The following is a 288,358-nucleotide window of genomic DNA, read 5'->3' as shown; positions in this document are numbered from 1 at the left end:
AGTGCTACCTCCTTAAATTCACTCAACTAGTATTCTGCCAGTCTTGATGTGTGCAACTATTCTGCATCATTTTTCCAGTGTTGGAGCTGGAAAATGGAGCACAATCTCACATCCAGCCTCCCTGTGCCTGGAAAATAGCTTCCTGGAGGCTTTGATGATGAGAATCTTGTCTTTGAAATGAAACAAGCTCTCCAGGATTGCATCGTAACCCTGACCTTTCACACTAGTATTGAGCCTAAAGCCTAGGCCAGAGAGGAAATGATCACTTCTGCTTGACAGGAGGACACTCAGGCCCAGATTCAAACTTCTACCTCAATCCATGTTCCTGTGCTGTTTCCCATCCTCCTCTTGGTGCATAAATCCACAATTACAACAACTAAGATGATACAGCTGGATTACATACATTAACTCAAATAGCCTAGAGCTATTCCTCTTTTCCAGGCCTCGCCTATTGCCCTTAAATAGCATAAATCCCTTTCAAAATAAAAATATCTGAGGCCTGTTATTTATTTACCTGCTTATTTATTCAACAAAAATGTACTGAGTGCTGTTATGTGGCAGGAGCTGCTACAGGCAGTGAGGATATAGCAGTGGGGGGTAAAAAGGACCCCAAATTCCTGCTCTCATGGAGTTTACATTCTTACTCAAATTATTGTCTCCCAAGACTACACTGAGAACACTCCACAAATTAATGAGTTGTACAAAAGGACCAAATTTGTGTGCATACATTATTGGTACAATAGATTCACACTGTACCTTGATTCTAAAAGGTTCTTGTGTTTTTAAAGACATTACCTCCCACTCCCAAGCTGTTATTTCACAGAAGTGAAAATGGGGAACTTGGGGTGGGGTAGAAACTTTGTATTTATACATACTTGCATTATTTAACTGGTTACAATGAACATGTATTGATTTTATAACTAAATATAATTCCATAAAGAATTTTAAACTGTAGATCGGCTCCTCAATATTCCTGAGAGACTGAAGCAAGACAGATGGAAGTGAATGAACCCAGAGAAAGATCCACAGTCAAGAGGGAAGAATAGCATTGCCTCATGGAAACTCCTTCCCCAAAACCTAGTGAAATAACAGCAAAGTTCACCAGCAGCCACTGACAAGGACAGGGGCATGGCCAAAACTGTAAGCTCAAAAAGCTGCCCCTTTGGGCAGCTGAGAAAAGAAATCCATTTTTGGGTGGGGCTGGGCAGCAGAATGGCAAGGTTCCCATCTGCTCCCTGACTCTTCAAAAGCTCTGGTGATAAGTCAAGCCAATCCTGAGAATTCTCACTGAATATTCTAAACCTGGTGAGAAGCAAACTGAGAGGATCTCCTAGTGTTTTTCTTCTTCACTGGGAAGCAGTGGAAATAACTGAACAGCTGCTTGAAAGAAACAGAGGAAGTATTCAAAGAAGCTGACTCTGGCAGAAGTGGAGACGCCAGCATCATGTCCTGAATGGGACATGAATCTGAAGCCAGAGGGTGTCTGTCCATCAAAAGGAGATTACCCCACCCAAACCAGACAGTGTGAACTCTGCTACAAAAGGAGAACTGAGCCTAAGCTGTCTAACAGACTGCCCTTGCTCTCAGGTGAGTCCTTCTTTTCCCTTTGCCCTCAGGCTACTTTAAAAAAAAAAAAAAGCTCTTTAACTGTAGACCCCAAGGAAAAAACCAAATGATACTGTGAAATGGGAGTCAAGACATCACTAACACCATAAAAGTAAATAGAAAACATACTATGGATAGGACTACTAAAGCGTGATCAAGAAAAAAGAAATGGAATGACACCAGTGCAAGTATATACAAGACACACACACACACACAAACGCAGCATGCAAAAGACACAGAAACAACCACCCTGTAAAATATTCAAGAAACTGAAGAAAAAATTTTCACATGTGCCTTTAGCAAGAAAATAGCCTAATAAGAACATGAGTTCATAAGATGATATAACAACAGAATGAGATGAAAAAATAAATAGCAGCTTGCAGCTCTAAGGAAACAAATGGATGCCAGAATGTCATTAAAATAAATAAATAAAAATAAATAAATAAAAAATAAAAATTAAAAAAGGACAGAATACACACAGTAAAATAAATTACAATTATAGAATAAAGGATTGAAAAAAATATATGTATATGGAAAAGACTTAAATCAGGGAGAAGCCAATAGACCTGGGGGATAAAGATGATCAATAATAATAACAACCAGTATCTTTAAAGCAGAAAACTCAACACATAAAGTGAAAAAATATTAAAAGAACTAACACAAGAAAATTTTCCTAAAACAACAGCAACCTCTTAAATAGTCCTTATTACGTGCCATACACTGTTCTATGCAATTTACATATATTATATTAACGCAAATCATTCCAAAAAATATATAATTATTTATATTTTACATATAAATAAATTGAGGCATAAAGAGGTTAAGTAACTTGCTAAGATCTTACAGTTAATACTATTAAGCCAGGTAGAACTGAATCTGCCTATTGAAAAGTGCCCCTTGGATTCTAGAAATACTGAACGTAAAGCTCATACACCAAAATATAATGTCAGAGATAAAGAAAAAAACTTTTCAGAGTTAGTCAGAAAATGTAAATTATCTACAAAGGGAAATAATCACGCTGACAGCCTTTTCCACATGCTGGCAGCCTTCTCCGCAACATTCAACGCCACGAATACAATGGATAAATAACTACAGAAATGAAGAGTGAAACAAGAACAGGATCCCTATTTTAAAAAAAGGCAGCATATATAAAATAATTCAATGAAACAGTACCAATGGGCTGTTTCAGAAAAAAAAAAAAGTGTTTACAATGAAATCCAGTCAATGAAACAATACATCTAAATAAAGAACTCAAGAATGAAGAAGATGTGGTAAAAGAATACAAGTAAAAGGAATGAATGCTAGGCAATAGCTATAAAATATGGCCATATAAAAATAGAAATAATACAAAATTTGACAATATACAAATAAAAATAATACAACTAAATATCAATAACAAAATAATGTGATGTAACAGTAAAAAATCAAAATGAGGGAAATGGAGGTGGGAAGAGAAAAAAGAGTATTGAGTTCTCAACTTGCATAGCTGGAAATAAATCAGTACTGCCGAACACTGAATAACCTAGGGTAAAGGATAATGACTACAACCTGTTCAGGTATTTCATAATCCCTTCTTAACATTAGAAGGGATATTTTAAGAAATTATATCTTCAGTAAAAAAGAAATGTTTATTTGAGGTTTAATAATTCCTCCAATACCTTTTCTTCTTTCAATTTAAGTGAAATTAAATGTAATAATTTTGTTTAAAAATAGCAGGTAGAGTATGATCCATTTTGAATAAAAGTAATAATATCTGAGTGTCTATATCCATCTATCCATTGTTCTGTCTGTGCCTAGGAAATTGTTAAAATCATAAACTATTTTTAAAAGCATAAACTATCTTTAAAAGTGAAAACAAGGAAGTGATTTTTATATAAATAAAGAAATAACCTTTTGACACATAGAGGGGAAAAGCAGACACTGGAGACTACCAGAGGCAGGAGGGCGGAAGGAGGGAGAGGATCAGGAAAAATAACTAATGGGTACTAGGCTTATTTCCTGTGTGACAAAATAGTTTGTACAAAAAGCCCCCATGACACAAGTTTACCTATGTAACAAACCTGCACATGTACCCCTGAATTTAAAATAAAAACTAAAAAAGAAGAAATAAAGAATCATGGATTTGGGGAGAAGGGTGTGACCTTCAAAATCTCCTTATAGATGGTAATGAGAGAGAAAGGAGAGATTAAGTCCTAAGGGTCACATAGGTTATGGTGATCTGAGCTAATGTTCACTCCAGGCATTCTGATTTCCTATTAGGAATTCAAGCAGTGCAGAAGAGCATAAAAGAACGTTAGAAAAAAAATCACACCAAGTCCTGCCATCTAGAAATAACCATCATTACCATTAGGTGAACATCGTTCCAGAAACTTTTTATCTAGGTATAAGAATTAGTGGATAGATGGATAGATCGTTGAGCAGATAGCAATAATATTATAAAACGGAAGGAGAGTATATGTATTATTTACTAACAGACAGATTCTATTTAATTCCTCAACTATGATATTGTCCAAAGTGATGTAAGAAATCGGTGGCAGAGTTGGCAACAAAACTCAGATTTTTAAATGTCTGGTTTAGGGTCCATATCCTAAAGGATACTTGCTTCTCTGACATACACACACCATTGGGCAGATGTGATGTGCAGATGTGGTATGACAGTGCCACCCCTACACAGGTACATATATGGCTGGCTTGCCTGGTGATCCTGTCTCATCCTGAGGTCTGACTGAGTCTTGTCTGCACCCGTATACCCCACTCTGACGTGGAAGGCACTGCACAGGCACATCAGAGCAGAGACCGGAGATGGATGAATGAGAAAAGTTTCAGAAGGCAGGGCAGTTGGAGCCAAGAGGATTAAGAGAGGAAGAGGGCTTAGGGACAATGATGGGAATCCTAGGGGGCAGAAGGGGAAAAGTGACAGGCACAGAGCACAAGAAAACAAAGCAGGAAGAGAAGAGAGCTGCAGGATGTACAGAGTAAAATAAGGGTCTGGTTCCCACTCTGAGGCCCACAAAAAGATACTTTCCTATGGGCACATACTCGCGTGGACAGAAATGGGGATGCAAGAAGAGCGAATCAGCTTCACCGAGATCGAGTTTGGCAGGAAAAAAAAATACCCCAGCTCAAGAAACGGATTCACTAATAAAAGTGGGTCAAGAACAAGATTAAAAATCAGCTCTTTTCAGAGAGACCCGCATCTAACACACCTGGGGCAAGATGATACATAAACAGACACTTAACGGGTTCAGGATTCACTTGGAAAGAAGGGGTAGTATCTTCTCTGGGGAAGCAGTTGCAAAGAATCACAAGTGACCCAGGAAACCAGACACATAAAACACGTAACTCTGGGTGTCTGGAGGCCATTCTTTCACCCAAGCCACGAGCCTTTTCCACCCCAGGATGCACAATAACTTGGCTGCATTTTGGAGGGCACTGACCAGTACTTGGTACCCAGAGTTCTAGAGGGAACTGAGTAGATCACTCCTGGTCATATGAATGGTGTCATCATACTTGAATTTCTATCAAGCACTGTCACAACTCTCTTGACTCCCCTTGAAGTGATAGAAAAAAGAAAAGCAGGAGGGGGCTGGGCGCGGTGGCTCATGCCTGTAATCCCAGCACTTTGGGAGGCCAAGGTGGGCAGATCACTTGAAGTCAGGAGTTCAAGACCAGCCTGGCCAACATAGTGAAACCCCGTCTCTACTAAAAATACAAAAATTAGCTGGTTGTGGTGGCATGTGCCTGTAGTTCCAGCTACTCGGGAGGCTGAGGCAGGAACCTGGGAGGTGGAGGTTGCAGTGAGCTGAGATCGCACCACTGCACTACAGCCCGGGTGACAGAGCGAGACTTCGTTTCAAAACAAAAAACAACAAAACAAAACAAACCAAGCAAATGAAAAAGCAGGAGGTCTTTCTTAATGACCATGACTAGTCAGAGCCACTTGCCAGCCCCATTTCCATTTTTCTTGCTCTTCCAAACCACTCTAATATTATCACCAGAGAGCAACTCCCTCAGTCTAAAACCTTCGGTGGCTCTCCTGTGCCTTCAAAAATTAGTCCAAAGTCCTTCGTTCAGCATTCAACTTCCTCTACAATCTGGCATCTAACTACCTTTGTGGCTTCCTTTTCCTCCTTATCCTTCCCATTTATCCAATGTTCCAATCACAATATATTCACCAACATTTCCAGAATATACCATGCACCCACCACTCCAGACCTTTACTGTGGCATTCTCATAGCCAGACATACGCTTAATTCATGATCTTTCTATCAAAATCCTACTCATCTTACAAGGCATGGTTCACATGCTCCTGACCCCCTGACCACCCATGGGAATGAAGCATTCCTTCCTTTCAGTGCCACAGCACTCTGTTTTGACCTCTAGTTAGCACTTAATTCATTTTGCCTGGAATTCAGTGCTGTTTAAATCTGTCTTGACTTAAATCTGTCCTAATAGGTGGTAAGTGAATGAATGTTTATTGAACATCTACTGTAGGTGCCAGGCACTTCCACAGATATCATCTAATTTATCCTGTGTTGCTAATATGTGGCAAAGTGTTCACATATTTCAGGTGTTCATAAATGTTTGTTGTGTTATTCCACGAAGAGGAGAGAGACTGTTTGATGTCTGAACTTCTTCAGACGAGCAGTCACTAAACTATGTCTCCTTTGGGGGACTTGATGAAAGAAATGAGAAAATGAGCCAGACTAATCAGCCCAGTTGGACAGCATGAGAAAAGGGTGACAGATATTTCGTCTTTCATAAGTCTGTCTCAGAAAAACTCTAAGTGGGGCATGGTGGCTCAGGCCTGTAATCCCAGCACTTTGAGAAGTCAAGGCAGGAGGATCGCTTGAGCTCAGGAGTTCGAGACCAGCCTGGGCAATAGCGATACCTTGTTTCTACAAATAACTAAAGAAAAAAAAATTAGCCAGGTATCATGGTGCATGTCTGTAGTCCCAGACACTGAGGAGGCTGAGGTGGGAGTATCACTTGAGCCCAGGAGATAGAGGCTGCAGTAAGCTGTGATCACACCACTGCACTCCAGCCTGGGCAACAGAGCGAGACCCTGTCTCAAAAGCAAAAGAGAAAAACAAAAAAGAAGAAAAAAGAAAAAGGAAAATGCCCTAGCCAGAAAAGCACACCATCTTTTTTTTCTGTTTGTTTTTCTTTACCCTACCCAGGAACTCAATACCCATCTCTGGAGTGAGGTCTCATCAGGGTGAACAGTTCTAACCCCAGACCAGCCACTACATCACAGTTCTCTCCAAATTTTAGGCAAGATGGTGCCTCTCATGCTGCCTCAGTTTTCCTTATGTAAAACGGGGGGTTTGAGGCTGGTAGCAGTGGCTCACTCCTGTAATGCTGGGACTTTGGGAAGCTAAGGTGAGAGGATTGCCTGAGGCCAGGAGTTTCAGACCAGCCTGGCCAGCATAGTGAGACCTTTCCCCTATAAAAAACAAATCAAAACAACACAAAACAAAGAATGGGGAGTTTGGGCTGGATGGTCTTGAGGGTCCCTATCAGTGCTATCAAAATCCTAAGATTCTATGTCGAATGAGTGTAATCAAAATGACTTGAGAATGGACTCATTCTTCAGGCCAACTTGCAAACACCAAAACATGGAAGATAATGTAAACATGGCAATAGGACAGTAAATCTCTCCTCTCTTTCTCTCTCTCTCTCGCTCTGTGTGTGTATGTGTGTTCTGTGAATGTTTTCATGTACAATGGGGAGAGAGGTGGAAAGCTGTCAATCCATGAGCGTATATGTTCAAGAATTATTTTTCATTTATTCAGATAAATACATAAATAGTAAAACCATTGCCTGGTTACTCCCCACCAGGGATTACCATTTTTTTTTGTTGGTGTTAATAAGAAATTAACAAAGGTTAATTTTAAATACATTAATCTTACAGCTGAAGATCACTTGAAAAATCCACAGACCTATAGAATCCAATGAGTAACATTAAGAAGTACACTCTCTTCATTTACATCTAACACTGACTAGTCATCCAGAGGATATTCTGTTGGATAAATAAATGAATAAATCAACAGTGTTGCATCAACTTCTGCAGGGGAGAGGGTGTGCATGTAACAGTTGATTTTACTCAGATAATCACTGAAAGTATATCACTTACCAGCTGATCTGAATTCAACTATTGTTTTCAAAACTATCTATTAGACTGGGCTAAACCCTTTCCCAGACAGATTTAGGTGAAAAGATGCAACATATATACAAGACACATGCATATACACATTGCAACATAAACTCCACTTAAGACAGCTCCATAAAAACCCAAGAACCTTCAGCTTGAGGTCGGCGGAGCCTACCTCAGATCTGAAGGATACATGGAGCCCTTTGACTCTTCTGCTGTTATAGAAAACCAAGAATAAACAGGGGCTTCGGTGCTGCTAGTGTCAGGGTCAGTCTCACACCTTTATTTATAGTTAATATTTGTGCAGTTCAGATATCTGAAAATTTGTGCAGTTGTGGTATTTCACCAAGACCGTTTTACCCAAGGCCACAGAATAATGGGCCTCAAATGTAGAAATACCACACTGGTCCCAATAAAAAGGCTCTGACTACACAGGGATTATAAGTTGGCTACAAGTAAAAGGTGTTTGCTCTGCAGGAAAAAGAAATGTTTAAATAAGAAAAAGGAAAAAGAAAGAAGACAAAAAAAATCTTTTTTTGGTTGGGTACATTTTGGCAGGGTGGGGGCAAGGGAATGTGACATTCTGAAGGAAAGAAAACATCCAGAAAGAAAAAGAAAATGAAAAACAAACGACTAATGCACTCCACAGGGTAAAACGCATTTTTAATGCAAACACAGGAGGAGCATGAGAGCTCTTTGGAAATAAGAGACCAGCCAGGTAGTCAGATCATTAGCTCTTAGAAAGCCAAACTTAGCAGCCAGTCTACAAGGAGCAGCACAGCTTTGAGATCAATGTTGTTATAGCAATACAATTTTTAAAAGGAAGGAAAAAAAAAAAACGACAAAAGAAAACCAAATCAGTTCATAAAATTTTGAGCAAAAAATTTAATAGAATATTTTAAAATTTTAATTTCCTCATAAAATATATAGTATTCTTTTAGGGTACTTTTTTTCTATATTGAATGCTTTTCCTAAAATCAAATATGTATTTTCTATTTGCTGAGAATTTTCCCTAAAAGAATTTTTCCCTCCAAATCTGTATATTTTCAAATAGATTCAACCTTCTTGTTTTTGCAGAAATTGCTATAATTTTTTTTTCCTGAAAGAAGATCCTTCCCCAAAGTTGTATACTTCATTCAGGACATTTTTAAATGATTACTACTTTTTCAAGGATTTTGTAACTATGGAGTAATTAAGATTTTTAAAAGTTAACCATCGTTATGACTCAGAAAATCCTTAATCCAATTATTAGGGTGAAGGATGCATTGACCGTTTCCCCTTTCAATCTTGTTCCTAGTCTGGAAAAAAATAAATATTTTTCAGAGAGTATTAATTTCTATATTTATCCAAATATAGTGGCAAATTTAACAGCAGTGAATTTTTAAATAAGCTTGATATTGATTAGAAATATTTCCTATGTATAAATTTTGGGTTTATGCATGTGTTTTTCTGCAAGAAGAGAGTGGCACAGAAATTCATGTGATATTTATACTATATGTTTTAAACTTAGGTCAAACAGTCCTCTAAATTTAATTTTCCATAGTCAGATTTTTTTCTTTCCTTTTTCTTTTTATATTTTAATTATTTTTCCTTTAATTGTTCTGGATTTTTTTTTCTTTGTTGTTCACTAGCAATACCTTTTAATCACAAAATCATCAGTAAATAATGATGGTTACAGTAACATTAAAGGTTATAATTATATTTCTTACTGCTTTTCTTCTAAAGCTCTCAAGGAAGTTTATGAAGATAAAGTCAGTTCTTTCTCTTTTCACAGGATTTAGAAGCTTGAGAATTGCATTGTTTTTATGTGATACTGATGCTAAACCATTTTAGTTGGGATTTCCCTATACTTAAGGCTGGAGATGAAAATTTTATTTAAAGATATTTTGATTTAGCATTGTCAGACACAGATAATTGCACAGTTCCATAATCAATCTTTTTAAGGAGGCAAAAAAACGTTCTGAGATTTAGTTCAGATTTGACGGTAACCTATTTTTGATTAAAAGACTATTCCATGTCAAAAAATATTGTCAATATTTAGTTTATTTATGTGGCAGATAGACTCCACTTTGATTTGAAATGAAACTTGGAGGAAATCATATCTTCTAACGCCCTGGTCAGCCTGAGCCACATGAGACTGTTCTAACATTAGGGTAGCTTCAGATACGAATGGCTTTACCTTCCAGGTGAGAAAGATGGCCTAGGGTCTTTGCTTGTGAGTATATGTGCATGTGCACATGTGTGTGCAAATATGTAAACAAAAGAAAGACCATGAAATTAACAGCATGTAGACAAATGTTGAGCATACAATTTCGGCATTTTCATGACATCACTAAGCTAAGATGTTGGAATAAGCTCCCTATGTCTCTCTGTACCCTGTCCTCTCCAAGTTACTTCCTAGCTGGTAACATACTTCTCCCTCAACCAGTGAGGATCTTTTGAGAACACAGCCTCCCTCCTCTCTTCTCAGTAAATGTATCTTAGCCTCTAAGAGTGTGTGAGATCAAAAAAGGATCCTGACCCCCTTTAAGAGAAAGAAAAATTAGCAAGCATCAACTTCCCTTCCAGACTACCAGAAAACCTCCATTTAAAAAAATGCCTCTATAAGCCATATTTTACCCATAAATTTGCATATTAACAGTCAACAGGAAGGATGGAAAAAGACCCGTGTATTCAAAAAGACTATACCCAGGTTGTGCCTGTCTGCTCAGAAAAATGGCAGGGAAAAGGAAGTATGCAATAGTATGGTGAATTTCATTCTTGTAATCACTTCATGTCTCAGCTTCTTTTCCATGTTCACATAATATATTTAAACACAGCAGGTGGGTGGTCACAATGCAAGGTATGAGAAACAATGAAGTATTTGAAAAAATATTCAGTGAAATTTTTGGAAAAAATTAATTTGGAGTAATTCTGGGACTCAGGTTTTTATACTGTCTTTTTTTAATATTTGATGGTGTGAATTTGAATTACTTCTGAAAATTTCCATAAACTTTATTAATTCTCAAGTAAATGTCAGAATCTACTACTTTAATTTATTATAGGCCTTCCTGCATTAAAAAAACACACACACAAAATTTTGCCAAAAAGCAAAGCAGTAAATAAATAACAGTCGCTATTTAATGTCATGTATAATCCCTTCATAAGTATAAATATTATAAATAAAACAACCTGTTTTGATGTGTTATATTAAGATCTATAAATTTTATAACCTATGAGCACATACAGAAAAAAAAATTGAGATGAAATCAACCTAGTGTTAAAACATAAACTGTTAAAAATAAAATTAGTTTAAAAATGCTCTCAGTTTAAAATTGTATCTGGAAAAATATTTTAACTGAAAACTATATTTCTAACAAAAAATATTAACTCAAAAATATTCTTATTTTCAAATTAAGGAATGAATTTATGAATAGCAGAAGAAAGTGGTGCACTGCCCCCAAATAAACATATTAATGAATTATCATAAAACTCCCTGTGGAAAGTTATATTTTCTTTGTGTCATATGAAAAGTTAATGTTTTATAGTCATAAATAAAATATCTTCTTAGATATTTTAGCTCTAATTAAATGATGATCTTTACTGGGATAAATTATCTTTAGTGTTTACAAGTTAACTATACAGAAAACAAATACAAAAAAAAAAGAAACACAAAATTTCATTTTAAATCTCAGATTAGCTGAGAGGTAGTTCACAAAGAAACAAGATTTTAAATTATAAAATGAAAATAAAACTACATAGTTTATTTTAACAGGTTTTCCTTCTTTTAAAAAGATTTTCCTTTCAGAATTCTAAAGCATCACTAAAAAATAAACTCAAAAGCTAATAGCTAATCCTCAAAAAAGCGATAAGCTTGCATTTGTATTTTTAAAATCTCATTTGTTTGTTATTTAAAGTGATAGCCACTGTTTTCATGATTGCTTCATGTTTAAATGCAGAGATTTCTTGTGTAAAACTATGTAAGACAGGTTTTTTCAAGAGAAACTTCCTAAAGGATAACTTTGAGAGGAAAATATCTATGATTTAGAGAGTTTTACAAGCCTGCAAATATCTGAAAACACTAGATTAGACATCTATTTATATTATGGCCTAAAATGTTTGCTTAAGTGTTTGTTTTATAAACAACACTGAGCAAATTTTAATTCAGTACACTATCAATAAAAATGTATTTCTTTAATATTTGTATTATAAATGACAGTTTCTGTGCTTCATTACCTATTTATTAAAAACATTTTTTAATTAGGCATAAGAGAATTCACTGGGGGGAAACTTTTCCTCTTTTATTTAAATATTATTTCATTTAAATGTGGTGTTGAGGTTCAGAGCTGGTAGAAATCTGAAAGATAAAGTTTGGAGGGCTATATCTAATTCAGTCTTGGTTTTAAATTAATTGATAAGCTACTGACCCTTAATTAGCTGAAAAGTACAGAATTTTCCTGATAATTTCATTTAGGTTCATAGAACACCCACCTGTAGCAAGCATGTTTTCTGTCCTCTTTTTCTTATGCTTTGCCCAGTGCTCTTGGCCACAAATTAAAAAAAAAAAAAAAAATCGAGCTGGGTGCAGTGGCCTGTAATCCCAGCACTTTGGGAGGCTGAGGTGGGCAGATCACAAGGTCAGGAGATTGAGACCATCCTGGCTAACACGATGAAACCTCGTCTCTACTAAAAATACAAAAAATTAGTTGGACGTGGTGGCATGTGCCTGTAGTCCCAGCTACTCAGGAGGCTAAGGCTAAGGCAGGAGAATCGCTTGAACCTGGGAGGCAGAGGTTGCAGTGAGCCAAGATCGCAGCTCTCCGGCTTGGGCGACAGAGTGAGACTCCGTATCAAAAAAAAAAAAAAAAAAAATCACTCACTCCACCACAAAATAAATGGTAAAACTATTTCTTGTCTTGATTTTTTTTTTTTTTTTTTTTTTTTTTTTTTTGCTAAACTTAAAATCTGGGCCTTAAAGATGAGTTGACCCTGGGGATCATGGTTCCCCTACTGGGTTAATGTTAATGATCTGCCAGTTGAGGTATTAAAATTTTAAGGTGCAATGTCATTGCAATTTAACTGACCCAGAGTCTACTACTTAGAAGCCAGGAACCCTCGAGCGAGCTCCCCTTATGCGGTCATCATTGATTCAGCTCCAGACTCAGCCCCAGCCCAATTCACAACATCTGGAAAATCTTGGTAAGATTGGGACACTTGTGAAATTCCAAGAGTTTATTTAGACTCTTCTCTTATCTCATGACTCCTAGTCATTTTACATTCACTTTTCTCCTTCCTTATTCAAGGTTCAACTCCTCCAGCAACTCCTGGACTATATTTAGACCTGGATCTGCAGGAACTTGTCTAAATAATAATAACAGTTCATCTCACTTGAGTACATACTACATGCCTGATGCACTGGAACGTGTATTTACCGACAGCTCATTTCATCTTCCCAACGATCTTATGAAACAGATACTTTTAATATCCCCATTTTACAGATGAGGAAACTGGCTGAGTTGCTGAAGGGCATGCAGCTGATAACTTGCTCAAGGGCATGCAGCTAATAAGGGCAGGACTAGGCAAAAAACCTAAATCTCACTGGTCTTCAAAACCCATTGTTCCTGACCAACAGGTTTCACTGCTTCCTTCCAATGCTGCCTTCATCATCCTCGCCTTAAACAGCTAAAAGGACAGATAGCAAGACCACTATCTAGGCCACGTTTGACATATCCCTGAACCTTTTATTATAATTTTTTTTAAAACGACAGAAAAAAGGAAAAGTCACCAAGTGGAAGCAATGCATAGACTGTGGGTTTAAATGTGGGAAAGTGGAAATGTAGAAAGGTACATGGGAAAGGCTCCAATTTCTATGAAAACTGAATAAAATAAATAAATAATAAACAAAAACAAAAATATTTTTTCCTTCTCTTTGGAATGGCCTCAGATGTGTTCAACACGTTCAGGGGACAATTGGTGGCCCTGGTGTTTTCTCCTAGCATTACCCAGAAAATGTAGGGACCATATCACATTCTTCCTATAATCAGCCCTGCAGTTTGCAGCCAAGACTTAAAAAGAAATGCCTGATAGGACAAGTTCAGTGGATCAAAAGGAGGAGAACAAAGATTTTGAGGCAGGGGTGTTTTCGGAGGAGACAAAAAGATTTATAAGATGTTAATAGTAAAGTCAGAAGAAGGAAAGAATGAAGATTAAATATGCAGGAAAAGGAAAAAGAAAACATTATTTATGATAGCAAATAGTGTTACATATTCTTGCCCTTCTATCTTTCCTTATTTTTTTCCTTGGTGGAAATTGCCTAAACATTGAAAATTTAGGACTGGATATATGCTGAAAATAAAAGTATCCTAGGTGAATTGCTTTTTCTCCCCATCAAAATAATAATAATAATAATAATAATAATAATAATAATAATAAAGGCAAAAAGAGTGATTTGCAAAAACAATTGTAATTAAATTCAATTGATTTTAAAAGGGACGTGAACGCAAGGAATTAAAAGGAGAATGAAACAAGAAAGAGATAATCTTCATGTAGGGACACATAAAGCAGAGAAAAGATTTTTCTATCAACCCTTCTGATTTGCTCCCAGAGGGTAATCCTGGGCACTGGCAGGCCATGGAGCAAATGGACAGATGCTTCCAGAAAAGATTATCTTTTATCTGTCACTCTAGGAATAGCTCTGGTCCTATAGCTGCTTATGCTATGATTTAAGCCTTGTATGACATTGCTATGTGTGTCAGACAGGAAAGAGAACACAATAATAATAATAATAATAATAATAATAATAATAATAATAGCTAACATTTTTTGAACACTGACTAGGCTCTTTACACATGCATAATCTCATTTAATCCTCACCAAAGCCTTATGGTGAAGGGTGTTATCATTATCCCCATTTTACAGATGAGGAAATCGAGAAGATAAAAAGTTTATATTTAGATGGATTTTCCTATACTTTAGCCTCAGCAGCAACAACTTGCTGCTTTCTTGCTTAAGCAGAAATTCGCACACTTCATCCTGTCCTCCCACAATCTAACACAAAGACTTTACAAGTTCAGATTCCTACCTGGCTCTTTCAAAGATGGATCACTTCACTTCCAGGGTCTTCTCCTAGCAGTGACTTCCACTGGCTGTTCACCTGGGAGTGCTAAATAAGAGCATCTAACTCCCCACCTAAAGTCCAGTTTTTTTAGTAGCTGATCAGTTCTAAAATCAGTAATTGCCCCTTTGCCCTAAATGAAAAAGTTCTGGCCTTCCTCATTGCAAGTGAGAATTCTGAAGATGCTGAAAGCAGGGAAGAAAAATGCTCAGAAAGACTCAGAACTGGGGTGAAACCTTTGCACACAGACCTATCCATGTCTGTTTTGAGCCTTTCAACCTCCCAATTTCTCCTTCACTAAAGATCTCAACAGAACTGCCTGCTATAAAGCCCCTTGCTGTGCTACATGGAAGCAGCCAGTCTACCAACCCAACAGGGCCAGAAGTGGACTGGTCTTTCCTTCTCAATGAATCCCTGACCTGTCCAGCTATGATTGTGCCTGGTAGTCAAAAGCACCAGAGGAAATCCGTCTTTGCTGTGAGCCCTGGCATTTTGATCTTATACTGTCCAGCTCCAACACAAACCTCCCTTCCCTCCATGGAACCATCGACTTTACCAAGAATACTTAGCCTAAAAGATAGATTGACTCTTTGAAATTCTGCAGGACCAGGCTGAGATTAGTCATCAAAACTTCTCATCTGTTTCTGTCCTCAGCTCCACGTCTGCCTTGCCTCTCAGTTACGAACTGCTGTTCAGCATTTATTCTAGCCACTTGCAGTATTAACTAAGTTCCAATATTTATTCTCCAAAAATGGAGGACCAAAATCACAATAAAAATGCAACAAAGTGCTAATGGGGGAAAAAAAAGAACAACTAAAAACCAATATTTGACCATGCAACCTAAGCTCAAACCTTCATATTGTAAAATGTAGGCCTTAGAGACTCAAAGAAAAAAATTTTAACTTGGGGTCTATGGAACCTAGGGATGTCCTGAGCTCCCTGAAATTGTATATAAAATGCCTGTTTTTTTTTTCCTTTTTGCTGGGGACAAGGTCCATAGCTTTCAACAGATTATCAAAGGAAGAATAATTTATTTATATCTCCAATGTCTAGAATAAGGCCTGATACATAGTGCAGAAACTCAATAAACATTTGTTGAACGAATGCATGAATGGAAGGGGTCTGACCTCCAAAGCACTTAATTTTATAGATGGAGATATTGAGGCCTAGAGAGGATACTATTGCTTCTTTAAGTTCATAAATGTGAGTAGTTGGGACTAGATAGAATTTGCTCTTTTAATTCTTTCCGCCGCTTGTCAGCTTTGTTTTGCTTTTTAACCTATTTGTATCTTTCACCCCATCTCATTTTTCTTCCTCCCAATCTGTTGCTTTTTAAGCAGAGAAATGAATCTTATTTCCTAGTTATAAGTTGTCAGAAAGTGTATCTCTGAAATGGGAGGTGGGGGGAGCAAAGAGCAGGGAGAGACTGTGAAAAAGGCCACCAGAATAATTTATTTGTGATAGCACGCACAGCACGACTACTATTCCCATGTTCTGAAGACATGATTAATATGGCCTCGAAGTGGCTGATATTGGTAGAAATATGTAAAGCTGAAATAGTGGAGTTCAATCCAGGGTTTGGCAGTAAATCATGAGCTTAAAACTGACCAGGCCAAGCAGCTGTCCTACAAGCAGGTGATCTGCAGCATTCTAAAAAAATATCTTGGGGACAAGGATCAAACAGATCTTCACTTGGTTTGAAACCTCCTTATGAGGGCCTTCTTGCTTATAAAGGAGATCCTGGGTTTAACTACCCTCTTAACAGCTCTCAGTCAAGCCCCACAGGACAAGAAGGGTGAGAATCAACTGCCACCCAGAGGAGAGAAATAAAAGACAGGGATCCATGCCTTACGGAACTGCTTCATGCTAGCAAATGTTTTGAAAGACACCAATACTAGGATTCTATGACACAGCAACTTTCTTGTGCTGATGACTTCCTCTGCAGACCAAGGTAACATGGAGGCTCTGAGGTCTAGGCCACGTCAGAGACAAGAGATGAGAGCCATACCTAACCTTCTCATGATGCCCCCAGAATGCTAATTGCAAGCAGAAGAAACTTTCTGTAAACTCTTCTTTGAACCCTGGGGTGTCAGTCTTTTCAAAGGGAATCTGTTCTGTTGTCCTGGATTATGTTTATGGATTAGCTGTATTATGTGGTAGTGATAGCAAATGCTTAGTGGGAAAAAAAATACCCAGAGAACACAATAAACAACTTGGGGTTGAGCCCCAGCTGTGTGACCTTGGTAAAATCACTTAACCTCTCTGAACCTGTTTGATTTATAAAATGAAGAGATTGGTCTCTCTCTGAATATACTCTATAGTTCTTTCCAGTTTTGGCATGCTACATAGTCTATCTAAATTTGAGGTTTAGTCTATCCATGGATTTTTTCAAGCATAATTAGAAGAGACTACCTTTCAGGCAAGAAAATCACCACCCGACTCCCACTGCCCCGCCATGTTATTTTCTTAGATTTTCTCACAGTGCAACTGAACTGTCGGTTAAGGAGGGAGAAGGAAGATGTGAACCTCTTGGAATTAACAACAACCCTATTGCCCAAAGATAGATGCTGCAGACTTCAGGTCCTTATATTCAAAAGGGGAACTTAAAAGAAGTTAGGCTCATTTAACAATTTGATGGCCTCATCCATACTTTACATGGTGGAAATTATAGACGATTCCAGTCAATTTACGTATTATTTAAGCTCTACTCTTAAAATGTAAAAATTTCCAAAAATCCATGTAGCAGTCATTTAATTAACATAGCAAATAGATCTGTTGTATAAAGATCTGAAGATCTTCCACGTAATGTGCTTCTATTCTGCCATAAGCCTCGAGTTTCCCTCTAAAAATTTCTGGCAGCTTCCCACATTTGGCTCACATGACCTCCAAGGATTAGGCAGGTAGCTTGGTTTCTCCTTTCCTCACAAATCTGACAGCCCTGGGGTTTCAAAATTCTCTGCCAAGCTCTGAACCGAAATCCCCAATAAGAATCACAGTATGACTTTGAAGCTCAGAAAGGCAGCTAAACAAAAGCTCTATAGCAAGAGATTTTGCTGGTTAATAGGAAAAGTAAATGCATTTAGAGTTTAATGCCTCACCCTTCAAAAAAAATATCCAGAGGCTAAAATTTCTCCCATGCATCCTAGGCCGAACTCCAGTTAAGGAGACATAACAACGTTTGGTGTCCTCAGAGAAACTTCACATGGCAAATGACCCTTCAACTCTGCACATCCCTTGGGCCCCTGAGAGGCCTCAGATGGTCCAGGAAGTGGAGGTGGAGAAGGAACAGTGGGCCCCATCGAATAGGTCCTACACCCCTCAGTACTGAGGGTTTGGAGGCTCCTGAACACACAGGCCCAAGTCCTGCTTAGGGGATGGGACAGGAAGTCCTATGCAGTCCTATGAAGTCCTATGCCTCATGCGGTAGGTACTGTGTCCTTCCTTGTAACCTCTGTGATGGGTGCCTTCCTTTGCCAAGGACTAAGCCTTTGAGGACAGTCTCCAACCACTGGATCTGTGGCTTCCCTGTATCTCGTCATCAAGTGGGAAGTATGTGTGGAGGCCCCTTGGGTCTGCTCAGGCGAAGAAACCATGGGCTGACACCTTGGTACTCACCTGGGACAGAAGTTCATTCATCCAAGCTCTTCATCACCTGTGGCCTTTGAGAACTCCTCCTTCAGTGGCCACCCCTCATGCAGACCTCTGGGTGTCAGGACAGGTTTGACCACCTGAAAAGGCCAAAAGATAGGCAGGGTTACTCTGCTGTCTCAGAAGGAGAATGGGAGTGATCGGTGGCTGGGTCATTTCACATGAAATCAAGCAGTGGGAAGACTGAAGGAAAGGAAAAGGGTAGGGGGCTCATCTGGGCCAAGAGCTACCAAGGCATGGATGCTGATTCAAGAGCAGAGCTTTCCAGAGATGCCCACAAAGCCTTCTAGTTTGAGAAGTCCCCAGGACAGAGAAGATGGCCCTGGTCTGAGATCATAGCAAGCCTTCCAAGCACATCTGAATCAACCCATGCTTCTGTCTTTGCCTCCAACCTGAGACAGGCAAGGCAGAGGGACTGAAAGCAACCACAGGTCCGGGAAAGAGGATAGAAGAGACAAGAGGGCCGATAAAGGGAGGAAATCTGGCTCCAGACTCTAGGAGTGGGGAAGAGGCAGGAGAGCAGATCACCCAGGGTGTGGTCAGAGTGAGCCTGAGAAAGACGGCATGCAAAACTGCTTTGCCTGGCCCAGCCACCTGCCTCTCCCCACTGCGGGCAGGTGACTTTGAGGGGACTCTGTGGCCCCTGAAACCCTTCCCTAGCTCCACAGATAACCCCTGGTCTTGATTTTTAACATAGGCAAAGTTAAGCTAGTTGGCTGGGCCCAGGGGACAAAGTTTCCCCAGCTGCCTTCCGAACACTTCTCACACCCCCGGAAGGAGTAGCCTGGGGTGAGGAGGGTTCCTGAGGTGCTGCTCCCTCTCCTATAGGGCCTCCAGAGGTTGGCATCACATGCAAGTGCCTGGAAGTTTCCATCAGGCCCCTGGCTCAAAAGGCGAGGTAGCTTTATTAAGTGGGATGCGCATCGGCAGTTTGAGGGTACATAGAGGCACCCCCCCCACTTTGCCCTCCTTCCTTAGCAAAGGCAAAATGGGTAGAGAGGGAGAGATCAGCTCCCACTGGGCTCAGACTGACATAACCGCCCTAAGGAGGAAAGGAAAGACACCAAAAGCCACAAAAAGCCACCTATTTTCACTTATTGTGAAGGGAAGGGGGAAGGGGTCTCTTCCTTTGATCGCACCCGGAATGAGAGACCCCTTTCCGCAAGCTCCCAGCCCCGATCAAAAGTGAGCAGCCTCAGCCCCAGGCGTGCAGCCGCCCCAAGCAGCAGCTGCAGCAGCAGGAGCTTCTCCAAGGCAGCAACAGTTGTCTGGCTGAGGCGAGGCGAGGCGAGGCGAGGCGAGGAGAGGACTCGCTCCGGTGCCGCACGACGCCGGGTTCGGCCGTTGCTCCTTGGGCCCTGGAGCCCTAGCCCCACACTTAGCCTCGGAGGGAGAAGTGAGGGGGCTAGGGTCGCAATAACCCTGAGCCGCCTGCGCTGCGGTGGCTCAACCTCTTCTGTGCAAGTTCACTTCTCTTGGGCCACCTCTCTCCCAAATCTGGTGAAGGTTCAGGCTTTGGGAGAGAGGAGGGCTTTCTGGCTGGGAAGAGGAGGGGTATGTAAGAAGCAAAAGACAAAAGAGGAGCTGAAGGGACACAGGGTGAAGCTATTATTAATCTAACGTGGTTCTTATGCCTCTCTCCGCAAAGCTATCGCTCCACAGACGGCCCCAGGTGAGAAGCAGGGAGGAAAATCCCCGGAGCTTTTGCTTTTTGCTCCATCTCCTTTGCAGATCTTAGGAACCTTTTTACTCTTTTAGAAAACGCATTCAGGGAGGGAAAATTTCCTTTATCTGGGGAGGAAAGCTCTGATTTAGCCTTAGAGCTTGGAGTGCTCGCCTTCCGTGCCTTCTCACAGTCTTAGCCATAAAAGATTGACTCTATCCAGCACTCTCGGACTCTGCAGCCCTTTCCTAATTCTGGAGAGGGTAGAGTCCGGGTGTTCAACCAGCGGACAGGTTAATGACGGTGGGCGTTTAGTTTGTTGGAAGAACGGTGGTTGTGATACGGGGGAAATTCAGGCCCTCCCCGAAAACGTGAAGGTTCGCAGCCCTCGGGTCTTGAACTCCGGTGTCTCTAGACCCATCTTCTACCCATTTCCGTCCCTGTGGGCACTCATGTGTGTATGTGTGTCCTTCTGGCCCAGTCCCTAAGGGCAAGGGCGTCTAGCAGTGTTCCTAGCAGGCGAAGGGCGCGGGGAGCGTGGTGAAGGCCTGATTTGTGCCACTTGTGACCGAAGTGGTCAGGACTGCAATGAGTGGAGGGGGAGGAGGGGGACTCACAGACTCTCCCCTCTCCTGCAGCTTTGCCCCCCTCCCCAGGACCGGCGCCTGGAGAGGCCGGGATGGGGCTGCTGCTGCTGCTGCTGCTTCTGCTCCTGCTAAGCGTCTGAGTCGGGCACAACCGCATCTCTCCAAAGCTCCTTCTCTGCGGGGGCTTCCCCAGTTCTCGCCTGTTTTACCCACTTCCGTGCTACTTAGTTTTGAAAAAGAGGAGATGTGGGAGACCCGAGGCTGCAAAACGCCCCAAATTAGGTTGGAAACAGGCGCGGGAGGAAGAGACTCCGGGGATCGGGCGGTGCCTGGGTGTTTTCCCTCTTTTTCGGATCTACCCAATTCACCGCGGCTCGCCTCACCTCCGGGTCCCCCGCACCAGGACATAAGATACTAAGGGCCTCCAGCCCCTCCCTCAAGGGCTTCCCCACCCCCATATTGCAGAATCGGATCATTACGGTCAAAAATGACCACAAAATGTCCTAAACTGATTCATATTCCAGGTTCTGACTTGGCCTTAAGCTCAGATCCTTTTTTTTTGCATTGAGTGAATGGGGTTATTCGTGGTGTGGGCGGGGGTTGGGGGGAAGACACAACTTCTGTAAACTTTTATTGCATTTTAGCTTCTTCTCACTTCTCCGAAAACACACACACCCCACCTGCTCCAGTTCCCCCTGCGATACAAAGTCTGTTAAAAAGTTGGGGGCGGGGGACTCGCTCGGAGGGAAGAGAGGTGACCAAAGCCTCGGGCAGCGCGGAAAGGACGGGGGGAAAGGGCCGAATCTTCCGTGGAAAACGGGAAAAGGGCCGGGTAAGGCTCGGATGGAGCAGCTTCGGGAAGGTGCGGGCTTCGGCGATCGCTGGATGGCTGCCGTCTTCTCGACGAGTGCGCCCTCCGCAAATGCTTTTTGGGGTAAGGGCTTCCGGCTATTGAGTTATGTACAGCAAGCCCAGACCGCAAAAAGATTCGCGAAGGGCAGAATATGCCGGCTTCTTCGGTTCGCCGCCGCCGCCGCCGCCGCCTTCAGCCCAGGATGTCTCCGAACCCTGGAGCCGAACAGGCTGGGTCTCCCCAGCGCGTTCCATCGCGGCTCAGTCTCACCACTCCGCGCGCTGCCCGCCCCTCCGCGCCCCTGGACTCGTGTCTCCATTTCTCCAGACCGTCCGCGATCCCCCAACTCAGCCCCGAGAGAAGTGTGTGGAGGGCGAGAAGGGGACCGCAGAGGGGCACCCGGATCCCGGAGCCCAGCCTCCACCCCTTTCCTGTCGCCCCAGCACCCGGAGCCTCCCCGCCTGCCTGTCCTATCCCTCTATCTCCCTATCAGAGTTCCGCCAGCCCCGGCTGCAAGGTCGCGGATCTCTGAACAGGTACAGTTCGGATTCCCCCCGAATCCCCTCTTATCCCTCAGAGTCCCCCAGCCAAGGTTCCAGCCGTGACTACAGGCGCTGCGTAAAGAGAAAAACTCCCCCAGAGCACTAAATAAATACAGACGAGGCCGCCAGCTCATTGGTGCGGACTAAAATCGTCACCCACCAATCAGAAGAGAGCTCACATTTCCCCCTTTTTTTTCAGAAGGGGGAGGGAGAAAAAAATATTTCCATTTCTAATTATTCAAGAAAACCTAGACTGGAACATGTTAAAATATTGTTGTTGCCAAAAAAAGCGGTTCAGGACCCCCTCCTCATTCCAGCCCAAGTGAGGGGGTAGCGCGATGTATTGGGAAAGAGAGGTTTAAGAGAGCGACCTCTCCCAACGGGACCCAAGCCAGAAGATTCAGACGAAAAATGACAAAGATGAACATAAAATAAACCCAAACTCCACACTAGTCATCCTATTTCTAGAAAAATGAGAATGTCTCAACACCCCCTTTCCCACCCAAAGTTCTGAATGCTCAACTAGGTGAAGCTCCTCCCTCCGCATCCTCCCCGAAACCGTCTCAATATTGGGTGTTTAATGGCCCATTCGCCTCAGGTGCACTTTCAACTCTGCAGCCCACCCCCCCGCCCCCAACTCTCTACCCATTCTGCAGAATGCTAGGGGGAACAACAAGGGGCGAACCCGTCATTGACTGCCGGACCCCACAACGACGGGAGATTCCACCTTCTGCGGGAGGAAGAAAGGAGGGGAGGAAAGACTAGAGATGGGGAGAAAGGAGATCTCCTTCCCTCACTCTCCCTCCCTCCCTCTTCCTCCCTCCCTCTTCCTCCATCCCTCTCGGCCCCCTCCTCCATCCCATCCATCCAAACTTTGAGGGGTTGCCCTTCTTCGCAGTGCAGCGCCACCCTTCCCACGTCCTCTCCTGCCCCTCCCCCCCCCATTAGTACCTAAGCAGGGTGTGGGCTAAGGGACTTCCTGACTATCTCCCTCCCTAGCAGTATAGTCCCCCAGTGGGGGAAACCTCACCCAGGATGGGTTACTGCAAACATTGCAAGAACTTGGGGGGAAAGTTGCCATATTTGTTCTTTGGCACCCTGGAATCGACGTGCGGGCGGGCGCGCGCGCGCACACACACACTCCCACCCTCGCCCAGCACGCCCGGAGAAAACGTCTCTCGACGGTGGAGGCACTGTCTTCAAGTCCCTGTCGACCCACCCCCTTCGCCCATCCATCACCCTCCTGCAGCTCCGCGACCCACTCACCCTCCCACGGCATCCCCTCGGCTCCGGGACGGACAGACGCAAGCACACACCCTCCGAGCGTCTGCGCGCCTGCCGCGCCAGAGGGGCTCCGCGGTCTGCGCCCGCCGCCGCCGCGGCGCGGGGCAACTGGGAAAAAAAAGTTCTGCTCAGACTACCCGTGAGCCGACCGACTACCAGTGAGCCGACCGACCACCAGCCGACCCGGGCGCCGACTCCCTGCTCCTTACCTCGGTCTGGGGGCCACGGGAGCGCGCCGGTCCCGTCCGCACTGCAGCCAGCTGGAAGCAGCCCCTCTCCTGCCGGCCCGCTCCCTCCGGCCCCTCCCCGCCCCCCACGGGTGTTTGCCCGGCGGCAAAGCGGGTTCTTCCAGGTAAGTATATAAGTTACTGTACTGTGTGGGAGGGTCACGATCTTGGTAATTGCGGCTTTCCGAGCTTAACCCCTGCGTTCCTGCCTTCCTCCAACTTGTTGAGGACTCGTCGGGTAGCGGGAGAGCGAGCAGGCGCGCCACTGCGAGCGCCGGCCGGGAGGGGGAGCGAGGTGCGCGGGGCAGAGAGGGGACAGCGAGACAGCAAGCGACGGAGTTCAAATGCCCCCCTGGCAGCGGTTTTCATTGGATAGGTCTTCCCCCCCACCCCTGTCCCCACTGATTTGGTGCCCCCCCGCCCCCCATCTCCCATGTAGGGGACGTCTCCAGGCGAAGTCACGATTTCTTCTCAGTTCGGAATGAACTGTGACTAGAGCCATGACGCAGCCAGCGCGCATTACTCACTTTTTGCAGTCACGACTTGGGAATCCGTGCTGGTTCCAACCAAAATTACACCGCTACCATTGAATTATTTAATAGGATCCAGTTCGGGGGGTAAACTTGTGCATTGTGCCAAGCAATGGGAAGGGGTGGGGAAGAACGGGGAGGTGGAAATGAGGACAAGGGGTGTCCCTCCGCCCCCTTCTTGACTCTTGGACACCTCCCCCCAACCACCGCTCCACGTGTTGCAAGTGCTTTATTGCGCTACCACCACTCCCGCCCCGACCGCTCCCCCCACCCCTATTTCCTTTGCAATTGTGGCAGAATTTGTAAACACAACCACGCAACTTGCAGGGCTGAGAGGGGCGAGGCTTGGGAAAGGGAACCAGTAGGTCCCAGTGAATGACGAGGAGGCCGCGGGGTGGGCCGAGAGGCTGTGAGCAGCTTTGGTTTGAACTGAATTGTCAAGACAAAGTGTGGGTTGCAGCGTTATTTGTGTTATTCTGCACATCGGTAAAAGCCCTTGTTACTATTATGAGTTGAATATTCAGTCTCAGCCAGGGAACCTTCCGAGAGAGGGACGGCTTCTGAGCTAAACATAACTCACCCACCCTCTCATCCCCCGGCCCGGGCTGCACCCCTGTTACCCTGTATCGGGGTCAGGTCACTAAAGCCAGAGGCGTTGACAGAAGGGAAGGGGTGAATGAAGCAGAGAGACCTGGTCTCTTCTCTGTCCTGAAGGCTAGCCCCCACAAATACTTACCTCACCGTCCCGAGTTTATATTTTTAAATAAACATATAAAATATTCCTGCACGCACACAAATCTTACTGCAGACCTGCAAGAGTGCTTCATTTCTCCCACAGTCTACAGCCCATCCTCACGGGCCAGCTTGAGGATGTACTTTTATTCTCCCTCTCCTGGAGTTAATCAGCATGAATGTCTTTGTGTGCGCGTGATATTCATTCCCCCTCTGCCTCTGATAATCTTCCTCCCTCCTCACCTGTCTGGCCACAGATTCGGCCAAAGTGTCTGGAGCTGACTGCACTGAATCTCAGTCTGGGTCCAGCCCACAACCCCAGAGAGCTGATGGTATTCCCAATAACATTTGGCAACTTAGAGAACACCTCCTCCCCAATTTCCCTTCAGGCTGACTTAGACTCATTTAGCTTTTGGCTTTAAGGCGCCCCGCGATGTTCCCTAGCTTGGATTCTCTGCGCATCGCACCAGCAACTCCTGTGCTTTGGCTTCTAATTCACTAATTCCACCAACTCACTTGGGGCTTCTATGACTAGCATGCGAAAAGGGGGAATAATAAGAAAAATGCCACACCACACTACTTTACACACCTCCCGGGAATTACAGAATACGGGGGTATGGGGGGCATGAAGTGGGAGGGGACGAGGGTCCGAATAAAACAACCTATAGGCTCTTATTTTGAGTCACCATCACCGAGGAGAAATCTTTCAAACCCACTGGCGGGAAGGTGCGGGATCCTGGGAATGGAGACCCGGATAGTGCCTGGCCTCTGCAGGGAAAGCCGGTGAGCCACTGGCCTTCCATTCCTGAAACGCCGGGCCTTGGCTCATCCTCGAATCTAACACTTCGCTCCCCCTCCTTTAAATCTTTTTCCCTTTCCTTCCCACTCACCCCTCCTTCCCCCCAAAGCTCTCACCGAAGTCACGACTATCCCCTTTGAACATCCTTAACCCTCTCGTCCCCGTATCCCTCTCCTGCATCCAGGGCGGGGCTAACCGCAGCTGGCGCCAACCCCGCCCCCTGGCGCACGGAACTGAACTCGCTGAGGACCAAGGCATTTTCAGCACCTATCTTCCGTGGACAGCAACCGAGTCTTGGGCCAGCCCGAACCAGGGTCGCGGTCCTTAGTTCCCGGACCGGAGCCAAAAGGGAGGTTTGTCAAAGGAGTAGAGATTTTTCCCTCTCTTTACCCAACCCCATCCATGCAATTTTGATCTATATTGCACAGTCTCCATTAATCTCTCAGAGATATGGCCCATTAAATCGTGTCTGGGCGTCCTTTAAGACAGAAAATGGGGAGGGGAGGGGGCCATGAGAAAACCGAGCTCAACAGCGCCGACCCATAACGCGAGAGAGAGTTGCAGCAGCTATTGATTCAGAGATTCGTCAGGGTGATTCCCGGCTCTGCAAGAATTCCCTCTCTCGGTTTCTTTGCATGCAGCCCCAAATTCATTATACACATACACACGCACACAGCTACACCCCTTACCCCCTAGTCAGTCCCACTATCCTCTTTAGAAGGGGCAAAAAAGGCAGCCAAAAAAGAACCCCGGAGCATGCACAAAGTAAGCGTCAGCTCATACTCACAGTCTGCGGCATGCACATGACATAATATTACTTACCCAAACGGGAACTCCTTAAGAGAGAGAAAGAGAAACATAGGGGGAGGAAAGAGAAAGTGGATGGAAAGAGGAGAGAGGAGAGGAAAAATCCAACAATTAATTTCCAGACATAGTTGTGGGGGGAGGAATGCGGTGATGTCCAGGTTTTCTTCCACCCGCGCTGGCTTTTTATCCCAGTACAGCCCTCGGTTTATTTCTGGAACACGATCAAACCCTGGTGCTATTTTTAGCAAGTACTGAAAAAACCTCCACACACAAAGGCATTTCGCTGGAACCTTACTTCCAAAACATTAAATGTGCATTAAACGCCCCCTCCTCACTTTTTTTTCCTGCACCACCAGACTCACTTGCATAACTGCAGAAAATGTTTTTCAAATCAGAAAAATACCCAAATATTTCTTATATTCTCCCTCCCTCCCGTTAACTCCCATCTGTCTCTGCCTGTTGCAAGCTCCTCGCAGTCTCCCCGAGCAGAAGGCGTTGGAGTGGTTGTATTCTTAGAGCTGCATGTCTCCATTGATCAGATTCCCTACATGCTGAGGAAAGTAGGAGGTGGGGGGGCATAGCCCCTTCCCCAGAGGAGCTTCCCAGGAGAGCTCTAGAAGCGATTGCTATCCACGATGGAGATTCCCAGATGAGGAAAAAAAAAATCATCCATACCCTTCCCACGTTTCCCACCCACGCTCTGCAAAATCGCGTTGTGTTTGCAACACACCGCCTTTGGAAATGTATATTTTGAAAGCTGCATATGTGTGTCTGTGTGTGTGTTTTGCGTTCTAGTAATTCACTACGAGGGGGCTGGAGAAAATAGACTCATGAAGGCAGCGCGGAGCAGCCGCCTTGAGTCTCCTTTGCCAGCCTGCGTCAGTCATCAGCTACTGACGTCACGTGCAGATTCTCCTCTTTGGTGGGTCTGGTTCAGCTGAGAAGACGCTTCTGCTCGGAGACAGCGCTTTGTGTTCCACGCAGCCACTGAGCAGGCGAGGCGGCCGAGGCGGGCGCCACCCCAGGCTTGGGCTGGGCAGCTGCAGAGCAGGCTGCAGCCTAGTCTGCACCGGGCGAGCGGGGCCCCGAGGGGCGTGCCCAGCAGGACAGCCCCCTCCCCAAACTCTCCCAAGACGCCCAATGCAAACTCGGCCGTGCACACGCTCCGGCGCGCGTCCTTTCCCCGCCCTTTCTCATCTGGTCACTGTAGCATAGACAGCTATGGCTGTAACTCGGATTAATTCTGTGTGTTTGTCGGGCAGATAGCCCCGGCTCCTCGAGTGACGCAAATAACAGATTCTAAGGCTCCCGCTCTCTCCCTCCTGCTCTCTTTTTCTCCCTCCTTTTCCCTCTTCTGTTTCCTGCGCCCACGCATCCTGCCTGGTCTCCCACGGAATCAGCCAGTTATACAGCTTCCCAGAGAGCAATGATCCGAGTTACAGAGAGACGGACAGACTCCCAGAGCAGAAACAAATAAGCCTGCAATTAAATACACACATGCACACAACCCTTTGCAAATGGCCAGCAGCCATTTAGGGGCTCCCCTGTGTGGGGGAAGGGGGAGCTGATTCACAAATCCACCGCCCTCGAAGGCGTCAGTTCTGGCGGTGGGGAGCGCCCAGAGGGGAGTGTCCGGCTTGCTACTGCGGCTTTCCCCTCTGCTCTCCACCCGAAGAGGAAACTCACCTCTATAAATACCCAGATGGCAGGGTATTCTGGAATAAATAACTTTTGTTGAATGGTAGGAGGAGGAGAAAATTCAACAAAGACTGCAAATGCTTAGTCTCCAGCGACATTATCAGGACTTTTTAAGGCGAGGTGACGTTTACCCTTTCTCCCTCTCAAAGACCAGGATATCTTTTTTCTGCTTAAAATAATGTCCCTGAAAAATGAGCTCAATGGATTAGTGCTATTTTTAAACCAATCTGAATGGAGCTTGCTTCGTAAGGGTGAGGAAGGGTGTGCATGTGTGTGTGGATGTGTGTGTCTCAGGGTGTGTGGGGTGTGTCTGAATCTGAGGTTTTCAGCAGAAGAAATGCCACACCTCAGCATGACAAAGGGTTTCTTGATTGATGAGTGATGGAGGTGGGGAGAATTCTTGCAGATTGGAAAATCTGAACAAAACCACATGCACACAAATCACCCTCCTTAAATGCACACATATCCTAGATCCACTTGGATAACTTCTGCCCTGAGAGGGGGAAAACCAGAAAGCAGAGAGCTATTTACAATCATGACTGGAGGAATGGCTGATCTTCTTTCTTAACCCTAATTATCGACCTTCCCTGCAATGGTTTCCTTTGATGCCAGTAAACACTTTTCCAGAGGTTATCACTTGGATTTGGGGCACAAGGCCTGGGAGAGAATGATCATGGGCCTCAGCTGTGTCATCTCCCTTTTCAGGATCTCCTACTCTTTGTAACTTGCCTGAGAGATTTGGGGTTAAGCTTAGCCCATCCAGTACCCTCAATTCCTGTCTGTGGCTTTAGCTGTGCCTACTAAAGGGAGACAGAGGACGTCTGCTGTGTATGGAGGACACCCTCTGGCAGCCCATCAGCAGCTGTTTATTTTTAGCTCACGATTGCATGCATGCATGCATGTGAGCATGTTGCTGCAGTTGGGAGGTGTGCAGTCAGGAGAAATATCAATGAGAGGGAGGCGGCCCTGGTTCTTGCACTGAAGATGACTTATCACATGGGGTCATCAAATGTGGCCAGATGGACAGGAGACGCCGGCAGTGTTTCAATAAATTCTCCTTGGATTAATGAAAATGTCAGGCTAAACATGTTTTTAAAGGCACAGAGTAGGTATGTTTTTAGATATGAGATTAGGTATGTGTAAGCATAAATTCATGTGTGTGGGCACATTCACAGCAGCCACATGGTTTCTGTTTGGACTATTGAAACTATACAGAGCGGGGCACTTTAGAATGTAACTGCTTTCTATGCTGTATATAGTGGCTGAGTGTTATTGTGTCTGATGTTGAGATCAAGACAGATTCATTTAAAATCACTAACAACTTTTAAGCAAACCCAGAATCTAGTCCTAACAAATAAGGTAGCGTTGGAAATGGAAGAAATGCACATCAGAACTTTAAGGGCAGCAGCCAAAATTATGCTGGTGTAACGCCGGCTTCCTGGTGGATTCAATGTCTTTGCTCCTCCCTCCCAGAAGAGGGCGCCTCTCTGCCTTGTTTCTGTCTCGCTCCAGCAATCAAGACAGAGAGGGGCTTGGAAGCTCCGCAGAAACATCTGCAGAAAGTTAGACCTCCATAGCTAGCATCTCCATTTCCCCTACTCCTCAGTCAGGTCCTTTGGAGGATGTCTGGGCTGGAGCTGGTGACCTTGGCTTCCCGAGCTGTCTCATCATCCTGTACTAAGGGCTGTGGTGCCCAATTCCTGTCTGAGCAGTCAAGCTAAAGACCCTGCATGCAAATGAATAGACTGATGTGGAACCTGTCCAAGGTGAAAACCGCCTTCTGCATTGCCAGCTCATTCCAGAGCATCCCAAGCATGAAGAGGACTCGTTCCCCCAATGCTCCCCCAGAGGGCTTGTGGGAGTAGGCTGCTTATCACGAAGCCCTTGAAAAGAACTGAGTCTCCTCTCTTTCAGGGTGAGCAAAGCCCAGAAACTCCTGCCTGCGTCGACTGTCTCCTCCCCAAGCACCACGAAAAATGCCAGTAGGTAACGTACTGGATTTGGAGAAGGAAAAACAGTCCAGCTCCCATGATATCAACCAAGGGAAGTCCCTCAGGGAGGAAGTCTAGGAAAAGGATTCCTCTTTTCCTAAAGGTGTCTTCATCAGGGAGCAGAACTATTTTGGCCTAAGGAAAAGAGGGAGAGAGCAGAAACCAATAGTGTTTCAGCTTCAACTATATGCCAGACACTGTGCCGGACACTTTTACATAAGAAGCTTTATTTAATCCTTAAGGCAATTCTCCAGGTGTCATTATGATAATGCCTACCCCTTAGGCTTGTTGAGCATAGAAATCACTCCCAAAATAGTTATTATTTTTCCCATTTGAAAGCTAGGGAAATGGAGACCATAACGTTTAAACAGCTTGTCTAAAAGTCTTAGAACGTGAAGTTACAAAACTAAGGATCAGATCAAATTCATATCTGTATGGCTCCAATACTCATGCCACATCACTCCATCGTGTTGCCTCGATTCCAACCTCTGATCTTTAATATTCCAGGTCTATCCCCCAACATGTGGAGTTGGAGGTGTCTGGGACTTTCTCAGACATTTTCTGAATAACGAGACTGATCTATTCCTCCTAAGAAGCCTGTTAGCCAATAGATGCCCCCTGAATAAGGCTCTCTGCCTGTGAGAAGAGACCCCTCCATCCTATTTCAAGGAAAGCCCTAGCTGGTTTAGCCTCATCCAAAACTCAAGGGATTTGCCTGAAACCAACCAGTTTGTGGTGGAGATGCAGTGAACCTGACATTCATTCAGGCTGCTGCATCCAAGCATGCTTCCACTCACACCGAGGATGCCCCTGAGATGGTGCTAGGGAAGAATTAGGAACTCCCTGGTCCAGTCTTCCAAGAAAGCTGTCCTAAAGTAAGAAGAGCAGAAAGTCTACATGCACCTTGAGTTAGCTAGTCATCCTAGTCCTCCGTCGCTCCTTCAGAAACTAGCATCTCTGATTATTTTTCTGATTCTGAAAACTTTATAGGCTGAGCCATTAGCACGGTGGGGGTAGATAGGCCACAGCATGCATAATTCAGGCTATTTAAAGATCCCCTCCCCTTGTTAAATACACATTTTCATCACTTACCCTGATCAAGAGGTATATTCGGTCTTGGAAAGCACTTCTTAGAAGCCAGCATATTTGGAGATTTGAGGGTGAAAGTTTTAAGGACCACTGGATGCTGGAGGAAAGTGACTGTAATTCCACCCCTTCCCCCCTTTTTTTTTTGGTTGCCATCAACAACTCAAAATAGTCTCAACAGTCTATTCACCTGAAAGTAACATTGTTCAACTTCAGAACAGTTGAGACAATATCTGCTTTTCACACAACCCCATTATCAATGGGCAAACTCAAATGCCCTCCTCTCAGCCATTCTAACTGCTGGACACCTTGGAGAACCAGATGATAGGTTTTCCCATGCCTTGCTGATAAAAGGCACATTGGGGAGAATGAGAACCTAGAGAGTCACTCAGGAATATCTAGAGTTGGTTTCACGGTGAGGATCTCAGCAAAGACAGGGGAGCTAAAGCAAGCACATGATAGGGGGCTGAGGCTGGGGCAGGGATCAGGATTCCAGCACACTTGAGCTTAGCAGAGGCTAAACAGAAAGGTGTCAGGTTGGAAAGCGTGGCCACAGAGAGAAAAGAACAATCTGCAGCATGTTTAGAGATACCTGCATAAGTTTAGCCTTAACCTTGTGGTTGAAGGACAGTTGTTTATCTACCTGAATTCAGCAGGCAGAGAGATAGCTCAATCACAAATTCATGGGTGTTGGGTAGGTCTGAATTAGCAGAACTTTTTATTCATTCACTATTAAAGCAGCCTTGCAATTAGCTGCTGATCTACTAAGCTTGGATCACTATATCTGGTAGGCCAAGAGTAAAGAATGGGGATTGTATTTCTTTAATTCCTAGTCTAATAAGTATAGGCTGGGGGACATAGAGGAATAATGGACTAACATATCTGCTGGATAGGCAAGATTTTTTGTACTTATTGGAGAGGCTATTAGTTAAATAATGAATTGGATCTGAATCTTGTCATGAGAAGAGAGACTTCAGTTCACATTTGAAAACCTGGTATCTTCCATCAGTGCTAGCTTACCTACAAACGTAGAAAGAAAAGGGGAGGGGAGAAAATACACTTTCTAGGTATGGTGGGTTTTCGGAGAGCTACACTTTTTGTAGTAGTGATTGTCTTTGAGAAAGAGACAACAAATTCTGGTTTGGACAATCCTCAGGATCTGTTTTGGTTTTATAGAGGTCTAAATTAACATTGTGAGGCTGGACTAACATCTATATCTGGGCTAGGATCCCTGAAGAGCATTTGGGTAAAGAGGGACCAATAGAGGACAAATTTTAGGGCCTAACAGGGTGGATCTGACTCATCAGCACAGGGTTTATCAAAGCACTACAAACCACCCTAGACAGTGTGGGCAAATGCCACTTACCTCACCATCCAGGAACCTGTGGCTCAGGACCCATGAAGAAAAGCCTTGGGTCTCAAATGAAAATGCCCAGTATGAAGCCATTGCAATGTGGTTGAATGAAATGCAAATTTAATTGGAGAAAAAAATCTAGATGATTTCATCCTGTATTCAGGGACAATCCACTTCTGAGGATCTTTCTCTTTCTCCTCCCTAGCCCCCCTATATTCTAAATCTTAGTCCTGTCTTGAGTAAGCTGTTTCACTATATCTGACTGGGAGCAAGGTATTTCTAGTCTTTCCATGTGGTTTCAATTACATCACACTCAGATACACCCTGGGTCCCTTCATTGAGTGTGACTACTCTGGAAAAGTGTCTTGTAACTTCATTTTAGCAGAAAGTAGGATTTGCTATGGTTTTCCTGACAGGAGGCTGAGTGTTGGACTGAGTCTAGCATGAGGGAGGAATAGGAGAAAGAGAAATTAATGTTAACCCTCTGGACATAATTTGCCAAACAGAGACCAAAGCCACTGCCCATTAGAGGGCACTTTAGAGAAGGAGCTGAGTTGGTGGTGGATGGAGGAATGATGGTGGTCAATGAGGGGTTATTATGGCAAATGTTAATAGGAAGATGAACATGAACAGCAACATTGCAGAAAGCACGAGGCAAAGGATGAGGTGTGTCCTGGGTGTTTGAGGACTGCTTTGAAAACTCATCTGGTCTCCTCTTGGTCGTTGACGCTCCTACAACAAGCAAGAGGAAAGGGACATGGTGTCAGCAATCCACATTCCATCACTCACAATTCCCTGTGAGTGTTCATTTCCAGGCTCTCCCCTCCCCTCCTTCGATGGGACCATTTTGGCTTTACTGGGGATGGGGGCAACACGGGGGCAGATGCTCAAAGCTACAGCTGGGCAAGGGGATGATCAGTCTTACCAGCAGGTGGCCAAATATGAATATACTCCAAATTGGCCTATCTGAACAGACTATTCATCAAGAAGTCACTTTTCTGGCAAAGTGGAGTTTGTGGTATTAGGAGGTCAAACCAGAAAGTGCTGCTTCCACCCATAGCTGAGGGCCAGGAGGTTACATTATGGATAAATCTTTTTAACCTAGCTGCTCTGTTTAGGACAATGACAACCAATTGCTCAGGAGACACTGCAGAAAGTCTGCTCTTGTTATTTCTGTGTTGTTATCAGCAGGTGCCATTCTGATACCATTATGACATCACTCTGTTTTTAGGGGAAGGGGCAGCTAGTGGAAGGTCTCAAGTCAGGGGTGGGAAGCTGAGTGATGTCTGCTGTAGCCACTGTCCCACTGTGTAGATTTAGAGACACACTGGCAGTGAAATTGGAGACCCGAACCCCAGCCAAAGCAGGAATGGGACTCCTATTACTTACCCATATCTCAACTCCCCAGTAAGAACCAATGTGAAAATGCTTTGATTCTCCTGGGTGAGGTGAAATATTTACGGCTTCATGAGCTACAGGAGAACTGAAATAATATTTGGGATTCTCTCAGGGACCTAGATATCTCTAAAATGTGGACTGGTGAGAGACCAACAGTAATAAGGTGAGTGGCTTATGTCATTCCCAATTCCCAAATGACTCAATATCAAGGAAGCTCAATTATGAACTAGCCCAAAACAGAGAGACTCAGGAAAGGATCTGGATGTAAAACAAGAAGGTAGCTTCACAGTCTTTATTTTATGTAATTAAAAAACCCATGCTAGACTCTGAGTTCCAACCAACACCAACCAAAAAGTCAGAACTTAAGCTGAGAGTGACAGTTCTGGTCTTGATTCTGCCATTTGCCCCTAAACAAAACCTGGAAACAGGCACTCAGTATCTTAAGTTCCCAACCTATAAAATGTGTGGGCACTATCTGCCCTACCTATCTCATGGAATTTTATTTTAAAAGGAGGTGTGAACATGTTCCACAAATTTTAAAAGGCCTCACTTCTGTCATGGAAACTCTTCTTAGTCACTGTGGTAGTTCCCTGCTTTCTTCAACCTGGGCATCACAGTGAGAGTGCAGATTGGACAAAGCCTTGCCATGTAATTAATTGCCTCGAGGGCTGAATTAAAAAAAAAAACAAACAGGAGGCTGGGTGCAGTGGCTCACGCCTGTAATCCTAGCACTTTGGGAGGCTGAGGCAGGTGGATCACTTGAGGTCAGGAGATCAAGACCAGCCTGGCCAACATGGTGAAACCCTTTCTCTACTAAAAATACAGAAAAAATTAACCAGGTGTGATGGTGCATGCCTGTAATTCTAGCTACTCGGGAGGCTGAGGTGGGAAGATTGCTTGAAACCAGGAGGTGGAGGTTGCAGTGAGCCAAGATCGCACCACTGCACACTCCATCCCGGGCAACAGAGTGAGAGTTCGTCTTAAATAAATAAATAAATAAATAAAATTAAAAGAATAAAAAGACAAACAGGGCTGAAATTCTATAGGACCTAGGAAGTTTATGGCACAATCTCAGAGCCTCTTTATATTAGGTGATGAGATCAAGTGCCACTTCCAACCTCACATTGTCCGTTGACTCTTGCTTCTCTTGAGTTGTCACTCAGGAGAATCATAAGAATTATGAGGGTCACTAAGGGGGTCTATTAGTCTATGGTGATGCCAGGAACTTATTTAATCCCTTCAGGTCTCAGCTGCCTCATTTGTAAAATGCTGGTTTATGGTGAGTATTAAATGAAATAATGCACACAAAATGCTTAGCACTATCTTGGCACCCCCAAAACATTAGATGAAATTGTAAAGGAGGCAGAAGAAACCAGTATCTGCAGTTTCATCTTCCTTGGCACCTCAGGACACCTTTTCTCCTTGCTTCAAGATGCCAGGATGCTCGGATGCTTTAACTTGATACCCACAAGGCAGGGCGGAATAACTGCGATGGATTTCTATCAAAGAGCCAGTAGAGGGAGCTCCAGAGTAAAACTGTTCTCTCTTGCACATTTCCTTCACTTCTCTATAGAACAAATCTCTGCCCAGAGGCCACAGGCTTTTTCTCCACTAGAAACATTTTACTTAGAGAAAACTGGAGACCTCAGCACAGGACCTGGACCCGGTTCTGCTTTCAGATAATCCAGGTGTTTTTGAACTTTAGAGACATCTTGAGTCCCATGCCGAGGTTCAACTCTTGGGCTCCATTTGCAAGTTGGACTAGAATGGATGGTTCTTATGGGGCTGGTCCCAGGAGCTCGGAGGCTGAGGCTGGAGCTTAAAATTTTTCTGGCCCTTGGATTTTGAATGTGTTCTAGCTTTCCAGTCATTCTTTTCCCACAAATATCTAGAGTGACAGCCATTAAAGGACCTTATTATAAACTTTTTATGGAAGAGTCATGGAGCCCGGATAACCTTCCTCTCCCAAAAAAGATTTGCATCAGGATGGTTGTATATCCCACTTAACAGCAACAGGATGAGGGAAATTGTTCTTGCCTGCTCTCAGGAGCCTTTAAAAACACATTCTCTGATAAACTAAGTGATGGACACGGAATCCTTCTCACACAAAAGACCTAATATGACTGTTATAAAGGGAGCAAGACAGAGTCTACTGAAGCTCTGAACCAAGTTTTTCTGTAGTCCTTTCCCTGCTGAAATTCCTCAGGTTAACTAGTCGGCTAACCTATCGGGGCACAGATCTTATTATTATTATTTTTAAATGTTCTGGGGGCTGGGCGTGGTGGCTCACGCCTGCAATCCCAGCACTTTGGGAGGCCAAGGCAGGTGGATCATGAGGTCAGGAGTTCGAGACCAGCCTGGCCAATATGGTGAAACCCTGTCTCTAATAAAAATACAAAAATTAGCCGGGCGTGGCGGTGTGCGCCTGTAGTCACAGCTACTCGGGAGGCTGAGGTAGGAGAATTGCTTGAACCCGGGAGGAGGAGGTTGCAGTGAGCCAAGATTGCGCCACTGCACTCCAGCCTGGGTGACAGAGCAAGAATCCATCTAAAAAAGAAAAAAGTTCTGGGTCACAGTTAATCAGTGCAATAGTAGGAGCCCCAAGAGATGACAGGAAATCTTCCTGGTCTTTCTTACAATTAACAATTGCTCACTGCCTGATTTTGATTAGCAGTGGCCTGGCTTCTTGTTAGGTACCCAAGAGGCTCTGTGTTCACCTACTTACAGGATAATACACAGTTCAGAAGGAACCCAGAATAAGACAAAGACTTGCCATTCAGGAAGGTTAAAAATGTTTGATGAGAGCTCCTCACCCCTTTTCTGCTGGCAAGATATCAAGAGTAACAATAGCTAATATTTAATGAGCCCCATATTTATTAACCTCAGGTACTGTGCAAAGAGGTATGTATACATCATCCCACTCAATGCTAATGACAACTCAATGAAACAGTCCCTATTACAATTTCTACATTCAAGTTGAAAAACTGAGGCTTAGAGAGGTTAAATAATTTGTCCAAAGTCAAACATAGCTGTTAAGTGTAGAAGCTGGTATTCGGAAATACAGAGCATCCCCTCTTTGGGCCCTGGCTGGGTTCTCCAGAACAGACAGAAGTGGAGTTCCATTCAACATTGAGAGAAGTTTCAAAGGGTCAGGGGAAACTGAGCAGTGGGGCACACCTTTTTAAGTCCCAATCAGGACCGATGGAAGAAGCATCTGGTGTTCCTTCTCATTCATTGTCTCATTTCCACAGGGCAAGTGCAAACTGTCTGAGGAGGAAAAAATTACTTCTAGGATGAAGCATTTTACCTCTTTTTCATTTTCTAAGATGATCTCTCAGATACCTTAGAAGCCATGCAGAACAAAAGGGAGTCATTACATATTTGGAAAATGCATTGGACCTCATGATTTGGGAATGAGCTATAAGACTGACAGCTGGGACAGCTAATTTAAGAGTAGAATTCTTTAGGTCCTGTACCTTAAAGGAAAAGACAGTTTTCAGGAGCTGCCATTAAGAATAATCTGAGGGTAAGTAATGGATTTTTCTCAGTAGCTATAAGCCATCACTCCATCTACCCTTATTGTAACTGTGCTAGGCTCTGTTCACCTACCTCTGGTTAAGGGTCAGTGTTGACTCACTGGGGTTTGGACCAGCTAGGGAAGGCAGAGGCTGTATAGCTCACATCACAGGATGCACCTCTCCTTAATTATAGATGACAAAGACCCTGCCTTCAATCCTCTAATTAGCTTGGCTGCTCCTATTCATCCTCCACTTCCTGAGGTCAGTGGAGGGAAGCTGTCCAGTGAGAAGGTGGACTTCTGATTACATGGAGGAGAAAACATGAAGGCGCCACTTCCTCGAAGGGCCTGAGGACCACTGACTATAAGAAGAAAGATTCGCTGGGCATGGTGGCTCATGCCTGTAATCCCAGCACTTTGGGAGGCCAACGCAGGTGGATCACTTGAGGTCAGGAGTTCAAGACCAACCTGGCCAACATGGTGAAACCCCATCTCTACTAAAAATATAAAAACTAGCCAGGCTTGGTGGTTGGCACCTGTAATCCCAGCTACTCGGGAGGCTGAGGCAGGAGAATTGCTTGAACCCAGGAGACGGAGGTTGCAGCCAGCCGACACAGTGCCACTGTACTCCAGCCTTGGTGACAGAGTGAGAATCTGTCTCAAAAAAAAAAAAAAAAAAAGAAGAAGAAGAAGAAGAAAGACTCAACCCATTCTGCCTGTCCTCTAATCCTCATCCCTCATCTCTATCATTTCTAGAGCTATTACCAAATGTTTTCATTAATGGAATAACTTGCTACTCTGGGCCACCAGTATTAGCAAATATATGGGTTCCAATTGGTTTAAAATACTATATTAAATTACAAGTCAAACACAACTTTGATCTGGATTGTAACTCAAGAGAATTGTTAATGTTTTGAAAAGATCTGGGGCCCATGCATATGAAAGGTTCATTCTGGTTAGGGATTTGTGGTCCAATTTGCTTCCAAGCCCTGGTAGGAATGCATCAACCCCTCAGCAGTGACCAGCCTTCATCATGCTGCAACTTACACGATATAAGTGATTAAGCTTTAAAAAATCTGAGAGCTTATAAACTAGCAAGTTAATGTAGAGTAGGAAAAACCCTCTAGCTTTGGGGAAGTGGCTAAAGTAGGAGTTTTCAGGGAATGAAGTGGCTATTTTGATCTTCCCTTGTCCCTTATATCATTTCCCAAATCTATGCAAATATAGAGAAGTATGTAGAAGCAAATAACCTTTGTAGCGAATTGGAATCCTCAATCCTGCCCCAGACCTGAGGCTAGGATGAGGCTACTCCCTGCAGAGCAGGTCTTCTCTGGCTCTCTGGTTATTAATACTCAAGATGTGGTGGTCAGGGTAAGTCCTATAGTTCTAGGACCCATACACTCTAACATAATCAGCCCATGGGCTCCTAATGGAATGAATTGGGCCAGGCACGGTGGTGCACACTTGTAATCCCAGCACTTTGGGAGGCCAAGGCAGGAGGATCACTTCAGTCTAGGAGCTTGCGAATAGCCTGGACAACATAGCAAAAAATAAAAATAGCCAGGCGTGGTGGCGTGCACCTATCTTTCGAGGCTATAGTGAGCGATGATTGTGCCATTGCATGCCAGCCTGGGTGACAGAGCAAGACCTCATCTCTAAAAAAAAAAAAGAAAAAAAAAGAATGAATTGCAGTAAAACATAAAAGAAGGCTGTTCTTCTCACTAAATATTACTAATGACCACTGTGACTAAAAGTCTCTGGATCTTATTTTTTAAAGACAGGGTCTTGCTCTGTCACCCATGTTGGAGTGCAGTGGCACGATCATAGCTCACTGCAAGCTCGAATTCCCAGGCTCAAGCCATCCTCCTGCCTCAGCCTCCAGAGTAGCTGGGTCTACAGGCATGCACCACCATGCCTGGCTAATTAGAAAAAAAAATTTAGTAGAGATGAGTTCTTGCCTTGTTGCCCAGGCTGGTCTCGAACTCCTGGGCTCAAGCGATCCTCCCACCTTGGCCTCCCAAGGTGCTAGGATTACAGTGGTGAGCCACTGCATCTGGCCAAAATATGGATCTTAATAGATGGAACTTGTTCTTTCACAACTGGTACTTCCACACCAATTAACACATTCACATCAACTCATGGGTGAAAGAATTCTTAACAGAATGGGACATTGGGCAGATAAATTTGGAATAGGAAACAGAAGCCTATGGTGGCTTATTGTTCAGGCGAGGGCTTCATCATTACATAACAACCCAGGATTGGTAAGCGTCCTACCCAAAGGAGAATGTGGACTTTTAAAAGCCTCTCTCATCTCTGGACTACGAGTGCTACAATGGCAAGCAGCATCCATGTTTTAGTTATCACTGGATCCTGAGAATCTAGTGTATGGCCTTCCATAATGGGCCATACAGAAGTTCGTGTTGAGTTCCCAATTTTAATAAGTCCGTAGGGACTAGGTAAGGGATTACTTTCTTCTGTCCTCCACTAGAAGATGAAGTCATGGCAATACAAGACCTGGGTGAGGAGTAGATAGTGATACCTGCCTCCAGAGAATCACTGAGGGGCTCTCACAGCATTCAAGGAGGACTTGGAATATCTACTTCAGCTGAGGGAAGACTCAAGTCTTCCCTCTAGACTTGTGTGAGTCAAATGCAGATGATCTTCTCCCACCCACACTTGAGGTCCAGATCTGTGCTATGCATTGACTGAGTCCCTTTCTCCTTACCTGAAGTTGGGAACTTCTGGGACAAAAGAGTTGAGTTCCTAGTTGAAGTGAAAGCTCCAGGGAAGTTGCCTAGGCCTGTCCCTTGCTTGGTAGGGCCAATGGCTTTCAGTAAAGTATAAGGAAGATAGACTTTACCTTGTGTATGTGGAAGAGTCTAAGAGGTCTCTGCTAATTTCAGAAAAGGAAGAATCTACCCAAGCAAGAAAAAGCATATGGTAGAAATGCCATCCCACACCATGCCTCATAAGATGTTCCCAAGTCATTTTTCTGATGCTTCCCTGGTCCAGAGGTATAATAGCTAAAATAATAATAAAAAATAAAAGTGACAGACATTTGGTATGTACCAGGCACTGAGCCAAGACTTGCAAATATCAACTCAATGAATCGCCACAATAACTTTTTGAGGTAGGTCCCCATTTTAAATGTCAAGAAACTGAGGCTTAGAGAGTTTAAATAACTTATCAAAAGTTACATAACCAACCAAATATAAGAGCTAAGAAAGATTTGAATGCACGCCTTCTTGGCTGCAAAGCCTAAACTATCCACAGTTACACTGTACTCAGGATGCCATCCAGCCTATCAGAGACCTATGCCTACTTCTATTGCTGAGTGAGATGGGAAAGAGAAAAAGGCAGGATTTTAAAAAATTTTTAATATCTGCCTTTGTGCACACACATATTACACAAACACATGTATCACTTACGTATCTAAAGTGCTTTAAAATGAGCCAACTCACTTCTGATTTCATTCTCAAAATAACTGTGTGGGGTAGCTATTATAATGTGAATACTCCCATTGTTTAGGTATGATAAGCAGTTTACGAAGAAGCGAAATAATTTGCCCAAGAGCATACATCCACATGGTTGCTTGAACCTATGTGGTTTGATGCCAAATTCATAGCTCTTTCACTATAACATAGTGCCACAATAATGAGACATACTCTGAGTCAGCTAACATTTATTAAACACCCACCATGGGTCAAGCACCGTGCTAGGCTCATTTGTAAACAGTCAATAATTATTCATTGATTGGTCTTCCAGTCCACTAACTGGACTGTCGCTGCAGCAGTCTCCAAGTCTAGTAAAGGTTTTATAAAATAATAAACAAGAATAATTCTTTTTCTTTTTCTTTCTAGGTACTGTCAGTAGCCTAGACCAAGCTAAATATTTCTCAAAAGGGTGTTGGTGTCACCTGAAGGAACAGGCTAGAAAGGAAAGCTATATTAAGCTTGAAAAACACAACTCTCAAAAACTCTCAAAAACTCTCAAAGTCCCTCAACCAACGATGGAGGGTCAATAGTCTTCATTCTGTAGGTTGGATATATTTTTAATGCTATTTTATTTACAAACTAGTCCACCTCACATCTCTAAGATGCCCTCTAGCTTTGCTCCCTAGTAGGTGAGGAGCAAAAGGCAGTTGATGAAGGCAGGAAAAATACTCTTTTTATTGGGTCCATCAGGAATGTAGGCCCGTCTTCCTCTAGACCCTTTAAGCATCAAGCCCTGCTTCTTCCACAACAACATCAATTGAATTTATTGCCAAAGTAATTTCTGAGAACTTGTCATCCTGGGCCAGGAGACCCCTGGGCAGACCTCAGAGCAGTTGTGAGATAAACAAGAAGCAGCACTAAATAATTAGCACAATTATTCATGAATCAAACCAAATATATTTTATTACTTTCAGGTGGTGAAACCTAAGTACAGATCAGTCAGGATATCTCCTGGATGGAACCAAGCTTGAAAGTGGTGGGTGGGGATTGGAACCAATGCTTCATCTGCAAGGCTTGGGCTCTAAGCCACGGCTTCAGTGAAGAGATCAGCAGATGAATTCTCCCCTCAAAGCTGTGATAGCGTCACCAGGAAGTGGTGGATTTTCACAGAGTGGGACTTGCTTAGAGGAGAAGAAAGTCCCAATGGGTCAAAAATGGAGGCCGTTGAAGTTTTTTTTTGCTGCGGATTCAATTATTCGCTTGATGAAGGAAGATGAGTAATAGGGTTCTCAGCCTGAAGTCTAGGTTACTTCTTACTTCCTCCCACCTGGATTGACTTCAGGAGCGTGCAACTTGTGTAGTTGCAGGGCCCTTGGCTCAGAAGGGCTCCATGGTTGGTTTAAGATTCTACTGTTATTGTCTTGAAATTCTTAAAAATTTTGTCTTTGAACCCGTGTTTTATAAGTGAAGTCTATGGGATAATAGAGAATGTGTGTGCCCGTCCATCGTTCCTGTCCCACAATGTTGGCAGTAGCCCATGCGTACAGAATTCCAGTGGGAGCTCAGTGAGACTCGGGGCAAGTAGAATGGAAAGTAAGCCTATGACCACACAGACGGGGGACACAGACAGTGCCCAGAGGTCATGCTTTGTTTGAACCAGATGCTTCAAATGCAGAAGGAAGGCAATAGAGTTCTAAGAAACACTAATGACTAAGGGACCCTAAAGTAGCATTTCTTACTTATGTTCCTTCCCTGTATTTGCCAAATACCTATGCTGAAAATGTTGACACAGAAGGAAAGGTGAAGATAGAGCAATCCATAGCTATTTCTCCTCAACAGCAAGCTGAAGGTGGAGAGTGCTGGTACAAAGCGCTTGTATCAAGAAGTGAAATAAAAACACTGGAGTTCATTTTGTCAGCATCTCCATTGTTCTGGTAAGAATGAAATACCTATGCATATGCGACATATGAAATGTGAATTGTGTAATTTCAGTGATTCTACAAAGGAGATACATGCTCTTGTGTTTACATTTACAACTGGCATCACACAATATAAAGATGAACGGTAAAATTCATGCTAAAAATTTAAAATTTTTATTTTTATTTAGCACCACATGAAAAACAGCAAATAAAAAACCACCATGACGATTCTAGAGAGAGATTGTGGAAGAAATACAAAGGCATTATATTTAGGCACTTTCTTCCTGCTTTTTGAACAAGGGGCCCTACGTGTTCATTTTGTGCCAGGTTCCATGAATTCTATAACCAGCTCTGCCCCTGCCCTTAGGTTTCTTTTGAGAAACAGGGCAAGCACCAGGGCTCATCCAAGGTGATGAAGATAAAGTCGGACTTCATTCTTGCCATAAATGAGTAGACACCTGCTTGCTGTAATGCTCTCCAACGTCGCGTGAAGGGGCAACTGACACTCCTGAATGAATATGAGGAAACCCAAGGTAAATTCAGGTTCACCACATACACTCAGGGACATCAGGTCCACCCCTAAACTGGATGAGGCACGTCTCAACTGGCATCTTCGGACTTGACAGAGAGGAAGAAGGTCTGTTTCCTTGTGTGTGTGGCTCATGAGCTGACGTGGGCTCTCGTGGGTTCTCATGTGGAGAGAACCCTGGGTACCCACATGCATACTGTTGTGGTTTTTGCACATATATGTGCATGTACACTGCACATACATGTCTGCATGTGACAAGTGCTTGGGCACCTGGTAGAACCTGAGAGAGGTGGTCTTTCCATGGATCTCCGGGGAAGGCTGATGGACATGAAATACTTTTTAGGTGCTATTCTTCTGGAACTTGGTCCCCAGAAGACCACAGCTCAGAGTAAAGAGAGATACTGACAGTCTTGGAGGACTGTGGAGAGCAGATGGCTATAATTCCAGGACCAGATTTTTTTTTCTTGTAACCACTTCCCCCACAGCATTTATATCAAAGGGAGACAAATACTTGTTGACTTAAGCAATAAACAGAAACAATTTCCTTCTGAGAAGTGCAACACAAAGAAACCTGATGCCTTCCGGGCTGTGGAAGACTCTCCATCCCCCTTCTTGGAGCAGGACCTTCAGTGATCTGGACAGTGGGTGTCAGGCCAGCTGACCTGGTTTTACTTCACACATGCAGATCCAGGGATGCAGCCACCATCCACTCTGCTTTATTTAGTGAGACAGCACTTCATACCAACAGCAGGCTTAATCACAGTCTGTACCAACATTTCACTTCCCATTTCTATGTCTGTACTCCTTGCCTTTTGGTTATTTGGGGTGGGGGGGTGGCAATAGCATGCTGATTCTATCTTCCAAGCACCCTCCCCAAATCTCCTACTTCCCTGCTGAAAACGATTCCCTTCTCATGTTAATTTGATGACCCAGCCAGCTGCACCCCTCCGCCCCCGCACCCCCAGCGCAAAAGAAAAAGCCACTACCTTACTCCTTCAGAATTACATCCCCGCTCAGATGGTCTTCTCAACTACCAGCCCAGTCCAAAGAACCCTCGTCATATTTCCAGGCTCATCTGAACCAGACGTTCAAGTAGTGCCCCCACACGGATATTTAAGGACCACGGAGGAGGGGGTATTCCCTCCTCCCCATGTGTTCCACCTCCCAGAAGTGGCTGCTCTTCAGAGTGGAGGTGATTCAGCTTTCCTAGAAGATGATTTGCAGGGGAAAAAAAATGTACAGTACTACAGCTGAGAGTGCTGCCTGCTTCCCTCGATGAAAAAAAATCCTGCTCTCAGACACATGGAATTCCCATTGATGAGGTTTGGCCAACACCAGGCGCTAGATTTTCCCCGTTAAACATAAAGCTCTGGGTGAAAGATGCGGGGGCGGGAGAAGGGATAACGATATCTTTTCAACCTTTTCAGACCTCTGGGGGATTTGAACTCTGGCCCCCAAGGTCAAATGGCTGATGTTCAAAAGCCCCCTCTCTCCACCCCTCCACCTCTCTTCCCCAAGCTCCTTCCTAACAAAGAATGACTCTCTTTGCTACACACAATAAAGCCCTAGTGGATTTACCCAGATTAAAAAACCCCTTGAAGTCCCTGTCAAAACCAATCTTCTCAGGAGAAACACTTGTTGATAACCACCTTGCTTTGTGCAGCAGCAGGGAGGAACTGGGAGGACCAGAACCCAACGGAAAAACTGGCCTGTGACCTCCCTATCGTCACATGGCCCCAAGCACCATACAATCTCTGACCTCATAGAACGCCCCTCCTTCCACGACACACAAGTATTCTGCAAGCCCCTGCCCCATTTAGCTTCTCCACCTCAAGCTCCCCCCGTTACAGCACCAGCCCCTCAAAGCAGGAAGGCCAACCCTGTAGGTCCCCAGACTGACAGACCCTGGCTGAGCTCCAGCCGTTCCCTCCTTCTCTGCCGCCCCCGAGTTTTAACCCTTCACCCTGCAGGGCCCAGTATCTCTTGTCTTTCCTCCTGCAAACTTTGTCAGGAGCCTTTTCAGGCGGTTTTCCTCTACACAACCAGCCCTTAAGATATCATGCATAAAGATTTCCCTCTACAGGTGGTTGTGAGCTGTAGCAGTTTTTGCTCTTGCAACGGAAACATTTATTTTAAATTTCATTTTACCCACGAATAAGGTTTTAAACAAAAATTATTTTGCTTACACCCACTAAAGACTTAGCATTTTCTCCAAATAGTGGGAGAACATTAAGTTCTCTATGCAAGACATATTACCACTCCCATCACCACCACCATACCCTGATTCTTTATCTCCCTGACTCTCCCCACTTTGCTCTGACTTCATGAAGCCTTTTTGGAACTAAATTTTCATGTGCAAAATAATTACAAGAATTAAGACACTCAGTGAATGAGAATCAATCCAAGATACGGCCAAGTGGCAGAAGCACATGCCCACTACAGAATACTTCTCCACCCTCCACCCTCAAACCACAGAACACTAGGGTGGGGGAAGCCAAGACGGCGTCCCCTACCCAGCTTAACAACAGAGGACTGTCTTCCAGCTGGCATGCCTCCTGCAAAAACCACACATACAAGACCCCAGGAAAGCGTGCCCAAGAAGTCTAGGCAATTTGTACAAAGATAATTGTTCAATGAAAAAGACAGTAATCATGGTCAGTCATACAAATCTACTCCTCCAAACATTCACCAACTGACATCATAAACTTTGCAAAAGCCAAACACAAGACAGTGCATGGTATAACCTACCTTGGCGAGCTCCTTCACTTTTTGTGCAAATGTTTTCCCCTCCGCATGCTTTACATAGATTTCTAGGGAAATTTGGAAGGACTGGTGAGGGGGTGGGGGAGGTGAGGGAATGAGGGTAATATAAACAAGGAAGCATTTTAAATGCACCACGCAAAAAGCTCGGGATTTCACGTTATGTGTCTGCACTCTTCCCAGAGCAAAGCAAAACAGTTCGCGTTCAGTGCCAGACTTGGAGGGAGAGGGAGAAGAGAGAGGGTGGGGGAGAGAGGGAGGGGGTGAGAGGGAGGAAAGAGAGGGAGGGGGAGAGAGAAAAAGAGGGTGAGGGGATGCTGAAGGAGAGAGGGAGAAGAAGAGAAAGAAAGAGGAAATGAGAGAGGGATACAGGGAGAGGAGAGGGGAGGTGAGGGGAGAGGGAGGGAGGGAGAAGAAAGGAGGGGGAGAGCCAAAGGGAAGGAGGAGAAAGAGGAGGCAGCCCCCTCCCACGCTCCCACCCCCACACATTCAGGCACCTTCTGAGTAACTGATCAGAGCAAAGAACTCATCACCCACGTTTGAAAACCCCGTTTGGGACTAAGTCCCGATGCACACACGCTCGAGTCTATTTATAGACAGATCCTAATGATATGTATTGCATTCTGAACGTAAATGTGAAATGTGTGTGTGTGCACGGATTACATACGGTTCCTTTGACAGGTATGATTTTTTTTTTTTGCACTGCAGTGCGTCTGATTATATCTGTTTGGATTTTCTTCTTTCTTTTTTTGCATCTAGAAAGCATGCATCAATTTTGAAGGTGTTCGGGAAAAATGGTGGGGGTCTCAATGCTTACAAAACCCTGGCTTTTTTCCCCCTGCAAAGCTGGGATATTTGCAGAGTTGGGGCTGTTTGAAAAGGCTCCAGCCCTGGCTCGGTGTAGCACGCCCAGTTCCAGCAGTGTGTGCTATTGACCTGCATTGACGTCAGTGCGTCATTAGGTCTCCCTTAGAAACACTGACTTTCAAAAATAGTATCAAATTAATTCAGTTGGAGCCTGGTGAAGAAAGGATACTAGCTGGAATCAGCCATAAAACTCCAGAATTTTCAGCCCTAGATCTCTTCTTCTTTTTCTAGGAGCCAAATGGAAATCAGATTGTATGGAAAATGCCATTGATGGGATTTTTTTTTTTCCTTAAGAAAAGGGACCAAATTAGATTGCAAAACCCAGAACTGCCTCTGTTTTTTTTCTTTCCCTTCGTTTTTCTGATCTAAAAATAACCCCCTGCTTGAGCTGACTGCGGTATCTTTTGTGTTGCAGCTCTCTGTTTTTAGCAGTCTGGTCCCAGTGAAGGGTGGAACACAAGTACAGGTATTGATCTATTGATATTTGCAAAGCCAGGAATTAATTTTAATGAAACAGGTGGGCCCTATTGTGGTGGTGGGTAATAAAAAAGAGAAGGTGCCATGGGCTCCATTTATGCCATTCACACATTCCATTTCATTTTTTCCAATTCATTTTTTAAAGACATAATTCCCCTCCCCAACCATGTGTCTCACGTGGCTTCTGACCAGCACATGCAACCCCCATTCATACAAACATGAAGCACTAGTACATTCAAACTCAGCGAAGACAGTGCATTCATAAGCAAGGATTCTGGGATGTTCATTCCTTCTCACAGCTGCTTGGCAGAAAAGGCACAGCAGCCCACCAAAACAGGCTTAGGTTTCATCTGGGGGACCTAAGTATGCAATCTGATAATGATATTGTATTATTAAAATCTGCATTTATTTAAACATCTGCCTTTTATGGGGGGGGACAACTGCCCTCTTCACTTAACTAACAATACAGTTTTCATTGGTCCATTTCACAATTATACATTTTTATAAATACCTATGGATTATGTATGTGAATACAGAGTGCCTCCCCATGGAAGCAAAGTGGGTGAGATTTGCCACTTTCAAAGTATTTGTTGGAGAGGGGGTGGTTGGGGAATGTTGGATTTTTCTATTTTCAGAGGAGGCAATTTACAATAGTTTTGTAAAGTCTTCATTTCCCACATTCCTTGCTTCTCAGTCCTCCCTCCCTCACTTGCCCTCCTCAGATAGCTTCTCTTGGGCCTCCGGATGATAGAAGAATTTGGTTTCTCTGACCTATTCAGTCTTTGGCCTCTGCTGAGACTGTTAATGAGGGGACTATTTGGGGCCATCGTGTGCAGGGGCCCTCACAGAGGCCACTTGGATGACAAAAACTACGGGGGACCTTGAGTGGGGGAGAAGAGGAACCCAAAATGGATTTAAATCATATGATTTAAAATTAAGTGGCCCTTAACTTTTTTTTTTTGATATGCTCATGAAGTCAGGTTTTCAATTGGTAACTACCCAGTCATTTTTGCTTATCACTACTTCCTAAACGAATGCGGCCCCTCCTTTCATTCCCCCAAATCTGGCTGGGAGACAGAAGGGAAGACGGTCTTATTAATCTCAGCATTTCAGATAAAGGCAGAATATGAATAATTCTGCCTGACCAGACTAGTAGGTCAGGGGAGTAGAGGTCAGAGAAAATCTAACCTGAGCTACCACTCATCTGCCCCTTGTTCAGCCCCACGGGCTAGTCAGGAGGCTCTGTGACTAGAGTTTATCTAAGGACAATTCTTGGTGTCTGGAGGAGCCGTCAACTGACGACAGACTGACCACATGCTTTTGCTTGTCTTTCCCCCGACTTTCTTCTCTGGGGCTTCAGGGAGGACAAGGCAATTGCCAACGGTTCGTGCTGCTACGCAGCAGTGGTAGCAGCAAAAGGGAGGTGCTATGAGAAAACAGAGTATTCCCCTCCTCCCTCCTCAACCCAACACTCATATACTTTGGTAAAGATACTGATCAGTGGATGCTTCCAGCCAGCCAGGCACCTGCAAACCACTACCCCGGCTTGCAGGGGCTCCCATGCACTCTTCATCACAAATACATTCATTCACAGAAACTTACAGTCATTCATGCACCTGCACACCACCACATTCATTCATATTTTAGCCACAACTGCAGCCACACATTTGCCTATAAAGGCTGGGTAAGTATGAAGAGCAGGAACATGCCTTTAGAACATGCCTTTATTCTGCCCCTCTCCCCTGACACACACACACACACACACACACACACTTTGCCCTGCTTCCTTGCTCCAGGAGGTTTCAGCTCGGAAGCGTGCAAAATCCTGGTAGGAAGAAATTTCTGCCATTCACAGTCAAATCCCTAGACTGTATAAAAACCCCCTGACCTCGTGCATGATTAGATCATGGACAAGATGTCCAAGTGCTGGCAGAGCTGCAAATGCCTAGGTGGATGAGGGGGGCTGGTTCTTTTTCTGGCCTGGTTTTCCTCACTTGGCAGCCCAGTGAATAAAGACAGGGCCAAGGGAGGGGCTTGCAGTGTGGCCCAAGCCTGCACAATGCCCCACCTGGCCCGTTCAGATGTTGTCCTCAAGGGAGAGGTGAGAGTTGTGGTGAGCTGTGAGGTACTGCGGCAGCCAAGGCTTGGCATTCGAAGGCCTTGGGAATTCATGTTAATCTGTACTGGTGCTGAGGATGGTAAGCGGGGGGGCTGTGCATTTGCCCTCCATATCCACGCTGCACTCACTCCACTCTGTTCTGAGAGGTTGACCTCTAGGGACTGCATTAACAGACTCTCCTGATCCCTGGTTCAGCCAATGGGGGCCCTGAGAGGGAAATCCAAAGATGGGAGGAAGGCATGGCAGGGTATTTATTCCCCACCTTCCTCCCTGCCAAGCTATGGGCTGTCTGTGGCTGTGTCCTTCTGTGAAAACCACAGCTCCTGTCAGGTGGCCCCCGAGCAGCTGCAGTTCCAGGTCTCTTCAAGTTCTGGACTAGTGTGAATACATTGAGACCCGTGATTCCCAGACTCTCTAGGTCTGTGGAACTCTTAACAGGACAACAGTCCATTTGCCTCAGTGGTGCCTACCGGCAACCTAAAAAAAAAAAAAAATCTCCCATCAGAATGCTGGGTAAGTAGTGTTTATTGACATAAAACAAGGCTGTGGGGGCTTTTTCAGTTCAGAACATGAAATTAAAGAATAGATGCTGCTGGAGAGATTGCTCTCTAGCAGGTAAGGAAAGCTCTGGAAGTGGGCCTTCCACTTAGCTGTTTACCAGCTTTGTGATCATGGGCAAATTACTTAATTTCTCTAAGCCTCAGTTTCCTCCTCTGTAAAATGAAAATAATAAGAATTATAATAAGCCCCTCCTCTTAGAACTGTAATGAGGACTAAGATAATGTATGTGAAACAGTGTAACACAGGTGCCCAGCACAAAAATAACCTGCAATAAATGCTAGCTATTTAAATATTGAGTATAAGTATGTATTCTATAAAATAACTACTTATGGGACATCTAGAACTTTCAAAGTTTTTAGACAATGGCCAACAATGTTTATTTTATTTTTTATTTTTATTATTATATTTTTTAAGACGGAGTCTCACTCTTATCACCCACGCTGAGTGCAGTGGTGCAATCTTGGCTCACTGCAACCTCTGCCTCCCGGGTTCAAGTGATTCTCCTGCCTCAGCCTCCCAAGTAGCTGGGATTACAGGTACTCGCCAAGATGCCTGGCTAATTTTTGTATTTTTAGTAGAGACAGGGTTTCGCCATGTTAGCCAGGCTGGTCTTGAACTCCTGACCTCAGGTGATCCACCCTCCTCGGCCTCGCAAAATGCTGGGATTATAGGCATGAGCCACCGCGCCTGGCCAAATGTTCATTTTATGTCATGACCTGATGATACCCACAACAGAAAAAAGTAATAGTTATCCTTAAAACCTGCAATGCACTCTGCTATTTTCTCATTTGTTCTATGTCATCAAAAAATGTAGGTCACAACCCCTTAATGGCCTGAGATCCACAACTGGAGAAGCTGTGATCTGGTAGACTTGCCAGGGATCAATGTGATGAAGACTGAGTCATCTCTGGAGGTGACAGGATAGGTAAAGACCATTTCCTGATGTCTTTTAAACAGGTATAATTACATTAATGGGAGAAAAGCAGCTGGGGGTGTTCTCTGCAGAATCTGAAATTCAGACAAGCATTTGAGTGGACTTAGGTATAAGAAACTAGGACTTGGAAAAGGGGACTCAAATGTATAAAACATGGTGCTTGCCCTCAAAGAACATATAGTTTAGTAGCAGAGCTTAGATTCATTCACGCCTTTATAAAACTGAGTACCTAGTATGTGTGACGAACGTTCTACATCAGTCAACAAGACAGGAGTTCCTGACATCACAAAGCTTAACTTCTTATGGTAGCGACAGGCAATAAACAAATAAATAACCAAATAAGTATAATATGGTTCAGACAGTGGTAATGGCTCTAGAGAAAAGGGGAGTGGATAGTGTCTGGTAGAAGACATATTCTAGATAAGGTAGTCAGAGAATGCTTCTCTGAGAAAATATTTGACCCAAGTCAGGAATGAAGCGAGGGAGTGAGCCGTGTAAATTCTAAAAGAAATGCACTCCACTTATAGGGACCAGCAAGTGCATAGACTCTGAGGAAGAAATAAGCTTGGAATAGTGTGGAAAGAGGAAGAAGGACAGAGTGACCAGAGCTTAGTGAGCAAAGCAGAGGGTGGTAGGTGTCTGAGAGGTAGACAGGGCCAGATAACGTAGGTCTTGACCTTCATACTAAGTCTTGAATAACATCTGAATGTGATGAGAAACTATTGTAGGGTTTTGAGCAGGAGAGTGACATAATCTATGTTTTAAAAGGATCACTCTGCTGCTCTGGAGAGAAGTGACTAAAGAGGGCGAGAAGGAAACAATGGGGCTGATCAGGAGGCCATCCCAGCAGTCCAGACAAGAGATGATGGTGGCGTGGAATAGGCTGACAGTGATGGAGGCAGTGAGAAGTGGTCCAATTAGCAGTATCTACTTTGAAGGATGATGTCTCTGCATATCCATAATACAACATGGAACGTGAGGTGCCAAGATAGAGTACACGATGTTGTGGAAACTCAGATGAAAATTACATCTGGCTGGGGGATGAGCTGGCACTTGAGCTGTGTTTTCAAGGATGAGTGGGCAGAAATGGTGAGGGAGGAGAGAACTTTCCAAAAAAAGGGAAAAGCATGCAATTGAAGGCAAAAAAGAGGGAAAGTAGAGGGCATATTCAGGGCCCAGAGGTAATTCGGTGGATATGGCGGGCCTGAAAGCGTAGAACAGGAATATAGCTGACCAGGTAAGTTTAGGATAAGTTATTATGGGCCTCGTGTGCTGTGATAGCATTTGGGCAACGGAGAGCCACTGCATGTTTCTGAGGATGGTTTTATGTGATCAGTGCTGAGCTTTACAAAGTTCTGGGTAACTGGGGCTGAAGGGGAACCTGGAAGCCTCTGCTTTGGGCCTCAGTAGACTCATTTGTCAAGCAGATCTTTGGCCTTCTCAGATCCTGCACCCTTTGTTCCAGCCAAACCAGCTTTCTTCCTGACCAGTGGACTGGCCAGAAACACTCCTTCCTCTCTGCCTTTGCTCATGCAGTTCTCAGCACCCAAAGCTCCTCTCCATTTATCCAGATCTTCCCCCTTCTTTGGCTCCTTGGCCTCTATCGCTCTCTCCTTTCTATCAAAGCACTTGTCTACACTTCTTACGTTGGCTCTTAACCTCACAGACCCACTGACATTTTGTTAAGTATTTCCAGAACATAGGCCTTCTCCCATGAGACAGAAATTCCTGTCGGTCAGGGACATCACCTGGCACTCCCTTTGTTCTCTCCACAGTGTCAGGCACTCAATAGCCATTAAACTGACCATTCCCATTCCTCATAAGTGAGTTTGGAAAGCCAAGGGTAGAAAGGCACTTGTCCAGACACACTGAAATCCAGACACAAAGCCAAAAGGACCCACTTCCTGCCTCCAGCTCTCTTCCTATTACTCCACTTCCTGGCCATCCCAGCAATGAACACACTTAGGTTTTGCCTTCCTTGGAACTATCCTAAGGGGAATAACCCTTGCCTTGGGAATAGGATCCCTGTAAAAGTAAAAGCACCAAGCCTCTGATTTCCCTCAGGGAGACAGGGAATGGCCTGGGTCAGATTCCATCGGATTCCATGTCCTCCCCAGTCTGCCTCGCACCTTGCCCTCCCCCAGTGCTCGGTATTTGGTTGGCGGGTGGCTTCCCCAGCTCCCTAATCCAGGCTGTCTGCCACACCCTATATGGCTTTTCATGGAGAGGGTTTACTTCAGGGGATTCTACTCTGAAGTGCTTGTCCCAGGCAGCCCTCCACCCCTACTTTGTAACTGCCCAATAGGTTCATTTTACCCACTTCCCAGATAGAACAGATTTATCAAGGGAGAAATTGCAATAGAGAAACTTTAATTCACGCAGAGCTGGCTGATCGGGAGAAGAGAGTTTTATTATTACTCAAATCAGTCTCCCTGAAAATTCCAGACTAGTGTTTTTAAAGGATAATTTGATGGGTAGAGGGCCAGGGAGTGGGGAGTGCTGATTGGTTTGGTCAGAGACAAAATCACAGAGCCTCTAAGTTGTCCTCTTGCGCTAAGCAGATTCCTGGGTAGGGGCCACAGGACCAGCCAGCCAGTTTCTCAATCTGGGTGATGCCAGCTGATCCATCAACTGCAGGGTCTGAAAAATATCTTCAGCACCAATCTCAGGTTTTCCAATAGTGATGTTATCCCTAGGAGCAACTGGGGAGGCTTAGAATCTTGTGGCCTCCAGCTACATGACTCCTAAACCATAATTTCTAATCCTATGGCTAATTTGTTAATACTACAAAGGCAGTCTGGTCCCCAGGCAAGACGGGGGTTTGTATTGTGAAAGGGCTGTTACCATCTTTGTTTCAAAGTGACACTGTAAGTTCCTCCCAAAGTTAGTTCAGCCTACGCCCAGGAATGAACAAGGGACAGCTTGGAGGTTACAAGCAAGATAGAGTCAGTTAGGTCAGATGCCCTTCACTGTAATAATTTTGTTATAATTTTTGCAAAGGCGGTTTCGATTTTGCCAGCTATTGGAAATAACAACTAGTAGAGACACAAGTTTGCAGACAGCAACAGGCTTTGTGGACTACCTCAGCACCTGACACCTTGCAGGCAAATGAGTCACTTAAGGACACATTGCAAAGGCACAGATAATGGGTTTCCTATTCTGTTGCTGGGGACACCCAATTTGGTGCTTGGCCTGTCCCGTGGTCTCCATCTCTCACTGCTTCTTTCCAAATGCTCTGCCTGCCATTTCTAGAAGGGGAAATGGGAGGCTGAGGGAATCAGTAAGGCAACCACCCAGGAACCATGAAGGACGCTGGATTCTTGCTCATGCCCTCAGCTGGGTGCTGAGCTGGGCCCAAGTTGCAGTAAAACAGGGCTCCTGACCCAAAGGTCACAGGCACAGTAATGGAGGCTGAACGGACCGCTGTGGGGACTCCACCCTTCAATTTCAAAAGCTCTTCCGCACCTCCCTCCCAACCTTAGGTTTAAATTTGAACCTCCTCATCCCTTGGGGAAGAACCCCCTTACTCTGCCTCCTCCTCCTCCCATGCGTGGAATGCAGGAGCACAGAGGGTAGGAATAGGAGACCTCCTTTTCTCAAATCCAGGCGGGCACAGAGCTCTGCACACCCGCATGCCCACTCAGCACCCCCAAGTCCCGGGCGGAGAACGGCCAGGGTACTAAGGCCTGGGACAGGGACGCGGCCGCCGAGGAAGACTTTCCCGCAGCCTCCACAAGCCAGCCGCCCCCGTCGCCACGGGCTCCCTCCCACGCGTGGAAGCCAAGCAGAGGCGGAGGCGGTGGCAGCGCCGCGCCTGCAGGTCACGCGGGAAGCACGAGGCCCTGCGCCCAGGGCACGTGAGGGGGCGGGGCCTGCGCCCAGGATCCCCTCTCGCGGCTGCTTACGTAGCAGCGCGGCCCCGCCCCGCCCGCTCCCTCCCCGTGCCGCCCCGCCCCGCCCCGCCCAGCACCACCTCTGCCCCCGCACCGCTGCGCACCGCCCTCGCCCCGAGAGCTCCCGCGCGGGGGCGGAGCCTCGGAGCCCAGGGAGCCCGAGCTGGGGGAAGAGAAGGGCGCGGGAGGGTGGGGCGGCGAGGAGAAGGAAGATGGGGAGGAACCCTGCTTAGGCCGGAGGGGCGGGCGCCTAGGGCTGCGCGATGCCCCCCGCCCGGGGAAGCCCCCTCCCCAGTCTCTCTAGAGGCTGTCCCAGACGCGCCGGGTTTTTGTTCCCCTAGATTTAGAGCGAGGAGAAGCCAGGTTGCGGGATGTGGGGGGGAGGGGGGTGGTGCGGCTGGCTGTGAGGACCCTCCCGCCATCCACCCACGCGCGCGTTTTCTCCCGGCACTGACGGTGTCCTGCCCGCTCGACTGCTCCGGCTGCGCTCGTGACTCTGCTTCGTGCCGTCAGAATTCCGCAGCGTGTGCTCGGGGGTGGGGCGGGTGGCACCTGGCTGCCCCTTGAGCTTGTCTACCCGCGGGTCTGCCGGGTTGCCAGGCAACCCACTTACCTGCCCCCTCCCCCACCCTGCCCGGCTTCCGAGAGCCAGGTCGCTCCCGGCCCAGTCGCTGTGCCCTGCGATGCCCCTCTCCGCTCCGCGATTCAGTCCTGTGTCTCCATCCTGCACCTGGTTGTTTTCGAGGCATGGAAAGCGCCCATCTTCCCCTGGGCCTTGACACCCACGCCTCCCGAGTCCACCTGGGTGCTGACATGGAGGGCCGTAGTGCGGCTGCAGACAGACTGTCCACACGGCCCCATCCTGTACCCCTTCTTGGAACAGGGCAGTGGAAAAACAAACAGGAACTGTGCAGGAGGAGATGGAGCCCAAACACCAGCTCATTTCCACCCTTACCGTGTAGATCACCCAGCACGTGTCCGCCCCCGGGGTAAATATTGTGGTTTGCTTCCACTTAGCACCCAGAAGACGCACTCGCTGTCCCTGGTAACTGGGCAGCAAGGCTTGGCCCTGGGGCTCCCTCCCCTGGGATGCAGTGCTCCTGACGCAGGGTTCGAGATAAGGCAGTGTGTGTTGGACACACACGGAGAGAGAGGTAGGGTGAGAAAACAAATATTATGAAAAGCAAGACTACTCAGCCACGGAGTGCCCTCCCGGTGATTCCACACTGCCCTAGAGGGTATCTGCTCACTCCTCTGATGGAGGGACTGGGTGAGAGGCACTTCGTCCCTCCTCCAGCCTGGGGTTGGGAGACAGACCTGTGGCCCTCTTCCAGGAGGCAGTCGCCTGGGCTGAGGTCTCACCAGGAGAGAGGCTGCAGGGCTGGACTTCTGAGCTCTGTGCTGAGAACTGTAGGCTCCAGCAGTAGAGGCTATGTAGGAGCATGACCTGGGGAGGCTTCAAAACTGCCTTGCAGACAAGATCCATCAGCCCCTAAGGAGAAGTCCGGGCAGATAGCTGCATTCCCCAGGTCCCTCCTAATGGATATGTTGAATCTGGTTGCCTGCAACATTAGAAATTTCAGGACGTCCTTCAGAAAGCCCTGTAGTACCTTCCATGCCACACTGTCATCTCAGAATTCCTGTTAGGACAGCTGTTTCATAAAGGTTAGCAACTTTTTTGACTTGAGTTGATTTTGTCACCTAATGTCATCTTGAAGACAGGGATTTATGTGCAGAGAGCCTCAGGAGAGGGCTACACTCCTTGGGGAAGAAAGGACAGGGCAGAGCTTTAGGATTCTCTGGCCATTTATTCATTCCCATTTTTGAGGGCCTCCTGTGTTCCATGCCTTGTGCAAAGCACTGGGGGAACATAACAGAGATGACCTGGACTCTGATGTGGGGGAGAAGACAGTAAATGATTACATCACAGTGAGGTAATCGGTATAACTGGATTGCACATGAGGTGCAATGAGAACATAAGGGAAGAAGCTGTTGAAATCCACCCAGGTTAGTCTATCAGTCGGCGTGGGCTACAGGATGCTGCAGTAACAAATGACTCTAACATCTCAGTGACTAAAAACCAATAAAGCTTTTATCTTTCTGACATTCATGTCCACCAGATGTCTCCTGAGGTTCTGCCTTAAACTCTCTTCATTCTGGAACCAAGGGTAAAGGTGTAGTTCCTCCATGGTCTCTTGGCAGAGGGAAAATGAAAATGGTAGAGCCAAGCAATGGCTTCTGCTGCAAAGTGGCATGTGTCACTCCTCTCAGGTTTCATTGGCTAAGCAAGTCATGTGATTAGGTCTGCTGTAAATGGAGCAAGAAGTATAATCCTTCCACAGGGTCAGGCCAGTGGGAAGGGGTGGCGAATATCTTGGCCCATAATACAGCCTGCTACAGAGTCCCAGAGGAAGTGATGCTTGGGTGATTGCAAAAGCGGATTAGAACTGGAGCAGAAAAGCAGATGAGGCAGGGAGGTTATTCCTGCAGAGGGAACCTTATGGGCCACATCATGGAGGCATAAAACTGCCTGGTACATTCAAGACAAGCCAGTCATCTCCCTAAGTCCATATAGTGTAGGGAAACGTTCTTTATCCACCCTCCCTTGCCATGTTTGAATCCCTTTTTAAGAGCTTGCCCTTGGCCCTGTTTCAAGAGTTGTCACAGGGAGAGGATGCTGGTGGTTGTACTTCTTCCCAGAGAAAATGGACCCAAGTTGCCCCAAAAGGCTTGTCCTCCATGAATACTGGAATATCTTTGGTGGAGATAATTTTTTAAAGGACAAAATAATTAACAGGTTCCCATGATATTCTAATCCTTGAGGCCTTAGAGACTTGCCAGTGTTGGGTTTGGATGGCTACGTATGGGGACTGGGGAATATGTGAGTGACGGCAGCAGGTGTCAAGTATTCTAAGATGTCAACCCATCTTCTTGGAGAACTTTGAGGGGATGTCTACGGAAGGTTCTGATGGCTGTCTGGGTCTCAGCAACCCAACCTGTCTCTCCTGGTGAGCCTTGCCAAGAAAGACCTCATTCCTACCCTCTTCACTTTCTGTCCTGCCTTAGGTATCAAAAGAGGGCCACTGCTTGGCCAAGATGTTGTATTAGTCCATTCTCACACTGATATGAAGAAATATCCAAGACTGGGTAATTTATAAAGAAAAGAGGTTAAATTGACTCACAGTTCTGCAGGCCCAGGGAGGATTCAAGAAATTTACAACCATGGCCGAAGGGGAAGTAAGCATGTCCTTCTTCACGTGGCAGCAACAAGAAGCTCAGAGCAAAGGCGGTGAAAGCCCCTTATAAAGCCATCAGATCTTGTGAGAACTCACTCACTATCATGAGAACAGTGTGGAGGTAATCACCCCCATGATTCAATTACCTCTCACTGAGTCCCTCCCACGACCATGGGGGTTATGGGAACTACAATTCAAGATGAGATTTGGGTGGGAACACAGCCAAACCACATCAGAAACCTTGGTGGCAGACCATCCCTTCAAGTGCTGCTAAGTGGGAACAAATATGTGTTATTGATTCCTGGGCTATTAATTAAGCCTTTTTATAGTTGTTAGGCTGTTCCTTTATTATATTTTAAGGGCCAGGCGTGTACTTTTCCCCGTTTTGTATACCCTGGTTCTCTGGGTACAAGAGTTGCCCCAGAAAGATTTCTTAACGGGTTGGTTAGTTGAAAGGCAAGCGTTTTTTTTTTTCTTTTCTAACTTCTTTTTTTTTAAATTTTATTATTATTGTATTTGTAACTTTCTACTTTTTTGATGTATTTATTTATTTATTTATTTTATTATTATTATACTTTAAGTTTTAGGGTAAATGTGCACAATGTGCAGGTTAGTTACATATGTATACATGTGCCATGCTGGTGTGCTGCACCCATTAACTCGTCATTTAGCATTATGTATATCTCGTAATGCTATCCCTCCCCCCTCCCCCCACCCCACAAGCATTTTAAGAGAGTCGGGGATCTTTCAGCCTCAAGTGACTAAAAGTCCAGTCTAAGTGGCTTAAGTTAATTTTTTTTTCTTCAGGTCACACAACTGTGAAATTCATGGGGCAGAGTTAGCTTCAGGCATGGCTTCATATAGGGGCTTAAAATAGACATCTGGTTTTTCTCTTTCTGTCTATATCTAGGCTCCGCTTTCTTCTTGGCAGGCTCTATTCCCAGGTAGACTCCTTCAGTCTGGTTGTAAGATAGTTGCAGAACTTCCAATCTTACACCCTCCTGGATTCAAGTCCACTAGGAGAGTCTTTGCCTCTTCCAGCATCCCTGGCAACAATTTCTTTGGACATGGGTCTCTCCTGAACCAGTTATGTTGGTCAGGGAACTGTGGTGCTCCATAAACTTAGTTCTAAGGCCCTGAGCCTGGGGTGGAGCCCTACCCAAAATAAGGGACCAAGAGATTGACAGGAGGTGGTTTCCAGAGGGTATCCAGTGGTGGTGAAGAGAGGAAAGGTGCATGGAAGATGAGGGACAAAAACAGCAGATGTCCAATTCATGGACAAGTCTGTGCTAGTCAGCTGTTGCTACGGTAACGCTACATAACAAATTGCCCCAAGGCTCAGTGGCTTACAATAATAAGCATCAATTATTTTCTCACTCCTGTGTTTGTGGGGGTGGTTTGGGCATCTCTGCTTCAGGAGGCATGTTAGGTAAACTTGGTCCCAGGATGTGGGCCGGGTTCAGGTCTAGTCCATTTTCTCTCATCCTCCTTAAAAATGAGGCCACCTGGGGATGGCATGAATGGCATGAGCACACAGGAGGGAGCAGAAACACACCAGATGTCTGAAAGCCTAGACTCAGAACTGTTACACAGTTAGCTCTGGCCACATTCCTTTGGCCTGAACAAGTCTCACGGGCAAATCCAACACCCATGGGGCTGAGAAATATACTGAAAAATAATCCAGTTTATCACAGTGTCACTAAAAGACCAGCAAATGATTGGAATGGGCTGATACAAATTTCTCAAACTCTGCCTGCCTCTGGCTTTATTCACAATTGTCCATGTAGACATGCATAAAAAGGCTCTGCTGAGTAAATCACATATCAAGTTCTTTTGTCCGCCCTAATTTCCCCCTACACTGACCCCAGCCTTCAGGCTTCCTCTGTGCACCAGCTGTCTGTGATTCACTTCTCTTTGAAGCTGTGCAGGCTGGTTCAAGAGCTGTGGTTGGTGGGTGTTGATAAGAAGTGAAAGTCTACCTGTCTAGAATGTATTGGAAGGCATTCTTCCTGTATATGGGAGATTGGATAAGATGAGATTACTTCTTGAGCTCCTTCCCACTCTAAGATGTTCTGAGTCTGGATATCCTATGTCAAATTTTGACCATATGTAGTGTTTTTGTCTTGTTTTGTTTTGTTTTTTGATACGGAGTCTTTCTTTGTCGCTCAGGCTGAAGTGCAGTGGCATGATCACAGCTCACTGCAGCCTTCAACCCCTGGCCTCAAGCAGTCCTCCCGCCTTCGTCTCCCAAAGTGCTGGGATTACAGACTTGAGGCAGCATGCCCAGCCCATATGTAGTTATATTTTAGAATACAGGATTTTACCTGTGAATCTGGTCTCTTTGCCCCCAATTACCTTGATCTGTGATACAACATGGCATGAGACCAGTAAGTGCATATACTCAGAAGACCACTCTTCTAGGCTCTGTGGGGGAACCCGTGAGGAGTAGGAATTTGAAGTCCGGCTTCTCAGGAGTCACATTGCTTTCTTTTTCTTTTTCTTTTTCCTTTTTTTCTTAGAGACAGGGTCTTGCTCTCTCACCCAGGCTGGAATGCAGTGATGAGATCATAGCTCACTGTGGCCTTGAACTCCTGGGCTGAAGCCATCCTCCTACCTCAGCCTTCTGAGTAGCTAGGCCTACAGGCATGTGTCACCACAGCTGGCTAATTTTTAATTTTTTTTGTAGATACAGGGGTCTTGTTATGTTGCCCAGGCTGTTTTTGAACTTCTGGCCTCAAGTGATCTTCCTGCCTCCGCCATCCAAAGTTCTGGGATTACAAGTGGGAGCCACCATGCCCAGCCCACATTTCTTTGTAATGCATGCCTCTGGACAGCTTCAGGTAAATGGATCTCCAAAGTAAGAAAGAACAACTTTATATTCTCTATTCCAGTGGCTCAAAGCCGTCAACATCAGGACACTCTGCTTAGTGTCTAACTTGATGCTTCATGACTACTGTTAAAGGCCATCCTTTCTCCTTTCTCCTTTTTACATCTTTTCGTATGGTGGAATCCATCTCTAATGTTGGTGTTGTGAAAACCTGTTCATTTTGTGGTTCCAGAAGAAAGAACTGGTATTGCTTCCCTTAATTTCACATCAACAGACAATTACTGAATGAGTGTGACAGTCGCCGTAAGTACCGCAGTGTTATGAGAATCACCATTGAGCCAGGCTGTCTGTGTTCCAATTCTGGCTCTGCTGCTTACTAGGTGTGTGACCTTGAACAACCTATTTAGCATCTCTTGTCCATCGTCCTCTTGTCTATGAAATATGTTATAATAAGGCCTCTCTCATAGGGCTCTCATAAGGGGTAAATGAGTTAATGCTTATAAAGTGCTTAGAATAGTGTCTGGCACATAGGTGCTCAATAAATGTTGGCTATTATTATCCTTACTTTGAGATGAAAGACTAACCACTGTCCTCAAATAACTCAGACTCCAGGGAGGAAAATGGCACTTACCACACAGGGATGTAACTGCTCTCTTATTTAGGATGACAAGTGGATGTTGGGGGTATAGGAACACAGTGAGAGGAAGTTACAAGAAGGTAGATTTTTTATTTACGACAAGATCTTCCTAAGAATTAGTGTTTATTGGCCAGGTGTGGTGGCTAATGCCTGTAATCTCAGCCCTTTGGGAGGCCGAACCCGGCAGATCATTTGAGCTCAGGAGTTTGAGACCAGCATGGGCAACATGGTGAAACCTTGTCTCTACAAAAAACTCAAAAATTAGCTGGGTGTGGTGGCACCTGCCTGTGGTCCCAGCTGTTTGTTGGAGGATGAGGTGAGAGGATCGCTTGAGCCCAGCAGGAGGTCAAGGCTGCAGTGAGCTGTGATCATACCACTGCACTCCAGCCTGGGTGACAGAGTAAGACCCTATAAGACCCCGTCTCAAAAAAAAAAGAAAAAGAAAAAGAAAAAAAGAAGTAGCATTTATCAAAATATTAGTAAGTAATTAGTTCCTCTGTCATTGGAAACATTCAGGCAAACCCTGAACACTCATATATCTAGAAGAACAGAGTTTATAAAGAGGTGGTCTATGGGTTGGTTCTCACCTGCAAAGGTGTTTGGTTTGGACTGCAATGTATTTTTTTTTTGTTTTTATTTTTTGAGACGGAGTCTCGCTCTGTTGCCCAGGCTGGAGTGCAGTGGCCCAATCTTGACTCACTGCAACTTCCACCTCCTGGGTTCAAACGATTCTCCTGCTTCAGCCTCCCGAGTAGCTGGGACTATAGGCGCGTGCCACCACACCCAGCTAATTTTTTTTTTTGTTTTTGTATTTTTAGTAGAGATGGGGTTTCACCATGTTAGCTAGGCTGGTCTCAATCTCCTGACCTCGTGATCCGCCCGCCTCGGCCTCCCAAAGTGCTGGGATTACAGGTGTGAGCCACTGCACCCGGCCAGTTGGACTGCAATGTATTTTTTAAAAGATTTTAATGAGTCGCCAACAGATTAGGTTTTTTGCTTTAAAATTCTAGATTTTGGGTTTATTTTTGCAGAATTTGAAGATCTGGCCACACTGAACCTACATTATATGAATAATGGAGCTCAGCTGTGGCCACTCTTTGAAGACAGAACTCATTTTACATGTAGCTATGTCTTATGCCCTCTTCTAGAGTCTCTTCTCTCTCTTATAGGACTCAACTGGCGCCTCTGTGTTTTTAAATTTGTAGCACTGCCTAAGATTTAAACAGTGGCTGGGAGGCTTGATCAGATGACATTATTTCTAGGGTAATCTGATCCAATCTGATCTTTCCTTATTCTGAGAGCCTGGACTTGTGTTCTGGGATAGAGATCTGACTCGTGGCACAGAGCCATTCACTAAACAGTCCCTGCACACCCACTCCTTGCTAAGCCTTGTTATTCCTACTAGAAACTCTAGAATACTAAGCTGGGCTTTAAGTGGTTATACATATGTATATATGCATGCACATAAATACAATGTGTGTGTAAGATATACATAACAATATCTATCATTTTAAAATGTACAATCCAGTGGTATTAAGCACATTCACAATATTGTACAGCCATCACCACTATCATTTCCAGAACTCTTCATCCCAAACAAACTCTACCCATTAAACAATAACTCTCTGTTTCCCCTTCCCCTCTGCTCCTGGTAACCCCCATTCTATTTTTTGTTTCTATGAATTTGCCTTTCTAGGAACCCCATCTAAGAAGAATCATACAATATTTGTCCTTTCATGTCTGACTGATTTTGTTTAGCATGATTTCTTCAAGATTCATCCAAGTCCTAGTATATGTCAGAATTTCCTTCCTGTTTAAGGCTGACTAGTATTTCACTGAATGGATATACCATATTTTAGCTTATCCATCCATTTTTCCGTGAACACTTAAGTTGTTTCCACTGTTTAGCTATTGTGAAAAATGCTGCTATGAACATGTGTACACATATTTATTTGAGTCCTGCCTTCAATTCTTTGGGGGTATACATCTCCTGTTATATTTTAATTCAAATTAAACAATAAATTTCCATCTTTTTTTTCTTCTCAAAGCTCTATGAGGCAATAAAGAGCACCTGGCACTTCCATTTTATAGATGCAGAAACTGAGTTAGCAGCTCTGCAAAGGAAACTAGAGCTGGAAGCTAGGTCCTTGGTGCATGGTCTTTCACACCAGGCTGTAACATCCCTACGGACAAGGGTTGTGTCTGTTGCTGTCACTGATGCATCTCCAAGGACAAGTGACTAGAATGCAGTTGATGTGTTTTAAAAGCATAAATGAATATTTTTTGTGCTTTACGTTCTAACAGAGGCTTTTGAAGAAACTACTGGTGTCTGTATTCCTCTCCTTTTCCACATCCCCTTTCTCTATTTATGAGACACCCCCACCCATGGGACTTGGGCAGACAAGCTGATCCTGAACCATGTCTTCAGTGATAACCACTTCAGGCCTGAGAAAGGTCTCTTTTCAAAGTGCTTCTGTTCACAGTCCCAGGAGTAACGTCTTATTCCCCATCTAGTGTATGGTTTCGTTCAGGCTTCACCCCGGAACTCACAGCAATTCAGGGATCACCTGGCTCCTGGCTGGTGTAAGAGATCTACTGGGGGTGCCTCTGGCATGGGGGGTTTGAGTATCTTTAGCCAGATTTTGTCCAGAAATGTCTAGTGTGCTGCTTGATTTCTGCCCCCCTTATCTCACAGTACTCTGGTGTGGGGGATTGGGAGCCTCAACCCAAATTCCCTTTTGTTTCAAAATGGAGACAAATGAAATTTTAATGGAGTGGTGAAAATGCTGCCTTTGGTAAGCTGCACTCCTGCTTTAGCATCTGGTTTAGAAAATGGGGGCTCTAAAAGGAGTCCCTGCCCTCTTTTCCTTGGAGGAGCCTCGCTTCGGCTCTCAGAGGAGGTAAGGAGGTGTGGCTTACATCATCTGGGGTCCTTTGTCCACTGCTTTGTGTCTACATAACAACAAAAGCTGTCAATAATGGCACAAAGATGGAACGCAGAAGACACTGTGACTGTCTCATGGGGAGAGTCTGTGTAAGAGAGAAGGCAAGTGGTGGTGAGAAACACACCCAAGGCGTCCATCTCATTCTGCCCCCAGAGCAGTCTGGCTTATGGTTCAGCTTCACCAGGGAAATATCTTTGACTCTGGTTTAGGAAGGAAGCGCTGAGACAAAAGGTTTGAGGGTGGTGAGGTGGGGTGGAGGTGAGCGTATGCAGGTCTGGCAAAAATAGAGAACTAAATCCATCTATCTATAGCCCGACTGAAGGCAAACAACCATCCCTCTCTCCTCTGAAAGTGAGCAGGGGAAGAGGACGAGGAGAGAGGCAGAGCGCAGGAGGTGGCTTCCCGCGGGCAGCAGAGGGTTAACCCCTCGGGCACCCAAGGACGTCAGAGCTGGTTCTTGTCTGTGGCTTGGATTGAGAGCTTTTATCCCTTGTTATTTTTCCTGATGTCTTTGCTTTTTATTGTGTTTGGATTTCAGGATTTGGCTTGTTATTTTTAATGTTTAATATATTTAGAGGGGAGAAAAAAAAATCCATCCTAGTGAAAGCACAGGAAACCAAGCAGGCCTGAAGGAAGGGTGCTGGGAAGGGGCCCTGGGTATCCCTTGTTCAGCTGAAGAGCAGGGCAGCCACCCTTACCTGGCCCCCTCCCATCCTACATTCTCCTGAGCCCTGAACACTGTAGCCTGGGCAATGGGGCTTCCTGCTTTGGAGACCTGTTCTCACCCACTAGTCTGTGATGGGGACCATCATCCACGGGTGCTCCTCTAAGATGCACCATTCTCCTGTACAACAGTCTGAGCATCTGCTGGGCTGGGAGGCAAGGAGATCCCAGTCCCTGCATCCCTCCCTCCCCTGCAGACCCACTGGACGAGGGCACGAAGGAGGAGGACACAGTCTCTCTGAAAGTGAGGAAAAGGACGTGGAGCTGCCGCTGAGGAAGGCAGAGGAAATCAGGTTTGAGAAATGAGGGAAGAAGTAGTATGGGGTATTCAGCAACAATTTAGAACTTCTTAGACAGCTGTTTATAAGATATTTATAACAGGAAATTATATATATTAGAACTTGGAGAGAGAGGGCACATTCAACCTATGGCCATATGGGTCAGAATGTTCCATAGCCAATAGGCTCCACATCAGAGTGGTTGGTCTGAAGCAAAAAGCACTGAGCACTAAGGTCATGTGAGAGAAAGGTGAGGTGGTGCTTGAGTATGGTATCAGGGAGCCAGGTAAATGAGATGGAGATAAGGAGACAGAGCTAATTGAACCCCAGAATCCCAGAGATGAAGAAATGCATGAGGGTGTCTATTCCTGCATGAGGGGGCCTGCTCCTCAGAGCAAGAGCAAGAATTGTGTGGGCCTACTTCCCTGAGAGGCAGGATCCTGTGGGATTGCGTAGTTTGGGCCCTAGGGAGATACCTGGGGAATGGAGAGTATTTACCTCCCAATGGAACCTTGTAACTAGGAAGCCCTGGGAAGCCACAGGAATTGCAGGGGGTGAGTTGGGGGCTTGAAGGCAAGACCAAATAGCATTCGCATCTTACTCTTATATGGAGTAACTCTGACAGAGAAAGCAAACCACTGGGAGTGGTCAGCTAGTGTTAAAGGTCAGAGCCAGTACATTTAGAAAAACCTGAAGACTCCACCAAAAAATTGTTACAACAGATAAATTCAGTAAAGTTACAAGATACAAAATCAACCTACAAAAATCAGTGGCATTTCTATATGCCAACAGTGAACAATCTGAAAAAGAAATAAAATAATTCCATTTACAACAGCTACAATAAAATAAAATAACTAGGAATAAACTTAACCAGAGAAGTGAAAGATCTCTACAAAGAAAACTATAAAACATTGATGAAAGAAATTGAATAGGACACACAAAAAAACGAAAGATATTCCATATTCACGGACTGGAAGAATCAATATTGTTAAAATATCTATATTACCCAAAGCAATCTAAAGATTCATTGCAATCCTATCAAAATATCAATGACATTCTTCAAATAAATAGAAAAAATAATCCTAAAATGTATATGGAACAACAAAAGACCCGGAATAGCCAAAGCCATCTTGAGCAAAAAGAACAAAACTGTAGGAATCCATATTACCTGACTTCAAATTATACTGCAAAATGAAAGTAATCAAAACAGCATGGTACTGGCATAAAAACAGGCACATAGGGCTGGGTGTGGTAGCTCACACCTGTAATCCCAGCACTTTGGGAGGCCAAGGCAGGCAGATCACTGGAGGCCAGAATTTCAAGACCAGCCTGGCCAACATGGTGAAACTCCGTCTCTACTAAAAATCCAAAAAAAAATTAGCTGGATGTGGTGGTGCATGCGTGTAATCCCAGCTACTTGGGAGGCTGAGGCAGGAGAATGGCTTGAACCTGGGAGGTGGAGGCTGCAGTGAGCCGAGATTGTGCCACTGCACTCCAGCCTGAGCAACAGAGCAAGACTCTGTCTCAAAAAAACCAAAACAAAACAAAAACAACCAGACACATAGAACAATGGAACAGAATAGATAACCCAAAAATAATTCTACACATTTACTATCAACTCATTTTTGACAAAGGTGCCAAGAACATACATTGAAGGAAAGACAGTCTCTTTAATAAATAGTGCTGGGAAAACTGGAGATCCACATTCAGAAGAAAGAAACTAGACCCCTATCTTCCACTATAACAATCACATCAAAATGGATTAAAGACTTAAATATAAGACCTGAAACTGTGAAACTACTAGAAGAAAACATTGGGGAAACACTCCAGGACATCAGTCTTGGCAAAGATTTCTTGAGTAAGACCTCAAAAGCACAGGTAAGTGAAACAAAGATGGACAAATGGGATCACATCAAGCTAAAAAGCTTCTGCACAGCAATGGAAACAATCAACAACAACAAACAACAATCAGCAAAGGAGACAAACCACAGAATGGGAGAAAATATTTGCAAAATACCTATCTGACACGGGATTAATAACCAGAATATATAAGGAGCTCAAACAACTAAGTAGGAAAAAAACAAATAATCTGATTTTAAAAATGGACAAAAGTTTTGAATAGACATTTCTCAGAAAAAGACATACAGATGGCCAATAGATATACGAAAAAAAATGCTCAAAATCGCTAATCATCAGGGAATTACAAACCAAAACTACAATGAGATATATATCATTTCACCCCAGTTAAAATGGCTTTTATCCAAAAGACAGGCAATAATGAATGTCGGTGAGGATGTAGAGGAAGGGAAACCCTTGTACTGTTGGCTGGAATGTAAATTAGTACAGCCACTATGGAGAACTGTATGGAGTTTCCTCAAAAAGCTAAAAATAGAGCTACCATATGAACCAGCAATTCAATTGCTGGGCACATATCTAAAAGATAGGAAATCAGTATATGGAAGAGATATCTGCACTCTTGTGTTTATTGCAGCCACTATTCACAATAGCTAAGACAAGGAAGCAACCTGAGTGTCCATCAACAGATGAATGGATAAAGAAAATGTGGAACATATAAACACTGAAGTAGTACTCAGCCATAAAAAGAATGAAATCCTGTCATTTGCAACAACAGGGATGGAACTGGAACATGTTAAGTGAGAAGCCAGGCACAGAAAAGCAAATATCACATGTTCTCACTCATATGTGGGAGATAAAAAAAAAATTGAACTCATGGAGATAGAGAGTGGAATGATGGTTGCCCAGAGGCTGGGAAGGGTAGCAGGGAATAGATGATAAAGTGGAGATGGCTCATGGGTACAAAAATACAGTTAGACAGAGTGAATATGATCTAGTATTTGGAAGCACCATAAGGTAATTAAAGTCAACAATAATTATTATATTTTAAATATTACCTAACAGAGTAGAATTGGAATATTCCTAACACAAAGAAGTAATAATGGCTTGGGGTGATGAATACCCCATTTACCCTAATTTCATCATTAAATGTTGTATGCCTGTATCACATGTACCCCATAAATATATACAACTATTATGTACTCGTAATAATTTTAAAAAATCAGAGCTGGGTCTTCTGAACAAAGACTTCCGTGATAACAAATGAACTTTCTACCAGGAAAAGAGTATATCCTGAGGGGGAGGTGGGGATAGTTTATGGCTACCAAAAAACTAGAAAGAATGAATAAGACCTACTATTTGATAGCACAATAGGGTGACTGTAGTCAATAATAACTTAATTTTATATTTTTAAATAACTCAAAGAATGTAATTGGATTGTTTGTAACTCAAAGGATAAATGTTTTAGGGGATGAATACCCCATTCTTCATGATGTGCTTATTTCACATTGCATGCCTGTATCAAAACATCCATCTCATGAAGCCCATTAATAAATATACCTACTATGTACCCACAAAATAAAAATAATAATAATAAATCTTTTTTAAAAGAGTACATCTGAAGGGGAACGTGATGATGATGCTTGACAGGAAAATTTTTCACCTGATCAACATAACTAAAAACTGAAATTTGAGAGAAAGCAGAAAGGATGAATACCTATCTTCCATGATAATTGGATATTGTTGAAAACAAGCCTGGCATCCCTGAAAAATAGAAGCAGCAATGTTCCCAATTAATAACGATATTTCTGTGGTCTTAGTGTGGGGCTGGACACCTTTACTTTCTCCTCTGGATCTTCGGACCATCTACTGACTGGTCTGCCCCAGGCCCTGGAGGCTGATCTTTATGGATCCATCAAAGGGCTCTCAGGGCTTCTGGCTTTGATGGGGTTCAACCAATCAGAGTCAACCAGCAGGAGACTGGCAAGTGGGAGGAGAGTGAAGTCAGGATATTTATTTTCTGGCTGCCTCCCAGCTGGGTCTCCTTATGCTGGCTGCATCTCTCTTCTGAGACCACAGCTCCCATCATGTTGGGCTCTGCTGTGGCAACTCTTCTCAGTCTGGTATCTACCCCTCTTCTTCCACCTTCGGGTGTTGGCATAGTAACAGACCCCACTGTTGCTAGCTCCATCCCTTGCTGGTTTCCCTTAGCCCTGAACACACCACTTAACCAGTTCCTTTATTAAACTCTCTGCAATTACCCATCTGAGAGTGCTGTCTGCCTCCGCCTGGACCCTGACCAATACAATAATCTAATAAATGATATAAAGTTGAAATTGTAACATGAGGCTGGTAGGAATGCAAAGCCTTCACCAAGACTTGGTTGGATGAGGCTTTTGACAAGAATTCTATGGTAGTAGGAATTCCCTTCATGCAAATAAATTGGTGTCATTGCAGTGGGTCAAAGAGTAAAACTAAGTTCATTCATTTATTTAAAGAAATATTTATTGAGTCTCTGCTGTATGCCATGAACACTACAGTAGGGACTGGGGAGTCACTGGGGGACAAAATGGAAAAGGGTCCAACCCTTATGGTATTTTCAGTCTGGTGAGAGAGAAAAGCATTAATCACATGATCACGAATATAAATATATAGGTAGAAACTATGACAAATCCTTGGTGAGATAACAAGTTTCCCTGAGAGGATCTAATAAGAGGCTAATAAAGGGTCAGAGAAAGCTGCTTTGAGAAACTGACAGCTGAGCTTAGCCTGGCAGAGGGCAAGGGGGGCAGAGCAAAGGTCTTGTAAGCAGAGGTTGAGCACATCCAAATTCTGAGGCTGGGAGGGTCTTACAGGCATCTAGTGAATCTAAGAGAGGCTTCTACAAGTTGAAATTTGGTTTTAAGTGCAATAGGGAGGCATTGCTGAGTTTTGAGCAGGAGAGTAGCATGATTTAATGTAATGAAAGCTAGTGGAGGCACCATGGCACATACTGGTGGGGAAGAAAAGAGAAACAAGGGATGTTGCTCTGGGAGTTCCCAACTCCTGGCCTGGCTTCCAGTGTTGTGCTACTGTCCTTTCCAGGAAGTCTTGAATCTAGCTGAGGGGCAAGAGGCCTGCTGGGCTCATTGGCACAGCCATTGGGTGCCCTATTCTGTCATAAACATTGTAGTGGATTTAATTCTTGGCCTGATATGCTTTTTCAGAAAGACGAGAAAGCAGGAGGGGACCTGTTACTTGGGACCCAACTCTGATGAACAAGGAAGAAACTGGTGAAGTGGAAGTATCTGGAGGAAAAGGGGAAGTTCTAGGGAGAAAGGGACTTGTGATCTTGTGGTGCATGTGCGCATGCGTGTTTGTGTGTGTGAGAGAGAGAGACAGAAAGAGAGAGAGAAACAGAGAGATATGCTAGAAAAGCAAAGCTTACAGACTTCAGGAAGAAAATAGGAGTTACTAGCTTCTGGCTAGTGATTCAAAGAAAGAAAGTGACTTCCAGGCACAGGAATCATTACTGTATGAGTTTGCTAGGGCTGCCATAACAAGGTGCCATAAACTGGGTGGCTTAAACAACATACAGTTATTGACTCACAGTTCTGGAACCTACAAGTCTGAAATCAAGCTGTAGGCAGGGTTGGCTCTTTCTGAGGGCTAGCAGGCCAGGGTCTGTTGAACGCGTCTCTCCTTGGTATATAGGTGGCTGCCTTCTCGCCTTCTCGCTGCCTTCTCACTGTGTCTCCCTGTTGTCTTGCCTCTGTGCGTGGGCTTGTGAGTACCTGCATGTCTGTCTCTGGGTCTACATTTTCCTTTTTTAAAAACTAAGAGCATTAATCTTATTGGATTAGGGCCCATCCTAATGGCTTCACTTTAACTTGATTACCTCCGTAAAAATCCTATTTCCAAATAAGGTCACATTCTGAGTGAGGTCCTGGGGGCTAGGATTTGAACTTATCTGTTTTTAGGAGGCAGAATTCAACCCATAACAGCTAGCAAATGAAATCCAAGCAGAACTTAACCTATTCCTCCGTCAAACATGCATCAGGTGCCTATTCTGTACCAGGCACACTGTAAGTGTGGTTTTGGCCCTGAAGGAACACTGGACTTGTGGTAGAATACTGATATGCAAAACATGTAATGCAGGTTAACAAGTGCTATGATAAGTCTTTCTACCTCTATGACACAGTAATAAATGAAAGCTTAATGTAAAATTAGAGCTAAGTTCAAGCATGCGAAACAGTGGTGGCACAAAGAAAGGGTGGTCAGCTCTACTCAAGGGAGTCATGTGCCGAGTCTCTAACATGACAAAGGAGCGGCCCAGGCAAAGAAGAGGAAGAGAGTTCCATTCAGAGGAGAATCCATGGAGTAGGTGAATGTGTCATGTTCTTGTGGGTAATGGTAGAGCTTCAGGGTCATTGCAGAGAGATGAGGTTAGAGAAGCCAGATCATAAAGCACCTTGTATTTGGACTAGGAATGTGAACTTTATTCTGGAAGCCTTGCCAGACGTGTGTAGGGTAGGGTGTGTGTGTGTTCAGGGGGTGGGTAGTGGAGATCATCTAGGTAGCAGGATTTAAGGAAGGGAGTGATGTTATCAGATTTGACTTCCGTGTGGAGAATGAATTGAGGGGGTTGTGAAGGGACTCAGAGAAGCTAGTGAGTGGGCAGAAGCAGAGTACAGAGAGACAACAGAGGGCTGGACCAGGACAGTAGGGATAGAGAGTACAGAAACTGTTGCAGAGTATTAGTGATAGAACTGAAATCTGTTAGTGACAATGTAGTTATGAAGGACAAGGAAATGGGGAGCTTAGGATGACTTCTGGCTATCTGGTTTTAGGGACTGTGTGGACAGTGATGCCATTCACAAGACAAGTACTTAAGGAGGAAGAGTAGATATTGGGGGAAGAGGAATTCTGATGTGGACATGTTGAGATTGAGATGTCTGTGGGAGATTGAGGTAGAAACGCATGTCAAATTTATTGGGCTTAAAGTAGAGAGTTGTTAGATATACAGTCTGGAAGTCAGGGCAGAAATCCAGGTTAGAGATGTATACCTGGGAGTTGTCAGTAGTTGAAGTCATGGACTTGGATGAGGTTGGCTAGGGCGAACCATTAGAGTGGAAAAACCATGTAGGGCTCAGGAACAAAGCCTTGAGGAAAAGTGCATTACTTGAGGAAAAGTTCAAGTGGGACAAGGAGCCTCCAAAGGATATAGAGCTGGGGTGTCCTATCTTTTGGCTTCGTGGGCCATATTGGAAGAATAATAATTGTCTCAGTTCACACATAAAATACACTAACACTAATGATAGCTGATCACCTAAAAAAAAAAAAAAAAAAACCAAAATCTCATAATGTTTTAAGAAATGTGTTGGGACGCATTCAAAGCCATCCTGGACTGCATGCAGCCCATAGGCTATGGGTTGGACAGAGACCAACCAGATGATTCTGGAGAATGTCCTGGGGAATGTGTTGTCATGATGGTTATGGAGGAGAGAGACAATGCTGTCCAGTGCCCCAGAGAGATTAGGTAAGGAAAGAGATGAAAAGAATCTTTGGATTTGGCCATAAGGTGTTCATTGGTTACTTCACCGAAGTCAATTTCAGTGGAAGGAGGGCAACAAAGGTTAAATTGCATGGACAGAGGAGTGAATGGAAGGGGAGGAAGTGGAGATTAATAGTATAGATGATTCTCGTAGAAAGCTTGGCAGACCCTGGCTAGAGGGAAACAAAAGATTTAGTTTTTTTGCTTTTGTTTTTGTTTTTCGTGAGAAAAGCTTGGTGGTGTTCTATAATGAATGAACAGAATAACAAGAGTGAGAAGTTCAAGAAACAGGGGAAAAGGGGAAGATTTGTGGAGATGGAAAAAGATGGAATCCACAGCAGAGATGGATGGGTTACTCTTGTAAGAAAGAGATGGATGGGTTGCTCTTATAGGAAAGATATAGAAGAGGAGGTGGGGGTGAGTCCAGAGACCTTACATGGATAGGCAGAAAGTTGAGAAGTTTCTTTTTTATAAATTTATTTATTTATTTATTTATTTATTTTACATATAGCTATAAACAACATTTTGAAACTTTTTTAATATTCAAAGATTGATTACAAACTTCATTAAATTCCCTTCCATTTAAACTGTAATTATAAATTTAATATGATTCTTTTCAATATACTTATTTTTTTTTGAGATGGAGTCTTTTTTTATTTTTATTTATTTATTTATTTATTTATTTTATTATTATTATACTTTAAGTTTTAGGGTACATGTGCACAATGTGCAGGTTAGTTACATATGTATACATGTGCCATGCTGGTGTGCTGCACCCATTAACTCGTCATTTAGCATTAGGTATATCTCCTAATGCTATCCCTCCCCCTCCCCCCACCCCACAACAGTCCCCAGAGTGTGATGTTCTAAATAATCTTGTCTATGTTTTTCCCCCTAAAATGTAAGTAGTGAGTTCATCTCTGGGAAGTAAGATGAGAAATGGTTGGACAGTAAAGAAGAAAATTGATGGGGAGGAAAAACACTTGAAAGCGGGGTATATTAGAGTTCAGTTGCAAATAAGAGTCCATTCTAGCTATTATAAACAGAAGAGGACTTAATACAGTGAATTGGGTGCTTACAGAATCACTGGAAGGGCTAGAGGGCCAAACTCTAAACTGAGACTCTAGGAATGAATCCAGGACATCTCATCCCTGACCTCCCAGAGGAGTTGCTGCCTCTACCACAGTCAAGACACTGAAGAGTCTGGAAGCCAGTACTGGAACTGTTGAATCTGGGAACATTCTCATTAGCTGTGATATGGGAATCAGGAAGCTGTGACTGCAACTTTTGGATACAGAGGGAGGGTTTCAAATTCAAGTCTCTCCAGGTGTTTCTCATAGGCAGACCTAAGTAACAATTTAAACTCTATCTGCAAAGGACTCTGGGAAATTTTTAGATTTTTTTTAAATCTCTGCAGTATAGGAATACACAGTTTTATTTCCCTACTTAAATTCTAATAAAGCAACAACACCAGTAGCAACATGCTCCTACCTAATATAACTATCCTTTATTTCAAACACCCTCCCTTCCATGTAAGCATGTGTTCATCCATTCATTCATAGTAGGTGCCAGAAGTGGTGTTGATATGGATAGTAAATAGACAAGATCTGGAGTAACAGCTACAATTGAAATTACAATTGGATTGTTCTTACATAATCTTCCATCATTCTCCAAGTTCAAGATACATCTGCACAAGCCAAAGAGGTAAGTTAAATGAGCATATGATAGGTATCACTAGGGATTTTCTGGTAAACTGGCTCTTAGAAAAGGAAAAAAATACACCCTGATGTGTACTGTTTGCCAATTGCCATGGTGTAAACACTCCCACCATGGCTGATGTCAAACTACCAACATGACATCACTGAAAATGAAGTTGTGAGGCAGTATTAAAAATCTCATGGTAACTATTCTCATGAATAAGTGATAACAATGATAAAAATTCTCATGAGCCTGTACTAGCTGATTCCAGCCCACCGGTGGGTCATCGACCTTGCATTTTTCAAGTCTTCTGTGGTGGCACTAATCTCTGTTATTCTCCTAGAAATGTGACATTGGTTTTGATTTACTGCTTTGTTGGGAAGAAGATTCACTAGGAGTTTTCACTTGGTCCTTCCTATCTTGACAGTCTTTAATCAATAGGTCAGGAAGTCAGTGTGGAGAACCTGCCTATTACTTAGTATATATATTCCAACTGTACATTCAGGACCTGGAGAGATAGCTACAGATGGGTATGCATCTATTTGGCCCACTATGAAATGGTTTGGGCCCAAAAGCCATTAGTTTCCTGACTCCCATTAATTCCCACTCAACCCATGGCCAGGGACAAGCATCAGCTCAAAGCCAGTAATAAGCACTGAAAAGTGTGGTATTTCTCTTTTCTCAGTGCAGAGTCACTCTACTAAATGACAATTCCCTTGGGGGAAAATTGGGAGGAAGATTTACAATATAAACTTGCACTGTCATATGCTACAGAGTACGCAGTATTTCTAGTCACCTGACTTTAGTGTGCGAATTTAGTGAGAAGTTATGACCCCCTGATTCTACAATCAAATAGGACCTTAATGCAATACCCTGTATATTTTAGTCTTTGGTATCCACGGTCAATTAGCCACCGGCACAGGTCTCTGTGTGTCAGTCTATTCCGACTACTACTCTGGCCCTGCTGTCTTGAATGTCCACTTCACTTGTGGTCTATGTGTTACTACATAGTCAATGCTGGGATCTTATTATCCCCATTAAACTTCAGGAACACATGCAATGACAGTATCTCCATCATCATCCCCAGCATATATGCTATTTTGCAACTTAGCACCTTTGAAGGAGGCTGGTACTCTCCTCATCAAAGTGTTTGTCTCTGTCTAGATAAAGGGAGAGTCCTCTGGTCCCTCCCAGGAAATGTACAGATGTAACTTGTTTTATTTTGCTTTGCTTTATTTCACTTTGCAGACATTGTGCTTTTACAAATGGAATGTTTGTGTCAACCCTGTGTCGAGCAATCTATCAGCAACATTTTTCCAACAGCATGTGCTCACTTCATGTCTCTGTGTCACATTTTGCTAATTCTCCCAATATTTCAAACTTCTCATTATTATTATATCTGTTATGGTGATCTGTGATCAGTGAGCTTTCATATTACTGTTGTAATTGTTTTGGGGCACCACGAACTGTGCCCATATAAGATGACGAACTTATTTGATAAGTGTTGTATGTGTTCTGATTGCTTCATCAATTGGCCATCTCTCTCCCTCTCCTCTGGCCTCCCTATTCCCTGAGGCACAACACAATTGAAATTTGGCCAGTTAATAAACCTGCAATGGCCTCTAGAACACTTGCATATCTCTCCCTTTAAATCAAAAGCTAGAAATAATTAAGCTTAGTGAGGAAGGCATGTTGAAGCCAAGATAGGCCAAAAACTAGGCTTCTTGTGCCAGTTAGCTAAGTTGTGAATGCAAAGGGAAAGCTTTTGAAGGAAATTTAAAGTTCTACTCCAGTTAACACACAAACAATGGGAAAGTGAAACAGCCTTATTGCTGACATGGAGAAAGTTCTAGTGGCCTGCATAGAAGATCAAACCAGCCACACAATTCGCTTAAGGCAAAACCTAATCCAGAACAAGGCTCTAACTCTCTTCAATTATCTGAAGGCAGAGAGAGGTGAGGAAGTTGCAGAAGAAACGTTGGAAGCTAGCAGTGATTGGTTAATGAGATTTAAGGAAAAAAGCTGTATTCATAACATAAAAGTGAAGGGTTTGACAGTGAGTGATGATGCCGAACTGCAGAAGCTCTGAAGCTCTGAAGCCAGGCATTGACTCCTTCTCTCTAGCTGTGAAACCCTGATATGGTTTGGATTTGCATCCCTGCCCAAATCTCATGTCAAATTATAATCCCTAGTGTTGGAGGAGGGGCCTGGTGGAAGGTGATTGGATCATGGGATGGTTTAGAAGCTGCAGCAAGTTATCTAGCTAAGATCATGCATGAAAGTGGCTAATACTAAACAACAGATTTTCAGTGGAGATGAAGCAGCCTTCTATTGGAAGAAGATAGCATCTAGGGGCTTGTATTAGTCCATTCTTGCACTGCTACAAAGACATACCTAAAACTGGATAATTTGTGAAGAAAAGAAATTTGACTCACCGTTCCACAGGCTGTACAGGAAGCATGGCTGGGGAAGCCTTAGGAAACTTACAATCATGGCGGAAGGCAAAGAGGAAGCAGGCACAACTTAAATAGGGGGAGGAGGAGGAACAGAGCAAAGGAGGAGGTGCTACACACTTCTAAACAAGCAGATGTCTGGAGAACTCTGTCATGAGACAGCACTAGGAAAATGGTGCTAAACCATCAGAAACCATCCCCACGATGCAATCACCTTCCACCAGGCCCTTCCTCCAACACTGGGGATTACAATTTGATATGAGATTTGGGCAGAGACACAAATCCAAACCATATCAGGTTTTCATAGCTAGAGAGAAGGAGTCAATGCCTGGCTTCAGAGCTTCAAAGAACAAGCTGACTCTCTTGTTAGGTGATAATGCAGCTGGTGACTTTAAGTTGAAGCCAATGCTCATTTATCATTCCAAAAATCCTAGGGTCCCTAAGAATTAGGCTAACTCCAACGCCATAAGCAAATCAACACAGGAACAGAAAACCAAATACCACATATTCTTATTTATAAGTGGGAGCTAAACATGGAGTACACATGGGCACAAAGAAGGGAACAATAGACCCTGGGACTGGCTTGAAGGTGGGGGGGTGGCAGGGGGGTGAGGGTTGTATGCTTGTAGTTAAAGCAAGGATAAGCCAGTCACATGTGATAGAGTCAATATGTCTAGCTCCCTAAATCTTTGGATGTCTTCTACATTATACATAGGAATATTTTGGTATCTCAGTTGCATTTGACTATTACAGAATCCAGGTTTCAGTTTTATGCTCTTCTGTCCCTACCCAAGCATGGTTAGGACATATTCCTATGCCTATTCTCCAGGTTTTTAATTGGGATATAAATTTGCATGTTTTGGCATGTAAGTGTTGTCTGGGTACAACTTTACAATTGGCTCCCTGTGCACAGAGATGGTTTCTAGTCATGGGTCTGGAGGATGTGTGAAGCAGCGGGGGTGGAGAATAGTCATAAAGTCTTCTACCAGGAAGCAGGACCACCTTCATCAGGTAGGATAAGAGGAATTGTTTCCACTGGTGAGAGAGCTTAGTAGAGTTAAGGATTAAGGGTCTTCAAAATTAACTGAGTTCCCCTAAATGTCACCATTCTAATCTTTGGGAATGGTCTTTCCTAATCATTGCTCTAATTTTCACATATGAAATCTGGTGAGGCTATGAATTCAATCTATGTTGTAAATCAGCAACCTATAAGATAAGAATCTGTGTCTAATTTTCAGCTACATCAGCTCACTAGCTCTAAGAGATAAGATATTATTTTAGGACAATCATAAGATGTTCTTTTAGGACAATTATAGGAAACCCCTGGTTCCTGGCTGTATTTTGAGCCATGAATTTAGAACCCTGAGCTTTTTATTATATTACTTTAAACTCTCCTGGATGGTTAGAAGTAGCCAGCCTACCTCATAGACCTCATATTCTTCATGACTGTTGAACTCTGCTATGGCTTTCACCATTTGATCTGCCAAAGCCATTTCTCTTTTTTTTATTTTAATTACTTTTTATTGACAACCGCACTGAACACTAAATGTCCGCCTTTCCAATAAACAAATTACAGTAATGGCAACTCACACTAAAACAAAATATACTTCTGTTAGACATTATTTTTCTGTTTGGGACAATTTTAAAGTTTTTCTTTTATCACAAAAACAGAATTGTACCTGCACAAAGGCTCAAAATAGGCCATCTTTTTAAACAGAAAGGCAATGATTCACAAAAGATTATGAATAGAACATGTAACTAGTTGATACAAATCTAATAGGATTTGTTAAAATAAGTCACATCTAATACATCTGAAGTGTTCTTGTATAAAATATCACATGAAGAAAAGAAGATTTTATCAAAGTCTTAAAAAGTGGGTTTGTTCATTATTCTTCTTGAACTCTTTTAGTTCAAGACTTTCCACTCAATAAAATAGCAGAGGATCTGAAACTGAGAAAATATATTTGAGTACAAATAGCTTGTGAAACTTAATATGTTTTTTTCATCATCAGAGGGTTTTACTGAACTTATAACCAACTTGCCTGCTCAGTATGCAGTTCAGATGTGAGAGACGCTTCTCTGTACAGGAGCCTGTACTGTCTTCAATCCTATGCGTGCAGGTGTGTACCACAGGGAAAGAGTTTTCTCCCCATTTTGTAGTAATGTGATCTTCCTATTAGCTAGGTAACCAGCACCTGTAGAATGAAGGGACTAGAGTCACAGCATGGGGATTTCCTCTTAATATTTTTTTGTTTTGATGTTTGAACTCTTGATGCAACATTCTAGAGCAGGGTGTTCAGGACCTGCTGTGCCCAAGGGACTGATAAAGGAGAAAGCTCTACTTATTCTTTGTGATTTGATACACAGATGAAAAACTTAACACATAATAACAGAAGTTGGTCGTTAATAAATCACATCCTCATCTTTCCACGCTTCTGTAAGCAGAGGACATCTTCAGCTTTCTAGCTCTTGCAGTTTTAACACTGCAGCATCAATGATGCATATGTCCAGAATCAGTTAAAAAGACCATCAGATTCTTTTTCTCTTAGTTCATCTATGTTTCACTGTCTCTCGGTCCCAAATGAATCTGAATGATTACTTTTCGGCATTCTCTGCTATTCCTCCTTGGGGTGCTCTCTATTGTCCCCGTGTTTTGTGGACTGGTTGGGAGATGGCGCTTGGGAAGGATGTGCCACTGTCGGGAGGTTGTGAGTCACTGGGATGCCTCCAGGGATGATCCCTTCCATGGCTGCAGGAAGTCCGCCTGGAGCCACACCCACGGTGCCTGGTGGATATCTGTATGTGGCACTATTGAGCTCAGGATGAATTGTTTGCTTCTACTGACCAAGGCGCTGATGTGACAAAGAATTCCTTGTTCACACAGTTTCTTAAGCTTTCTGGGATGCGACCTTTGATGGCTTGGCGGAACTCGGTGGCAGCTGCCTCCCTCATCTCCAGCGACACCTGCTCGCTATACCAGGCAGTGTGAGGAATGCAGATGAGATTTGGGGCATCTTTCAATGGACCCTGAGCAAAGCTGTCCCTCGTAATCCTGCCCTCCTTGAGGGCCTGTGCTAAGGCTTTCTCGCCCACCAGGCCACCAGGGGCTGCGTTCAGAAGGAATGCTCCCTGCCTCATCTGCTTTATAGTAAAGTCATTAATGAGGTGGTGGTTATGTTCATTGAGACTGCAGTGCGAGGAGACGCAGTAACTCTGATACAGCAAATCCTGCAGGGTGTAGACCCATTGAATGCCCAGGGACCGTTCTATCCCATCCTGCAAGTAGGGGTCATAAAATATGACGCTGAATCCAAAGGCCTTGGCTTGAAATGCAACCGCCTGCCTCGTGCGACCAAAGCTCATGAGACCCACAGCGTCTACCCATGGATGCGGACCACTCCCGAGGCCACCTCGAGGATTTGCTCCATGCTCTGAACCCACGTCCCTTCCCGCAGTGCCTGGCACACCCACGTGTTCCGCCGGTACAGATTGAGGATGTCGCAGACGGTGGAGTCGGCTGTCTCTTCCAGGGCTCCGGACGGGATGTTGCACACAGCAATTCCGAGCTCGCAGCAGCCTTGATGTCCACGTTGTCGTTGCCACTGTCTATCCACACGATCACTCTCAGGGCCTTGAACTTTTCCAGGTCCTCCCTGGTGAGGGTGATGGTGTGGTACATCGTGGCGCCCATGGCTCCATTTAAAACCGTCTGGTGGATCTCCTGCGAGGACTGTGCGTCACAGAAGGCCATGGAGGCCAGGTTCTTCAGGATGGGCATCTCCACGGTGCAATCTCGGCAGTCCAGCAGCACCATCGGGGGTGGGAGTGCAGGGGTCCATTCATGATACCTTCACAAATTCTGTCCAATCGCTGTCTCTTGACTTTGTGCTTATCCACAAGGGCCATTCCGTATGGAATTTTGCAATTATCAGTTCAAAAGGCAAAGCAGTCCTCTGAGAACTTATGGGAACTCGCAGGAGTCTGAGTGCCTGATGCCACTATGAACCCATTCGCTTGCAACGCAGTCACCATCACACAGTCAATCAAGGAACCTCACCACGACCCCAGGTCTGGAGTGCCTGCAGTCTGTAACGCCAGGGGGTAGAGGCAGCTCCGGCCCCGGGCAGCCAGGTCCCTGACCCTGCTCTGAGCCTCTGAAGCGAGCTGGGGACCCACCCGGGGGGTCCGCGTGGTCTTGAGGCCCCTCCCCTGCTGGGGGCCCCACGGACCAGAGGGGTGCCAGGCACACGCTGGCGTGAAGCAGCGTCCGGCTGGACCCCCGCCACCCCAGTCCCAGCAGGCCTGCCCAGCCCATTCCTTTAAAAAACCTACTCTATTCCATGTGACCACAGATGATACATTAGGACAAAAACTGCTCTATGAAGAGAGAATAACAGAACTCTAACATGAAGTATAGTGGCAAAGGAAACCAGAGAGCTAGATGGAATAATTCACAAAGGACTTTGATATGGTTTGGCTGTGTCCCCACCCAAATCTCAACTTGAATTGTAGTTCCCATAATCCCCACGTGTGCTGGGAGGGAATTTAATCATGGGGGTGGTTACCCTCCATGCTGTTCCTCCTGATAGTGAGTTCTCATGAGATCGGAGGGTTTTATTAAGGGGCTTTTCCGTGTTTTGCTCAGCACTTCTCCTTCCTGCTGTCATGTGAAGAAGAACATGTTTGCTTCCCCTTCCACCATGATTGTAAGTTTCCTGAAGCCTCTCCAGCCATGCTGAACTGTGAGTCAATTAAATCTCTTTTCTTTATAAGTTACCTAGTCTTGGATATTTCTTCATAGCAGCGTGAGAATGGACTAATACAGACTTTTAGAATAGAGATCTTTGTAGGCTAAGAAGGAAGCCTAGTGGAATGGAAGAGCTAGGAGTTGCAAAGATGACTAATAGTGAGACAGGAGGAGCAAGTTATTAGAGGGGCCCTAATTTCAAATGGGAAGAAGAGTTCAAATGCAGTAGTGATGCTGGGGAATGATCTGGGGACTAGATGGAAAAATATCATGAAATCAGAGAATGAGCTCCAATGAGTGGATGGATGGGGAAAATGAAAGCTGGGTCATTGTATAAGATATCGGAAAATCAGGAGCCTGAGATCTCAGGGTCAGAGCAGCCCTGAAGGATGACAAGGTCCAGGTGTGGCCTCACCTCTGGCTGGCTGAAGTGCTGAGGTGATCTGAGAACTGTAAGCTGATAAGTTATCAGCCTGGATGTGAAAAGGTGAGAGCAGGGCAAAGTGTGGGGATGGACCTCATGAGTGATCTGGTGTGCACAGTCTGGAGGAAGGTTGGGGTTGGAAGGAATCCTGTGGGCTGGCAGACAACACAGACGAATTAGGGTGTGCAGGTTGGACATCAGAGGATGAGCTGGTTTTATGAGGAGGACATGCTGGTAGAGGGACCTGGAAGTACCTATAGGAAGCCAAGAAGTACCGAATCTTTCTAACCTTCTGCACTGGGGCAAAGGGTGACCTTTGTTAGTGAGCTTTGTGAGCAAATGAACTCAATGAGGAACTAAACGAAAAACACTTAGTGCAGTGCCAGCCACACAGTCCACACCCAGTGAGTGTCAGCTCGGATGGTTGTTAAAGAAAGGGATCAGTGGAAGGACTAAAAGATGGGCTGATAGGGGTGACAGAGAGAGGGGCAGGTCTCCAGGTGATGAGGGGACAGGAAGGAGCAGCACCAGAAGTAGTGTCTTCCATCACAGGACTGATGAAGGCCTCTCTCCTCCCTTCCCTCCCCTCCCCTTCCTTCCCCTTCCCTTCCTAAGAGCTTTATCAAGACATAATGCACACAGCATACAATTTACCCATTGAAACTGTACAACTCAATGGTTTTTAGTGTATTAACACAATTATGCAACCATCACTACAATTGATTATAAAACATCATCACTTCAAAAAAACCCCATCCCAACAATCCTGTATCCTTCAGCCATCCCCCGTAATCCTAGGAAACCACAAACCTACTTTCTGTCTCTCTGTCTATTTTGGACATTTCACATCAATGGAATTCAAATGCACAATAAGCAATTTTTTTCTTTTTTCTTTCTTTCTTTCTTTCTTTTTTTTTTTTTTTTTTTTTTGAGACGGAGTCTCACTCTGTCACCCAGGCTGGAGTGCAGTGGCGCGATCTTGGCTCACTACAAGCTCCGCCTCCTGGGTTCACGCCATTCTCCTGCCTCAACCTCCCAAGTAGCTAGAACTACAGGCACCTGCCACCAAGCCTGGCTAATTTTTTGTATTTTTAGTAGAGATGGGGTTTCACCGTGTTAGCCAGGATGGTCTGGATCTCCTGACCTCATGATCCTCCCGCCTCGGCCTCCCAAAGTGCTGGGATTACAGGCGTGAGCCACCGTGCCTGGCCTCTTTTTATTTTGAGACAGAGTTCACTCTTGCTGCCCAGGCTGGAGTGCAACAGCGCAATCTAGGCTCACTGCAACGTCCACCTCCTGGGTTCAAGTGATTCTCCTGCCTCAGCCTCCTGAGAAGCTGGGATTACAGGCATGCACCACCATGCCTGGCTAATTTTGTATTTTTAGTAGAGACAGGGTTTTTCCATGTTGGTCAGGCTGGTCTCAAACTCCCAACCTCAGGTGATCCACCTGCCTCAGCCTCCCAAAGTGCTGGGATTACAGGTGTGAGCAACCACGCCTGGTGCAAATTTTCTCTTAAATCACTTTTTAACTGGAATAATACTTCAATGCAAGGGAATGAAGCACTAATGGTGCACTCTCAGGCACTAGCAACAGGGATGTGCATTGGGAGTTGCAAGGAGACAAGATTTGGAGACTCAAATGTTGCTTCCTCTATGCATAAGCTATCCTCCTTGTTTCTCCTCTTGAAATGTGCTTAGAAGGGAAAATATCAAAAGCCAACCAGCCACAGAATCCAGGAGAAGGCCAGTGAGTCACTGCAGTGGCTGAGGCCTTGCTGAGCATTGCACAAAGGCAAAGCTGGGGAATCCCTGCCCTTGGGGATTCCCTCTTGAAGGGGAGACCACTATGTGAAGGCACGTGGGTGGGGGAAGAGACCCAACAGTGCTGATGGGAAGCCGGCAGCTGGGGTGGAGAGATCGTGATGGTGGAGCCCACAGCACTTATTATTATTATTAAGGGAAAGGATCACAGGGATGGACAGAAAACTATGCAAGGGACTGCACAGAGGTCATCCGGAGGCCCTGACCTGTGCTTTAGTCTCCCCAGCCCCTCCATGGGACACAGTAACCTGTCCAGGGAGGGGTCAGGGCTCACCCGTGTTTCTCAAAGAGTGGGCGTAGACCGAGCAGCTCCTGAGATGACGTTGTGTGACTCACCCCATGACAGCCCCTAAATAACATTAAATCACCCACTAAAAATAGTTCATTCTTTTTAAATTCTCTTTCAGACCTTTCAAATAAAAGAGAAATGATCAACTCGGTGTCTGCATGTTTCTGATATCTCACTAACATTTGCTTATTTATTTTTTATTTTTATTTTTGGGACAGGGTCTCACTTGTCATCCAGGCTGGAGTGCAGTGACATAGTCTTGGCTCACTGCAGCCACAACCTCCTGGGTTCAAGCCATCCTTTCACCTCAGCCTCCCAAGTAGCCGGGACCACAGGCATGCACCACCATGCCCAGCTAATTTTTTGTAGAGATGGGGTTTCACCATCTTGCCCTGGTTGATCTCGAACTTATGGGCTCAAGCAACTGGCCTGCCTTTGCCTCCGAAAGTGCTAGGATTACAGGTGTAAGCTACCATGCCTGGATCATTTCTTTTTTAAATGAAGAGAGTGGGTCTTGGAATCAGGGTCAGCCGCAGCAATGCTATCGCCCTAGAATTTAATAACACTGTTTTGTGAGTGTATTTTATGTGTGAAGTGAGTGTATTTTATGCATAAGTTGGTCTTCCATTACTGGTAGTGATATAAAGTTTCCATCTTACATACTTTTTTTTAACACCTTTTTCAGTGAGTCAGTGTAAAGGAAAATATGAGTTACATAACAGTGGGTGGGATATATATATATGGCAAAAATGGGGATGGTGGTCCATGAAATGACCAAGGCAGGTGAAAACTGAACTAGAAGAATGGTCTGGTCTATGTCAGCTCAGCTGGTCTATGACTCAGTGCTTCAGAATATGAGAAATGCCATTGAGATCAACCTGAAAGTCTTCTGACTTTGAGTCAGCCATGGACCCCAGGTTGAGGGATGGCTTCCCCAATGCCTGGACTTCCCTCCTTGTTGCTGTCACCTCACTGCACTGTAATGGGCAATTTACTTGTCTCTCTCACCAGACATGGAACGAGATAGCTGTCTTATTTTCTTATGTCCCCAGCACCCAGCATAGTGCCTGGCACAAAGAATCCTCGGTAATTATTTACCGAGTGTAACAAATGAATGAATGGGTGTCTTCCAGGTTATTGCCCCTAATACACTGCATAGTTACCCTGAATATGCTTATTCATTCACTGTAATGCTTACTAAGCAGCTACTTTGTGCCAGATGCCCTGCCCTCAATGGCTTTTTTTTCAGTCAACAATCCAATTATTTTGCACAGCGATAGTCAAGATAATGTCAGTGGTGGGGAGACCTGAGGTTGGATCCTGCCTCTGACACTCAATATCTGGGATGCCTTGGACCATTTACCTTCTTGAGTAAGCGTGTCCTCGTGTGTAAAGTGATTTTATAATATTAACTTGTAGGATGGTCCTGTGTCACTTCAGTGAATGCTGTTGCATGAATGAGAGTGTCAGAGTGAGTGAATGCATGAAGGAATGAATGACAGACAATGGCCCAGATCAGGTAGGACACAGCCTGGCTCCTCTCTCACGGCCAGGAAATCCAGGACAGGTACAAGAAATCCTAAGCCTTGAGCTCTGTTTAACCAGGCAAAAATGGAGCAAACTGGTGAAAAAGGAGAAAGCTAGGATAATTCTCTCCTACAGCGGACCCTGAGGCTGTGGCTGCACCCGAGCCGGAGCTCTTGAGCAGGTGAGCCATGAAACAGACTAGCTGCTCCCTGGACTGCTGAACGTCCCACTGCTGTGAGTATCCCTCCTTTTCAGGGATGTGGACTATGTGATGTTGGCATGGTGACCAGTTAGCCAGTCCCCCCACCCCCGTCCTCTGCATCCTGAGGTGACAAAGAGGCCCTGAGGAGTAGAATGAGCCCCTGACAGCTCCCCAGGCTCACAAATGGAAGGGAGAGCCGGGTCCAAGAATGGAGGAGCCTGGCACTAAACTCTCCTCATGTGAACAATGGAGCTGTTGCCCTGGCAACCAAGTAGGCCTCTCCCTGGGCCTCAAGGCTGAGTCTGGGAAGAGGTGTCCTAAGAAAGGGAGGTGGGAACCGAGGGGGGCGTGCCTGTTCTCATAACTGTCTGCCCAGCATGCAAGGGCAGCAGGAGGCCCCTTTCCAGGGAAGACGATCAGAGTCTCTGTTGGCCCATTCTCCAGAGCCACTGGGGGAGACCGGGGTGTGGACACCTCACTGCAGCATCTGATGAGGACTTCCCCTCATGCCTACCCCTCCTCCCTGGCCTCCTGAGGGCTAGTTCAGGGGCAGGAGCTGTGAGATGAGGACATGGGGACTGACGGGAGGCATGACAGGTCTAACCCTGGGGTTGTCCCGGAAACTCTGCAATGTGTGTGGATCCTGTAGGTGCAGGTGGGGCGTGTAGAGCTGGGGGTGGCCAGAGTAGGGCTGCATTCTCCAAGCCTGAGGGCAGACCCTTGCTCTGAGAGGCCCCAGGGGTTTTGTTAAAGTGCCAGCTTCTGGAGCAAGACAGTCCCGGCTTCAGCTCTTGACTCCATCACTCTGGCTGCATGACCTGGGGAAGTCATTTCATTCCTCGGGGTCTCAGTTTCCTTGGCTGTAAAGCAGGAATAATACCAGTCATAGTATGGTGGCGTTGAATGAAGAGGACGGCCCCTGTCAACACAGTGTTGGGTAGGATAGCTCAGTGTGCATTCACTTCCTCTCCTCAGCCTCCCCAGATCTCTCATTTCTCCCTCTAGGCACCTGTGGCTCGTAACCGTGGAGAGATTGCCCTGGCCCCAGTTTGCACATAAACTGCCCAGCTACCCCATCAACACAAACTCCCTTCATTCTCCCTGACAGTCTCCCCAGTTTCTTGTTAACCTCCTGAGGAAGATGGCCTCTGAGGGCACCGGGCAGGATGTGAAGGCACCGGGCGGGACATACCCAGATTGTGGTGCTGGAGTTTGTCTTTGAGAAGTGGTGGTTACAGGTGTCCTTTGCCTGTCAGAATTTTCTCATTTTCCCCTTTGAACCTGGATTGCTTTTGCCATAAACTAAAAAAAAAAAAGAAAGAAAGAAAAGAAACAGTTAAGAGGGGTTGCAGTACACCTTGAAAAAGGCCTGGGTGCTCAGAGGCATTGGGGCTGACCGTTCAGGGCCCCAAGGGTGTCCTGGTCTTATGCCTGGATAGAAGCAGGTGGCTGGGGTAGAATCTGACTCAGCTGGTGGCCACCTGAGCCCTGCACCCCCACGCCTTGCCCCTTCCACAGTCAGCGCTCAACACTCTGGTCAGGGAGCCTGTGTGGGTGTTAGGGGGATGAAGGCAAAGGGACACCATCACAGCCAGACTCCTGGTCCTTTAGAACAAATGGGTCCCTCTTGTGGCTGCTCTCAGAGCAGACAGGCTGGCGGGGAGGGGTACATGGTGCCTGAACGAAGAGGCACCAAAGACTCTGAAGCTGCTCTGGCCTGGCCCTTGTGTGCCAAAAGGAAAGATCATTCCTGGCCTGACCCCCTGAGTTGAATTGGAACTGCAAGGCTCTTTCCTGACTCTTCCCAAGCAAGAACCTTGTTGAGGTTGAAATGCAGCCATTCTGAGAAGCCACGCTACGTGCAGGCTGCACTGCCAAGCTGAGAGGGGGCCCTGGGGAGGAGCTGGCCGCAGGGATCTCACCCACAAAGTAATAATCTCAGAGAGAAGAAGATCATACAAGTAGTTCACATACTATTTCTGGAGAATCTGTTAGGTCATAGCCCTGGGCTGGGCTCATTGTGGGGGTGTGTGGGCAGAAACTAAGAAAACCATACTTGTTCTTGAGCGCCTTAAATCTAGTTTCTGTGCTCATTCCAAACAGAGATTCTTACCTTGGATCCTTGGATTGGCTTCACGGGGTCCATGGGCTCCCTCAAATTATATGCAAAATATGAGCTCATAAGCATTTTTCTGGAAAGAGGGTCAGTGCTTTCATCAGATTATTAAAGGATTCAAAAGAATAAGAACCACAGCTAAAGTAAATGAGATCAGAATGTTCTCATCCAATGGCGCATGGGCCCTTTCAAAACAGTCACCTTGGGAGCGGGTAGACGTGCTCACAAAATATCATCTTTCCTTCCATCAGGGGCTCCTGTAGGCTGTCCTTGGGGACAGCTTTAAAGCTATGAAAGAATTTCGGCTTATTTATTCCTGACCACATTTCATTTTGTCCCCAGAATGACCGAGCTTGATCACCCACCTTAGTTACCAGCTTTGGATCCAAATGACTGTTAGCTGTTTCCAAAAATTCCATCTACCTTAACAAGGCAAAGATTTGTCACCCTCAAGAGTATTCAAACGAACATGATGGCATAGCTGCAGGATTTCCCGAAACTGCCTTCAGAACACAGAGTGGGAAAAGAGTATATCCCAGCATGTGTACTCCATGTAGTCTTTTGAGAATGACTAGAGTCTTATAGGTCAGTAAAAAGATGGCTGGGTGCGGTGGCTCGCGCCTGTAATCCCAGCACTTTGGGAGACCGAGGCGGGCAGATCACGAGGTCAGGAGTTCGAGACCAGCCTCACCAACATGGTGAAACCCCGTCTCTACTAAAAATACAAAAAATTAGCCAGGCATGGTGGCAGGTGCCTGTAATCTCAGCAACTCGGGAGGCTGAGGCAGGAGAATCACTTGAACCTTGGAGTCGGAGGTTACAGTGAGCTGAGACCATGCCACAGCATTCCAGCCTGGCCAACAGAGTGAGACTATGTCTCAAAAAAAAAAAAAAAAAGTCAACCAGGTAACTTTATAAACGATGAATTGTAAACATAACAGATTAACTAGCGATACCCAGAAAATGAGAAGAAGGGTCAAAAAATGTGTAGAGGAAGTCAGAGAACAGAAAGGTCATGGAGGCCAGGTATGTGCTGTCATTTATACAGCATTCAAGAGATGTTTATTGATATACACTTAGGACCGAAACAGGAGCTCCCAGTAGAATAGAGGAGACAGACACACAAATAACCAGCTATAAAGCCATGCAGAATATGTTATAACAGAGGGAGGTGCAAGGCACTAAGTTCACTGAGGGAGTGACACCCCAAAAGTTCACTCAATGTGGCATGAAATTCACCCCAAAGTGACAAATCCTTGAAGAGCTGTGGAGTGAACGGAGAGCACAAAGCAAATGTTCTCTTTATCTGGCCCACTGAAGGCAAAACTTGGAAGAAGGCTGTGGTAGGTTGTGTGAATGGTCCCAGTTCTTTTCTCCTCTCTGTAGCCTTGTCCGTTGCCAGGTAACTTTGCAGTGCTCTCCCACCCTGGGCAGGTTGGAATTCCCTGCCCGGGAAGTGGGATATTAGCAAAGATGTGAGAGAAGCAGGATCTTAAAAAGGAGCTCACATGATTCGGCCTGTTCTCTAGCACATCTGCCATTGCCATAAGAAGAATATTCTGGCGACTCATGAGCCCAAGGCAAGAGAATCACTTGAGTCAGGAGTTTAAGAATGGTCTGGGCAACACAGCAGTAGCTTTTTCTAAAAAAAAAGAAAATTAACTAAAAAAGAACATTGAGGGCTACTTCACTGATCATAGGAAGAGAATGAGAGATATGCAGAGTAGAGTTGTCCCAACCAAGGTCTCCTAGCCAAGCCCAGCCTAGAGAGGAACCTCTAAGCAACCTCAAGATGCCAGAGTGACCCTAGTAAAATCAGCAGAACCCCTGACCCTCATTAAAGCCCAGACTTGATCGGCATACTCCTTGTCAACCCAAAGAAAGGCAAGACATAGTGATAAAAAGCTGTTGTTGTAAGTCACTGAGTTTTGGGGTAGTTTGTTACACAGTGAAAGCTAACTGATACAAAGATCCCTTTAACAGAGTTTTCAGTAAAGTTCCCACTGTCGAGTTATCTAAAAGACGAGGCACTTTGTGAATTTCATAAAACAGATTCTTTCATCATTCAGTGACTATTCCTGAGAACCTGCATCTACTTAGCATGCTCAAGGTGCTATGGCAATTAAAATGGCCACAGAAGCTTGAAGTCCAGTTGAGGAGATGATATAGGATATAAATACGGAGAAGGTAGAATGTGATTAAGGTGTCACAAGAGAGATCAGAGGAGGAACTAAGAGAGTTGGAGCGATTTCTTTCAAGAGAGAGGTGATCAGGAATGCTAGGATTTTAATAGGCAGTGGAGAAAAGAATGGCTATTTCCCACAGGGGACTTTGAAAGCCAGGACACGGGGTTCGGGTCTTATTTCTTAGGCAGGTCACTCTCACTTGGCTGGCTAGACAGCTTCTTCCAGAAGCAGTATACTCCCAGGCAGGAGAGTCTCCTTCCAAAAGGACGTGAAATATAGATTACATCACAAGCCTCAGAGAAAGTGCTCCATCAGTTATTCACTCACCCCACAAACCTTTACTGGACACCGTGCCAGGCACCATGGACTCAACGATGTCTAGAAGCTAGCCCTGGCCTTGGAGGTACTGGGAGGTGAGGGAGAGGGATAGAAACACACAGGCACATTGTTACAGCCACATGACAGGTGCTACAGCCTAAGTGAAAGCAAGGCATTGTGGGAACCCACGGGAGAGAGTGCTCCACCCCGCTTGATGAGGGCAAAAAGGCTTCCTAGAGAAGGTGACACAAAAGCTGAGGCTGTGAGTCTTGGTGAATGGGGAAACATTTCCCAGGCAGACACAGGGAGAGGGATCGGGGGAGAAGATACTGGTATTTTCTAGAATTCCATCCTTGGCCTTGTTTCTTTTCACCCTATTCACTCTTGTTCCACTATCTTCTTAGTCTCATGGCTTCAAATGTCTTCTAGATTGTGGATGACTCCTCAAGCTCAGTGAAGTCTCCTCAGAGGTTCAGAGCTACATCAGCTGCCTCCCAGACTTCACTGCATGGGGGTTCCACAGCAGTTCAAATTCAGCCATCCGGAACGGAGGTCTTCATAGTTCACCCCCAAACCTGAATCTTCCTTTGAAATTATTTTCTCGATGAATGACTCCATCTCCTGCCCAGCCACTCAAGCCAGTGGGTCAAAAGTTCTCTCAGTTCTTTCTCTTTCCCTCTCTCTCTTTCTTTCTTTGATAGCAGTAAAATATAGATAACATAAAATATACTATCTTGACCATTTATCAGTGTACAATTCAGTGGCATTAAGTGCGTTTACACTGTTGAGCAACCAACCCCACCATCCGTCTTCAGAACTTTTTCATCATCCCATACTGAAGCTAAGCACCAATTAAACAATAACTTCCCGTTTCCCTCTTCCCCCAGCCCGTGGTCATCTCTATTCTGCCTTCTGTCTCTATGATTTAGAATATTTTAGGTACCTCGTATAAGAGGAATCATACAATATCTGTTCTTTTGTGTCTGGCTTATTTTACTCAGCATAATATCTTCAAGACTCATCCATGTTGTAGCACGTCTCAGAATTTCATTCCTTTTCAAGGTTAAATAATATTTGATTGTATGAATATACAGCATCTGTTCAACCATTTATCTGTCAGTGGACACTTAGCTTGTTTCTACTTTTTGGCTATGGTGAATAATTGTGCCATGTACATGGTGTACAAATAGCTATTCAAGCCCCTGCTTTTAATTCTTTTGGAAGCATAATTCTAGACGTGGAATTGCTGTATCGGATGGTAATTTTATGTTTAATTTTTTAAGGACTTGCTAAATCGTTTTCCATAATGGCTCCACCATTTTTGATTCCACCAGCCATGTACAGGGGCTCCAATTTCTCCATGTCCTTGCCCAACACTTATTGATTTCTTTATTTTTTGAGATGGAGTCTTATTCTGTCACCCAGGCTGGAGTGCAGTGGTGCAATCTTGGCTCACTGCAACCTCTGCCTCCTGGGTTCAAGCAATTCTCCTGCCTCAGCCTCCCAAGTAGCTGGGATTACAGTAGACAGCCACCACGCCTGGCTAATTTTTGTATTTTTAGTAGAGGCGGGGTTTCACCATGTTGGCCAGGCTGGTCTCAAACTCCTGATGTCAGGTGATCTGCTGGCCTTGGTCTCCCAAAGCACTGGGATTACAGACATGAGCCCCCTTGCCTGGCCTGTTGTTTTTATAGTAGCCATCCTAATGGGTGTGAAGTGGTATCTCGTGGTTTTAATTAGCATTCCTCTGTTAGTTAGTTGATATGGAGCAATATTTTCATATGCTTATGGGCCATTTGTATGTTTTCTTGGAGAAATACCTATTCATGCTCTTTGACAATGTATTAATTGGTCTGTTTTTTTGTTGTTGTTGAGTTTCAGGAGTTCATTATATATACTGGGTATTAATCTCTTATCAGATATGTGATTTGCAAATATTTTCTCCCATTTTGTGTATTGTTTTTTTACTCTCCTGGTAGTGTCCTTTGATGCATGAAAGTTTTACATTTTGATGAAGTCTGATTGTGTCTATTTTTTTTTTTCTTTTTTTTTTTTGCTGTCTATACCTCAGTTCTTCTTAATAAACTTCCATCCCATTATCATTACCACCTTAGTTTACAACCTTAGTCCAGGCTCTTGTCTCCACATCTCCAAGCTTAACCTTTTAAAAACAAACATCAATTAGCCACTCTCAAAGACAAAGGTAATCATTTCACATCTTCATTTATTTATTTAGCTACATTTATGGAGTACCAGGCACTCTACTAGGTGAGGAAGATGGGATTGTAAATAAGACAGGCCCCAGCCCTCAGGAAGTTTCTGTTCTAGTGAGGCAGACAGCCAACTAGCAGATAAATGCAGCCAAGAAAATGGTTTTGAAGTATTTCTGACGGGCCAGGTGCAGTGGCTCACACCTGTAATCCCAGCACTTTGGGAGGTTGAGGTGGGCAGATCACCTGAGGTCAGGAGTTTGAGACCAGCCTGGCCAACGTGGTGAAACCCCATCTCTACTAAAAATACAAAAATTTGCCAGGCACACTGGCATGTGCCTGTAATCCCAGCTACTTGGGAAGCTGAGGCCGGAGAATCACTTGAACCCAGGAGGTGGAGGTTGCAGTGAGTCGAGATCTTGCCACTGCATGCCAGCCTGGGCGACAGAGTGAGACTTCGTCTCAAAAAAAAAAAAAAAAATTTCTGATGTGTCTTTCTTCTCAATAATTTGCCTCTCTGCACCCTCTTTCCTTCTGCAGTATTCCACCATTAAGGCTGAACCATGAAGCTAACATCGCAGGGAAGGAGAGAGACACACTACCCAGAACCAAGAAGTTCATTGTGAAAGGAAGATGTGCTATTTGGGGGATCCTTCCAGACAGGAGGAGGAAATAGAAAGCACTTCAGGGAGAAGGAAGAGGCCAGGAGTCTGGACAAAGGCCTCTTTGCCAAACGTGGTGGCAAAGTGCACCATTGGCAGCAGCAGCAGCAGCAGCAGTGATCTTCCTGGGGCAGCCAGACCCACCTTGCTGCAGATGAGGCTAGCGAAGACTGAAGGGTGGCGTTGAGAAACTCCCCTCTGGCCCCTTCTCTCTCTCCAGTCCCGCTCCTGATCACTCAAATGTGCGTGCTTTACCCTTGGGTCCAGATGCCAGTTGAAAAGAAAGACAGGAACAGGAGAATGGGGAAGAAAATCCTGAAGAACTTGACTATTTTTCTTAAAGCAACCACAGTCTGAACTGAACAGTGAATGAGATACTATTTAACTTGAGCTGAAAAGACCCCTATTAAATTGAACCCAGTATCCTGGCCTGGGAGAGAGTCAGAAAAGGGTCTGGAGAACAAAGTTGAATTCAGTTACAGTTCAGTTATGGGAACTGAAACATAATGACTTTTTACCTTTGCCACAGAAACAATTAAGATCATTATCACTGGAGGCTAGTGCTATCTATTGCAAGGAGATGGACGGGCTGCTGTGACAGGCAGGACTGAGGAAGCCTATTTCAAGTCACATCACGGCCAAGGAGGGCGCCTTGGAGGAGGTGACCCTTGGCTGAGCCTCAAAGGATAAGAAGTAACCCAGAGGAGAGCCAAGGTGAGAGAGTTCCAGGAAGGGGAATTGTGGACCTAACAGCAGGGGTTGGGAGATTGCACCACATGTGTGAGAAACAGGAAATGACAGTGCCAATAAGACGCAATGATTCAGGGGAGGGCATTAGAACCTTTAGAATCTTCCAACATGATTACAACCCTCCACTGCTTAGAACATTTTTAAATGATTCCTCATATGTTCTAAAATAAAGTTCATATTCATCAGCTCCGAGCCCAGGGCCCTTCTATCCTGGCTTCTTGGGGCTCACTTGCACCACTGGGCCTCTTTCCCCATCCATCAGTTCTCCCCAACAGGCCCCTGCAGACACCTTGTTCTTCCCACCACTCTGCCTTTCCTTCACCTGGGACGCTGGGCTCCCACTTCCCGACCTGCCTAATCCCCTCCCCTTCCTGTGTTTAAAGACCCAGCTCCTGCCATTTCCTCCAAGAAGTTTCTCTGACCTTCTCAGGTTGAGGGGACCACCCCCTCCTTTGTGCCCCCACCGTTCTTCCTGGGTACAGCCACCATTCCCTCTGCTGTGACTGTTTGCCTGTCTTTCTCCCCATGTGACTGCATGCTCCTTGGGGGTAGGGACTGAGTCTTATTCATTTTGGCACACTCCGTGTTTTTCTGGTAGGTGGTTGTATATACACTGACGTCTCCAAAACCTTTTCTGCCTCCCAGTTCTCTCTTTTGAGCTTTAGACACATACATCTTCCTGCCCTCCAGATACATTCGTGCAACTGGCCTACAGCAGTGGTTCTGGGGCACAGGTGTGCATCACAATCACCTAGAGGCCATTCATGCTGCTGCTTCAAGAGACAGTTGTGTGCACCTCTTCCCAACTCCCCGTTTACTGATGCACGTTTAGTGATGTCAGATTGGTAGCTTGAAATCAGCCATGGTGAGATTTGCACCCCAGGAACTGGAAAACACCACCCATCAGGGCTTCTCCCTGTCCCTGGAGGGCCACTTGCTAAGCATTTGACAGGATGCCTCTAGCTGGAGGGCTAGACAGTTTATTAAAACCCAGATTGCTGGGCCCACCCACAGAGCTCCTGATTCGTCAGGGCCTGAGAATGCGCATTTCTAACCAGTTCCCAGTGATGCTGATGCTGTTGGTCTGGGGACCACAGTTTGAGAACCATTGGCCTACAGGCACCTCAAAACCATGTTCAGACTTAAAGCCATCATCTTTCCCTCAAACCCACTCCTCCTCCTGTGTTTTATGTTGCAGGGAATGGCAGCGCCATCTACCCTGCTTCTGAAGTCAGAAACCTGGGAATCCGTTTGAAGCCTTTGCCTCTTTCAGCCTCTGTGGCTCAGTGATCATCAGGTCCCAGAAACTGTCCTGCATCAACCCTCCTCTCATCCTTCATCTTCTGCCCAGCCCCAGTGCCTGGGCCCTACCTACTTGCGCTTTATCTCTCTCCTTATCAGCAGTCCTGCACCAGCCTCCTGGGTGGACCCTGAGCTTTCATCCTTGCCCCCCGCCGCGGTTCCTTCTCTGCATCACTGCCAGGACGGTCTTTGTGAAGTATCAGTCCAATCATGTTATACCCAGCCTGAACGATGTCAGCGGCTCCCCATTCGTTTTCTTTAGGAGTGCTTCTGTCCAGAGCTCCTATTCCTCCCTCAATTGTCAACACTGGCTTAACTGTCCCCCTCCTAGAAACTGTTCTTTTTTTTTTTTTTTTTTTGAGATGGAGTCTTGCTCTGTGGCCCAGGCTGGAGTGCAGTGGTGTGATCTTGGCTCACTGCAATGTCTGCCTCCCGGGTTCAAGTGATTCTCCTGCCTCAGCCACCTGAGTAGCTGGGACTACAGGCTCACATCACCACTCCTGGCTATTTTTTGTTTTTTTTTTTTTTAGTAGAGAAAGGGTTTCACCATGTTGGCCAGGCTGGTCTTGAACTCCTGACGTCAAGTGATCCACCCACCTTGGGTTCCCAAAGTGCTGGGATTACAGGTGTGAACCACTGCATCCAGCCCTAGAAACTGTTCTTAACCCTCTCCCCTTCCTAGGTTGTGCTGGGGTCTCTCCTGGGGCAGAGCCGGTTACCCCACAGGCTCTGGATTGCATCTTTTCCTGCCTGCCTTGTGCATTTCACTGCAAACTCATGAGGCATGAGGGAAGAACTGAGTCCATTAGTTCATTTTTTTTTTTACAGAGTCTTGCTCTGTCGCCCATGCTGGAGTTCATTGGCGCTATCTCAGCTCACTGCAACTTCCGCCTACCGGGTTCAAGCAATTCTCCTGCCTCAGCCTCCCAAGTAGCTGGGATTACAGGTGCGTGCCACCAAGCCCGGCTAATTTTTGTATTTTTAGTAGAGACGGGGTTTCACCATATTGGCCAAGCTGGTCTTGAACTCCTGACCTTGTGATCCTCCTGCCTTGGCCTCCCAAAGCGCTGGGATTACAGGGGTGAGCCACCGCGCCTGGCCCATTAGTTCTTTTTAAACCTCTTTTTAAATTATGCTTACCACTGTGTCTGGCACACAGCAGGCCCTTGTCTTAGCTCAAGTTACCCCAGAAGAAGACAGAATTGAAGTGCAGGTCACTTATTTGGGAGGTGACCTGAAGAGACACCAGTCGGGGAAGTGGAGAAAGCCGGTGAAAGATGTCCTATCAGGCCAGCTGCCCCCGGGGACCAACAGAAGCTCAATCTCAGGTTGGTGGGGTGGGGGGAGCTCTGGTAGAAGATACAGAACACACCTCAGAGTGATCTTCCTCAAAGGGGTACCTATCCACTGTTAAAGCAAACTAACTATGGCCTGAGAAGGACTCCTTACTTCTATTTCTGAGTCCTTGTGGATGAACTGTAGCATAGCTTAATAGGCCGACAAGATTGAAACCCTAACTTAGGAGTATGCATCTGTAACAATAGCTGAGTCTCGGCCAATCCCAGCAGCCATACTTCAACCACTCATGGACTGCCGAATGTTCAAACTGTGCTCAGATAAGGCAAATGCCATAACCGATCCACCTGTTTCTGTACCTCACTTCTGATTTGTGTACATCGCCTCCCTTTTTTGTCTATAAATTTCTTCTGACCATGAGGCACCCCTGGAGTCTCTCTGAATCTGCTGTGATTCTGGGGCCTGCCTGATTCACAAATCGTTCATTGCTCCATTAAACTCCTTTAAATGTAATTTGGCCAAAGTTTTTGCTTTAACACCACCAACGCCCATCTGTTGGTGACTAAGGGGTGCTTCTGGGGGCACCAACTCTCCAGTACTGCCCACCCGTGCAAAGGCCATTCCCACAATCAGAACCAAGCCCTCAGTCCCTGTCTGTGTGGCCTGCAGTCTTGGGCTCATAGAAGTGGATGCCGAGGGATGTGGGCTGGCACCGCTGACTCTGGCATGGCTCTCCCTGTTTAAGCAGATCTGAAGGAAAGGGCGTCTTAGGCTGAGCTGATAGCACATTCCAAAGCCCTGAGGCTGGAAGGAGAAGGCTCGGGGAGCAGTAATTAGTTCTCAAAACGGCAGCATGGTGAGGTCTGCTTTGGGGCCTCCAGGATGGGCAAGCTCCAGGGATGAGTCTGGGTAGTGGAGCTCACGGTTCAGGGTCATGCTATCCCATGGGACTTTCTGATGATGGAAATGTTTCATATCTGCACTGACCAATGCAGGAGCCGTTGTGGCTGCCGAGTGCTTGAAATGTGGTGAGTGCAAGTGAGGAAGTGAATTTTACATTTTATTCAATGTTAATGAATTTAAGTGTAAATGTCCATAGGCAGACATGGTTAGTGGCAGATATGGTTACTGTACTGGACAGGGCAGGGCTAGAGGCTCCGTCCACCTCTCCTTTCGCTTCTCTGTCCTCTGCAACTACAGCAATTGTGAGCTCCCCTGACACTGGGCATCACGGTGCCCAAAAACACATCACCTGGCATGCTACGGGGTCCTCCCCTTAGTGGCTGAGTTTGGGCCTCAGAGCCTCAGCCTTGTGTCCAGCTGCCACCTGCAGGATTTGGAAAGCAATGTGCAGAAGGTGTATTGATCCCTTGTCCCTGAGCTAGAGATGGCTGGTGCCTGGCAGCAGTCGAGCCCCTCATCCTCACTGCCCTTCCTCCATGGAAACCCCTCTCTACAGCATCCGGCTTTATAGAGGATGAGTAGGGAGCACAACTCGGGACACTTCTCAAAACTCTTGGAGAGGGCTTAGTGGGGAACCCCCGGGCTCCTGGTAGCCATTTGTATGAAGTTAGTTTGTGGTAAAGGCCTTCATTTCAACAGGGGTTTGTGTCTCTGATGGTTAATTTGATGTGTCAACTTGACTGGGACATGAGGTGCCCAGATATCTGGTTTGACATTATTTCTGGGTGTGCCTGTGAGTGTGTTTCTGGGGGATATTAGCTTTGAGTCAGTGCGCTGTGTAAAGCAAGTGGCCCTTCTCATGAGAGTGGGCATCATCTAATCCACCGAGGGCCTGCAGAGAACAGAAAGGAGGAGGAAGGTTCTCTTTAGCCGATGGCTTGAGCTGGAACACTGATCTTCCTCTGCCCTCTGCATTCCTGATTCTCAGCCTTTCAGACTTGGACTTTTTAAAAAATTTTATGTATTTTATTTTTTAGATGGAGTCTTGCTCTGTCGTCCAGGCTGGAGTGCAATGGTGCAATCTCGGCTCGCTGCAACCTCCGACTCCTGGGTTCAAGCAGTTCTCCTGCCTCAGCCTCCTGAGTAGCTGGGATTACAGGCGCCCACCACCATGCCGGGCTAATTTTTGTATTTTTAGTAGAGATGGAGTTTCACCATGTTGGTCAGGGTGGTCTCAAACTCGTGACCGTGTGATCCGCCTGCCTTGGCCTCCCAAAGTGCTGGGATTACAGGTGTTAACCGCCACACCCTGCCCAGACTTGGAGTTTAATCTCTACTATCAGCTCCCTGGCTCTCAGGCCTTCGAAAGACACCACCATTTTTCCCGGGTCTCCAGCTTGCAGACAGCAGATCATGGGACTTCTAAACTTCCATAATTGTATGAGCCAATTCCTTACAATAAATCATGTATGTTTATATGACATATATGTATTATAATGACACACACACACACACCCCCTATTGGTTCTGCTTCTCTGGAGAACTCTCACTAATACAGGGTCCATTTTTAAATAATAAAAGGCACTTACCCAAAGGAGCTAGACATTTTCAGAGATGCTAGGCTTTCTGCAATAGGCATCTACAGAAATTTTGGGGTTGGAGGGCATGGCCTAACTCTAGAGAAGGTGAACTTCAGACAGAACACAGGTCTGCTCTTAAGCCAGTGCGTCTGAACACGTTTTTCTATTTTAACCCTCCTGATGGATATAATTCATGTCTCTCAGTAGCAATGCTTCTCACACAGGAGAAAAGGCTATGGCCCCTCCAAACTTCCAGTCACCATGGCACGTGGAGCACACATTGGAGTTCCCTACCTCCAAGTCCGAAACACACAAGGGCAGGACACACTATTCAAGAAATATAGAACTAACTCGAAATCGAGAAAGAGACATTACCAGGTCCCAGCAATGGGATGGGAACTGATGGTGCACAGCCCACAGGGCCTGGGAGTAACTGCGGGACTGAGGAGTTGTAGTCTTAGGCCCCATGGAGGGACAGGAATTAAGCCTCATGGACAACTGAGAGATGGAACTAGGCTTTAGGTGTGGCCAGGCATCAAAGGCCAGTCACAGACCAGAAAGCCCCTTTCCAACCGGGGCTTTATTAGGACCCCGAGCCTCCCACCTGTGGGAAAATTGAGTCCTAATTCGTGCTCTCCATGCCATGTAGAAACCCCAAGCTGAGAAACTAACATAAAAACATGTTTGGCCGGGTGTAGTGTCTCACGTCTGTAATCCCAGCACTTTGGGAGGCTGAGGCAGGTGGATCACCTGAGGTCAGGAGTTCGAGACCAGCCCGGGCAACATGGTAAAACCCTGTCACTACAAAACAAAACAAAACAAAACAAAACAAAAATATTAGCCAGGCATGGTGGCACGTGCCTGTAGTCCCAGTTACTCTACTTGGGAGGCTGAGGCAGGCGAGTCGCTTGTACCCGGGAGGCGGAGGTTGCAGTGAGCTGAGACTGCCACTGCACTCTAGCCTGGATGACAGAGTGAGACTCTGTCTCAAAAAAAAAAAAAAAAAAAAAAAGTTCGACTTTGTAGGGGATGCAGCAAAGACAACCTCAGAAACTTCTCTGTAGGGAAATGTCCTTGACCCCACATAATGTGTGAAAATACTTCAAGCATTAACTGCTGCTGAATAAGGACAAAAATATAAAAGATATGAGGAAGTTCAGCACTACTTATGTATGGATTCAGTCATTCATTCATTCAGTTTTTTCTGGATACCTACTATGTACCTGGGGCTAGAGATATATCAGGGTACAAAATAGGTCCAAATCTTGCATTCTTAAAGCTTATGTTCAAGTTGGGGGTGACAGACAATATATAAGTAACATATACAGCAGACTTGATAATGATAAGAGCTACAAAGAGAAGTAAAGCATAAAAGGGGATTAGGAAATTGTGGAGGAGGATGTCGCAATTTAAAATATCATGATTAGGGAAACCTCACAGAGAAGGTGAGCAAAGTGGCTGCCTGGGGAAAGAGTATTTCAAGCTAAGGGAATGGCAAATGAAGATGACCTGAGGCATAAGCATGACTGGAAGTTTCAAAACACAGCCAGGAGGTCAGTGTGGCTGGAGGAGTGAGCAAGAGGGACATTAAAAGAGATGAAGCTAGAGAGGTGAGCCACATTGTGGAATAGGGTTTTATATGTTATTGCAAGCCAATAGTTTTAAGCAGAGGAATGACACGATCTGACTTATGTTTTAACAGGAGTCAATCAATAGTTACTCTGGGATTTTTTTCTTTTTTTTTTGAGACAGTCTCACTCTGTCACCCAGGCTGGAGTGCAGTGGCGTGATCTCAGCTCACTGCAACCTCCATCTCCCAGGTTCAAAAGATTCTCCTGCCTTAGCCTCCTGAGTAGCTGGGACTACAGGCATGTGCCACCATGCCTGGCTAATTTTCGTACTTTTTTTTTAGTAGAGACAGGGTTTTACTATGTTGGCCAGGCTGTTCTTGAGCTCCTGACCTCAAGTGATCCGCCTGCCTCAGTTTTCCCAAAGTGCTGGGATTACAGGAATGACCCACAGCGCCCGGCCTAGGATTTTTTTTTTTTTTGACCTGAATAACTAGATGGAGGGACTTGCTAACTCATATGGGAAGACCAAAGTTAGATAATAATTTTGTGAGAAGATATGGAATTCTGTTTTGTACAGTCCATGTGAAGATACTGAGTAGAAAGTTGGATAAATGAATTTAGAGCTGATAGAGGACATTATGCTGGACATATAAATTGGAAGGTCATAAGCATGGAGATAGTATTTGAAACCATGTGACCAGATGATATCACTAAGAACATGAGAGAATATATTAGGCTGGTGCAAAAGTAATTGCAGTTTTTAGAGTAGTGATCCAAAGACTGAGAACTCAGAGGGTTACAAGGCTATAGGGTCAGATAGTCCAAATATCCAACAAACAGGAGAACTTACTCATAATGAACAAGAAATAATAGACCAAATTGAAAAGTAAGTATGCTGAAAGTGTTCAAGCAGTTAAGAGTAGCATCCATAACACAAAAAAAGATTATGAAACATGAGCAGATAGAAATGATGAAAAAGAACCAGGTAGAAATCATGCAAGCGAAAAATGTCATTACTGAAGTAAAAATCTCAATGGATGAGTTGAACAGCAGGCTAGACACAGCTGAAGAGAAAGTCAATGAATCAGAAGACAGAATTGAAGAAATCCATCAAACTGAAAAACAGAAAGATAAAGAAAAATTTCCTCTATTTTTAGGAAATAGGTGTTTGTATTAAGTGCTGTCTTTGGGTGAAAGCCCCCCTTCTTAAAAGCCGGGGTCACTGTCCTAACCATTCAAGCTTTTGAGTCAGAATCCAGAAATGGAACAAAATCCATTTGTTTTTGTTTTTGTTTTGAGACAGGGTCTCAGTCCAGGGTTGGAGTTCTGTGGCATAATCAAAACTTACTGTAACCTTGAATTCCTGGGCTCAAGCAATTCAACCATTTCAGCCTCCTGAGTAGGCAGGACTACAAGTGTGTGCCACCACACTTGGCTAACTTTTTCTTTTTTTTTTTCTAAGAGACATGGTCCTGCTGTGTCACCCAGGATGATCTTGAGCTCCTGGTCTCAAGCTATCTTCCCATCTCAGTCCCCCAAAGTGCTGGGATTATAGGCATGAGCCACTGTGCCTAGCCTGGAACAAAATTCTTAGCAGAAAGGAAAAGGTAACTTATTTCTAGAATTAGGGAGTTAGTGGCAGGATTCAAGTCCTCTGCTAATAAGAAGAGCTAACATTTATTGGCTGCCTAGTGTGTTCCTGTCCCTGTTCAAAATACTTTACATGGGTCAGTAGCAGTGAGTGGCTCGGGGATGGGCTGAGAGGACAGGGAGTACCTCTGTAGATTAAGTGAAGCAACTTCTCTGCATATCTGCTGGAGTTCTCCCTGATTTAGTCTTCCCTCTCTGTTTCATTAGCTCCTATTTGCAATCTCTTATCTTCAATGTTGCTATAGTTTCTCTAGGGTATTGTTGGGTCAGTTAACCATCAATTCAATAGTCAAATAACTGTTTTTTTTTTTAATTAAGCAACTTCATTGTGCCAGGTTTTTATGTTGTAAAAGTAAGGGACACAGACATTGATTAGACATGGAGCTAAGCATCTGATTGGGGACAAGTTACATAGCTCATTTCAATACAATGTGATGAGCGTCACCAAAGGGATTATGGCAGGTGCCTTAAAAGCATGGCATCTTGAGAACAATGCCTCAGAAAACCAGCAGATCTAAATAAGTGAAAAAAAAGGGGGAAGATTGCAAGGATTTGGCGTTCCAGGTAGTGGGAACAGCATGATCACAGCCATGGGAATGTAGAATTTTGATGCATGTGGGAAATCCTACATTGTAGCCTGGAGTGCAATCTGGGGAATGGCTCTCCATTTCACTCAGGACAAAGTCCAAACTCCTTAGCCGTGTGTATGATGTCTTTCATGATCTGGTCCTAGCTTCATTTCTTAGCACCTCTTCCACCCACTCTCTATTCTTGCACCATATTGAACTACCTGCAGTGAACAACGCAGTGCCTGGCACATAGTAGTTTTTCAATACATGTTCGTTGAATGAATAAATGAGGGGCAGAAGACAAGCATGGAAAGGCAGGCAGTGGCCGAACCATGGAGGACTCTGCTTGGAGTGTCCAAACCGAGGAGGTTTATGCACCTAGACAAGGCTGACTGCCTCAGAAGACCCTATGTATTCATCAGAGAATTCAGTTTCTGGGTCTTCAATATTCAGGCTTCTGCTGGAGTGGACTTTGTGTCTTCGAATTCTCTGTCTTGTCCCTCCAACTAGATTGTGCCTCTTCGAGGGCAGAGACCACGTCCAATGTCCCATCCAGTGTTGGACATCAGTACGTGTTGAACTAAATCTGTTTGTAGAAAGAGCTGGAATTGCCTGTTTACATGTCCACAGAAAGGGGAAACATGGGATTTGATCTAGGGATGCCTGTCTGAGCATTAGAATAACCACAAAAGCTGAATTTAGAAGTCAGTCTCCCCTGCTGCTGGCTCAACCACGACGGCAGGGTGGATCCCCTGAAGATGGCCACACCAGAGTGGTCGCATCTTCTCCCCAGCAAGTGGTGCAAAGCTCTTGGGCAGTGAAGGGTAGAATAGGCCCTGTGAGGTTCATGGGCAGTGAGGCACTTTCCTCTACTAGCCAGACTGAGATCAGTGAGCCTGAGGCAGAAGGATGGAGAGAGCTTTTTGTCTTCTTCTTCAAGTTCCATGGCAGAGAAAGCAAGATACTTCACTTCCCTAAGATAGGTTCCCTAAAAGATTGTGAGATGTGGGTGGAGAGCCCTCAGAATGCCAACAGCAGGAAGCAGAGGAACATATCAGTTGCACTGCTTGTTAACCACTAGCATTGACTGAATATTTACTATATATGAGCTCCGCCTTCAGTGCGATGAGACACAGACATGTGACATATATGTACACAGATGGGAGAGAGAGCAACACACCTGAAAGCCAATAGGAAACAGCTCAGAATGAGGAACTTCCTGGAAATAAGCACTACATAGAGGCAGAATAGTAGAGGAGTTAAGGACACCAAGTTGGTGTTAGGCAAATCCGAGCTTGGTTTGAATCTGAACCCTACCACGTACTGTGGGATTATGAGCTGGTTACTTTACCTCTGAGCCTTGGTTTTCTCATCTGTAAAACAGAGATAATGTTGCTGACCTATTTTGTAGTTGTGAAGACTCCATGAGATAATGGGTGTATAGCATGGTGGTTAAGAGTGCAGCTCTAGAATTAGACTCCCTGGGCCCAGACCTCGACTCCCATCACTTCCTAGCTGTGGTCTTGGGCAAGTTACTTATATCTCGGGCTCCAGTTTCCCATTCTCACAATCAGGATAACAACAGTACCTACACCATTGGTTTGACATGAGGCTTAAATTAATTTTATTTCATGTAAAGCTGTTAGAATAATCTTGGAACATAGCAAGAGCTCAATAAATCTTAGATGTTTCTGACTGCACACAGCCTCCTGTTTGGCTCAATGAATTGAAGCTGTTATGATAATCAGAGAAGATGTAGATCAATCAGTGTCTTCACAAAAGCTCGGGTAAAAGAGGCCTAGAAGTGGGGCAGAAACCAGAGAGAAGAGGGGACATCTGATGGGGAATGGATTAAGCAAAAGCTTTGGAAATCAGAACAGTGAGGCTGGCCTGACTGGAAGATGTGCCAGGGTGGAGTTAAATGGCTGGGTCTTGTTTAAAATTAAGCAAATTTCTTTAAAATATCCAGTGTCTACAACATGGTGCAAATAACAATAGCTACCCCTTCCTGGGTGTTTGCATTGTGCTAAATGCTTCATATTTTAAAAATCTCCTTTACTTCTCACAGCTATCCCCTGTGAAGAACAGTAGCTCTTATCATTCTCAGATTATTTTATTTCAGTGAGAAATTCAGCTCAGAGCTAAATACTTGTTCAAGATCTCCTTGCTAACGAGAGGCGGGACTAAGATTTGAACCCAGATTTATTGAACCCATTCTCGGGCTCTCTGAGTCAGGAACGGTCCTACCACAGAGGAGTTGCTACAGAGCCAAAGTTCTCATGAGGCCAAAGTTCTGGGGGAATCTGCCTTGGAAGCTCTCAGACCCTTGCTGTATGTGGAACAGAAAGGCCACTAACAGCTGCCCTTTGTGCTGGAGAGTTGGACTCCAAGTTTCATTCCCAGCTAGTTGGTGCCAGTGTCTAAGTCTAGTGTGAGTCAGACCTTTGACCTATCTAGTAAATAAGCCCCATAGAGTTCCAGGATGGCACCCACAGGGCAGGGCTGCTGCCTGCCTTTGCATCATCACTGGGCCCTCGCATCACCAGCCCTGCAGGAGGTACATATTCATGGTCTGTCAGCCTTCACACAGTACAGCTTCCCACCACACCTGATTTGAAGCAGCATCTGAAATGAGGCTGGCAACAATGCTGTGGAGGCAATTCCAAGTCATTTCAAAGAGAGATCTAGCTCTTTCCTCTTCCTTTCAGATAAGCAGATTTGTAGCTGTTCCTACCCTATACTCCTTCTGTATAAAACCGACTCGAAGGTGCCTCCATTCATTGTTGGCTGACCATTCCTGCTTTTAAGAGGTCGAGGCCATCCTGGTCAACATGGTAAAACCCCGTCTCTATTAAAAATACAACAATTAGCTGGGCGTGGTGGCATGCACCTGTAGTCCCACTACTCGGGAGGCTGAGGCAACAGAATCGCTTGAAACCAGGAGGTGGAGTTTGCAGTGAGCGGAGACTGTGCCACTGCACTCCAGCCTGGCGACAGAGCAAGACTGTCTCAAAAAAAAAAAAAAAAAAAAAAAGTCCAGAGTAGAAAAATATTTGTTGAATTATTAACACAAAAGAAAAAAAACCTATGTGCACACAAAAACCTATATACTATTTATTTATTTAATTTTTTTAGACAGAGTCTCACTCTGTCACCCAGGCTGGAGTGCAGTGGTGCAATCTCAGCTCACTGCAACCTCTGCTTCCTGGGGTCAAGTGATCCTCGTGCCTCAGCCTCCTGAGTAGCTGGGATTACAGGCCCCCACCACCACGCTGGCTAATTTTTTTGTATTTTTAGAAGAGACAGGGTTTCACCATGTTGGTCAGGCTGGTTTTGAACTCCTGACCTCAAGTGATCCACCCACCTCAGCCTCCCAAAGTGCTGGGATTATAGGCATGAGCCACTGTGCCCGGCCAAACCTATATGCAAGTGTTTATTGCAGCTTTATTTACAATCTCCAGAAGCTGGAAGCATCCCAGTGTCCTCCAGCAGGCCAACAATCAATGGAACACTACTCAGCAACAAAAAGTATCGAATCGTTGATCCACGCAACATGGGCGAACCCCAAGTGCATTCAATATGTTGAGGGAAAGAAGCCGGACTCAAAAGGCCATACCCGAATTCCATTTATATGACACTATGGAAAAGGAAAAGTGACGGGGTGGGAGAGCAGACCCGTGGTTGCCCAGGGTTAAGGGTTGGGGAGGTTTGACTACAAAGGGACAGCATGGGGGAGTCTTTTTGCGGTGATGAAAGTTTTGTATCTTGATTGTTGTGATGGTTGCATGATAGAAGTGTACACCAGAATGAATTTCATAGTATGTTAATTTTAAAAAGTCAAGTGACTGGGCTGGGCATGGTGGCTCACGCCTGTAATCCCAGCACTTTGGGAGGCTGAGGTGCGTGGATCACCTGAGGTCAGGAGTTCAAAACCAGCCTGGCCAACATGGTGAAACCCCGTCTCTACTAAAAATACAAAAAATTAGCCAGGTGTGGTGGCACATGCCTGTAATCCCAGCTACTTGGGAGGCTGAGGCAGGAGAACTGCCTGAACCTGGGAGGCAGAGGTTGCAGTGAGCTGAAATTGCACCATTGCACTCCAGCCTGGGCAACAAGAGTGAAACTGCGTCTTAAAAAAAAAAAAAAAAAAAAAAAAAGTCAAGCAACTGTTGAAGGTTTCAGGAAAAAATTGTGGTGAGGTGGGGAAGCAGGGAACCACACTTAGATACTAGTTAATTTCGATGGATCCCCGAGTGCATAAAGGTTCACTGTATTCAGTAACAAATGAGCTTGCTGTTCTCAAAATACATCTGATAAAACTGGAGTTTGTTGGACTTTAGCTGTGTAGAGGGGTCACAGGTATGTCTGGTGTAAGAAATTACAGACCTGCTTCGAAGAAATTAGTCTTTGCTAGAACCAAACCCTTCAAGTTCCATGAGCCATTATCTGAGACAATCAGTGTCTGATTACATCCTAGCAAAGTCCATAGAAATGCTGCCTTCAGTGGAATCCTGTCCCAAGGGGAATGCCTGACTTACATGATGCACCCCAAGGCTGTCCGTGAAACTTACTTGGATGAACTTTAAGATCAGTGCTTACCTGAGGGCCATGACTTTGTGGCTTAGATGATTATTCCTTTGCCAGGAAGGTCAATTATATACCAAACTCTGAACATGTGCTGACTGTAAGTCTTTCCCGGTTAAATGCATCATTCTAATAAGTTCATCAACTATAAAACCTAGTGATGGATTGTTTTTTCTCCCCTCACCTTACTGCTGAAAGAAAGATAAAGCCAATGTAGGGCTTGGGAAGATCAGATCCAGAGTTAAAGCTGGACTTTGCAGCTGCCCAAATTAGTCAGGTTCTAAAGAAAAATCACATGACAGACCTATTTTGCTCATAAACAATTTTATTTTTTTTCTCAGTATGTGCCCTTGAAGATTCCAAAATGTTGGAGTTTCTGATTCTCCTGGGATCAAAGGTAAAAGCATTGTATGGAAACACTCAACCTTGGCTCATTACCCTCCTGAGGAGCTAAGTCTGGAGGCCTCAGAGAGAGGGAGCTGACATTCACAACTTACTCCAAGATGGGTAACACAGTGAACAAAGAATTAGTAAAACATAGACTCAGTCTGTAGAGGGCTTCAAATATACATATTCTATATATATAAACCTGTTATATAGGATTTCAACTTATTGGTTTCCTTGTGATTTGTAATTAAAGTACAAATTATAAAGATGTTGCACACTGCTGATTTCCCCTTCTCAGCCCCCCTCCCTCCCCAACATAAATAACATTACAAAGGTCAGGTGATCCTAAGAATTTTTGTTGTTGTAAATATTTTGTTTTTAAAATCATATTCCCCTTCCTCCCCTGCAAACTACCTCTGAGAGTTTGTAACATAGCAGCATGGAATGGACAAGACTGGGGACAGCATGGAGGTCTAACGGAGAGAGCGCAGAACGTTGCTTCTCACTGACGGGCACCAGATGGGCTTCCGCATTTCCATTGACAACAGAGGCTATGACAGGAAGCAGAGAATGTGCAATGCAGCTTCGTCCTCCTCCAAAGAGAAGGCTAGCTGGACCACTGAGAAAAGCCCTAAAGGCATTGAGGTTTTTGGAGACAGAGCACAGCTCCAGAAATGTCTTGGCTCAGTATTTACACAATATCTTGAAGCTGCACTTTCCTTTTAAGAAATGTGTGTTTCTGAAGGTGCCTCTTCTGAGGTTGGTTGGGGGAAAGGAGAAACGTAAAAACAAAAACAAACCAATTCCCACATATGTAAAAGTCCTGTTATAAGTCTTAGTTATTTTCACACACATCATTAATAGTAGATACTGACAATGATTGGTTTCTTATTCTTTTTTTCTTTTCTTTTTTTTTTTTTAGAGCATGAATAAAGAGAAAGAGAGAAGGAAGAAGTGCACTAAGGAGAGCGCCGTCCCTTCTTCAGCATTAAGTGACACTGGATGGTCTGGATTCGGTTCTTGGCTGGGACAAACTCGGGCTGAAGCTTCAATGTGGATTCATACCACACCAGTGCTTTTTCAAATTCTTCCTGTGAGGGCCAAGGAGACAAATGTGAGGGGATGGCACCAGCAGACTAAATATATACTGTGACCTCTTTTTTCTCAAGAAGCACCTCTGTACTAGGGACAATCCCGCAGCATTTGCTCAACGGATCTAAGTCTTTGTGGAAAACTCTGAGGTTCCTCTGGGAGGAAACAGCTGCCTTCATTCCCGAGGTATAACATCACAAAGGAAACTACAGCAGAGCCCAAGAACAAAAGGAAAAGGGGTAGAGCAGCTTTTACAAACCCAGCAAGAGTAATAATTGTGGTAATAATGAGACCTAACATTCCTGAGTGCCTGAAGTGTGCCAGGCTGTGCTAGGTGCTTTATGAAATCCTTCCATTTAATCCTCACAGAAACCTCTAGAACCGTGCCTGACAAATGCCCATTATGCATCTGCCTAAATTTTCTAATGTAGCTGGAAAGACGGAAACTAAGTCTGGTATCTCAACTGGACTTGTACGTTTTGAAGAGTTTTAAAATTCTCTTTAACATTTAAAGATGCCAACAAAGATTGGGAAATGATCCCTGCCATATTGAAGGTTAATCTTTTACTTAGAGTTACACTCTCAAAGAAGAGCCCAAATCTACTGGTTTAATGACTTCTTCTAGCCAAATGAGAGACATAAGTCCTCGTTCATAGTAGCAAACTTCACATTTACTGGGGGCAACAACAGATTCTTCAAGAAGCAGAGGGAAATCTGCATATTCGGCAATACCTCCCTGGCAAAATACTTCTCACCTCTGAAGTCAAGAACGATACATGAAGCTGGTAGCCCAGGGCTGCTCACTCTATAAGCCATTATTGAGATCATCTTGGGAATAGCCCTATGTGTGATGCCACATTTTAGATGAAAGCAAATGGCATGATTCTCATGCTAAATTGGGTTATGACAGCTTTTAGGGGGTCCCCCTGGGATTTTCAGTTCTGAAATCAGTTCTTGTTTCTGATCAGAATGAGGGATCTGGATGACTTTGCCATTTTCTCTGTAAATGGTATTCCATGAAACTAGCGGAATTTCTTCATTCATTAACTACTTGGTGAGCACCTACCATGTGCCAAAAACACTGTGAGGCACTGGGAACAGGGAGGTGAAGAGGAGTCTTGTCCCCAATGAGCCCGTAGGCTAGAGGGAAAGACAAATACTTAAACAAAAAATTATAAAACAAAGTGAAAATCCAGCAAGAAAAATAAGCAAAGGGTGTCATGAGTGCGATGACAGGTACCTTAGCCCAACCTGGAAGCAAGAGAGCATGTATGTGTGTCTACATGGAGTGTTAGGAGAGGTTTTCTGGAACAGGTGGTGTCTCCAGGAAACTGTAGGTAAATCTGACTCTGCTGTTAATGTTCAACTCATGTTGAGGAACTACGTAGTTGCAAATACTTAGAAGAATTTCATGTATTATGTTTTAAAAAACCTCTCGAACCCTTATCCATAAAATATAACATTGGTAGAACCAGCAATTTTAGACAAGCTTACAGGAAATTGGTTGGCAATGACATATTCAAAGAGGTTTTGAAATCAAAGATGTGCTACTGTTTGGCAGAGTTGGTACATACTGCTCACACCCCCATCTTACCATTGCCACGTAGACATTGCCCAGAGTGAAGTGGTTCACAGCAAAGTGTGGTGCGATCTCTACTGCCATGGTGGCTACTATGACGGCGTCATTCCAGAGCTTGGCATTGTGCAAGATGTTGGCCAGGCTAATCAGGGGCACATCCTGGGAGAAGAAGGAGAATGGTGAGAAGGGAAAATTGGGTTTTGAGCTTTCATTCTTGTTTTTGGTGATCATAAAGAATACAGTCTGTGTTTCCTGGTGAATGATTAGAACAGTGCCACTCAAAGTGCTTTTGTGCTGTTTGCTACTGGTCTGTGATAGATAAGGTGCTTGTACCAGAATATAAATCAATTACTTCTTTCATTGGCGAAGTCTTGCTTCGAAAACAAACACAACAAAATGTCAGCTGAAGTAAACAATCTGCTGAATAATGTAGTTGGTTTCTTCTGGTGAAGCTCCTTGTCTCATTGCAGACTGCTAATAAAAAGTCTGTGTACTGTCCACAGACCACACTTAGAGTCATGCTGTCAGAAAGCCAAAATAATTTCTGCAAGAACCATTATATCATTACGGGTTGGCAAACTTTGGCCCATAGGCCAAACCTAGTCTCCTGCCTATTTTGAAAAAAGTTTTATTAGGACACAATCATTCCCAGTCCTCTACGTATTTCTGTGGCTGTTTTCATACTACAATGCTAGAATTAAGTAGGTGCACCAGAGGCTGTCTGGCCTCCAGAGTCCAAGTGTTTTATTCTCTTGCCCTTTTCGGGAAGTTTGCTGACTCCCAGAGGTAGAGCCTCAGCCCTTCCCTATTGCCTAACAGTATAGAGTACAAAATGATGGATGGAACAAGTAGCAAGATTGCTATCATCACAAATATCATTCCCTTTAAATGTCTTACTTGAGCAACTGTTACCTGTATCATGCCATATCGGGTTCTGTAGCAGACACAGAAGAAACAGAAAGGACCCATCTTTGTGACAGCCATAGAATGCATGACCCTAGATGAGCTCATTGAAGTTCAATAAGGTGCCCAAATTCACAAAGCTAGTAAGAGGTAGAGCTGTGTTTAAAACTCAGCAATGCCTGACAATAAATCCTGTGTTCCTTCCATCATTCCATACATTGCCTTGACGAACAAAGAAGACACCAGCCACGTCTTTAAAAAGCATAAGATCTGGATTAATGCAGAACTCAGAACACATGAATACAAATGTGCTGATAAAACACTGTACTTTCTCATCCATCATAACAATAACCGGTCTTCTGGAAAAGTTTGGTGTCACACAGGGTTAGTCGGTTTTTTTTTTTTTTTTTTTTTTTTTGTGGAAAAAGTAGAAGTCAGACAAGGACCAGGAACTGGCCAATGTACATGAATAAATGGAAATTTGCTTCTATCTCTGTGCTTGGAAGCAAGCTCAAGCCAAGAGGATAAGCAAAACAAGTCTAAGAGGTCACCAGGCCCCTGATGACAAGCTAAACTCAGATTGACTTCTATGTGTCAGCCCACTTAGGCCAGTGCATTTGCTGTATGTTGGGTGGCTCTGAACACAGCAGAAAGGGGACTAAATGCAGTACTGTCTTACAGTGATCTGGAAGGCCTTCCCCACGTTTCAACCTGCTGAAGCTGGGAAGGCAGCAGGGATAGTTCATAGGCTTGCTGGGGCACAAGCCCAGTCAGAAGGTCTCCTGCCCCATTCTCTCCTTGGAACATGTCCTCACTGGCTGAGCATGAGGGAGGCTGGTTCAAAGGGCAGAATAAACCATGGGGAATGGAAAGGACAAAGGGGCAGAAGTTCCCACCTTCTGAGTCCCACTCACCTTCATCTGGTGTGGCGCATAGTGCAGAGCCTGGCGGAGGCAGTCGATTGCCTTCTTTCCTTGGCCTTTCACCCTCCAGTAGAGGGCTGCCATGCTGGAGAGGACCCAGGACGTCTGGTTCTGCAAAGGAATGTTAGCCAAGGCTGGTGTCCTTTCAAGAACATACTCATTTATTACCAAGATTAAGTTCAGTAACACAAGTCATGACCATTCAACTGAGTATTTACTAAGTGCTGGCACTCTGCTCAGCACTTTCTGTTCCACCTGTCCTTCATTAATCCTTAGAACAATCCTGTGAGCTGGATACTACTATTACAGCCCTTCTATAAATGAGAAAACTATGACTCAGAGAGCTTAAGTGTCTTGCCCAAGTTCACTCAACTACTGAATAGCAGAACTATATCTCATATCTATGTTCTATTTTATTTAACTTTCTGAATAGGTAACACAGTCACACGTTTCAAAAACCAGGAAGTATACAAAGTTATACCACGAAGTCTCCCTCCCATCCTCGTCTCTATGGTAGACAAGTAAACATTATTTTTAATTTTTTACGTTTCCTTCTAGAATTTCCTCCCCTCCCCCCTCCTTTCCTTTGTCCTTTTTTTTTTGAGACAGAGTCTCGCTGTCGCCCAGGCTGGAGTGCACTGGAATGATCTCAGCTCACTGCAACCTTCATCTCCCAGGTTCAAGCGATTCTTCTGTCTCAGCCTCCCGAGTAGCTGGGATTACAGGAGTGCATCACCACGCCTGTCTAATTTTTGTATTTTTAGTAGAGATAGAGTTTCACCATGTTGGCCAGGCTGGTCTCGAACTCATGACCTCAGGTGATCTGCACACTTCGGCCTCCCAAAGTGCTGGGATTACAGGCATAAGCCACCATGCCCAGCCGGATTATAACAATTTAATCTCCTGCCAGAAATATGTAAGTATCACCATTTCCTTATAGCCCCATCACAGAGTTTGTTACTAAACTCTTAGGCCCCTGACAATCTGGTGGGTGAGAAATGTGGTTTTAATCTGCATTTCCTTTCTTATGAGTAGAGTTGACCATTCTTTCATATTTGTTAGCCTTTTGAATGTCTTTTCTGTAAACTATTTGCATTCATATTTTGTTAATTGTTCTGTGAGGTTTTTGTCTTGTCTGTTGGTAAAAAGTTCTTTATATTTTAGGGAGATCATCCTTGCCTATGATTTACAGATAAGCTTCCCGAGTTTGAAGTCTGTCTTTGGCCTTATGGTACTTTGTGTGATGTAGATTTTGATTGCTACAGAATTTGGTTTTTTAGTGATCTTCAATGACTTCTGGATTTTCAGTTGTAGTTAGGAAGCCCTACCTCATTCCAAGGATATAAAGAAATTTTACTGGGCCAGGCTTGGTGGCTCACGGCTGTAATTTTAGTGCATTGGGAGGCCAAGGCAAGAGGAGATCAGCCTGGGCAACACAGCAAGATCCTGTCTCTACAAAAAATAAAAAATTTAGCTGGGCATGATGGTGTGCACCTGTAGTCTCAACTACTTAGGAGGCTGAGGCAGGAGGATCGCTTGAGCCCAGGAGTTTGAGGTTGCAGTGAGCTATGATCACACCACTTAGTGCACTTCAGCCTGCAGGAGACAGAGTGAGACCCTGTCTCTTAAAAAGCAAAAGAAATAAATATTGCACCATTTCCCCTACAGAATTTTTATAATTTCATTTTTTACATTTAAATATTTGATCCATTTGAAATTTAATCTGCTGTAAAGTAAAAGATATGGCTCCAACTTAATTTTTCTCCAGAGAGCTACTAATTTGTCTCAAAATTTAATTAATAATTCACCTCTCTCCCCACTGAGATACTACCTTTACTATATATAAAGTAATATATATATTATACTATATTATATATATTAGTGTATATATACACTTATATATATATTATACTATATATAAATACAGTATTTAATTTAGGTTGAATTTTGAATTTAGGTCTAACTTTGGATTTTTAAAATCTATTTCATTTGCAACTTTTGGTTGATGATCTCTGACTCCCAGCCATTACAGAAGAGGCACTCAGAAAACTTAACTGCTTGACTGATTTGTGTTTTCAATAACATTTTTGTTAATTTTATAATTCTACATTGTCAGGGCGTATAGTATTTACATTCTGACCTATCACCCTATGCCTCACCTTTTAGTATTGGTTTTACAGCTGAATATAATCAGTGGTCACTGACATTACTTTTGTGTGGTTTTCCCAATCATCTCCTGGTTGGCTAAAGCTCATCTTCTAATAGTTTCCTCAAGAAGGGCTCATGGGAACAATATTCTTTGAGATCACTGCTATGGGTTGAACTATGTTCCCCCAAAATTCATATTTTTAAGTCCCAATCCCCTGTACCTCAGAATGTAACTGTATGTGGAGGTCTTTAAAGCAGTGATTAAGTTAAAATAAGGCTATTAGAGTGGGGCCCTAACTCTAAAGACTGGATTTATATGAAGGAGCTAGAAGAAGGACAGACACACCAGGGTCCTGTGTGCACAGAGGGACAACCATGTGAAGAGGCAGCAAGAGGCCAACTGCAAGCTGAAGAGAGAGGTCTCAGGGGAGACCAACCCTGCCAGCACTTTGATCTCAGGCTTCCAGCCCCCAGACCAGTGATAAAATAAATTTCTGCTGTTTAAGCCACCCTGTCTGTGGCATTTTGTTCTAGTGGCCCTAGCAAACTAATACACTCATATATGTTGAAAAACTTCTGTCTGGTGCTTTCAGAGCTAAAAGACAGCTTGGTTGGATTTAAAACCACAGCTTATTCTTTCCTCAAATAATGTGTCAGCATTTCTCTATTGCCTCTTGCTGTGGAATGCTGCTGCAGAGAAATCTGAAGCTAGCCCAACTTGTTTCTCCTTGTTAAATGACTTGTTCTTTTTGACTGGTATTCCAAAAGGATTTTAAATAAAATGATCTTAGGCCAGGTGTGGTGGCCCACACCTGTAATCTCACCACTTTGGGAGGCCAAAGAAGGCAGATCACGTGAGGTCAGGAGTTCGAAACCAGCCTGGCCAACACAGTGAAAACCCGTCTATACTAAAAATACAAAAATTAGCCTGGTGTGGTGGCAGGTGTGTGTAATCCCAGCTACTCAGGAAGCTGAGGCAGGAGAATCACTTGAACCCGGGAGGAGGAGGTTGCAGAGAACCAAGATTGCGCCACTACACTCCAGCCTGGGTGACAGAGTGAGATTCTGTCTCAAAACAAACAAACAAACAAACAAAAAAGGTATTTCTTTAATGCTAATATCTGACACACAAAAGAACATAAATAATTAAATACACATATAATATATAATTTCTTCTTTTTTCTGAGGCAGCTCTTGCTCTGTCTCCCAGGCTGGAGTGCAGTGGTGTGATCATAGCTCACTGTGGCCTTGAACTCCTGGGCTCAAGTGATCCTCCTGTCTCAGCCTCCTACCTCAGCCTCCTGAGTAGCTGGGACTACAGGCATGCACCACCATGCTTGGCTAATTTTTAAATTTTTTGTAGAGATGTGATTTTGCCATGTTGTCCAGGCTGGTCTTGAACTCCTGGGCTAAAGTGATCCTCCTGCCTCAGTCTCCCAAAGTGTTAGGATTATCAGAATGAGTCACCGTGCCAAGTATATAATTATATAACATAGTTAAATATTAGGTATATAACTATGTAAAACATATTCATGCTGTAAAACATACAATGAATATTCCAGAAACGACCACCTTACTGAAAAATGAACTTGTATTTACTTACGTGTTCTTACACCATTCCATCCTCACACACTATTCTAAATGTTATCTTTATTATTCCATTTCACCTTTTAAACATAGTTCTATCTCTGACATACATGTATACTTGACTCAACAATATACATTAGTTTACTTCTTCCTGTACTTTATGAAAATGGTATAGTAGTCCCTCCTACCTGATAGGGATACATTCCAAGACCCGCGGTGGATGCCTGAAACCATGGATAGCATCCAGTTTTACATCTATTTTTTTTCAATCTGATAATGACAGGCAGGGAGCTTCTACACGATGATTCACATCCCGTGTGGACTGAGCCCAACAGCAGGTGGTTTCATCATGCTACTCAGAATGGTGGACAACTTAAAAACTTATATTTATTTTTGGAATTTTCCATTTAATATTTTTGGACCATGATAGACTGTGGATAACTGAAACTGTGGAAAATGAAGCTGCAAATAAGGGGGGGACTATGGCGTATTGTATGCAGACTTGACAAACTTGGGGCTTTTTATTCAACATTATATTTCTAAGATTCATTCATGTTGTGTTTATTCAATTTCCTTGCTGCACAATTAAATGCTCATTAAGTTGAATATACTGCATGGTATTTATCCATTTTCTGTAGATGGGCATTTAGATTGCTTCCTGGTTGTCTCCTGTTATAGTCTAGAGTAGATACCAAGGAGTAGAATTTCTGGGCCACGGGATATGCATATGTTCAAAAAAAAAAAAAAACCAAGAGATTGCCAAATTGTTTCCCAAAGGTGCCATGCCAACATACAACCCCATTCACATTGTTTAAAAGGACCTCTTGATCCATGTCCTTCTTAACCCTAGGTACTGTTGGTGAGGGGAAAATGGCATCTTCCTGTGGTATTACTTTGCATTTCCTGATTACTAGTGAGATTGAGAATTGTTTCTCATATTTATTCATCACACATATCACTTCTGTGAAATGCCTGTTAATATCTTTAATGCATTTTTCTATTTTATTACTTTTCATCAATTTATATGTTTTGTATATTAATCTTTTGTAGATTAAATGTGTTGCACATGTTTTCTCTCTGGCCTGCCTTTCTTTAATTAAAACAATTAAACTTTAATATACTTTAATTCATTAACATTTTCTTTTATAGTTATTTTGTGTCTCCTTTAAGAAGAAAACTTTCCTTACTCCATAGCCAGAAAAGTCATCTCCTACATTTTACTCTAATTTTCAACATTTTGTTTTTGATACTTGAGCCCTTAATTCATGTGGAATTGAATTTTTGTGTAAGATATGAAGATTGAAATTAAGTAAACAATTGCCCCAGTACAGTTCCTGAATAGTCCCTTCTCTTCCCACCAATTTTCAATATTACTTTTTTAATATATCACAGTTCTGTATGTTAGAGCAGAGGTCCCCAACCTTTTTGGCACCAGGGACCAGTTTCATGGAAGACAAATTTACCATGGATGGGGTAGGGGGTGGTTTTGGGATGATTCGAGTGCATTACATTTATCGTGCACTTTATTTCTATTATTATTACACTGTGAAATAATTATACAACTCACCATAATGTAGAATCAGTGGGAGCCCTGAGCTTGTTTTCCTGCAACTAGATGGTCCCATCTGGGAGTGATGGGAGACAGTGACAGATCATCAGCCATTAGATTCTCATAAGGAACTTCCGTGCAACCTAGATCCCTCGCATGTACAGCTCAGGCAGTAATGTGAGCGATGGGGAGTGGCTGTAAATAGAGATGAAGTTCACCTGCCACTCACCTTCTGCTGTGTAGCCCAATTCCTAACAGGCCACAGACCAGTACCCATCCGTGGCCTGGGAGTTGGACCCCTGTATTCGAGTCTATTTCTGGCCTTCCTATTTAGTCTTCCTAGCCATTTTTATTTATGCTTGAGCAAACAGCATAATGTCTTGTTTTATCAAAAAAGTAAGGCAACTCTCACTTTATTTTTCTTTTCAAGAGTGTCAGGTCTATTCTTCATGATTTACCTTTCCATATAAAGACCTGCTTTTCAAGTGCCATAAAAAAACCCTGCTGGTACTTTGATTATAATAGCACTGACTCTATAAATCAAATTGAGGAAAACTGACATGTTTATAACATGTGTCTTCTTATCCATGAACATTATATATCTATTTATTTAGATTGTTTAAAATGGTTTTTAATAGAAGTTTTATCTCTTGCTGCACGGAGGTCTTGATAACTTTTGTAAGATTTATTGAGAACTTTATATTTTTATAACGATGTATATTTTTAAAAATTACACTTTTAAATTTTGTGCTGCTGTACAGAAATGCAACTTTTTATTTATTGAGTTTATGGGAAGCCACTTTGAGAAAAATATTATTTCTAAAAAACTGTGGAGTCTTTGGGGTTTACTATACAGATAATCATATCATCTCTGAATGACATTTTGTTTTTTCTTCTTTACACTTATGCCATTAATTTCTTTCTTTCTTTTTTTGAGATGGAGTCTCGCTCTCTCACCCATGCTGGAGTACAGTGACACAATCTCGGCTCACTGCAACCTCCGCCTCCTGGGTTCAAGTGATTCTTCTGCCTCAGCCTCCTGAATAGCTGGGATTACAGGGCTGCACCACCACGCCTGGCTAATTTTTGCATTTTTAGTAGGGAGGAGGTTTCACTGTGTTGACCAGGCTGGTCCTGAAATCCTGATTTCAAGTGATCTGCCCACTTCGGCCTCCCAAAATGCTGGGATTACAGGCGTGAGCCACTGCGCCCAGCCTAATTTCTTTTTATTGATTTACTATACTTGCTAGGAGTTTCAGTACAAGGTTGAAAAGAAGTGGTGATAGTCTGCATTCTTTTTCTTGATTTCAAGTAATTATTTTTCATATTTCCTCATTAAGAATCATCTTTGAAGTAGATGTTTTGTTGATTATTTTCACCACATTAAGGAATTTACTAAGTTTTACATTATAAATGGGTATGAATTGTATCAAATGCAATCTACTGAAATGATTTCATAGTTTTTTTCCTTTAATTTGGTGACTCAAATTTTGCGTTTTCCTAGAGTTAGACCATTTTCAGTATTTCTGGGATAAACCCAATTTGGTCAAGGTATATCTCTTTTTAAAGAAATGTGCTGCTGGATTCAGTCTGTTAACATTTTGCTTATGATTTTGATACCTAAGTTCATGAGTGAGATTAGTGCTAACTTAAAAATTATATATGACAACATATATAAATATATATAATTTTTCTTTCTCATAATGTCTGGTTTTGTTTTAAAGTTTATACCCGTCTCAAGGAATTAACTGGTATGTCATTCCTTATTCTAATGTCTGGAAGTCTGTTTATATTAGGATGAGGTATTTCTCAAAAGTTTGTAGAATTCACACTTGCAAAATCAACAGACCTTGTTGTAATCTTTGTGAGAAGATTTTTAAAAAACTTACTACTTAATTTATTTGAGAATTATGAGATCCTTCAGGTTTTCTTTTTGTTCTTGAATCAGTTTAATACATTACATTTTTCTAAGAAATTGTCTACCTGTTTTCAAATTTATTGGCATAAAGTTGCAATTATATGCTTTTCTTATCCCTTAATTTGATATAACCATAGTTTTGTTTTGCCCTTTTTCTTGATATTGAGAATTTGTATTTTCTTTTTATCTTAATTTTGCCAAAAGTTTATTTTACTACTTGTTTCAAAGAAACAACTTTTGGATTGTTCATCTTCTCTATTATATCTTTGTTTTCTATTTCATTGATTTCTACATCTAGTAACATAACTTAGAAATACACAAATCGAAAACTTACAGGACTAAAATAAGATATAAGCAAATTCATAATTATTAATATAGTTGAATTAGCCTCTCAATAACTTATAGAAGACCAAAAAAATCAGTAAAGAAAATATAAACAATACTATCAGGAACTTAACCTAACTGATATTTCTAAAATGCTCTACCTAACAAAAGCAGAAGACAATATTCCTTTCTAGTGCACATGAAGCATTAACCAAGATAGGCCACATTCTGGCCCATAAAACAAGCTTGAATAAGCTGAAAAGAATTCAAATCATACAAAGTATGTTCATTTACTACAATGGAATTAAACTAGCTATCAATTAAAGAAAGATATCTAGAAAACACCCAAATAGTTGGAAACTAAATATCATACTCCTAAATAACTCATGGGTCAAAAAAATTAGAAGGAAAATTATAAAGTACTTTGAATTGAATGAAAATGAAAATATGACAAGTTAAATTTGTCATAAATTTACAGGAAACTTTTAGCATTGAACATCTACATTAGAAAAGAAGACAGGGATCAAGTCAATCATACAAGCTTACATTAAAAGCCTAAAAAAAAAACTATTAAAAACCTAAAAAATGAAAAGCAAATTAAATCCTAGGCAAGCGGAAGACAAGGAAATTACAAAGATAAGAGCAGACATAAATGAAAGAGAAAACAAAAAGATGGTGAAAAGTCAGTGGATCCTCAAACTGATTATTTAAGATCAATAAAATGGCCAAGCATGGTGGCTGTAATCCCAGCACTTTGGGAGGCCAAGGTGGGTGGATCACTGGAGCTCAGGAGTTTGAGACTGACCTGGGCAACATGGTGAAACCTCATCTCTACTAAAAATACAAAAATTAGCCAGGCATGGTGGTGCAAGCCTGTAACCCCAGCTACTCAGAAGGCTGAGGCACGAGAATCACTTGAACCCAGGAGGCAGAGGCTGCACTGAGCTGAGATCGCACCACTGCACTCCAGCCTGGGCGACAGAGTGAGACTCTGTCCCCCCATTCCCCAACAACAAAAAAAATCAATAAAATTCATAAACTTCTAGCGAGTCTGATCAGAAAAAAAGAGATAAGATACAAAGTACCAATATCAGGATCAAGAGAGGGTCCATTACTACAGATCCTACAGATAGTAAAAGGATGATAAGAAAATAATATGAAGAACTTTCTGCCAATAAACAATTTAGATGAAATAAACAAATCCCTTGAAAGACACAATTACCAAAGATCACCAGAGAAGAAAGAGATAATTTGAATAGCCCTAGATCTATTAAAGATATTAGAGCTATAATTAAAAACCTCCCACAAAGAGAACTCTAGGACCAGATGGCTTCACTGGCAAATTCTAACAAATATTAAGGAATTCTCTACAGACTTTTTCAGAAAACTAAAGTGAAGGAAACACCTCCAACTCATTAAACAAGGTCATTATTATCCTGATACCAAAACTTCACAAAAACATAATAAAAAAAAACCACAGACCAATATCCCTCATGAACATAAGCACAGGTACAAACTGACTGACTTATGCATAATGGAGAAGAGTGTTTATGTTGACAGATTTGCAATTTCTAACTGTACATCTATCTTTCTTTTGTTTTACATATTTTGAGGGTATTTTACTGAATATATATAAGTTTAGAACTGGTATATCTTTCTGGTGAATTAAACGTTTTATCATTATGTAGTCACTCTCTCTACTCCTAATAATTATTGTTTTGAAATATATGTTTTTCAGGTAATTAATATAACTATGCCTACCTCCTTTTTATTAGTTTGTACCTGGTATTTCTTTTCCAACTTTTTTGTTTTAGATGTAGTCATAAAAATATGCAGTTCCTTTAAAAGTTTTCTGATTTCACATTATTGTCACTGCTGTATTATAGATCATTTTATATTTGTCCAGATTCTTGAATGCTTTTTTTTTTTTGCATTTTCTTGTATTGATTTTTTTTGGCTCATCCTCTTCTTACTTCATTATTTTATCCTCACAGGTTTTAGATTTGTGTATTCTTTTAATGATACCCTTAAATTTTACTGTAAAAATTTAACAAAGTCTAAACAATGTATTATAACTCTCTTCTCCTGCATAATAAAAGGGCTTTTGAAAACCTAAGATCTGATCATCCCACTCTTAAATATACATTCTACTTTGTACAGTATTTCAGTCATTTCTTTTAAAATCCCACAAATTATTATTTTCCACAATGTTTGGGTTTGTATCTTATTTGCTTAGCATTTTGTTTTGTCATTTTATTTGCTTAGCAAATCTTCTTGGGTCTCAGATAATTCTTCTGCAGCCATCATATAAAAAATTTTCTTTAGAACGGCACTCTTGGTAGTAAATTTTTCTAGCTCTTTGCTTATCTTTAAATATCTTTATTCTTTCTTCATTGTAGGTCACACAATTCTAGGGGGTCTGGTATCCTTTCACAATTCATCTGGCCTTAATAGTGGCTATTAAATAGGTTGTCATTTTAGCCATCATTCCTTGTAGGTGATCTGTCCTTTCTTTCTGTCTCCATGAGGGCAGAGATCTTTTGAGTTGTTTTTCACTGATTTATCCCAACCATTTAAAAAGTAAATGGCATATAGTAAGCTTCTACTAACCATTTGCTGAATGAATGAATAAATGAATGAGTGAATGAATACATGGCTACTGTGATACTTATTGAGCTATTGTCTTTCAGGTCCAAATCTGCTTTGCGATAACTGCTGGCACTCTGCAAACCACATTTCTCCTTTGTTAACAGGCTTCTTGTTAGGTTCAGCAAACATGTGCACTAGAAGATTGGAAGGCAAGAGGGAGAAGGGACTTCTTTCTTCCTATTTGCATGCTGCTCCTGTCAGTGTTATTCCAGCAACAGCACTCTAGTCTCCAGGTTCTTTAAGCACTCCCAGACCCAGGCTCACTGCACCCTTCTGCCGCAAGGCTGTCCCTCTCTGTGGAAGCAAGAGCTCCAGCTCCTCAGTTTCTCCTGTAAACTTCTAAATTCTGAAAACCCTAATCACTTGCTGCCCTTTTCCACACCTAGAGGTGGGAGCTGTTCCCTACAGTTATCTTTAGTTTACTTCCTTGTTTCCTTTTTCTCTTTCAGCCCTCTACAACGTCATCAATTCTCTAAATCAAATTTGCTTTTCTGAAATACCTAGTGTTATTTCAGTACCCTGACTGAAATGGATGCTTTAAGACACCTTTGCCTTTGCTATTTTGTAGTTCTACTATAATGTATGTAGGTATGGATTTCTTTTTACTTTTCCAGCTTGGAATACATGGTACTTCCTAAGTCTGTTGATTCATTTGTCTCCTTGTCTCTATAATATTTCAGGTAAATTTTTTACAATGCTTGCAATTCACTATTTAATTATGTCTAATTCATGTAACCCATCAACTGAATATCTGACTTACACAATTTATTTTAGTTTAAGATGGCTAATTTGCTTTTTAAATTTACCTACTCATTTCTGATGCTATTTGTTTTCTCATCTTTGTAATCACATCATTTAAATGTTTTATAATGAAAAATTTCAAGTATATACAAAAATAAAGGAACTTTTTTTTTTTTTTTTTTGAGATGGAGTCTCGCTCTGTCACCCAGGCTGGAGTGCAGTGGCGTGATCTTGGCTCACTGCAACCTCTGCCTCCCGGGTTCAAGCTATTCTCCTGCCTCAGCCTCCAGAGTAGCTGGGATTACAGGTGTGAGCCATCACACCTTGCTAATTTTTTGTATTCTTAGTAGAGACAGGGTTTCACCATGTTGACCAGGCTAGTCTCGAACTCCTGACTTGGTGATCCACCTGCTTCAGCCTCCCAAAGCACTGGGAATACAGGCGTGAGCCACCACGCCCGGCCTGGAACTACTCTTTTAAAAGTTGCACTCCTGGCTGGGTGCGGTGGCTCACACCTTGTTATCTCAGTAATTTGGGAAGCCAAGGTGGGAGGATTGCTTGAGGCCAGGAGTTTGAGACCAGTCTGGGCAACATAGCGAGACTACATTTTTATGAAAAAAATTTAAAAATTAGCTTGGCATGGTCCGTGCCTGTCGTCCTAACTACTTTGGGGGTTGGGGGATGGGGCAGGGAGGATGAGGCAGGAGAATCACTTGAGCACAGGAGTTTGAGGCTGCAGTGAGCTAAGACTGTGTCACTGCACTCTCGCCTGGGTGACAGATGGAGACCCTGTCACTTTAAATTACATAAATAAATAAATAAAACAATATAATGAACCCTCATGTGCTCATCATTCAGCTTCAACACTTATCAACTCATGGCCATGTTGTTTCATCTATACCCTCATCCATGTTAATATGAAGCAAATTCCAGATTTCATACAATTTCATGAGTAAATTCTTTAGTGTGTGCCTCTAAAAGATAAAAACTCATGTTTAGAACATAAGCTTATGTACATTATGCCTAAAGAAGTGAAAATGATTCTTTAATATCATCAAGTATTCAGTTGGTTGTTCCTATGTCCCCCAAGTGTCTTACGGAAGTTTCATTTTGCTTTTACAGTTTGAATCACACAATCTAAATGAGCGCCATACATTTTAATTGGCTGCTTTCTCCTTAAATCTGTTGTGATCTCTGGAGTCCATCTTCATCAGTTTTTTTCTTTACAAATTAATTTTTGTAGAAGAAATAGGGCTATCTGTCCTGTTGGTTTCCAGCATTAGACTCTGCTATTGCATCCTCATGGTACCATTTAACATGCTCCTTTGTTCCCTGTTATTTCTCATAAATTGTAATTAGAGAAGTGACTGGTTTAGATTTAACTTTTGGGGGAAGAGTGGGACAAAACTACTTTATAGGTGTGTACTTCTAATGATACACATATACTGTCTGGGTGTCTCAGATGTTAGCAGCAAGTGATGATCACTGCTGATATTCATTAAGGGCTACAAAACTAATATTCTGATGTTATTATCACTTTCAGTTTATTAATCGTAATATTCCTAGAGAGACTTTCCCTCATCAATTGCTTATCCCCCAAAAAAAATTAATTTAGAAAAGGAAGGACACATGCTTTTTACTTTTAATTATATCTACATTGAAAAAAAACTATTCCCATGTGATATGGTTTGGCTGTGTCCCCACCCACATCTCGAATTGTATTTCCCAGAATTCCCACGTGTTGTGGGAAGGACCCAGGAGGAAGTAATTGAATCATGGGGGCCGGTCTTTCCCATGCTATTCTTGTGATAGTGAATAAGTCTCATGAGATCTGATGGGTTTATCAGGGGTTTCTGCTTTTGCTTCTTCCTCATTTTTCTCTTGCCACCACCATGTAAGAAGTGTCTTTTGCCTCCTGCCATGATTCTGAGGCCTCCCCAGCCATGTGGAACTGTAAGACCAATTAAACCTTTTTGTTCCCGGTTTCGGGTATGTCTTTATCAGTAGCATGAAAACAAGCTAATACAGTAAATTGGTACTAGCAGAGTGGGGCACTGCTGAAAAGATACCTGAAAATGTGGAAGTGACTTTGGAACTGAGTAACAGGCAGAGATTAGAACAGTTTGAAGGGCTCAGAAGAAGACAGGAAAATGTGGGAAAGTCTGGAACTTCCTAGAGACTTGTGGAGTAGCTTTGCCGAAAATGCTGATAGCAATATGGACAATAAAATTCAGGCTGAGGTGGTCTCAGATGCAGATGAGGAACTTGTTGGGAACTGGAGCAAAGGTGACTCTTGTTATGTTTTAGCAAAGAGACTGGTGGCATTTTGCCCATCCTAGAGATTTGTGGAACTTTGAACTTGAGAGAGATGATTTAGGGTATCTGGTGGAAGAAATTCCTAAGCAGCAAAGCATTCAAGAGGTGACTTGGGTGCTGTTAAAGGCATTCAGTTTTATAGGGGAAGCAGAACATAAAAGTTTAGAAAATTTGCAGCCTGACTATGCGATAGAAAAGAAAAACCCATTTTCTGGGGAGAAATTCAAGCCAGCTGCAGAAATCTGCATAAGTAGCAAGGAGTCTAATGTTAACCCCTGAGACCATGGGGAAGATGTCTCCAGGCCACATCAGAGAACTTCATGGCAGCCCCTCCCATCCCAGGCCCAGAGGCCCAGGAGGAAAAAGTGGTTTTGTGGGCTGGGCCCAGGGTCCCCGTGCTGCGTGCAGCCTAGAGACTTGGTGCCTTCCATCCCAGCTGCTCCAGCCATGGCTGAAAGAGGCCAACATACAGCTTGGGCTGTGGCTTCAGAGGGTGGAAGCCCCAAGCCTTGGCAGCTTCCATGTGGTGTTGAGCCTGTGGGTGCACAGAAGTCAAGAAATGAAGTTTGGGAACCTCCACCTAGATTTCAGAAGATGTACGGAAAGTCCAATTAAACCTCTTTTTGCTCCCAGTTTCAGGTGTGTCTTTATCAGCAGCAAGAAAACGAACGAATACACCATGCATTCTCCAAGGCACAATTATCATTGCAAATTCAGTAGTTTAATTGTAGGTGATGCATTTCATTCATTGCAGTTATTATCCTCCTGTTGCTCAAACTGTCTTATGTTTGGCCAATGGGAGCTTATTCAAGTTCATTCCAAATTCTTTTGATACAACCTTTGTTGTCATTGTGAGCTTCCTTGCTTTCCCAGACTTGGTAGAAGCTTTTTCTCCAAAGAATACTGGTTCAAATACTTGGTAGAAGCTATTTCTCCAAGGAAAACTGGTTCACCTAGATTGTGACCTTTAGGTACCACCTTCCACTAAAATGGAAGCTAAAGTCCACAATCTAGAGACTAAAGGTGCTTATTAGTACTGGATCTGTCATTACCTCTAGTTTTTTCAGCAAATAAAGCTAGGAACTTTGTATTTTAAAACTGATAAAACACATCAGAATTTGTACCAATATTCCCAATTCAGGACCACAGGTGTTAACACCATCATTCTCGCATCTGTATCTCCTTTCATCTCTACCAAAAATTCCAGTTCTCAACACCAAAAAAGAACTCATTCATTTCACAATACATACACTTAGAATCTCAGAAGAACACTATCAATATCATTAACAACATTATTGAAAATAGTACAGGTTGAGTATACCTAATCTGAAAATCCCAAATTTGATATGCTCCAAAATCCCAAACTTTTTGAGCACCAACGTGATAACTGAAATGCTCATTGGAACATTTTGGACTTTCATATTTGGAATGCTCAAGCAGAATAATGCAAATATTCAAAAATCCAAAAATATCTGAAATTGAGGCCGGGTGTGGTGGCTCACATCTGTAATCCCAGCACTTTTGGAGGTGGAGGTGGGTGGACTGCCTGAGTCCAGGAACCTGGGCAACACAGGGAAGACCTTGTCTCTATTTAAAAAATTTAAAAATTAGCTGGGCATGGTGGCACATGCCTGTAGTCCCAGCTGCTTGGGAGGCTGAGGTGGAAGGATTGCTTTTACCTGGGAGGTTGAGGCTGTAGTGAGTGGTGATCACGCCACTGCACCTTTAGCCTGGGCGACTGCTTTCCTTATAAAACTGAATGCCTTTAACAGCACTCAAGTCACCTCTTGAATGCTTTGCTGCTTAGAAATTTCTTCCACCAGATACCCTAAATCATCTCTCTTAAGTTCAAAAAAAAAAAAACAAAAAAAAACCCCATCTGAAATTCAAAGCACTTCTGGTCCCAAGCATCTTGGATAAAGGATAATCAATCTGTACAAGGTTTTCTTTGGTTCTTAGGGTAAATCTCATTAGGGATGTATAGTCAAATACAGTTGACCCTTGAACAACACAGGTTTGAACAGTGCAGGTTCACTTACACACGGATTTTTTTCAATAAAAGACCAAGCGTGCTTGCCTCTCCTGCCTCCCCTTCCATCTCCTTCACTTCTTGTGCCTCTAATACCCCTGAAACAGCAAGACCAACCCCTCTTCTTCCATTCCTACTCCTCAGCCTACTTAACATGAAGATGGTGAGAATGAAGACCTTCAAGATGATCCACTTCCACTTAATGAACAGTAAATATATTTTCTCTTCCTTACGATTTTCTTAACATTTTCTTTTCTATAGATTATAAGAATACAATATAAAATACATATATAAAATATGTATTAACCAACTGTTTATGTTATCATAAGGCTGCCAGTCAATAGTGGGCTATTAGTAGTTAAGTTTTTGAGGAGTCAAAAGTTATATGTGGATTTTAAACTGTGTAGGGAGTTGGCACCCCTAACTTCCATGCTGTTCAAGGGTCAACTGTAATTGTGTTTTAAAGTCATTTGGAATAATTCCTCTTGATAATTCCCCTTGGTATGGTTATACTACCAACTGAATACATAGGCTCATTTAATTTTAAGTAGAAACTGCTTTATTAAAAATTTTGTGTAATTGTGCAAAATATTTACTTGGTTTCAAAGTCAAATTGAAAAAATAATGTAGATTCAAGGAACCTAGCTTCATTCCTTGTCCTCTCCACCCCATTTTCTTTCCTCTATGGAAAACCATTTAAAAATATTTTTAAGATTTAGTCTTCCATTTTAAAATATCTTTTTCTCTACATATATCCACTCTTCCCTTGCCATTTTTTAAAAAAGATAAATAGTATCCTAAGATATTATTTTTTTCCACTTTTTCTCCTCCACTTGATATCCTGGAGATTTTATTCCACTGAAATGGTCCTTGTTCTTTTTGACAGCTGCAGAAGCCTCCACTGTGTGGAAGCCTCCACAGTGTGGATGTTCACACATAATGTACATCCACGGGGAACTTTTCATTTAATCACTCCGCTACTGCTGGGCATTTGGGTTGTTTCCAATTTGCTACAAATCAGGTTACAATAAACAGCCTCATTCAAAAGTATTTTTGTTTTAATGTTTTTGCCAATGTATTTTTGGGAATAGTTACTAAAAGTAGAATTGCTGGCTAAAAGGGTAAATGAATGTATAATTTTGCTAGATATAGTCAGTTTCTTCCCTGTAAAGGTCATCCATTTCTTTCTTTCTTTCTTTTTTTTTTTTTTTTGAGACAGAGTCTCATTCTGTTGCCCAGGCTGAAGTGCAGTGGTGCAATCTTGGCTCACTGAAACCTCCGCCTCCCAGTTCAAGTGATTCTCCTGCCTCAGCCTCTCAAGTAGCTCGGATTACAGGTGCTTGCCACCAAGCCTAGCTAATTATTTTTATTTTTTTATTTTTAATGAAGATGGGGTTTCACCATGTTAGCCAGGCTGGTTTAGAACTCCTGACCTCAAGTGATCCACCTGCCTCGGCCTCCCAAAGTGGTAAGATTACAGGCGTGAGCTACTGTGCCCGGCCCATTTCACATTTTCATTAGCAATGTATGGCAGTGTGTTTCCCCACAGTCTAAGAGGTTTTAGTCTTATAAAACTTCTGAATTTTTGCCAGTGTGATGGGTGAAAAATATCTCAATGTAGTGTGGTTTTGATTTGTTCTTTTTCTAGCTTTTTTAGATAGAAGCATAGATCACTGACGCTCATCTCCTCTCCCCTGTTTTAAACTAATATATCCATTTAGGATACAAACTTCCCTCAAGTATTGCTTTAACTGCATCCCACATGTGCTGATATACCATATCTTTTACACTGTATCACACATTTCAAAATATTTTCTAATTCCCTTTGTGCTTTTTTCATTGACCCATGGATTATTTAGAGGTGTAGTGCTTAATGTTACCAAAACAGGTGAAGATTTTTTTTTCTTTTTTTTTTTTTAGATGGAGTCTCGCCCTGTCGCTCAGGCTGGAGTGCAGTGGAGTGATCACAGCTCACTGCAACCTCTGCTTCCCAGGTTCAAGCAATTCTCCTGCCTCAGCCTCCCAAGTAGCTGGGATTACAGGCACGCACCACCGCACATGGTTAATTTTTGTATTTTTAGTAGAGATGGGGTTTCATCATGTTGGCCAGGCTGGTCTCGATCTCCTGACCTCAGGTGATCTGCAGGTCTTGGCCTCCCAAAGTGCTGGGATTACAAGCTTGAGCCACTGCACCCAAACTGGAGATTTACTATCTCTTCTTTTGTTTCTGATTTTTTTTTTTTTTAGCTTAATTCCACTATGGTGAGAACACATACTGTAAATGATTTAAATGTGTTAAAATTTAACTGAGGCTTAATTTATGACTCAGGTTATGATCAAGATGGTAAATGTTCCATGTGGCTTTTTAAAAATGAGTAGTTTGTCATAGTTGATATCAACATTATAGAAATATCAGTTAGGTCAAGTTTGCTTTTTAGTAAGATGATTTATATTTTTACTGATTTTTTTGTCTGCTTAATTCTATCACCTATTGAGAGGTATGTAAAATTCCACTAAGACTGCAGATTTATGTTTAATATTTGTTATAGAACTTAAAACTATGCTATTAGTTACATATAAATTTACAACTTTCTATATCCCTAGTGGAGTAATCATTTTATCATTATGAAATGTCTGTCTTTAACTGTAGTAATGCTTCTTACCTTAAATTCCATATTATCTGATATTAGTATAACTACACCAACTTCCTTTTTACTTTGCATGATATATCTTTTTTCTTTTCTGAAACAGGGTCTCACTTTGTCACCCAGGCTGGAGGGAAATGGTACAATCATAGCTCACTGCAGCCTCAAACTCCTAGGCTCAGGATTCTCCTGCCTCAGCCTCCAGAGTAGGTATGCTACTATGCTTGGCTAGGTTGGTTTGTTTGCTTTTTTTAGTAGAGATGGTCTCTCTTGTTGTTCAGACTATTCTCAAACTCCTGGTCTCAAGCAATCCTCCTGTCTTAGCCTCCCAAAATGCTGGGATTACAGGCATGATCCACTGTGCCTGGCTGATATATCTTTTTAAAATTTGTTTAATTTTAACTGTTGTATATTTTATATTAAAAAGCACATAATTTGGTTCATATTTGAAAACCCAGTTGATAATGTCAGTACTCCAGTACCTGAAGTACTTAGTCCTTTTATATTTATTCTGCTTACTGATATATTAGGTTTATCTGTCATTTTACTATTTGCCTTCCATTTCACACATTCCTTTTGTCCTCCTTTGTCTCTTTTTAAAAATTGATCAAATGTTTATTACTCCTTTTCCTTTAATTATACATGTTTTGCTCTTAAGTGGTTAGCCTAGAGATTGCAACTTGCATCTTCAACCTTTTACACACTGAAAATACATATTATTACTTTAATTTCATTACTTTCTTGATAATGCTAAAACCTAGCACTTTATCTGTGAATACTCATGGGCAGTTGATCTCATGTTAACCTTTTGGCTTTGAAATCTTCCCCCGTGGGAAGGGATGAAAGCTGGAGACAAACTTATGCTGAGAGAAGCTGTCCACTCCTCTCCGCTGTCCATAAATTGGACTTGACCAGAAACCAAACTGCAGCTGGGCTGGTTGGCAAAAATGATTTTGCCTTGGTGCAGCTGATGCATTAGGCCAAACTAGGCATTGATGACTGGCTGGGGGTGGGAAGGAGACAAGCACATGAGCTTTAGAATTTATGTCTGCGACTGGGTCTGTGATAGGACAAAGTGGGTGGAGCAGCCGGCTGGCTCTGACCAAGCTGAGCTGCCTGCTCATCCAATGTAATGTCTACGAGCCTCTACCTGAGGAAGTGGGGGACAAAAGTAGGGGAATTACTCTACAGCAGCCCACATGGTTACACAGGACTATGTGGTAACCTGGCATACAAGCTGGTGCAGTGGCAATGGCAGCAGCTTGGTGCAAGTCTAGGGCCACCGGTGGAGCCCTCTGAGCTGCAGCCTGAGTCGCGTCCTGAAGGTTCTGATAGTGCAGGTGGATCAGGTGGATTTAATCCTAAAATAGAGTCTGGTTAATGCCATCTGCTGACAGTTAGTGACAATTAATGTCAATGTGAACTCAAAAACTCCCTAAGGAGACAATTAGAGATGGGCTTTTGAAGAAATAATAAATAATGACTAGTATTTTAAAGGTTGAAGCTAAAAGAACATGGGGACCCTTTTGCAAACAGTAAACAGGAAAGGGGCACTTTTACTTTGTTATCACTGCCATTGAATAAGGCATTTGGTTTTAACGTGGGGTCCTCAGGTCAGCAGTATCACCCAGTATCACCTGGGAACTTATTAGATATGTAAATTCTCAAGCCTCACCCTAAAGCTACTGAGCTAGGAAGTAAGTCATAGGGCACCAACAATTTGTGTTTTAACAAGGCCTCCAGGTAATTCTTATCTACCCTAAAGTTTTAACTCAAGGTCGTGGAAGTCCGTCCGTGAGCCTAAAATGGAAAACAATGTTGGATGAAACTTCTAGCTTTATTTCCCTAAATATCTAATATCTGTTACAGGTAACATATGGTAAAAAATAACACTGGTTGGTAAACCTGTCTGGACTGAGATGATTGTAAATAAGCTACAAATACCTGATGAAAAGCCACAGCTTTGAGCTTCTGAGTGTCACGGTTCTTATAGCCAAGCCATATCCCTCTCCGGGACTCTATGCTCATGAGGCTATTACAAAAGATATTGACTCTTTATTGGAACTTAGGGTATCTAAACTAGGGTAGTTCCCACAATTAATAAATTGATTTGTTCCCTTCTATCTGAACTGACACTTGGCAGAAAATGCGGGTGGGCAGAGAATGGCCCCCGGACTAAGGTGCGAGCTATGTGAGGGCTCACTCTGGAGGTATACCTCTGATGCTGCTGCAGCGGCATGAATGTGAAATGTCTAACTGGTCCTAGGACTATCTAACGTGGTCAGTACAGTTCCCTTCTGCCTTTTATTGTTTTATTATCAATGATATTTCATTTTTATTTCAGTTCCCATCTGCCTTTTATTGTTTTATTATTGTTGTCATACATTTTTACTTTGGAAGATGTTACCGTCCATATTTTGTAAAGCCATCCTCATTCTCTGTCTCCTCGAACATTTACCCTTTCTGTGGCTTTTTGTTCTTTCCTATATTTCCGAGCCTCCATGTGGGATAGTTTTCCTTCTGCCTGAAAAAACCCTTTACTGATTTTTTAGTACAATCTGTTGGTAAAAGCATCTTCCAGCTTTTAGTGGTCTAAAATCTTTATTTAACTTTCATTTTTAAAAAGTGAGGTATAACTTACATAAACAAATGCTCAGATCCTAAGTGTAACATTCACTTTCGACAATTAAGTAACAAAGACACAGAAATATCCAACACTCCAGAAAGTTCTTTCATGCGGTATTCCAGTCAATACCTTCCCCCACGAAGTAATCACTGATCTGATTTCTATCCCTATATGTTATTTTCCCCTGTTCTGGAATTTCATATAGTTAGAATCTTAACTATGCATTTTTTTGTTACCAACTTCTTTTGTGAGAATAATGTTGAGATTCCTCAATGTTGTGGATGTTGGTTCTTTTTTGCTGAACAGTATCCACCGTCTCAATAGACCACTGTTTACCTATTCTTCTATTGATGGGCACCTCACTGTTACCAGTTTTATTGGCTATTACGAATAAAGCTGCTGTAAATATTTTTTTTCCAAGTATTTTGTGGTCATATGTTTTCATGTCTCTTTGATAAATTTCTAGCAGCAAAATTACTGGGTCATGTATATATATGTAACTCTTTAATAAACTGACAAACTGTTTTCCAAAATAATCATATTATTTTCTACTCCCACTAGCAACATATGAGGGTTCCAGTTGCTCCACATCCTCTCCAACGTTTGTCATTATCAGTCTTTTTCACTGTCTAGCCCTTCTACAGGGTATGAACTGGTATTTCACTGGGGTTTTGTTTTTCATTTCTAGATGACTAATACATTGGGTACTTTTAAAATGTAATTACTACACATATATTGTGTTTTGTGAAACGTCTATTCACAAAACTCACCTTTAAAAAATTGCATTGTCTTTTTAAAAATTACTAAATTGTAGTTTATATATTTTGAACTCAAGTCCATCATATATACGTATTGTGAATATTTTCTTTAAGTCTGTGTCTATTTTCTTAAGTGTCTGTTGAAGATAAATTTTATTTTTTTTTAAGCTGGAGTGCAGTGGCACAATCATAGCTCATTACATCCTCAAAGTCCTGGGCTCAAGCAATCCTCCCAACTCAGCCTCCTGTGTAGCTAGGACTACAGGCGTTGCTGGCTAATTTTTAAATTTTTTGTAGAGATGGGGTCTTGCTATGTTGCCCTGGTTGGTCTTGAACTCCTGGTTTCAAGTAATCCTTCTGTTTTGACCTCCCAAGGTGATGGGATTGGAGGTGTCAGCCACCATGCCCAGCTGAGAAATTTTAATGAAGTCCAACTTACCAATTTTTTTTTCTTGTATAGTTCATGTTTTCTAAGAAGTCTCTGCCTACACCAAGAACTTAAAGAGAACATCTTATGTTTTGCTCTGGTAGCTTTATTGCTTTAGCTTTATTTTTATGTCTATAATTTATCTCAAGTTGATTTTTCTGGATGATGTGAGGTATGGGTTTTTTCTTCTATATGCATATCCATGCATTCCAGACATACTTATTACAGAGATTTTACTTCATTCAAATGCTGTCGTGCCCTTTGAGAAAATCATTTGACCATCTATGTAAAGGTTTATTCTTGGCCTCTCTCTTCTGTTCCACTGTTCTATTGGTCTATCATTTTGCCAATAACATACATAATGATTACTTTATTTGCTTCATTTTTAAAGGATATTTGCAGGGTACAGAGGTCTAGGTTGGTGCTGTTTTCTTCCAGCAATTGAAATGTCACTTTGTTGTCTTCTGGTTCCATTGCTCCTGCTGAGAAGTCAGCTGTCAGTCTTGGACATTTGAAAGTGAGTTCTTTTCTCTATCTTTTAAGATTCTATTCTCTGTCTTTTGTTTTTGGCAATTTGCTATGATATTCTAGTAAGGCTTCTTTGTATTTATATCTGTGGATCACACACTTTCTTGAGTCTGTGAAATAATGTCTTTCATAATTCTTAGGAAATAAATTCTGAGCCATTACCTCTTCAAACCTTGCTCCTGCCTTGTTCTCTCTCCTCTTCTCCTGGGATTCTGTATGTTGGATTTTTTTTTTTTTTTGGATGTGTCCCACATGTCCTTTATTCCCTTATCTCCCCTCTGCCTCCACAAATTCCTTTATGTCTTTATATATCAGTTTGGATATTTTCTACTAAAAATGATTTTCTTCTTCATCTTCAGTTTGGATATTTTCTAATAACCTGTTTTGACCTATCTTTCATCTTTTCTGCTGTGACTAATCATCTGTTCTACTGTTCTACTTGTTATTGTAGTGAAAACGCATAAAATTTATCTTAACCATTCTAAGTACACAGTTCAGTAGTGTTTAGTATATTCACATCATGTAACCAACCTTCAGAACTTCTTCGTCTGGGAAAACAAACTCAATATCCATTAAACAACTTTTCACACCCCCTTCCTCCCAGTTGCTGGCAACAATCATTCTATTTTCTGTCTCTATGAATATGACTACTCTAGATACCTCACATAAGTGGAATCATTCAGTATTTGCCTTTTTGTGACTGGCTTATTTCACTTACCGTTAATTCCTCAAGATTCCTCCATGTTGTAGCATGTGTTGGAATTTCCTTCCTTTTTAAGGCTGTATTCATAGTGTGTATATCCCATATTTTGTTAATCCATTCATCTGTGGATGGGCACACAGATGGCTTCCACCTCTTGGCTACTGTGAATGGTATAGCTATGAACATGGATGTGCAAATATTTCTTTGGAATTCTGCTTTCAATTCTTTTGGATATATATCCAGGAGTGGAACTGCTGAATCATATAGTAATTCAATGTTTAATTATTTGAGAAACTGTGATACTGTTTTTCATAGAAGCTGCATCATTTTTTTTTGTTAGTTTTTACTTCATAATCATAAACTTAACTCTGCAATCCAGCTATATGTGGAGGGACATAATGAAAATATAGAACTCAAAGAACTGCAGTGAGAGCACAAATATTATAGGATATTGTGAGCGAATGGGGTGGAACGGTGCTCTCCTGAGCTACAAAAGGAAAGGTCTGGTGGTTAAGATAAAACACAAGTCAAATTTATCAGAGTTGTCTGCAGTTGGCAATGGCGATCTTGCTTGTCCTGCCATTCCTGGACCCAAAGCATTCCATGGCTTCCACAATATTCATCCCCTCTTTCACCCTGCCAAAGATCACATGCTTGCCATCCCACCATTTGGCCATGGCAGTGCAGATGAAAAACTGGGACTCATTTGTTTTGGGTGCAGCATTTGCCATGGACAACATGCCAAGACCTGTATGCTTCACAACAAAGTTCTTATCATCAAATTTATCCCCGTAGATGGACTTGCCACCAATGCCATTATGGGGTGTGAAGTCATCACCCTGGCATATAAACTCCGGAATAATTCTGTGAAAGCAGGAACCAAATCCTTTGTCTTTATTGTTCAGAGTGTGAAAGTTTTCTCCTGTCTTTGGAAATTTGTCTGCAAATAGCTGAAAGGAGATGTGTCCTAAGGGCTTGCTGTTGACGGTGATGTTGAAGGGCACAGTCGGGATGACCATGGCCTAGTGACAGGGGGTGTTGGGGGACAGCAGTGTCTGCAAAGCCAGCTGCATCATTTTATATTCCCACCAACAGTGCATAGGTGTTCTAATTTCTACATCCTTGCCAATGCTTATTAATTTTATGTTTTTAATAGTGGCCATCCTAATTGGTGTGACATGATATCTCGTTGTGGTTTGATTTGCATTTTCCCGATGATTTGTGGTATTGAGCATATTTGCATATGCTTGTTGGCTGTTTGCATATCATCTTTGGAGAAATGACCATTCAAGTCCTTTGTATATTTTTTAATTGGGTTATTTTGTTTTTAATTTGTACAAGTTGTTTATATAATTTGGAATATTAACCCTTTATTAGATGTATGACTTGCAAATATTTTCTCCTAGTCTGTAGGCTATCTTTTCACTCTGTTAATTGTGTCCTCTGATGCCCAGAAGTTTTAAACTTTAATATAGTCCACTTTGTCTATTTTTACATTTGTTGCCTGTGCTTTTGGTGTCATATCCAAGAAATACATATATTGTCTTAATGCTTTTTTCCTCTGTTTTCTTCCAAGAGCTGTACAGTTTTAGGTCTTACACTTAGGTCTTTGGACCATTTTGAGTTAACTTTTGCATATGATATAAGGTAAGGGTCCAACTTCATTCTTTTGCATATGAATATACAGTTTTCCTAACACCACTTGTTGAAGAGACCATCTTTTCCCCATTGAATGGTCTTGGCACCCGTGTGGAAAATTATTTGATTATATACATGAGGGTTTATTTTTGGGCTCGCCATTGTCTAATTTGATTTTATACCCATCGATTGAGTTCTTAATTTCAGTTATTGCAATTCTCAGCTCTAGAATATCCATTTGATTCTTTTTATCCCCCACAAGTTCCAATTATCTGGGGGGAAATTTCCCTTTTATTTATTTTCTCCCTGTCTTCTATTTTCTTGAACAATTATCATTGTTATTTCAAGTCCTGGTCTTAACTCCACTGCCTGAATCATCTGTGAGTATATTTCTATTGTCTGCCCTTTCTCTTGGTTTTCAATCCCATCTCTTGAATGTCTAGTATAATTTTACTAAAAGCTTGACATTGTGTCTAAGAAGTTGTAGAACCTCCATATGATGTTATCTTCTAAAGACAGCATTCATACATTCTTTAGCTTGGCAAGTAGACAATAAACTTAATTCAATAGCTGACTGAATTTGGGCTGCTATGACATTGTGTAAAGGCTACAGCTGGCAATGGTGATCTTCTTGCTGGTCTTGCCATTCCTAGAACCAAAGTTCACTTACCCTTAGTTTTGTCCCTTCTTAAATGGCACAAATCTCCAGACTTTCCAAATGAAATCCCCAGACAGTCACCAAAAGCCTCTTGTCCTCACTGCTGGGTCTTGAACTCTAATACTAGCTTCCTAAAAATGGTTTTTCATAGCTTTCTACTTGGCTTTCTGGTCTCTTGTGCTTTGTAGCTTCAGAATTTGCCAATGTATTGTGAAGGGTACTAGGCTCACATCTCTGTCTTTCCCTTCTCAGCAGGACCTTAGCCTTTCTAGTATCCAATCTTATTTCTCTAGCCCTGCATGACTTTTAAAGGCTGTTGGTTTCTCTGCCCAGATCAGCCTCCTGTATTGTAGCAGATCATTCTCTCTTTAAAAAAAAAAGCTTGCATTTCCATTTTTTTCCTCTTTATAATTCCGTTTGACAATTTTCCATAATTTTCTGCTTTCATTTTCTTTTCTGCTGCATCTAGTCCATTTTTCTAAGATTGTTGACCTTCTTCCTTCCCTGTAAAAGCTCCTTAGAAATTAGGTTTAAAATCCCTTTATCTGTAATATAATTTGAAAATACTGTTCCCAGCTTTTCATTTTGTTCATTGCGCCTGTTTGAAATGCAAGTTTTTTTTAAAAAAATTAGTTATTCATCTTTTTCCTTAGTGTGTATGAATTTTGAGTCGATTAGGAAATTTTCCCTACATCCAAGTTACAGGGAAATTCCCATGCATTTTATTTGTACTTGTATGAAGTCATTTTGTTACATTTATTTTAATCTCTGATCCATTTAAAATTTATCTTGGTGTGTAGTAGAAGGAATGGATGTAATTTTTTTTTTTTTTTTTTGAGATGGAGTCTCACTCTATCGCCCAAGCTGGAGTGCAGCGGCATGATCTCAGCTCACTGCAACCTCTGCCTCCCAGGTTCAAGCGATTCTTCTGCCCCACCCTCCCGAGTACCCGGGATTACAGGCGTGCACCACCACGCCCAGCTAATTTTTTTTTTGTATTTTTAGTACAGATGGAGTTTCATCATGTTGGCCAGGCTGGTCTTGAACTCCTGACCTCAGGTGATCCACCCGCCTCAGCCTCCCAAAGTGCTGGGATTATAGGCAGGAGCCACCACGCCCCGTGGAATGGATATAATTTTATCTTTTCCCCTATTTAGCATTAAAACATACATTTCCTTTCACTGATGAGATGCTGCCTTTACAGTATTCGAAATTGCCATATGCAATTAGTCTTTTATTCTTTCCCATTGGTTTGTGCATTCATGCAGCAATATCAAACTACATTAATTAAAGGCTTCATGTATGTTTAATGTCTTCTAGGTTAAATCCTCCTCTTCTCCCACTGTTCTTTTTTTCAGTTTCTCTAATTATTCTTGATTGTTTCTTCTTTGAGATAAACTTAAACAATTATTAATAGCTTGCCTGGCACCAGAAAATAACATGGCATTTTTATTGTTATTGCATTAAAATGACAAACTAACTTAAGAGAACTGACATTATATGATGCTGAGACTTCACATGCAAGAACACGGTTAAGTCTTTCCATTTGTTCAAGCCTAGTTTTGTATTTTTCAGAAGAGTTTTAAATTTTGGAGATTAAAAAAAAATTGCCTAAGGTATTTTCTTTTAAAATTCTCTTACAACTTCTGTTTTTTTTTATTGTATATATGAAAGCTATTTATTTTTGTACGATATTTTTATTTTGTATGCTATTTTTATTTTGTAAGCTATTTTTATTTTGTATGATTTCTGGCTTAATCTGTATTGGTCAATATCCATTTCCATGCTAAGAAATTTAAATCTTTGGAAATTTGTTGAGGCCTTTTTTATGGCTCAGTCATATGTTAAGTGTTCACATATGATAAATGTTCCTTCCTTGTGCATGTAAAAGAATGAATTTTGGGCCGGGCACGGTGGCTTACAGCTGTAATCCCAGCACTTTGTGAGGCCGAGGCGGGTGGATCATGAGGTCAGGAGTTCGAGACCAGCCTGGCCAATATGGTGAAACCCCGTCTCTATTAAAACATACAAAAATTCCTGGGTGTGGTGGCGCACGCCTGTAGTCCCAGCTACTTGGGAGGCTGAGGCAGGAGAATCACTTGAACCTGGGAGGCAGAGGTTGCAGTGAGCCAAGATAGCACCACTGCACTTCAGCCTGGGCAATAGAGTGAGACTCTTGTCTCAAAAAAAAAAAAAAAAGAATTTTGTCACTGCTGGATTCAGTGCTTACATACGGCAGCTAGGTCCAGTTTGTAATTGTGGTGTTTTTGGTCTGCTATAATAATAACTGCTATCAGTTATTATAATTTTATTCAAATCTACTTTGATTGGGAATATGTCTATTTCTTCTGCCAGTTATGTCAATGTTTACCTTATATATTTTAGATTATGTTCTTAGGTGCATACAGTTTACAGAACATACCTACCTTGTGAATTAAATCTATATTACTTTCCTATAGCTACTGTGACAAATTAACACATACTTGGTGGTTTAAAACAATAAAAATGTATTCCTTCACAGCTCTTAAGGCAGGAGGTCCAAAATCAATATCATTGGGTCAAAGTCAATGCGTCAGCAGGGCTGTGCTCCCTTCAGAGGATCTAGAGAATCTGTTACTTCCCTCTTCTGGTTTCTCGTGGCTGCTGGCATTCCTTGGCTTGTGGCTGCATAACTGTGCCTCTATTGTCACACAGCCTTCTCCTCTTCAGGATTAAGTCTCTGTCTCCTTCTTTATAAGAATACATGTGATTGGCTTTAGGACCCAACTGGATAATCCAGGATAATCGCTCCATCTCCAGATCCTCAATTTTATCTGCAAAGTCCTCTTCTTTCCATACTGTGTATGTATATAGTTTTCACAGGTTCCAGGGATTAGAACGTGGATATCTTTGTAGGGGGGCACTATTCAGCCTGCCACAGATCCCTTTAGTGTTATAAAATATTCCACTTTAACTCCAGTAATGCTTCTTATTATAAAGTTTACTTTTTCTGACAAGGGTATAGTTATATAGCTGTTTTTTTTTTTTTTTTAATCTAACCTACATTTAATTCTTAAGTTACACAGTCTTCCTCCATGTAACTACTGATGTGCTTGGGTCTATATTTGCCATTGTACTATTTGTGCTCTACTTTTATGTACCTTTATCTTCCCTTGACTTCCTTTGGATTAATCAAATGTTCTACATGATTCCATTTTCCTTCTATTAAGTTACATTTAAAAATAATTTTTAGTTGTTAGCCTAGAGTTTAAAACATGCTTTTTTACTTATTAAGGCCAATGCAAATTATTACTTTTACTACTTGGCTGATACCAATTAAGCCTTAGGACTTTTAAACTCTATTTGCTTCCCTCTCATCATTTAAGTTATTGCTACCATGAATTTTAGATATACAGTACATAAAATTGAAACTCCTCAGGGTGTACCATTATTATTTTGTACAGTTACTATTCATTTACATATGTTTCCCAGTGTTCTTCATTCTTTCTTCCAAGTCCATATTTCTATCTTGGATTATTTTCCTGATAAACTTCCTTTACTTTTTCAGTGCAGGCCTACTGGTGCCAAATTCTCTCTGTTTTTGTTTGTTTGAACACATATTTGTTTTGCCTTAATCTTTTAAGAACATTTTGGCTGGTTTAGAATTCTAAGCCTGCAGTTTTCTTATTCTAGCACTTTAAACATGTTGTTACAATGGCTTCTAGTTTCTATCATTTCTGTTTAAAAGCTAACAGTCTCATTGTTGCAACTGTGAAGGCAACTGGTGAATTAACGATGGGACACATATTCTTTGTCACTACCATCAGGTAGAGGACATTTTCCCTGCCTGTAATTTTGAGCAGGCCCCAGGACTTGCTTTGAAAGGCAGCATGGATGAAGTAGTGCTGTTTCAGTTTTATGCACAGGCTCTAAGAGGCCTGGCCCAGATGCTTCTGCTTTCACCCTCTTGGAACCCTCAGTCATCATGTGAAATGGCCCAGGACCCTGCTGGAGAGGGAACTGCAGCTGTGCCAGAGCTAATGCAGCCACCCCAGTTGAGGCCCCAGACATTTGAGTAAAGCCATCTTTGGTGGAGTCCCCACATGTCTGCAGTTGCATAAATGACTCCAGGTGAGACCAGAAGAAATGCCCAGCTGAGTCCAGTTCAGACAGTAGAATCTTAAGCAAAGAATAGTTTTGTTTTAAGGTAGTAAATTTTGGGGTGATTTGTTAGGCAGAAAAAGATAACTGAAATAGTATTTGGTATTTAAACAGGGCATTGCCATGATAGAAACTTAAGACATGTAGCACTAGTTTGGGGACTGGGTTATAGACATTTGGTGGAAGAGCAGCAAAGAGACTACTAACGGAGGCTGGAAAACCACTGAGGAAATTGGTATTTCAGGCTGGACAGAAGCCATGTAATCTACTGACAAAACAAGTGAGACAGTATCTTGGAAGATAGAAAAAGTACCTATTGAAGTTATAGATCTGGCTAAGGTTTCCAGGAAAAATGCTGAAAGTGATAAGCAATTTTTCAAAAAACACCTGTAGAAAGGTATTAAAAGAGAGAAGAACTAAACAAGGAACTGCTCAGTTTCAAGCAGAATTTAGAGGAAAATACTTTCAACCTGGGACTTGCAGGGTTACAAAATAAAACTTTCTCATTACCAGCTTCTTCAGCAAAAGGTTCTGAAGTTAAAAAAAAAAAATCCAGGGTTAACTGTTAAGATTATGGTCTGAGGATCAAGATAAAATAAAGCACATGCAATACAACCTTGTTACTACTACAGATGCTCCCTGACTTACAATGGGGTTATGTCTTGATAAACCCATCGTAAGCTGAAAATATTAAGTTGAATAGTACACCTAACCTACCATACATCATAGCTTAACCTGTCATTGCTTAAATGTGCTCAGAACACTTGCATTATGTTATATTGAACAAAGTAATCTAACACAAAGCCTATTTTATAATGAAGTGCTGAATATTTCATGATTTACTGAATACTGTACTGAATGTAAAAAATAGAATGGTTGTATGGGTACTTGAAGTATGGTTGCTACTGAATGCATATAGCTTTCATACCATCCTAAAGTAAAAGAATTCTAAGTTGAACCATCATAAGTGGACGACCACCTGTACTTCAGAAAGATTTAAGCCAGTGTCTAGCTGACGCTCTCAGACAAAAGACATATATGACTCTAAAGGGTATCATTCCCTGATTGACATTCAAAGTACATAGAGGACTTCTTGAAGAAATTTGTGGGTGTGGCTTCTCTCTGGTGGAGTGAGTGGTTTATAATTTGAAAGTCCACAAAGCTTTTTAAAGAAGTTGTGCCAGTGTGGATAACTGTGCCAGTTGGGACAGAGCCTAGAAGCAGGCTGAGAAAGCTACAAAAAGAGGACATTTCTCATGGAAAAGGAAAGACAGCTCAAAGAAAAAAGTCAAGAACTGAGAAAAAGAAAAGGGAGCCAACTTCAGAGAACCAAAATAGACTAATCAAATGTTCCCTACCCCTGGAATTGGGGGAATTGGTGACATATAGGCAGATGGATTTCACAACTGCCATGGGATTGCTACATGCCTTCAATTTCCTCTCTTGTAGACTTAGTCAATTCATGTGACATCGTATCCTTGCCATAACAATGTAGGTTGTATGTGCGGGGGTGGATAAGACCAATAACTTTTTTTTAATTCATAGGTTTACAGTTGAAGAGAAGCTGTATCTGAGGAGTCTCTTCCATACACAGGAATTCTCTTATCTGAGGGGAATATGTTCCAAGACCCCCGGTGTATGCCTGAAACTGTGGATAGTACCGAACCTTATACAAACTATTCGAACCTTATACAAACTATTATTTTTTCCTATATACATACCCTCATAAACTTTATGATAAAGTTTAATTTATAAATTAGACACAGTAAGAGATTAATAATAATAAAACAGAACAATTAAAATAATACACTGTAATAGAAGTTGTGTGGATGTGGTCTGCATCATTCTCTACTTCAAAATGTCTTATTAATACTGTACTCATCTATTTTTGAACCTCAGTTGACTGTGGGTAACTGAAAACTGTGGAAAGCAAAACCACAGTTGAGGGGGAACTACTGTAAACAAGTAGACTCTGAGCCTGATGCCATAATTGGATGGGACTGTGGGGTTCTTGGGGTGGGTGTCATTTTGCATGTAGGAGGAATTTAAGCAATGTGAGCCAGTAGGAAGACTCAGGCAAATGAGAGATGCCCTAAAATTCTATCTGCCCTCCTCTTCACCCATGTCTTATCAAGAAGTGAAGTTCTATCTGTTTCCTTGAATCTCAGCTGGCTTTGTGATGACTGGCTCTGACCAACAAGAATGCAGTTGAAATGATGCTCTATGAGTTTCTAGGCTTTGAGAAGCCAGGCAGATTCTGTTTTTCACCCTTCTGAAGCCCTGACCCATCACGTGCTTATTACTGTGCCAGAGAGACCATGGGGAGCTGGAGAGACCAGATGGACTTGGAGGGATCACATGGTACTTAAGAGACCATGTAGAGATGGAGCCTGGACAGCTCCCACTCTTCCAGGCTTCCCCAGAGGCACCAAACATGAGAGTCAAGAGCTCTTGGGTGTGTAGCCCCAGCAACATAAGTGACTTCACGTGAGATCAGCAGAAGAAGTGCCCGGCTGAGCCCAGCCCAGACAGCAGAATTACAAACAAATAAGTGGCTGTTAAGTTCTGTAATAGTAAACAGCCATTTGTTTGTTTGTAACAATAGGTAACTGATACAGAAATAATATTTTTCCTCCTGGCTCTTAAGCTTTTAATTTTCCTAGATGTGCTTTTCATTGTACCTATTCTGCTTGGGGTCTGCTGAGCTTCTAGAATCTGTAGGCTACCTTTCATCCATTTTGGAACATTCTAGCCCATTTCTTCAAATATCACTTCTGCCCGATTCTGTTACTTCTCTATCTCCCAGACCCTAATTATATGTATGTTAGATCTTTGGAGTTTTTCCATCACGTTTCTTATGCTCTTATCAATCCCCACACTCCCTTATTTTCTCTGTGGTTCTGTCTGTATATTTTTCTAGTTCACCAATTCTGGGCTGTGCTCTGTTCAATCTGTTATTAAACCCATTCAATGAGTTTTCATTACTGTATTTTTAAGTTCTAGAATGCTTATCTGATTTTTAAAGCAGTTTTTAGTTCTCTGGTGAAAAGGTACTTTTTTCATCTACTTTCTTCATCTTTTCCCTTATTTTTGTGAATATATTAATTGTAGTTATCTTAAAGTCCTTGTCTACTGAGTATAATATCTCTATTATCTGTAAATCTACTCCTATTGTCTGCACTTTGCCTTATTATCAACCATACATTCTTGCTTCTTTGCGTATCTAGTATTTTTTTCTAAAAATTGTATTCTGGCCTTTCTGTATAAAAGAACCACAGCGGCTCCAGATATTATACTTCATCAGGGCAGTTTTTCCCTTAATTCTATTAGGCAAAGAGGTCGTAAGACTGATCAACTCATTCCTGCCTGATAATGTTAAGTTGGGGCATACAGTTTGGCAAGACTCAATCTGTCTGGGTCATTCCTGTCCTCTGCTGTGGCACTCCAGGAATTCTGATTAGGAACTAATCTAGACCTAATGCTAGATAAGGAACTAATCTAGATCTAATCAGAATCCCCAGAGTGCCACAACTGAGGAACAGGAATGACCTCAGGTGTCTAGTAGGTAGGTGTTTGTCTCCTCAGCCCAAAAGACTTTTTCCTGTTAGAGATCCCCAGCTCACTTCAGTCTCCCATCCAAGTAGTATTAAGATGAAAGTCCTGAGGGGAAAAAGCCATATGCTTATGGCTGGCTCTGTTACCCAGCATCTCCTTATTTCCTAAGCAGTGTGAGATGGAGAGATTTCACTCTACCTTTCCTAAGTTTTGAGCCTAATCCCCCAGACTCCTGTGTGGCCTTAGTTCTAATCGAAATGCTCCTTGGAAAAAAAACTGGTCATGTGTTTGATTTCCAATCTGTTAATTCCACCTGGAACAACTGCTAAAAGCTTTACTTCTTTCTCTTTTTCCTCAGTAATGGCTTTCTCCCTACGCTAAGGCCAGTTCTTAGCTCACACCCTGAATCAACAAGTGCTGGGGGCATAGGCAGGGAGACACAGCTGGCAATCACCAGCTCACTTTGGAAAGGTTCTTCTGTCACTAGCAATTTAGTTCTTTCATATCTTGTTGCTTGCCTAGTTTTGTGATAGCTTTAAAAACATGATTTTAGAAGTTTATCTGGTTCATTCAAGTTACTGCAATGCACTGACCTGCCTTGACCTACTACATCCTAACTGGAATATTACTTTTACAGGTGTATTAACTTTTAATGTTATTTGACTAAATTCTTGTATTCTTTGTAGTTGCTTTTCCATGGATTCTTTTGGGTTTTCCAGACATATGATTTTATTAGATACAGTAGGCAGTCTGAATGCCTTTGTCTATATTAATACATTCAAACTCATGTTGAGTAGTAGTAGATAGAGTGGACATTCTTGTCTGGTTCTTGACTTCAGTGGAAAAGCATTTAGAAGGCGCCTAGTAAGGTCCTGGCTTTTCTGCTAAGTGGTGTGTGTGTGTGTGTGTGTTATTGTGCTAAGAAAAGTATCAATTCTTAGGGTTCTTAAACTAAGTTGGTACTGAATATATCCAATGTTTGCACAAGTCTGGATATAATTATATGATTTTTTCCCCTCTATTAATATGAAGGATATTAACGGTTTCCAAATAGTAAATCAATTCAGTATTCCTAGAATAGCCTTTTAGTCATGATGTATTTTTCAAAATATGCTGTTAGATTATGTTTGCTACTATTTTACTACTTTTGAATTGTTAACAAGAGAAATAGGTTAGTAGTTTTATTTTTTGATGTCTTTTTTTCAGATTTGGGGAACAATGATATGTTTTCTTTGTAAAATACATTTTCTTTTTTTGATACTCTGAAATATAGCAGCATTGGAAATTTTTGGTCTTTAACGGTTTGTAAAAGTCCTCTGTGAAGTATCTGGGCCTAGTGTGCTTTTTGGTTGGAGTTAACTATTTTTTCCATTTCTTCTATGGCAATCTTTCTGATTTAGATGCTGTTTCTACTGAGAAATAATATTTTTAGAAAACTACAGTGCAGCATTTTTTCTGCATTGTAGTTTTCTAAAAAATATTATTTCACCTAAGTTTTCAAACATATTTGAATAAATTATATGTTTTGGTTAAAGTAGTCTGATTCTCTAAACTTCCTATTTTTATGGTCATGTCCCCCTGCCTTTCGAATTTTATTTTGGCAATCTCCTTTTCCTTTATTAGGTTAGCTAATGATGTATCTATTTTATTGATATATACCTCAAACTCAACTTTTGGATTCATTGTTTCTACTGATTTTCTGTATAATTAATGCATCCTTTTTCTTTGTTAATTCTTTTGCTTTTAGTTTATTTTTTCATCCTGGTTTTGGGTGTTTAATTTATATCTTTTCTTCTTATTTTTCATTTTTACTGACACAGTACTTAATGCTATGAAAATTTCTCTGAAAACTGTTTTAGTCTGTTCTACAGACTGTTATTTTGTTTTCATGTATCTTCAAGAAATTCTAAATTTCTTATTTTCTCTTTGACTCAGTAGCTGTTTAAATGACATGTTTTAGAATTTCCAGGTAGGAGGGCTTTTATATTGTTAGTTATTATTATTATTATTATTATTATTATTATTATTATTATTTTTTGCATTCTGGCCAGAAAATGCTACTTTTATTTTCTTCCTTGGAATTTGTTCACTGCTCTGATATAATTTTCATGAATGAATATTCTATGTTCAAATGACAAAAAGATGTATTTTCTATAATCAAAGTTCAGAGTTTGATATATCTAATAAGATCTACCTTACTGATTATGCTATTTAGGTCTTTATATCCTTATTAATTTTTTGTCTGGTATTATGTGGTATATTTTAATCTGTTTCTCTGAATCTCCCTGAGTCTCTGCTTTATGACATTTGTTTCTGGATACATAAATACTAATTATTATTACAAATTTATTGTAAACTGTAGTCTTTAGCATTTTAAAGTATATTTCTTTGTCATGTCAAGCTTTTTGATCTAAGTTTTTCCTTGTTAGGTATGGAGATCATAAACTTTGCTCTCTTATTTGCATTTGCCTTGTATGCTTTATCCATTCTTTTATTTTTATCTTAAATCTTGTTAAATTTTATTTGGATATTTCTCGAATACAGCATAATGTTTGGCTATGCTTTGTTAAACAATTTGAAAATATTGTTCTTTTAATAGTTAAGGTAAGAACATTTGCAATTATGGATATAATTGTTTGTCCTTGGTCCCTTGAATCCATCTGTTTAATATGTGTACATGTGTATTCTTTTACTATATTGTCTATCTTATTTGCATACTGTCTATTTTCAGGTTATCTTTTGGTATTTAGGAAGGCTTGTATTGTATCTATACAGTAAGGCCTTTATATAATACCATTACTCTCCCTTCCTTCATACTTTTTTTGGGCTATATTCTGTTGGTCCCCTACTACGAACAGTATGGAAATTACCTGATAACCTTTTCTTACATTTCTACCTTTCCTCTCCACCAGCATTTAATTTGAAGTACCATTCTTTAATTCCCAACCAGTACCTATTAAGTAATCAGTGAGCTTATTTTACCTTTCATATATTCTCCTATTCTCTCACCATTTTTTGATAATTGTACTATACCTACATTTTCAGAGCTCAAACAATCCCCAACTTAGGATTTTTCAACTTTATGACAATGTGAAAGCAACGGGCATACAGTAGAAAGCAGTACAACACTCTTGCGAGCTGTAGCTGCCAGTCAGCCACATGATCACAAGGGTAAACAGCTGATACTCTATAATATACTGTGCTGCCAGATGATTTTACCCAACTGTAGGCTAATATAAGTGTTCTGAACACATTTAAGAAAGGCTAGGCTAAGCTATAATGTTTGGTAGGTTAGGTGTACTAAATGCATTTCGACCTATGGTATTTTCAACTTAACAATGGTTTATCAGGATGTAACCCCATGGTAAGCTGAGGAGCTTCCATAACATACGATACTGTCTTGCCTCTCTTAGAGCCATTATTCAGTCTTGGCTCTATAGACAAATATATAATGCTTGCTACTAGTCCCTTATACCAATGCTGCTCTGGTCATTTTGGCTGTCTGAAGCTTATCTCTAGACAGTCTTCTCAAGAAGGGGCTCATGGAAACAATATTTGTTACATGTTAATGGCAATTTGTCTGTGGACTCTATATTGATGGTCAGTTTGGTAGCATATAAAATCCATGGCTCTTCTTTTTTTATTCTTTAAGTATTCTAAATATGTTACTCCATTGTCTTCTGGAATCAAGAGTTGCTGTTGAAAAATCTGATTATATTTTCTTTCTTTCTCTCTTTTTTTTCTTCCAAGATGGAGTAATTTTGCTTCAATAAGCACTGCTGTTGACTGTTCTGGATCAGTTTTCTATGGCACACAGTGCACCCTTTTAACAAAATATATTTTATAGAAATAGAATAAGACTCAAATCTTATTTATTTGAATCTAGAGCTTAAAATATGTTTCTAACATGTTATCTTCAATTTTTCTTTAACTCTCTATTTTATTTTCATCACTTGTCACTTCTGTCCTCTATGTCCCTTTCTGTGTTTGTGATGTATTCCTCTTGCTGCTCCTTCCAATTTTGTCGTCAGTTCTGTGACAAAATTTTTCTACTACTGACCTGTTTGGCCTGGCACTCAAGTTTAATATATTTCACTTTTCTATCTCCTGTTTTTATATCCATTGCTAATCTTTCTCCTGTGTTTTTATATTTTTGCTTTGTGATCTTTATTTATGCAGGCGAATTTTTTTTTTTTTTTGAGACAGGGTCTCACTCTGTTGCCCAGGCTGGAGTGCAGTGGCATGATCATGGCTTACTGCAACCTCAACTTTCTGGGCTCAAGCGATCATCCCACCTCAATCTCTCAAGTAGCTGAGACTACAGGTGTGTGTGAGCATTTTAATTTTTTTGTAGAGATAGGGTCTTGCTATGTTGCCCAGGCTGGCTCAAACTCCTGGGCTCAAATGATCCTCCTGCCTTGTCCACCAAAGTGCTGGGATTACAGGCATGAGCCACTGTGCCTGGCCTAATATTTTAATCCATGGAGAAAAGTTCAGTCTGAATTATAATGTGTTCCATGACAATATTTTCCCGCTGTGTGTTCTTTAGTAAGTTTTGCTGCTTTTTCCTATGGTTTTCATTCATTCATTCATTCATTATTTACTGAGACGGAGTCTCACTCTGTCACCCAGGCTGGAGTGCAGTGGCGCGATCTTGGCTCACTGCAACCTCCGCCTCCTGGGTTAGCACTGATTCTCCTGCCTCACTCTCTCAAGTAGCTGGGATTACAGGTGCGTGCCACCACACCCGGCTGATTTTTGTATTTTTAGTAGAGATGGGGTTTCACCATGTTGGCCAGGCTGGTCTTGAACCCCTGTCCTCAAGTGATCCACCTGCCTTGGCCTTCCACAGTGCTGGGATTACAGGTGTGAGCCACCGGGCCCGACCGGTTTTCTTTTATTTTTGTATCAGTGCTGTGTCTGCTCTGTTTTTATTACTCAGGATTTTCCTGGTTGGGCTACCTGTAGAAAGTTCCTTCAGGTAGTAGAATTTTGCTGACGTTTTCTGAAATTGCTAACCCTGCCTGAATTCTGCTACAATTCATCCTGTATGTTTTTTGTGTGGATCATAACCACTTTTGGCAATCCTTACGTTTTTTTGAAGTCTGGGGATCATGTGTTTGCCCTAGTTTCATTATAATTGGAGTCTGCTGATGATTTTTCCATGTGCGATACCCGGAAGATGAAGGAAGTTGCTATCTCACAGTGTTGCATTCATACTTGAAGTTGGGTTGATTGTTTAAATGACTATGTTAAATTAGCTCTTTAATATTATACAGTAATAAAGTAGAGAGATTCTTAGCCATAAAGTAATAAAATTAAATTAAAAAACCCCTCCTCTTTACACAAATATCACACAGAGGAAGAAAAGGAGTCTTAGAACCTCTCAATGATATTTTCTGTAGGCTCTACGAAAATGCAATTTGGTAAATATTTTGTTTCATGATTTCAAGAGAAAAGACATTTCAAAGTGTGTTTCCCATCCATCATCCAAAATACCAAATATTCTTCACCATCAGAAGAATATCTGACTTATTTCATATACCTAGATTCCATGGTTTCCAATACTACCACCTCTATACACACATACTGGGGTAAAGAAGAGAAAACTGACTAGGTAAGTTTCACCACAGAAAGCAGGCAAAGAGACAGAAAAGAATATTACCCAAGTGATAGAAAAAGTGACTGAAACATTCTGAGGGGAGTTATTTCACATTTATCCTTTTAGCCACCAAGTGCTAAGTAACTAACAGAAGAGGTTAGAGACACTTAGGAGCAAATAACTTAGAAAAGAAGTTAGAAGGAGGGCAATTGTTTCCAGCTTTTCTGTGGGGTGACTTACCTTTTCCAAAACTTTGGCAATTCGGGTGCCAATCTGTTCAAGCGACTGTTGTGGATATTGGTCTTTGCCGAGATTTTGTAATACCTGGAAGGAAGGAAGATAGTAGATTAGAAGAATGAAAACGATGCAGGATCTAGATGATACTGCTAATGCTGAGTTGGGCACTGTACCACAGAGGCAAACTGTTTTTCTGGGATACATGCTGTGGTCCTATTGGTAAGGTAATCTATGGAAGACACATTTAAGGCTGTTTTATCATCCCCTCAGCTCTCCCACATTTAACAAAAATTACAGAATGTAAAGCATATTCATTATAGCAACACTAGAACACAGAGTAAATGAAATAAACTATGTGTAATCTTGTCATTCAGACATGTAAAGACATATAGAGAGGTATTAACAACCACTTTTAATACCTTTATATGTCTTTCAGATATTTTTCTATGTACATTTTTTTCTCACAAAATATTGAATTACACTGTATACTGTTACCTATGTTTTCACATTATATATTGTGAAAATTTATTCAGGTCAATAAGAATATTTCTATATATTTTCTAATGGTGCCACTGTATACTATCTTACATCTAACCAAAATTTATTTAACCAATCCTCTACTGTTGGATACTTGTGACGTGTTTTTCCAATTCTTCTAGGTATATGCTTTGCTAGGTATATATTGGGTCTGCTTTCCTTACCCTTCCTTCTTAAAAATGTCAACAGGAGAATTAACTGCCCCATACATTTTTCTCAAGAGTTGGTATTTGACGGCAAGGCAGAACTACCCCCCTTGAGGGGTAAATCAGAATTAAAATTCCATGGTCATAAAGAAAAAAAGAATAATAAGCTCAGTCCCAGGGCCTGAAAGAAATCAGGCTTGGCCCAAACCCACCTAGGTGATGCCTAACTGAAAAAAGCCCCTATTTTTTTTTAAAAGGCCTGGTCACCTGGGCTTTCTACGTAGTATCAATGTGCATCCTAACTGTGAGGCTAAAAAACAGCCTGAACAAAGCCGAGCACTCACCTCTGTTAACTGACTCTCCCCTGTGTAGTGCAGGCTGGCTCGGTTGGAAACCCCATGCAAGTGGTCCAGGGTATGCATACTCGTGGGGAGATTGCCATTGCAAAGAGGCTCCATTGCTGGCTGCTGTATAGGGGTGGCAAAATCTATGTGTTCTGTGATGCTGAAAAATGGAGATTACCACATTAGCTATGGGAAATTTTTGAGTGGGTGGGAAAAGAAGAGAGACAGCATTAACAATCAAGGAGAGACAGCATTAACAATCAGCTCATCATAGCTTCAACATGCTATCCCCTGATTTTAAACGAAGTAAGTTTTCTTCTAGGATTTCTTCTTCCAAGATATAAGTGGTGATAAATACCCACAACTAGTTATATCTTTTAGTTTTCTTTTATGCACAGCAGCACATTCCTCCCCACAGAAAAAGTTACCTAAAGCTTAGACAGTAAATCTTATAGAGATACAGCCGTACATTGTATTTAGGTGTAAGACTAAGTACTTCCTTTCATTTTCCCACCATATACAAGCTTACTATTATAGACTATCATATGCACTAATATGACGAATTGGCACTGCCATGTTTTACTTGCAGCTATTTAAAAAGTCTAACAATTATTAGGCAAACATTCACTCATTATTTATTTACAGCCTATTCCATGTCAGATACAAGGACTATAATAATGAGTAAAACAACATAGTTAGTCCCTGCTGTTACCATGTTCATTCTCTTGTGAGTGATTCATTTATTACATGTGGTAAGTTATAAAAGATAAAATATGGTGCAATGATAATACACTCCAGGAGGATATATGTTGCCTCTGCACTGGTGGAGGAGGGTAGCTAGTGAAGGATTCTGTGGAGGTAAGATTAAGTTGAGGCCAGAAGGTTTAGTATGAATTAACCAGCTGAGAACCCACAGTGAGAACAATGCCACAGACAAAGGAGACACCACGTGTGACAGCCCTGGCAGGAGAGAGGGCAAAAGAGAGGATGAAAAAACAGGCAGGGAGCAGATCAAGAAAGGCTTTATGGTCCACTTTAAATAGCATTAAGAATTTCCTAGAGTGCTTTAAGAATGATGTGACTTATATTTGAAGAATTCTGAGTACTGTGGAGAGAATAGATTGAACAGAGGCAAGAGTGAACAGAGCAAGAGGACCAGCTAGGAAGTACTGGATGAACCGACGTAGGGATGGTTATGCTCTGGTTTGAGGAGGCAGCAATGGAGATGGAGAAAAGTAGGTGGTTTTGAAAAATACTCAGGGAGTAAAAGTGCTAAGAATTGGTAACAGGCTGAATTTGAAGAGCAAGGGAGGAAAATCATTAAGGATAACTCCCAGGTTTTTGGCCTAAGCATTACTGGAGCTATTTACTAAAAATAGGAAAAGAAAAAACAAAACAAAAAAACCCAATAATTTTTTAATATGGAGAGTGGGCAAGAAAATCATGACTTTAGTTTTCCCGAGCATGGGGTGCCTGAGTGCAATCTAGACAGACAGGTCAGGGAGACAGACAAATGAGTTGAACGCATTGTAAAAAGATCTGGTCTGGAGATACAAGTTTGGGAGCTGTTAGTACATCTTTGTGTTGATTGGAATTTTGGGAGTAGATCAGTCTGACTAGAAGTGATTACAAAATAAGAAGGCTTGTGGTAAATCCTGGGGAACTCCAACACTTAAAGGGTAGAAAAGGGGTCAGCAAAAGAGAGCGAGTGTCCAGTGAGGAAAAAGCAGTTATCAGAGGCATCTACTATGTCTTGGTAGGTGTTTGCAAATCTGGATTTGCTCTGGCTCCCTTACAACTGCATGATATTCATGAGAAACCATGGGTTTTGTGCTTCTATAGAGAGGATCCAGTCTTCAATTCAAACTAAGCAGGTTACACATGGCTGCTAGATAGCTTACAAAGGACAGGTGAAGGCACCGGGAAGGGGGGCACACTCACTGCTTTGCTACAATGGGTTGGGTCCACCTGGGGGCCATGGTCAGCATGGTCATCCTTTGAAAATTCAGCTCTAGAAAGGATAACTCTTCTACTAGCTGCTAAGAGGGGATCCTTAAAGTCAGCTGGGTTCAATGGGACTCAAATGCCATAAAGGAGGGAGAGGCTTAACATACTTACTCAATGTTTTTTGAAGAAACTGCAAGCCAGGTACTCACGATGGCAGTCAGCTCTACCCAGCGGAGTTTGAGGCATTCGTCCGGGCTGGGCCATCCCAGACGCTGGTAGTCACGTTTTTTTCCTGGAAGGAAAGTATGCCATGAATCCACACAATTGCAAAGGAACAGAACCCAAAGGGCCTTATGCCCTGGTGATTACTTCACCCGGATTGGTGTATTTGGAGGTGCTAGTCATTCCTGTAGTCTTTAACATTTCCCCCATCTATGATCTAATTAAAATCTCGTCATTATGCAATGGAACTAAAGATCATCTCTGAGTAAAGATAGGTGGAGAAGTAAGAATAAATGAGTCCTTTGCTAGATTTAAGATTGATCAACATGAAATAAGGGGTTAAGGCATTCTTCAATGTTAACATTCTTACCAAACTTAATTTTTGCCCCTCTGTATTTTGATTTTATAAAGACAACTCCAACTTAGTAGAAACATTTATCTCTAACGCAGGGTTTCTCAACCTGGTATTATTGACATTTTGGGCTGGATAATTTTTTGAGGGACCTGTCCTGTGCATTGGAGGGTGTTTAGCATCATCTTTGGCCTTCACCCACTGGATGGTGGTAGCACTGTTCCCCAGATATAACAACAAAAATGTCTCCAGATATTGCCAAATGTCCACACCCAGTAGAGAGAACCACTACTATAAAGAAGAGCAGCAGGGAGTAATGATGTTAATGAAAGATTATCATCTCCTCCCAGCCCCCACCACACCACCACAGTCCAAGAACCAGCCTGGTTATCAACTATTTGAAGAGCACTTCCTGTGTATTCAGATCCCATGCTAAGTGCTTTACATCCTTAACCTCATGAGGTTAAGTTTTTTCCATTTTTCTTTTTTTAAGTTAGAGACAGCACCTTGCTTTCTTGCCCAGGCTGGAGTGCCGTGGCATGATACTAGCTTTCTGGAGCCTTAACCTCCTGGACTCAAGTGATCCTCCCACCCTGGCCTCCCAAAGTGCTGGGATTATAGATGTGAGCCACTGCATCTGGCCTGAAGTAGGTTTTAACCCTCATTTCTCAGATGAGAAAACAGAGACTCAGAGAGACTAAGTGACTTGTCCAGGTCACCTGGCTAGCAACTGGCAGAGCTAGGAGTCTGTTTGACTCTAACGTGTATGTTCCCAATCAACAAGCTATTTAAAGCTACAAAAAAATTTAAAGCTCTGTTTATTAATATCCTTCGTAGGTACCACCTTTTGGGTGTGGGCCCTTTACTTACATCAAATCCCCAAGAAAAGAGCAGAACTGTCTTGTCTGGGAAGGGTTTTCTGAAGGAGTTATAATGGAATAGGCAGGAAGGAGAACTTTAGTTCTGTATAGCGCTTTTTATATTATAGGAATTTACCAACAGTAGAAAACTGTTTGAGGTACAGGCAGGGGTTTAGATTGAGATTTTAACAAAACAGAAAGGAACAGTTTTGGAAGAGTTTCAAATTAACTCTGTTTAAATTAATAACTTAAATAAGCCATAATTTTCACAAAAAATCTTAATTTTTCTTTTACATTTAATAATTTCATTTGAAAAATATTTATTGAGCACCTGTTATAAGGGGCTGAGAACCATAAAAGACACTAGGGGTACAGACAGGAATAATTAAGACGGCCTGCTCTTGAGCTCACAGTCTAGTAAGGAAGGTAAACATAAACAAATCATTACAATACAACAGGAAGAGCTAGAGCGAAGATATAGAACAATTGCACAGAGGAAAGAGTAACTAATTCTGCCTGAAGGTAACAAGGAAGAGATGGCACTTGATTTTGAAGTTTAAGGATGAGTGATATTTTAGCACGGCAGAGGGCAGAGGGGGCACAGGGCATTCCAGGCAGAGGGAATAGCATGTGCAAAGGCACTGAGGTAAAAACATGAGCATGGTTGGTTCAGAGAATGGTGTTGAAGGGTACACAGAGGCGGGCTGTAAAGGGTCTTGTACACCACACTAGGAAGTTTGAATTTTATCCTGTAGGCAATGGGAAGGCTTCAAGCCCACATCTCTCCATCTGGTTCACAAGGATATCATAAGAGGCTCTGTTAAATGCCTTGCTGAAATCCAGTTACATTATGTCTATGGCACTTTCCTGGTCTTCCAGTCTAGTAGCCCTAACCAAAAAAGGAAATGAAATTAGTTAAGCATTATTATTAGTTCTTAGAAAATCTACAATGGCTCTTAATGATCTCCATTTTTCCCCCATGGGCTCACAAACTATTTAATACTTTGCTTTATAACTTGGTTAGGATTTATCATGAAGCTGATTAGTTAGCAGTGAATAGAATCCATACTAATTTGAAAATTGGGTTTTTGAATCTCTCTAGTATTTCTGTCCTCTATGCTTTAGAGCTTTTCACTTTAATGCCAATAAGTAGTTCCATAATCTCATTTGCAAGTACATTCAATGCCCTACTTGGGCCCACCAACTTGAATACATTTAAAACTGCTTAAGTGCTCTCGTATCATCTCAACCATATTCGGCTTTAGTTTTCACTTTTATAATAAATTTTTAGTTTTTTGTTTATAAAAGTAATATAGGCTTATTGTAAAATATTTAGAAAATGGGAAAGTCATACAGAAGAAAATAAAAATCACCTATAGCTCTGTTAGCACCCAGAGATGACCGTTTATAACATTTTGATGTATTTCATGCTAGTTTTGTTTCTATGTGCTTGTTTATTATACCATATTTCATCAAATCTAAGATGCTGCCAACTGTAAACATACATTATTTTACAGGATTTAAGAAAGAAAAACAGTGGCAATTATTATATAAGATACTATCAACTGTAAGATGTATTCCAATTTCAGAGATATTGAAATGTGAAAAAAATGTAGTTGATGAAATATAGCATAATGATTAAGGTATTCTCTACATTTACTACTTTATAAATTGCTTTTCTTTACTTACTATATTACCAATATCTTGAGTGCATACTATGCAGCATAGATGTGTTATGATTTATTTAGGCAATTACAACATTTATGTTGTTTACAAATTTTTATTATAAGCAATCCCATGATCAATAATCTTTCTACTTACATCTATGGCACTTGTAAGATGATTTACTTAGGGTAAATTACTAGAAGTAGAATAACTGGTATATTTTTAAATTTTCTGATGCGTCTAGTCAGACTACCCCAAAATTCACTTCAGTTAAATAAAATGTGTGTTACACATTTAAAAACAATTTGATAATCAAAACTGGTATCTTACTGTTTATGCCTGCGCTCCTTTGATTGCTGATGAGGTTGAACATCTTCTCAAGTTTAGCGGCCATCTGTGTGTGTGTGTGTGTGTGTGTGTGTGTGTGTATGTATTTGGTGAACTGCCTATGTACGCTGCACGTATTTTACTGAAATACTGTATGTTTCATATTGATTTGTAGGTGCTCTTTAAATGATACTGATACCCTCTGCTTATCATATATTCTGTAAATATATACAAAAATAATCTACAAAAAAACTTTGCTTCAGTCCTTTGTCTTATTTTGTGGTACTTTCCAGTGTCAGAATTATTATTTTCTTTCCCTCTCTCTGCCTTAGAAAGTTCTTTCCACATGGAAAGAGCATGTAAATATTCACCTAATTTTTCTTCCTTTATGATTTATTACACATAATGTTAAATCCACTGGAATTTGCATTTCCATAATGTTTTAGAGTTTGAACATTTTTTTCATTGATACAGAAGATAGACTGGTTTCTTGACCACACTTTGCCCCTTTATCATCTCATCTGAACTATTTCAAGTTACAAATACAACCTTTGTGAGAAATGAGATAGTGACATCTAAAACAAGAAACTGGCATATTAAACATTCAAATTTACCTTGTGGCCCAGGAGATGCCACCTTGGGGCCAGTGATCTCTAGGTTTGCTTGGTAACGATGTCCATTTTCTATCTGACCTGTTTCTACTTTTTTCCCAGGAGTTTTCTTATGATCTCCTTTGGGTTTCTTTACACGTTTGACCTGGAATGTAATCTGGGAAACAGAAACATGTTAGGGACAAATGAGACCAGTGATCAAATCTGTCAATGATTTGTGAATACTAGTTTAAGAATAACCAGGTACTGTGCTCAGGTTAAGTTCTCTCCTTGAGTTTAATTCTTAAAGACCTAAATAAAAAATGGTTAGTGAAATGAACAAAATAACCTAGTCTCGAAGAATGTATAGAAGAAACCGAAAAGAAAGATGTCTGAACTGGACAGTTCCAAGTCTGCAGGCTCTGACAGTGGCTTCACACCCATCCCATTTCCTCCTGCCTCCCAGAAGAGCCAGCAATACATAAGTAACATGAAATGCTTCCTCCCAATAAAATTCCAATGTGAAGGCTGTCCTGGAGTGTATAGCCAAGTAGTGCCACATATCCAACAGAAACTTCCCACTTTGCATAGTAGGATCCCCTGAAAGGCACGGGCTACAATTTTGTGAGAATTAAGTTGGCAAACTTACCCATTCTGTTGCTTCGTCATCTTCACTTCTGCAGTCTCCATAGCAAGAGCTTCTGGCCACTCCATCCTGGGGACCTTTCTTCAGCACCCGTATTCCTTGTAAGTCTAGACGCCGCCCTTTCATCTCTAGTGCACCCCCAAAGCCTTCCAAAGGCCATGCCTGTTGAAATTCATCCACCAAAGCCAGTATTTCTTCTGACATTTTGGTTTCATCTGAATTCTCCATCTCATCAGAACCATTGCTCTCCTCAACCACCGTACCTGAAATTCAAGGGCCAGCACGTTAGTAAAAGGTACATAGTACTCATTCAAGACCTTGGGTGACTCCAACCCTGCTTTTGGAGAAACGTTTTGGCTCTGCTTAGAGGCACTTCTATAGCCCAATGTAATAAAAATACCATTCAGCATCTTCAAAATACATAATAAAATACCAACTTTGTCATCTAGCGTTTGCCAAAAGCCTGGCTGAGAACAGTGGCAGCTAGAGAGCAGGCAGTCAGAGATTCTGTTATTAGCGAGCATGGGGACGGGTATGTGATACACTGTTTTTTAAAAAAGATCCACTTGCTCTACATTCAAAACATAGATGGCAAGGATGAAGCTTATTATGTTATTTAATATATGGGATTCTTCAAGGTTTATTCAAGTATCTGGACATAGCTGTGTGTCCAGACCATATAGCTGGCTTAATTGCCTTAATTGAAAAATGATTTGTTTAATGGAAAACTATCCTAATTCTACATGAAGGCTCCCATTTTTCACTAAATGGCTGATATAAGAAATAGCAATATACTACAATAATTTCTTTCTAAAATGATTACCAAGATATTATTTAGGTGGCTCAAGTCTCTTACATAAAGACTCCTATGGAAGACTCTCAGTGTAATGGCCTAGCAAAAATTCTCTCTCCTGAGAACTCAGTATGTTTCCTTTATTATCCAATGAAGGTTACACAGCCCTCTTGAGTTCTCCTCTAAGCTTGAATAACAAGGAAGCTCAGGCAAAATTAGCCCGAGTTTCTTAATAGAAGGCTTTCTTTTAAAAAATTCTTCACTACTTAACTTTTCCTGTTTATTTTGAATTGGCTGGATGTTACACTGTGCATTCCATGAAAGTCATCCCTAGTCCCTTTAGGAAGTAGATAGGGTACAAGAACAAATAACAAAATGTCTCCTTTTGTAACATGTACCCACAGGAAAACCTGAGAACTCTGGGTTGATACCTCACAAAATGCCAGTTTCATTATTCTAGTGCAATAATCTTCAGTTGGTAATTCTGGCTTGTTCAGGGATTTAGAACATGGTATTATAGCCATGCACCACATAATGAAGTTCTGGTCAATGATGAACTGCATATACCATGGTGGTGCCATAAAATTATAACACTGTATTTCCCCTGTACCTTTTCTGCATTTAAATATGTTTAGAGACACAAATATTTACCATTGTGTTATGCTTGCCTACGGTATTGCAGTACATAAACATGCTGTAGAGGTTTGTAGCCTAGGAGCAAGAAGCTACACAATATAACGCGGGAGTGCAGTAGGCTATACCACCTAGCTTTGTGTAAGTAAGTACAGTACACTCTATGATGTTCCCACGACGGCAAAATAACCCAAGGACGCATTTCCTAGAACATATCCCTGTCGTTAAGCAACACATTGGAAAAAATTCATGCTGTTTAGCTACGAAGAGTTCTGCAAACCCAGTAACCCAAGGTTATTGCTTCCTTGTGCTCCTACCATATGGTAATATTTATCGTTATTTAAAAATTCTGAGAGAGAGGGGCTTTCATTAATGGAAACTGATATTCAAATGAAGAGAGAATATGGAGCTCGCTGAAGCCTTCTGTTGCTGGTAGCCATTAAGCTCTTCTAAAGGCTGCTGGGGTTGGGGCGAAAGCAATTCCTAAAAAAACAACACTAAATATGTACATATTTTTATATTTTCTCCTCACAGGTGAGGAATAAGTAGATTATAAGTGTGCTCTGAGTTAGCAAAAAATAAACCAAACTTTATTGACAGCCTACTATATGTCTATCTCTGTAAGCTGTAGGTGGGAACAAAAAAAAAAATGGAAAGTTTCTAACCTTAAGAAATGAAATATAATGAATTTATAATCAAGTTGGAGACAGACAACTACATACATGAAATAATAAGAGAAAAATTAATTTTTTTTTAGAGGAAAAAAATATTTGCATGTAATCACAAAATGCTTCTTAGAGAAAGGCGGACTACCTGAGACAGGATTTAAACAGACAGAGTAGAGGGTCAGGGAGGTCACTCCCCATAGGGACTTTTTTTTTTTTTTTGAGATAGAGTCTTGTTCTGTTGCCCAGGCTGGAGTGCAATGCAGTGGTGTGATCTCAGCTCACTTAAACCTCTGCCTCCTGGGATCAAGTGATTCTCCTGCCTCAGCCTCCCAAGTAGCTGGGATTATAGGCGCAGGCCACCACACCTGGCTAATTTTTTTGTATTTTTGTAGAGATGGGGTTTTGCTATGTTGGCCAGGCTGGTCTTGAACTCCTGGTCTCAGGTGATCCGCCCACCTCAGGCTCTCTAAGGGCTTGGATTCAGGTGTGAGCTACTGCATCCAGCCTTCCAGAGTTAACAATTTTTTTTTTTTAAAGCATGTAAGCATAGACTCATTTGTCTACACACATACATACAGGGACAGTAAAGGCACATGTGAGGGCATTACCAATTTCAAATTAATTAGAATAAAGAATGTATACAGGGGATAGTAACAAATAAGATACTGAGGAAAAGGTAGGTGATGTTACAAATGTGTGGGAAAGTCACGAAGAGGATTTGTTGTAAAGGGAGCCTCTTGTTTCTTAAACAGAAGAATAACAGGATGAGGGCCATAATAATTACAAAGGTTAAAGTCTTAGCGTAGTAAATCAGTTTGTGTATTGGAACTGGGGTGTTGGACAATGAAAGAGAAGACAGAAGACAAAGAGACCAATTAGAAAGGTATTGAATAATCTTTATAAGAGTTACAGAAGTAGGTTGTCTTAAGGTAAAGGGAAAAGGAATTTTTAAAAAAGAGAGGGTAAAGAGGTATAAAAGGAAATGTTAATGGAGAAAAATTAGTAATAGGATAGGCTCAAAGGTGATTTCAAGATTTTTCAGTCTAATGTGAAAAACTGGGATTTTTAATATATGACTATAGGTTTAGAATCTGTGAATATGTAAACAGAATGATATTTATAAAGACAATGGAGTTAGGAAAGGGCAACAGGATAAAGAGTTGGAATTGTAGACACTTGTCATTAATTCATGAAATGTTTGTTGCTGTATCTAGCAATGTGCTGAGGGCTGGGTTGTAACAACCCATGGAACTTACAGTCTAGACAAGAATGGATGGAGGAATGTATCTTCAGATATTGTCCTATATAGAACACTGTCCTACACAACTGTCCTATACAGCTGAAAATACAGAATTCTGGTTTGGTGAAAGGTCTGGATTGTAGAGAGATCTCAGAAGGTTTCAAATTATGCTTGAAGCAAGAGGAATAAGTAAATCTTAGGCTTGCTGCTTGTAGGACAGATGGTATGATATAAACTGAAAACAGAGCCTATTTTTTCTTGATTTTCGTTACCAAGCACCATTTTCACACTGGGAAAAAGAATAAATATTGTGAAGTTGGAGAGAATGTGAGCATCCACAGTGAGGTTTATATGAGTTCACATCCTTTACTGAGATGAAGCCTATTCCAGGGTAGTGAGAAGGTTTATACTTGTATCTGAGCCATATTAGGTACTATCAAGAATCACAGGGACTAGGAGAAGTGTTAAGAGATGAAGCTACGGGCTGGGTGCGGTGGCTTATGCCTGTAATCCCAGCACTTTGGGAGGTCGAGACGGGCAGATCACCTGAGGTCAGGAGTTCGAGACCAGCCTGGCCAACATGATGAAACCCTGTCTCTATTAAAAAATACAAAAATTAGCCCAGGGGTGGTGGTGGGCACCTATAGTCCCAGCCACCTTGGCAGGCTGAGGCAGGAGAATGGCATGAACCCAGGAGGCAGAGCTTGCAGTGAGCTGAGATTGCGCCACTGTACTCCAGCCTGGGCGACACAGCAAGACTCCATCTCAAAAAAAAAAAAACAAACCAAAAAAAAAAACAAGACATGAAGCTATGCATATGTAGTCCTGTTGAAAACAAAAAGAAGCTTGTAATGTTCCACACACATCTGGAGATTCATGTTTAAGTCTGTGCACCTCACTTTAAGAGATATCCAAAGCAGAGCACATTCACAGAAAATATACTTGGCAAAAGTACTCAAAACCACATTAAATGAGGACAGACTGAAGAAGTCGACGGGGATCCAGTGGCAGGAAGAGTAGCTGATATATTGCACCAAAAATTCGGGCTTGAAAAGATTTTGAAAAATTCCAAAGAGATTACTTCAAAGACAATGAAGAGACTAGATGCCATAACATAAGTTATTCAAGGAAGTGAGGACATTTAACTGAAGAGAAGCAAAGACATAGGAAAGGAAGGTAGGCAGGAACAATAACCATCTTCAACGCCTAAGGGAATGTGCTATTAATGAGAAACAAGACTGGCGCTGTTAGCCTCATAAGACAAAACTAGAAATGAGAGGCTCAATATTAGGAAAGACTTTTGGATCAAATGACAATGGTTATCCCGGAAGAAACTGGGATCATCATACCTGGAGTAGAAACAGAAGCCAGTTAATGGCTGCAGAGGACACTATTGAGAGGGAGTGGAATATCAGAAGCCAATTAACAGAAGGTGACTATATTTGATAAGAAACAACATTAACAATCTTGGAAGAGAAGTTTCAAGGAATTTAGGGAGCAGAGGATGGAAAGATGAGTGCTAGATTCAAAACAAGACAGAAGTAAACACAGCCATAGAAAGAGGTAAAGAACACAAATTCAAAGAGATGGCCAACAAAATCTGACCGACAACATCTTCCTCCAGAAAGTCTTGCATGAGTAATATCAATGGGTGCCAGAGTACTTAAGATTGTGGCTTCTGAAGGCAAGTAAGGCACATACTATCTTTAATAACAATACTGTAGAAGGAATATGTCCCTTTGTCTCACAAAAGAGAAAGAGTATTCTAAGGAATTAGACAAACTTGATTCCAAATTAAGATTACCACCATACAGCCGGGCGCTGTGGCTCATGCATTTGGGAGGCCAAGGTGGGTGGATTGCCTGAGCTCAGGACTTTGAGACCAGCCTAGGCAACACAGTGAAACCCCATCTGCACTAAAATACAAAAAAATTAGCTGGGTGTGGTGGCATGCACCTGTAATCCCAGTTACTTGGGAGGCTGAGGCAGGAGAATTGCTTGAACACGGGAAGTGGAGGTTGCAGTGAGCCGAGATCGTGCCATTGCACTCCAGCCTGGGTGACAGAGTGAGACTCCTCAAAAAAAGATTACCACCATAGGGCCTTGGGCAATTAATTCTGTCTTCAGTCCTAGGGCTCTCTTTAAAAGGCAGTGATCTGATTTGAAGTCAGATTGGAAAGCTGCAGATATGCTTACAATTTAACATATAAACAATGACATAAAATTTCAAGCCAGTAATCAGAAAGCGCAAAAGGCTTAGATTAAATCATTCGGATTAAGGTAGGTAGGGAAATCATTCTCTTCTGAGCAGAAAACAATAATCATGAGTATTCGTTGCCACCAGTGGCGTTCTTCCTTTTTTTAGCTGGGTCACTATAGCAAGAGAAAACCGGGAACTCTGAGTAGATAACCCAGAAAAGCAAACAGGGAATCTTTCCTGTAACAATTCTTGTGCAAATATATTATGGCTCCCTTGAACTGAACAGATGTTTACTGATCATGTACTATGTGTACGTGTTAGTAAAGACTTTGACTCCTGAAGATGCAATTATATCTACATTTGTAGAACATTTACTGGGTTCTGAGTACCAGGCACTAAAATAAACGCTTCCCAAAGTTATTTCATTTAAATACTCAAAACCACTCTATACAGCATTTTTGTTGGTTTGTTTTTAAATAAATGAGGTAAGAAAGGCTCAGGAAGATTAAGTAACTTGCAAATCTGATCAGATTTACATTTTAGAAACAACTCTTTGGACGCACAAAAAGTTAGTTAACAGTGGTTGTTTCCGCCTTTAAAATTCTGTATTGATTACATGTATTCTCTTTCTTCACATACAGACCAAAATAAAAGACTAGATTTAGAGAGCCAAATTAAGACGCTACTGCAATAGTGTAGGCAGAAATGAAGAAAGTCTGAATTCAAGCAGTGGCAGTGGGAATAAATGAAGAGATATAGATGCAACAGGTCTGAGAGACTGACTGGATACAGTGGTGCCTGGGTGAGTTGTGATGTTCTTAAGAGAGATCAGGAATACAGAAATTAGAAGCATTTCAGAAAATAGGGCCAATATGAAGAGGAGTTCAATTTTGGATATGCTACATTTAAGTGCCTATGGCACATCCAGATAAAGAGTACGCTAAAAAAAAAAAAGTAGAAATAAGATCTGGAGTTGTAGAGAATGTCTCAGCTGAAATATAGGTCTGCAGACACTGGTGTAGTCAAGGGTATTTGAATCACCAAGAGATAATACATAGAAGGATGAGAATAGAAGGTCAAAGTTAGGATCCTGGATAACCCAACAAATAAAGGGCAGAATAAAGCGTAAGTGAAAGAAATTTTAAAAGATGATGTGTGGATAGAAGAAAGCTAAGAGCAAGTGATATTCCAGAAGCCAAGAGGAAAGGAGAGAGTTTCAAGAAGTGGGGATGAGTTATGCATGGTTCCAGATAGAGTAAAGTGGTCAAGTGGGTGAATACTAAAAAGAAGTCATGCGTTTTGGCAATTCTGATAATCTTAGCAAGAACTGTTTAGTACAATATAGCTCAAAATGTGGGTCATAAAATGGAATCTTAGGAGAGGGCGTAATAGGTAAGCCCACTATTCCAAATCTTCATGTTTTACTGGGTTTAATGTAAAAGCAACTTATCTTCCTTTTATAATGATTTACTCAATATACTAGTAACATTAAGAAGACTGATACATAAACAAATCAGATTTGTTCTAGCAACAGAAGACACTGAGGTAGAGAACAAAGAAAGTGTGAAGAACACTTTCACACTAAAGCTTGTCTTCTGCCTCACCACCTAGGGGTCACCCTCATGATGCTACAATATAATGATTGTTAAAGAAGAAAACAAATTCTTAAAAGTAGAGAAAAGCCTAAGCTTAAAGCTTGAGAGTTGATTTTTCCCCAGAAGCACAGCTCAGGTCAAATCAACTTACTTTCAAGTCTAAGGGCATCTGAGTCCCTCCCTGAATTCTCAACAGAGAATACAGGGTCCTCCTCTGTTCCTCTCTCAGAGGGCTCTTCTTCAGCAGCATCCAGTGACTGTGAGTTGTCAAAATATTTCTGTTTGTCATGGCTGTTGTCCAGGGTTTTCTCATGACAATTACCTCAATGACAAGAGACACAGATATAGCACATTAGAAATATCTCTCGTGTAGTACTATAGTACAAGGTCCTAAAATATCAAGAAGAGCAAAAATGTGACAATGCCGGTTTTTCTTCAGCAGAACACACAAAAATCAGTGAGCTGCAGCACCCAAAGCCAGATCATTACTGTGATTCAAGATTTTGCGCTGAAGTTCAAGTTTCAGCTGTAGGCTATTGTCAAGTATTTAGGAGGAGAAAAACAACTGTAACAACAAAGATCAAGCCCCAAGACCTTGTTCCATTCATAATGGCCATGAAATATTTTCTTGAAGTTAGAAATATCATCAAAAAGCTTTCCTTCTATTTGTGAGAAATGACAGGTTAATACCTGGATAAGTCTGAGATAAATTATAGCAGAGAAAAATACTATTTTTGCATCATGGCTTAAAATGAGATATACCAAAAGGTGAGGAATTATTAAAAATTAAAAGCCAAAGAATTAAAGGGGGATGATGGCAGAAAGTCAACAATTAAGGCTGCAATATAACTTTTGGAAATGTTTTGCAATGTTTCTTTTGGAAAACAAGTTCTGGTCATATCAATAAAAATAACTTTCGGCATGTATAGTGGGAATGACCTCTATGGCGACTTTTACCTGTGAGTCAAAGGATTTTGATCCTATTAAGAGTTTTGTGTTAATATGAACCCAAACCCCCAATATTCAGCTATACCTGATGGTCATTCTCTGGGTAGGGGAGTATGTTACCAGATAGTTATATCTAACATGGCAGCAATCTGGCTGACATCTGTCCCTCCTTTGACTACCCTTGATTAGTTCTAGCTGATCTGGCAAGCTGAATAGGTGTCCTCTTTCCCCCTTGTGTTCCATGGACATTGTCAATGAAAATGCATTTTCATTGGAGAATCACAACTTTCCTGTTAGAGGACAATTCTTTGGTTAAGAGTGTGTAAGTAGCTGTTCTCCTTTACCAGAACATTCAAACACATTCTATGTTTAATTTTTAGAGAATGTTGTCTCAAAGATAGACCGATCTATCTATCTATCTATCTATCTATCTATCTATCTATCTATCTATCTATCATCTTATCTGTGTGTACAGATTCACCAAATCAAGCTCTCTCCACATGAGTGGAAACACAAGATGTCTCTTTCTTGACTGATGGCTCTCTTTCAGATTTCACAATTTAAGGAAGTACTTCTAATGCCATCTCCCTTACTGTGCCAAGAAAATGTAATGGACTCAAAACCTTTTCCAACTTAATGACTTTAGAGTAAGGGGACCACATGCTTAGAGAGTCATTTTCCATTTTCCACTTTTACACTATTATACATTGGAGGCTACCATATTTAACAAGACTATGTCAGAAATTGAGGATTCTTTGTTTTAAGAGTTTTAGCTCTCAAGAAATCGACAAACAACTTGGGGAGACAGTAAATACAAGACAGCAAAGAATACTTGTTCCAAATAAGTGCTTCAGAGAATAAGCTTTGAGTAGTTAGAACTCGAATTTTAAAGAATAGGCAGGACTTATAAAAGGGGAACTACATGAAATGGAAGAAATATTTTTTGAGTGCTTTATATTTTTTCCTCCACTTTATCCTCATAAAAACCATGTGCATCTTCATTTTAGAAATGAGGAAACCGATTCTCAGTGAAATAAAGTAACTTGCCTAAAGTCAAAAGTAAGTAGTAGATCTGAGATCTGGATCAGGTTTATCTTATTACAAGGCTTCTAGGCTTCCCCCCGCCGATCAGTAGGGAAGGCAGCATTCTAGGCAAGGAAGAATAATGTGTTGGGCAAAGCAACAGGCACAGAAATTCTCATTTGTGTTTGGGAGCAGTGAAAAGTACAACTTGTAAAAGACTGAATGTGGTGTGTGTGTGTGCCCACCCATGAAGGGCTAATGGGAAAGAGGCCATGAGCGTGTGTGTGTGTGTGTGTGTGTGTGTGTGTGTGTGTGTGTGTCCCCGCCCATGGAGGGCTAATGGGAAAGAAGCCATGAGCAATGGTAGTTGCTTTCTTTCTCCAGATTCTCCTGTGACAGGACAGAGGTTGTTAATTTGCCTCCACTTCTATTTTCACCATCTGGTATGTGTAGTTAAGTCAGGGGAGCTAAACATAAGAGCATTAAAATAAAACAGAATAATGACATCAACCAACTCTGCACACCCAATTGAGTATAATTTATTATGAAGAACATCACACTTCTCAGAGACAATTCTTAATTGGGATATAAATAAGCACGACTATTAAAAGCAGAGAGGAAATAATTATGACAATGATGCTGATTAAAGCATTCTTCACATTGACACACGTTGTGTAAAACATTATAAAAGCAAAGGACAAACATTTAAGACTGGAACCCAGTGAAACTCTGTGTTTTCTGAAGTTGATTTCCTCCCTCAACATTTGATTCTCTTCTGTTTCTCTCCCACCCTCTGCCCACAGTAAAAATTTAACTGGTCTCATCTTTTTAAACTTATGCAATACGAAAAAATATCTTGTAGGTAATTTATAAACTATTATGTGCACAAGGGACCCTGAAGCTAACTTACTCCTTCTGCATGACCTCAAACTCAGACATCTTGTGCAAGCCATGTGCATTCTAAGAATGTCTTGTCCTCAAATTCACGAAATTGGGGCCAACATCTCTCAGAGGGAGAGGAGAAGAAGAATCGGGAGGAGAACAGGAGGAATAAAAAAAGAGTAAGAGGTTTATGTTAGGGTATTTCTTGGAAGTAGGCATCAAAATGATCACATAAAAGCTACATGCTTTAAGAGTAGAATTGTGAATACTAACGTTCTTACGCTCAACTGTTAAAAACAGACCAGTTTGGCCAGGCGCGGTGGCTCACGCCTGTAATTCCAGCACTTTGGGAGGCCGAGGAAGGCGGATCACGAGGTCAAGAGATCGAGACCATCCTGGCCAACATGGTGAAACCCTGTCTCTACTAAAAATACAAAAATTAGCTGGGCATGGTGGCACATGCCGGTAGTCCCAGCTACTTGGGAGGCTGAGGCAGGAGAATCGCTTGAACCTGGGAGGCAGAGGTTGCAGTGAGCCGAGATTGCGCCACTGCACTCCAGCCTGGCGACAGAGCGAGATTCCATCTCCAACAAAACAAAACAAAACAAAACACCCAAAAAACCAACAAAAAAAACCAGACCGGTTTAGGGTTTTGATGTGATTTGCATATGTAGCTTGGCGATAGTTGAATTACCTAATTTTAAAAATTACTCCTTCCAGTTTCTAAGGGTAGGTGAAGTATTTCAGAAGAACTTAAAATTTCCATTCTTTAGACTACTGTATAGGTCTGCTCCAGCTCAAAGGAGAACTAAAAAAAGTTGCCTTTGTGGAAAAATATTGCCTGTTTTCCTGGCAGAGGTCGGAATGATGTTCTCATTAAAGAAACACAGGAAAATATTGGAGAAGGAAAAATGGAAAGATACCTGGAAAGTAGCAAGTCATCTTCTATGCATAAGACTTATTTTTTGCTGACACAAAAATGGGGAGATTCTATGACTTACACTAACCTTGAGAGGTATGAGTTTTCTTTAAAGGAACAACACTATTTAAACAAAATGCTTTAGGTAACGAGGTCCCAGGTGAAAATGGAAAACACTTTTCTGTGTTTAATGCTGTTACTTGCTTGCAAAGCATTTAGCATCTAATTCAAATCCTGGCAGTTCGGTTTTTCTTAGAAGTAAGAGACTCCAAGACTATCAACTAAGTATAAAACTCCAAAAAGGGTATTTCTGATTCTGGAACTACTATGAGATCCTAGTATATTAACATTCTTTTCTATGCTTAGAGTATCTCCTGCATAAATAGGGTTATTAATACTAACCTATCCTACAAGGGTGTTTGCAAAAACAACTACATATTTAATATACCTTGTCAAAGTAAAGTCTCCTGACGGGTAAAGTCACAATTTATCATGTGGCTAAACAGTTTTTCAAAGTATACTAAGTTCTCAGGATCTCCTATCTTCTCATCTTAATTGTTTACAAATTGCTAGAAGAGTATTTTCCACTTTCTAATTAGAGTTGGGTAACCACTTATTTGTTAAAAAGAATTCTTACCTTCTAAATCTCATATATTGGTAGAGATTCCTGGTTGGGTAACTTAGGATGCTTTTTGGTTAGTTATAATAAAGAAATGCCACAAATGAATTGAGAGGCATCAAAACTTTGTAAGAGCATTAGAGCAGTGGTTATGGGTACAGCCTGGCGCAAGACAAGTTACTTTACCTTTTTGTGAATCGTTTTCCTCATCTACAAAGTGAGTTTTTTGTTTTTGTCTTTTAAGAGATGGGGGTCTCACTATGTTGCCCAGGCTGGACTTGAACTGCTGGGCTCAAGTGATCTTCTTACTTCAGCCTCCTGGCGTGTGCCACTGCACTGGCTGCAAATTGAGCTTAATAATAATATCCATTTCATTAGGTTGTTGAGAATTACATGCAAAGAGCTAGACCATTGCGTAGCACATGGTAAGATGCTATTATTATTAGCCCTGACTCCCTGAAAAGCTGCACTGGAATAGTAAGTTATCCCAATGTAATCTTTTTAAAATAAGGCCTTTTAGTTATAGCCAACTCAGAATCTCTAGTATGAACAATTAACCTGCTATGAGAAGTTATCAGGGTATCCATCTCATGCCAGTTAGAATGGCAATCATTAAAAAGTCAGGAAACAACAGATGCTGGAGAGGATGTGGAGAAATAGGAACGCTTTTACACTGTTGGTGGGAGCGTAAATTAGTTCATCCACTGTGGAAGACAATGCGGTGATTCCTCAAGGATCTAGAACTAGAAATATCATTTGACCCAGCAATCCCATTACTGGGTATATACCCAAAGGATTATAAATCATTCTACTATAAAGACACATGCACATGTATGTTTACTGCAGTACTATTCACAACAGCAAAGACTTGGAACCAACCCAAATGCCCATCAATGATAGACTGGATTAAGAAAATGTGGCACATATACACCATGGAATACTATGCAGCCATAAAAAAGGATGAGTTCATAACCTTTGCAGGGACATGGATGAAGCTGGAAACCATCATTCTCAACAAACTAACACAGAAACAAAACCAAACACCACATGTTCTCACTCATAAGTGGGAGCTGAACAATGAGAACACATGGACACAGGAGGGGAACATCACACATCAGGGGGTGGTGGCTAGGGGAGAGACAGCATTAGGAGAAATACCTAATGTAGATGACGGGTTTATGAGTGCAGCAAACCACCGTTGCACATGTATACCTATGTAACAAACCTGTATGTTCTGCACATGTATCCCGGAACTTCAAGTATAATAATAATAATTAAAAAAAGAAGTTATCAGCGTAGCTGCATAATTTCAACTTTGTGTGTGTGTGTGTGTGTGTGTGTGTGCACGCGTGTATGTAGGGGATGCTGGGGGCAGTATAGAGTCCATTTCTACCAATCTTTTAGAAGAAAGCAGCGATTAATTCAGATCAAACTCCTTAGCATATCTAAGCCCCAAAATATTTAGTACACTTAGAAATTAGTCTCACAGTAGGCTCTGTGCTCTCTAAAGGACATTTTAATAGACAGACTGCCTTACAATATGAAAATAGGCTATGGGTACCATGTTACCTATAGTCTTTTACTTCTTTGCTGTTCAACAACTCCTTCCCTCTAGTTTTTTTTGTTTGTTTGGAGCCAGAATTGCTCTGTCACCCAGGCTGGAGTGCAGTGGCATGATGTGGGCTCACTGCAACCTCTGCCTTCCAGGCTCAAGCCATCCTCCCACCTCAGCCTCTCGAGTAGCTGGGACTACAGGTGCACGCCACCACACCTGGCTAATTTTTGTAATTTTTGTAGAGACAGGGTTTCAGCATGTTGCCCAGACTGGTCTCAAACTGCTGAACTCAAGCAATCTGCCCTCTTTGGCCTCCCAAAGTGCTGCGATTATAGGCATGAGCCACTGTGCTCAGCCCCCTCTAGTTTGTTAATCTTGCTTCAGTCGAAGCTTCCCCAAACTTTTTGTTTTCATACAGTAAATATAAGTTATATTCCCATGCAATTTATTATAAAACTAATTTCTAAGACATAAATAATAAACTGATTTGTAATAGGAGCTATAATTCAAAATTTAAGGCAAAGATGTTAGAAAAGTAGTCTTTGTGAAACAGTGGAATATTCTAACGGTTTTCCTACCATCCCTGCTCCAACAGGCTTATATTATACTCTACAGTCTACTTTCTTCTGCCTTTCAGAAAGGTTACCCTACAGGAAGCTTTCTGATATATTCAATTAAAGTACCTATGTGGAAAATACAGACATCATCATCCTTTTAACAGATATGAGTGACTTTTTCTATAGCATTTTCTCCTTACCTTTCTACCCAACTGCACTCAAAATTATGCAGTTATAAAAATGATTTCTTTTGGAAATAGGTAGCTCAGAAACACATGGTGACTGTTTCCTTTTATTATAATTTAAGCTACCTAATAACACTATTTCATATTTATCTCTAGGAAAATATAATCTGTCTTTTAGAAGAGGTAGTAAAATACCATGAAGTGAACAAAAATATATCTTTCAGTTGCTCACCACTGTTATACAAAATTACTTAAAAATATTACCAGGAAGCTTTTACTACAGGTGACATGTGGGACTTTGGCACCACACAGAGTAACAGGTATAGCTGAGGGATAAAGGAGACCTTACTGGGAATAGATACCTTTATGATTTTCACCTCCAGAGGTTGTAACAGAGTCTAACAGACCTTTTACCAAGAGGAACACTTCCATGGTATAAATTCAAATCCTGCCTTGGCTGCAGCCTTACTGTACAAACTTGGGCAAATCAATTTACATTTCTGTGTCTAGGATTTTTTACTCTGAAATGGAGAAACAAACTACTGTCCTACTGTCAGAGGATTCTTGGGAAACGTCGTTAATGAAACCACTGCTAATATAAGCATACAGAACCTGAATCTGGGTGAAACCTAGGTTGCTGATGACTGTACCTGAGACAAATGAAGATGCCTCACCTCCTCTGCCCTGTTCTATCCTCTATTTGGGAAAGAAAAAAGAAATTATTTGAACAGAAATAATGGCTCCTTAGACTTGTTCTCATTCAGTAATTACTGCTGAATGAAATTCTTTGCAGAAGGTTTTAAAATAATAGTTATGTGCTGACTGACCTCAAAAGTACAATGGCAAAGAGAAAACAGACCATAGTAAAGACTAGAAATCAGCACTCTCTCCTGGTGAGGTGATTAAGTCAGACGAGTTTACAGGAAAAAAGAAAGAAAGAAAGAAAAGTATGTGATTCCCAAATATGAATGTGTATGTGTGTGTGTTTCCCTTTTACTACATATTCTGGAGTTAAATTCTGTCCTGGGAAATACTCTGTTCACACATGGTCACACCTGAAACTTGCTTTGCCCAAGAATTTAGAGCTGAATTGGTTTCTGCAGACCTATATGCCCCTGCATCCCATATGCCCTGCTGCCTTTTAGAGTAGAGAAAGGAGAACTGGCTATAAATCTGGCCTCTTGGTCTTGCCATGTGGCCTTCTCTTAAATGACTAAAGCACGGAAAGCAAAGTCAGCACCAGTTGAGACACAGATACCATGACATGTAGGCTGTGTTAGAAACTATTTTAATGAAGAATCCAGGCTTTCAGCAGTTATAAATGCTTCTAGAAAGGTAAATGATCAGATTACATATCTAAAGCAAATTTAAAATTCATTATAAGTTTACTATGAGACTTTTCCATGCAGAAATTATATTGAAAAAGAAAATTAACTGACATAGCTATTTTTTTTTTAATTTAAATCTCTGGCTTACTTCAGCCTAGGGAACTTTTCTTTAAGCAAGAATACTGGGGAAACAAATTCAACAGACTTCCTGAGACTGACTCATAGGTGTTAGTTTTCAATGAGGGTCAAGAGAGACACTAGTTTATAACTTTCATTAAAAACAGGAGGGACTGAAGGTGGGACAATACAGGCCACTTGTCAGACATGTTAGCTCCTACTGGACCAGTAAGACAATACAATTCCATTTTTCTTCCCCCTCTTACAGTGGGAACTGTAGACCTTAAAAGGAGATTTGTATCTACTTATGTATATTGAGGGGGGTTTCCTAGAAAGCACTCTGGGCAAACTTTGGGTGGATACAAGTTAATTTCTCATTATTACATTTAATACTTAGTTATCTGAGTAGTTCACACTTGAAATATCATCAGCTACTTTGCCATTAAAGAATATTCTATGTGCTAAATGTTGGGGGGAGGGTATGGAATGCTTGGTGAGCTGGGGTATGCAGATGAAAAAAGGATTGGTTTCTGTACTCAAGGAGCTAGGAGTCTTGTTAGAGAGTTGTATGATGTACACAGATAACTACCATGGCAAGTCACAGGAGCCAAAGGAGAGGCACAGTTAAATTGTCTGATTACACATTACTTATAATTAGGAGATCAAGTAAGGCATATGGTGGAAGTGGGTCTTGAAAGATGGGTAAAATTGGTACTTTTATGTGTATGTGTTGTGGGAAAGAGCTGGAGAGTTATGGGATAGAGCTGCAGAAAGCAATGAGTGCTGACTCATCAAACTAGCAAAGCAGGATGTATGTAGTCAAGAAAATTAACTACCCGCAATAGCATCATCATTTGGTACCAAGATTTGGTACAATTTCCACGGATTCTGCAAAAGGCAGATGTTACAAAGTTCTTACAGTCAGTGACCTTAAAATACAACATATCTTTCTGATTCAATCACACACTCTTACAGTGAGTCTGCTTCACTCAATTCTTAAACTCAGAACAAGCATACAAACAGTCGGAGGGGGCTTAGATTTCCTGGCTACCCACAACCGTTAGTGTTTACCATCTGCCTCTCCTTTTTCCTGCTACAAGTGGTCACCTGCTGACACACAGGAAAGTGATCGAGTAGGAAAACCAACAGACTTGGTTTACGTAGTAAGTATGATATTTAGGCCAACCAAATGTCCTTTGCATTGGTATAGGTAGTATGATATTTAAACCAAAGTTTAAAATATGGTATTGGTATTTAAAACTTACTAGCAAACTAGACTTGGTTTAGGTAGTAAGTATGATATTTAAACTTACCACTGGTATAGGTAGTAAATATAATATTTAAACCAACAGACCTTGTACATTACACAACTCTCTAACAAGACTCTCCTAGCTCCTTGAGAGCAGAAACCAATCTTTAATTATGCCCAGCACTTTTTGGGCTTATCAGGCTTGTCTTTTTTCCCTAGAGCAAGGATACAGAGCAAGGCTGAGGCTAATGAAGTTATAAAGGCTATTTTGTCTTTTTTTCTCCTCAAATTAAGTGAATTACAAGGACAGTATCTTGAAATGAGAACTCAAGATCCTAGTTATTCCATAATTGATCAAGATTTGAGTGTAGTAATACCTCATAGGTCCTAGATAGAAGGAAAAAGATCAAGCACTAGGAAATGTCCTTTGCATTGGTAGAGGTAGCAAGTATGATATTCAAACCAAAGTTTAAAAAATCCCGCTGAAGTTCCTCTATCAAACAATGTTATGAGCAGAGACTTGTGGATGGATCTCAGTAATAAAGTTTCCTAATACCCTGATTGCAGATCCTGCCTCAAGGGTATGGAATTAAGATAGGCACTTTAATTTGAACATATCTACTTACACATAAGTAAATATGGCCAATGCATGACCAAGGGGAAAGTGAAAAGCACATGATGATATCATGTATTTTTGTTACATATTGTTTCCTCTTGCTTTATGCCACCAAATGAAAGTCACCTGGGGCACTCACCTCAGTGGCCACTTTGCAGGTAATAACATGGTTTTCAGGATCTTACTCAGTCTCTCCCAACTTTCAACATTTATGGCTTTTCGCCAGTGTACTGTGAGAGGGGTGGTGAATTGATTATTTATTTGTTCATATTAGGTTTTTCTCTAGCTGTATTTCTCATCATCAAGTGAAATAGGGCTTTATTATTACAGAGGCGCAGCAGGAATCAGAAAACTTGCTTGACAGCAGTACCCGCTCAGCTGCTACGGACCTCTAGCTCTTTTTCCTGAAATGTACTTAGGCAAATTGTGCTTATTATTTTCCATAATCATCTCACTGTATATTTGTGACCTGACTGGGTTATTAACAAAGCCTGACAGCTAAAGAGGTTTAAAGGATGGCAAAATTTGAATGACAAATTTAGGTTTGTTCCTATAAAAGGCAACTAAACGGGAAGACAAATCCAAAGCTATGGCCTTTTCAATATCTGTGAAATGTGATTTAAATTTCTCCTGCATCTTTGAGATAATAATTAAATATACTTTGCTGGTTAGTAACAGATTACTGAGATTTTCCTGGCCAAAGAGTGGCTCAGTATGAAATAAATTCAACCACTAGTAATAAATACTAACAATGAAAGAAAAAAGGGGGAGAAAAACCCAAACAGCATACACATGTACACATATATATGGCAGACATCCTCAGTCTTATGTGTTTTAAAATCTCACGAATGTTCTTTTCTAATGATTACCAGACTTGCTGCTTTATATCCATCAGGCCATGGAACTGAGTAGAGATCATCCAATGATTAAATATGAAAAGGGGTTTACATAGTTGGTGCTGTTTTAAAAAAATAGTCTAAAACTAGGAACTCATTTCAACGGTCTCAAAGCAAACATAATTTTCTGAGGCACAAATCACTTAGAAATTTTTAAAAAAGCCCACTCTACCAACGAAGAATAGGTTGTGTATTTTGCCAATTAGAATAATTTTTTTAAAATTATTTTTTTCAAGAGACAGGTGTCCCATCATGTTTCCCAGGTTTAAGGGCAGTGGTGTGATCAGGGTGCACCCTAGCTTCGTAGTCCTGGTCTCCAGTGATCCTCCCACCTCAGCTTTCTAAGTAGCTGGGACTACCATGCACACCACCAAGCCCAGCTAGAATCATCTTTCTGAATGGAGAAGAGTTGTATAAATGCTTGCTATCTAAGATGGCAAAGCTTAACATTACATAAACTGAAATGTCTCCAAAACATCTAGAATGATGAATGAAAACTCAAGATTTAGACAACATGCAATGAACTTGCCTAACTCACTACACACAAGTGTATATGACAAGAAGTCAGCCCCCTTCAGTTCCTGTAAGGAGAATGAAATACAATTGCAGCAACAAACCATATTAAAAATACCTTGTTAAATGACTAGGGGGAACTATATAAAACAGACCCCCTCTTGCTTACAGGGCTTAGACTATCCTTCTGAGAAATGCCCTATTTCTTCAATTGCCCATCAAGGTTTTCTACTATTTTATTAAAAATACACAATTAACTTTTCATGTTTCTTTTTTTAGATGGAGTCTCTCTTGCCCAGGCTGGAGTACGATGATGCAATCTCAGTTCACTGCAACCTCCACCTCCCGGGTTCAAGCAATTCTCCTGCCTCAGCCTTCCCAGTAGCTGAGATTACAGGCATGCACCACCACACCCAGCTGATTTTTGTATTTTTAGTAGAGATGGGGTTTCGCCATGTTGGTCAGGCTGGTCTTGAACTCCTGACCTCAGGTGATCCGCCTGCCTCGGCCTCCCAAAGTGCTGGGGTTACAGGCGTGAAGCCACCATGCCCAGCCACCTTTTCATGTTTCTAACAAATGAAGTTTTTAAAGAAAGCTTTCCTCATTTGTGTTCTATTATTATTACATGTTTTTTAAAGAATGATTCTTGGCCGGGCACAGTGGCTCACACCTATAATCCCAGCACTTTGGAAGGCTGAGGCAGGTGGATCACCTGAGGTCAGGAGTTTGAGACCAGTCTGGCCAACATGGCGAAACCCCGTCTCTACCAAAAATACAAAAAATTAGCCAGGTATGGTGGTGGGCACCTGTATTTCCAGCTACTGGGGTGGCTGAGGCAAGATAATTGCTTGAACCAGGGAGGCGGAGATGGCAGTGAGCCGAGACAGAGCCACTGCACTCTAGCCTGGGCGACAAGAGCGAGCGAGACTCCGCCTCAGAAAAAAAAAAAAAAAAAGGAAAAAGAATGCTTATTGGTTTCATCTCCTATTTGCTTTAAAGTTATTTTAGTCACTAAGTAACAGGATAAAATGAGCTATATTTTAGGAACTATATCTAATAGCTCTAAAAGTAATTCAATTATATATAGAGAGCTCACTTTAATACTTTCATTATTCTAAAATTTATTAATGTTGTTTTAGTGTAGCTATTTCCTCATTTTATAGAAAATGCTTTTGATAAAATGAAGTCACCAATGATTTCTAAACTGTTAAACCCAGAGCTTCCCACAGTTTATTCATTTACCAATTACTATCATGATTTTTCCATAGCTAGCAGTATCATTACTTAACATAATGTTTTTCTTTAATGAATCTAAAGTCTAATCTTACACTAATTTAGGTTAAAAGGGAAAAGCATTACCATTTTTCATAAATCACAGGTTTTATGTACCAGCTAAATATATTTTCTAATGCCCATCAAAATAAACCACAAATATTAAAATTAAAATACCAACTAAAAGCTTGCAAATGAATCAATTCAGGACACACTACTATTGTCCTCTTTGTCCCTCTCAAACTCTCTGTTTTCTAAACTTCATGACCCTGCTCTTCCAGTGCCTCTATTTACGCACTCTTTCACTGACTCTGTTCCTTAAATGTTAGTATTTTCTAAGATTCCATTCTTGGCGTTTTCTTCACATCCTGCACATTCTGAGGGAATCAGAGGCATCTCCAAATGAACATGTCTATCACTGAACTTGCTATTCCCAGCACATCAATGCATAGATGATTTCTCCTCTGTATTCCCATTCTTAACAACATTGACGTCTATCCAGTTACCAAAGTTAGAAACCTCTCTAGTTAATTCGCATTCTGAGACAACTGTTTTCAGCCTTTCCTCTCTCATCAAATCTCCAACATTCTCTGTACCTCTTCACTCTCATCTGACAAGTCACCTAATATGTTGCTGAGAAGCCTTCTATGCTTCTCTATGCTGCAGGGCCTTCTATTTTTAGAATAACAAAAACAAATACCTTCAACCCCACAGGCCCCTCCAGCTATATCCCATTTTCCTGCTCTTCACTATAGCAAAACTTAAGAGTTGCTTGCCATCCTCACTTCCTCACCTCCTTCAAAACCGATTTCACACAAGCTTTTACAAGATTACCAACAATCTCCAAGTTACTAAATCCAGTGGTTCATTCTCTGCCCACATCCAGCTCAATCTCTCAGCATATAGCATGCTGGTACAATAATAATGATATGCTTGATAACCCCTTAAAACATTTTCTTCACTTGGCTTGTGGGATAAAATACTTCAATGGTTTTTCTACTAGCTTACTGGCTACTCCTTTATTGCTCTTTTTCTTCCTGACCTTTAAATGTTGGCTAGAATACCCTAGTAACTGATTTTTGACCCATTTTCCTTTTTATAGTAATTATTGAGGTAATTTCATCCAAGCTAATGACTTAAAAAATACATACGTCCATGACCCATAAATTATTATCTCTAGCCTGGTCTCTTCCCCATCATTGTAACACTCATGTATCCAACTACCTATTCAACATCTCTACTTGAACACTTAATAGGCAACTCAAATTTAACATGTCCAAAACCAAACTTGTTTTTCTCCCCAAATCTGCTCCTTTCTCAGACCTGAGTATCTCATTAAATAGCACCACTATTTACCTGATTGCTCAGGTTCCAAATTTAAGAGTCACCCTTGACCTCTCTTTCTTTCATTTCCCATATCCCTTTCTAGGAGTGTCTTTTTGGTTCTACCTTCAAAATATATTCCAAATAGGATCATTTCTCACTTTCTCCCTGTCCACCCCAGTGGTACAGGCCAATATCATCTCTCACTGATATTTCTGCAATAGCATCCTAACAGGTCTTCATGCTTCTGCTCTTACCCCACTAGTCTATTCTCAACAGAGCAACCAGAGGAATTATGTTAAGATGTAAATCAGTTCATTTCACTCTTGTGTTCAAAATCTTCCACGTCAGCAGTCCCCAACCTTTTTGTCACCAGGGGCTGCTTTCGTAGAAGACAACTTTTCCAAAGACTGGGGGGTGGGTGGGGATGGGGTTTTGGCATAATTCGAGCACATTACATGTTTTGTGCACTTCGTTATTACATTATAACATATGATGAAATTATTATACAACTCACCACAATGTAGAATCAGTGGGAGCCCTGAGCTTATTTTCCTGCAACTAAATGGTCCCATCTGGGTGTGATGGGAGACAGTGACAGATCATCAGGCTTTAGATTCTCATAAGGATCGTGTAACCTAGATCCCATGCATGCATAGTTTACAATAGGTTCATGCTCCTATGAGAATCTAATGCCATCACTGATCTGACAGAAGGTGGAGCTCAGGCAGTAATGCGAGTGATGGGGACTGACTGTAAACGCAGGTGAAGCTTTGCTTGCTGGCCCACCACTCACCTCCTGCTGTGTTGCCCAGTTCCTAGTCTTACATCTTTCTCTTAGACGAAAAGCCCACATTATTAGAATGGTCTGCAAGGTATCAAAAAAGTGGCTCTATCCTCCACCATATTTATCTCTGCTTTCATCTCCTACATCTCCACCACAGATGGAAAGCCCTCCTTGCTATTCCTAACATGAACATTTGCAATGCTATTCTCTCTGCCTGAAATGCTTTTATGCTGTATATCTGCATGGCTTAGAACCTCCATCCTTCCTCAAGTCTATGTTCAAATGTCACTTTCTCAGTGGGGCCTCCCTTAATGACCCCAACCCCCTGAGCACTCACTTTCTAATTAAATGATTATGTTTATTATCTACTCTCTGTTTCCCTCTACTAGAATGTAGCTCTGTAAGAGCTGGAGGTATTTTCTGTTTGGTTTCCAATTCCTAGAATAGTGACTGGCATATAGTAGATAAGTGTTCATTGAATGAATGAATGAATGAAGAATAAACCACACCCAGTTTTCTTTGGTTGAAAGAAAACAAATTGTTGCTTTAGAAGATTATATCCTCTATCAAATTTCATCTTTCTTAAGTATTATTTGGCAAGGCTAACAACCTATAATGACTGGATGAATAGCTGTGAACAGATCTCAGGCAAGGGCTAATAGGCTCATTCTTTAAAATAAAACATTTTTTTTTGGCATGCAGGACAAAAAATTCACATTAAAAACCAACAAATATTTATATATAATGTCTTTCAGAGGCTGAAGTATAAAACCATTGGTCATCAGAATCTGATAATACTGTCTCTAAGTTCTTATAAAAACCAAAAGTATCCCTTTTGTTCAAAAAAGCTAAATGCTGGAAATCCCAAAAGAAAAATACTGTCTACTAAGCTAATACTACAAAAGTACAGGCCTAACATCTTCCATGTAAAATAGAAGGCTATGTGGCAATCTAATGATGCAAGATTCAGAAAAGATCAGGGTGATATGTTAAACTGAGAGACCATTTTAGGTATGCTCTTGGGGTTCATTATGACTGCACCCCATAATCTAGTTTACATCCATGTTTTATGTAGAAATGCATCTCTTTTGAGGGACGACATAAAAAGTGTAGTGATTATACCACTTTTATAAAATGTCCCAGGTATCTACAAATATGAATTCTTCCAATCTTTCAATCATGGCAGTGGAATAATTTATGATTGGCTGAAGGTAGAAGAATTATGCACAGGAACCACACTGGCCCTGGAAGACAGAGGACTCACTTTTTAGTTTCAGCTCTGCCAAAGACTGACTGTAATTTGAGTAAATCACAATCTTTGCTTGTAGGTTCATAAATACAAAAATTCTTTTTCCTATTCTCTCCTCTATCACATGTTAAATACATGTTAAAGATACATGTTAAAAAACTGTTTGTTAACCAAATAACTACAGCCCTTTTAAGTAAAGAAATATACAGATTTAGTCACATTACATACACAGAAGTACATCTGGTTTTGTTGCAGGATATACCTGCATCTCAGGATTTTAAAATCTGCAATATATCAACCAGTTTTAATTCTTTTTACAGAAATAAATGGAGGTGACCTAACTAGTAGCATATTTAAAATGCTGTTTAAGAGTCAGGTGCAGTGGTACACACCTGTAGTCTCAACTGTTTGGGAGGCTGAGATGGGAGGATTGCCTGAGTCAGGAGTTAGAAGCTATGGTGTGCTATGATAGAGTCTGTGAATAGCCACTGCACTCCAGCCTGGGCAACACAGTGAGACCCTGCCTCTAAAAAAAGTACTATTAAAATTGGGTCTATAAGAATATCTTTTTTTAAAAAGCAGATACCTTCACTAATTCTTATAAAAGAATGTAAAAGGATGTGATAAAGCAAAGATCCTTCATTGCAGGCAGTATATATGCTGGATAATCCACTGGAGGGCAGCAAAGTGCAGGATTTCTTTTTCTTCAACATCTGAACTCTGTAAAATTGCTTTAAGCTGCAAGTTACAAATCTACAAAAATTTAGGTTGAAGAACACAGACTAAAACTACAGGCAATGAAACAAGTTATAAAAGGAGATATTATTTACATAAATAGATGCTATAAATACAGAAACACTGTGAAGACAAGATAATCCATCTGCACATTGGAATAGACATTAAATCTCACATATATGATTTGAAAATTCTACTTTTTGCTCCAGAGACAAAAGATATCAAATATGTATTAGACAGAGAAACTTGCAGACAATTACAGGAAAACCTAAACATTAAAGTCTGAGTTCTTCTGCATAATATTTATTCATACTTTCTAAGGATCTGGGCCAATTTTTTTAAGTAGGCGTGTGCCTCAATTAATTAAGAAATGACCAGAGCTCAGAAATCTTGGGTTTAATGCTTAATTATATGCTGTAAACAGCGATGTTGCTGTTTGTGGCATAAAATTCTAATACATAGAACCTATTGGTTTTATGCTAATATAAGAAAAATAATAAATATAGACCATTAAAAATAAAGTAAAATCAAATGTATCAAAGATATAAGACAGCCTAGATTACTTTAGTAGTAGAAAATATCTTTGCTAGATGTAACTTTTTAATTTGCAGATTAGTATTTCAAAAATATTTTACGGTAATAAATGCTTGGAAAGTCCACTATCATGTTGTAATGCCACATCAATGTATTTCTGGACTTTTCTACAGATTCAATATTTAATCATTTTGCTCATATTGTTATTAAAAGTTATTTTCCATTTTTTAGAGAAGATAACCTTTACTGTTCCATAAAGTTTCATTCTGTGACACTTTTATTTTTTCCAATAAAAAAAGGCTGTTTTTTTTTTAAGTGTTGAGCACTTCATAGACTTTGCTTATATTCAAAAGCATTATAAGTTTATTTAACAGATTCTGTTTTACTTTTAAAAGGACGAAGCTGTTATTGAAGAATAAGTTTGCTACAGTAACCAATTCAGTTCTGCTTAAGTTAAATAAAACTGTAAAATGACAAGCCTATAAATGTGGAAAACAGTAGGTATTTTAAAACTGCCCAAACAAGATGTTTAATCGAAACTGAAAGCACTAACTTTTACAGTCAATTCAAGAGTGGGCAAGTAAAAAAAATCAATGTATTAAGTTCTTCCTTCACAGCATCCTTGAAATGGTAGTGATATAAAACTACCTATAAAAGACCAGGATTTATGAAATTTTATTCAAAAGAGGGAGAGATGATGATGATAAACAGCTGCTATAAGAACACATGCATCTAACAAATGGCAGCCAATACATTGATTTGTAGGTTAATAAAAGTTTGAAAACATTGTCAGATAAATAATACTTCATTAATCAATACAGTTTTAGCTATAAAGTCTTTATAAGTACAAAAAAATTTTTTTAGCATAGTGATTGTGTATTTTTAAGTTGAACAAAACAGTATTTACAAGTGATAGAATACATTACCTGCATAGGCATTCCAAGAAACACAAATTAAAAATCTGCATTAAAAATTCCATGATTATATATGAAAAATAACAAAATACTTGCTAATGTTAAACTGCCCATCCTTTTACCACCAGGTCATACTATTTAAGACATTCTACTATATTATAGTTGCTGTAAAAATAATTGTTTATTTTTCTTTTTTGAGACGGAGTCTCGCTCTGTCACTCAGGCTGGATCGTGCAGTGGCACAATCTCAGCTCACTGCAACCTCTGCCTCCTGGGTTCAAGCCTGAACTTCAAGTCTGATTCTCCTGCCTCAGCCTCCCGAGTAGCTGGGATTACAGGCGCCCGCTATCACGCCCAGCTAATTATTGTATTTTTAGTAGAGATGGGGTTTCACCATGTTGGCCAGGCTGGTCTTGAACTCCTGACATCAGGTGATCCACCTACCTTGGTCTCCCAAAGTGCTGGGATTACAGGCATGAGCCACCATGCCTGGCCAACAATTATCATGAATTCTGTGACCCAGCCAGCAATTTCATGAATTCCATGACTATTACATGGAAAAAGAATCGTAAGCCTTGTCACTCTCTTGAAACCTCTATATTGTCATAATAAATACTTAAAACAGATGTCAGACAAGATAACTTATAAAACTTACTTCAATATTGCAAACATGAAAAAGGAAACGGCAAACAGAATCATCTGATTTCACTAAAGGTAAAGAAATCCTAATCATCCTTCAGAAGTTTTTTCTTTTTTTTTAATCAATTATTTAGCAAAGCTCAGAGATAACTGGAATAGATGCAACTGTTTAGATTTCAAGCATAAGAAGTTCCTGGTTTCTATAAAGGTGTTTGGCTTCTTTCAAGTTTTAGCTTTTCAAAGCTACAAGTCAGCAAAGTAACTATGAATGAATGGGATTACTCTGGAAATAAGTAACTCAAAATCATTGTCAAAGAAAAACACAATATTGAAATTGTTTCACTACTACTAATGAATTTTTAAACCTAGAAAATGCTATAGCATACATATCCATTAGGAGGTAACAGTATTTATTTAGGTATTAGCAAATGTTGGATTATTTTCTAATTCATATCAGAATGATTTTAAGTCTACCAGCAGTAATAGACTATTAGCTGTTCTTAGGTAAACTATGACATTTGAAAGATCACAGCATTCTGAGAAGATGCAGTAGAATTTTTAAAACAAGAAGACCACAGAATATATTCCAGGATTAAGTAACTTCTTCTGGTGGCCTTAGTGAGTTTGAGCAGACATTCTAACTAAATTTAGTAAATTCATTAATTACAATGTAAAAGGCGCTAAATATTTTTTATTGATGAGCTCCCTCTGAAAGAACTATTATTAAAAAAAATTGTGTTTCCCTGTCAAGTTATTTTCTTTTATTGTTATTATATTGGACCCAATAATATTCTCTGAATTCTCTGGACTATCAGATACTACAACTCTGAGAAAGATCTGTTCCAAGTTACTAGTTTCCTGGACCAGTTGAGGTTACATTCTGGGGAAAAAGTTCAAGACAACTGTATTCCCTCTTTTGACATGAGTGACATGTACTAAGAATATATTTCAAGAAACTGAAATACTAAATAAAAACATGTAAAATTAATGCTAAGGAGAAGACTTTTTAGAAAAGGGTCACTACATGTATACAGTGACAAAATGCTTCTTCTCAAAAACAGAAATAAATTTCAACAGAGTTGAGGGAGATGATAGTAAATTAAGAAAAGAGATTCTATTAATATAAAAAGCTCATTGAAAAAGTAAAATCCTTTTTATAAGGCTGTTCTTAGGTAACCCACAACATTTAAAAGACCACAGTGTTGCGAGAAGATGCAGTAGAATTAAAAACAAACAAACAAAAAAAGACCACAGCATATCTTCCAGGATTAAGAAGATAAAAATTCACAATTTGCACCTTTAAAGCTCTGAGAACCTTGTATTCACTATGAATTTCTAATGGCTTACTTTTAGCCAGTATCTACTATATGGTAAGAACAATGCAACTATTATGTATCCATAAATATAAAAAATTTAAAAATAAAAAAGAAAGTCATGGCAGAGCTGCAGCTCAAACATGAATCTGTAAGATTCTAGTGCTAGCCACTCCACTCTATTGCCTTGCTATACTGTTTTGGGCCTTTGACATTCATAAAAGAACTTTAATTCAGATTGTGACCAACACTGACCCACAACTGAGCTACAGAGGTATATTGCTGGGAGATTCTTGGTTTCTTCAGTAAATAATTGGGCTTTGATATTTAAAACGCAAGCACTACTTACCGTCTGTCACTCTATTAAAATTGTAAGGCAGTCTGGTATAGCGAATCAACAAAACCACTTTCTGGTCCCAAATCTACTAATAATTATTGATGTCTTTTACACAAGTCACATAAATAAGTGGATGTCAGGATTTTGTTTTTAAATATCAAAAGTGAAGGAGCTGAACTAATATCCATCTGATTAAATATTTTAACCTAATTTGAATATTAATAAAGCACCCACTGTGCACTCTACAATGGCTAGATACTGAGGATCCACACATATGTAAACTGCACCCATCCCAATTCAAGGCACAGAGTTAAAATTCATGATTTTATTTTTTCTTATAGTGAAGGTTAAACAGAGAACCAAATATCATGTGATTCTTAGAAAGAAGGTTCTAATAACGAAAGTGCAACAGCTTTAGACATTAGCTTTACCCAGGTGGATACACCTATACACAGGCATATATGCCCATATATATGCTGTGGGAGGGAGTGGAAGAAGAGAAAAATATGCCACTTAATGTTGGGTCACTATATTAAAGGTAGAGTAAAGGTCTGAATCACCTTCAATGAAAGACAAGGAGCTGTATTTCAGTGACTGAGTATATAGAAGAACTGCTTCAATTAAAACTGTATACTTTGACTTCATGGACAGGAAAAATGTACTTTACTAGGAATGTCAGTTATTATAAAACATCAGAGATTTTGGAGGGAGGAAAAAAATCTCAAAGCCTATCCATCCCAGTTGAATATAACACATATTTTAGTTAGCCTTTCTTAACCAGAGTTCTAAGAGAGAATTAAGCCTTAATACCCTAAGGCATCTATAGTAAGTAAGGAATTAACATCTTTTCCTATGCATCTGGAATTATACTGGTTATCTAAAATCCTTGGGTAAAATAGAGAAAATCATTTTCTGTGTTCTTTTGATCAGAAGAGGAACTCTGGCTGAGCTCATTAGTTTGTCAGCATTTGAAAGCTGCTTACCACTGCAAACAGAAGAAGTGATGTTGTACAGAAAAGGATAAAACTGCATACAGCGGATCAACTTCAGGCTGTTTTCACACTCTGGACATTTGGTGGTTAATTTCAAGGCCTGTCTAAAGGCCTCAAGTGCCCCACTGATATTCTTCAGAGCAAGGTAAGCATTTCCCAGGCTCAAAAAGGTCAGAGGCTGAAAAGAAAAAAAAATCGGCAAAATGTTAATGAACTAATATTTTCTGGGAGTTACAAAACGTTTACAGTATATGGCTTTTGGCTCTTTTTAGGTTACCCCATAAATGTTATTGCTAACTATCCATTTTATTCATACCAGCCAATTCTAAACTGTATAATACATGTAAATGTGTTCACTTTTTTTGCTAAGATAAAAAATATATAAAGTATGTAATATAAACTATATATGTATATACCCGTGTAACCGCCACACTGCTCAAGATACTAAAATGTTTTCAGTACTCCAGGAGGTTCCCTTGGGCAATCCAACCCCAGAAGTAACCATTGTTGTGATGCGACTTCTGTCATCATAGTTCTTGAACTTCAGGTAAATGAAATCAAACTGCACGTTCTCCTATGAGTACATGTAATATGTGTCCTTTTGTAGCTTCTTTCACTCAATCTAAAATTCATTCATGCTTCTGTATACATCAGTAGCTCATTGTTTTTTAAGCTGATGTGTAATGTTCTAACATAAGAATACACCACAGCTTGTTCATCCGATTAGCAGTTGGGCTATTTTCACTTTCGTCTATTATGAATAAAGTTACTATGAATATTCTTGTAAATGTCTTGATAGGCACATTGTCCTCATTTTCTTTGAGTATATACTTAGCACAGGTTGTAAGGTAGATTTATATTTAGTTTTAGTAGATAACAACCAAATAGTCTTCCAAATGGATGCACAAATTTACACTCCTACCAGCAAGTGTGAGAATTCAGAGACGCTGTATTGTCAGTCTTTTTAATTTTAGCTATTTTAGTGAGCTGCAGTGGTGTCTAACTGTGGTTTTCCTTTGCATTTCCATGATGAGTAATAATGTTGAGGGTTTTTTTTTTTCAGGTGCCTATTGGCCATTTGGATATCCTCATTTCTGAAGTGCCTGTTCTTTTCTCTATCTAAAGGAATTAGGTTGCCCTTAAGGCCTTGAAGGAGCTCTCTGTCTATATTATATATTAGTCTTTTGTTGAAAATATTTATGGCAAAAATCTTCTCTGTCTATGGTTTGTTTTTTTACTCTCTGAATAGTATCTTTTGATAAACAGAATTTCTTAATTTCAATGAAGTTCAGCTTATCATTTTTTTCTTTTATAATTAGTGCTTTTTGACATCTTTGCCTACTGCAAGGTCATAAAGACTTTCTCCTATGTCTTCATAAAGAAGGCTTATTGTTTTATCTTTCATATTTTGGTACATGATCCACTTCAAATTAATCCTGTGTATGGTGTGAGGCAGAAGTCAAAGTTCTTATCTTTCTCCATAAGGATATCATCCAATTATTCTAGCACTAACTTACTGAAAAACCAAAATGTTTTTTCCTCACTGAACTACAGGTACCCCTTTGTCATAAACCAGTGGCCATATTCATGGTGGTCTACTTCTAAATTCCCTATTATGTTCCATTGCTATATGTTTGAGTATCTTTGTACCAATACCATACTCTTTTAATAATAGTAAATCTCAAAATCTGGTAATAAAAGCCTTCCAACTCTGTTCCTCCCCATCACCCTGCCCCCATTTGTGTGTGTGTGTGTGTGTGTGTGTGTGTCTATTCTAGGTCCAGTTCTATGTAGATTTTAGAATCAACTTATCAATACACAAACACATATATGCAATTACTAGGTGTTTGACTGAGATTGAATTGAATCTATAAATTGATTTACAGAGATCTTACATCTGAACAATATTGACTCTCTCAATGTGTGAACATGATGTATATCTCCCTTTACAAGTTGAGTATCCCTTATCCAAAATGCCTGGAACCAGAAATGTTTTGGATTTCAGATTTTTTAACATCTTTGAATATTTTATTATATTTACTGGCTGTACATCCCCATCTGAAAATCCAAAATCCAAAATGCTCCAATGAGCATTTCCCTTGAGTGTCAGGTTGGTGCTCAAAAAGTTTTGGATTTTGGAATGTTTGGGATTTCAGATTTTTGAATTTAGGATGCTCAACCTGTACTTATGTCTTCTTTCTCTTAGTGATATCTTGTAATCAGTATATAAATATTGTATATCTTCTTTTAGGTTTATTCTTAGAAATCTGATGTTTTCTTTATTTCCTTTTTTTGAGACAAGGTCTCATTCTGTTGCCCAGGCTGGTCTGGAACTCCTGGGCTCAAGAGATCCTCCCACCTCAGCTTCCCAAGTAGCTAGGAGTACAGGTGCATACCACCACACTTGGCTAATTTTTTTTGACTTTTTTGTAGAGAGTGGATCTCATTGTGTTGCCCAGGCTGGTACTGAGCTCCTAGGCTCAAGCGATCCTCCCCACTTAGCCTCTCAAAGTGCTGAGATCACAGGTGTGAGCCACCACAGCAGATCTGATGTTTTCTTGATGCTATTGTAAACAGTGTACTTTGTATGCTATTTTCCAATTGTTTGCTGAGACTTTGTTTTCATAAGCAGCCCAAAGTATTCAGTTTAGGTCATTTTAACTGAAATACATCTATAGTGTTTTTATATTTGCTTGTGTGCAAACCATATGTTTTAAATTTATTTTATTATTAAAAATAGTTAAAAAGATCTAAGAATGTTTTATTTTCAAACTGTACAATATATCCCTATGTAAAACAATGCTTATGATTTATCCAATTACCTGCTTTTGACTGGGGCTGTTAGATCATCAGAAATGTCTCACTGTAACCAAGCCAGAGGATAAAAAATATTCTAGATTAAGGAAGTCTAACCTAAGCAGCTCAGATTACATTCAAACTATTACTTAGTAGTTCACACCCAGATACAAAATTAAATCCCATACTTAGACTTCAAATTTATCTTTATATTTTGCATAAGGAAACAAAGTGTTATAATTATCCCTATGACAAAATGACGGCTGTAAAAATATCCTGCATTGAGATAAACTGGTTAGCATTTTGGAAAAAAAGTTGAACTTCATCCCTTGAACGAAAAAATAAGTACTGAGTATTTACTATGTTGCAGGCATAGTTTTGAACATTGAGGATACAGCAGAAAATAAGAAAGGCAACTGCTGCCTTCATAGACCTTACAGTCCAGTGTGGGGATGTCAGTGAGCAAAATGGGACGGAGAAAAATATAGAAGGAAGAAATAGAGGTAGCACTAGATTGTGGGGGGCGGGGGGAGTGCACCATTTAAAACAGAGTAGTATGAGAGGGACTTACTGAGAAGTTAGTATTCATAAGACTTCAAGGAGGTGGAGTAAGCAATGAAGAATATTGGTGGGATGAAGTACTCCAACCAGAGAGGATAGAAAATGCAAAAGACCTGAGGTAGGGGCATGCTTAGTATGTTCAAGGAACTACAAGGAGGCAAGTGAGGCTAGAATAGAATGTGCTAAGGAATGACTTGACAGAGATAAGGTCAGAAAAGTAACAAGGTCATGTAGGACCTTCTATATCATTACAAATGCGGATTTTCCCGTGAGTTCTATGGAGAGCCACTGCAGGGATTTTGAGCCAACAAATAACAACATTTGACTTTTTATAAGGATTTCACTGTTGCTGTATGAGAACAGACTGAGGGACGATGGCAGAAGCAGAGAAACCAGTCTAGAGGTTATTAAAATAATCCAGACAAAAATAATTATGGTTTGGATGGGACAGCAGTAGAAGCAATGATAAATAGTAAAATCTGAGGTATATTTTGAAAACAGAATCAACAAGGTTAGCTAGTGGACTGAATTTTCCCTGAGAATAGGAGAAAGGTATGAAGGAAGCCCCTAAGTTTTTGGTCTGAGCAACTGGAAAGATAGCTTTATTATTTCCTGAAATGAGGAAGACTGGGAAGAATAAATTTGGAACAGCATTAAGGAGTTTGGTTTTGGCCTTTTGTTCTAGAGCGCCCTTTAGACATCTAAGTGGAAATGTCAAGTAAGCTGTTGAATAAAGGAGTCTGGAGTTCAGGGCAAAGGTGACAGGTAATTCACCAGGAAAAGGGCAGTCTTCTCAAGATATGAAGCTGAAGAACTGGATATCTGTGTAAATATGAACTTTGATCCCTACCTCACACTACAAAGAAAATTTAACTTGAAATGAATCATAGACCTAACTGTAAAGCCTAAAACTATAAAATATCCAGGAGACGTCACAGGAAAAGATCTTTATATATTTGAGAGCCAACTATTCAAAGATTAAGCCACAGAAAACAAAAACAAACAGTTTAGTGAGAACACTTGAAATCTAACAATAGAAATCAACATTGAAAAGACTGGCAAACTTAAGGGCAATTTTTAAATGCTAAGATAAAAAGGCAAAGAGAGAAAATATTTTTAACACGAGAGATGGAGTTAAAGAGTTTATCATACAAAGGGTTTGCACAAAATCTAAAAAACAAAATTCTAAAATGAACAAAATGTATATACAAACTTTTACTTTAAAAATACAATTACAAGGTTGGGCATAAGGGCTCACACCTGTAATCCCAGCACTTTGGGAGGTCAAGGCGGGCGGATCACTTGAGGTCAGGAGTTTGAGACCAGCCTGGCCAACATGTTTCTATTAAAATACAACCCTGTTTCTACTAAAAGTACAAAAATTAGCCGGGCATGGTGGTATGCACCTGAAATCCCAACTACTCCGGAGTCTGAGGCACGAGAAGAGCTTGAACCTGGGTGGCGAAGCTTGCAGTGAGCTGAGATCATGTCACTGCACTACAGCCTGGGTGACAGAGCAAGATTTTGTCTCAAAAAAAAAAAAAAAAAAAAAAAAAAGAAAAGGAAAAAAAAAGAAAAACACAACCACAAGATAAAACTTTACGTTACAACAGAGAGGTGGTATTTTTAAGCAAGCGAAACTTGTTTTATAAATGTTAATTCAGAGGTAGTATAACACGACTAGAGTATTTGCCCTGTGGCCAATCTCCCTGAGTTCAAAACCAAGCACCAAGCTCTGTGACTTCCCATAAATCCCTTACTCTGTACATTTAACTCTTAAGAGTTTCCTCATCTATCAAAGGGGAAATTCCATCTCACGGGGTTGTTATGAGGATTAAATTAGTTACTACATGTAAGATACTTAGTATCGTGCCTGGCTCTAGTAAACAATCAAAAAAATTGGCAGTTATTTCAGTTGTTCAATTCTAATAAAGACACAGGTGGAATTAATATTTTTAGACCTTGTTCATGGCAATATATACTGGCCCAACCATTTTAGTGGGTTGTTTGGTATTTTGTGCCAGAGCCATCAAAATATTCATTCTCTTATTGACTTAGTAATTCCACTGCTAACAATCTTTAAGGCCTTTGCAGAAAACCATCATTGATAATAGCTAAGTGCTGTCAGCAACCTAAATATGCAACAACAGAAAAATAGGCTGTGGCATATCAATTCATTGGTCCTTTATAGAACCATTTAAATTGAGGGCTTTAAAATTAGGTAGGAATAAGTTTTTTAGAGATCACCTGTACAGTAGAGTTGAAACATTATGAAATACTTGTATAGAAGACATGCTTATAAGGAAAAATTTCCAAAAGTTGGGAAGAGGGTGCTGATCAAGGAACATTTTTGGGGCCGGGTGTGGTGGCACATGCCTGTAATCCTATCACTTTTGGAGGCTGAGATGGGAGGATTGCTTGAGCTCGGGTGTTCAAGACCAGCCTTGGCAACATGGTGAAACCCCATCTCTACAAAAAAATACAAAATTCTGCCATACGCAGTGGTGCATGCCTGTAGTCCCAGCTACTAGGGAGGCTGAGGTGGGTGCACTACTTGAGCCTAGGAGGTGGAGGCTGCAGTGAGCCGTGACCACGCCACTGCACTCCAGCCTGGGCAACAGAGCAAGAACATGTCTCAAAGAAAAAAAAAGGTATATTTTTGGGGTACCCACCCTGATCCATCAATTTATCTTTTTATTCTTATTGTAGCACCATGGTATTTAACAACTAGAATTTCAGTATGATTTTAAAATATCAAAAGGTAACTGATCACTAAAGGAGGTCTTTTTTCTTCAGAAGAATACTACCTAAGTCCCTTGGCTGAAAACAGTAAAAAGGGAATCATGAAAAGTTTCAAGGGAATACGGCTGCATTGCGCTTTCCATTGCCCACTTTATCACATCTGTTCCCACTGTACCAGCACCTGGTACACAGTAAGCACTAGATAAATATTTGATGTACTTCTCTGGCAATGTGACCTGTTACATAATATTGAGATTGTAAACTTCTGCTTAAAATCCAGTTGTGAATTTCTGTATTTCAAAAGAAAACAGGCAATATTTTCTTCTCATCCTTAAAAAATCAGTTTTCAGACACCATAAATAAACCTCAACCATTCATGCACATCCCTTCTGAAGGTTTCTTTGAATACAAAACCTATAAACATTTAGACATTAGGTATAAAATCAATTTAATTGTATATTTATTATAACTGAATTTCATGAAACCTAAAATGACTGCAATTATAACATCCATCCTGATATCAGAGATGTTAAAATATGAAAAACCAAAGTTGTATCTTCAAAATCATGAACTACAAAGCACTGATGTAACTCCATAAGCTGCATGTGAGAGGTTTGGGGCATGAAAATCAATGTATCTATTTATTCTTATCAAAACCACCTTTGAACTGTCCTCTGGCTTGAAGGGTATAAATATTTCTATAAATTAAAGTTGTAAAACAGTGTAATATTAAGCAGTGTGCATGCTGTGATGAGTAGGATAAAATACAAACCAGATGTTTCAGACAGACATAAAAAAGCGGCAGTATATTTTTACACCTATGTTATTCTTATTTAAATGTAAGTTTCCAAAAAAAAAAAAAAAAACTTAACTGTGTAATTATAAATTTCACTCAAAATTTAAAGAACACATCAAAATACAACGAAAGCTTTTTCACACTCTCTTGAAATAATGCAAACGCTACTGTGAAAGACAAAACATGACATTTTTTATGCTTTCCCTAGAAAAATACAAATTGTAATCTAAATTTGAGTTACCCTACATAGTATACGGAACTATGAAATCCCTTAAAACCTCACCTCAGAGCTATTGATGGCCAAAGCTTGAAGTAGCAGCTTAGTGGCATCAAGATGAAGGCCGTAATGAATCAAAAGGTTGGCCAAGTTGACAAGAGGAACATCTTGGTATTGAAGTGGAGCTAAATTCAAAGCCCTCTGAAGACAGGCAATAGCAAAAGTGCTATTTCCTACTGCTCTCCAGTATAGTCCAGCTTCATTGAGTATGAGCCAGACAGGAGCATTTGGCTGAAAAATCCAAAAATACTTCAGTTAGTACAAGAATACAGTACTTGTTCTAAATAAGATTTTTAATAAGTGCATTTTAACTTTTACTTATAATTAAGAAGCATTTAAGTTTTAGATGTCTAAAGTAAATGACTCACCTTATTAATAGCATGAAATAAGAAAGACCCAATTTCTTCTTCTGGGATAGTATAGTTATTAATACGGGAAAGCAAAATCTGAAACATCAAAAGGAAGACTGACTCAATTGAAAATAACAGGGAAGACATTTGAAAACAATTTCTATAGATGGCAGTCTTTTCTTAAGCTCCTCAGGAACAGCTAATTTGAACAAATATTTATGATCATATATATGACATAAATTCATTCACATACCAACAGGTGTTGACCTGCTCACATGTATGTAATAGTTTAACTAAAAAGTTAAAAAGACATATATACCCCCACACATTAAAGTAACCTACCATACCCCATTAAAGTCAGCCTAAGTGTTCAGAACCCAAGAAGAAATTATTCAAAAGACAACAGCATGCAATATCTGATGTAATAAAAATCTACTGTCTTTCCTTCCTGGAAAATACCAGATACTCAATTATTCTACTTCATGTTCCTGCAGCATTTATATAACTGTCAACAACTCTAAGGCACAGATCATGGTCTGTTTATCTTTTTGTATTCCTAGCATCCAAAACAATGTCTGGCACATAATGTTTTTTGCCTAAGGAAATGTCTGTTGAATATAAGTAACAGTAAGTGCCTATAGTTTTGAAATTAACTTAAAAAAAAAAAGGTGGTTGTGATGGTCTGTGATTGCTAAAAAGGTAATTTTTTTTCATTTTTATCTATGGAATGATATCTAATATGGTAATATACAGTAATAAAACACTCGTAGTTATATATAATTAATAGGAATTTAGGAAAAGAGCATAATTGAACTTCTAATGTTTGCAGAGTCATTATCAAATTAATATAAATTCCTATGGACCTCATATAAGGTCACAGCAGGGTTGATAAGGCCAGAGAAAGAGATTCTTCAAGCTTTCAATTTATATACACTTCTGGAGGCCTGGAGGATGCAAAGCTAACTTTTAGTGGTTGCAATGGCCTGCATTACACCGACTCCATTAGATAACAGAGAGTTCTGTGCTACTCATCTTTGAAGTGCTCTGCGTTAGAGGAATAGTGTTTAGGTGATCTATGTATAGCAGCCCCGAGGAACTCTCTGGCACTCCTTTAATAGCATGACTGACTTCGCCATCATTTCACCAATTCTTTAACTCTATCCTTCCATTTTATATACTTAAAGCTCAACAGCTACCTTCTATCAATTTTTTGTTCCATTTAAGAGGCTTCTGAAGTCACCCAGAATGGACGGCAATAAATACCAGCCTAAGTGAGCCTTACTTTTCGTGCATGGTCATCTGGCATTTTGGCTTTCAGATCCATGCGAACCTCTAATTCTTTGACTAAGTAGGACAGAGTGTGGCTTTTTCTGATGTCAGTTATGGAACAGTCAGGGGTTTGGGCCTCTTCTTCTGTAGAATAATCATCACTGCTGAGTTCGTGGATCCTGGCACAAGAAAAAGGAACAAGATTCATATTTTCAAAGTTTGGGTGACTTCAAGATAAAGACTTAATTTTTCAAGTCCAAGGCTGGTGCTCTCAAAGAACCGCTAGATGACAATCATGCAGAATCAGGTGCTTTGCCAAATCCATCAGCACTTGCCTGAGTCCTTTGTTTTCCGGAGGCAGAAAATACGTTGGCAATTCCCCACCAACAGGGACTCTAGGGTAGCTTTCTGTACAATCTGCTCTTTTAGGCCATAGAATATGCTGTTTGTCCTGATAAACAAACAAAATTTCTCATAAATTTCTTTGGATTCAATATTTCAATATGCTAAATAAACTTTTAAAACGATATACTACAATAATTGAACAAAACTATAATATCTTAAGATTATGGTAGACTCTATAATATTCCTGCTACTGCAGATTATTAATCTAAGTCAGTAATTCTACCTGCTTTACCACAGACTGGTTCAGGGTTGGGCGGGTATAAGCCAGTTGAGCCAGTGAGACACAAGAAGAGGCTTGCTTGGGGCTTTTCGGAAAGAGAAGCAAGTCTTAGGCTCTTACGTTACATATGAACAAAAAATCATGTTGTTCCAGTTGCTGCTGGCTGTCATCTTATGACCATGAAAAAAACCAAGCTTTTGGATGAAACCAATACTGTGGATGGCAGAGTGAAGAAAAAAAAAAAAAAAAAAGAAAAAGAAGAAATGGGTCACTGATGACATCACTGGGCCACTGAATCAACCAAACCTGAAGTTTATCCTATTTCTGGACTTCCTGCAGTAACAGGCACATTTTCTTTGTATTTACTTTGAGGTGGAGCTTATGACTTGTACCTGAAAGCATACATAAGCCTATAAAACCTGGCATTGAACACTACTTTTCCCTGAACTAAGGTCTTTTCTTTGCCAATGCCAAAGTTTAACAATTGTTTTATGATTTGTAAAATGTTAATTTTCTCTAAAAATAAATAAGATGTATCAGAGGCTTACTAAACTTAAATCTTCAAGCTATCAAACTTTGAGGGATTTATATTAAATATAATTAAATCTAAGTGGCTGTTTAATTCTGTTAAACACTTGATTAAATTCTGAAAATTTAATGGTGAATAAAAAGCACACAGTCTCTGTCCTCATACCTTGGTATCCGCCTCAGCTAACCTACAATTCTTTCTTAGCTAGTCTAGACAGGCACATGTACTAACTTGTTTATTGTCTGTATCATCTACCAGAATGTAGGCTCCAGAAGAGCAAGGGGGCTTATCTATTATACTGCCAGCATTAGCCTGGCACACAGGTGGGAGTTCAATAAAAGAATGCCGATTAAGCGAAGTATATAAAAACATACGCTTGGGTCAAGTTTAGAAACTTGTTAAGGTTGGTAATAATACTCAGAGGAGAAAGCTTTGAATTGAAATCAGGGTGTCTATCTGCTCTACTTGACTGGGAAAAACTCAAGGCAGAAATTGCATCTTACTCATTCACTACCTAGCAGAATGGCTTTTCCATTTAATAGAAATGTACTACACGTTTGCTGAACTAATCTGAACAGTCATAGAGGCCATATTAATCAGTGAGGTTGAGGGCCACTGCTTTAATGGATCTTGCCAGTTTGAGAAAACTGCTTCGTCATCCTCTATTAACTTACCCTATATGCATCAGAGTCCCTGCCCCAAATCCAGAGAATAGAATGGGCTACGGGAGAAGACTTGACCGAATCATTGATATCACTCTGATTTGATTGAACATCAAAGTTCACAGACATCATACTGGAGGCTGATGAATCCTCACCAAACTAGAAAATGAAACAAAAAGTTCAATCAAATTGAAAGTGGAAAAGGAGTTGTGACTATAATTTAACTCATACCAAAAAAGCGAGTGAATATTCAAAATTAGTAGAAAATCAGAAAGTAGCTCAGTAATAAAGCAATTGGATCTTTTAATTTTAAGAACTATGCCCCAACGATATTCTTTCATGGATAATACATAGTTAACAACTTTCAATAACTTTGCCATTGGAGTATGAGAAAAATGGCATAGGTCGTTTTCGTGTCCCTTTGCTTCATTTTTATGATTTAGTCTCTTTAGGTTAATAATTAGCTAATTGAGAAATCTGGTTCATTATTCCCCTTTTCTTCCTACACTAAAATGCTCACCACTCTAAAATTAGTGTGCCGTGTGTGGGTAGAGGCGAGGGAACTTAAGAAAGTATTCTTAAGGGTTCTATAACTATCACTTAAGGATTACAGACTGTTGTGCAATCAATTACAAAGAAAAGTTTTGGGGGTGAAAGGGTAACCTAGATGAAAGAACACAAACATATACAGCCTTCCTTCAAAGCAAGGTGGAACAATGTTGGATATACTTACAAAGATGCTTGTGTATTTCTGAAACCTTGCTAGATAATGACAATGGGACTGGGGATGGGATGGGGTAGGAAAGACAAAAGGAAAAGGAATGAATATGATGAATTTGTAGCTCTAGGTCTTTGTGAATAGGAATGGATTCTTTCACTATATAGTGGTGATACAATTTTATGAATATAGACTATTGGAAGCTACACTCCTTCAAATGATCTGTCTTGAGACCATCAAAAAGTCCAAAAGGTACATTGGGTTTCAATCTATTTCATTTCTAAACATCCCCCTTCTTCCCTTTAAAATGCTTGGTTTTAAGATAAAGAGCTATAATCCCAGAGGGTGTGAATCTGGTCTTCTTTATTTTTTCCCTTGGAAACCAAACATGAGATATTGCTGGGAGCTGGTTTACAATACTCATAGGAAGCTTTTGGTCCCTATCACTATTTCCCCTTTTAAATGGCTTCTTAATTTTTGTCTCTTATTTTTTCCCAATGCAGTCTGGATTTTTCCAGATTAAAGAGTTCTAAGTTTTTGTGGTTTGTCCTCCTATAGATGCTCTCCTAATCTCTTAGTTATCTTAAGTAGTTATTGCTGGAAATTTCTGTATCTACGATTAGACATGATGAGTTTTCTCTAAGATAGAATAAATGTTTTATTTCTAATACAGGTTGAGTATCAGTTTTCTGAAATGCTTGATCAGGAGTATTTCAGATTTGAGATTTTTTTGGATTTTGCAATATTTTATTACACTTACCTCTTAAGCATCCCAATCAAAAAATGTGAAATCCAAAATGCTCCAATGATCATTTCTTTTGAGCATCATGTCAGTGCTCAAAAAGTTTCAGTGTTTGAATCTTTTTTTTTTATACTCAGAATTCTGGCTGTACTTGCTGTCTGTACCACTTATTCAACATCTATTATATACTATCTGGTATCATTACATGTGTTAGTTCTTCCCAACTAGATAGATTAGGATTGTATATGTGTATGTGTGTGTGTATACATGTGTGTATATACAGCGACAGAAAGTGAGAGAAAGTACACACCTAGCAGTGGGCTTAATAAAGATTTTCTGTTGATAATGAGCATTTTGTTGGTGGTATTGGTTGAGGCAATATAATTGGACTGATTACTTCAGGAAACAAATAGCATGGTTGCTCTCAAATTTTAAATAGGTCTTACTCTAAAAGGGAAAATGGGGAGATGAAAGCTTTGAGTTCAATAATAATAATAGCCCAATTCTAGCTCCCATGGTAAAAGAGAAAAGAATCAAATGCATGTGCATATAAATATTTAGATGGTACTTTAATAAATAGAAAGCATCCATGGAGTTACTGAGTACTCCCTATAAAATCTGACTTCGTAAACATAACAACATAACAGATAATCAAAATCTCTCTCTCACTCTTTATTTATTTATTTATTTATTTTTTGAGACACAGTCTTGCTCTGTTGCCCAGGCTGGAGTGCAATGGCATGATCTGGGTTCACTACAGCTTTGACCTCCAGAGCTCAGATGATTCTCCCGCCTCAGCCTCCCGAGTAGCTGGGACTACAGGTGCATGCCACCATACCTGGCCAATTTATATATGTTTTTGTAGAGATGGGGTTTCACCATGTTACCCAGGCTGGTCTTGAACTCCTGGGCTCGTGATCCTTCTGCCTCTGCCTCCCTAAGTGCTGAGATTACAGGCGTGAGCCACTGTGCCCAGCCTCAAAATCTTAAAGATCTAAATGACAATCACAAATTTTAGGGATCAAATATACAAAGAATCAAGAGGAAAAAACAAAAGTTTTAAAAAATCTTTATAAAGCAAACGTTTATAAGAATTAGACTGGACCAAGAAAAAGACCTGAACATAGTCCACATTTTCAAAGATATCTCCACGATGATAGCGTACAGGCTGGTCCCACTGGCAATGTAAACTATGCTGCTGGTTGACCAGTCGGCATATCTGATGATTTCCTGGAATAAGAAAGGAAATTACACAAATGATGAGCAAGGTCAACAATGCCAATGTGATTTTCTTAGACTAAGTCATTTAGTATCAACCCTGTATCCCTCAGAGCCTAGCAGGCTACTTACGTAGGACGTACTTATATAGAGAAATATTCATTAATGGTTAATCAAATAAATCATTCTAAGAAGTCCCAGTTTTTCCACCTACAAAAACAAAGGGACTCCACTAGATGATTACTGAGGTATCTTTCAGCAATTATAGTCTGTGATTGTAAAATCTAGAGATTACATCGTTTTAAGAGACTTTGGCCATCTTTCTGGAGAGAATTTGCTTTACACACTTCATAATTTTGTTTCAAATGCATATATAAGAGCTCTGGCTGCATTTCAATATACTGGGCAGTAAGTAATTCCAAAGACTGAGCATATACTCTTTACACTCATAATAGCAAAGAAAACTTGTTAAGGGAATTGTAAAATAAACTATAAATGGTCACAGCTAAGTGCCAAAGGTTAAGAGGCTTTCTTGACCAACATACTTATCAAGGGAGAAGGGTATAATTAAGAGATTCTATTAATTTATTCTGTTATCGAGTTGTCAGATCTGCTCCCTTGTCATTAGAAACAAAACATTCTAGATATAACCAAATCATTGTTCTCATGCCAACCCAAGTTCCTATAAACCAGTGGTTCTATTTTTATGGATCACAGATGCTTGAGAGATTTTAATAAAAGCTATATACCCTCTTTCAAGAAAAATAAAATTGGACACATACACAATTCTACATATAATTTTGGAGAGGATTTCAGAACCCCCTGAAACTAATCCATTGACCCAGGTTAAGAATTCCAGTCTAAAATTTTACTTCTAAAATACTGTTTTTAAGAGAGCAAGAAAAAAGGAGTATGGATGGGTTGTTTGTAGGGTGGGTCTGGCTTGTATTCACTTAGTGTAAGGCCTTGTTACCCATAGTGCAGAGTTTTTAGACCTGCGGCAACAAGCATCACCTGGGAGCTTAGTAGGAAGGCAGACTCTCAGGTCTCAATTCAGACCTACTGAATCATAATCTCCAGGAGACTGATATGCATATTAGGGTAGGAAAAAAAACTGATGTTGAACACAGAATGCAAATAACTGTTAAGACTTCTAGGATCTACAAGACTTGTTTTTTATTTCAAAATGTAAATTTGAAAAAAGCAAGGTAGACCAAACCAGCTCCCCAGGCCTCCTGGTATACCCACAGTGACGAATCATGCTTTCGAGATGTAGGGAAGTCATAAACACAACTTCACACTGCTTTAAGGCTACAAGAAAGTTATGATAGTAAAGCATGCTAAAAGTGAATTTCCTAACCTGTCTTCAATTACTTGGAGTCACTACTTACCTAATTGTGCCTCTTTTGCCATCTGAGTCTCATGAATGATATTTCTTAAGATTTGCTCCTCCTGAATCAGTTTATGTTTTTCTAGGATTTCCTGCTGTCTCAGGTAGTGGTCATGCTGCTTTTGATACTCTTTTAACTCATTCAGTGTTCGCTGGAGAGATCTTAACATTTTTTAATACCAGGAAAAAGTTAGAGCTATAAAATCATAAATTTTAAAACCACTTAAATGCACAGATTTTTCTGGTTCTCAGCAACAATTACTGTGTGTTTTCCTTTTATTTAACATACAACCCTGTATCACCAGTTCAAGAATACTAGGGCAAAAAGATAAATGCGAAATTCTTCCTTTAAATACAACTTTTTTAAAAAATGGGGTCTTGCTCTGTTGTCAAGGCTGGATGGAGAGGCCTGATTGTAGCTCACTGCAGCCTTGTACTCTTGGGCTCAACTCCTGGGCTCAAGGGGTCCTCTTGCCTCAGTCTCCTGAGGAGTATCTGGGACTACAGGCACACGCCACCATGCCTGGCTAATTTAGTTTTAGAAACTGGGTCTTGCTATGTTGCCCAGGCTAGATTTGAACTCCTGGCATCAAGTGATTCCTCCCCTCCACCCTGCCTCAGTCTCCGGAATAACTGGGATTACAGGCATCAGCCATGACACCTGGCAATACAACTATCGTGACATCAAGTGGTATACTGCATTTTTCAGGTGCCATAAAAAAATACATGACGATATACAAGTTTATGTATTTAACAACTCTATTTCTCTCTACAAAATTTGCATTAGTTCCATCAACATTCAAAGTCTTTCTAGAATCCTTTCCTCCTTTTCACTTTTTCCCTAGATTCTGCTTAAAGACAAAGTTAAGAGTTAGGGGCCACAGTACTTTGCTTTCATACTCTAGCTTATTGGTTACAGGCCAGGAAAAACTACAGAAACTATGCTTCGAAAGGAATATGCTTCACCACCTGATTTCAGTAAATCAGCTGCCTGATTACATTTAATCAGAAAACCCATACTGCCTATTACACACTGTAACATATAGAGATTTTAGGAACTATACAGATTGTGTAAAGATAGAGCCAGCTCAATTATTAAGAGCATGATACTGGAAAAAGCTCAGCCAGGTATAACAGAAACCAGTTATGAATAAGCAAGCTGGCATCCTTTTTACTTCCTACCACATTATGCCTTAAAAAGATTGGAAAAGAGGCAAATACAAAAGTTTAATGAGTTCTAAATCTCTGTTTAATTCTCTACTAACCAAAGTAAACTCAAATATTACAGCTAATTCTGAGATATGAAAAATTCACTTCTGAGTTAACATGAAGTTTCTTAACTAGCCCTACTGATTGAAGGAAATGTTTTTTAACTTATTATACCTCAAGGATCAAATACAATAGAATTCCATTACTGTACAACCTAACACACAATCATGATTAAAACGTGGGCCAAATAATGTCTCTCAATGCCATTTAACTACCTTAACAATAACTCAACCCTAGGAGCCACCACCTCTCTCCAAGAGGAGAAATATCAACTACTGCACATGTAAGTGATTTTACTGAAACTTAGTATATTCTATGCAAATAAAAATGCAGTCAACAAAGTAAGTAGTCAACTAAGTATCCCAGTCTCCCCACCCCAACTGACTTCATAAAAGTAATCAATGGTCAAAATTGTAAACATTTAAGTGACAGCTTTTACTACAAATATTCTCTAGTTGCAGGAATCCATACAATTAAAGATATTCCTCTACACAACCACTGAATTGTGCTAAACCACCAGGACTTACAGAAAAAGGATAGGACTTGCAGTAGTGAAGAGGTTTCTTTCTTAATTCCAGTTACCAAATTAACACTGATATCCCCTACACAGATTTAACCTAAGGTTCGATAGTGCTAATGCTTGAGTGAAATTTTTCCTCTCAATTACCTATGTTGAGCCTCCAATTTCTGCTCCAGTTTTTGCTGACATAGGACAGCATGCTTCCTCTTTATAGCTTGCTCAAACCCAGGTCTGGCCTGCAAAGCGTGGTCATAACAGAGCACTGAGTGGTTATATTCCCCAAGCATCTGAAGAGACAAAAACAAACATACACATACACACACACACACACACACACACACACACACACACACACACACACAAAGGGAAAAAAAAATGTTAGCCATGGCCTGGTTGCATCTGTCCAAATCCTCTAATGATTTATGAGATCACACCTACCTCTTACTCTACAGTGACCATTATTTTGATCAGTGACCAGATCCCTACAATATTAAGGCATACTATAGGATGGTTTAGTTGGCAGGTATTGCTAACCTTAAAAGGTGTGCCCGGTAGAAGTTTAAAATTCCAATTTAATTATTATTATTGTTTTTTTGGCAAGAGGCTAGAATAATTACATTACTGTGTTGAGGATTTTTCTTCCTCCTAATTTCATTTCCATCGTTCAGACCAAAAAAGGAATGGAAAAAAGTAACATTCTACTGAGGGGGGAGAAAAAAAAAAAAAAAAGAAAGTGGCAACTAGCATGACTCATGAAACAAAGAGTAGTACTTACTGCATATATATTCCCCAAAGTGTAATAGCTGGTGAAGAAGTCACTGTCATCCAGAGCTGCATGGACCACGACAGCAGCATCAGCAGAGAAGTGTGCTCTGTGTAGAACGTTTGCCAGGTTGACCAGGGCAATGTCTTTATTGTGCCTAAGGAAAGCAGCACATATTCCATGATTATGTAGAACCACTTGACAAGGAAAAATGACATTCAAAGTTACTTGTGCTTAGGAAACTAAGATATAGGTGGAGAAAATAAGATAATCATAGTGTTTCATTTTTAAATTATTGATGGCTCTTAATCTGATAGCTACAAATTTTGTCACTAAAATAAGGTATTGCAGACACTGTATGATTTTACAATTTATTTAGGGCTTATATTTGCTTTAAGAAAAGTTAAACTTAGTTTATGATAATTCCATTCAAGTATCATGTGAATCATAGGGCATCTACATATTTTTTCCTTAATGGAAATGGAAAGTATATTACACAATTATCACTTTGAACTTTTTGCGATCTGTGATTTTTTTTTTTTTTTGTGGTGGGACTTATTTCTTTGAACAGGGATGGAGAAAAGTATATAATGCAATGTTGCTTCTTACTGCTTTCTTATGTATTGTTTCTTTAACAGTCCTGAGGAATGTGGAAAATCAGGTCCAGAAGAGGAGGAATCTTACCTGGAAGAGAAGTGAAGTGCTCGCATGGCACATTCTACTACCTGATATGGCTCATTCTTAATTCTCCAGTAAAATGAAGCCATGTTATACAGTACCCACGAGGAAGCGTTCTAGAGATTAAAAAAGTAAAATTACAAACACGACTCAAGACAGTTTAACTTAGAATACTCAAAAGGAGCACCTTTAATATTCTGGCTCTTCTGAAATTCAAGATGAAGAAGAGCCAGACTGAATGATAAGCAATGATAAAGAACAGGACACAGTGCAAAGAAACTATACCTGTCAGAAGAGCATTCTAATCATCAGCTGAGCACGTGCATTAGGGTGTGATCTTCATATAGAGACCATCCAACTCCAGCTTATTCCAAGAGGGAAATAAGAAAAATCCCACCAACTGACCACAACTTGTTGAGCTCTATTTCAGGACTTCAGAAGTTAAGTCAGAAGACCTCATCTACTTAGAAATAGCTCTAACATGAAATTCCTGAAATTAACATTTTAGAATTTTTTCTATTTATGTAATATCTGAGTGAAGGCACAAACCAACAGGCTTACTCTAAACATAAAGACAGAAAAAAAAAAAAGGAAAAAGGGCCAAAAACATGAACAAACAGCTAAGAAGTATGTAAAATGTGTAACTTCACAAAGAAATAGAAACTTAAAAGATACAAGTTTTCCTTTTACAAAGTGGCAAAGACTAAAAAGAAAGCCAATACTTACTGAATATTATTAACTTTAGATATTAAACTATAGAAATGCTAAGTTACTATAGCATTTCTGGAGGACAATTTGACATGTATGTAAAAAGCTTTTAAAATGTAATGTATATTACATTAACGTACATATTAATGTATATTACATTTACCCTTTGACTCCAATTCTACTATTAAAAATGTATCCTATGGGGAATAATTACGTTTTAACTATAAAGCTGTGTAAAAATCAAACTCCAAAAGAATATATTACAAACCAGTTTTGAAATTATTAATTTTACTTTCTTTTATAGATTTTCAGTGACTCTTTCACAAGGACCAATTATTTTTAAGAGTTATTTTAATGTAGTTAAAAATAGTTTGAATTTAGTTAAACGTAGCTTTTTAAGACTACAATAAGTACAATCCTGCATTATTCATCCTTAAGTATTCTATCTTCAAGAAAAGTATGTGATTTTGAGTGATGCAATTACAGATTTTAACACTATGAGCAGATCAACTACGAACTTCTACTTGAAGCTGGTTAAAGGACAGTACATTCTTCACAACTGACTTGTGGCCGAGGTTTCAGTTTTCTTTTTGATGGCCTTTTGAGAAAGTTGTTTTTCAAATCAACAAATGCTTTCATTTTGATTTTCATCTTTTATTTTCACATTATAATGTAAACGGGGACAAAAAGTTCAATTAAAAGTTCTACATGAGGCCGGGCGCGGTGGCTCATGCCTGTAATCCCAGCACTTTGGGAGGCCTAGGCGGGTGGATCACGAGGTCAGGAGATCGAGACCATCCTGGCTAACATGGTGAAACCCCATCTCCACTAAAAAGACAAAAAATTTGCCAGGCGTGGTGGCGGGTGCCTGTAGTCCCAGCTACTCGGGAGGCTGAGGCAGGAGAATAGCGTGAACCCGGGAGACGGAGCTTGCAGTGAGCTGAGATTGTGCCACTGCACTCCAGCCTGGGCGACAGAGTGAGACTCCATCTCAAAAAAAAAAAAAAAAAGTTCTACATGAACTACTGAAGAGATCATGATAAGTTAAATATATATCATAGCATACTGGAGGTAAGATAAAAATATATATTTAAAGAAATATCTTTGTGTAGTTCTCATAAAATCTCCCCCAAATCTATAAATGTTCTAATGTTACTGTGAACTACTCCCTCCTTTCTTTGACCACTTTCTGCCATTGACTCTTAGGACATCACATTCTGCAGGATACCCTTTCTGGTCTTTTTTGCTGGCTTTCCCCCTCTGCTTGATAACTGCATGTGGGAGGCACCCAGGAGTCAGACTGGCTTCTTCTCAAACTTCACTCTTCCCCAGATGACTTCATCCAGTTCCATGGCTTCAGATATTCATTATTTAATAATTAATCTCTATGTACCCAACTCTAACTTTCCCTGAAATTCCAGACTCATATAGGTATTTCAAATTTAACACGGCCCAAATAGAACTCTTATTTTCTCTTCTCCCACCCCAACCCTCTCCTCCTTCTAGTTGTTCAAGTCAAAAATTTAAGTTTTCCTTGATTCCTCTTTTGCCTTCAATCCCCACATCTAACTCATCTGCTTCTAAACTCCTAAATATCTCCTGAATAGTTCAAGTCCTCTCATTTCCACTACTAACAATTGCTAGTCCAAACCACCTTCATCTCTCTCTTGAACTACTGCAACAGTTTTCTAACAGGTCTATTTCCAGTTGTGGCCCCTTCAATAACTTCTTCATATAGTAATCAAAGTGATCTTTTCAAATATTAATTGCAATACATTGCTTCTCTGCTCCAACTTCTCAGCACACTTGGAGTAAAATCCAAAATCCTTACCCTGGATTTCAGACCCTTACATAATCTGGCACTGGCCTACTTCTCTGGCTTCATTCCTTACCATCCTTCCTCTTGCTCACCAGGCTCCAGCAATATTGGCCTGAATTTGGCTGCATGCCACCTGTTATGGACTGAAAGTCTATGTCTCCTCAAAGTTCATATGTTCAAGTGTTATCAGGCCTGTGAGGAGTGGATAAAGGCTAAATGAAGTCATAAGGATTGGGGCCCAAATTTGATTTCTTCCTATAAGTGTCCTTATAAGAAATGGAAGAGACAGATCTCTCTCTGTCTTCAAGCATGCACACAGATGAGGCCATGTGAGGACACGGAGAGAAGGCAGCCATATGCAAGGCAGGAAGAGAGCCCTCATCAGGAACCAAATCACTGGGACCTTGATCTTAGACTTCCCAGCCTCCAGACTATGAGAAATAAATTTAAGCCGCCTAGTATGTGGTATGAACAAATATATTTGGTCTTTGTCCCTAGTTCCTGACACACAAACCTAAAACTTGAAGAATCACAGGAGTAATGTGTGTCTTTCATATGCTAATGGGATGACTGGAGGCAGGTGGCCCCCAGATAGCTTCAGGACAGATGCTGGTCCCAGAAAAGCCAAGGCATGATCAGAGGGTTAGATCTTTCAGAATCCCATCCTCCCCCTGTCCTTCGGGGAGGGGAGAGAGAGTAGAGATTGAGTTCATCACTCATGGCCAATACTTTAGTCAATCATGCTTACATAGTGAAACCTCCGTAGAAACCCTTAAACAACAGAGTTTTGAGAGCTTCTGGGTTGGTGAACACATTGAGATTCTAGGAGGGTGGTGTTCTGGAGAGGACATGGAAGCTCTGTGCACCCCTTCCCCCTATTCCCTGGCTTATGCCTTTGGCTGTTCCTGAATTGCATCCTTTACAATAAACCAATAATAGTAGGTAAAGTGCTTTCCTGACTTCCGTGAGCTGTTCTAACTTGGGGAGGCAGCTGTGGGAACACCCTGACTTTATAGCTGATTTGTCTGGTGGCCTTGACTTGCGACTGGCATCTGAAGTGCAGGTAGCCTTGTGGGACTGAGTCCTTGACCTGTGGGGTCTGTGCTAACTCCAGGTAGTTAGTGTCAGAATTGTATTGAGTTGTAGAACACCTAGTTGATGTCGGGAGAACTACCGAATTAGTCGTGTGAGAAAAAACTCCATACATTTGGTGTCAGAAGTGTTTTGAGCAGAAACGGTCCAAAGTGGTACTTTGTTATGGAAGCCTGAGCAGACAAATACAACCACCTAACCTCAATCAGGATTCAGAGCCTTTGCTGTGGCTTAGAATGCTCTTCCGTGGTCTTTGAATTTTGGTTTCTTCTTATGATTCAGGTGTCAGCTTAAATTTCACGCTTCCGGATAGGATAACCCCAACTGCTAGATCTAAAGTAGCCACCCAGTTACTTTCTGTTTTAATTTTCTATAGAACACTTACCACTATGGTCTACTCTCAACTAACCATTCTCTGAAGGACACTGTAAAATCCTGGGCCAGTTTTCTCTTATTACTCATCAAGTTCTGGGAACGTAAAAGTTTTACATTACCTTCAGAAAAATAAGATGAAGATGGTAACACAGCTACAGAAATAACCATATAAAGCATCTGAAAGTCAAGTTATTATTGGACTTTTATCTGAAGATTCCTCTCAATATACAAAGCTATGTATTTGAAAAAACTGTATACAAAGGTGGCAATTATACATCTTATTTTATACCACTATAATACTGCTTAGAAACTAAACTGCATTTTATGATACTCTTTAGGCACAAAGAATAGCAAAAACATTTTCTAAATGCCCACGTTAATCCTGAATGATACATTTACATTCCTGGGTCCTGTTACATAATTCCCTATTTCATTTTTTTTAAAGTAGATATTCTCTTAAAAGAAAGTTACAGAAGATTTTGTTGCTGGTGGTGATTCTTTTTCTGTCTCAGAAAACAGTAATAATACATGTATTGTGTATAGATATATTAACAACACTAAAACATTAACTTTCTTACTTACACAATGTATATAATCCAGCCTATAAACCCTGTTGCTTATGTCAGTTTATATTTCGTTTCTCATCAATTAGTTTAGATAAAACTTTCCAGCGTCTCTTCCTGGGAAAGGAGACTAGTCTATCCATATTTTTCCCCAGCACTGAACTATGCAATTTGCATCAATATAAGTGTAATTTTAAATCGTCTTCTAGATAAAAACAAATTAGTCAGGTATTTTCCAAGATAAAAATATCTTCTGTTTACACAGAGCCCGCTGGCTCTTTAAGTGACTGATGACTTACCTTCTGTAGGCCTTCATGAATGAGGTGACCTATGTCATCTATACTCCTTCCTAACCGTTTAGATAAATATGTGAAGATTGGGTCTTCTTTAGGTAGCAGAGGTGCAGAAAGATTAACTCTCTCCTGTACACCCTGAAGAGAAGAAAAAGATTCAAAAGATATATCAAAGGATATAAAAGATGACAAATAATTCAGTATCTTATAGTGTTTATTTTGAAATACTAATATTTTGGAATTTTAAGAAATAAGAGATGTCTATAAAATTACAAAGCTGTTCGGAAGGAGAGAAGAAAGAGAAATGGTCTTTATAAGTGAGAGACCAACCGAAAGAAGAACGCAAAAAAAAAAAAAAATCCTAAAGTTCTCTACTTACTCTCAAGTGCTGAAAAGCATGTATACTATATGGAAGTTCTAGAATTTTAGTACAATCAGGTTGCTCTGGGTCTGGAGGGACAGGAGATTCTGTGTCTATATAATCTTCAGGACTAAAATCAAAAAGAAGCAATGAATGAATAAAAGGTGAGATAAACAATATTTTATTTATTTATTTAGAGAAAGGGTCTCATTCTGTTGCCCAGGCTGGAGTGCAGTGGCATGATCACAGCTCACTGCAGCCTTGATCTCCTAGTCTCAAGCGATCCTCTCACCTCAGCCTTCCAAGTAGCTGGGACAACAGGCATGCACCACCACAATCAGTTAATTTTTTTTACTTTTTGTTGAGACAGGTCTCACTATGTTGCCCAGGGTAGTTCTGAACTCCTGGCCTCAAGTGATCCTCCCATCTTGGCCTCCCAAAGTGCTGGGATTACAGGCGTAAACCACTGCGCTCAGTCAATAATACTTTAAGAAATGTCAAATTTTCCCCATATTCTCATAGCATCTCAACTTTACACAATTGTTAGTCAATATTCATACCTTTTCACATAGCTGCCATGAAGAGTCAAACATTTTGGGAGTTTGAATTAAAGTCAAGGATCACAGAGAAAATAGTAGATAGGTCACAGAATAAGATCATGGACTTTTTAATAACTAATACAACTGCTCAATTGTCTAGAAACGTTAAACCAATTTATACTTCCACTGACAGTCTCTCTACATTTTTACCAGTTACTATTTTTTTGATATGCTTTCCATTTTGGTAGATGAAAACTATCTAAATGTTTTCATTTGTACTTTTTTGATAATTTCTGAGAAATTTTTTTCCATGTTTATTGGCCATAGGTAGTTTTTGTTAATTTTTTTAACTACAAATTGTTCAATTTTATTTTTTTCTCTTTTTTATTTTTCATTTTTATTTTTTTATTTTTATTTATTTTTTATTTTTTATTTTTTTTGAGACGGAGTCTTGCTCTGTTGCCCAGGCTGGAGTGCAGTGGTGCCATCTTGGCTCACTGCAAGCTCTGCCTCCCGGGTTCATGCCATTCTCCTGCCTCAGCTTCCCGAGTAGCTGGGACTACAGGTGCCCATCACCATGCCTGGCTAATTTGTTTTGCATTTTTAGTAGAGACGGGGTTTCACCATGTTAGCCAGGATGGTCTTGATCTTCTGACCTCATGATCTGCCCGCCTAGGCCTCCCAAAGTGCTGGGATTACAGGTGTGAGCCACCGCGCCCGGCCTTTTTTTTAAGAGACAGGGTCTCACTCTGTCACCCAGCCTGGAGTCTGGGCTAGGGTAGAGTGGCACCATCATAGCTCACTGTAACCTTGAATTCTTGGGCTCAAGTGATCCTCTCAGTTTAGCCTCCTGAGTAGCTACAACTACAAGTGCACACCACCATGCCTGGCTAATTTTTAACATTTTTTTTTGTAGAGACGGGGTCTCGCTATATTGCCCAGCCTTGTCTCAAACTCCTGGCTGTTGGCAATCTTCCCGCCTTGGCCTCACAAAGTACTGGGATTATAGGTGTGAGGCACCACGCCCAGCCAAGTTGTTCCATTTTCTACTGTGGTGTTAAATATTTTAAATTAATTTATAAGAATTCTACATGTAGTATGTATTTTGAACTTTCAAATTCGAAAACTCATCTGTGATTGAAGCTTACCCTTATTACAGAAATAATTTCTTACTAATTTGAGAAAGGAAATGTTTGAAACAGCAATTTTATTTTTGGAAAGAGAACTTCTTTACCTGATGTCTTTGCTCTCCAAAGTTATGTATGTGCCATCATATAGATCCAGGTCCCCTAAGGGCACCTTGGCTTTGATGCAGTCTGGGTCTTCTTTATTATGTCTCTGTTCCAGTCCTGTGTCTCTGTCCTCATTCTCTTCTATGTGAATTTTTTGAGCAACTAATTGTTTCTGTTGAGAAGAAAGTAAGAACAGAATGGATTCTTCTAATATTTTAGTCTAACTACCATTGAAGAGAAAGGGGAATCTGAGCTGAAGAAGTCAGAATCCTCTATGTAGGAAGACAAGAATTCTGAAAATGCCCTTAGTTAACTTAGTCAACATACACAAGCTTCTCAAAAAAGATGTCCACATACAGAAAGTAACAGAACACAACATTTATCATACTGACACACATGGGCCTTCATAATATGATTTCTGACTACCCACGAAGCACATCTACTAACTTAACTTTCCTGGCACAAAATGGCTCTGCAGTGAAAACAAACCTGTCAGGTTGTTTCAATCCTTCAAGACATAGTACATGTTGCTATTGGTACCTGGGTATTCCAGTTAATTCCTGTCAACCATAAAATATCTGTTTTTTCAAATGTACAGACAATAACACAAATATCCACATTTTCACCACCTGTATCTATCATATGCCAATATTTTATCTCCCCCCTCCACCCTTTTTTTTTTTTGAGACAGTGTCTTGCTGTCACCCAGGTTGGAGTGCTGCAGTGGTGTGATCACAGCTCACTGCAGCCTCGACCTCCTGGGCTCAAGCGATCCTCTTACCTCAGCCTCCCAAGTATCTGGACTACAGGCATGTGCCACATGCCCAGTTAATTTTTTTTTTTTTTTTGAGACAGGGTCTCACTTTGTCACTCAGGCTGAGTGCAGTAGTGCAATCACAGCTCACTGCAACCTCAAACTCCAGGGCTCAGGGGATCCTCCTGCCTCAGCCCCCTAAATAGCTGGGACTACGGGTGCACACCACCATGTCTGGCTAATTTTTTTTTTTTTTTTCCATACAGATGGGGTTTTACCATGTTGCCCAGGCTGGTCTCAAACTCCTGAGTGCAAGCAATCCACCTGCCTTGGCCTCACAGAGTACTGGGATTACAGGCTTCAGCCACCATGCCTGGCCAACTTTTCTATGTTTTATAGAAATGGAGTCTCACTATGTTGCCCAGGCTGGTCTCAAACTCCTGGGCTCAAGCAATCTTCCCACCCTGGCCTCCCAAAGTGTTGGGACTACCGGCATAAGACACCATGCCCAGCTCAGATTTTTTTTTTAAAAGAAAAAAAAAAAGGGAGTTCAAGGTATTCTTTAATGTCTTCTAAATCTCTAACTTCCTATAATTAATCTGAATTTATGTGTCATTTCCATGTATATTTTTATAAATATTTTTATAAAATACTACATTACCCTTACTCTCCTAAAATATTACTTTCATTATATGTGTATCAAAAATCAAAATACAGCATTGCTTTGTAAGTTTTAAAATTTTATATAAATGGTATCATACTTAATGTATCTACAACTTAAAAAAAAGTATGTATGTTTTTGAGATTTATCTACATTAGTCAGGATAGCTCTAAATTTTTCATTTAAATGGATGTATAAATATGTATTTATCCATTTTCCTGTAAACATTTATGTTGCTTCTTTAAGAAAAACTTTCTTTGCTATTAAAAATGCTACTATATTCTTATAAATGCCTCCTTGTACACATGTGAAAAATTCTAGCAAGGGCAGAAATATGGGGGTCATATGGGATGCACATTTTCAGTTTTATATAGACGTGTCAATCTGCTTTTCACAGTGATTATAACAATTAGAATTGTCCCAGTAGATCATAACACCTATATCCCCAGAATCTTAGCAATGTTTGGTTTTGTCATACTTTTTAACTTATGCCAATCAAATAGGTATGAAACATTATTTTGTTATATTTATTATGGTAGTAGACTATGTTATTGTGATGGACTGTATTACTATTCACTAATATCCTGTCCCTCCTTACAAGATGATACATCACTGTTTTGCTGGACTCAGGCTTGGGCAACATGACTTGCTTTGGCCAATGTAACATAAGTCCCATGTGACCCTTTTATAGGAAAGGTTTTATAGAGTTAGTGTGTGCTTCACCATGTTTTTTCTTTTTCCCTCAGCTACTGAGAATGCCAAAATTACAGACAGAGGCTGCTCTGTCGGCCTAGGTCCTGTCTTATGGATCACAGTGACATGGTACAGATCCCCAACAGAGCCCCAAATGATCACTTAGCATGACCTTATTGTTTATGCCATTAAGATTTTTGGGGTTATTATTAATGGGGACAGGGCCTATGATCTGTTTCCAATTATTCCCTCCACACTTTTCATGGAGATATGCTATCCTGCCCTACTGACTTCAAGGCATGGCCACATGACTTGCTTTGGCCAATGGAATGTGAGTAAAGATGGTGTATGTCACTTCTCAGTAGAAACTTTAACCAGGCTTATATTATTTGATTGTTCTTCCTTGAGCCTTCGCTTTCCTTCATGAGAACAGCACTGAGGTTCTGCGGGCTATTTGTTGCCAATGCAAAAGCTGACTAATACACTATAAAATATGGACTGTATCAACTAATAGAATAATATTTAATAAGACTGAACATATTTTCATATGTTTATGAGATATTTTGTGAATTAACTGTTTAAGTTTGCTTATTTTTTCCCCCCAATAGCTTTTCTTCTTTAAAAAACTGATTAGTAGGATTGGCGTGGTGGCTTGTGCCTATAATCCTAGCATTTTGGGAGTCCACGCCTAGAGGATCACTTGAGTTCAGGAGTTTGAAACCAGCCTGGCAATACTGCGAGACCCCATCCCCACGAAACAAAATGTTAGCCAAGTATGATGGTGGTGCTTGCCTGTAGTCCTAGCTACTGGAGAAGCTGAGGTAGGAGGACTGCTTGAGCCCAGGCAATGAGGTTACAGTGAGCAATGATCATCCTACCTGCTTTCCAGCTGGGGCAAGAGTGAGACCCTGTCTCACAAAAATGAATAAATAAATAAATACATACATACGTAAGAAATTAATCTATAGAAATTTATGGAAAAAGTAATTCTATAAACTCATCCTCTATGAGTTATATGCATGGCAAGTATTAGCTTTTAGTTTGTAGCTTATCTTTTAATTTTGTCATTTGAAGAAAAACTTTTAATTATAAGGTGGGCAACTTTATCAACTGTTTTCTTAATTGTTTGTACTTTGTTTTATTTAAGAAATCCTTCCCAAACCTGAGATCGTAATTACATCAATCAACTACAGTCAAGTACCACATAAAGATGTTTTTGGTTAACAAGGGACCCCAGCAGTGGTCTCATAAGATTATAATACCACATTTTTACTGTACCTTTTTTATGCTTAGTTATACAAATACTTACCATTATGTTACAACTGCCTACAGTATTCAGTACAGTAACATGTTATACAGGCTTTATCACCTAGGTTTGTGTAAGTACACTCTATGATGTTCCCACGATGGTGAAATCCCCTAACAACACATTTCTCAGAGCATATTCCTGACGTTAAGCAATGCATGACTATCAATATTTTTTTTTAGTAAAAAGTTTCACTTTTCATACTTAGATTTTTAAACTGCATAGGAAATTTTTTTTTTTTTTTGTACATTGAAAGGTATTTTTTTCCCACATGGACAATCAATTTCCTAATATCATTTATAAAAAGTCTATCCTTTCCCCATTTATTCAATCAATTTTTATATTTCGTGTTTTCTAAAACCTTACATTATACCTAAGTTTTCAAATATATTGGTCTAGTTTTTGTAGTATTAATAATTATGTCTTTAGTTTAAAAAATCTTTATCTGATATCTGCTTTTTCATCACTAACATTTCTTTTTTTCTGTCATTTCTCTTTTTTTCTGGTAAGCCTTGCTGCTAGTTTGGTTTATTTTATTTTTTAAATAAACAATACTGTTTTCTTGAAACTGTTTAATTTCTTATGTTATTTATAATATTATTTCCATATTTATATTAGGTTATTTTAGTTATTTGGTTTATTATGTTTTCTAACTCGTGTTGAATATTTAACTCATGTCTTTTCAGTCTTTTTTTTTTTTTTTTCTTTTTAAAGACAAGCTCTTGCTATGCTGTCCTGTCTGGACTCAAACTCCTAGGCTCGAGCAATCTTCCCGCTTCAGCCTCCCAAGTATCTGGGATTACAAATGTGAGTTACTGTGCCATTTATTTTAATAAATGCATTTTTCTATAAATTCATATCTAAATATATCTAAGCTTCATTTCAGGATTTTTGAAATGAAGTGTTCCCACCATAGTCTAAAGTTTTGTGAGTTTTCTCTTTAAACCATGGGTGATTTAAGAATGCCTTCAAGATTTTCAAAAATTTGTGTTTTCTCTCTTTTTTCCTGGGCGTGTGTATTTTATTTCTTTTAACTTAATTGCACTGTGATCAGAGAACATGTTATGCATGATAACAAAACTTTGTAAATTATTTCCTTTACATCCTGGCAGTGGTCAATTCTGGTAAATATTCTACTTGAAAACACTGTATGTTATCTTCGTTCAATTTAGGGCATACTCGCTCCCTCTATCTCTTTTTCTATGTCTTGCTGTATACATCTACATATAGATATATATAGATCCAAAGGTGTTACCTCCTGTATTTTACAGTATTTTTGTTGGACTTATCAGTTTCTGATAAAGATCTGCAAAATCGCTTCCTCTGGTTGACTTTTCATGTAATTCTGTCAGTTTTTGCTGTCTTGATATAAACATACTTATATCCATGAGGCCGAGTTGTTAGGTACATACAAGTATATGATATTATATTTTTTGGTAGGTTGTTAGCAAGTAGTATCTGTCTATTAATTATTTTAGGCTCTTATTTTGCCTGAGACAGGCCCACTGTTCTTTACCATTGTAAATCTAAAATTCTGAAAACCTAAAGCTTTAAAAAAATTTTTTGCATTAAAATTCACATGGCAACAAAACCTGATGGAAAGCCATTTTACAGTCTTTATACTCTTACTATGCATGGTCATACATGTCACTAAAGAAATATTAATGTATCTGATTGTAGAGTTTGAAATAGCCCTGAGAAGTAGAATGAAATATAAAATATTTGTGCCCATCACATTTCTTTTTTTTGTTTTGTTTTGTTTTTTGAGACCTGGTTTTGGTACGTGACCCAGGTTGCTGGAGTGCAGTGGTGTGGTGCAATCTCAGCTCACTCAACCTCCGCATCCCTGGCTCAGGTGATCCTGCCACCTCAGCCTCCCAAGTAGCTGGGACTATAGGCACACACCACCATGCTGGCTAAGTTTTCTATTTTTGGTAGAAACAGCATTTCTCCATGCTGCCCAGGTTGGTCTCGAACTCCCGGGCTCAAGCAATCTGCCTGCCTCGACCCCCCAGAGTGCTGGGATTACAGGCGTGAGCCACTGTGCCTGGCCTAACATTTCTAAAATTAAAAAACCAAAACAAGAAACCATATTCCTAAACACATATATAGCCCCAATGATTTCAAATAAGGAACTGTGAACTTGTATAAATACATCCATATTACCTTTCTTTTGCTTAGCATTTGCATAGTAGATACTTTTTCTATGTTCTCTCCTCTCCTCCTACATCCTCTTTTTTTATTTGTAAGTTTGGTAACTATAGATTTCTTTTTTTTTTTGAGACAGGGTCTCACTCTGTCACCCATGCTGGAGTGCGGTGGTACTATCATAGCTCACTGTAACCTCAAACATCTGGGCTCATGCAATTCTCCTGCCTCAGCCTCCCCAGTAGCTAGAACTACAGGTGCCTGCCACCATGCCCAGCTAATTTCAAAATTATTTTGTAGAGACAGGGTCTTAAACTCCTGGTCTCAAGCAATCCTCCTGCCTTAGCCTCCCAAAGTACTAGGATTACAGGTGTGGGCCACCACACCTGGCCTGCATGTCTATTATTTTAGTGCTTGCCCCTATTTTTTTTTGTTTTTGGTTTTCGTCAGTAAATATTTCAGTATGTTTTGAAAAGAAAAGCCTCTTTTGTAAGTAATAAAACCACCACACCACTATCACATGTAAAAAATAGTAATTCCTTAATATCAAATATTCAGTCTGCATTCAAATTCCCAATTGTTTCTTCTCTTTTAAAAATAGAGTTTGTGGCCGGGCACGGTGGCTCCTGCCTGTAATCCCAGCCAGCACTGTGGGAGGCCAAGGTGGGCGGATCCACCTGAGGTCAGGAGTTCAAGGCCAGCCTGGTCAACATGGTGAAACCCCGTCTCTACTAAAAATACAAAAAAAAAAAAAAAATTACCCAGGCGTGGTGGCACATGCCTGTAATCCTAGCCACTCGGGAGGCTGAGGCAGGAGAATCGCTTGAACCCCAGGAGGCGGAGGCTGCAGTGAGCTGAGATTGCGCCATCGCACCCCAGCCTGGGGGACAAGAGCAAGACTTCATCTCAAAAAAATAATAAAAAAATAAAAAAATACATAGTTGGTTTGAATCAGAATTCAACATAGTCCATACACACTGCAATTGGTTGATTTGTCTCTTACATCTCTTTTAATCTACTGGATACCACTCTCTCTCTCTCCCCCACTCCCTTGTAATTTATTTGTTAAAGAAACTGGGGCCAGACATGGTGGCTCATGCCTATAATCCCAGCCCTTTGGGAGCCCAAGGTGGGAGGACTGCTTGAGCCCAGGAGTTTGAAACCAGCCTAGGCAACAAAGTGAGACGCTGTCTCTACAAAAAATAAAAAAAATAGCTGGGCATTGTGCACGCCTGTGGTCCCAGCTACACAAGAGGCTGAGGCAGGAAGATAGCATGAGCCCAGGAAGTTGAAGCTGAAGTGAGCCGTGTTCATGCCACTGCACTCCAGCCTAGGTGACAGAGCAAGACCCTGTCTCAAAAAAAAGAAAAAGAAAAAAAAGAAAAGAAAAAGGAAATTGGATTGTTTGTTCTGTAGAGTTTGCCACTCTAGGGGAATTTGCTGACTAGGTACTCAAGGTTCACTGAACATGTTCTTCTATTTTCTGTATTTCCTGAATATTGACAGCAGGATCTAGAGTAATAATCTTTTTGTGTCATGGACTTCTTTGGCAGTCTGATGAAGCCTATAAATCTCTTCTCAGAATAATCTTTTAAATATATAAAATGTAAGAGATAGAATGACAAAGGAAACAAATTACATTGAATAACAAATTATATTGTGGTTTGATTATTTTTTGGCAAGACTACTTAAAAAGTAGCAAGCAACATCCTTAAGTTTTTAATATATTTGCCAATAAATTTTCCCATAGGATTTTAATTTATTCAGTTATTTTTATCTTTTGAACATGACAAAACAGTCTAACATGCTTTAATTACTGAACATACTCCAACCCAACTACATATTATTAATTTTATCTAGTTTGACCTTAGAGAGCCCAATAAGTAAATAAATTTAGCAACTTTTTCATCAATGTTTTTAACTTATCATTAGACATTCTATGAACTTCCACTAGGTTTACTTTTCTTCTTGCAGAAATACATACTTAATATGTTTTTTTCAGCTGAAGTGAGGGTCTGTGGTTAGTACTGCTTTTGTATGTCAGAAATTATCTTTACTTCGCCCTCATTCTTAAATGATAGTTTAAAAGAATATAAAATTTCAGTAGAATTGATTTTCCCTTACCCTTCACTGTCTTCTGTTATCTAAGATATTCATATAGTTGTCACTACTTGGTAGATAAACTGTTTTATCTAGTCTCATGGCTTTATGTCTATCTGTCAATGACTAACAAATTTCTATCTTGAGCCTGCATCTTTCCCCTTGAGTTTCCACTAGAAGAACCAACTGCCCACGTGATGTCCATTCTTGAATGCCTGATAGGCATTTCAAACGTTAACATTTCAAAGCCAAACTCCTCCCCAATCCTGTACCTCCTTCAGTCTTCTTTATCTCAGCTAATATCAACCTCAACCTTGCAATCACTCAGGTCAGAAACCCTGAAGTTTCTTCATGCCCTCTGTCTCATCCCCTTCTTTCCAATCATTCCATGACCATCATCTAGGTCTCATAGTTTTGTGGTTGTTCCCAGGTTCTATCCAGTTACCAAGCTCAGAATCAGACCTTCCAATTTTGGTTTCGAGTTCCTATCCCAAATATTCTACCCTAAAATGATATTCAGGAAACTGAAGATGTAATTATTGAACTATTGGATGATTCAGTTCCTTTTTTTGGTTATCAGGGTTAGTCTTTCTGTTTTTGATATGTTTTCTTTTGTTGTTGTTATTATTATTATTTTTGCCAGGCTCTTTCTAGGAGCAGAATGGCTCCATCCCAGTCTTCAAGCAGTAAGCCTCGTTCTGTTCCTACATCTTGCATGGAGTACTGTCAGCTCCCTTAACTCCACAGTGCTGCATATCAGACACTACTATAGTCTGCTCCTGGCCTTGGAGCCCAAAAGGTCGGTAGCTTTGGCCACATTCCCAATTTAGTGCTTCTCCTCATTTCTGGTTTATGGAGATGCTTATACTACTTTCAAGCCTGCCTACATTTTATTTTGGTTTATATTTTTATATTTTACCTGGCACTGCTATGCATATGAAGCAGAAGCTTCATAGTATAAGTATAAACAAAAATAGAAGTTTATATTTAGTATAAGTATAAATTCCTACACTACCTTAACCAAAAATTGGTGGAGTCAATATTTTTCATTTCATTTTCACTGACTTAATAAATGGCACTTTCTTCCTATATATCCTCCAATTTAAATCTCTTTCTCTTTATATAATACTGCCTCCCTAAAAAGATAGCAATAAACATATACAATGTGTCTATATACCTGAAAAAAATTTTTTTTCTGCACCATTGCATCTTTCTGAACACTGGGTTTAAATAAAAATAGATCATGCTTCCAAGCATGAAGCACTATAAGGATACCTATTGTCTAATTCCTAGTATTGATAAAAATCAACATTTCCAAATTTACAAGTGATAAAACCAGTAGGAACAAGGTGAGAAACTATTTTTACAATGTTGAGGTATTCAAGTTCTAGAAACACTCTAAATATACTACTAATTAGGCAGAGCTGGTTACCATGTGCTAAAGTCTTCTCTCTCTTAATTCACAGATTTTTTTAAAAGTACATATTTATAACTATTTGTAGACATATGTATGTTGATAAATATACTAAATGTATGTAAATGAAATTCGGGACTTTTACATAACAAGAAAATACATGCCAACTTGGCTTAACAGGTATGCCAGCTTTTGGCCGGGCGCGGTGACTCATGCCTGTAATCCCAGCACTTTGGGAGGCCGAGGTGGGCAGATCACCTGAGGTCAGGAGTTTGAGACCAGCCTGGCCAACATGGCAAAAGCCGTCTCTACTAAAAGCACAAAAATTAGCTGGGCGTGATGGCAGGTTCCTGTAATCCCAGCTACTCAGGAGGCTGAGGCAGGAGAATGGCTTGAACCGGGGAGGTGGAGGTTGCAGCAAGCCAAGATCGTGCCACTGCACTCCAGCCTGGCCGACAAGAGTGAGACTTCGACTCAAAAAACAAAACAAAACAAAACAAAAAACAGGTATGCCAGCTTTTAAGTCAAGAGATACAGCTTTTGTTTCTGGTTCTGCCATATCTTGCTTTGTGAAGTCAGGCAATTCATTGTCTTTAGGTCTAATTGTTTCCTTGCCTCTAAAATGAGGATGATCTTATGATTCCTTCTAATTCTCAAATACTCTGATTCTACTCTTATTACTTTTATTATTCCCATTAGTTTTTTTTCTCATTTTGCAATTTGATTTAATGTTTCTACAACTTACCGTTTATTTACAATTTAGATTCAATTTACACTGTAACTTTAAAGCAGAGATCTCATGAGAAAAAAAAACCTAGTTTTTCAAATAACAAATACTGTTTGCTATTAAGCAAAATCAATTTATGGAAATATGTTAGAGAAAAGGAAAACTGATGTTTATTAAAAAAAAGTCAGATTTTATTAGCACTAATAAGATTCGAGCTTTCAAGGAACAAGGTGATTAATGTTTTTCATGTCAACCATAAGAAAACATAATAGGAAGACATTAGTTTTTACTACCTGAGAATAAACAATAATTACATTTTTAGGCTATTAAAACCTTTCTTTCTTTTCATATTTTATCCAAATTATTCTAGGAATATCTTCAGAGATTATATCATTTTCATATTTGATGGAAAAAACTTAAAAACACAAAAATTCTGTTCAAAGATAAATGAGTTTAAAGAATCACGCATATACCCAGGCTAGAGTAGTCTGTTTTTCTTACTACTACTCAAATATCACTTTGATAAAATGATAAAGAAAAAAAAAACACACACACACACATTGCAGGTAGTACATTCCCGCAAAAGTCAGAAGACTCAGACTTAAAAAATAATATGCTTTAGCTTTTCTTTGAACACAATGGCTCCTGTGAAATGCAACAAGCATCAGCTGCATCTCACATGCCCAGTTGCCTCACCTCTAATTCTTTGAGGTAGTTAACTGTTGCTTCTTGTCTCATTAATATGACTAGGTCATGAGGATGCTTCAAGTTCATTGGTGAATCCACCTGCAAGCAAGCAATAAATAAATAAAGCTCGGATTTCATTAATGCTGGTTTGGATTAACAAAGTCATTAATATGCTTTAAATTATTGTTCATTCGCCATTGTAATCAGCGTTATTCCTCAGCAAAACTCAAGGAGTATTTCAAAGTGATCACATGTAAATGTTAGCAAAGGGAATGACAAGTGCAACAGTTGTCCTGTGAACTCCAACTTGGAAGAACAAGCATTCAAAGTACATATTCTGACTTTACAGGTGATATAATAGTAAAGAAGAGAAGTATTTGGCAATGATTGATAAAGTAACTTCCTTAAATGATGTTTCATGCCTGTAATAATAAAAAATGAATTGCCCTGTTTTGATAGCACATTTCATATCTGAATAGGCTTGGAAGTGATAAAAGGAAAATATTAAATGTACCTCTTTTTGAAAGCTATTTGTAGAAGTCATAAATCAAAGATAATATAAAATAACCTTGAGATTTATTACTTATTGCTCATGTTCTCTGGATCAACAAATCAAACAATTATGTTGAAGCTGTAGAAAAAATGAACACTCATATACTGGTAGCTGGCTTATAAATGTGTTCTCATTGTTTGGAGTGTCATTTGACAACATATATCAAAATGTTACAACTGCATAACCTTTGAGCAAAAGAAAGTCTAGGAAACTATCCTACAGACATTGTTCAATAAGTAGGCAAGGATATACATAAGGATGCTCACTACAACATTTGTAGCTGCAAAAGGACAATCAGAAACAACCTAAGTAAATCAATAAAGTGACAGAGAGACCCACTGTCCAATGGAATGGGATACAGGAAAAAATGTTAAAGCTACTGCCAGTGACCAGAGTATAAGAGCTTTACATAAGGAAGCAGGAGAAAGTGCTTAATTTACAACTCCGTCCAGACATCAAGAGACAGCTATTTAGTACATGACTTTACAGGTATTTTTAAATGAGATTTTTAGAAAAAATAAAATTGGGGGAAGGAAGGAACTGTGGAAGTGTGACAGTCCCATTCCAAAATGCCTAACCAAGGCTGGGCGCGGTGGCTCATGCCTGTAATCCCAGCACTTTGGGAGGCCGAGGCAGGTGGATCACCTGAGGTTGAAAGTTTGAGACCAGCCTGCCCAACATGGTGAAACCTCATCTCCATTAAAAATATAAAAATTAGCTGGCATGGTGGCACAGGACTGTAGTCCCAGCTACTCAGGAGGCTGAGGTAGGAGAATTGCTTGAACCCAGGAGGCGGAGGCTACAGTGACCTGAGATTGCGCCAACGCACTTCAGCCTGGACAACAGAGCGAGACTCTGTCTCAAAAAACCAAAAAACAAAACAAAACGAAACCAAAAAACAAAATGCCTAACCAGTCTGTTTACCTGATATTTGAAGAATTGCAAGAAAGAAAAAATGAGATAAATGAAGATTGAAAGAACTATTTAAAGCATAATCTTAGCTTTAGATTAAAAAGTTACTAGATAACAAAGTTTAATAATATTTCCATAGCATGGATCTGGTCAACATTCAATTGTGAGGAAGTACTTATCATTTCCTTGAAGCTTTTAGTTCAGCAAAGATACAGAGGAGGCATAAAGATAAAATTATTAGCAGAAGGAAGGGAGTTCACTGACAGCTGTGTTTCTCTTTTTGAGGTGACAGCAAATGGCAAAGATCTTTGCCAGATAAAAGTTGACTGCAGAAGACTTACAGCCTGACATACATGTTTTCTGAGGTACTTTCAAGTTCTTAAATTTTAAGATGTATGACTTGTCTTTGGGAAATGTTAATGTGAATTTCTCACTTCTCAAATACTTCTCCTCCTTAGATTATCAGAGTATGTTTGACAACTTTGTAAATACAGTTATATGCCAAATAACATTTCAGTCAATGGCAGACTGCATATGTGATGGTGCTCCCATGAGATTATAATACTGTATTTTTTTTTTAGACGGAATCTTACTCTGTCTCCTGGGCTGGAGTGCAGTGGTGTGATCTCGACTCACTGCAACCTCTGCCTCCCTGGTTCAAGCGATTCTCCTGCCTTAGCCTCCCGAGTAGCTGGGATTACAGGCGTCCGCCACTACGCCCAGCTAAGTTTTTGTATTTTTAGTAGAGATGGAGTTTCACCATATTGGCCAGCCTGGTCTCGAACTCCTGACCTCGTGATTCGCCCGCCTCGGCCCCCAAAGTGCTTGGATTACAGGCATGAGCCACTGCGCCCAACCTAATACTATATTTTTACTGTGCCTTTTCTATGTTTAGATACACAAATACTTACCATTGTGTTACAACTGCCTACAGAACCATAACATGCTGTACAAGTGTGTAGCCTAGGTGTGTAGTAGGCTGTACAGTCTAGGTGTGTGTAAGTATACTCTATGATGTTTGCACAAGGCTGAAATCATCTGATACATTTCTCAGAACACACCCCCATTTTTAAGCAATGCATGAACATGTTACAACATCCATTCAACCAATAAGTGTTTATTAAGCTTCTATAAGCCAGGCCCACTATGAGTCGATGTCCTGAGTCAATGTTTAGAGTCTATGTACTCCTGTGCCATATACAATGTGTAAAAGAATGTTAATATGCCTTCAAAGTCTTTAGCATTGAAAAGAGGCTGCTATAAGTCCAGAAGCAAAAAGGAGACAGGAATTAGAGAGAGGTAGGTTAAAAAGGACATAATGAACACACAAGATCTCAAAGCACTTTATGGCTTTTTCACAAAGGATAAACAACCCTACAAACTTCCATTGCTGCACAGAACAATAAATGATGCAAATAATAACCTGAATTGTAAAGAAAAATTATAATCATTTTCACTTACTTTAAGGAGGTGAAGAAATTATGAAAAGTATTTTAGAGAAAAATTTAAACTACAGGGAAAACCTGATCAAGTATCTGGAAATTAGGCTCTATGGAATTCTATTATTCAGAATGATTCATTCTCTAAGAGTTCCAAGTAAACAAAATTTCACTGTTACTGTAGCAGCTTATTATAATAAAGAAAATGACAAGCCATATAAGGCAATTCAATTTCATTTTCCTTTGAATACATTATATAAGTACAAGTTGAATATTCCTAATCTGAAAATCCGAAATCTGAAATGCTCCAAAATCCGATACTTTTTGAGTTCACTGCAGCATTTTGGATTTTGCATTTTCAGATTAGGGATACTCAACCTGTACATGTATCCAATTATATATAACATGAGTAAATATTTTACTCCTATCAAATTATGTTCATGTTATTTGTTGCTTTAATTAACCAAGATATTGTTAATATCTACACCTCCGATCTGGAACCCTATCTCAACAAATTCAGTAAGTTCACATGGTAACATGGAAATATCACTCACTATATGAGGGTAATTATTTCACTGCCAAATCAGATTAACGGTGAACATTTTAAACTTAACCAATCTAAGAGTATAAACATTTTTGATGTCCTACAAAAACAAGTTTGAGTCAATCACTTTTTAATTATTCTTTATGGCAGAAAACTGAACATTTCTGTTGTAATATTAATTCAAGCTCTCATGTGCAACTTATTCTTCATATATACTGAAAACTTTCACTGTTTTTTTTTTTTAAATGGTATTCATCTAGGTACACGAAAGCAATATGGGAAACTCACTCTTCTCCAAATAGCACTTGGAAACTGATGAATATAATCTTAAATTATGCCATTCTCATTTAAAATTTTTCCCCTTAAGTTAGAAACTAGGGACAAAATAATTTTAATATTTTAATTCAGAATTATAGTTATTTAAGTATTAAGACAATATGAAGGAAAACGTAAATCAAAATCTTCAAAGTCGCCAAGATTTTGCCTCTATGTAAAACCTGAAATGGTTCTGTTTAGTGAGTATTTGTAGTGTTTGCTATCCAATATCCATAAGTCCCCCCTGTGGCAAAAGCACCTCACTTGCTTCCATCCCCATATGGGAAGCCGTTGTCAGAGAATTCCTTTCCCTTGGTCATGGTGATTATTTCTGAGATACTACTCCAGTAAGGTCAGCTGGTACTAAAGAGACTCTAATCCAGAACTTTGAGCTATTGGTAACCAGCCATCTTGTATCTACATGGGGCCTGAGAATGGGGATGACGAAGCAAAGAAACAAAAAGAGAAAAACTGATCCTTGTTATACTATTTGAGTCCTGAATCAAACTGTATCTGCAGCCCTTACAATTTGCCAAACATTCCAATGAAAACTTTATAATACAGAAAGTATTGATGTGTTATTTCTAAACTTCCACCTAATTTTCACCTATGTCCCTCTGCCTAGGGCATCTTATTACTACTGTGGCTCTTATTTTTCTTTGGGTATATAATCAGTACAGGAACTGCTGGATCAAATGGTAGTTCTGTTCTAAGTTCTTTTGAGAAATCTCCACAGGGGCTGAACTAATTTACATTTCCATCAACAGTGTATAAGACTTTCATTTTCTCTATAGCCCTGCCAACATCTTTTTTTTTTTTTGGTCTTTTTAATAATAGTCATTCTGACTGGTGCGAGGTAGTATCTTATTGTGGTTTTGATTTGCACTTCTCTAGTGATTAGTGATGTTGAGCATTTTTTCATATTTGTTGGCTGCATGTATGTCTTCTTTTGAGAAGTGCCTGTTTGTGTCGTTTGCCCATTTTTTAATGGAGTTGTTTTTTGCTTGTTGAATTAAGTTCCTTATAGATTCTGGATATCAGATCTTTGTTGGATGCATAGTTTGAGAATAGTTTCTCCCATTCTATAGGTTTACTCTGTTGATAGTTTCTTTTGCTGTGCAGAAGCTTTTTAGTTTAATTAGGTCCCATTTGTCCATTTCTGGTTTGTTGCAATTGCTTTTGGGGTCTTAGTCATAAATTCTTTGCCCAGGCCTATGTCCAGAATGATATTTCCTGGGTTTTCTGCTAGGATTTTTGTAGTTTTATTTCTTACATTTAAGTCTTTAATCCATCTTGAGTTAATTTCTGTATATGGTAAAAGGTAGGGATATAGTTTCATACTTCTGCATATGGCTAGCCAGTCATCCCAGCACCATTTATTGAATAGGGAGTGCTTTCCCACAAAAATTTTTTTATGTATTTCTTTTTCTACCTTCAGTATGTAACTTGCTTTCAGGTATATGCTAGGCATTTAATATACTGTTGATTGTTTGAGGACAGTATCTGTTAGATACTCTGCCACATTTATTAGATACTCCAACTCCATCTGCTAAAGCATTATCATTCACTGATGACTATTTGGAAAAAAAAGGTGAAGTGGCTAAGGTACCAGAGATCAGAAACAAAATATGCATCTGACCAGTCTATGACTAACTGTATGGCTTTAAACAGATCATCTTCCCTGCCTGGGCTTCTGTTTCTTCATCTATAAACTGAAGGGATGCAAGCAAATGATTTCTAAAACTCCTTTTAATTTTCAAATCCTACTTCTATAAAAGACTTAACGTTACCATAAAAGTATCACATTTTTACTAGCCAGACCTATACCCCCAAAATAGTCTGATATTCAAATATATGAAATTATCATCCTTTCAATTTGCCCATATAAATTCGTACTCACTCTGGGCAGGAATATTTTCCAAAGCTGTAGTTAAAAGCTTCTTTTAGGGCCGCGTGTGGTGGTTCACGCCTGTAATCCCAGCACTTTGGGAAGCTGAGGCGGGTGGATCATGAGGTCAGGAGATCGAGACCATCCTGGCTAACACGGTGAAACCTCATCTCTACTAAAAATACAAAAAATTAGCTGGGCGTGGTGGTGGGAGCCTGTAGTTCCAGCTACTGGGGAGGCTGAGGCAGGAGAATGGCGTGAACCTGGGAGGTGGAGCTTGCAGTGAGCAGAGATTGCGCCACTGCACTCCAGCCTGGGTGACAGATCGAGACTCTGTCTCAAAAAAAAAAAAAAAAAGCTTCTTTTAAACTGTCAATTTGTCAAATTAAACCAAGGCTCTAATTAGCAGTGGCTGGCTACTTCTGAGCAGTTATGTTGTTCATGGCAAAATCAGCCCTCTTTATCCTTAAGCTACTTAATACTAAGAAAATCTTTTTTAGAATTATAAACGAAATATATTTTACTGTAAAAACAAACACAGTACCATATAGACAATATGAAGGAGAAAATAAAAATTACTTGAAATTTCACTTTCAGAGATATCTGCTGTTAGATATATATCATGTCAGGATAACTTCTACATACATACACAAACACAGAGCTTTGTAGGTAAATATTTTCACAAAAATACGATAATAATATATCTACTATATTATTTCCTTCCTCTCTCTATTCCTCTGTACATTTTGTCAGACTTCCCAGTAAATACAGACTTATGTCAATATTTTTAGTGGTTAATATTATTTACCCAGGTTCCTAACTAAAATTCAGGTTTTTGGTTATTCTCCCTTTTTTAACAATATTACAATGAACATCCTATACTAAAACTTTTGGCTGGGCGCAGTGGCTCACACCTGTAATCCCAGCACTTTGGCAGGCTGAGGCTGGTGGATCACCTAAGGTCAGGAGTTCAAGACTAGCCTGTCCAACATGGTGAAACCCCATCTCTATTAAAATTACAAAAATTAGCCAGGCATAGTGGCACATGCTTGTAATCCCAGCTACTTGGGAGGCTGAGGCAGGAGAATCGCTTGAATCCGGGAGGTGGAGGTTGCAGTGAGCCAGGCACTCCAGCCTGGTCAATAAGAGTGAAACTCTGTCTCAAAAATAAATAAATAAATAAATAAATAAATAAATAAATAAATAAATATAAAAATTAGTTAGCTGGATGTGGTGGTAGGTACCTGTAATCCCAGCTACTCGGGAGGCTGAGGCAGGAGAATCGCTTGAACCCAGGAAGTGGAAGTTGCAGTGAAAGGAGATCATGCCACTGCACTCCAGCCTGGGCGACAAGAGTGGCTCCTTCTCAAAAAAAAACCCCACGAACCTTTTTAGACAGCTATCAGATTATTTCTTTCCTGTAACAGAAAGAAAACCGTTAGGTTAAAGGAACTATACTATTTTTTTGCATTTGTAAATTTACAGTTTTTGCTAGCTTTTCTCCAGAACAGTTGAATCAACTTAAATTCCTAACAACAGTGACTGAGTTCCTACACATCCTTAGGAATGCAGAAAAAAGGGTGAATATATACATTTTTTCTTTCTTTTTTGTTTAAAGAGATAGGGTCTTGCTCTGTCACCAAGGCTAGAGTGGACGGGTGTGATCATAGTTCACCGTAACCTTGAATTCCTGTGCTCAAGCAATCCTCCCACCTCAGCCTCCGGAGTAACTGGGACTACAGGTGAGCTGCTGCGTCAGGCCATGAATACATTTCAGTCTCTTCCTTGGCCATATGTATTTCTTTTGTGTATGTGATATTGTAAAATATATATTTGGTCTTCCACCCCACCCACCTTTTCTTGGCATACAACTCCTAAAATCCTTAGAATCTCCAAAGTGCTGTCTTTTTGTACAGTAGTGAGTTGACTGATGGCTGGCAGCTCCTAGGTAGTTTCAGGATCAGGGCAGGTCCCTGGAAAGACTAAGGCATGATTAGGACTTTCAGCCCCACCCCTTAACCTCTGGTGAGAGAAGAGCGGCTGAAGGTTAAGTTGATCACCAAAGGCCAATCATGCCCATGTAATAAAGCCTCCATAAAACCCCAAAAGGACTGGGTTCAGGAGATTCTGGAGAGTCAAACATGTGGAAGTTCCTGGAGAGGGCATGGAAGTTCTACACCCTTTGCCCCATACATCACCCTGTGCATCTCTTCATCTGTGTCTTTTCTAATATAATAAACCAGTAAATATAAGTAAGTTTCCTTGAGTTCTGTGAGCCACTCTGGCAAATTAATTGAACCCAAAGAGGCAGCTATGGGAGCCCCAACTTGAAGCTGGTTGGTCAGAAGAGGCTGGGACTGAATGGGGTGGGAGGAGTCTTGTGGCACTGAGCTCTTGACCTGTAGGATCTGATGCCACTGCCAGGTAGACAATGTCAGAACTGAATTGGAAGCCACCTAGCCGGTGGCAGCTGCAGAACTGACTGCTTGCTTGGTGGTGTCAGAAACATGTTGTAAGAGAACAGTGGGAGAAACTGAGATGTTTTTTCCATTCACAATGTACTTATAAAAAATCTCACCTGTGTGTGATGGTTCACACCTGTAATCTTAGCACTTTGGGGGGACAAAGAAAGATCACCTGAGATAAGTTCAAGACCCCCCCCCACCTCCCCTCCCCGAACAACATAGCAAAACCCCATCTCTACAAAAACAATTTTTAAAAGTAGCTGGGTGTGGTGGCACATGCCTGTTTTAGCTACTTGAGAGACTGAGGTGGGAGAACCACTTGAGGAGTTTGAGGCTGCAACGAGCCATGATCGTGCCACTGCACTGCAGACTGGACAACAGAGACTCCATCTTAAAACAAACAAACAAACAAACAAACAAACCTGCTGCCTCTCTTTAACTATCTGACAGTTTATATATCATATTTTAAGAATATGGTTTCTAGTTGATATGACTTTACGTGATTATTCTCTTGTTTGTGTTTTCTAACTTTTTCTACAGTGAACATGTATTATTTAAATTTATAAAGTGTTCTTTTTTTTTAATGTGCTATCTACAGGTCATCTTGTTAACACTGAAACTTTAGAACACTACGTAACATGTTTTATCTTTTTTTTTTTTTCCTTAAACAAACTGTAATGACAAATATAAGCTTAGGTCTGAGGAAGAATCTTGTATTTTTCCCTCGTGTATTCACTTATAGAGAAAAAAAATTCCTCTCACAGATAAGGACCAAGGTAGAACATCTCAAAAATGAAACATCTTTTGTATTTTCTTGCTCCTTACCTTTCTTCCCTCAGATTTTTACCCTTATCACAAATCTAGCTCAAACTTATTATCAAATGATTGTCTAAGGGACCCTTCTGTTTGCGATCCCTTCCAGGCTACTATGGTAGCAAGCAAGATGAGTTTCACAGGGATGGAATGACGCAGGCAGAAAGTCTGTTGCTCCACTTCTCATGGAATTATCTCTTCAGGATTCAAGTCTAACCATCATGGGCTTGCATCTTCTTTGAGGTTTAGAGAAGTACAGGTTCGCAAAAATAGCAGCCCAGCTTCCACTCTTGAGAGAGATACGCATGGGCTCCTGGCTATAACTGTCAAAACAAATGTGTAATATAAACAGATCTTTTACTAGAAACATTTCATTGTATGAGATTGAGAAAACTATTATAATGAACTGCCAAAATTTGGAAATATATTTGTTAATTATGACTTTTTGAAGCTAGAGTACTTGTAGAGTATTTTTGAAAAATCAGAGGCCGGGTGCAGTGGCTCAAGCCTATAATCCCAGCACTTTGGGAGGCCAAGGCGGGAGAACTCCTGAGGTCAGGAGTTCGAGACCAGCCTGGCCAACACAGTGAAACCCCGTCTCTACTAAAAATACAACAATTAGCCAGGTGTGGTGGCGTGTGCCTGTAGTCCCAGCTACTCGGGAGGCTGAGGCAGAAGAATCACTTGAACCTGGGAGGCAGAGGTTGCAGTGAAATAAGATTGCACCACTGTACTCCAGCCTGGGTGACAGAGCAAGACTCTGTTTCAAAAAAAAAAAAAAAAAGAAACTAGAAACAAATTTTAATCTTACAGGATATCAAGTCATCAAAGTAAAAAACAAACTTCAAATTAATGAAAATGCTAAACCTTGACTATCATGCTAAACCTTGACTATCACCTGAATTTCCATGGCCTTATATCCCTGTTTTCTAAAGTTTTACCCTCAACTGGATTTTACCTTCTCATTTTCACAGTTCCTGAAATGTACAAATGTATCCTTACAGTTGTAAATTTACATAAAATAATCTAGGTAAGGGACACGTACTGCACAGTTGTTATCTAGATTTGAACATCTATAGTGTTGCAGTCAATTTTATGAGAATATTCATGTCTGTAAACAATCACCATTCAACTAATTGACAAGCAAGTTAGTAACCATTTTCAACATGAACCACAAATGAGTAACTTCCTATAATAGTGCTACCAGTCCACATTTTCTAATTCATGTCACCAGGGCATATACAAATAACATAATTAATAAAGTAGAACATTTGCAACTCTAAAAGGAAGGTAAGTGAAAAGCTGGATCAAGACACAACAGTCATGGCTCAAATAGACGCTGTTTTAGATAAAGCTAGTTAGAACAAGAGATGACATGTGAAAAGAGACCTGAAAGGAGAGAGAGGCTGAGCCGTGATGCCATCTGCAGAGGAAGAAGCAAGGACAAAGGTCCAAAGGCAGAATCAAGCTTGGTGGTTTGAAGAACACCGAGGCTGGTATGGCTGAGGCAGAGCACACCACACCACACAAGAAAGAAAGTGGTGTCTGAGGCTGGAGGAGTAGACAGGTGCCAGGTTCTAGATCTTACAGGACCTTGTAGGCCATAAGGAAAACTCCAGATTTTAATCTAAGTATGATGGGAAACTACTGAAGATTTTCTGATGTTCTTTGTTTCCCTCCTATCCCAAAGGGAGTGACATGACCAGCTGTGCTTTTTAAGAGATTACTTTGGCTGCTCTGGAGATAACAGATCTAGGGGACAAAAGTAGAAGCAAGGAGACCAGGTAGGAAGCCACTGCATAGGTTCTGCAAAGAGATGAAGACAGTATTGACTGGAATTACAGAAATGGAGGTGGAAAGACATGGCTGGATTCAGGAAACATTCTGGAAGTAGGGCTGACAAGTTATTGCCAGGTTAGGTTTGAGATATGAGAAAGAGTCAAGAAGATACCAAAATTTTGGACCTGGGCAATTTTGTGAATGGGGGAAGATCAGGTGTGGTGGGGTAGAAAATCAAGAGTTTAGTTTAGGACATGATGTATTTGTGATGACAACTAAATGGTGATGTTCAGTAGGCAGTTGGATATATGAGTCTGAAGTTCAGGAAGAAGTTGAAACTGCACGTAAGATTTGAGAGTCTTTAGAATATAAATGGTACTTTATGCCCCGAGACTGCAAAAGATCATCTGGTGAACATATGTACAGAGGGAAGAAAAGGGGCACACCAACACCTAAGACTCATCAAGAAAAGGTGAATTCAGCAGAAGAGAATGAGAAGTCAGGGCCAGGGACTGAGAAGAAAAACCAGGAATACGTGTTGGCTCTTCTGTATGCTAATGCATGTAAGAGCTATTACAGGTGTAAAAAGTTGCTTAGTTGCACACATTCTCTCTCCCTTACTCAGTGTTTCCTCAGTGTATACTATGTGTCAGCCACTCTTTTAGGTAAGCATGTAAGAAAATAGCTGAGTAAGATATGAAGACAAATGTTGGGCTGCTAAGAACTTAAGATTAGTGAGAACTGAGCATAGGCTCTGGGTATCTTGACAAGAGTTGTAGGGATGAAGGATGAATTGGAGGGGGCTTAAAAAAGGAAGAGAGAGGAGACTCCACGAGCACAAATAACTCTTTTAGGGTGTCTGTCTGTAAAAGAGACACACACACACACATACACACACACACACACACACACACACAGACATTCCCCTTGTTTTCACTTCTGCTATCAAGGAGTACAGCTGAGACGCAGGTTTTAGCTTACACCCTACTCCTTAACATTTTGGAATGCAAAGTTGTTCTAATTTTTGACGTGAGCAGCTCGTGAGCCCTCTTATTTATTCTTCACTATCAGAGCGCCTTCTGTTTACTTTCACCAGAGTGGCTTCTAAACTGCAACAACTGCTGAACCCCACAGCTGGTTCTAATCCCTCCTCAACAGTGCAGCTGCCATTTCTCATCTACCACGCCTCTGTTTTTTCTGATTATTTTCTTCTGCTTATCTTTTTCATTGTCTCTTGTTGCCCCATACTTTTTGCTTTTTGATGCCTGCGCATTAAAGTTGACCTTTTAGATATCTAAACTGGTACAAAGACAGCGAGGATGATTTCCCTTGCATAACACAACATGACTACAGTAGGTAAGCAGGAATGATCTCTGAAATTATGGCTCTTCTCATCTACTGTGCACCTTTTCTGAGGGCCTACGGGCTGATTCAATAATGCGTGACTCAAAGCTTTAAAGACATGGAAGTCTGAGGCTTCTTTTAGGCTTAGTCCCCAGATGACTAAAATATTACTGAATACTATAAGGATTCACTGAGAAATGTCTAGTGTGGCATTTACCTAAGTAGGTAGGCCCAACACAGTATGGTAGATCCTTTCATAAAGGAATTCAGGATGCTATGGAAGCACATAGAACAGCTTATTCAAATTTGGGCATACCAGAAGCTTCACTGAGAAAATGATGTTTATATTATGACGAGTATGACTCAGCTAGACTCGAGTGTTGGGGGAAGAACAACATATGCAAAGGCCCAGAAGAAGTGAGAACACGGCATATTTGGGGATGCTCACAAAAGCTAAGTCAGTACGGCTGTGTGTGTTATTCTAGGGTTAGGGTGGGGTACTCAAGGATGACCCGAGATAAGGCTAGAGAGGAAGGGCCAGGTCACATAAGATATGTTCGAGAATCTGTCTCCCTCCCCACCACCAAAACCTTGTCAATAGAAAGAGTTTGGACCATATCCTGGGATATGCACCAAACTATTAAAGGTAGCTTTCCCTGGGGAGTGAGAGTGCATAGAGGTGGAGGGATTTCACTTTATTAAATATTCCCATGCTGGCATGGTGGATGTTTATTTTTACAATGCCATGCATTATTTCTGAATTCAATTTTTTTTTTTTTTGAGGCAGAGTCTCACTCTGTCACGCAAGCTGGAGTACAGTGGCACTATCTTGGGTCACTACAACCTCCACCTCCCGGGCTCAAGCGATTCTCCCACCTCAGCCTCCCGAGTAGCTTTGATTACAGGTGCGCACCACCATGCCCGGCTAATTTTTTGGTATTTTAGTAGAGATGGGGTTTTACCATGTTGCCCAGGATGGTTTCAAAAATTTTAATTAAATAAAACAAAGGAGAAGAACAGGAAGCTGCGGCAATAATAAGGTGGCCTGAATTAGAGTAATGATAGTAGCTATGGGAAGAAGTAAAATATAATTAGTAAAACAAAGATCTTGGTGATGGCTAAGGGAGACTAAGGAATTAAAGACAACTAGATTTCTGACGTGAACAAATAGGTAGTTAGTTGTATTAGTCTGTTTTCACGCTGCTGATAAAGACATGCCCGAGACTGGGCAATTTACAAAGGAAAGAGGTTTAATGGAGAACTCACAGTTCCATGTGGCTGGGGAAGCCTCACAATTATGGTGGAGGAGATTTGGGTGGGGACACAGCCAAACCATATGAACGGTGGTTGGTAGTATCTTTCATTACATTAGCAATAATACGGCTTGATGCAAGTTTGGGGTAAAAATGAATTTCAATTTGGTTATTTTAGCTTGAAGTACTTAAGAGACATTCACATGGAATTAGAAGTTATAGGCTGGGTGTGGTGGCTCATGCCTGTAATCCCAGCACTCTGGGAGGCCGAGGCTAGTGGATCACAAGGTCAGGAGTTTGAGACCATCCTGGCCAATGCAGTGAAACCCCGTCTCTACTAAAAATACAAAAATTAGCCGGGCATGGTGGCACGCGGCCCTAGTCCCAGCTACTCGGGAGGCTGAGGCAGAAGAATTGCTTGAACCTGGGAGGCGGAGGTTGTAGTGAGCCGAGATTGCGCCACTGCACTACAGCCTGGCGACAGAGCAAGACTCCATCTCAAAAAAAAAAAAAAAAAAAAAAAAAAAAGGTCTTAAATCTACAACTCTGGAGAAAAAAACTAAGTTACAAAAGGAATGCAGATACTCTCAGCATACATATGGTAACTGATGCTCAGGTGTATGTACAGAGTTTAAAAAAACTGGAACAGAAGCTGGAAGGATGGCAATATCTAAAACTGAATTTCTTAGACTATGTGTGGTCTACCTGCATTATACTCTCCCAAGGAGTTTGATAAAAATGTAGAATCCTTCGCTTTACCACCAACCTACTGAATCAGATACTCTGGGTGTCTTGGAAATCTGCATTTTAAGCAAGCAACTCCCAATTCCCCAATTATTTTTGTACAAGGTAAAGTTTGAGAACTACTTATCTAAAGGGTGAGTATGAAAAAGAGCAAGGGCAAAGAAACAAAAACAAAAACAACAAAGTTAAGAAGGAGATGAGCTGGCCAGGCATGGTGGCTCACGCCTGTAATCCCAGCACTTTGGGAGGCCAAGGCAGGTGATTGCTTCAGCTCAGGAGATCAAGATCAGCCTGGGTGACATGGCAAAACCCCGTCTCTACAAAAAATACAAAAATTAGCTGGGTGTGGTGGCACTTGCCTGTAGTCCCAGCTACATGGGAGGCTGAGGCGGGAGGATCACTTGAGCCCAAGAGTTCAAGTTTACAATGAGCCATAATCATGCCACTGAATTCCAGCCTGAGCAACATGGTACAACCCTATCTCTACAAAAAATAAAAAAAAACTAACCAGGTGTGGTGGCATGCACTTGTAGTTCCAGGTACTAGGGAGGTTGTGGTGGGAAGATCACTTGAGCCTAGGAGTTCAAGGTCACGGTGAGCTATGACGGTGCCACTGCACTCTAGCCTGGGTGACAGAGTGACCTGTCTTTAAAAAATAAAAAACATTATGGCTAGGCGTGGTGGGTTCACGCCTGTAATCCCAGCACTTTGGGAGGCCGAGGCAGGCAGATCACCTGAGGTCAGGAGTTTGAGACCAGCCTGACCAGGAGAAACCCTGTCTCTACTAAAAATACAAAATTAGCCAGGCGTGGTGGTACATGCCTATAATCCCAGCTACTCAGGAGGCTGAGGCAGGAAAACCGCTTGAATCCAGGAGGTGGAGGTTGAGGTGAGCCGAGATCGCACCACTGTACTCCAGCCTGGGCAACAAGAGTGAAACTCTGTCTCAAAATAAATAAATAAATAAAAATTTAAAAAATTGAAAAAGTGGGAAATTTAAAGTTCTAATTTATTTCTGTACATTTCCAAGCTCCTCTCACTGCCCTACAGTATAAACAAAGTCAGAATCTCAGTAATTTATAAGAAGAAAAATAATAGTGGACAATATCTGAAAAAATGGACTGAACGAGAATCATTTTGAAGCGAAGGTCTTGGACAAACTGCAAAGGTTTGGCAGATGCCTAGCAAATTAGTGAATAACCACCATGACCTCTCCAGGTGTAACTAAATCCTGGAAGTGTATAAACATAGAAACAGTCCTTTATGACAAAAAAAGATGAGTTACTTTTGAAAAGTACAGAAATAAAGCTGTCAGCTTCACAGTGCCATATGGATGCTCTCTCCCAGATTAACCAAATTACTTAACATCAGACCAAAATTAAACCAGGCCTTCACTTACAAGCTATTAATGGCTGGGCACAATGGCTCACACCTGTAATCCCAGCACTTTGGGAGGCCAAGGCAGGAGGATCGCTTGAGGCCTGGAGTTTAAGACCAGCCTGGCCGACATGAAGAAACCCTGTCTCTACTAAAAATTCAAAAATTAGCCAGGTGTGGTGGTGCACACCTGTAGTCCCAGCTATTTGGGAGGCGAAGACAGGAGAATCACTTAAACCCAGGAGACAGAGGTTGCAGTGAGCCAGAATCACACCACTGCACTCCAGCCTGGGTGATAAGAGTGAGACTCCGTCTCAAAAAAAAAAAAAAAAAAAGAGGATCTGTACTCCGAAGATACCGGCCTGACCGGGGGGCAAAACGATTAAGTAAATGCCGAATGAACTCACACTTATTTAGGACCCTTCCACACCCACTTACCCTGAATCTTAAGTTACCACAAAACATTCTATGGAGATAAAGCAAACTGGAAAAGAAGATACCTTTACTTCATTATTTTCATTTTTGCTTTTATGTTTCTTTGTAGTCCTTCATTTGTAAGTGTTATGAGAGGAAAAAAATCTACTGAGTACAAGGTGCTCACTTGCATGCTACTGCAGACTAATCCATTTTTACTTACTATTGCCACGAAATGCCACACATTAGTTACACGACTTTGAGTGACTTTCTCTCTTAGGAGTTGTACTACATAGTCTTTAAGAATGTTTTCCAAATCTGAAAGTCCACGGTTCTAAGTAAGATTGGAGAAGAGGGAAATAGTGACAAAGAATACGAATATTAAAATGTATAAGACAGCTGATACAGATGATACTCTTAATTTACTTAAATTTTTAGCCCTCCACTTATGAAGAAAAAGAATATCCAGAGGCAGAGAACTCAGTACTAGCAATACAACTTCTTGATTCAGTAAGGCTACAACTAACAAACTGGTAACATTTCAAGAGTTTCTCTGTTAGCTGGTACCTAGAGCATGGAACATACATTTTTTTCAACGAAATGAAGTGCCATAGAGTGGTTAGGCTCTTAGGCGAATTCACAAGTTTAACCTTTGATGCAAGTAAATTACCAGACACTGATTAAAAAATAGAAAATAGAATATAGAAAGTAGATATTGCCAAACTAGTGATTAAGCAAAAACAACATCAAAATGAAACAACACAAAATTTATCTTGAAACCTATTTTTCACAAAGTCAACCAAAAGAGCCATAGGCCTGATTACGCTAGTGCTCCTTTTAGTAACTAGATTATAATAGCTCACTTCTTAAGTCCATGGGGTCGAAGTTAAGGACCCCTGCTTAAATAAAGTGAGATGGGCTTACTAGGTTTCAGGTACCAGCGACAGACACTAGGGCATCAGAGGTATGTCAAAGCCCAAAGCTAGGAAAACAGCACAGAGCGGAGAGGAGAAGAAGAGGGGGTTTCTCTTAGCCTTCCCCTGACACCAGTGGAAAAGGAACTTAGTGACTGGAATGTTCTCTCCACATCCCAGCTCCAGGATTCCCTGGACCATATTTGGGAATTCAGTGGCAGCTCAGTAAACATAACCTAAAAATTGGGGAAGGTATGCTTCCTAGCTGAGGCAGGGATTGTGAAATGCAACAACTTGCTGGGCATGGTGGCACAAGCCTGTAGTCCCACCTACTCAGGAGGCTGAGGTAGGAAGATCAATTAAGGCTGCAATGCATGGGAATAACCATGCACTTCAGCCTGGGCAATAAAGAAAGACCCCCATCTCTAAAAGAAAAAGAAATAATTCCTTTAACCATCATGCCAAGTAATGGACACCAGCTGCTGCCTGCAGCAGCCCCAGCTCTGACTGTGAAGAGGTTGCCTGCAGGAATGTATGCTCCTTGCTCTTACTTAAGCCCTCTTTTCAACCCACCAAAGGATGTACCATTTCCAATACACATGCATGTTGACAAGTCTGCGGTATGTAACTGGTGGGTGCCTATCTTTATTGTCTGCTAAACCTTGAAATATAAAAAATCAAATGAATTTTCATCTCTCCTGGGAAAGACTTCTTGATGTACTTAAAAAGTTATAATGGCCGGGCACAGCGGCTCACGCCTGTAATCCCAGCACTTTGAGAGGCCAAGGTGGGCGGATCACAAGGTTTGGAGTTTGAGACCAGCCTGTCCAGTATGGTAAAACCTTGTCTCTACTAAAAATACACATACACACACACACACACACACACACACACACACTAGCCGGGTGTGGTAGTGCATGCCTGTAATCCCAGCTACTCGGGATGCTGAGGCAGGAGAATCACTTGAACCCGGGAGGCGGAGGTTGTGGTGAGCCAAGATAGCGCCATTGCACTCCAGCCTGGGCAACAAGAGCGAAACTCCATCTCAAAAAAAAAAAAAAAAAAGTTATAATGATGGTTGGACAATTCAGATTTTTAAGTCATAAGTACTTCTTTATGATCACTGTGGAAAACAATGACCCATATATCTAATCTGGGTGTGTTTAATATTAAAGGTTCTCAAAAGGTATGTACCACTCTAATTTTCTAAAAGCTGTTAATCCAGTTAGCCCTTAGCCCTTTGCCTGGTAGTAGGTCACTTTAAAACTGAAATCACACTTATGCTCTCATTCAAATATTGTAACCAAGAATAAGCCGCAAGAATTTGGTATGTCAGGACAAAGTATACAGATGGTCCCCACCTTTCGATGTTTCAACTTATGATTTCTTGACTTTACAATGCTGCAAAAGTGATATGCATTTGGTAGCAACTGTACTGACTGCCCATACAACCATTCTGTTTTTCACTTTCGGTGAAGTATTCATGAATTACATGAGGTATTTTGATACTTTATTGCAAAAGATGCTGTTAGATGATTTTGCCCAAATTTGGCTAATGTAAGTATTGTGAGCACGTTTAAGGTAGGTTAGGCTAAGCTACAATGTTTGGTAGGTACATTAAATGCATTTTGGACTTACAGTATTTTCGACTTACAATGAGTTTATCAGCACATAACCCCTTCATAAGCTGAGGAGCATCTGTATATACTAAGCTTTCAATTATGTTTCTGAATGTACAAATCTGCAATATATATGGATTTCATACACTAATGGGATCTTTCAAGTCCTTAAGTACAGTATATACAAATATTATAATTAATCACGATCTAAATTGATAGTTTGGATTCTACCTGCATACAAATTATCGCCAGGAAGGGAAGCATGGGTCATGCACAATCAGCTATCAGAGTGGAACTCAGGAGCTCACCACAGCACCCAACTCTTTTACTTTATTTATATGTGGTGCCTTTTCTTCAGATTAAATCCAACTTTCCTCCCCTGGCCTCTTATTGTTACACTGCAGACACCAACCTTATTTCTTCTGGCATAAAATCTTGTGGCTGCCTGAACATAACACTGTAAATGTTATGTATAGCAAAGTATTGGAAAATTCAATGAAAAGGATCACTTAAAAAGTCATGTAATAAAGAAATCTTGCTTTTTAAACTTTAAGCCTAATTACTTAGCTCAGCAGTGACTTGGCAGAGATCCAAAAGATTCTTCAGCTCTTCCCTGCTTCTCTGAGGCAAGTTTCCAGTAACCCCTGCCTTCCCCCATTAATACATATGTATCCAAAGTGCAAAAAGAAGGAATTTGTTAAAAAAAAAAAAAAATCAGACTCTACTTTCCCATTGCAATGTTAAGTATATACATAAAACATTTCTACCAGCTTTCACTTTTTAGATGGGCTACTTTTTCAGCTGAGTGGTAGGACACCAAAATGGGAAGGAGAAGTCAATGTCATAGAGTATAAATAGCTGCGGCCAAAAACAATACTGCAGAAGAGCCAAAAGGAGAAAGGCTCCCCAAAATGCAGCAGGAGTGACTTAATTCCACGTCTTCATAGAGACCTCAGGGAAAACCACTATCAGGAAACAAAAGAAGGGTGGAAGCAACCAGCACTCACATATGGTCTTACAGTGTTTTCTTGGGTTTCTGAAACACATACACATATATTTAAAGTCTCAGATAGTATGGCAATGAAAAGGAAACTGTTCTTTATGTATGTCATATAGAAAACGTTACCCAATAGGAACACGGTCTTTTCTTAGATATGCTGAAAACCACTCATGAATACCTAGGCGGATTTTTAATTATACTTAACTTACTTGAGATAGAATTTGCAATTACATTACACGGCAAATCTAAATCTAAACCTCACCTTAAACGTTGGAATGTGTTCCTATCATTATTCATTACACACAATCCAAAGGACCAGTAATTTCCCACCACACTAGTTAAAACGTTTTAGATCAGTGGGCTAAATTGCATGGGGCACACAATTCACTTTCTAAATGTTTGCTAGACACTTCAAGATTGTCCTCAAGTGTTCGAAGTCAGTAAGTTTACCAATATTCTGTAGCGGAACACACACATACGCACTCGTTAGGCATCAGCAGCATTTACAAAACGCAGGCAATCATAAAGTTATATAAGAAAAGCAGTCTCCCCGCTGAGGAATTAGTTCAGGCATACAAGAATCCAGGAAATCGCATATCCTCCATGCGAGGCTGGGTCACAAGAACCAGGTAAAGAAACAAAGCAAAGTACACTGGGAAACGAGGGCAGTAACAGCTGAAAAGATGCAGGCAACGCCACCAGCGGCATCTTCAAGCATTCCTTCTGAAGGGGAGTGTTTCTATGTTGTTTCTAATGAGCCACTGCTGACCTGAGTAACGGTACAAGCTGAAACCAACACAACCAGAAACGAAATCCACCATGTGGTAGACGAGACTAGGGGAGCAGCACGAATGGTCCACAGGCTAGGGGTCCAGAAGCTGTCATACCATGGGACTCGCGCACACCCTGGAGCTGCCACCTGCTTTCTATTTCCTCGGGGAGGGCCGGTGACGCGTGAACCCGAGAGGCACCAAAGGCAGGAATCCTGAAATGTGTGATTTCTAAACCCCGAGCTAAAAAAAGGTCCGTAGGGCCCGTCCCCCGCAGCTGGGCGACTCTTCCCCACGCGGCGCGCGGCCCGCGAGGTGGAAGGGTGAGAACTTCTAGGGGGCCAAACGAGGACCAGGAGACAAGTGGGGTGCGGGAAGTGCCTGGTCCGAATGCAGGGAGTCCGAGGTCGCGGTGCCACCACCCTGTGAGGGTAGGCTGGGGGCGGGGCCGCGCGGAGCCCAACAGCCAGGGGCCAAGCAGGGTAATCCCCCCGGGGCGAGGGCGGGCACGGGAGAAGAGGGACGCCCCGGCCGCTACCTGCTGCTGGATTTTCCCGTCCTCCGTGACGACCCAGTGCGTGGTGGCGAAGGCCCCTCGTGCCGCCACACTCAGCAAGGCGGAAAGGCTGAGGAGCCAGCCTGGGCCGGAGCAAGGCGGCAGCTCGTACCGGCCACGGACCCCTACTGCCGCCGCCATCTTGCCCCCCGGCCGGGCCGCTCACACCGGAAGCGGAAGCTAGTCTCCGGCGCCCGCCATCTTGAAGAGGTCGGCCTTGGAGGAGGAGCAGGAGGAGCAGGAGGAGGAGCCGAGAGGGCGTAGCTCGCTGACTACCAAGTTTCCTCCACCTCGGTTTCGGCGGCCAGGAAGCGCGACCTTCGGCTACTCTCCCAGCTTGGCTTCAGGGATGGAGACCGCTTTTTAGTTTTTGTTTTTCTGTGGGTGATACGATCTCGGAGCGTGGGAACCGGAGGGAGACAAAAGCAGTGGCTTAGGTGGAGCTTAAGCAGAAGTGAAAGGACTCAATTTTGTTGTTTTTTAAATCTTTGCTTTTTCGTTTTATTTCTGGTAGATAGTTGGGGAACAAAAGGTGTGCTTTCGAACCACCTATGGGAAGAGAGGTGTTGCTTTTATTCTTAAAGTCTCACAATAGTGGAAGCTTCAGAATGGAGACGGTTGTTAGTTTAGGGCACCGCTGTCCAGTAGCACTATAATGCGAGCCACGTGTGGAATGTAAAATATAGAGGGAAGTAACCCTACTAGTACATTTTATTTAACTCAAAATACACAAAATATTAATTCAATGTGGTCTGTACAAATCATTGAGATAGTTTAGTTTTTTTTTTTTTTTTTAACTAAGTCTTGGAAATCGGCATTTTACACTGACAGCTTATCTAGTCATATTTCAGGGGCTTAATACCCGCATGTGGCTAACGTACTGGTCAGCACAGGTCTAAGCTAGAGGTCTAGGTCTGGAGACCAGAAACATTGGCATCACCTGGAAGCTTTTTAGACCTGCGCATTCTCGGCTCTTCTCCCTCTCCCCTGCAACCTGCTGAATCGGACTACATTTTAACAATAGCCTCAGGTGACTGGTATACATATTAAAGTTTGAGAACCACTTCCTTCTAGTGAACCAACAGGCAGGCAGGCGTCAAGCTTGGCTGCCAGCTTCTTGCTAGATATGTCATTTTAGGTCTTTCAAGATTGCCCTCTGTGTGTGTTATTTAAGGTTGGTATGCTTTTGGTTTTCTCCTTGGGAAAAGAAGGATGAGAATATTGTTTAACCACTTCTCTACACAAGTGTATGCAGGAGAGCAATTGCTAAGTGTTTAAACACCACGCTATAGAAATGTGGAAACAACCACAGCATTGGTGTTTTTTTTTTTCTTCATTCCAGGAACAGCTTTTCTTAAAGGCCTGAGGACTGAACATTCATTTCATTAAAAATATATGGCTTATTTGCTTTTTGCCTAGTACTCTGATAGTCTCTGGGTATGGAAATGTAACCATTGGGCAGTGTGCAATATAGTGAGATATTATTGGCAGGTTAACAATTAAAATACAGGATAATGGGGGTGTATGAATGCATATGTACAGGAGAGAGCAACCAACCAGGTGAAAAAAAGGTTTGGAGCTCAGGTGCTGGTTCAGGCAGAATAATAAGTGAAAAGGTGAAGTTGGCCGGGCGCGGTGGCTCACGCCTGTAATCCCAGCACTTTGGGAGGCCGAGGTGGATGGATCACTGAGGTCAGGAGTTCAAGACTGGCCTGGCCAAGATGGTGAAACCCCGCCTCTACTAAAAATACAGAAATCAGCCGGGCGTGGTGACGGGCACCTGTAATTCCAGCTACTTGGGAGGCTGAGGCAGAGAATTGCTTGAACACGGGAGGCGGGGATTGCAGTGAGCCGAGATCACACCATTGCACTCCAGCCTAAGTGACAGAGCGAGAATCCGTCTCAAGAAAAGAAAAGGTGAAGTCAGTGGCATGTTGTAAGAGTTTCTTGGAGTTTAGACATAGGCAATAGGGAGTGTTTCAGAATTTTAAAATAGAGAAGTGGCAAATGATGGAATCCCTTTTGTCTCAGCATCTTATTTTTGGGGCATAGAGGTCAACCCTATTTCTTGTGTATAAAGCTGACATCATAATCATCATCTAACATTTCTTGAGTGTTTAATACATACTGGGTCCTGTACATGCATAGTTCCTATTAATCGTCACAACTTACCAAGCTCTGGCTAGTTAAGTAAGTTGGCCAAGATCATATTGCTAAGTGGTAGAGCTCAGGTTTGGACTCAGATCCACCTGACTCTAGATCTGAGAGCCTGAGAATGAATGAACGTTAGTGAGGAATTTGAGAAAGGCCCCAGCATCACATATTTTGCTATCAGCAATTTCTTTGACCTTCACAAGTTAACCTCTAAAGGGGTGGAATTATAGCTTCTATAGCTTTATTATACCACCTATTTTCTGTAGATGATAACTTTTATCTTTTGGAATCCTGTATTAGTTTTCTAATGCTGTGTAACAATTGCCACAAACTTAGCTTAACACATTATCTGACAGTTTCCTTGGGGCAAGAGTCTTCTGCTGTGGTGTGACTGAGTTCTCTGCTCAGTGTCACAAGGCTCATATCAAGGCTGCAATCTCATCTGAGGCTTGGGGGTCCTCAGTCAAGCTCATTCTTCAAGTCCTTGGCAGAATTCAATTTATTGCCAATGTAGGACTGAGGGCTCCATTTTCTTACTGGCTGCTGATTGTGGCCATTAACACTGAGGCTACCCACAGTTTTCTGCCATGTGGCTCTCACAATAGCAGTTATTCCTTGAAGGCAAGCAGAATATTTCCACTGCTGAAATCTCTTGAATTCCTCTATCTCTAAGCCTAGACTTAAAGGGCTCATGTGAGTTGATAAGGTCTATCTGAATAATATCCCTTTTTATTCAACTGATTAGTAACTTTAATGCCGTCTGCAAAAATTTCGTTTGCCATATAACATTATCTTAGTCCATTTTGTGTTGTTATAACAGAATACCTAAAGCTGGGCAATTCATAAAGAAAAGAGCTTTAATTGGCTTATGATTCTGGTGGCTGAAAAGTCCAAGATTGGGCAGCCGCATCTGGTAAGGGCCTCACGCTGCTTCCACTTAGGGAGGAAAGCAGAAGGGGAGTGGGTGTGCATAGAGATCACATGTTGAGAGAAGCAGCAAGAGAGACAAATCAAGAAAGCCAAACTCTTTAACAACCCACACTCGAGAACTAATTCATTCCTGAGAGAGCAAGAACTCACCTCCCCCCCCCCGGCCACCACCGTGAGGGCATTAATCTGTTCATGACAGATCCACCCCCATGACCCAGAAACCTTCCACTAGGCCCCATCTCCCAACACTGCCACATTGGGTACCAAATTTCAACATGAGTTTTGGCGGCCCTAACCACATCCAAACCTATGATCACAGGAGTGATATCGTATTCACGTTTTACCCACATAGTCAAGTTAGGAAATTTCCCCCTTTTCTACTCTATTAAGGTGAAATGGACAAAATTGTATATATTTAGTGTACAACATGATGTTTTAATATATGTAGGGGAGATTTTATGAGGGCAAGGACCATTGGGTATCATCTTAGAATTTTGCCTACCACAGATCTTGACTGCCAAGTACCATTCTTCTAGTCTTTCACTGAACTGTTTTAAGTATCACAGACTAATTTAGACATACTTTTGCTCCTGTTCCCTGCCTAAAATCCTTTCCTCATGCTGCTTTCTCAAATCTATTTAAGATACAGTTGAAATCCTAGCCTGCAAAAATGTCTGTCAACTTGTTTGCCGCCTCTGAATTCTGTAGCAGTAATATGACAATACTATGCTGCTTTGTGATATTATTTTATAAACTTTGAACAGCCAAACTCTTGAGTGGTTCTTGCAAAAGTTCTTAGTTCTAATCTGGTGAGACAGAACACTCAAACAGTAAGTCAGGCAAAGCAAATTTTTTACAAATAGGCAGCAAAGATACACAGAAATGGAGGATCCATGGTTAGCTGATCCCATGGCTCAGGAAAGCTGCTTAGGGCAGATGGAGCCTCATCTGCACATACCCCATGTTGCAGCACAGATGAGGGACTCCAAAAACACTTTGGGTTTTATACCCTGGGTATAACTGAGATTGCTGAGTACAAGTGTTGCAGAACATCCTGTTTTAGGAAAAATGAGGACGCAGCCCAGGTTGTTCTGGAAGCTTCCTCCTTATCTCAGGATGTTGCATTCTCAGTACATTCTGCCTGAAAATTGCAAGCAAGAGGGGGAAGAGCTGGCATGGCCAAGGCCATCCAGGGACTTGTCATCTTGCAATTCTTTAATTACCTGCACTAGCAACTGAGGGCAGGAAGCATTTCCTATACTAACATTTTTATCTTCTTTGGAACTTCTGTGCAAAATAGTTTGTTGACTCAGTTTTTTAGCTCCCCCAAATGTAGCATTCCCATTTTGTGTGAATAAAACAAAAAACTTAAATAAAATTGTTCCTACTAATTTTCTACATCCAGATCACTTGTCACTGTTCTTTTATTCTGTTGTTCTAAGATCTGATGTTTCTTTTTTCATTATACTTTTCCTCTTCGATGAAACTTACAGAAATACAGGATGGCAGTTGACAAAATTGCTGATATCTCAAATTGTGATTCAATTGTTAGTTCAACGAATGATAGGCAAGTCCCTAACTGCATGTAATTTAGTCTTTCAACATATTTTAGCAAATAGGTCTTTTACTTACTATTACTATAAGTCATAGAATTCTTGAAGCTATGAATTAGAATTCATTCTGTCGATAGAATGAATGATCTTTCTGGATTAACGTCCTCCCTTGGGCCACCTTACCTGAAAATTGCAAAGGATTTACATACTGCCTATTCCTTAGAGAAAATATTTAAGATATAAATACCCCTAGGGAGGAGGGTAACACTCTGGCTTACATTCTGTTATCTTTTGCTTTGTAATAAAACCAGTGTAAGTCTTAGAGGTTTAAATTTTAAGCCTTAAAACATGATTTATTATTTTTCAGTTTGTTGGACTCAGCTGGGTGGTTCTTCTGCTACTCCTGGTGTTGGCTGGGGTCACTCTTAAGGCTGCATTCAGCTAGGAGCTCAGCTGAGGCTGAAATGTTCCAAACTGGCTCCACCATGTCTGGTGCTTTACTTGGAGTGGTTGAAATGGCTGGGGGTAGCTGGGCCTTAGACAAGGTAGTTACATAGACTTCTTACAGGGTGGCTCAGGGTGCTGAAAGAATAAAAGGAAGCTGCCAGGCTTTCAGAGGGTCAGGCCCCAGAAGTGGTAAAGCATCACTTCTGCATTCTCCTGGTTAAGGAAAGTAACAAGCTTAGCCCAAATTCAAGTGTGGATGGACACAGATTTATCTTGATAGGAGAAACAGCATGTTTGAGTAGGAATGGAAGGAATTATTGGCATCCTACTATATATAATTCTTTTTTTTTTTTTTTTTTTTTGAGCTGGAGTCTCGCTTTATTGGCAGGCTGGAGTGCAGTGGCACAATCTCGGCTCACTGCAACCTCCGCCTCCCAGGTTCAAGCAATTCTACCTCAGCCTCCCTAGTAGCTGGGACTACAAGTGTACGCCACCACGCCCGGCTAAATTTTGTATTTTTAGTAGAGACGGGGTTTCACCATGTTGGTCAGGATGGTCTCGATCTCTTGACCTTGTGATCCACCCACCTCGGCCTCCCAAAGTGCTGGGACTACAGGGGGTGAGTCACTGCGCCCGGCCATAATTAAGTCTTTAAGAGTAATTTTGAGTTGGTCGGAAGCAGGGTGGAGGGGAACAGGTTGGAAAGGAGCCTGGTTATAGCAAGAAGGGTTTTACATGTGTAACTCTTCAACATCAATATGCACGGTGAGTGAAGAGGATTTTTAAAAGGGAGGCAGAGGATACCTAATATAGTAATTTCATTTAGAAATCATTTGTCAAATAGATCAGGCAGTGTGAAGTACGAAGGCTACCATGGATGAGACCAAGGATTCAAACTCACAGTGACACCAGGGCTGCTCTGAGGATAGCAAGACAGTCATCTTAGGTTTTTATTGGTATGTTAGATTTCATATTAGTTTAAGCTTTAGTTTCAATCACGCTGATTACAGTGATCTCTCTCCTGCTGTTTTTTACCCACCTACTGAGGAAGCACATAATAGGTAGTCCTGTAACCAACTTGAGAGGAAAGGTGTCCCAAGGAGGGTCAAATTTACTCAGACCTGAAGCAGCCAGATAAATGGGCAGAATCAAGGAACCATGATTTTCCAGAGGAAAAATTCCTAATGTCAGAAAGAGTATGGTGTTAACTTTCAGTTTACTGAAAGCAGTTCACTATTGTAGTAGAGGATGAACTTAGGACTTCTGAGGTCAAGGTTAGGAATCTAAGAACTCCGAGATAGCCCATTCTCTAACACAGCTTGGCACATTCTTAAAAGCTACGTGTCCTACATTTTGTTGCCTCGATCTCAGTGCTCTTCCTTGAGGTCTTCACGAGGCTGGCTTGGGATCATTATCCAGGTCTCACCTCCAATTAATCACTCAGAGGCTTTTTTCTGACTATTTTATCTATACTAGCTGAAGCATATTAGAATGCTTCAGTACCCTTATAGCACTTAACTACTCTGGTACAGGCTTAAGTTTGTCAGGATCTGCATAAGAGAATGTAAACTCCATGAGTTTGCCTGTTTTGTTCACCACTATATTCCCTAGGCTTAAAACAGTGCCTTCAACTTATTATGAGTTGAAAGCTTACTATGTACAAAACACTGTTCTGGATGCTTTGGATTATGAATGAACAACATGCAAAAATCTTTACTTTTGTGGCACTTTAGCCACATATTCTAGCAGTAGGGGACAGAGTAAACAACATACAAGTTGGTAAAACTGGAGAGCATATAGTAGGGTAAGTGGGTCTGGAGTCTTGGTGGGGTGGAAAGGGACATTGCAGTATTAGATAGGATTGAGAAGGTTAGCTTCGAGGATTTGAAAAAGGAGTTAGATGTGTGGATATAAGGAATACTGACAAGAGGGGGTAGCTAGCTAATGCAAGGGCTGTAAGGCAGGAGGATGTCTTTGGCCTGCATGAGGCTAACTGGCTGCGGCAGAGTGATCAAGGGGAGGGGAAGAATAGTAGCTGAGGTCACAATTAAAAGCCATGGTAATGTTTTTGGTTACTATTCTGAAACGGGGAGCCAGTGAACAATTTCTGGCAGAAAAGTAGATGTCTCTTTGCTGCTGGGTTTCAAGCAGATTGTAGAGTTACGTGTAACAGCAGGGAGATCAATTAGGAGGTTATTACAAAACTCTAGGCAAGAAACAATGGGGATTTGGCATTCCTTAGCATATAGATAGTATTTAAAGCCATAGGCTTGGAAGGCTGGGAATGGTGGCTCATGCCTGTAATCCCAACACTTTGGGAGGCCGAGGCTGGTGGATCACCTGAGGTCTGGAGTTCGAGACCAGCCTCGCCAACATGGTGAAGCCCCGTCTCTACTAAAAATACAAAAAATTAGCTGGGCGTGGTGGCGGACACTTATAATCCCAGCTACTCGGGAGGTTGAGGCAGGAGAATCGCTTGAACCTGGGAGGCAGAGGTTGCGGTGAGCCAAGATCACGCCATTGCACTCCAGCCTGGGCAACAAGAGCGAAACTCTGTCTCAAAAAAATAAATAAATAAATAAAAAAGAACGCTATAGGCCTAGATGTGATCACCAAGGGAATTTAGTTATCTTATCCTGATCCACTTAAACCCCAGCTTTCAAACACTCACAACCAACCTTAGTGCTACTTCAGGAATATTTTCATAAAGGCTGGCAGTTAAATTACTAAGTTCCAACTTGCTTTGCACATTATCTGAAGATAGAAATGATTTATTTAATGATGATTTGGCAATTATCTGATGTTTTGCTTTAATAAAAAAAACCAAATCCTTTTTTTCAGATTAGCTCCTAAAAATAAATTCAAATCAAAACTTTCAAGGATCAAAATTAAAGATGATTTACAAAATTATATCAACACTGAACTCCTCATGGGCCGGGGGCGGTGGCTCACGCCTATAATCCCAGCACTTTGGGAGGCCAAGGCGGGTGGATTACGTGGTCAGGAGATTGAGACCATCCTGGCTAACACGGTGAAATCCTGTCTCTACTAAAAATACAAAAAATTAGCTGGGCATGGTGTCGGGCGCCTGTAGTCCCAGCTACTCAGGAGACTGAGGCAGGAGAATGGCGTGAACCTGGGAGGCGGAGCTTGCAGTGAGCCGAGATTGTACCACTGCACTCCAGCCTGGTCTCAAAAAAAAAAAAAAAAAAAAAAAAAAAGACTGAACTCCTTGAAGGCAGAGAGCAGTTCTTGTCCATCTTTATATTTTCAGCCTATTGGCACAGTAGAAGCAATCAATAAATGTTAATAACTATCCAAGAATCTGAAGTTACCATAATTATAACACATCAAGACACAAAACAAAATTACAAAAGGAAATTTATTTCAAAAGCATAAGGGGACATTTACATTTAAACAAGATGATAAACAGGTGTCTTGCAAAAGAAAAAAATCCATGGCATTAAGTTTTTCATTCAAATTCGGAAGCAAAAATAACCTAAGTTGTGCACTATTGCCTTAGGAAAGGGAAGGGGAAGGGTGAGGGATAAGGGAACAGTCAACTCAGTATCAAACTTGAGAAAGTAAAGTCACTTCTGCTCAGTTTTGAGTTTACAAATATGCTTATAAAGACAGAAAGTGGTAAAATTATATTTAATGTTCAAATTTATTTAGCTGTAGTCTCTATAATTTCTGTACTTGAAATGGCTTTGGGCCACTGGCTGATCTATCTCTGAGGTCCAGATTAGCTGGTCAGTTTTCAAATGGCAATTTTATATTCCTTTGTTCAGATTCCAAGGGAGTTTAGGTTCAGCTCATGGTCTTTTGGAATGTTTAGAGATTATTGCCACCACTCCATAGCCAAGCTGACCAACTTTTGCTCACTTGTATCATTCTAGCCTTTCAGAACTATTTTCCCCATACACATGTGCAGTAATTCTAATAAAGGAGTTTTGCTTCTTCTGCAGTGTAGAGGTAATGGTAATGAAGACACCTGCATTGGAATCACAAACTATTCCTCAAAAAAATACATCAGACTACTAGAAATGTCATTCAGGCAGTTGATTTGAATAGCAAACTTGGGGAGGGAAGATTAACTGTGAAACAAAAATATACGAAACATTCAAATGCAGAACAAAGGGTCTATGCTACTAAAAATGCCCATGACATTAAACACTCCACAAACCCCCCATCTGTTGTTTTAACCTAAAAATTCTATTGGCTAACTTATACAATAATTTTGATTAATAACCTGAGAAGTTAAAATCTTGAAAGTGGCAAAAGCAAACCGAGAGAGCATCCCTTACTTATTGGTACCATGTTATCAAGTCACTTTTTCTGGGTAGCCCTGGTTATTAAATCTCCAAATTGTAAATTATACCATCTCTTCCTGTAGAAACCTATATGTACATCAGATTCAGTATTTTGGTTGTTATTTCACCAATAGCAATTCCAATTTATCTTTGAAAATGCAGCCTTTATTCTTAGTTTTAAATAACAATAATCATGTAAGTGCAACTAACTTAGAATCCTTTGCTACTGGGAGTAAAAACCTAAATAACAAGTTAATAACGGATTCAGCCTCAAAAGGATAATCACCGTGTCAGACTACCCGTTCCTGGAATTTAAAAAGTGATTTATGTTGTGTAGTCAAGTTTCACAGCATGCATATATATATATACACACACACACACACATATGCTTATGTATGTATGTATATTATACATACACATTTCTATTCAAATAGTAAGATTCCATATTCAAAAGTTTGTATCACAATATATGGAAAAGAATTAAGTAGGCAGTGCAAAGCAACTTACTTTCTCCTAAAAATGTAATGTCATTCCTATATTTTAAGAAAGCTATGTAAGTATTTTGCTTTTATGACACTAGGTAGGAATGCTGCACCACTGCCCAGCAGCTTTATTAAACAATTAAAACAAAATGTTAAGATTGACCATTACTCTTCTCCATATATTGGGCAAAAAACTAAGAGGGAAGAGGAAAATCAGTAACCTTTCAAAACTGATGATCTTTATCAGCAGAACTAGACTGAATTTCATTACATTTTAGAATGAACAGCTCTCAACAACAAATTATCAAGATGTTTTAAAAGATTCACAATTTGAAGTCTGAATAATGATACTGCAAAAACAAGTCAAGATTGCAGACAAAGCATCCAAAAATATCACTGTGGTTTTACCTTGGACACAACCATGGTCTGTTACAAAAGTAGGTCATACATACAAAGGTATAAAGAACATTAAGTTTTTAGCTGAAGGCAGCAGTCTGTTTAAAGGGACATCCCCGGCAATCCAATGAGTAGTAGAATTTAAGTATATTAAGCTCATGACAATGCTGAAGAATGCTGACGTCTTATTCAGTAGAGTCTTCCCCGACTACGATTTCCTCGTGTGCCCCAACCTCGGCCACCTCTACTTCCCCTGAAGGCTCCTCTCTGCTCTACGAAAAAGCGAACAAGGGTTTAGGTCTTGCTTAGGATTTCATGGTGCAGCAAACGCAGAAGAAACATAGCTCATAACTCTGAATACAGCAGTAGGCCCTATAAGAACAGAACTAATATTCTGCTATTCAATCTACAAATTTAGCCTGTACATAAAACAAGAACAACATATATACTGAAGCACGTAAGGCAAGGTACCAACTACATTCATGGTAGTTGCTTAATTAAATGTATCCCAGTAACAAAGTTGTTTCAAGGTGATGTTATGATAACTACACTTTTTTTGGAGGGTCTTGCTGTGTTGCTCAGGCTGGAGTGCAGTGGTGCGTTCACAGTTCACCATAACATTGAACTTCTGGACTAGAGTGATCTTTCTGCCTCAGACTCCCCAGTAGCTAGGGCTACAGATGCACACCACCATGTTTGGCTATTTTTTTTTTTTTTTTGTAGAGACAGGTCCTCATTTTGTTGCCAGGCTGATCTCAAACTGCGGGCCTCAAGGGATCGTCCTGCCTCAGTGCTGGGACTACAGGTGTGAGCCACTGTGCCCAGCGCGTACACTTTTTAAAAAACTTAATTCTTCAAATTCACGAATAATAATTCTACATATTCGTGGGGTAGAATACTTTGATACAAAGAATGTACAGTTATCAGCTCAGGGTAACAAGCATATCCATCATCTCAAACACCTATAATTTCTTTGTGTTGGGAACATTCAATATTCTTCTATTTTAAAGTATATATTAACTATAGTCATGCTATAGTGGTACACAACACTAGGGCTTATTCCTGTTATTTTGCATTCTCCCACAAATCTCTCCCTATCCCTTCCTTCCCCCTATCTTCTCAGCCTCTAGTATGCGCTGTCCTAATTTTTACTTCTGTAAGATTAACTTTTTAAAACTTCCACATGAGAACATGCATTGTTTAATTTTCCATTGCTGGCTTATTTCACCTACTATAAAGTCCTTCAGTTCCTTCCATGTTGCTGCAAATGAAAGGACATTCTTTTTTTATGGCTGAATAGTATCCCATTGTGTATAATACCACATCTTGTTTATCCATTCACCTGTTGATGCACCTGTTGATTCTGGGTTGATTCCATGTCTTGGCTAATGAATAGTGCTACAATAAACATGGGGGTGCCAATGTCTGACTTTTAATCATATGTAAATGAGATAAAATCTCTTCCCTGAACTTCCAACTTACTCATTGTGGTTTTGATGTGCATTACCCTGATGCTTAGTGTTTAGAATTTTTTCATACATTTATTGGCCATTTGTACGTCTTCTTTTGAGAAATATCTGTTCAGATGATTTGCCCATTTTTAATCTAGATTTGTTTTGCTATTAAGATGTTTGAATATCTTCTATATTCTGAATATTAATCCTCTGTTGGATGAGTAGTTAACAAATATTTTCTCCCATTCTGTAAGCTGTCTTTTCACTGTTGATGGTTTCCTCTGCTGCACAGAAGCTTTTTAATTTGATATGATCCCATTGGTTTATGTTTTTGTTGCCTGTGCTTTTAGGTCTCAGTCATAAAATCTTTTCCCAGACCAATGTCCTGAAGTGCTTCTTGTTTTCTCTTATGGTAGTTTTATTGTTTTAGGTCTTACATTTAGGTCTTTCATCCATTTTGAGTTGATTTTTGTACAGGGTGGGAGGTGGGGATCTAGTTTCATTCTTCTGCATATGGATACCCAGTTTTCTCAGCACCATTTATTGAAGAGACTGTCCCTTTTTGTCCCTCCAATGAGTATTCTTGCCACCTTTGTAAAAAATCAGTTGGCTGTAGATACGTGGATTAATTTCTGGTTCTCTGTTCTGTTCCATTGCTCTGTATCTATTTTTATGCCAGTATCATGCTGTTTTGGTTACTACATTTTTTATTTATATTTTGAGATCTGGTAGTGTGATAACTCCAGCTTTGTTCTTTTTGCTCAGTATTGCTTTGGCTATTTGGGGTCTTGTGGTTCCATATAAATTTTAAGAATTTTTTTTGGTGGCAATTTCTGTGAAGAATGTCAGTTATTTTGATAGAAGTTGTACTGAATCTGGGGATCACTTTGGGTAGCACGGTCATTTAAAATATATTAATTCCTCTAATCCATGAGTACGGAGTGTCTTTCAATTTGTTTCTATCTCCTTCAATTTCTTTCATCAGTGTTTTGTAGTTTTCCTTGTATAGAAATATTTTACCTTCTTGGTTAATTTATTCCTATATTTTTTTCACAGCTATTATAAATGGGATTACCTTGATTTCTTTTTTAGCTAGTTCACTGTTCATGCATACAAATGCTACTGATTTTTGTATACTAATTTTGTATCTTCTAACTTTTCTAAATTTATCAGTTCTATGAGTTTTTGGTAGAGTCTTTAGTTTTGTTTTTATATATATAACATCATGTCATCTGCATAGAGAACAATTTGACTTCTCCATTCTAGTTTGGATGCCCTTTATTTCTTTCTCTTATCTACCTGCTCTGGCTATGACTTCCATGACAACTTCTTAGTTCTTTATTTATTGTCTATCATCACTAAAGGTAACTCATATAACTAAGAAAAATATCTTAAATTATCAATAATCAATTTCGAAAATCAGGTTAGACTACAAAATGTCCCTTTGAATGCAATAAATATGCAATTTTTGTTTTGATCACAGTATTTCACGCAACTGGACTCACACAAATGTAGATCTAAAGGCTGAGTTTTTTTCACTGCTTTATCAGCTACATAAGCTTCTCAGAATACTGCCAAAAAGGTGCTATGTGTGTATGTGCGTCTGAGTGTGTTTCAGCTACTGATATAAACTAAGCATATCTTTTGCTGAAAAATCAAGTCACTTGTGATGTACAGAACAAGAGTCTCTGATCCATTGGTCAGTCACTTTTATAGCCACAGAGAAATAGTCCTCAAAGGTGTCGTCCCATGAAGAAAACTGATCGAAGTTATCACAAGGCTGGACTTTTAATCATATGTAAATGAGATCAAATCTCTTCATTAACTTCTAAACGTCCTCATTATAGCAATCTTGTTAGCAACAATAGAGAGAGCTTGGTTTTGCTGTTTTTGATCCACAATCTTGGAGGCCTGAAAAATACCTTTTCGGTCAATTTTGCAATCAATTTTTTTGCCATTATGTCTTACTAGGGTGATGTCTTGATGTCTTTTTTGACCCCCCTTTCTGCAGAAAGAAAAGTAATTCAATTCTGAGACAGGAAACTCACTGGACCTTTCCCCAGTTTGGCTAATATTTATCTGTATAATAGAATGGGTCTGATTCAAAGTCACCTTCTTATGCCATGACACATTTTTACAAGCTGATTAGTATGCAAACCATTTGAAAATGAAATCATTGTGTTTATTATCCTAGTGAACACATTCAGAAAATCAGAGGTGGTTTCTCTGAGGGCAAGATGCTCCCAGAGACAGATGCAGTAACTATGGGAGCATTAAGGTAGTGCAGTAGCCTTTTGTGGGCCATGACTTCTGCATTTTTGACTGTTTAGACTTAGAGCCATCTATGCAGATGCCTGCACATTTCACCCTACCATACTCATTATTCACACCAACACACTTAACACTGTCATAGATACCATTATTAGCTTTAAGCTAAAAGACTATTACAATCCACTCTTTCAATTTTAATATGAATTCGGGTTACACTCCATTCAGCTGTACCTAATGAGGAAATTAAATACACTGTATGAAGGTACTATTTGACGTAGTTATCTTTTCTATATTGGCAAATGCTTTTTTTTTTTTTTTTTTAACCTCCAATTGATACAGCCATTTCTATAGTACAGAGATTCACCAAATTTTCTTCTTTTTGAAGAGCTTCATCCTAAAAAATACTCTGCATTTTCATGATCTTTTCAATAGTTTCAAGCTTACATTTTTTTTTTTAATTCACTGCTCCCAGTTTAAATTAAACTTTAAGGATTATTTTTATATTCCAAAAAGTAAAGAACACAAGTCACAAAATGTAGAACATTTAGTACTTTTAGGTTACTGGGGAAACTTTGTGTACTGGAAGGAAAACTAAACGTGGGTATATGTTTATGAATGCACTGGGAAGTTGAACTAATTTGTGAGAACCAATACCATGTTTGTAAAGCAAAAAACAGAGACATTGGTTAGTAAAGCAATAAACTTGGATACTGAGAACTGCTTTTGTTTCAACAGGTGAAATAAAGTCAAGCAAATGCTTCAAATTTTGTTGTGAGAATACCTATGACCTGATCACATTAAATTCTCAAATGTAAAATAATTGCAGAAATTCACTGTTCTTTCTAATAAGAAGAATCAGATTTTAGTTTGCTTTTGCATGTTTACTTTGCTTTGCCCTTCTGTTATTTTGAAGACTGGGAATAACTGAAGTTGTGACTCGTGGATTTTTGTCTTGAGTAAAACTTTGCTTATGTTTTTCATGTTGACAGTTTTTTTGTGTCTTTTTAAAAAACACTGTATACAATCTAAAGTGTTAGATTTTTCACATTCTTTTTCCACATGCATTATATCACCTGATTCTCACTATTGAGCAGGCAATGAGTCTCACACAATAGAATCTTCATGTAAAATCAAATTGACTTGCCCAATAAAAAGGAGTACAATTCTTGTATTGCCATAGCTATTGATTACTTTCATTAAAGCCATTCTCCCAGTATCTGAGATAACTTTTGATTTTAAGAACGGTACTGTTAGACACATTAAATCATACAAGTGACAGAGAACAACATGTGATTCAACCAAGTAACGGAGAATCCTTTCCCCTTACAAAATACTTTCACAAATATTGTTATTAGAAGGCTGTAAGAGCTCTTACCTCATTTTTCAGATAAGAGGCAAGGAGATGCACATTTACATACTGTTATGTAAATAAGAGAGTTCAGTGATCATCCTTAAAGTAAAGGTGTCTCAGAGTCTGGAGGGGAAGGGTTCATTTCAGTCTAAAATTGGCTTTCTATATAATCTGTTTGTTCAGGCATTAGAAGAATTCAACTGTTATAGAAGTAATTTAATGTTACAATTATCTCACCTTGGAAACAAAATTACAGATATTATATGGTTCAGAATCTACTTTTTTTTTATTTTAAGAGACAGGGTCTTGCTTGGTCACCCAGCTGGAGTGCAGTCGCACCATCATAGCTTACAGTAGCTTTGGCCTCCTGGGCTTCAGCGATCCTCCTGCCTCTTGCCTCCTGAGTAGCTGGGACTATAAGTGCGTGCCACCATACCCAACTAATTTTTAAATTTTCTTTGTAGAAATGGGGTCTTGCTTTGTTCCCCAGGCTGGCCTTGAACTCTTGGGCTCAAGTGATCCTCCCACCTCGGCCTCCGAAAGTGTTGGGTTTACATGTGTGAGCTACCATGCCTGCCTAAACTTTGTCTTTTTTTTTTTTTTTTTTTTTTGAGACGGAGTCTTGCTCTGTCGCCTAGGCTGGAGTACAGTGGTGCAATCTCCGCTCACTGCAAGCTCCACCTCCCAGGTTCACACCATTCTCCTGCCTCAGCCTCCAGAGTAGCTGGGACTACAGGCGCCCGCCACCACACCCAGCAAATTTTTGGTATTTTTAGTAGAGACGAGGTTTCACCCTGTTAGCCAGGATGGTCTCGATCTCCTGACCTCGTGATCCGCCTGCCTCGGCCTCCCAAAGTGCTGGGATTACAGGCTTGAGCCACTGCCCCCGGCCTAAACTTTGTCTTCTTAAGCAAGGTAAGGAATTGACCTGATATTTCTCTCCATTCTTTTAAAAAAAAGATCCATGAGGAAATAAGCCAACGAGAGATAAACTTTACTTTTGATTCAACAGCCGTGGGAGAGGATGGACTGGTATGAAGCTCTCCTGGCTCTAATGGCTAAAGGGGAATAGGAAGCACTGATAGGAGGATTGCATTCTGGGCAGAGGGAGAGACTGCAATAGAACACATCTTCCTTGCTAGATGATGCCTGAACATCTGACTCCACTTCTGTTATTTCTTTTTAACTAGCTACAGAAGATGGGAGTATAGGCCGCAGGCTGACAATGTCCAAGAAAGAGCATTTATACTATCTCTCAGAAGCTATACCCATCCCTGAGGGAGAATGCACAGAATGCCTTGCCTTGAAGCTGCAACTGGGAAAGCATGGAAAGAATGGTTCTGTCAACTTATTTTGTTTCTGTTGGTTCCTCTGAATACAAGAGGCATATTTTTCTTTAAGTGCTTACTGTTTAATGTTGCATGCTCAATACAGTCAGCCCAGAAGGGTGAATGAGAGAGGAATGGGATAAATCATTTCCTCAACAGCCCTAGTTCTCCAAGCTAATTCAGAAAAGTCATTGGATAGAACCATGACACTATAACACAATTTCTGCCTAATCTCTCATATTCCTTGTACCCAAACGGAAACGCTCACCATAATTAAAGTTGCCCAAATTGCTGCTATATTTCCCACTGGGAGGGTTATAAATCTGCCTGGCATCTCTTTTTGGTCCTGCTGAAGATTTCTTGGGTGGTGAACCTGAAGTTGTATCTTCACTGGCTCTCTTTTGCCTGTAACAATAGGAAGAACAGCAATTTAAAAACATTCTATTAAGCCAAAAGCTATCAATACATTTATAATTTAGCATATCAGTTAGGAAAGACATCCTAAAGAGGATAATCTCATCAGAAAAAAGGAATTAACATTTGATGTCATCAAATTAATCATAGTTTGGTTATGCAGACAATGTCAGAAGGCATTTACAAGGCTTTAAAATAATCTGAAATATGTAGCTTCACAGACTTACATGCAAGTGACTCACTTTACAAAACCTGTCAGAAAAAAATCTAGTTTTGCTACAGGAATACAAGTAAGGCTGAAAGTTCCAGCGTTGCCTCCCACCAGTTTATTTTTACAAATATTGAAATTAGATTTTACATTTTAAGTCATATTTCTAATAGTCATATTTAAACATGCTATTATGAATCATTTAACATTGCACCCTTTTGAACAGTAAATGTAACTCGTATTAAGTTTTGATAACACTTAAATTTCTTTTAAATATATTTCTTACCCAATCTCAACCTTTTGTACAGGTTTCCAGGATAGTGTTACTGTGCTCTTATAAGAAGGAGGAATGTGGAAGAGATCCTGCAGAGACAAAAATCAGGCAAGAATTCTAATGTATTTGTTGGTGGCAGGGAGTGGTGGTGAGGGTAGGAAACGAAGACAGATCTTAAAGATTCAATTTAGGAGACAGAGCTTACTGCAACAGAAAATTAAACAGGAACAATTTTGTTTACAAATCACATGTATTACCTCATTAACATAATTTTGTGCACATAACAAACTGTAGTGTAGCTAATTTTTTTCTAAATGTCAGTATACATTTCAGGATAAAATATATCAATATTTATCCACTTTAATAAACAAAGTCAGCAAATAAGTTTTGTTTCGGTTTGTTTTTGCACAGATGCAGTCACCATGGTGCTTTAAGGAAAATACAATGGTGCAATCTGCATGTGCTTTTGCAAATTTTTAAGTGGTTCAAAATTAGAAAAAAATCTAAAGCTTTACTGCCAGCACCATAGGAAAAGTAAAAACAAACAAACAAAAAAACCACTAAAGCTCTGGCTAATCATGTTTCCCCCTGCCCTATGAAATATCTATAAATTATTAATAACGCAAAAAAAACCGTGTAAGATTTAAATACCGAGTGATCAAAGTGGTAGGAATGCAAATGTTTGCTGAATGTGTTAAAATAACCTGGAATTCAAATAATCTAACCTGATAATATCCTCACAACTGAATAAATTGCTAAACACATTTATTCTTAGTAATACTCTTACCAGCTTTACCTTGATTTTTTGTATATAGGTAAAATTCAATAAAAGTAAACTTTTCTCCCAGTTAAAATGAGTATACTAATAAAAAATTGTCCCTGGTATATAAACTTAAGTCCAGTGTACTATATAAATGTAGGGAATTGGCCAATGCAACATGCTTTGAATAAAAAATGCTTGAGGTTTCTAACTGGAGTGATTTTGCATATTATAATGTTAACTGAAAAAGGGACCACATGAAGAGGAAACGACAAATCTTCAATTATAAACATGTTAAATCTCAGAAGACAACAGGAAAATGGCGTATAGTTTGGGGATTCATTAAAATAAAAATGAAGTTGTGAAATTAGATGAGTCTGCCTGGTAGGTAAAGATTGCAAGAAATGTCAAGGACGGATTAAAACATACCTATGTTCTCCCAAAAACAAAAAATTTATCATGTCACATACTTCTACCCAACTTAAAAACATTTCAAGATTTTCAGGTAAGGCACTTGTGATATTATGTAATATATACAGTTTGCCCACTGTGCCCATGGTTCCTGCATCTGTGGATTCAAGCAACTGTGGATGGAAAATATTCAGAAAAAAACTGCATAAAATTCTAAAAAAGCAAAACTTGAATTTACTATGTTGAATCCTTGAGAATGAAGTGATGTGTAGGTAACTGTATTAGGTATGTAAAAATAAAATTTCAGGTTCTCCCAAATTTATTACACCAATGGGAAAAGTTAACTCCTGGAAACCGACTCATAACATGGCTGTTTTCTTCTCTGATGCATGACCGTTGCCTTCCTGACCTTTGTGTTGAGATTGCATGAACCAGAGTCTACTCTTTACTTAAACCTAGACTAAATGAGGGAGATAGAGACCACTGTGACTGTTACCTCTTTACAATAAAATGTTAATCCTCTTAGAGTATAATCAATAGTAGCCAATCATGTATCTATCTGTTAATCAATAGTAGCCAGTCATATATCTGTCTGTATTAATGTATTAATAGTAGCCAGTCATATATCTATCTGTATTAATGTAATCTATCTGTATTAATGTAATCAATAGTAGCCAGTCATATATCTATGTTAGCCTTTGTATGGAAAATGTCATTCTTTTTAGCACCTCAGTTTATGCCTGTATCAGTTTTTGCCCACATAAACAATCCTCATTTTTCCCCATACTAGGAGCACTGACCAGCATTCTTTGGTGTAATTCTGCTCCCCAGATGGCCAATCTCACACTTTATACCTAAATAAACTCTTTTAATTGGACCCTGAGACTTTTAATTATTTTAAGTTGATAAGTATGATAAGTAATCTAGAGATGCTTTAAAGTATAGGGGAGGGTTTGTGTAGGTTATACACAAATACTATGCCATTTAATAAGGGTTAATCTGAGGGTTTTGGTATCCATGGGGGTCCTTCAACCAATCCACTTTGGATACAGAAGGCCTGTATTGACTGCATTTTGGTTTTTGTCCATGATTCCTGGCTCATAGCTCCAATAATTCTTGAAATTTCCTAAGTGACTAGAGCAATATGAATATCTTTTGCTAAAACATTTGGCCCTTTGTTACTGTTTCCTGAAAAGTTCCAGAGCAATAAAGGTGAAAGACAATCTTTTATTTTTAAGAAGCATCTTTCAACCACACCTGAGTTTATATTAATGAGGTGATTTTTGGAAAGTCTCTAGATAACCACAGGATGGGGGAGCTGACTGCCTGGGGAACCAACCACATACTTACAGGGTTGGAACTCAGTCCAACCCCACCTCCAGGGAGGAGAAAGGGGCTGATTTAACACCAATAAAGGTTTATCTATCACTGATGGCCAATGATTTAATCAATCATGCCTATGTAATGGAGCCTCCATAAAAACTGAAAAGGACTCTCTGTGTGTGTATATATGAGAGTGAGGGGGGTTGGGTGTTCCAGGATGGAATATGAACAAGAACCACACCCACGTGCTGGGAGAGTAGTACACCCCAACTCCATAGGGATGGAAACTCCTGCACTCAGGACTCTTCAAGACCCCTCCCTATGTATCTCTTCATCTGACTGTTCATATGTATCCTTTATAATAAACCAGTAAACATAAGTAAGTGTTCCCCTGAGTTCTATAAGCTGCTCTAGCAATTTAACCAAACCTAAGGTTTGGTTAAATTGTGGGAATCCCCATTTATAGCCAGCCAATCAGAAGCATGGGTAAAACAACTTGGAGCTTGCAACTGTCATCAGAAGTGATCTTGTGGGACTGGGCCCTCAACATGTGGAATCTGATGCTACCTCTAGGTAGATAGCGTCAGGACTGAATTGGAGGACACCCAGCTAGTATCCACTGCAGAATCATTTACTTACTTGATGTATGGGGAATAACTTCCACCCATCTGGTGTTAGAAGTGCACTGTGAGAGTATAGCAGGAGAAACTGACTTTATTCCTATATTCACAGAGCACTCTACACACAGGTTGCTGACCCTATTCATCTCTCTTTCCCCTATACCTTCCTTTAGATAACTTACAGATTCTTGAAAAGAACATTTTCTCATCTGCATGCAGGTAATAAGCATTTGCTAAGTTTAAAATGTTCTTAACACATTGTATCTTCAACATAGACTTGTATCAGCAGTTCAAATAAAGTCAAATCTCACATTTTTATATATGAATTTACTATGCAAAATAATTATTTGTATTTAAGATTTGTAATAAATGGCAGCTATTGGAAACATTTCCTTAGGAGATTAGTATAATATTCTTACCTCTTCTGTGTTTAATGCCTTTTCACTTTTCTACCTGGCACTATGATACTCCTTCCTCAACATCTAATCACTGCTGCTTTTTCTCAAATGCTTCCCTCTCTCTTCTGATACAAACTGCAGCTGACCCTTGTACAACTTGAATTTGGACTACATGGTCTCACTTATACGCAGATTCTTTCCAATAAAAGTTACAACTAGTGTGCCTGCCTCTCCTTCCACCTCTTTTGCCTGCTACCCCTGAGACAAGACCAACCCCTCCTCTTTCTCCACCTACTAAATGTGAAGACAACAAGGATGAAGACCTTTGTGATAATCCACTTCCACTTAATATTTTCTCTTCTTTATAATAAAACATTTTTTTCCTGCAGCTTTATTGTAATACAGTACATAATACATATAAAAAATGTGTTAATTAACTGTTTATGTTATTGGTAAGGCTTCTTGTCCACAGCAGGCTATTAGCAGTTTTTTAAAATGATTTTTTATAAAGCCAAATTTAGCATTGGCAGGGGGGTTGTATACCAATTTTGGTGATGCTAATGTTAATAAGTTCTGATAACCCACTACCATTGTACCAGCCAGTGGTTGTTTTGGGGAAGTCAAAAGGTATACATGGGGTCGGTATCCCTAAGCCCTTCATTGTTCAAGGGTCAACTATAATTATTCTGTATCATTTTTACATTAGCTTTAAGGCATACTAGTCCCAATTTTTGTTACTGGCAGGCTACTGCTCTAGGTGTTACAAATACTGTTTCTTTTTCCCATCTGGCACAATACAATTAAGCTGTAACTGTATTGTATAATATAATACAAGTGATGGCTACTTTGTGATTTTTTTCTGGTTCTCTCAGGTTATTATTTTTGTTTAGGCTAGCAGATACTTGGGAAGGGTAAACAGAATTGAAAAGTAATTATGGCTTAACGGAAAGGTATACCCTAGCCTACAGTACAGAAAGCTCTCAATTTATTACATAGTCAAGTTTATAAAAAACAAACACAGAAAAACATTTCATTGTGCTACATACCACATGTCCATTCTTAAGAGTAAGCAGAACAGGGATTTACTGGACATTCAAAAGAACCCAACAGCTAATTAAGACCACTGGAACTTAAGTCGCTGAAATTTCTGAGACTGTATCTATCTGTTTCAATGCTTTGAGCCAGAAGAAGTTTGCATGCCTCCCTTTGTTGGAAGTATCTTATGCAAAACTTTTAAATAAATAAATGTATGATTTTATGGTAACTGCAGAAATGTCACTTGGTATTATAGACTTACCTTGATTAAAACATTGATATTGTTTGTTATTTTCAATGCAACGACTTTAATCTTGTTCTGCAAAGGGAAAGGAAAATTAAGACAAACTGCCAATAACTTCTATGAGGCATAATCCATTCTGTCATAGAACTAGAGTAATTACACTTCTCTATCAGAATCACTTCTACAGTCTTTACAGAATTCCTTGGTTTAAATCTATAGATAATGCGTATTCCTACTGCTTGACTCTAAACAAATCTAGATGTAGCAAAGAAAGCAAATAATCTGTGTTCCCTTGACAGGTTAGAATGTAGCTAAAAAATGAGTAAGGTCACATGCACATAGAAGTTGTTTTAAAATAAATCAGTTTAAGTTATAGGAACACAATAAAAATCTAAAATATTTCATTAGGACTGGGATGAAGACTGTTAAATTAGGTGAGATAAGGGAAAATGAAAAACTCCCAACACAAGTCTATATAGTTTGGTATGGAACTAGCAGTTTATGAAATGTGAGCCAGTATTCTTACCTCTTCTGTTTTTAAGGCCTCACCCGTTTTACCCTGGAGAGCTAAGCGAAGTTGTCTGATATAAACTTGCAGACCCCGTGCAAAGTACTGAAGCCTAAATGAAAATGTATTTGTTAATTACCAATTCATCACTTCAATTTTGTTTTTAAACTCAATCTTATACTACAGCAAAATGATCCTAGTGCAGAAATGGTTACATGACCAGTAAATTAAAGAACAGAATTTTAAGTTGCTTGTTTCTGATTAAGAGCTTCATCAAGTATCAAACTTCTGCCTTACCACACAGTAGAGGACAGTAACAGGTAACACATGGCTCAAGCATTTCAAAATTTAAGATGTGAATTTGTTAATGGAACAATTCAATAAGCAGTGTCTTTGTGAAAACTATTTACATTGACTTCTCCAGTGCTGCTTCTCCAGTAACACTAAGGTATTATTAATAACAACAGCTACAGTTTACTAATACCTACTATTTGCCAGGCACCATGCTAAAAGCTGTATATTCATTGTCTTATTAAATTCTTACAACTCTATGAGGTAGGTACTATTATCACTTAACAACTGAGAAAAATTTGGGGGAGCTAAGAGAGGTTAGGGTACCTGCCCAAGATCATAAAACAAGTAGGAAGAGCTAGAGTCCTTTACCCCCCATGGATTTGTTAAGTCATTTCTGTCTTTTTTATTTTTTTTAAATTTTACTTTTACTGTTTCTGTTTTTAGAGACATGATCTCATCGCCCAGACAGGAGTGCGGAGGCATGACTGCAGCTGACCGTAACCTCGAGCTCCTGGGCTCAAGTGAGCCTCCCATCTCAGTGTTGCAAGTAGCTGGGACTACTGGTGTGTCACCACACTCCGCTAATTTTTTAAAGTTATTTTTTATAGAGACAGGATCTTACTATGTTGCCTAGCTAGTCTCAAACTCCTGGTGTCAAGCAACCCTCCTGCCTTGGCCTCCCAAAGTGCTGGGATTACAGACGTGAGCCACCATGCCTGGCTCATTTCTGTCATATGTTTACAAACATGCCCATTTTCTGAACCCTCCAATCTGTATCACTGGGGTAAGGCAGGATGGGGAGCTCTCATAGAACAAAAGCACAACCCAAGGAACTTCAAGATAGCTACCACCTTTGCCAAGGATTGAGCCACCTCAATCATATATCACCTGATTTTGAAATCTTTGAGCTTTTCTGCATTCAGTTTGGCTGTTAAGAAATCTGGAAGTTTTCGGCCCAACTGGTGAAAACTGTACAACAAACATTCCACATAACTGAACTGTAGCTTGGGTTCTTCATTACCAGCATTCTCTCCATTTTCTGCCTCTTCTGGAGGGAGGGGCATGTATTCCTAAGAGAGAAAAATATACAGATGTTTGCAATCTGCTCTACATATTCAAATTATAAACAGATATTCAGGGAATTATAGTGCATGTTTTTAAGACATGGAGCATTAAAAACTACCAAAACCAGACATTTGGATTTCTTTTTTACTTACTGGATCAATGCTCTAGCCTGTCAACGCTCCATATTAACCTGTTACAGCTGCTGTTACAGCTGCTATTATTAATAATGAAGATTAATGTAGCTATCATTTATTAGGCACTTACAGATAAAGGCACTGATGCTCTGAGAGTTAGGGTAACCTTCCCATGGTAACAAAGTTAATAAACTAAAGAGTCAGAATTCAATCTAGATTTGACATCAAATGCTGATGCTCTTAACAACTATACTATGCTTACTACAAAAATATTTTCTGAACGTAAGTCCATATTGTTTAAGTACTGACTCATTACAAGTGAAGTACTGCCAATGGCATTCAGTAGCAGTGCTATAACAACCCAGTAAGTTACATCTGGACGAGTGCCAGATGTTGATGACTCAATTCATGCTAAGGACCTAATGCTTATCACTGTGTTAGTTATACAAATACATCAAATAAGAAAATCACTCAGTGATGCTGATAATGATTTTATCAGATGGCCTATTTTCTCCCTAATTATAAGAAACACCAAGATTAAAACAAAGTAGACAACAACATGTGGCCTAGGAAGCTAACAATACTTATTAGGATTATTGTTTAATTGAAATTTCAAAAACTGGTTCTTGTAATCTAGAAATTAATACTAAATTAGACTTTGAGCTATATACTGACTATCCCATAAGGAAAGGAAAAAGTTCTTACCAATAACTTATCAAATAGTTTCCTTAAATTTGTTTCTAGTTTTTCCATGTCACCACAAAATGAACTCATCTCCGCCAACAATTTCAATACCTAAAACACACAATTCACTATTACTGTTTTTTTGAATAAGCAAGGGTTATGAAATGAGAGTAATTCTAGATAACGATTTAAGACTTTATTTTCAATTATGCTTTCACAGAATCATAACATTTGAAATGGAAGAAAACCTTAGAGACAGATGCAGCCCAATATTTTACTGTGAAGGAAAGTAAAGGTCAGAGATTATGTGACTCGACAAAGTCACAGGGTGTAAGTGGCAGGGCAGACCCTAAAACCCAGATTGCATGATTTCCAATATATCTGTGAGAAGAAGTATGGAAAATAATACATACGACACTTTCTGCTACAGGTTAATGATTGTGCTAATTACAAGGCAAAAATGATAAATATATTAACTATAAAGACACACTTAGTAAGAACTCTCAACAGCTAAGAACTAATTACTCATGGTTAAGGTGGGCCTCATTTCCTGTTAAATTTAGTCTCTGGATACTTACGCAAAATATTCGTAATGACCACTATTCTCAAGGTTCATTCCTGCATTTCCCAATCCCAGTCTGATGGGCCTAGCCCAGCACATTTGAAGCAAACTACCTTGTCAGTGCACAGTGAGATTCTTCTCTATCCCAAAGACCCATGAGGGAAATGGCACACGCATTTCCATATTTCAGTCCAATTCAATAATCACTATTGGGTGCTTGATTCAAAATCAAGTTTTGTGCCAGATTCTGGGGATACAGAGGTGAATCAGATTAAATGTAGGGAGAGATTATAAACAAATGTAAAGTATTACAGATGCTGTGAAAAAATGTTTACATACATTACAGTTGAGATACAAAGTTGGGAGGGGTAGTGAATTCTATTGAAGAAGGAATAAAGGATATTTTGTGTTAATCCAGTTTAAAATTGGCTCTGTCAGTTTTGGATAGAAATGAATGAATTAAACACCTTATTTAAAAATATTAAGGCTACAAAAGTAGAGACTGACTATAATAAAACTACAGGCAAGGCTTTCCCATTGCAGCAAACTTTAATTGAATCCATGAAGCAGTCCTAATGCAATTAATTCTGGTCTAGGGAGATTACTGGCTGGCCATTACCAGACATTTAAACTGCTCCCTTAGAAATCAGATCTAAGTTAGTGGTTTACATTTTTGTTAAAATATAAGAATGCTTTATCAGTGCTAAAGCTGAAATTTTTGCTTACCTCCAACTGTATATCAAGACCTTCCACTGGGGTAGTCAAGGTACCGAGGTTAGGGAGAACCTGCTCACAGAAATATGTCACAAACCTTGTGGAATGGACATTTTTCTGTAAGAAATCCAAAGAAAATGCATTGTCAAAAAACAAATATTCGCTCAAATATTATAGCAGAATTTCATTCAATAAATGCTGAGCGCTACAGCATCAAGTATTCTGACTACAAATACAATACAGTGCACACCCCAGCATGCCCCAGATATAACCTCAATAGGTGATCTACGAAGGGGCTTCAATAAGTTCATGGAAAAATGGAATAAAAAGATAAAGAATAAAAAATATAAACTTTATTTATCAACATAAGCTCCATCAAGGTCAAGACACTTTTGCAGGCAATGATACCAGTCATCTCTAAAGAACTGAGGGTCCTGGGAACTTAACCATGTCAATGCAGTCTTTTTTATACTATTAACCAAAGAAATGTGGGTGCCCTTTAAAGATGTTTTTTAAGATTAGGCAACAAAAAGAAATCAGAAGGGCCCAAATAAGGACTTTAAGGTGGATGCCTAATGATTCCTCATCAAACCTCTTAAAAAATTGTCCCTGTTTGATGAGAGGAATGAGCAGGAGCACTGTGGCGGTGGAGAACTCTGGTGATGCTTTCCTAGGCGTTTTCCTGCTCAATCTTTGGCCAACTTTCTCAAAACAAGCTCATAATAAGCAGACATTATTCTTTAGCCCTCCAGAATGTCAACCAGCAAAACGTCTTGAGCATCCCAAAAAACTGCCATAGCCCTTCCTCTTAACTGGTCTCTTTTTGCTTGGACTGGGCCCTTTTCACTTCCTGGTAGCCTGTGCTTTGTCTTCAGAATTGCACTGCTAAAGCCATCTTTCACCTCCTGTTCCCATTCTTCAAAGACATGCTTCAGGATCTTGATCCCACTTGTTTACAATTTCCACTGAAAGCTCTGTTCTTGTCTGCAGCTAATCTGAGTGCAATGGTTTTGACACTCATCAGTAGGAAGTTTGTTAAACTTCAATTTTTCAGTCGGAATTGAATAAGCTGAACCAACTGAGATATCTATGATGTTGGCTATTGTTTCTGCTATTAATCATCGGTCTTCTTCATTTAGGGCATAAACAAGATTAAATTTTTCCTCGCAAATTGATCTGCTGCAATGGGCTTTGACGTTGTCTTGTCCCTTCTTAAAATGAGTGATCCATTTGTAAACTGTTGATTTCTTTGGGGACATTGTCTCCATAAACTTTTCATAAAGCATCAATGATTTCACTATTCTTCCACCAAGCTTCACCATAAATTCGATATTTGTTCTTGCTTCAACTTTAGCAGAATTCATGTTGCTCTGATAGGTGCTCTTTTCAAACTGATGTCTGACCCTTCTTAGTTCCTCAAACTATATCCTGTTCAGACATGTTATAAGTACAAGTTTATTTTGGTGAAAAATGTTTTGTAATCCATGCGTAGTTTTTTTTTTCTTTCATAATACGCATTTTCCAGGAACTTTTTGAAGACCCCTTATATACTTTACTGCAAAGTCATCTGGAGCATTGGAACATCTATACATTTTGATCTCTTCCTTGATTCTCTGGTCAAATCTGGGGCATGGCCAGGCATGGTGGCTCATGCCTGTAATCCTAGCACTTTGGGAGGCTGAGGCAGGTGGATTGCCTGAACTCAGGAGTGCGAGAGCAGCCTGGGCAACATGGCAAAACCCCATCCCTACTAAAAATACAAAAAATCAGCTGGGTGTGGTGGTGCTTGCCTGTAATCCCAGCTACTCGGGAAGCTGAGGCACGAGAATTGCTTGAACCTGGGAGGTGGAGGTTGCAGTCAGCCAAGATCATGCCACTGCACTCCAGCCTGGGGGACGGAGCGAGACTCTGTCTCATAAATAAATAAATAAATGAATTGTGGACATCTTTTAGTGTTGGATTTTCAGACTGCACATTTCTCAAAAGGGATAATTCTATTACTTAATTTTTTTTGTAGAGACAAGGTCTTGCTCTGTTGCCCAGGCTGGTCTTGAACTCAGCCTCAAGTGATACTCCCACCTTGGCTCACAAAGTGCTGGGATTGGGATTACAGGGACGGGCCACCACGCCTGCTCTAGGATAGTTCCTTTAAATTGTGTTTTTCAAATGAATGTATGCACATCCCAGAAGATGCGTGGCCTCAGGAAACACAAAGCCTGAGACAGAATGCAAAATTCTCATGACTTTCAAAAAAAGTCTCTAGGAAGACTTAAAAAAATCTATTGGCCACTCATGGTGGCTCACACCTGTAATCCCAGCACTTTGGGAGGCCAAGGTGGGCAGACTGCTTGAGCTCAGGAGTTCAAGACCAGTATGGGCAACATGGGGAAGCCCCGTCTCTACAAAAAACACAAAAATTAGCCGAGTGTGATAGTGCATGACTGTAGTAGCAGCTACTTGGGAGGCTGAGATGGAAGGAAGGCTTGAGCCTGGGAGGTAGAAGCTGCAGTAAGCCAAGATCGTGCCACTGCACTCCAGCATGAGTGACAGGGCAAGACTCTGTCTCAAAGGAAAAAAAAAAAATTCTTTCTTTCAAGAAAGTTTCTTGCTGCTTTGGGTTCTCACCAACACCACTGTGGCCTTCATAAACACAGACCAAGCATCCCTCATCTGAAAATCCCAAATCTGAAATGCTTCAAAATCCAAAACTTTTTGAGCACCAATGTGATGCTCAAACATCACGCTCAAAGGAAATGCTCATTAAAGCATTTCAGGTTTTGGATTTTTGAATTAGGGATGCTCAACCAGGCACAATGCAAATATTCAAAAATCTGAATACACTTCTGGTTCCAAGCAAGCATTTCAGATAAGGGACACTACTGGAAAGGTTTAAGGGGAATGTTAAAGTGAGTATTTATGGAAATATATATATAGCTAATAGAGTAATCAAAATACCGGGTGTGTAAAAATAAAGAGCTCACAGAGAAGAGGGGTACTGCCTGCCGAGTGCACTGTAAGAGCCTGTCCACACAGTCAGGATCCGAGGGATTGAAGGTCTGTTCTAGGTCGGCCTGTTCAGCCACCAACTCTACAAGTTGCTGTCTTCCACTCACTGTCTGTAAGCTTTTTAACCCAGACAGTATCTTCATAAATAGAACAAATTCTTCACCAGTCACATCTTCTAGGACCTGGAAAAGAGACAATTCAGAATAAGAGTATGTTCATCATTTGAATGGGACAGATCAACACTGAAAGAGAATAGCTAATTTATTTCAGTTACTAAAGTCAGTTTGTTATTAATGCTTCCAAAATACTGATGAAAAGGCAACTTCTAGCTTCAGTCAATTGAGCTTCAGTGTAAACCACGCATTCTCCAAGGGGGCAAAAATTGGTTCTTAGAAAATGTTACTTTTTTACGTACAAAGCACAGATATACATGTAGTACCATAAACAGATATACAGTGTATATGTGGCATTAAAATTTCATGGGAGAGCAGTTAAGAAAAAAAAAAATTAAAAAAATTGGCTATTTAGGGGAGTGACTTTAAAAAATGGTTGGAAAAATTCTGTAGCAAACTGTTGAATCAGATTGTTTCCTATATTTAAAAGCAGCCTAATTCATATTAATATGGTAATTGTTGTACACAAAATAGGTCACCTTGCAAGTCTCATGTTAAATCTTCCATATCAGTGGGTCTAAATCTTTCTATTCATGGACCAAAAAAGCTCACAATCACGACATACTCTACCAGATTACAAGCTGGGGCATAGGTAAAATAGTCTGATACTCCCAGCTAAAGATCTACTTTTTTCTCACTGAAAAATAATCTTATCAATAAGGAAGTGGGTAGTAGTAGTCTGAAATTTCTAAAGCCTGAACCATAACAGTGATCACATGCTTTAGATAAAATGCTGAATCTTCTGTAACATATTAAAAAGGTAAACTATTCCCAAACTTTGGCACATTAAGATGAGTGAAAAGTTAATTGTGACGCACCTTGCCAATCTTAGCGTCTACAACTATGCTAGATGCTGGGAGCAAAGACAAGCATGGTCTCACCCTTGAAGAGCAGATAGTGTCAAGGGCTAAGGTGACAACAGGTCATTTTGATGTGATGTTTCATTTTGAAATAATTTAGAATACTATGAGAGAGTATCCTAAAATGGAAGGGAGGGGTAGGACTTAGGGAAAGTTTCCTGAAGGAGGTGATTTGCAGAGGTTGCACACATTTTAAGGACACTACCACGAAAAGTTTAAATGTAATCAGATTCCTTTAAATTACCAAATTGATTCATCATTACCACCGACAAAAGTGCTAAATTCAATCTAAGAAAAACTTACAAGTTCTATGGTGGTTCCAATGGGATATATGATATATCATTTTATACACAAGCCACACATAACATTGACGAATACTGCCAATGTCAAGTATGCTCTTTTGCTTTAGAGAATTTCCACCAAATGAAGACCAAAGCTCACCTTTTTGGATTCAGTTAGTATAAGCTCTTCCACTTCCTTTGTTAAGACTTCATCTGGTAAAGTCTTAAGTTTTGTAGAAAGGAATTTAATTGCTCGTTCTCTAACAATGTCCTCTCCTTGAAGTATTTGGCTGAACAACCCACCTAAAGTCCCTGCAAAACAAAATAGTTGCCTGTAGCAAGTCAATTCCATAGTGTAATGGTGTTTTCCCATTTAACTCAATTTATAGTATTTCTTCTCAAATAAGTTAATGAACTTCCCAAATATCATCCTCATTACTAGTTAAAAGTAGTCTGAAATTTCTACAGCCTGAACCATAAGAGTGCTTTCTTCATGAAGACATAGTCAGCTTAAGCATGACTTTCCTTTTTTATCATTACTAATAATAAAACCCAGGTATTTTGGAAGAATTTCTTGAAAGTGTCAAAAGGAGTTCTTCCAACAGATTTCTAATGGAAAAACGTGATCTGTTTTTGCAGTTATTTCTGCTTGTTTTTCTAGTCATAAACATCTTGACCTAAGGAGACTTTTTTCACAATACTTAGAATTTTTATGAAATAGAACTCTGGGTAAACCCTAGAGTTTATTCTTAATGAGTAACACCTAACTTTGTGATTCTGTAAGACATCAAACACAATTCAGAATAAGAACTGGCCTTACCTTTTGCATCCATTTTAAATATACTTAATAGGGCATTGTTCACTAGGTTAAATTCTGCAGAGTCATCTGGATAAAGAAAAAGTGGCATAATGAATATAAAACAAATTTAAAATATCATCTGCTTCAGTTTCAAACTTGATTCAACTTAGTTTCTCAAGGTTACATTGACAGGAAACTTATAACTTAAGCCATTCCCTCAAGTACCAAAAAGATACGTGTTCCTTCTAAGTTGAGAACCCGATCTGGCATGCCTGAAAAACTTTTATTAAGATGCTGCAATTATGAAACTACAGGAAATTGGGGGAAAAATTATGATACATCAAAATGCCCAAAAGAATCTAGTCATTACACCTTCATAACAGAATTAAAAACAAAACAACACCAGGAATTAGATAACCAGAAATCATTACACTTTAACTACTGAATGAAAGTAGGAAATTTAATCTCTATCGGAGGTAGGACCTCCAGCTCTCCTGCACCCCATTTAAAACCTAAAAACAGAGTCAACATTTCAGAAAGAAGATATATATTTAGAGAAAAAGGTAATAATAAAATCCCTTACCTGTCTGCAAAAGTTGCGTTAGTATATCTGCCACTCGAGGAAGATTTTCTCCAGTGGCAAATTGAGGCAGTTCTTTAATTGCTTGACGTCGAATCTGGGCATGATTTCAAACAAAAATTAACCAAATACTATCACCTTTAAAATAACAAACAGCTTTTTCTTTTCTTTCTTTTTTTTTTTTTTAAAGACAAGGTATTGCTCTGTTGCCCAGGTTGGAGTGCAGTGGTGCAACCATGGCTCACTGTAGCCTTGACCTTCTAGGCTCAAGAGAGCCTCTTGCCTTAGCCTCCCTAGTAGCTAGGACTATAGACGCAAGCCTCCACGCCTGGCTAATTTTAAAGGCGGGTTTCCCTATGTTGCCCAGGCTGTTCTCGAACTACTGGGCTCAAGTGATCTTCCCACCTCAGCCTCCCAAAGTGTTGGGATTACAGGCATGAGTCACCAGGCCCAGCTGCAAACTCAACTTTTTAAGAATACTAAAACCACAGAGAAGCCATCATTAGGGGCATACGAGTAACAAAAATATGAAACAGCAGATTTCTAGCAGTTTTAAAAAGAATTTGCTCCAATTGGCCGGGCGTGGTGGCTCACATCTGTAATCCCAGCACTTTGGGAGGCTGAAGCAGGTGGATCATGAGGTCAGGAGTTTGAGACCAGCCTTGCCAATATGGTGAAACCCTGTCCGTACTAAAAATACAAAAATTAGCCAGGCGTGGTGGCACACGCCTATAGTCCCAGCTACTTGGGAGGCTGAGACAGAAGAATCGCTTGAACCAGGGAGGTGGAGGTTGCAGTGAGCCAAGATTGCACCACCGCACTCCAGCCTGGCCAACAGAGTGAGGCTCCTTCTCAAAAAAAAAAAAAAAAGAGATTTTGCTCCAATTTAATATTCAAGTTACACAGAATAAAATATAAAAAGGGATGTTAACAATGTCTCGCTGAAGGAGACAGATTTGAGATTATAAACAACTATTTATATGCTAATTATACGCAACTGTTAGGTTTTTACTACCTATGGGCTTATAATATAGTATTCCTAAAAAATGGCTACTGTGGCAATGTTATACCTAGTAACTGTTTACTTTAGAATTTTCAGTATTGACTACTAAATACAACATTTGTGGCTAATATTCTGCATGTTTAATTCCAAATACTGATCTTGGCTTATTCGATTTTTACATAAAATATGTACAGCGGGCCAGATGAGGTGGCTCACGCCTGTAATCCCAATGCTTCAGAAGGCCAAGGTGGGAGGATAGCTTGAGGCCAGGAGTTTGAGACCAGCCTGGACAACATGGCAAGACCCTACAAAAAAATTAAAAATCAGCTGGGAACGGTGGTCTGTGCTACTTGGGAGGCTAAAGTGGAAAAAAATGCATGAACCCAGGAGTTCAAGGCTGCAGTGAGCTATGGATGTGCAACTGCACTCTGGTCTAGGCAACAGAGTGAGACCCTGTTTCTATTAAAAAAGCAAAAAAAGTATAGGGTTTATATCCAGCAAATTCTGCATGAAATGTTGGCAATTCGCTGTTTCATCTGAAAAGACAAGAGCTAACGGCTGAATATTCTTAGGAACCTGTGTCAGCAGCCAGAAATATTACCGGTTAATTCTGTTCCAAAAAACCCCCCAAAAACCAAAAAAACAAAAACTATTTCTTTTTAATCTAGTAATCCTATTCACTTATTACACATACCATTTTTCTGCCATGCAAAATATATAAGGGTAGTGAAACTACATTTTATAATATAACACTTAATAATTTAAATATCCAAGTAAGCACAAATTGATTAAAAACAGTCTAATTTCATATGCACAATGAATAACAATCTATGAAACAAGATGTGAGCCACAATCCATTTTTAACAGCGGATAAATGATAAGCGAAACTAAGTATTTTGAGATTCTATGCATTTTTCATAATTTAAAGGTGTTGAAAAAGGCTAATACACTTTATCATATGTAAATTTAAGCCTGGGTGTGATGCCATGCCAGACCATACCGTAGTATTTTATTGTGTACTCTGATATATCAGATTGCTACTCCAATTGTATCAGCCACATACAGAAACATCTGAAAGATTGCTATAAAGTGTCATTCATAAACTTACAGATACATCTTCATCCTCACAGAGGTCTAACTGTGCATTGATAGCAGAATCAGCCAATTCTGGAAAATGCTTAAAGAATTTCGGAATAAATTGAGCTGCTAATCGTTTTTCCTTAGTACCACCTTTCACACCATCCAATATCACTTGATAGGCATCTTTATGCTGAAATAAAAAATAAAGCAGGAAAGACACATGATTTTGAAGGATGGGAAGCAAAGTAAAAGACCATAACAAACATGTTAGAGTGTGCTTTAAATTTTTACACAGGCTAAGAAATAAAGCTGATTTTGGGAGGTTTACTGCTTAAACTGACACTTACCTTCCCAATTCCATTCTCCCTCCATCTTTGTTTTATTTTTGAGTTGGGGGAGACAGATGAGTCTAATTTTAAGTGGAAAAAGCAAATGTGTTTGTTAATATGCCAATACTTCTTCATTCTAGTGATTATTAACTCTGGCCATGTGACTGTATCATGCTTAAAAAATTTGTAATGGGCCAGGCGTGGTGGCTCACGCCTGTAATCCCAGCACCTTGGGAGGCCAAGGTGGGTGGATCACCTGAGGTCAGGAGTTCAAGACTAGCTTGGCCAACATGGTTAAACCCCATCTCTACTAAAACACAAAAATTAGCCAGGTGTGGTGGTGTGTGCCTGTAATCCCGGCTACTCGGGAGGCTGAGGCAGGAGAATTGCTTGAGTCCGGGAAGCGGAGGTTGCAGTGAGCCGAGATTGCACTACTGCACTCCAGCCTGGATGACAGAGTGAGACTCTGTCTCCAAAAAACAAAACAAAACAAACAAACAAACAAAACAACTGTAATGATGGCCAGGTGTGGTGGCTCATGCCTGTAATCTCAGCACTTTGGGAGGCCGAGGTGGGCAATCACTTGAGCTCAGGAGTTCCAGACCAGCCTGCCCAACATGGTGAAACTCCCTCTCTCTAAAAATACAAAAATTAACTGGGTGTGGTGGCAGACATTTGTAATCCCAGCTACTCAGGAGGCTGAGGCAGGAGAATCGCTTGAACCCAGGAGGCAGAGGTTGCACTGAGCTGAGATCGCACCACTGCATTCCAGATTGGGTGACAGAGCGAGACTCTATCTTAAACAAGTAAATAAATAAATCATAATGAATACCATAGAATTCACAAAGAATTGCACTGTATTTACTTAAACAAAAATTTACCTGTTTCTAATTAGCACCTTGAAGAAGGTGAAGGGAATACATTCCAGAAACTTAGCAATTCCAGCCATGTTAGGAAGTGCAGTTTGATTTTACCTCATAGCAGTATATGAAAGCCATGACAATTCACTCCATACAGCCAGACAATTTTGGATTAAGACGGACTCTAATGTCACATGTTTAAACCTTTTATTGGAACAATACACTCAAAGCTCATGTTTCCTTAAAAAAAAAATCACAAGTGCTATCCCTCAAATACTCATAATGGGAGGAATCAATAAGTTCCCAATTCTCCTTAAGTACTTGCCTCCAAACCAGTCCTTTTATGAAATGACACTGATAAAGATGGTAAATAACAGTAACAAATACAGAAAGACTACACACATATATTGTTTGGACATATGAATAAAACTTAGTAACTGGAAAAACAACTTAAAAATTATAATCTTGACCAAACATATACACAGTATAGTATTTATTATGTATAAGGAGTGTTCTAAGTGCTTTAGACACATGAGCTTACTTCATGCCATCAAGCGGGGAATGACCAATAAATATCCAATGAACTACAGTATTACCAAATTTATTTTACAGTGATTCTTTTTTGTCGATAATGCTATGTTAAGTGAAAAAATAAAGCAGGATGCAAAGTTACAAACAACTCCCAAATAACAGAAATTTCTGTAAATAAGGTTAACTTCTTCATGAAATGCAGATATATGAGTTTTCAGGAGTCATCACTGAAAAGTGTATTATAAACACATCAAGACCCCGTCTCTCCAAAAAATATAAAATTAACCAGGCATGGTGGTGTGTGCTTGCAGTCCCAGCTACTGGAGAGGCTGAGGGAGGAGAATCACTCGAGCCCAGGCGATAAAGGCTGTGGTAAGCCATGCTCGCGCCCAGGAGTTAGAGGCTGTGGTAAGCTGTGGTCACGCCACTGCACTCCAGCCTGACAGAGCAAGACCCTGTCTCAAAGAAAGAAAGGTGTATGACATACTTTTCACCGCAAACATTAAAAAAAGAAATCATGCTGACTTCTCTACCACTTTACATTCCTGTGGTTTGCCTCAGACTTCTAGGCAGGCTTCATAAAATCAAAGTTTGTTCTGACACCCTTACTTTTTGCAGGGTATCACAAATCTAATTTTCTTTAACTCAAACTTACTCATAAAGCCATTTGAAGAAACTCCTTACACTGTCCAAAATTAAATGAAAAAAAAAAAAAAAACCCTGCTTAAAACAAAACTTCCTTTTGCCAAGAAAAAAATATTAAATCTGGAATCAAATAAAAAGGAATCATTAACAATACTTACTGAAGGTCTACCAGGGACTGAGTGATTCCCTGTCTATATCACAATAGGTGTTACTACTATTCTTATCTTTTAGATGAGGAAACTAGGGCTCAGAGAAGTGAAATAAATATTTCCACATATTTTTGAGGGATTACGAACTTGGTTGGTCAGTGGTTTTAGCTTAATCATACAAAAAACCCTACTACAAGAGTGGTTATTTCATGAACTAAAAGTCCAAGAAGCCTACAAGCGAACCCTGCAAAGCTAGTATACTCAATGATTGAGAGAACAGGAGGAATCAGGGTTTCAGCATTATACAGATCTAATCAGCCCCACTGCCGTGGTCCTTTAACAGGTGTCGGATACATTTTTTAACTTTTAAGATTTTGACTACATAATATAAAATTAAGTATCTATATTTTAAAGTAAGTAAATTCATAATAATTTGAAACAGAATTTTAAATAATGGTGGGCCACAGCTTGCTCTATTATGGCTAGTCAGGAGCCCTGGGCAGAGTGCAGTGGAAAAGGAGATCAGAAACGTAAAGGAGCACACAAGAGAAGAGTGAGACCTGAAGGAGTAGCAGAGGCAGAGTGGGGGAAAGGCAGGATGAACGCATAGGCAGAACGTGGCGGTTACATGAGAAGATGATAGGACTGGAAGATTTGAGGTATTAAATAATTCTGCACTTAGAATTTGTCATCTGCAGTTTGCTTATTAGAATATACATGCTCATATATGTATGTATGTGTGTGTGTATGATAAAGTTCCCTTTATCCATTAGAGATAATCGGTGTAAATGGTTTTTCTTTTCTTTTGTAAATGGTTTCTCTGTTCCTTCTTTCAATACATTTCTTCAACTATGAAAAAGAAATGCTTACTGAAGGGCAAGGTACAGTGCAAGAAGAGAAGCAATAAATAAATAAATAAATACATAAAAGGATTTAACCCTTGAGACGTTATAATTTAAGTACAGAAATAAATAAAATAAAATACAAGTCTGAAGCATTATTAATAAGTACATCATGCCAAGGGGTTCAAAAAGAGGATTTGATCTGCTTTGGGGAAATTAGCCGATAAAACCTCAGACGGCTTGTGTTTACCCTTATATATTTAGAAGGCACTACTCTGAAAGGAGTATTGACAATAATGGGGAGGGAATAGTCTGTAGCGGCAGCAATCAGAACAACTGTAGTGCTCACCTCTCTGGTAAAGGTTGATAATCAAAGTAAAAGTTAGAAGGAAGTCAAGACTGACAAACTTGAATGCAGTCTCAGAAGTATCCAGACAGGTATTTGCCAGGAAACTTAGTACTGATCATAAATCTCTCATAAGTTGACATGAAAATCAGGCTTTGCTACATCAAGAACATGAACACGGTTTTCTCTCCTTAAAAACAAGTGAAATGGTGTCCTCTCTACTAAGTTGGCTTTTGCCTTTGTTAGTTAAAATTACAAGCAATATCCTAAAACCTACTGTCTTTTTTAGTAAGTGATTTTAGGCATTTTATCTAAAAGGGGAGAAGTATAACCCAACAGAGCAGAATTAGTAGGCATTATCTTCGGTTCTCCTAAAATTCACATTATTTGAGCTGCCTGAGCTAACCACTACATCTCATTATGCAGAGATACTGTTTAAATAGTTGCTTGACAGTTGTCAATACAGAACGCATTGATCACCCATAACCTACAGAGAATTGTGTTAAATTTCAGTGTCCAGCCGGGTGTGTGGTACATGGTAGGTGAAATGTACGGAATAAAGCATGGAGTCCTCATTAAAGTGTAGACAAAGGTATCCTTTTTCGTTTTTCACAAACTTGTCTCTAAAGTACCCTTACTAAATAAAGAGTAGATTTTTGCTGTGAAAGACATTTTGACCCCTTGGGGAGAACTTTCAATTCAATCTGGTTTTTATAAAGATGACATGAGAAGGAAATGCAAGCAACTCTCAAAATTAGAGTAGGGGATGGGACAGCATTATGTATACGGTTTCAAAGGTTTCTTAGAAGGATTCCTGACACAACCACTGGTGTAGCTTTCACCCTATCCCCCTACTGATATGCAACAAAGTCTAACGTAGGTAGAACAATTTGCTAAAAGTTACCCAACTAAGTGACAGATAAATTATACGATTGAGAATATCTTCACTACTAGTTCTTTTTAGGATTATACGATTGAGAATATCTTCACTACTAGTTCTTTTTAGGAACAACAAATTCAAACTGATTGACCACACATAGTTTGTATCTTTTTTTTTAATTTTTTGTTTGAGATGGAGTCTTGCTCTGTTGCCCAGGCTGGAGTGCAGTGGCCCGATATCAGCTCACAGGAACCTCCACCCTCCGGGTTCAAGCAATTGTCCTGCCTCAGCCTCCCAAATAGCTGGGACTTCAGGCGCATGCCACCACGCCTGGCTAATTTTTGTATTTTTAGTAGAGATGGGGGTTCACCATGTTGGCCAGGCTGGTCTCGAACTCCTGATCTCAACTGATCTGCCCATCCACGCCCCTTAAAGAATTGGGATTACAGGCGTGAGCCACCATGCCTGGCAGTTTTCATCTTCTTGATGAACAGAATATTCCTCCTTCACAACCGACCTACACACTCTATCCACAAGTACAGCAGAACATCCGTATACATTTCTTACTGATAAAAGTGAAATTCCCTACTGACAGGGAATGAAGGAAAAAAAATCATTTGCTATTTCAAACTGGTATATTCTTAATTCTAGATTAAGCTACAATAAATCTCCAACATGAAATTTTTTTTTCGTTCAGCTCAGAAAGGTCCTATTTGAATTATGCTAAGAAAAGGGGACGGGAAAGGTACTCCCACGACTGTTAATAGACTAGAATCTTCCACTTTCTCCAAGAAGGGATGGGTAAGCAGAAAAATCACAAAGTTCTAAGCGCTGAAAAGCTATGGTGTGGGATTTCTAAAACAATGATCAAGGTTACCTCCAGGACAGCCTGGTTCTTTTCCCAAGAACACACATACCCAACCACTTATCAAGTTCAATGTACTCCAGTACTTGAAAACTCATACAGGGAACAAATGACTTGTATGGATAATTCAACACTGCTGAGAAACTGTGTATCGGGGGCAAGCATCGTTAAGAGAGCTCTTCCAGACAACTCCATTCAGAGCTGCGCACTCACACTCTCCTTCGCCCAGCCCTGTTTTATTTTCTTCAAACGTGTTTCATTAAAAAGAATAAATTTAAAAAAAAAACACCTTTTTTTTTTTTTGAGACGGGGTCTTGCTTTGTCTCCCAGGCTGGAGTGCAGTGAAGCGATCTCGGCTCACCGCAACCTCTGCCTCCCGGGTTCAAGCAATCCTCCCACCTCAGCCTCCTGAGTAGCTGGGATTACAAGCGCGTGCCACCACGCCCGGCTAATTTTTGTATTTTTAGTAGAGACGGGGTTTCACCATGTGGGTCAGGCTGGTCTCGAACTCCTGACCTCGTGATCCGCCCGCCTCGGCCTCCCAAAGTGCTCGGATTACAGGCGTGAGCCACCAAGCCGGGCCTCACAATGCCTATCTTTCTTACTACACTCCCTCCTAACTGTACATTCTGGGAGAGCGCGGACCTTTCCATCTGTATCTCCAGCGCTCGGCACTCAAAAAAATGTACTGAATAAACGAAACCGTGAGCCCTCATGAAAGTCTGGACCAAAGAGTCCCTCTTCTGTTTCTCACAAACTTCTGTCTCCTAAACACTCTTCTTCAATTAGTAGCAGAATTTTGCCTCCCCCCCCAAAAAAAACACATCTTGACCTCATGAAGAAAACTCCCGATCTAATCTTGGAAGCACTGAGCTCCACCGAAAAGGAGAAAGGCTTAAGAGAATCCTGTAGAGAAAAGCTCGTGAGAAGAATTAACGTGAGCCTGAACGGGCTGAGTTAGGTTACGCCACGGTGAGAAAAGGCTGGGCAAGGGAGGCAAGGAAGCCTGGAACCCTGGGGACCGCGGTCTCCCTGGTGAAACCAGAGTCTACACTCCCAGAGAGGCCCACCCCGACGAGACGGCCTGAGGAGGCTAGGAGGCCCCGGGAGGATGAAGCCGCAGCCCCCGCTCGGCCCGGGGAGCGCGGCGGGCAGCGCTTTCGAAAGGCCGCGGAGCGCCGGGCCCTGCAGGCCGCCCGGGGACTCAACTCACCTGGCCCACTTGCTCCGTGGCATCGGCCAGGATGCCATAATTGCGGTAAAGCTCCTCTACTGTCGGCATGGTGAGCGACAAGCCCAGGGCCCGGTTCCGCTATCCTTGTCCTGACCGGCGCCACCGCCGCCTCAGAACTTCTCCAAACCCACTACCCGCACTATTACACCTCCAGCTGCCGCCAGTGCAGCCGCCAGTCACCGCGCACAGCGCGGCTGCGCCCCCGACGTCTACGTAAAGACGCGCACGTCGGGAGCGGCCTTCAGTAGACCGCCCCCCCCCCCCACCACAATGCGCCTCCGCGGTTTTTGTCGCCCTCTACAGCCTGGAGGAGCAAAAAAGCGGCAAGGATGATTGAATTAGCTCACGCCTTTTTGAAAGCTTGAGCTTGGCTGCAGGCTCTCCATGGAAGGGGTGTGGGTGGGCGGGGAAGTTAATACAAAGACAATTGCGTTTCTGCCCTTAGAAGATCTTACATATGAGAAGTCACCAATGGTTTCCTCCTGATTCAAGGAAGGTAATATTAATCGGTGGCACTAGAGGTTAGTGGGTCCGGTGGGAAGCAAAAAACATTCCTATGCTATTAAAAAACCCTCTGTGTCCACCACGCTCATCAAGCGCGGGGTCAAATTTGGCCTGCTGGAAGAATTTGCTTATCTTTGCTGCCAGTGTAAAGAATTGGGGCCACCTGATTATGTCCAGTATCCAAAAGAATAATAAATAAATGAAATCACGTACGCTTACTGATAAGAATTTCTAAGATACAAGTTTAGATGAAATTATATATATAATATTATATAATATATAATATTATATATAATAATATTATATATTATTATATAATATATAATATATAACATTATATATTAATATATAATATATAACATTATATATTAATATATAATATATAACATTATATATTAATATATAATATATAACATTATATATTAATATATAATAATATAAATATAACAATATATTAATATATATTAAGATAATAATATTAATTAATATATTAATTATATAATATAATTATAATATATCTATATATTAAGATAATAATATTAATTAACATATCAACATTATCAATTATATATTATAATTATATTATATTATATTATATGTATTAATTATATAATTAATATATTAATATTATTATCTTAATATATATTAATATAATATTATTATATTTCTATATTATACATAATATTATTATCTTAATATAATATAATTATATATTATATTATATATACAATTATATATATAATAATATATATTATATATTGTATATTATTATATAATTATATATTAAGATAATAATATATATTAATATATATTAAGATAATATATTAATATAATAATATTATATGTATATATAGCCGTGTGCGGTGGCTAACGCCTGTAATCTCAGCACTTTGGAAGGCTGAGTTGGGTGGATCACTTGAGGTCAGGAGTTCAAGATCAGCCTGGTCAACATGGTGAAACCCTGGCTCTACTAAAAATACAAAAATTAGCCAGGCATGGTGGCATGCACCTGTAGTCCCAGCTGCATGAGAGGCTGAGGCAGAAGAATTATATGCACCTAGGAGGCAGAGGTTGCAGTGAGCCCAGATCATGCCACTGCAATCCAGCCTGGGCCACAGAGCAAAACTCTATCTCAAAAAAATTAAAAGAAAAAGAAAAAGAAAAAGAAAAGTTAAAAGGCAGGTATAAGATGATCCCATTATGTAAAACATACAAAGCATACAAAACAAAGTTATGTGTGTATGTGTAAAAGGATGTTAAAGGATGTTAACATTTCAGGATTGAAATATCAAACTATAATAGACTGTAAATTTCAAAGCCACATCCACTTGTACAGAACATACACAGGAAATGATTACAAAAGAACTCCCCGGCTCTTGTACTTCTCAGTTAGATTGAGGATAAATCTCACATCCTAAAAAGGATTAGAGCTGAGCGTGATAGCCAACAGTCCCAGCTATTTGGGAAGCTAAGCGGGGAGAACCACTTCGGCCCAGGAGTTCAAGTCCAGCCTGGGCAACACAGCACGACCCCTGTCTGAAAATAAGAAATCAAGTGTAAAATTCAATGTTAAAAAAAATTGCAGGCCAGGCGCGGAGGGCTCACGCCTGTAATCCCAGCACTTTGGGAGGCTGAGGCGGGCGGATCACGAGGTCAGGAGATCAAGACCATCCTGGCTAACACAGTGAAACCCTGTCTCTACTAAAAATACAAAAAATTAGCCGGGTGTGGTGGTGGGCGCCTGTAGTCCCAGCTACTTGGGAGGCTGAGGCAGGAGAATGGCGTGAACCCGGGAGGTGGAGCTTGTAGTGAGCCGAGATTGTGCCACTGCACTCCAGTCTGGGTGACAGAGCAAGACTCTGTCTCAAAAAAAAAAAAAAAAAAAATTGCAATTTAGACTCTTGTGGAGAAAAAGAAAAAGAATTAGAGAATAAAATGAGAATTGGTGTTTTTTTATTTTTATGTTTTTGAGAAAGACGTCTTGTGAGTAGGTTGAGGGCAATTTCTACCCCCTTCCCTCAAGCGTGGGGCCATTTTGAGGAGCCTGAAATATGGTCCCAGGTGGTTGAGAAACGCAAAGGACTGGACACGCCTGATAAGCTCAGGTTACCCGTGACTGCAGAGTGGAGGTGGCCATGTTGGGATCTACCGTGTTCCCAGATTTTGCTGGAGCGAGGGGATGGGAGTGATTCCCTTATAGCAGAGATGAGCCATATAAAAGAGAAAGAGATTCTGGATTCATTTTGAGTCCTTCTGCCTGAGAGTAAGAAAGCCCCCATGGCAAGAGTCAATGGCGCAGAGAGTGGTGACTGCGAGCAGCACATCAACACCTCACGGGAGTCACCGTTGGGAGTGGCCTCTAAAGGCCCCTTGGAGTGGCCCACAGGACAGACCTGGTCTCTATCAGACCAGAGAGAGCCTGTGGTATTGCGCCGTCCAGACCTTTCCGAGGTTCTCCTCTTCCTTTCTTCTCATGTTCCCCTCTCAATGCATTTGCGCAGGAGGGGTCAGAAGCTGCCCACCAAACTGAGTGGAGGATACAGGGAAGAAAGGCAAGATAGGGAGCGGCCTCAGCTGGAGAATAGAAGAAGATCTGATTGGAAATTAAGTTTGGATTCACATGTTGGAATGGACGTTTTAATTTCTGAAGCAGAAAAGGCCTGGGTCTGCCAGAATTTCTCTCTAGGGCTGGAATGAGATGACCCTGCCTGCTATGGTCTGAATGACTGGGTCTCCCCAAATTCATGTATTGAAACCTACCCCGCAAGATACTATTAAAAGGTGGGGCCTTTGAGAGATGATTATGTCCTGAAGGCTCTGCTCCCACCAATGAGATTAGTGCCCTTATACAAGAGGCTTGAGAGAGCAAGATCCTGCTGGTGTCTTGATCTTGGACTTCCCAGTTTCCAGAACTGAGGCAATAGATTTCTGTTGTTTATAGATTACCCATTCTAAGGTATTTTGTTATAGTAGCATAAATGGACTAAGACACCACCTGAATAAATTTTAAAGACGTGGTGGAAGACAGTAAGAAAGCTATATATATACACATGTATATTTATATATATAGACATATATAGCTATATATATACTTTTATTATCTTA

At 40.7% G+C, this 288,358-nt stretch overlaps 3 protein-coding genes, 2 long non-coding RNA genes, 2 other non-coding genes and 1 pseudogene across 15 annotated transcripts; all 8 read right to left on the bottom strand.

Moving 5' to 3' along the window:
• Window positions 1–18,466: 18,466 nt before the first annotated feature.
• On the bottom strand, window positions 18,467–23,729 carry LOC134807248 (uncharacterized). The gene is made up of 2 exons (XR_010147161.1): window positions 23,639–23,729; window positions 18,467–18,580 (listed from the first exon to the last, which is right to left on the bottom strand). It is a non-coding gene; the product is annotated as an uncharacterized LOC134807248 (long non-coding RNA).
• On the bottom strand, window positions 21,661–21,749 carry MIR129-2 (microRNA mir-129-2). Its single transcript, NR_035644.1, has one exon. It is a non-coding gene; the product is annotated as a microRNA mir-129-2 (primary transcript).
• Window positions 23,730–32,450: 8,721 nt separating the features above from the next.
• LOC100611765 (uncharacterized) lies at window positions 32,451–42,012 on the bottom strand. The gene is made up of 2 exons (XR_128340.7): window positions 33,579–42,012; window positions 32,451–33,385 (listed from the first exon to the last, which is right to left on the bottom strand). It is a non-coding gene; the product is annotated as an uncharacterized LOC100611765 (long non-coding RNA).
• Window positions 42,013–43,410: 1,398 nt separating this feature from the next.
• MIR670 (microRNA mir-670) lies at window positions 43,411–43,499 on the bottom strand. Its single transcript, NR_036039.1, has one exon. It is a non-coding gene; the product is annotated as a microRNA mir-670 (primary transcript).
• Window positions 43,500–79,525: 36,026 nt separating this feature from the next.
• Window positions 79,526–81,151, bottom strand: LOC100610007 (C-terminal-binding protein 2-like; annotated as a pseudogene).
• A 27,110-nt stretch (window positions 81,152–108,261) lies between these two features.
• TTC17 (tetratricopeptide repeat domain 17) lies at window positions 108,262–244,185 on the bottom strand. 8 transcript variants are annotated; one of them, XM_063783984.1, is made up of 26 exons: window positions 243,521–243,812; window positions 228,924–229,083; window positions 223,270–223,359; window positions 212,773–212,942; window positions 211,018–211,129; window positions 210,645–210,776; window positions 205,795–205,904; window positions 205,123–205,267; window positions 204,495–204,634; window positions 202,560–202,720; window positions 201,068–201,180; window positions 198,503–198,649; window positions 197,010–197,125; window positions 196,688–196,853; window positions 195,424–195,501; window positions 195,062–195,286; window positions 187,875–188,061; window positions 166,533–166,703; window positions 159,256–159,515; window positions 158,631–158,784; window positions 154,762–154,882; window positions 152,644–152,803; window positions 151,620–151,703; window positions 112,830–112,949; window positions 111,028–111,171; window positions 108,262–109,432 (listed from the first exon to the last, which is right to left on the bottom strand). In XM_063783984.1, exons 3-26 carry the CDS (start codon window positions 223,345–223,347, stop codon window positions 109,301–109,303), a joined length of 3,426 nt encoding a protein of 1,141 aa, XP_063640054.1. In that variant the 5' UTR covers window positions 223,348–223,359; window positions 228,924–229,083; window positions 243,521–243,812; the 3' UTR covers window positions 108,262–109,300. The 8 variants fall into 8 exon arrangements, with proteins under 8 accessions (XP_063640054.1, XP_063640055.1, XP_009458532.1 ...); XM_063783985.1 differs by lacking the exon at window positions 243,521–243,812 and adding an exon at window positions 230,766–230,884; XM_009460257.5 differs by lacking the exons at window positions 228,924–229,083; window positions 243,521–243,812 and adding an exon at window positions 243,942–244,182.
• Window positions 135,308–137,126, bottom strand: LOC101058999 (peptidyl-prolyl cis-trans isomerase A-like). Its single transcript, NM_001280367.1, is given in 1 exon segment — window positions 135,308–137,126. A coding segment is annotated over 1 exon segment (483 nt). The 5' UTR covers window positions 136,806–137,126; the 3' UTR covers window positions 135,308–136,322.
• Window positions 244,186–252,407: 8,222 nt separating the features above from the next.
• API5 (apoptosis inhibitor 5) lies at window positions 252,408–284,989 on the bottom strand. 2 transcript variants are annotated; one of them, XM_001156398.5, is made up of 14 exons: window positions 284,729–284,989; window positions 278,097–278,258; window positions 275,989–276,082; window positions 275,427–275,492; window positions 274,767–274,918; window positions 273,268–273,474; window positions 270,299–270,403; window positions 269,032–269,121; window positions 268,016–268,197; window positions 266,852–266,945; window positions 266,344–266,400; window positions 261,547–261,623; window positions 260,907–261,043; window positions 252,408–254,506 (listed from the first exon to the last, which is right to left on the bottom strand). In XM_001156398.5, the coding sequence occupies exons 1-14, from the start codon at window positions 284,795–284,797 to the stop codon at window positions 254,424–254,426; spliced, it is 1,575 nt and encodes a 524-aa protein (XP_001156398.2). In that variant the 5' UTR covers window positions 284,798–284,989; the 3' UTR covers window positions 252,408–254,423. The 2 variants fall into 2 exon arrangements, with proteins under 2 accessions (XP_001156398.2, XP_009458531.1); XM_009460256.3 differs by having other exon boundaries at window positions 252,408–254,501.
• Between the last annotated feature and the right edge of the window lie 3,369 nt (window positions 284,990–288,358).

Source organism: Pan troglodytes, chromosome 9, assembly GCF_028858775.2.
Source record: "Pan troglodytes isolate AG18354 chromosome 9, NHGRI_mPanTro3-v2.0_pri, whole genome shotgun sequence".
Classification (NCBI taxonomy): domain Eukaryota; kingdom Metazoa; phylum Chordata; class Mammalia; order Primates; family Hominidae; genus Pan; species Pan troglodytes.
The sequence above is the reverse complement of the archived record's forward strand: the minus strand, read 5'-3'. Positions and strand labels throughout refer to the sequence as shown.

What these genes read in the sequence shown, in the direction of transcription:
- TTC17 (XM_009460257.5), bottom strand. Translation starts at nt 244,100, where the DNA reads ATGGCGGCGGCAGTAGGGGTCCGTGGCCGGTACGAGCTGCCGCCTTGC. An exon ending in AAATTGGAGGCTCAACATAG is followed by an intron (nt 202,721 to 204,494) that starts GTAATTGAGAGG and finishes AAAAATGTTAAG; the next exon opens with ATCTCTCCAGCGAACACTGA. An exon ending in ATGACGAAGCAACAGAATGG is followed by an intron (nt 158,785 to 159,255) that starts GTAAGTTTGCCA and finishes TCTGTTTCCCAG; the next exon opens with ATTACATTCCAGGTCAAACG.
- API5 (XM_001156398.5), bottom strand. Translation starts at nt 284,797, where the DNA reads ATGCCGACAGTAGAGGAGCTTTACCGCAATTATGGCATCCTGGCCGAT. An exon ending in CCACGGAGCAAGTGGGCCAG is followed by an intron (nt 278,259 to 284,728) that starts GTGAGTTGAGTC and finishes TTTTTATTTCAG; the next exon opens with CATAAAGATGCCTATCAAGT. An exon ending in GTACAAAAGGTTGAGATTGG is followed by an intron (nt 261,044 to 261,546) that starts GTAAGAAATATA and finishes CTATTGTTACAG; the next exon opens with GCAAAAGAGAGCCAGTGAAG.